This window comes from Rhinolophus sinicus, chromosome 1 (genome assembly GCF_057876585.1).
Source record: "Rhinolophus sinicus isolate RSI-liver-muscle chromosome 1, RSI-T2T, whole genome shotgun sequence".
Taxonomy (NCBI): domain Eukaryota; kingdom Metazoa; phylum Chordata; class Mammalia; order Chiroptera; family Rhinolophidae; genus Rhinolophus; species Rhinolophus sinicus.
Window position 1 is genome coordinate 44,465,629 of NC_142501.1, and position 268,400 is coordinate 44,734,028.

Here is a 268,400-nt window from a genome sequence, read left to right on the forward strand (position 1 = left end):
TAAAGTGTACAATTCTATAATACATAATATATTGCATTGTGTGTTCACTACCCAGAGTCAATATAAATTGTAGCTACAGACTACCCTTGTCTGAATCACTCATTTGTATCTTCACAAGGCTACCATGTTCCTTAATTTATGTTGCTAAAATCAGCCATTTGGCTCTCGTTTGCTCTCCCTCAAAACTTCCAATTCTATTCACTTCTCTCCATATCAAATGCAAATACAGTGGTACCTCGGTTTTCGAACATAATCCGTTCCGGAAGACCACTCAAGATCTGAAACATTCGAAAACCGAGGCATGGTTTCCCCCAAAAAGGAGCACAAAATGGATTAATCCATTCCAGATCTTTAAAATCAACCCCTAAAACTGAAAATTTAGCATGAATTTTACTATCTAATGATACCATAAATCCAAAAAATTTATGGCATTCGTAAACCGAAATGTTAGTCAACGGAGACGTTCGAAAACCTAGGTGCCACTGTATAACCCTTTCTTCAAACAAAGGTTTAGATGGAAGCAAAAATATAAAACAGCTATAAGATATTTTCAATATACATCTCAAATAATATTTCCTTATCTGAGAGCAGGTTTTGATATACTGTAGAGGGAAGTCCTGACAAGAGAGAAAGGAAAAAAAAAACAAGCCCAACATTTCTAGTCAACTGATTTGTGATGTGATAATAGAAGCTAGGAAAGTGAGGCAGGGAAACCTTGGTCTCGTAGCCTCTGCAGATTTTGGCTTGGAGAGGTGGAGGCATGTTTGGTATGTTAAGGAGATGTCCAAGGCAGGGTGCTTTCCCTTAGATTCAGGGGTAGGATTTTGGGAGGAAAGCCCTGTGCCAGGTAGTCCTCAGTGGACATGAGGCAACTTTAAGAGACTTAGGCAGAGGGAGTGTCTCTGTTGCATGTTTGATCCTTCCTCAGTTCCCCGCAAGTCTGCATGCTGAATAAGAGCCCTCTGGCCTGCCAGGGTTCACAGTAGTTGAGTCACAGCACTATCCACAGAGGCTATAGCACTGAAACCTCAGGCCAGGACTGGGTGAAGTTTATGGTGAACACTCAGAGATGTCTCCAGGGCAACAGGAAGAGAGAGGAGGGAGAGTCAGCAGGGTAATCTCCTGAGCCCTGGCTAAAACAAAAACCTGCACCATAATTTTCTTAAACACAGACTTTGGTACTAGCCATGCAAAGAAAATAACCAGATATTCAATCAAGACAAGTGTAGCTCAGAAGATGCCAGCAAGAACTCAATTAAGTATTAGCACAGGACCAAAGCACCCTCTGAATACCTTGATGTCATATATTTTCCTTTCCTCCACAGTCCAGAACCATCTAAAGGGGAGCAGAGAGACAAGGGAGCTCTCCGTCAGACTGAACAATGAATCCAGAGCAGGGACATTAAACCGGACAGTATATTTAAATCATTAGATTGTACTAAATTCCGAAACTGACTTGACTAATTGTGTGTGTGTGTGTGTGTGTGTGTGTGTGTGTGTGTGTTTGTGTGTTTTACTTCTACCCAGTAGGTGGGAGTGTCTCATGAGAAAGATGAGAGAAGTTTTAGAGAAACAAAGGAGCTACATTTTAAAAATACACAATATGGCTTGAATAAATTTGCAACATCTCTAGAAAGTTGACTGCAAAAGGTGTGCTGATTAAATCTGTGGTAAGGGTTATGCATTTATTTTCCTATATTCTCCCAATATAAAATTGTTTTATTTATATTTAATTTTTAATTTATATTTAATTTTAAATATTTATGAAATATTCCAAACACAGAAAGCTGGAAAAATATAACAAACAACAATCATTTTGCTTTTCACCTTTATTTCTATCATTCAATAATCCTCTCTCCTACAACCTTCCACCAAGTTTCCTTCCCTTATTTTTTCACTTATTTTACTTTTCAAATAAAATGCTATGTTTACTATTGTATTTTTGTATTTGTTAGGAATTTGAAAGTATCATTGTTACTAAGTATCATTTTAAATTCCAATATTTCCATTAGGAGTTATTATTTTGGTTAACTCACTTGTTATGATTATTTAAATTTTGAGTGGCCGGACTAATCACATTTTTCCTCATAAGTTCGATTATTTTTAACATGTGATTTTATAGAATACATGTTTGTCCTCTTTTTTCCAGGAAAAATTACACTAAGTTATTGGAGACATGCATATATACCCAATTACAAATAGAGAACTAATTAGGTGGGTGTCCAGCTCTACTTTTGTCCTCAAAATCAGAACAAAACAGCATCTTTCCAGCTCAGATCTAGTCATTCCAGCATGTGATCCACCTGACTCTCTGAATCTTTTTGTTGTTCTTATTGTTAAAAATAATGTGAGTTCTACTCTTCCTTGTGCTTCTGTCCTTTCAAATATCTCAATAATTTATTCGTACTCTTTCTGATGAACTGCATTTGTCTGCCACCTTCTCTAGCTTACCAAAAGCATGCTTAATTATAATGTTATAACTCCACAATCATAACAAATCAGGTTCTGTTTTATTTGTTCAAATATTTAATAAGATCTTAGAGAATATCCAGGAAAAAAATGAACCAGATAAGGTCTCACAGACAGACCTCAGGGACACCATGTTCCTCTTTGGTGGGTGTTACCATAGTCATAACTTTGGGGCAGTAATGTTACTTCCTGGTTAAGAGTGTGGCGTGGAGTCAGACACTTGGGTTCAAACAGTGGCCTCCTAATATCCTGGCTGGGTGATCTTGGCCTCATTCCATACCCTCTCTAATCCTCAGTTATTCTGTCTAAAAAATGGCTCATCCTGAATGATTGTGACATATACTATGATATGAATTGAAATAATGCACATAAAACCCTCAGCACATACCTGACACATAGTGATGATGAAGAAATATTAGCTATTATTAGCACTGTATGAGATTTTGAATGCATAGTTGGGGGTGGGAAGTTTCATGAACTTCTTAAGAGTAATTTTACTACTGGGTAAGCCCCAGAATATAACCACTCTTTAATGTGACACATAATAGAGCACAAATACATAGCTTTGGGTTGTGACCTACATTTTAGAAAGAACATAGTTTTCTTTTATGTATTGTTATAGTCATTTAAGTGTTCCTTTCATTACATTTATAAAAACTCAAAGTAAGATCTCTTGGCTTCATGTTTCCCCCTCCCTTCACACTTAGTGTTGAGAGTTGATTTCTCTTACATACTTGCTTTTAACGGAACGTTGTTTTGCCCTCACCCTCACCCTGTCTCTTATAAGCACTTACTCTCACACATAATGGCTTGCTGTCACACAGACACACCCATATTAGCAGTCTGAACAGCCTCTGTGAAAGTAGGAATGGAAATTGGGGAGATTTTGCAGTCTTTCACATATGTGTTACCAAGGAAACCATCTACGTGTTAGCTCACAGTCAGGCTGGCTTTTGTTTTGTCTTCAGTTCATATGAGAAAAAAATTAGAAATCCCACCAGTACCAGAATGCAAGTAATGGAAGGGAGAGTACACTTTTCAATACCAACCAAAACTCACTGTTAACCTTGATAAAAATGCATTTGAGACTTTAAGTACTATAGCCGCATAGTTTATAGACAGCAAGGAGCTCACATTATAGGCAAGAGGTGTGGCCGATTTATTTTCATTTCCAAAGTGATTGTTATCCTGAAAGTACTATCAGGTGATAGATGAAAACACAGAAGACTGGCTGCTTATCCTGAGTTCACCCCTTAACATCTTGGAGTCTAGGTTACCTTAGGTATAAAATGGGCATGAGAATACATACCTTCTCTACTACCTCAAGTTAGAAAATGGATGTGAAATACATTGTAAACTGTTGAATTCCTATTTAAATATGTACTTATATGTGGCTTTTATAATTTCCCAAGGTGTTGGGAAAATTTAAAAATCAAATTATTTTCAAGGGATTTAATTGGATATTTTAACCCGTATTTTAAGAAAAAGAAAAAAGTAAGTAATTGGGATTTCTAAGACCAAAGACTTAGAATTTTATTTGTAATGAGGCTGTCCAGAGCAGAGAGCATTAGACCTAGAGATTATAAGTTGTAGTTTCTGGTTCAAGTCTTTGGCTGCTATCGGTTATTCTAAATGTTTCTAACAGATTCATTCTAGCACTGCTTTAATCAACAACTTATGTTATATAGAAAGATACAGTGCAGAAAAAGAAAGTGAAACACATATTCCAAGGACAGGAGGGGGTGAGGAGACTCCAACTGGCCAGGTCCAGCTCACAGGTTAACTGGTCACATCCTCTCAATGATTTTATCCAACAGGAAGTGAATGGGTCACTAGAAAAAAGTAATGTTGTTGTTGCAATGATGATGCAGTCATTGCATTGCATATGAGCTTGAGCAAAAATACATTTCATTATTTTTAGCATTAATTCTACAAAGCTTTCTCTAAATTTGGAATTTAGATTTTTAAAAGATAATGATTGAAAAACAATAACTTCTTTTGGTGGCAACATGAATGTCAGATTAACTGAGCATTCAAGTACTTATGAAAAGCCTACTATATGATAAGCACTGTTTGCTTTGTGTAGTAAATATTCAAATTAAAAATTCATATTCCATAGCTAATTGAGTAGAAATGATGATGGCTTGATTTTGGAGTAGGATAAAATGTACATGCCAAGAATGAAGGCTACAAGCTGAAAATAAGGAGACATGAGGCTAAAGAGACTGAGATTAGATTATGAAGGATTTTAAAAATCAGGCATGTAAGGAATCCCTGCATTTTAAATAATCTAGATTAGCTTTCCAAGTGATTTCTTTGACAAAGTAGTCAATCATTAAATCAGATGCACAAATAGAACGGTCTCAACATGATGATAAACTTCTTTCCTTCTGAAAATTAACATGAGCTATTCAGACCTCTCCAGTCAACCTAGCTTTAAACATAGGGGTGGAATATTTGTGGTTAATAGAATTTGATAGAGAGACTTACCTGACAAGATTTTCAAGCTAAGAAAGAGATAAAGATAGTCAGCATACTTTCTGGTGTTTTCTGTTCCCCACTTCCACTGTATACCTTACTGCCATGTATGATTCCTCAAATCTTCCAAGCTCTCACAAGCCTCTATACCACTGTATATGTGCATTCTTCAGCCTCAAATGCCCCTTCCCTTGGTCCAAATGGTCACTTATTCTTCGTATTTCATTTTCTGTTCTCTCATAACACTTCATTATGCAAGCCCCAATTAGTCCACTTCTACAATTTAAAAAATATTTTGCATGCTCCATCATTAAATTTTGAGCTTTCTTAACAGACTTTAGCATGCCATATTTACCCTTATTTCTTCATAACGTAGTACAATGCTTCACAAATAGTAGCAAATAAATGTTTGTTGTGTTATTTAACAGTTTAAAATGGCTTTATTTTCCATTGTAAGTAGGATAATTACGACACAAAATCCAGGAGTTAATGAAAAGAAGAGGTCTTATATCTCATGAAAATCCTGCAAGAAGAGACTTTGAATAAGAAGATGCTGAGGGAGGCAGAGCCACAGCCAAATTAAGACCAACTTGAGATCAGCTCAAGACCCTGAACTTCAAGAAGAAAGCCTTATAGACAATGGAAATCTTCAAATTATAAATATTTTCTCTCAAAATAATGGAGGTTACTGCGAAAAAACAACAACAACAGAAAAACAATTTGTGCAGTCAAAAGCTATGCAAGAAAGCTGAAGTTGGTATAAGTGATATAAACTGGTGTATTGGGAATGCTGAAAATACATATGGCAACCGTATGTTCTTACCAAACTGCAGTGATTAGTTTATCATATTTTTGTTTCTTTGTATTTCCAGGTAAGGTCATCCTTTGTTGATACTAATCTTGAATTCTTTTTGAACTTTAATATTTGAATAACCCAGTACTCAAAATTTCCTCCCAGTAAGAAGAAACTAGCCAATCAACACACTACAGAAATACTCTAATAACAAAGAAATTCTATCTTACTACTGTACACAGTGTATTAGTTTCCTATTTATTGCCATAACAAATTACCACAAACTTAATGCCTTAAAACAACACAAATTTATTATCTTACAGTTCTGTAGGTTAGAAGTCCAACATAGGCCTCACTGGGTTAAAATCAAAGTTTGACAGAGCTGTACTACTTCTGGAAGTTCCAAGGGAAAATCCATTTCCTTATTATTATTTTTTTTTCTAGCTTCTTAAAACCACCCACATTCCTTGGTTTATGGCCTCCCTTCTCCATCTTCAAGGCCAGCAACACAACAACTCTCTGACCCTGCTTCCATTGTCATATCTCTTTTTTGACTCTCTCTTCTGCTTCCTTTCTCCACTTTCAAGGACCCTTGTGTTATACTGGGTCCACCCTGAGTAATCCAGGATCATCTCCCTATTTTAAGGTTACATAATTAGAAACCTTAATTACTCTGCAATCTTAATTCCCCTTTGCCATATAACTTAACATATTCATGGGTTCCACAGTTTAGGATGTGGATTTCTTTGTGGGGGAATTATTCTGCCTCACACACCTGGTAATGAAAATATATTTAGCCTCACTCATAAACAGCATATGGCTTAAAGGTAATCCAGAGATGAGATAACCAGTGATGTTAGGAAAGATTCATTCTGGCCAAGGTCTGCACATTTAAGTATAAGTTTAACAGTTACCGTATTCCTTCCGTTCATATGTAAAAGGAAATATCCCTATCAAACAGTTTTTCTTAACTTGGTCACGTCCTTTTAAAACATATACTCCCAAAGAATATTTTTCAGTATTTTCATAGTATGTTTTTAAGTAAACCCAACAAAATATTGTAGAAATGTTTTCACTTGACTCAACTGAAGTAGAAATAGACCTGCAAGATGTTTCTAGTGCTAAGTTGGGCACAAGCAGCCATAATTATATGTGCCATCTTCTTGACTCAGAAGTGATATTAATATCATTATCAATATCAAAAATTATGTTGCAAATATTAATTTTTGTTTAAAGATCTACTCTATTATATTCAATTGTGTTTGAAAAGATCAAAGGAGTGAAAAGAGTTCTAGTGTCTAGAAAGAAACCACAGAGGATTAATAAGGCCTTCATAATTAAATTGAAATAAAATCCCATATTTGAGAAAGATCATTAAAATCAAGTTATAATGTAGACATAAAGAGAGTTCGTTGGAAGAGTCATGATATAGTTATTCTACAGGAGATGAAAGCTCAAAACAGCAGTCCATGTTTGATCTTGGTTGGATAAAGTTCAAGTAGATGGACACAGAGCAGGATATTTCAAAGAAAAAAGGAAGATGTTATGGCAGTTAATCTACATGTTCTGATAAGCAGTCAGGAGCTAGAAATATGATTTTATAGGTAAATAAAATTTTTGTTAAGTATTTGTTTTCTAACTAAAATAATAGTTACTTTCAAGTTGAAATGCATTACTCATACTAATCTGTCCATTTAATAATACTTATACAAGAAAAATATTTTAAATAATTAAAAATACCCACAGTATTTAGTAAATCTATAATTATACAGCTACACGATTATACTCCATGTTTCAAATTAACCAGACATTGGCCCTAGCTTCACAAACGTTATAGCTTGATGATTTGATATTAGTATGGATATTAATAAGAAAAATGTAAAGCTTAATAATGTCACCAGAAACAATGTACCGCGAAGAACACAATTCAATATAAATAATATGCACTAGTACGTTTGAGACTGCATGAACAGAGTCACACTCTTACTAACTTAGTTCAAAGGGTGTTATTGCAAGAAGGAGAACAGGAAACAGTCTAAGGAGTTGCACAGTCAGGTGTCACAAAACACTGAAATATCATTCAGATTACTGTAACGACTGTCCCAATTGTCCAAACCCAGCAAGCTACCCAGAGGACATCTCTTGCTCCCTATTTTAGTATTAACTATCCTTGTATGACGTATGGGGTCTCTACCTACACCGCTATCTACCTCATGTTTTCTTCTTAGTGCCTTCTCTGTATTTTGACTGTTGCCTTCCTCTTTCTGTGCTTTCATTCGTGCGCTCCAAGAAGAAGAGAATCTGAGTGCTTGGTAATTACATCCAATATAGATTCATTCTTTTCATCAACAGAGATGCAGCTTTTGCAGAGCTGTTATAGTGGCTCATTTCAAGAGCTTTTGTCGTCTGCCTTGAGGTCCAGGCAATCCACTGTGACCAGGGAGTGGTTTCATGTAGCACAAATGTAAAAGGAAGCACTTGCGGCTATTTTTTTTTTTTTTTTTCTTACAGAGGGATGTAAACATGGCAGGAAATCAGGAAGCTTTATCTTGCTCATATATAATGAATATTCTATGGGATTTAGGAAATTGTAATAGCCTAGAATTTTAGAATTCCTAGCATTCTGTTCACTAGCATGATGACTTTTAAAACTTAATATTCACTTCCTAACCAGGTAGAACTATGATACAATTTAAATGGTGAGTGAGTGGGTGGGTGTGTGTGTGTGTGGGGAGGGCATTATTTATTCATTTACCCATTATTGGGCATTTATTGAATAGTGGCTATTATTCTTTATGCTGAAAATACAGTGATACATTTGGTACACTGATTTGGGATTTTCTGAGCCCAAAGAAAGCTTGAAATCTAATGGAAGGGATAGCCCTTAACCACAAAATCAGAAAGAAAAAAAATTCAAGTATAGTAAGTGCTATTTTACATGCTGCCACCATCAAACATGTCTAAACCATCTACATCTATATCTTTATACTTTGTATTCCCTCCTGTGACTATGTATCAATGACCCATGCTCTTCCTAAGACTAAGTCTTCAGGTTGGTTATTGGATCCCAACTCAAGGTCATTGCTGAAAGCCTCATTTTTCTCTCCCAACTCATCACTTTCCTTCTCCATTCAATTATTGTCATTAACATTAAAAGATGTAGTCATTCGTCATATCTTACAAAAACCAATGTTCTCTTGATCCCGCATCCCTTCCAGCTACAGCCAAACTTCTATGCTCCCAATTGCAGCAAAATTCTTCCACAGGATGGTCTATGTTCATTCCTCTTTTCTCATTCGTTCTTGCTGTCCAGTCCAGCTATTTACTCGACCAGTTCATTGAAAGTATGCCTGTGAGGGTCTCCAATGACATCCAATGCCTAACATTATAAGGTCAATTCCAGTTTTCATGTAATTTGCCTTATCAGTAACATTTCCCATCATTGACCACTTTTCTTCTAAAACATGTTCCCTTTGCATCTGGCACACAAACTTCTCTTGGTTCTCCTTACACGGGACTGACAACAACTCTTCTGTCTCCTTTGCTGATTCTCCTCATCTTCCCTGCATTAATTGCTTACAGCCCCTAGTCTTTGGGCCTCTTCTCTTATCTACTCACTATTTATGTGTGATGTGGACAGAAATTATAGAAAATCTAGTTCCACTCTTAAGAGTGGTATAAAAAGAAAAAGAAAATGGAGAGTATCTCAGATATTAGTGACCTAACTAAATCCTTGTCTATTACAGCTTTACATATATATTCCATTTTTGTTCTTAATCATCATGGTTTCAACCCAAAAGATTCTTAGTGAGATATCCAGAATGATTGTGCAGGGAAAATATGACAGAAGATTTCTAACAGAGCCAAAACAAACATTAAAAGTCTTCATTATGCAATTTTGTTTTGCAAAATCTCTTTCAATTGCCCAGCAAATGGGCTTTATGATTTTGAGTTTGTTTTTTCATTTGTTTTTTATTTCTTTGGATTTATTTGTGTGTTTTTTTCACTTTCTCTCTCCCTCTTTGCTCAATCTTTTTGTTTACTCTTCTTCCTTCCTTGACTTCCTCCAAAAATTAAAATATCTCTCCTCTTTATTATGCAAATTAATTCAAGCCCTTTTGGCTTCTGCTTCAAAACTTACATACCCATAGCTATCACTGTGCACTTTTAGAAAAGGATACCTAAGTGTCAGAAATCCATAGTCATAGAAGACAGTATATTGATCACATTTTTCTATTTTAATATGTTTTTAGTAATCCATAATGTTCATTAGGCTTTCATTACGCTGCCTGTAACAGAGAACCCACAATAGCAGGATCTTAAACAAGATATGAGTTTATTTCCTTCTCTCATAAGAAAAATCTTACTTTAGTCCCAGGCTTGTATAATATGCTATGGTAATAGTAACTGAATTTCCCAATAATATTTCTCTATTATCTTTAATGTATGGTTTCCATTCTATGTTTTAAGATGGCTCCTCAAACTTCAGATATCTGTATTTCAATCAGCACAATGAAGAAAACAACAAAAGAAAGGAATGACCTCTCCTACCTCTCTTTAAGAATTTTTCCCCAAAAATTGCACATAACACTTCTGCTTAATTCCATTTAGCAGCATTTTTCATCTGCTCACACAATAGCTTTAAGGGAAGCTGGGAAATTATTCTTGTTAACCATGAGTCCAGTTAAAACCTGAGGGTTCTATTATCAAAAAAGAAGGGGAAATGGATATTTGGGGAAAATTAACTCAGTCTTTGACCATGTTACCATCCACCTAAAGGAGTTTATCTTTTTTAAAAAAATAATGATATCTTCCTTTAAATTTTAGTGAGTAAAATTTTCTCTAGTATCTCTAATGTATGTATATAGGTGTATGTATGTATATATGCGTATGAATAGATGTCTGTATCTATCATCTATCATCCATCCATCCATCCATCCATCCATCCATCCATCCATCATCTACCTACCTATCATCTATGAAGTATCAAATTAATTATCTACTTACCAATACACCCATCTAGTTATCAAGTTAGCCAACTATCTGTTTATCAATTTTTTAAAACGACATCATTGCTTCCAACTTTCTCTGGCTAGTCCTTTTCTACGATTTTTTTGTTGTTGTTATCAACAGCTAGGAAAGGTGCTTAGAATGAAGATAAGGGCTGTATAAACATTGAAACTCTATGAGGGGTATTGTCATTGCTTGGCACGTGGGATTAATCAGCAAAGCTTAGAAATCATGTGGTGACAGCCATAGTCTCTCTGTTGCTGCATAGCGTGCTTGGAACTAGTCAGATAAATACTTTTGATAAAGCCAAAGCAGTGCATATGAATCTGACGGGGAAATACAAGAATATCTCATCAGTACCAGAACAGTTCCTTGATGAGAGGCATCAATTTACAATATTTCCTATTTTGAGCTGTGTAGAGAAATTGATTGATCTCCATTATTATCCATAAATTTCATATCTCTTTTTATTTGCAAGAAAATGCAAGTAATTGGAGATAGAGATCATGGTTTCAGAGTATGACTTTATTTTTCTTGAAATTAGCAAGAAAGAGCTGAAAGCTTCTTTCCCCATCATACCTCTGCTCGTATTTAGTCCATTGAAAATAAATAATAAGTACACTGTGACACCCAGATGTCATAATTCCAAGCCATAAAGGATCTATCTGAGTGATAAAGAATGAAGATGACTAATCTTAGTCTTCAGCCAGGGTGTTACAGGTATTATCAATGTAGGTGTTAAAGGTATTGAAGCTAATGGCAAGAAGTTGCCCTGGTTCCTTGAATATATGTCACAGGGAATAGGGATAGGATATTCCAAGGAGCAAGTAAAAAATTGTAGTAACCAAAAGTGTGCCAGCATACTCTGGGGAAGATGGTAGGAGAAATGCTCTTTCAAGGTAAGGGTTTAATTATCCAGGTATGGTGAAAGGAAGAATTTCAACTTGTGTACATGTTTAGAAATTCTTAGGATAAACTGAACTGAGAATGATTTTTTAAATGTTACTTCAGAGATATAAAAAATCTAAACCCCACAGAAATCTTTAGAAAAGAGACCTATTCCTACTGTGCTTTTTAAAAATAATCATAAACACATTTAACAAATGTATTTGTAAAAATAAATCTTACAGAGATCTGGATTCTTAAAGTTTAATGTTATTTCTTATGGACTACAATGATCAATCTTGCCTTGATAATTAATTTACCATATAACATTCATTCTGTGGTGTTTATACCACCTAAAAAAACTATTTGAATTGTCTTTATTATACAGGAAAGTTACCAATTCATACAGTCTCCATATTTTCCCTTCAGCTGATTATTAATGGCATTACTGATATTAACTGAGCACTAAAGTTTAAGATAAATTATCTTAAAAATTTGCATATGACATTTTGCTTTTACTATTGATGTACAAGGGTCATTCTCTCATCTGCACTAATTCCTCAGTTTGTATTCCCAAGTAGGGACCTCCACTCTTTGAACTAAACAGAAAGAATGTTTCCACCATTCTTTCTAACTCACTCCTCTCTAAAGGAAGAAAGCCTGTAGAATTGGAGAAGAACTGAGCTTATGGAATTCTGCCCATCATTCTTTGATTTTGGACCCGCCAGCATGCATAGAGGATACATTTGGCTCAATTCCTGATAAAATGTGGCAACTATACTGACACCAAGACCCAGGAATATCTTCTCCAAACAGGTCTAGGGGAGTCTATCTTCCTCTACCTCTCTACTCTCTTGTCCATATGGATATAAGACAGCTCCTCATGGTCCCCGGTGTATGGAATGGTTGTTGCTTAGCTTCACGTAACTCCATACCTAAGTCACATTGGGTACTCTATTTTCAGTAGTTTGATCTCCTTTAGTGCTCAGTTGCAGAATCAAGGATAATAAATTACTCATAATTTATTTCTTGTATTATGTACATAATCACAAGTATATTTCCCCCTCCCTTTTCCTTACTAATTTATACAGAAGCAAGCCAGTTATCAAATTTTTAATTTAATCCTAAGAAGCCACCAGACTTGCATCTCTCCTACCCTTCAAACAATTTTGTAAGCACATTTGTTCTCTCTAGTGAGTCGCTTTCTGCTTGAAATACCTAACATATTTTCTACTTCCTGCATGTAACATTGCTTGATATGTTATGACACTAGCTATATGACATTGATGAAACCTCAGTTTCCTCACTGGAAAACGCTGATTATGATACATTACACAGTCCTGTGAGAACAAGAGAGAAGGTATACAAAGTGCTGAGCTATAATAAATACTCAGCAAATAATTGCTATTTTCACCAACATTAATGAATAATACAATTTTGTTTGAATATGAAGTGTATGCCCACTTTATAAGTTCTCTATTACATTGTCAGAACAAGAAGAATACCAGATGATTATGGTTTTTGTATTATAGTCATTTCCACAAATTATAATTAAGCAATTCTGTGGTTCCCTAGAGTATATTAAAATATTTTCTTTGGGGTTCGTATAATAATTTCTTGCCCCTTTACCTATCATGCAATCCTTCCAATTGCAAATCAGGTTGGAAAAATTATAAGGTTTCCTATTTTCACAGGGATTACCATTCAGCTCTCTTTTGTTCACGAGAAGGTTCTGACTGAGAAAAAAGAGAGATAAAAGCCCATTATGTTATTCATAAATTTGGAATTTTCCCTCTGGTAATTTATGCAACATAGATTTGTCACATTAGAGGGAAATGTCATTTAATTTATGCTTTGCTTTTGCCTAGGTGAGTGAGTGTGTGTGTGTGTGTGTGTGTGTGTGTGTGTGTGTGTGTGTGTTGGATTCTATAAACAGAGAAATTTTCTGAATATATTCTGCTGCATAATATTAAAGTTTAATTTTTTAAATAACATCTTTTGAGGAATATGAGATCCACATTCCTCTGTAATAAAGTAAGAAATAAAGAAATCTCTCCGTGTGCTTCTGTGACCTTTGACAAGTGTCATAGCTAACTGGTCTTAGCAGCAGCAGGATTTATTTCTTTCACAGACTGTGTTCTGCCAGGTGGAAATAATCACTAAAAATAAATGCCTCAGGTTTAAAGAAAAGTGTTTGCCTTTATTGTGCTTACTCTGACTCTGAATGGTCGATGTGTTGGGTATCCCACCAAGTCAGAATAAAAGGGCAGAGGAATATTTGGGGCGGGTTGAACTTTGACTAGTTCTAGATCTTGCTTTGTTTACAAACTGATGACAGCTTTATAAACAAACCACCAGGGGTTCTCATAATTTACTTGTAAATATGTTGAAAATCCTCGTTTCAGGATTTCTGCCCCTGCTCATGCTCTCTCTGAAAACTACTGATTCTTGAATTTCTACAAACATTTAGTCAAATTGACAATTCTGACTCATTTAGGGACCAAAAAAAATCGGGCTCAGCTCTTTGATTGGAACATGTTATTGATGAGACTGGCTTTGTCCATATGTCATGATCTACAGATACAGCTGTAACTTGACTCACCCCAGCATTTATAAAACCTGGCATAGTGAGTCAATATTAAATAGAATCCTATATCCAGTAAAATTGTCCTTCAAAAGTGAGAGAGAAATTAAGACATTTTTAGATAAACAAAAGATGAGGAGTTTGTTACCCCTAGACATGCCCTTCAAGAAATGCCAAAGGGAGTACTATAGGTTGCAATGAAAGGAAAATAGAAACTTAAAGCTGTATGAAGAAATTAAAATCTCAATAAAGGTAAATACATGGACAATTATAACAGCGAGCATTATTGTAACTTTGGCTTGTAACTCTACTTTTGGTTTTCTTCATTATTTAAGAGAAAAATACACTTTAAAATTATTAGTCTAAAAATTAGTATTATTGTAAATTTGGTTTGTATCTTCACTTTTTGTCTTCTACAAAAGTCTTTTTGTTTTATGTGAGACTGATGCATTAAAATTTTTTATAGTCTATGTTTTGGACACAAATATATAAAGATGTACATTTTTGACATTAATAACTGAATGGGATTGGAGCTAGAGATGTGTAGGTAAAGTTTTTGCATGCTATGGAAGTTAAGCTGGCTTAAATTCAAATTAGTGTCCTAGTTTATCATGTTAAATGTAATCCCCATAGTAACCACAAATAAAACAGCTATAAAATATACATGAAAGGAAATGAGAAAGGAATTAAAACATTCCACTACAAAAAAAAAAGAAATAATAATAAACTAAACACAAAAGAAGAGAGAAATGCAGGAATTGAGGGACAAAAATAATACAAGGCATTTAGCAAACAAATAATAAAATGACAGAGGTAAGTCCTTTCTCATATGTAATTACTTTAAATGTAAATGAATTAAACTATTTAATCATAAGACAGAGATTGGCAGAATAAATTAATAAAACATTATCCAACTATGTGCTGTCTATAGGAGACTCACTTGAGGTCCAAAGAGACAAATACATTGAAAGTAAAATGATGGAAAAAGGTATTTCATTTAAATAGTAACCAAAAGAAAGAAGGGGTGAATATACTAATATCAAACAAAATAGACTTTAAGTGAAAAAAAGCTTATAAGAGAAACACATTATATAATGTTCAATACATCAAGAAGATATGACAATTATAAATATTTACACAACTAATAACAGACCATCAAAATGTAAGAAACAAAAATTGACAGTTTGAAGGGAGAAATAAGTCTATAATGATAGTTGGAGACTTCAGCACATCACTCTAAATGATGGACAGAACAAACAGAAGAAGATAGGAAGGAAATAAAAGACATGACCAACACAATAAAACAGGTTAAATGTAACAGACATATACAGAACACTCCACCCAACAACAACAGAATACATATTCTTCTCAAGTGTACCTGGGACAGTCTCCAGTATAGACCATGTGTTAGGATACAAATTAAGTTTCAATATATTTAAAAATAGATATCATACAAAATGAGTTATCTGAATACAAAAGGACGAATCTAGAAATCAATAACAGAAGGAAAATAGGAAAATTTACAAATTTGTGGAAATTAAACAACATAGTGTTAAACAACTAATAGATCAAAGAAAAAAAATCACAAATTAAAAAATACTTAGAGATGAATGAAAACATAACATACCAAAACTTATGGGACACAGTGAAAGCAGTGTTAAAGAAAAAATTTGTAACTACATTAGAAAAACAAACAAACAAACAAACAAACAAACAAAGATATCACATCAAAAACCTAAATTTACAACTAAAGGATCTGGAAAAAGAAGAATAAACTAAACCTAAAACGAGACAAAGGAAGGAAATAATAAAGATTAGAAAAGAGATAAGCAATATAGAGAGTAAAAGAACAATAGTGAAAATGAATGACACCAAAAGTTGGATCTGTATAAAGATTAACAAATTGACAAACCTTTAACTAGATGGACTAAGAAAAAGAGAGAAAACCCAAATTGCTAAAATCAGAAATTAATGTCAGGACATTACTACTAATTCTACAGAAATAAAAAGGATTATAAAAGAATACTATGAACAATTACACATTAACAAATTGGATCACCTAGATGAAATGGAGAAATTCCTAGAAACAATGCCTACCAAGACTGCTTCATGAAGAAACAGAAAATCTGATTATACGTATCACTAGTAAGGAGATTGAGTGGTGAAAGCAGCGATTCTCCCTTTGTTCCTGACTTAGAAAAAGTCTTTTACCATTGAGTATGATGTTCTCTGTGGGTTTTTCATAAATAGCTTTTATTACTTTAAGGTTAATTCTTTCCATCCCTAGTTTGTTGAGTGTTTTTATCATTAAAGGATTTTGGATTTTGTCAAATGCTTTTCTGCATCAATTGAGATGATCATGTGATTTTTCTCCTTCATGCGGAGATACATGAGAATGGATCTATTTTCACCTACCCATTTTTTTTGAGCTTATAACATTTAAAATTAGAAAATAATCAGCCATTATCTTCTCTTAGACTATTATCATTTTAACCTTCGCTTTATCACTAATTCTAGAATTTTTATTACTATATGTTAGATTTTCATTCACTACGTTTCATGTCCACAACCTACTTTATCCTGCATAAACTGCTAAGTCTATATTCCAATTTGTTATCCCTACCCAGTTGAATTTAATGTTCCATATAATATGTCCCTGTGTTCTTAATTTTAATAATTATGTTTGTCATTCTTAGAGATTTCATTTGGTTCTGTCCCAGATTTAGGTGTCGTTTTTTGTTTTTGTTTTTTGTTCTTTTTAATTTCATACTGTTCCCATTGGGGGTTTTATTCCTCCTTGTATTTCTTTAATAACTTTAAATGTCAATACCTGATAGTGATGTTTAGACCTTTTTTATCTCTAGTTTTTCAAATATGAATTTTCACTTTTGCTGACTTGTTTTGCACTGCAATTAATAGTTTCAATTTTTAATTGTAATCTCATCTTCAGTAAGGGTGGGTTTTCTTTGTGGGAGTCTCATATATTGTGGGCTGTAGATTCTGCTGAGACCAATGTTAATTTATTAACTTCTGGTTTCCTACCTCATGAGTAGTAAGCATTCAAACCTCACAACTTCTGATTTGGAATTGGGATTTTCATTTCTTCAAGGTTACTTTTTTTCCATTTATGAATCTGGTAACTGGCACATTTCCTGATGCCTCCCTGGATCTGTGCATTTTCTAAACCAATTTCCAGAGATATTGTAGCCAATTGTGACATCCAATTCTTTTTTTCTTTGCAGAGGGTTTGATTCCAGCTAACCACCTTGTGAAGCCAAAACCATAGATCCTGTTCTACCAGGACCAGCAGTACGCCAATCTGTCCACTTCATCCCAAACACCATACCTCTGAGCTACTTCAGTAACAGCCTCAAGTTCTGTCTTTATGTTTCCCCTTCATTTATAGCAATGAGAAAATCCCATTTTTCTTCCTGATGAGTTTAGCTGTGTGTTTTCCAATGTATTTTTCTCTTGGAATTAAGTATTTTTCCTATAGAAGTACAATATTTGTTGAAGGAGTTTTGTAGCAGTATATAGCAGAATAGTATTAATAAAGTTTGCATAGATAACCTCTTTTACCCACTTAATTAACATAGATATATTTGTAGTCATTGATCTCTTATTGTTATTACTGGCTTAAAACTATTTAATTACATTTATGTGTCCTATTTTATCCAACTAAATCCTCATTTTTGTTGTTTCTAGTGTTTCTCTCTCATAAATGTTTTCTTATAAAAATATTGCATTATATAATTTTCCCACATGTTCAGTAGAAAAAAAAATCAAGGGATATAGATAACATAATGACAAAGACACACTAAAAAGCTGAAAGTTCTAGAAAGTAAAGAACAATAGCGAAGGAAAGAGTTAACACACGTGAGTGTATCAACATTTCCTCTGTGGCAATGTTTTAGCTATAGCAAAAGGGTTTGTGCTTTTGAAATAGGTCTGTTGGTTTCTTTTTGACGTTATGAATAGCTCAGAAAATGAAAGAATTTTATAAGAAACCAGAACCAAATTCCTTTGCTGGCACTGTATGTGAGAATGAGACCTCAGAAAAACATTAATATGATTGAAGCATACATTTTCTCTATTTTCTGTTGCATTCTTTCTATTTTGAGGTGCCTAGTGGATGGTAACATACTACATACTGAAACACTTCGCTTTATCAGTCCTGAAAAGGAGTAGCAGCTGTGATTAGGGTCCCTGACCTGAAACTATGGTAAGCTTGTTGGAAAGAATCCCCCAAAGTGTTTGTAATACCACAAAAGCTAGAGGTGCTTATAAAATCGGTGGTAGTCTAACACTCTTTACAGCTTCCAGAATTCTCTTCCATCCCAGAAGCAGTCTATTTCCATTAGACTGAATAGACATAGAAATATAACTAAACACTTCCAGAAGAAGCAGAATAAAATATTTTTAAAATAAAATAAAACAAACAACATAGAACACAATACGTAAATCAAGAATAATGTACAATAGTTAAGACAAAAGTTGCTAAAAGAGGGGAACAATTAGATTGCTAATGCTAATTTACCTGAGGAAAAAAAAAATCAGTGACATTCATTGGAAACCAATTCCATCATCTTTACAATTAAAGTTTTCTTCATAAACTGACAGTAGACCCAAGTTCTTAATAGTATTTTCTTTCCGCTCACAGTGACTTATGGAGAGATCTTCTAATATGTTTTAAGTTGAAGATAATGTAACTTACTTTCTATTTAATGGATCTAGTTTTACTCCCACAGATAATGGAAAGCTAAACTGCCTTCAGCTGTCAATTGGCCAACTGATTTGATTGTCTGTTAGTCCCAGAAAATATTATTTCTGCTTACTTTCAAGTTTAATTAGGTCCCTATAGTGTTCTGAAATACCGCACTGCTTAATCCTTGGTATATATATGATCAAACCAAGCAGAGCTCAGTCTTGTAATTTTTTAATTTGGTCACTAGAGCTCAGACAGGTTAAGTGACTTGCCAAGAATGTCAGGCTGTTCTCCCAGGTTATTCAGAAAAGTCCTCACATGCGAGATAAATCCTGACCAACTTTGATATACTAGAAAGATGTAATTTTGAAGGGAAAGGAGACCACCCTAAAAGGAAGAAATAAAATTTAAAAATTTGTATAGTAATTACTAGGGAAAACTTTAGGAAAAGGTATTTCAGGATTAGTTCTACAATATATCTTAGTCATAGGGGTTTAAAGAAGTATGAGATCAGAGAGGTCTAATTTTAATCCTGGCTGCACTTGGGGAAATTCTAAAAATATGTCTACTCTAAAATAATCCGTACTCACTTACGGACAACTGATACAATTTGTCTGGGGTCAGGTATGAACATTGGAATGAAAACCAAAACAAACATCAAAAATCTCATCATTGATTATATTGTTCACCTATCATTGAGAATCACTGACTTCTGTCATTACAAAAGATTTTGTTGAAGAATGTATAACTAAATCCAATCCATAAAGGATGGATAGAGTTTGGGTTGCTGGATACAATGGTAGAGTAGAAATTAGACGTTTCAAGACCAGCACAAGGTAAGTGTCAATGTCTTTAATGTTTCCTTATAAAAAAGGCATGTTGGCCACCAAGGGGTTTAGGAAAATTATGTATATTCCGTCACCAACACTCCACTTCCATCTTTGATCTCATTTAGATTTCTCACTTTCCTCTGATGGTTTATATACAGAGTCTCCCTTTTTTTTAGAGCCCTTCCATGGAGCAGTCATCTGGACCTCTATTTGACTCCTCCTGGCATCTCTTTCAAATCCTCATACTTGAATCACACACACATACATACATACATACATATACCATCAGTCAGTCCCAGCCAAATATTATTAACTTCTGTACCCAACCTAAGTTCCCATGACACTACAACCACCACCAACCATCCCCTGCCATAGAAATGGAATGCCATAGAAGAAGCTTTAACAAAAACAAAAATCATCCAATGCAGAAACTTCTGGTTATAGATTATGAGTCTCCAACTCTTTTAGTGTAATTCACTTCATGTACAGATTTTTAAAAATTCTTTATTACTTCCAGGTTTTGGAGCCCACTCTCCTTAGACATTATTTCACTTTTATCTGGTCTATCAATCTCCATACTATTTCAAGGGTCAGCTCCAAACTGTGTTTCTCATTTAAGTGTTACGGTGCATCTAGAGCTGATTGGGAAAATGCCAAAGTTGGTAGAATAGCACTGTCGATGCAACCTCTGGGTCCTGGTTGAAACTCAGAAGCATCCTTTTATTAGACAGTCTCTGGTTTAAGATCAAAATGACCTTATGGTAACATATACTATTTTCCAGAAGTATTTGAAATTTACTTAACTACTTTTTTCAAGTAACTAATCAAAATCACCTCTCTTGTAGATCCAGGTCATTTTATACTTAGTCTACATTAACTCTGAAATCTCTCCTTCAGAGCTTGGCCATATAATTATGTTGATTGCATTCGCACTTCTTTATTTCCAAAGTGCACACCAGGTAATTGTAGAGGTGAAGCAGAGTCTATGTTGGATTCATACTCATTTACTGTGCTAATAAAAGGTTTAACCCTTTGGTCTTGGCAGCTTAGTAGGCTCTCTCTGCAAATGTGCCTAAATTTTGTAGCATAAAAAAAATTCCTATCACTGGGAGCTAAATTAATAATCAAAACAGGATTATGGATGGCATTTTTTAAAAGATTAAGATGCTCAGATTTGCTGTTTTCCTCTCAATTGCCACCAAAGACAGTCACCAAAGCAAAGTTAAATAGAAAATAGAACATTTTATAGGACCTACCGAACACAAAGAAAATCACATTTGAAATGCAAAACCTTCTAGAGTCTACTAGGTATGGCAAATATGACATAGGAGTAGAATTTAAATACATGTAGATAAAGCACAACTTCTCTCCACATATAAAGAACTCTTCAAATTAATAATAGCCCCACAATTTCACATCTAGGAATTTATCCTAGATATGCAAACATGGGTGTGCAAATCAATTTCATTGCAGCATTATTTATAATAGAAATCTGAAATAAATCTAAATACCCATCAATAAGAGATTGTTTATTACATTATAGTATAGCCAAGCAGTTAAGAAAACATGGTACAGGAAAGTAAATTATGACTCAGGAGCAGATATATATATATATATATATATGTATATATAGATATATAGATAGATATAGATATAGATATATAGCTAGATATAGATATATTGATATATCTGTCATAAACAAATAGTGTTTATCTCAGTGTGTGGTTACAATATTCAATATACTGATTAATGAAGGCAAATTCCAGAAAAACATGCATAATATAAGCAAATGCATGAATGTGGAGGGAAAGCATACCATAGATGCTTGTAGAGGAATAGATTTTGTAAAACTCTATGAAAGAAACTGCAGTAATCACTCGAAGAACGACACTTGAGTAATTGGAGGTAGAAGAGAGTGATGAACAGGTCACTTTAAAACTATCTAAAATATTCTATTTTACTTAAATTTTAAAAAAGGGGTGGGGGAATTGAAATCTCCAAGGAGGAGCAAAGAAACATTGAGTTCTGCTATTGCTCAATGCTTAATGTCCAGATAGTTTCCTTAGATGCTTTCCCATGGCTGACCATTCCCTTTGGCCTTGGAACTGCTTGTAAGTTGCATCAATGAAGCATGGTTTTGTAGAGACTGACCCTGGTTTTCAAATTTCATTTCTGCATTAATAACTGCAGCCCAGGAAAACTAATCCATGAGCCTGAGAGGAAGGTGACCACAGAATGAAGCAATTAATTCTTGGCAAGAACAGATGTATTCACCCTGAGTGCTCAGCACAAGCTACATTTGCCAAGCCGATTGTCACTGCCAAGACTTTGCCTGGGATAATAGCCTTATTCAAGGATTTCTTCCCCCTTGGCCAAACCAATAGCTGCTTTGTAGCACCCTCTTGGCTGACATTGAGAATTACAAAATTTTAGACCCGAAAGAGATTTTGAAAATAATTTAGTCCAGTTTTTTTATTTGGTATATTTGTAGTCCAGACTCAAATGATAGTCTACTCATTCAGCTGGGTGAGGACAGAGATGAAATTAATATGTTTCCTAACTCCTAGTCAAGTGCTATTGACACTGGATACATGGTGTTAGAAACCCAGTGATTTTCAAAGATGTAGACAGATAACTGTTTTGCTTCTTCCTTCTCTTTGTTGTTATTGACACTAACTGATTGGTTTTGATGAAATTTTAATTTTCACCTCATGACTCATAACAACTGCACAAGCCCCATGCCTTCAGAAAAATCCACAAATATTTATTCTTTTTGGCAGTCTTTTGAGGCATAATGGTCCAGCTCAAGGACTGTAGAATCACACTGTCTAATTTTGAATCCTAGCACCATAACTTACTAGCTGTATAAGTTGTGTTACTTAGTCCCTTGTTTCCTCATATATAAAAAGAGAAAATATAGTATCTATTTCATAGGGTGGTTATGAGAATTATGTAAAATAATACATGTAAGGATTAGAAAATTACCTAGTATATGAAAAGTACTCAATAACTGCTAGTTTTTTCTACCACTAATAGTATTATTATTACTAGTTCTTGGAATTTTTCCCTGTTCTCCTACTGTGAGTAACTGATCCAAACTTTCAACTGAATTACTGAAACAACTTCTCAACTTTCTCTCCTGACCACAATCTTTCCTCATTCTTTCTCATAATTCCCAGTGCTGTTAGCATAAGCTTTATATAATATTAAGTCTTATAATGTTATTTTCCTTATAAAACATTTCAATACCTACTTATCACCTGGTTAAAAAATCTAAATTCCCTGGCATGGCACACAATGTCATCTGTGTCTGAGAGAGCCAATAGGTCATTGTAAAACAGTGCGCCCCCCCTATGCATGATAAAATGATTAGGAAGGAAAAACGGTAATTTTTTATACTTTGTCCTATCTTGCCTTAGAGTGTAGATTCTTTTATAATGTGATTAAATGGCATTAAAGTGTGGTCCTGTGTAAAAGTTTTAAAGATATTCACATTTTTAAAAATGTGATTAAAAAATTATGATTAAAAAATTATGTCTTTTTAATTTAACTTAATTCATTGTATTTAGATTCAGTAGGTCTAGAGATACTGTACAATAATGGTAATATATGTGCCACATTTGTTTGTTTGGCTAAATTGTACATTTTATAACCTTTTTCAACAGCGTAGGAGGCTAATGGTAGCACTGAAAACCCTTAAAATTGGTATAGTCATCTCTAGCCCAGAACTTTCTTCTCAGTTTCAGACGTTTGATATGAATGGACTATTAGACATACGCACATGGAGATACCACAGGTATTTCGAACTTGGCAATGAAATACTGCTCCACCTCCCTTATTCTCTGTTCTTATACCAAGCATCAACATGCACCCAGTTCCCTCAATCAAAACTCATTTGATATTTCTCCTTACTCACCTCAAAACTCCATCAGTCACAAATTCCTTCCTGATCGCTTTCAAAACTGTTGTAGTCTCTCACTTCCAGCAATCATTACTTCCAGCAATCATGCCTTCAGCTGGTCACTCATCATTTCTTGTCTGGATGACTGCAATGACTGTGGAAATCTCCCTGCCTCTAGGCTCATTCCATTTGAGTTCACCTTCTCCACAGTTAGCAGAGACAAATATCTAAAATAAAAACCTGATCCTTTTACTCCTTTGTTCAAAATCCTTGGTAGCCCTCCCATAATTCTTTAAGACAAAATTCAAATTCTTCAATCTAAGAGGTAAGATCTTTCTCTGTAAATTTTCTCTGATCTTCCTCTTTAAACTTACTCCTTTTTCCTGAAATACACTCTTTATACATACCTAAGGAATTGTATTTCTCTGAATGCTGTGCTATTTCATGCCTCTATGCCTTTGTACCTTTAATCTTTTTACCTGGAATACCTGTATCTGTTTCCTCCTGCTATCTTCCTCACTTGCTTAACTCCTTTCTACACATTTTTAAATAGTAGCTTCATTGTCCCTCCATTTATAGGAAGACTTTTTGACCCACCTGAATTAAAAGATAATTAATCTGTGCTCTGTTAATTCTCCTGTGAATAGTCATTTATAACACATACCACACTTTCTTAAAATGATCAGTTCTCTTCTTTCTATCTTCCTCTGGAATACAATCTCTTTGAGGATAGGGACCACACATTATTTCTCTTTATAATGCACTCACAGGGCCTGGCATTTAGTTGTAAGGAAATCCTAAGGTCAATGTGACCGTGGCAGCAAGTTAGGGAGCAATTCCCAAAGAAAGAGAAGCATCCCTCTATTTTATAATGCAATGTAATGTATTCTATTAGATGATTATTTTAGGGAATCTAGGAGGTTTTCTTATACTGACACTTATTTCCTTACATGGACATTCAAGAAATACACGTTGAATGAATGCATGCTTGGATGAATGAATGCACAGAATTGAGTTCTACTGGGAAAGTTTCATATCTCTTTCAATATACCAACCCCTTCCCAGGCTGCATGTTTTCAGATTCTACAAGAAGAAGGACATCCCAGAAGAAGGGTGCAATTCTACATTCATTATAATATAGACTATTATTGCACCTACTCAGAGAATGTGGAATCACGTGATTCTCTACATCTACTTGGGTATCTCATGGGGCTGCTGAATTCTCAATAGTTCTCACAGACAGTTGCGAGTGACAGATAGACTCTATCTCCTATTACAGCGATGAAGGAAAATAGCATTAACTTAGCCACAAAATACTGTTTTGTACCCTTCCCACACATAAAAATATCAGAAACTAGAAGTCTATATATTTTTTTTTTCATTCACCTGAGTTGAATTTGTCCTATTTTTATTCACCCAAGGGGCTTAGTAAGATAAGAGTGTTTTTATAGCAATTACCTAATCCTTGCTTTGGCACAGATAGTAGCCTGTGCAAAGAAGAAAAAAATGTCTCACAATTGAATATTCCATCATAGAGTTTATGAGATTGGTACTGCTTTGAAAAGGACTATTTCTCTTTATGTACATAAATCTCCTCATACTCAGTAAAATGGATGACATATAAATATTTCTACGGATTTTATTCACTTAAAGGAAAAATAATCTATGTAGAATTCTGGCTAAAATACTAATACAAATATAATGGTCTGTTTAACACTGACAAAATAAAAAAAGGTAAGCATCTTTAATGTTAAAAATCTGTAACTCCCAAATAAAAGATGTTAAGGGTATGTTTGGGTAAGTTAGTTCAATTTATTCTCCCCTTACCCTAATTATCTAGTTGATTCTTTTATTGTGACAATCTAATTATCCAATCAATAATGACAATGTGTACCTGATATTTTGAAATGGACCAAGTCGGGGGCCAATGTAATGAACTTCATTATTCTCTGTCATTCCCACTAAGAAGGAAGTTCCTTGAGAGCAGGAGTATGTTTTCATTTTTTCTCTTCACTGCTGGATCACTGTCATATTGTGCAGCTTCATGAAAATGGTGGGTTCTCATTAAATATTTGTTAAGTAAATAAATGGTAGCCTTTGGAATAAAAGCTATAGAAATTAGGCAGGCAAGAAACAACCCATCCAGTGGGGTTAAAAGGGTAATGCTTTATCAATCTTTTTAACCCATCCAACAGGGCAAATGGGTAACAGAGCAAACAGAACATACATGAAGCTGTTTGCACTAATACCTACACAGTGGTGATTTTAGATTATGTATCTTTTTAGAATAGATTATACAGTCTCAGACAGGCAAGATCAAAGGAGTAAAATTTCATTAGGATATTTTTAGGAGTAATAAGCAGAATTTTCTGGGGAAATGTATTTCATGAACAACCAGGAGCAAGGAATATTTTATTACAATGCTTCCTGAGAAAAAGTATTCACTTTTGAATGTACTAGGGCCTTCAGTTCAATTGGTATTTTCTGAGTAACTCCCAGTCATGAGGCAGAGTCCTGGGCAGTACAGGGGAGAGTATCAAAATTATCCTCTTCCAGTCCCTACAAGGGGGCTTTTTGTTCATCTTTGTTGGATCATCTTTATTTCCTTAAATTGAAAATGTCATATATTTTTCTTTTTTAATTTTCCTTTGTCTGGTGTACTGAAGCAGGACCTTCTGAAGTCATCCCAGAATTTCATGCATTATTGACTTCTGTGATCATGGCATTATTTATATAGATCATCATACTTGAAACCCTTCCGAAGCAGAGCCTGCATATTTGTGGGGGAAAAAATCTCATCGCGCATTGAATTTTCAATTAAAATGTTTAAAGCAGAATTCTTTTCATTGGTGTTAGATGTCAAAAGCTCTTTGTGATCGCTGCCTCCATAGGAATTTATGAGTAAGTCCTCCGGATGTACAGATGAAAATATCAGTGCCTTGTAACTATAGAGGACATGAATTTAATTATTCTATTAAATTCAGCATACTACATAAAGTGTGCCTCATTATCACAAGTCATACAACCTGTATGAATTCTGAAGCTTGGAGAAAATCATTTGTTTTTTAATTCCATCATGGCTTATTGAATACCTAGGTGGCATGAGGTGCTGACTGGGCCCTGTGACTCAGTCGTGAAAAACAGAAAGAGAATATTACAGTACAACGCAACAGGGGAGTTGGGGAATACCAAAAAGGGGTTGTCGGTTCAGGGTGGTTTCCCAAAAGCAAATAATAACAGATAAAGGGTAGCCAGGCAAAGGGAGAGGAGACAAAGACGTGTCACATTTAAGGAATTGAAAGGTTGAGAGGTGTGTGTGTGTATGTACATGTATTCTGGAAAAGGAACTAGGGAGGACAGGAAGGGTGGGTAAGACATAAAGCTGAACATGTAAATTGAAACCTATAGGTCATGATAAAAAATGCAGACTTTTTTCTAAGGGCAGTAGGGAACCCTTGATAGAATTGATAGGGAGAGCGATGACACCAGATGAGTGAAGGTCCCAGGCTGCAGTGTAGAGAGAGGTTCACAGCGATTGACACAGCAGGAAGGGAAGCAAGTCAGATGGCTGTTTTAGTCATTCACATCGGAGATGACAGTGGATTCATACAGAGTGGTAGCAATGGAAAATGAGAGAGTAGGTAGATTTTAGAGATATTCAGATGTAGCGTAGACAGGATGAACTAAATGGCAAGACATGGAAGAAGAGAAAAAAAGTTTAAAAGTGATTTCTGGATTGAACACGTGCGTTACTGTTTACAGACCTATTAATAGTAGTTATTTCCTTGATTTTGGCAATGGCAAGAACTGGCATTTTTCCAAGTCCAAAGTCACAGCTAGGCCTTATCCGTAAGGAAGAACACGCATGAGCAGGGCAGCTTCAGCCTAGACCCTTGCCTCTCTGACTAAGTCATCATTCCTGGATAGAGACGGCAGTTCAGAACAGAGCTAGGGTATGGTAAATAAATAATATGGATTTTTAACAAGTCAACCTGAGTTATAGGGTGTAGGAAAAAGTGGTGGCGACTAAGACAATTAAAAATCCAAGGAGAACAAGACAAATTTTGGAGATAGTGCTTTTATGAATAGCTTCCCGTTTAATGATGTATTTCAAACTAAAGATGTCCCTGGGGAATCCCATAACTTATTTACATCAATCAGGTATTGAAGTACAGATAAAACTGACTTGACTTTGTATATACTGATGCTTCAAAATACCCTATTTCAGTATTTCAATAAAAAATAAAATGAAGTATTGGTTCAACACATGAGTACTTAACAACTTCTAGTTCACTCAAGGATTCTACAATTTGAATGTTAGGTTGAAAACTAAGACGGAAGTTTTCTATAGCCTAATAAGAAAGTGGGAGAAATGAGAGGAAGGAGATTTAAGTTATTTTTTATTGAGGAAAGGATGGCTATAGCTACACAGCATATGAAAAATTCAAATTTAGTTGATGCCATTAGAATTATTTTCTAAGACTTTAGAATGACTGTCAAGATTTTCATTCCCTAAAACGGCTGATAAACTATACTAGTTTGATTAATTGTGTAAAGCACAGCAAATATTCCTTATTCATTCTTTTATTTGACAAACATCCATTGAATACCAAATATGAAGAAACACTGCTAGGATCTAGGGTTTAAAGACAAATAATTATTTTCTCTCAAAAAGCAGTTTTCTTAGTAGAGAACAGCCACTACATGATAATGGCACTATGTAGTAAATTCTGTGATCAAGAATGAACAGAAGAAGGGCAGGGGAAAAAAAAGGCTATGTTCTGGCAGTAAATTAGATAAAGAATTGGGGAGTGAGAAAAGTGAAAAATTTGAAGTGAGAAATCGGCGGCTCACAAGCATGATTTCCAACCGAACTGCAGAACGTTCCAAATGATGAAACCAAAGGTTTTGTGAGGACAATACTGGGAAATGAGCCTGAAGTAGCAGGCAGGAATCAGACATGTTATTAAAAGCCTGTATGGCAAACAAAAGGGTTTGATTTTATCCTGAAAGGTATGGGGAATTATTGCAAGATTTTAAGCAGAGAAGTGACATAATCCAGTTGGGGATATGATGTTACGAAAGTTGGTGCTCAGACACGGACTGGCAGCAGCCAGTTTTGAGGATATGGAGAATTGTGCTTGCAAATGTCTCCCAAATATAATAACATGTGCAGGTCACATTTGAAGAATTACAAAGCTTAACTAAAGTGAAGAGTACACAAAGCATCAGTAGGAACCATCTGACAGTGGAGCAGATTTATGCTCAAAAAGAAGAGTCTTACCAAAGGAAAGGCAAAATGTAAAATATGTATGTGTATATACGGAAAACAGTGTTTGGACTACATCCTAAGGTGTAATAAGCAGCTGAAGTAAATGGTTTGAAGCTGATTTGGCCAGAACTGCTATTAGATCTTAATCCCCAGCAAATGCCCTGTGGTCTTATTTTTAATCTCAGACACTGAGGAAAAAAATAACTAAAGGTGCATCGGGGTTTTAGTGGGTCATTAAAATTTAATTGCCAGTGTGGAACACTTCCAAACACAAATTTTCTACTATAGCTATCTTGCAACACAAACACCTACAGCAGTGCAGCTTTAGTTTCATATAATATCCAACTGAGAGATAATGAGACTCTTTGATAATCATGGAGGAGCTTATATATCGAAATGATGCTAAGTGCCTTCATTATAGGCCATATGCTTATTCAAATAATTCTCTCTAACAATTCTATAGATTTACTCAAGGAAATTCTGAAATTTAAAATTTTATGAAAACATTTCCAACAAGTATAGCAGGAAAAATGGACTGAAAGGGAATTAGAACAAACAGGGAAATACATGAAAAGTGTAAATCCCCATATCTTTTCATTTTTCTTTTATGACTTTATTTTTCTTTTGTCCATTGCTGTTAACTTAAAAATAAAGGGATATACATAAGTTGTTTAGGAAACCAATAAAAAGTAATAAAGAGTTAAAAAGAACTGTGAAATTCCATGGAGTAGCTATTGTACCAATACAGGAAAAACAATCATCAGGGATGTTCACTTGGGCCAAGGACCAATCCAGCCAACTTTTTATCCCAATACACTTGCTATTTACCATATTTTTGAAGTTCTAATAAATGACTGTCTGTCTCCTTATGAATTTCGCCTTGTTCCCTAACTCCTACTGACTGAATAGAGGTCAACATATGATTCTCTTTGCCAAAGTCCTGCCTAAAAACCCTAGCGAATGCTTATTTTTGCAGACATGTAATGAATTCATGCCACACTTATCCCATTACAAGAGCAATGGGTTAAAGAGGGAGTTTGGGAGAGCTGCTATGACTTTCAGAGATTTATTAACCAAAAGTTCATCATCGAAAATGCTATGGAAGTGGTCAGGAAGATACGCAGCAAACTAGGCAAAGCATGATTTGTAGAACAAGTTATGTTTTATATTATTTAAAGTAATTGAGACTTTTGATTAAAAATGAGGTAAATTTTTTTAGAGTATTCCCTCTTAAAATGTTGGCTGCAATCGATCATAGCAGGCAATACTATTTTTCTGGCTTTTTAAAAAACAGTTCTGTTGAAGTATAATGTATATACCATAAAATTCACCATTTATAAATGTAAAATTCATTTATTTTAGTAAACTTACAGAGTTGTGCAGCTGTCACCACAATGCAGTTTTAGAACACGGATATGTTAAGTTTATTATTTGGTAAAATCAACATGCTCGAGACCTTTAATAACTAGAATAAGGTAAGGGAATATTAGATTAAGCCTAAGCCAGGTCTACCACTGGGCTCAAACAATCTGAGGCTATCTGGTGAATGGGTGGATTGAACCACTGTAGTCTAGTTACAAGAGGAAATATGGCATTTCCTTGAGGAAATTATTCTGAAGGAAGAAGCATTTTTATTAAGCACCAATGTGTTGTCAGCAGAGGGACCCATGCTTCTGACTCCAATCTGACTCCAATGGTGTATGTTACTAGAAATGTGTTGATTCTTCCACTCCCATATTTAAGTGTTTTTTTTTGCCTGGTATATATTAGACACTAAAGAGATATTTGTTTATCAAAATATTTTTTGAGTGAGATAATTTTATTTATATAGAGGGACCCAAAGAGCAGATTTTGAGACCATAAGAAATGTAGCAAAATAGAATAGAATACGTTACAATAAAGGAAAGGGAGCATTTCATTTTCTCTACAATAGGACTCTGAGCAGCTTTGACATATGACAGTCCTATTAGTTGGCTGCAAAAAAGAAACCACACTACCTGCAGAGAGATGGCTTTACCTAAGAATAAAGTTGAACCTAGGAGACATGGTTTGGTGAAGGATCAAAGAAGAGTTATGAACACTGTGACATCAAATTGTCCTGAACATAACATGTTAGATGAATCTCAGAAACCCATGGGGAATTAGAGACTCTGCTCTATTTTCCACCTCATTCTCTACCATCCCTGCCCTTGCTCACAAGGCTCTTGCCACAGTGGCCCTCTTTCTGAACTTCTACCATTATAAATTACTGCCTCCTTAAAGCCTTTTTGATAACTGTTTCCTCTTCATGAAATGGTCTTTTCTCCTACATCTTGGAGCTAATTCTTTGTCTTCAGATTTCAGTTGACCTCCTGACTGCTTAATCTCAAATTAGCACTGAAACACTTTTTATCATATTGCTCAGTTTGTTTTTCTTCATTGCACTTAGTATATAATAATATTAAACATGCTTATCAATGTACATAAGATATATTATATAATATATATTAAAATATGTACATATATAAACACTTATAAAATATATATAAGCATCATGTTAGAAGCATGATGAGAGAAATAATAATAAAGCAACTTTACTTGGATAAGTTTTAAGGTTATATTATAAAAATGTATTGCTAAAAACTTTCTATGACATCTCCTAGAGGTCATCTTGCCATTAAGTAGGTCAATAAGAGATTTGCTTTCTATTAGGTTCAGCCACTCTGTAGTTGAAAGTCTGTTTTAAAAAAAATTCTCATACTGATACAAAAGATGTTTTCTTGTACCTTTATAACTAATTCTGCTTTTTTCCCTTTGGAGCATATTGTCTGAATCTCTACTCAAAAAATTGGTCTATATACCATATCTACATATTAGTGTTTTCCAATATTTGATGGATTCTAGGTTTTGCAATTTTAAACTTTAAACGGAAATGAGAATATTGTGATCTTCTGGGAAGATGGTTTTTGGGGAGTTTAAAAAAATATATGTAGGAAACAATAACCAAAACAATAACAGTATCAGACAAAGAGCAAACAAGTGTTTACTGGAATCACTAAAATGGTTATTTAGTCTTTCATTTTGCTGCCACAGAAATGAGGGGTGGAGGGAAGCCTTAGGCGTAAGGTAGAGCAGATGCAAGGTCAAGAAGCTGGGTTTGACTGGTGGCTGGTAGGCTCAAGTCTTCATCTCATAGTTTATTTTCACCAGAGGGTGAAGAAACATCAACTGCTGGAAATACCTTGAGACTCTCAGAGCTTTTTTTTTTTTTTAACCTGTGATATTTTGTGGCAAAAATAATATCTTATTATTGGCTTGCTGCTTTACATTGAGACTGGAGGAATGACTTCCATCATATGAGAGAAAAAAGAAACAGTCTGTCAATGGTAATACAGATGACATCACAAAGGGATCAGAACAGTGTGAAAACTCTGATGAGCTTTACGTTTTTCCTGAAAAAGTTAGTATAATGGGTGAAATTAAAAATTTTCCTTCAAGTTAAATTGCATGTACATGGTTCTCGACTGTTTTTGTAATTCAACTCACTGGATATTCAGTTTGGTTTAACGTGTATTTATTGAGTACTGAATACGTATCAGGCTCTGTACTGGCTCTAAATAACCAACATAGAGATGCAGTCCCATCACCAGGAAGCTCACTGTATGGTGAGGAAAACAGATCAGTAAATGAGAAAGTATTATTGTCCAAACACAGTTCTGCATAGGAATACCGAGCACTGGACCCTGGAGGAGCGTACACAGATGACATCTGTCCAGTCTGAGAGGATCAGGGAAAGATCCTCAGGGAAACGACGTCTGAAGTGAGACCTGAAGAAGAGGAAGAGATAACTAGGAGAAGAGTGGAGGATGTGCATGGACTTACAAATAAAAGAGACCAGACCTCCTTTGACACACAGCAACTAGTTCTGTGTGGCTGAAGCACATGTAGCAAAGCTGGGAGAGATAAAATTAAAAGGCTAGACAGATGAATAGAAAGCAGATCTTGAAATGCTCCATGTTTGGTTATAAACCAAGGAGGAAAATAATGCAAATGAATTCTCATTCATATTGTCTCGTTGCAGGTGACATTGCCCCTATGCAAGGCCTCAGTTTTTCCTGTGCTATTATATATTTCACTATCACACAGCACTCTGAAACTTAATACGTATTTGAATGAATGAATTTGGAACCTTGACTCTACAGTCCTCTAAAATCAGATAGATGCCTGCTGGTCAATTCCTTTTCTTACTGCTCCAGGTTTTTTTTTTTTTTTACTTCCTCTCCTCATAAAAAGGGCATATTATTTCTCTTTAGAAAATTTCCATTATGGTAGAAAATACAGACACGTTAATAATACTAGGAGCTTCCATTTCTAAATAGGATTGAGGAGCTTGTGACAGACCAATACTTACACACACACACACACACACACACACACACACACGTAGAAAAAGGGCGGGGAGGGGAAAGGCGGAGAAACTTTTTGGAAATCAAGCATGTGTCTTTGACAGCTAGTCTCAGTCCAGGCTACTATAAGAGCGCACAGTTAGTAACCACCTTAGAGGATGAGGGAAAGAACCCAAAAGGAAATGATGTCAAAGCTGAAGCCTAGAGTCCAAGGTCTTCGAAAGAAGGGATGCTCGTTTAGTCCAGCTCAGCATTCTGCATTGATTTTTTTCATTTGGGGTATTTGCTGAATTTTGGCTTGGGCTGTGGGGGTGGGTAGCGATTAAGACAAAATGCTTAGATCAGGTGCTAAAAAAGAGAGAATCTAGCCAAAATTTAAGCAATCTCGTTGAGTTACGCAAAAAAACCTTAGAGTTCAGAATTACAAAGGAGAGATCCATAAAGGACAGAACCTGATAAATACCCTACAATTTTATTTAGAAGCCTTGAAAAGCTGCACTCTAGGAGCCAGGGTGGAGCAGAGCTGAGGTAGGATCAGACCAACACAGTGTGCCCTCCTGCCATGAAACAGCTCAGCCCCTCATTAGATTAAGGTGATCCACTCAATAGGAACCATCCACCTACCTGTAAGAAAGTAGGAGAATGCTCCATGGAGAAACAAACACATTTTCTAGAAATTCTGTAATTTTTCCTAATATGTTTCCGGTATTAAATAAAAAATTAGCAGGCAAACCAAGAAACCAGGACAAGAGACTAAAAGAAAAATACGTAAATAGATTCATCAACATCCCAGATATTGATGTTATCAGACATAGATTTTAAAATAACTGTGATTAATATGCTCAAAAATAGAAAAGATGAGGAAAATGCCCACTAAAGAACTGAAGTTTTAAAAATATAATGAAATAGATAGTACAATAATCAAAACAGAATTTAATAGATAAGTTTAACAGGAGATTGGACTCAAGAGAAGATTAATGAAATGGAAAACAGAGTAATAGAAAATATAAAGCTGAAGTACAGAGAAAAATGGAAGGAATACACTTTAGAAGTGTATAATAATTTCTAGGGCATGTAACTAAAATCCCAGAAGGAGAGCAAGGCAATTACGCAGAAAAATTTTTTAAAAGGATAACCACTGATAATTTTTTAAAATCTATCAAATGAAAATCCATAATTTCAAGAAGTTCCATGGACCCACATAAAAATAAATACAAGGGAAACGCCACTTAAATATGAATGTCATAGTGAAATTGCTGAGAAACAAAAACAAAAGATACATTTTTGTGGGGAGAGGAAGGCACATTACCTTTAAGGATAAACTATAAGTCCTAGAGAGTTGATTTCTTAACAGTGGAAGTAAAGAGACAATGGGAGGACAACTTTAAGGTGCAGAACAAAGTAAATAAATGTTAACCTAAAACATTTTGCACAGAGGAAATATCATTAAAGTGAATGCAAAATTAAAAACCTTTCCAGAAAAAAAAATTGAGAGAATTTGTCACCAGTAGACTCTTAATAAAAGAAACATATAGAGTTCTTAAGGTAAAAGGAAAATTATCTCAGATGGTGATACTGAAATACAGGAAATAATGAAGAAAAATGGAAAAGATACATGGGTAAGTATAAACTATACAAAAATAATCACGGTGTCTTATGGAGTTTAACATATATGTAGAATTAAAATACATTAGAACAAAATCACAAAAGTTCAGAGTTAAATCTGGAATCCTGGAATTATCTGGGATATGAAATACATACTAAAATCTTTAGAATCTGATAAATCAGGACATGTATTATAATCACCCATGCTTCAGGGTGTGCTCCATTTAAAATGACTTTTATCATTAAGAGAACCCCAAAAGGATAGTGCTGCAAGGACCTCTGGAAATATCACCCCAATATATGGATGATAAAAATTAGGTTTAAATATTTAAGTGATATTTTACCAAAATCAGACAGCCGGGATGAAAGCTCAGGTCTTTTGACTCCAATATACATCATATTAATGATTTATCAAAGAATAGTAAAAGAACATGTGAACCAGAGGCTAATAGATTGGTAAGCTTATCATGAAATAAAAAAATACTTGACTAACTCAAAGCAAGTCAGGTAAGGAGAAAAACAACAAACACAATATGAGCGGAGAAAATTTTAAAAAATAGTTAAGATGGTAGATATTAACCTAAATATATCAGTAGTTACATGAATTCCCACTATGGAATATTACCTCCCTAATAAATCACACGTATCCTCGTCCTTGTCTAGCAGAGAACATAAAATAAGAATTGTGTATTCTATCTTGCCATGTAAGGGGAACCACAATCAGGAGTTGCAGTGCAGAGCCCTGCGGGAGATTGAGTAACACTGCAGGCAGGGAACTAACTCATTGGGAGACAGTTGGGGTCTTTGAGAGGCTGGATAAATTACCCCCTTCTTCTCTGAAGCAATGAGAAATAGGACAGAGGAGTAAAGTAGATGGGAGATAAAGCATTACCTTTATCTCTGACAAAGGTCATATTGGAGAATGTGACTCATATCTTTAGGCAAATGGGCTTTCTGTTAATGATTCTCAGAAGTAGACAGATTGATCTCCACAGAGTTATGGCAGTAGAAACTTCCCACTACAAACATAGCCTGCCCATAGGGAGGCAGAGCAGAATACCTATATACAGGCTGGAGAAAAAGAGGCATTGACTCCTAGTTGTACTCTAGGGAATGCAGAAAGTTTTGTTGAAAAGCAGCATTTGAGCTGAGGCTTGGTGGATGAGCTGAGTTTTGACAGGTATAGACAGAGGTTACATGTGAGAGTGCTTTGTAAATCATTATATGCTAAACCAAAGTCATTGCTATGGTGTAGGAAATAAGATTATCTAATGGAGGATGCAGGTAAGATTTTGAATATTTATTCATTCCTTCTTAGAAAGTTAAATGGAATTCAGTCTTATCAATTAGTGGGTGGAATTCTGAGCTAAAATACCAATACATACTAATAACTTCAGTCCTCCAAATTTCTTCCCCACAGCCAAATTCATATTCATTAAATTCTTCTCCCTTGTTGAGCAGAGGATGCAAGAATACATTAAAAATCATAATATTAGCAGAATAGGATTTGCAAGTCAATCTGTCCTATTATGAATGCAGTTGTAAAGTTCTAACCTTCTGTGTTCTTGGCCACACTCTGTGCAGGCCAGGAATACTTCCCCTGATAGATAATCAGTACCAGGAAAGGCAGTAAATGCTTGTAAAGCTCTGTCATTTCTTTTGTACCCCATGTCCTTGTTTACCGTCACCACATTTAGTGTTGCCTACCCATATCTGCAGGTACACACATGAGTGAAGGTGTCATGCAGGGAGGCCTGCGGGGTCTCTGCTCCCGCTCCCCACAAGAGAACGCAGGACATGGTGAAGCCAAAAAAGAACACCCACGGAGTCATAGATGGGGGAGTTATACCACTATACTCTTGCTAGTGGCTGGGTTGGAGAAACAGGAAACAGGAGCCACACAACTCGCAACCCTCACTGCACCACTTGCAGGCTCAGCCACCATCTTCTTGTTAGCCCCCATTTTTTTGCTGCTAGCGTAGCCACGGCAGTTATATTAGTGGCCAATGGCTCACTGGTTACAGCTGACGGCCAGCTAGCCACAGCTGGTGGCCATCCAATCACAGTTGATGGCCATTTACTAGCTGAGCCAGCACCTTTCCATGTGAGGACGAGAGCCTGGAAACTGCACTCCTGGGGCTCTGTCCCCACAGAAGGCATATATTCACCCCCCCCCATACACAAACACACTCCACTTATAAATACACAAAACACAGACAAAATGCAGAGGTAGGAATACAGTACACTTTTCTAGTACCTAAACTATACATTCTTGTTGCTTTCATTTTTAAGGTAGAATGTGGGCCAGCATGCTTTTAGTTTAGATATGTTTTATTTAGCATGCTTGGTCAAAGGAAATTTCAGAGTAGAAATAATATAAGATACTGGCATTTGTGCGTACTTCTCAGACTATCCTGAGTGAAGACCTGTGGCTATCAGATGTGTCAAATCTTCATTAATCTCTTCTCTCCTGCTGCCTGCCTGCCTGTCTTTGTATTGCACTGCTAATTAGTATGTGAGCAGGTGGAGAGAGAGAGAGAGGCTGTTAATCTCTACTCATTGTCTTCACCATTCTCTAAACCATTCAGATTTGGTTTAGAGGAGGTATAAATAAATATGGGGAAAGTATGGTTTGCTATTGTTTTAAGATTTTACTGATCTCTCTCAGGCTTAAGATACCAAGTTACTAATTAATGTACATTCTTAGTGATCAGTCATTTGATTCAATTCACTTTCAATAATTCAATTGAATCACTAATATAGAAACAACAAACAAATTATTAAAAATGTGATAAGTAAGGAAATCCAAGATGGCAGAATAGATAAACACTGTGCCTGTATCCTTCCATAAACACATTAAAATACAACTAAATTATAGAACAATCAAACTGGAGAACCATCTGAAGTCTAGCCAAACATAAGTCCTATAACTGAAAATATAAAAAAGAAGCCACATCAAAACTGGAAGAGGGGACGGAGACGCAGAATGGGCCCCAAACCTCCCTGCAGCAGTTGAGAATCAGAAGGGACATCTCAGCTACAAAGGTTCCCCCTGGAGGAGGGAGGGACCCCAGCCCTCCACACCAGGCTACCCAGCCTGAAGTACTAGTGCCGCGAAGGGGAGCCCCCACAATTTCTGGCTGTGAAAAACAGTTGAGATTCCGATAGTTTGGGTGGGACAGAAGGCTGCAGAAAACTCAGATATCCTCTAAAATCGCCCGCATGGAAACTCACTCGTTCGCAAGCACTCACCTTGGGCTCCAGCGGAGGGATAGTGCCTCGGAGACATAATTAGGGGGCAGACTGAGGAGTGTGGCTTCAGTGGGAGGACTGGAGAGCAGTCAGCAGTTTTCCAGGCAGGGATTCTTCTCCTGAGCAGCTGGTAGGCAGGCGCCATCTTTCCTATGTTGAACCCGCCCCCACAGGCCAAATTTAAATCTGATTGGCCTGTTGACCTCTGCTGCTCTGCCCTGCTGACTCACTAGCCCCCCCCCCCCCCGCCACACCCAACCTGTGCACTGCCAGAGGCCCTTTTTAATGAGAGCAGTCAGCCCCTCCCTCATTGCACTCTTTTTTGGAACTGTCAGAGTCCATGGGCCCCAGATGGGTTGTGACTGGCCTTGGTGTGCTCTGAGTCTTTTGCTGAGTCACTCCAGGCTCAGCATTGGCACCAAACAAGAATTTACATTAACCTGATGACTACAATTCTTTCCACTTTAATGACTCCCTGAGACCTTTCCTTACCCAACGCACAAACTGCAAGAGGCTTTATCAGTGGCTGAAACTTAAGGGAACTGGCAGGTGGCGGCAGGCCTCCAGGTGTACTTGCTTTTGCAGTTATCCCAGACCTGGTACTGGTGGCAGCCAATCTTGGTTCACACCATGGCCTCTCCCACATGCCTCCAGGTTTAGCACAGGAAGTGAACAACTGTGGATCACTGTGTAGCTCCAACCAGGTAGCCCCTGGCCAGTCACAGGCAGTGGCTGACTTGGACCTGTACCATAGCCCCTCCCAAGAAGTCCCAGGACCAACATACTTGGAAGTTGGCTTCAGACAATAGCAGAGTACAACCCAATTAGCCCCACAAGTGGTACACACAAAGGGTGGTCTCAACAGTTATGAGACCCCACTGGGGTAAATACTCTCCAGTGGGGTAAGCCTCACACACAGCAGCCTATAAACTGTGGACATGGCCAAACCCCACAGCCAGTCATCCTGAGGGTCAGTCCTACCCACTGACATGCCAATACCAATTAAGGCTCAACTATAACAGGAGGGTACACACAACCCACACTAGGGACACTCCTGGAGCACCTGACTCGAGTGTCCAGGTAGACTCTGTCACTGGGCCCCAAAGGACACCTACTACATAAGGCCACCTGGACAAGACTGGTAAACATAGCAGATCTACCTAATACATTGAAACAAACACAGAGAGGAAGCCAAAATGAGGAAATAAGAAATACATTCCAAATGAAAGAATAGGAGAAAAATCCAGAAAAATAACTAAATGAAATGGAAGCAAGCGATCTACCAGACAGAATTCAAAACAATGGTTATAAGCATGCTCAAGGAACTTAATGAGAACTTCAACAAAGAGAATGCAACCATAAAAAGCAAACAAAAAAACAAACAAACAAACATAGAAACGATAAAAAAAAACAAGTTAGAAGTGAAGAATACAATAGCTGAAATGAAGAATGCACTAGAAGGAATCACCACCAGCAGACTAGATGAAGCAGAGGATCGAATCAGTGATTTGGAAGACAAGGTAGTAGAAAACACCAAATTGGAACAGCAAAAAAGAAAAAATAATTTAAAAAAATGAGGATAGTTTAAAAGACCTCTGGGACAACATCAAGCATCATAACATTCACATCATAGAGGTACCTGAAGGAGAAGAGAGAAAGCAAGAGATTTAGAACCTATTTGAAGAAATAATGACTGAAAACTTCATAACCTGGCAAAGGAAATAAACATACAAGTCCAGGAAGTTCAGAGTCCCAAACAGGATGAACCCAAAGAGTCCCACACCTAGACACATTATAATTAAAATGGCAAAGGTGAAAGACAAAGAGAGAATCCTAAAAGCAGCAAGAGAAAGGTAACTAATAACTTATAAGGGAGCTCCCATAGACTGTCAATTAATTTCTCAACAGAAACTTTGCAGGTCAGAAGGGATTAGCAGGAAATAGTCAATGTGAGGTAAAGCAAGACTTACAACGAAGACTACTCTACCCAGCAAGGCTATCATTTAAAATTGAAGAACAGATAAACAGTCCCATATGAGAAAAAGCTAAAAGAGTTCATCACCATCAAACAGTATTACAAAGAACGTTCAAGAGATTTCTTCAAGACAGGGAAAAACAATCAAAATTACAAACAATAAAATGACAATAGCTACATAGCTATCAACAATTACTTGCAATGTAAATGAACTAAATGGTCCAATCAAAAGACAGAAGAGGGATGAATGGGTAAGAAACAAAACCTTTAATATGTTGCCTACAAGAGAATCACTTCAGGTTGAAAGACATACACGGACAGAATGCAAACGGATAGAAAAAGATATTTTATGAAAATTGAAATGAAACAAACAAAAAGCTGGGGTAGCAATACTTACACCAGACAAAACAGACTTTAAAACTAAAGCTATAAGAAGAGACGTAGAAGGACCCAGTAATCCTACTTCAGGGTGTTTATCTGAAGAAACCCAAAACGCTACTTTGAGGGGACATGCGCATCCATATGTTCATTGCAGCATTGCTTACAATGGCCAAGATGTGGAGGCAGCCTCGGTGTCTGTCAATAGAAGAATGGATAAAGAGGAGGTGGTACATACATAGAATGGAATATTGCTTGGCCATGGAAGGGAATGTGTTCTTGCCATCTGCGGCAGCGTAGATGGAACTGGAGGGTGTTGTGCTGAGTGGAGTATATCAGACAGAGAAAGACAGATGCAATGTGATTTCACCTACATGTGGAATCTAAGAATAAAATTAACAAACAAAACAGAAACAAACTCATAGATACAGAAAAAATTTTGATGGTTGTCAGACTGGGGTTGGCGGGGGGGGGGGCGAGGGGGGGCGGGGCGATAACTATGTAAGGTGTCAGATGGGTACTAGATTTGTTGAGGGGCAGGGTGAAAAAGGTGAAGGGACGAAAAAGTAAAAATTGGTAGCTACAAAATAGTCACAGGGATGTAAAACAGGACGTATAGTCAATAATATGGTAATAACTATGTATAGTGCCAGGTGGGTACCAGCCTAATCAGGGGGATCACTTCTTAAATTATATAAATGTCTAACCACTATGCTGTACACCTGAAATTAATATAGCATTGAATGTCAACTATAATTGATAATTTAAAAAAGGCAGGGGAGGTGAAGGGGAACAAGAGGTCCAAATTTCGAGGTATAAAACAAGTAAGTCATGGGAATGTAATATGCAGATGGGGAATATAGTCAATAATATTGTGATAGCATAATATGGTCAGATGGCTGCTGGATTTATCATGGTGATCACTTCTTTAGGTATATAAATGTTGAATAACTATGTTGTACCCCTGAAACTAATATAATATTATATGTTAGCTAAAATTTGTTTTTAAATTTAAAAATTTTAAAACATTTAAAAAATTTTAAAAATAAGTGACAGGAGGATAAGAGTAGAGATACAGGCATGAGGGCACATGCCAAGAAGTTCAAAGACATTCACAGAGCAAGGGGATTCTAGCTTTTTCTCCCATCTTTCCCACATCCTCCTGGTTCTCAGGCCAAGAAAAAGCCGAAAATATGTGGCTGACTTGGAATAATGGCTCAGCTAACGACATGCCTTTTTAACTAAGAAGCTGAGCCTTTTCACTTTCTGACCAATCTCTCAGAAGGCTCTTTGACAGCTCAGTACATCAAGTTCATTCAATAAACCTCTCACCTCAGGTTCTTAAAGGGCCAAACTTCAGGGTGTGCTCCAATTAAAATAACTTTTATCATTGAGAGAACCACAGAAGGATAGTGCTGTAAGGACCTCTGGAAATATTACCCTAAGTTAATATTTTGTAAAAATCAGACAGCTGAGATGGAACCTCAGGTCTTTTGACTCCAATATCTTAAAGAATTATGTTCTTCTGGTGAAGCTTCTAGAAATTTTATAACCAGCCTATAGTAGAGACCAAGCATGTATATAATCCTTTGGATTTAGATGTCAAATTATTGATTTAAAACCACTATATGTCCTCAAAACATAAATGAAAAAATAAGAGTACTTACATCTTCATCTCTAGACTGCCATTTGATAACCTAACTCAGGGTTTGCAAACTGATATCATAGATGTTTTTTGTTAGGTCCATAATTTAGTGATGTAAGTTTGTTCTCGATGAACACAAAGGGATTTTTAGTGATTGTCGCTTTGTGTTATCAGCATCCCCACTTTCTTTAAATCTTCTGGTGCAGAATTATTATCTAAAGTGCATGTTGCATTTACCCATCTCTAAATTATAGAATATGCCTTTTGCTATTGTTGAAAGTGATGAACTAGTAAAACAATTTTGTTAATTTTAAGTAGATGGAGATTTTTTTTCTTTTAAAAAGTGTTGCTAGGTGTTTTACTTAGTGTTTCCTGTCAGAATTATCTTGTAGAAATTTTAAGAGTTATCAAACTGGTTGTTCTCTGTCAAAATTGCTGAATCAGTGCTATAATTTCTATTAACTTATTTTGTAGGGTGAGGAAGATCATGCTTATAAAAGTCAACTCGGGACAAAGAGAACAACATACAGTAAAAATAAACTAAGTAGTAAATAGTAAAAGTAAGAAAAATAGTATAAAGAAGTTACATTGTTGACACAAAAGGAACTATTTTTAAGCCAACCCAAAGCATATTCCTTCCTTTATTCTTCCTCCTAATTTGTAAGGTCAATGATATCAATCTCTTTGGCTAATAGCAAATCCTATCTGTATGAAATCAGCTTATCTAAATACATTAGGAATGCCCAGCAGGCCTGTTTCATGAAAATTAAATTACTGAATAACTTTGTGATGAGAAAATCATGATGTCACAGCCACTATTGCTTTAAAACTAAATGAATAAATCTTTAGGTCAGTCTGCTTTTGCCCTTTCCATGGTAAGACTTCAGTGGTCATCTTTCGGTTAGATTTTGGTCCTCAGGGCATCACCAAAGCCCAGCAAGTAAGAGCAATGGCAGATGATGGGGTTAGGGGTGTTTTGATAAAGTCTGAAGTTAGCAACAGCACCAGCCTTATGAGGTTTGAAGATGTTTCCTCTAAAACTGTTCAAAATTCAGTGATAGGAATCGGAACTATTATGTCTTTAGATAAAATTCTTAGTACAAATATTATGTTTGAAGACTTCTGTTAACTATACATTAGTACATTTTATTTAATTACAAATATTTCTAGACAGTAAAATAGTTGCTGGGAAGTCACAGCAATTTAAAGAAAAATAATTTTGACACATTTACCCTACTCTTTATTGGAAAAACACTTCTATTTGGTGGATCTTTACTCTGGTTGTGAAACTGGAATTCTGAGTTGCGAACATTGCTAGGCTGACCATCTATGGAAAGAGTGGTAAACAGAGCTCAAGCTTGCATTATTGGTTCTTTCGTTTTCCCCTTCGGATTTTCAAAGCAGCCCTTTCCAGTGTGCTCATGTACGCTCCTGTTGTACCAAGACTTCCTCATCAAAGGGAAGGGGTATCTTATGAAAAGATCTAATGTAGAAAAGCCTTTCAGAAAAAAAAAAAGTCAGTATGTTTATAAAATGTGCTTATTAATTCTTAAAATTTCCACGTCTTTCATCTCAGCACTTTCCTATATTTTGTGGAATGAAAGGCTTTGCCTATTGTTAAGTAACTTTCAGGTATCTGCAGAACAAATGAAGGAATATTTGGTGGAAAGGTGGAGTGAGGGGCACAGCAATAGTGAGTAATTGTCTCTGGAATTTTTCATTGCACAGCCCCTAACAGAAACTCAATAAAAAATTAGGTAGTTACGACAAATATTTTCATAATGGTAACAAGCTCTGATCTAGTTACATAGTCTTAGATATTACTCAAACCCTTCAATCTTGGTTTCACCATTTATGTAATAAAGAGACAAGATTAGGTAGTTTCTAATCTTACACATAGAAATAATATCACATATGTTTCTGATAATTATCGTCAGCCATGCAAAGGATGGATTTGTAACTGAGATGGTTTCCTTCTTAGCTATCTACCCCCACTAGGTTTCAGCACACTGCTATTTAGATGAGAAGGGCATATCTTTCATATACACTGGTCAGTTCAAAGAAAAATAACTGATGTTTGACAAGAAGGAAAGAATATTGATCTGATTTATTTTTGTTATTTTGGATGGATGAAGATAAATAAAAAATCTGTAGGTTAATAAACTGTACTCGTATAATTATTTAAGATCAGTAAAGGAAATAATCAGACTCCAGGTCATTATACATAAAATTTACAGAGCAAGAGTTACCCTTTTAAAGATTTTAATACATACTTAAAAATGGACAATTTAGTATTACATAATTATATAACATTTATACTGTAAGATATGTGGATGTATATATTTTTCTTTTCAGTAAAATAGTTTCATGCTTATAAAAGTCAACTTGGGACAAAGAGACAACATACAGTAAAAATAAACTAAGTAGTAAATAGTAAAAGTAAGAAAAAATATTATAAAGAAGTTACATTGTTGACACACAAAAAAATAAATAAATACACTTTTCTATTATTTGAAGGCAATTCACAATCATTTCCAGGAATTCTGTGAGAATTTAAGGCCATTTGTTCTAAAGAAATGCTTTAATTTGGACACATCACAAAACTGTAATTCTTGTAAAAACTGTACATGCAAAAACTCTTTATAATTAAGTGTGGACAGGCAGATTAGCATATAGGAGTGGGTTATTTCACAAATGGATTGTGCACTAAGTCACTGGGAATTCACAAAAAAAACTCCGGGGTGTGCACCCTGTGTGGCAATGTGGAAAGGTGATAAGGAATCCAAGAGAGCCAGTATCCCTTTGAATTAAAATATCTAGACAAGGTATAATGGAATAAAAAGTTTAAAACTTCTGCTACGTGATTCATAGTTAAATATTCTGGGTTTTAGCCTTTCTAAATAGCATAATGTAAAGATGCTACTTTTTACACAAAGCATTTTCTGTGCACTTACAGTTCACAATGTTTTGACTTTTTTAAAAATTTCTATTTGGCATTACAAAACATAAAGTGACTGCAGTCTAAATTTAGAACCCAAACTCCATGAAAAATGCATGTTCTTACAGGATACACATCTGCTAAGCTTAAACTACCATACTTGGCCAACAAGGCAGAGGAACTAAGCAGATGAAAATTCATAAGACAGTTCACATACTGAGAAATACAAAAGTATCTTTCCTTTCCCTTGTTTGCAATTGTATTTGTCCAGACAGCCATCCAAAGAGATATTGCTCTTGTGATTATAGCTATTGTAATTTGAAGACAAAGGATTCAATATTCAAAACTCTTATTCTTAAGAACAGTTATAAAAGTATTGAAATTTAAAAAGTAGTAACATGTAAACATTGATACAGAGAGACTGCTTTCTTATACACAAAGCAGTCGAGGACAGTATTTGAGTTAAAAACATAGTTTGTGCTTTTTTCCAACAATACAATGAAAATTAGCCATTTTTGTCAAAAAAAAAAAAAAGTAAAGATTCAGAGAAGACACCCATATTTTGCTTCAAGCATTCAGACAATTTTTCTGTTGCTCATGCAACACTCATATTTACAGTTTTGGTTTAGGAAGAGACTTAATTTTGGATCCAGAAAGCATGTTAACCAGTACTGCTGAAACCAAACGGAGAAAAGTTTCTCATTCCCTGGTTCATGACTGAGCACCAGGAGCAAAGCTTGACTCAGCAGTTGTAACTGACGTGCACTTAACATTAACATTTCAGAGCACAGTCATATCTGAGTCTGTAGCACGTGTGTCGGCGGGGTGTACGGGGGAGGCGCAGGCGATGGCTTGATTCCTCGGGCCCTCATGTAGGAGAGAAACTGCTCTGGGATCTCAGCTAGAACATCTTTAGCCAGTCTAGCCATGCTCAGTATGTGGTTTCCGCTTCTGTCAATATAATCTCTGAAGGGCACGAACTAAAACAGAGGTGAACAAATTTCACAGACTTTAGTATGCTATTTAGTAGACACAAGAATTAGCACATGTAAATGGTTATAGCAGTATGAGAGAAGCCTGGAGTCATGGTGACATGAGAAATAATTACTGTGCATTTTAAAGATACATGATTCGTGACAAACAGCTATAACAGTGACCAAACTTTCTAATATGAACTTTATCTAAAAAGGGATGTAACTGTTTTTAACTCCATAACTCATATCTCCTGGTCCTGATAGGCCCACCACGTTGCCACATGTGTTCGGCAGTTTTGAGTTCTCCACCTAGGCTGACTCCTAACAGGATGCAGCATTGAACATTTTCACGGCTCAGTTTCCTATCAAATGGAGTTAGTACATATCTAATTCAGGTTTCAATCCAGAAATATGACCCAATGCAGGGTGAGAAAAACAGTGTATATTGTTAAGGATTCCCAAATACATGCATTTTTAATTATTACCACAACATCAAACCATATGGACATACAAAATTCACACAGTTCATATCAGTGGGAACCTAAAATATTCAGTACATTGAATCTTGCCCCAGTGTTGATACTGAAATACCATCATTCTTATTTTTACACCGTATAAAAATTATTGCTCTATCTTTATACAAGTAATTATGTAAGAGCCCTTATCAGCTCAACACCAAATACTCTGGCAATGGTTTGCCTGATTCCCTTCTCATTTATAATGATTGCTTAAGTTAATAAACACAGTGTTGTTTGAGGACATTAGTTCAATTGCCCCTTAGAGATATGATGATTTTTAAAGCAACTTGGAAATTGGAGCTGTTAATGAATGTTGTGATAGTTTGAGAACACAGTAATTTTAGGTCTTAAAGAAAAGGCACAGGGAAGACATTTTAGGATGTTGAACAATTTCGAAGTATAATGTTTTAAATTTTAAAATAAATCATTTTTCCCCATACATAAAGTAAGCACGCTCCCACCTCATACAGTAACATAACTATTTTAAATTTATTTTGAAAAACTTACTCTTGATTTAAGCAGTTACTCAAGATTTGCTTTCAGAAAACAACTGTTATTAGGAAGTAGGCTTCAAAATGGTCAACTGAGTTAAAATGTTATAGGTAAACCAAGTTAAAATGTTAAGAAATAAAATAGAAGGCATAATATCTTGTATGCAGTGAAAGCAGTCCCTTTTAAGGAAGAGTAGAAAATCACTCCTTTCTTTTTAGAATAAGACATACTACAGGCAAAGCAAGACTATATTTTTACCCTATCTTTCTCAGAACGAAAACTCAGCACAGCTTTTAGAAAAGTGTCATAGAAAGGTGACAAATCTTTCTCTTACTCCTAGAGGTAGTTAAGTAAGGGTAAGAAAAAACTAACAGAGCAAATATAATCTCAGCTGAGAAGAAAACTAGGGGAATGTGAACTTTTATGCAGTCACATTAACTAACTATGGATAAGACTTGGCATTTTTAATACAAAAATCAAAGAGGTTAATGTTTATTTTCTCTGTGAAACAATAATTAGAAAAGTGAGAAAATAAGAATTAACAAAGTTAAGGATTAATGAGATAAGATGTCTAATTGTAGCAATAATTTATTTCATCCTTATTTTAAAAGGCCTAATATTTTAAAAATTAATACTTAGTAATGTTGGTACAGTTAGTATACATCTAATTATTTTTTAAGCTATTTTTTAAAAACAGAATGTATTTTTCAAAATGTGTAGCTAATACCTACATTTCAGGAAAATGACACCTCTGGCAAATAGTTGGTACTTCTATGGGGAAGAAGGAGATCTCACCTGCCTAGTCATTCCTTTACCTCAGCTTTGCTTTTTTATATTTTTATTTGATTCTTTACCTTTCATCTACATCAGGGACATTAAGCTAATTTACCTTTGTACCACTTATTCTCACAAACTTTGGAATGAGACTTCCCATGTTCAGAAGATGGTTTGCTACTTATTTAGCTACATGATCTTGGAAAAATTACTTTCCACTCTTTGCTTTGGCTTCCTCTTCTATAAAATGAGGACAAAAATAATACCTTCTTCATTAGGTTGTTATATTAAATACGTTAACATGAAAAGTGCTTAACACGTTGCGTACGGCAGGGTTTAAATCCCTAGTGAAGATTCTCGTGATACGTACGCAACGTGTTAAAACAGTATTCAACTCATAATATGTACTACATGTGATAGTTGTTATCATCACTATTATCAATTTATACATTTATATATTCAATATAAATATGAAACTATCTTCGTAAGTTTCCTTTTTACATTCATATCAAAATATCAAACATTATATACAAAGAACATTCTTATCTATTTATCTCTTTCAAATATAAGTACAATATCAATATTGAGTAATCTAAAATAATAATTGCCAGACTTTTTGTAATTTTAAAACACCTGTTGTTTCACCTTTCCAGCAAATTCTATAAGATATGTTAAATTTTTTATTGAAGTAAATTAAAATTCATTTTTAAGACTGTTATGATTCTCTGGAATGTCAAAACTAAGAATCAAGATCATTGCTTTCACAATATACACAGTTCTACTCAACTAAAAATAATTTTGTAAATAGTGGGCTAGAGAGAAATACGTATCACATTTCACTTCGGTTTGTTAAGTGGGTGCACAGAAATGCTCCTTGAGTATTAAGGAACTTTGCCCTAGGTTACAAATCACTATCATAACAAGTTACTGTTATCAACAGGAGTACACTTCATCCCCATGTGTGTTGGAGTTGGAAAAAAAAAAGTTGATAACTTTCTACTCATGAACCTAATTTATCTAAACCTTTTCCAACGGAACATTCATTGATTCAGTCATGTCAGGACGTACCTTCCTAAGTGAAATACGGAAATAACAAGTGATTCTTCATTCCCTTTACCTGTTATTAATGTCAAATCTTAAAGTTTTCAAGAAAAACAAAATGCCCTCTTTCTTCTTAAACTATTGCTCATATCCTTCTACAACCAGTTTTCCACTCAACCTTTCAGGCCACTCTGTTTATTGTCCCTTTTAGTCAATCATTTCTGATTACTGTACTTGGGGACCTGCTGTTCAAAATAACGCCCACATACCTGTAAATACAGTTGATTATTGACTATTACCACCAATTAACCTGGACCCTTAAAATGCTCAGGTTAGAGGAATAAATCAATTTTCACCTTGTGCTAATTTATCACATTCATGTGAAGAATACCAATAAATACATTCTGTTCCACAGAAATATCCTATATCCTTGATACTCTACGTCTTTCTTTTAGCATCCATCCACCACAAGGAAAATGTCCCTCATGGCTGCTCTACCAGGCGGCTTCGCCTATTTGTGAAAACAAGTTTAAATCAGTTTCGGCAAATGGGCTTTTAGTTGCGGCTCTGCTCAATTTTACTTGATTTTTTCTACTGTGCAGAGCTCCATTAGTGATTTTCCAGTCTGAGCCTTCAAGGTTATTAGTCACTTTTTAATGGAAAATATGATTTAAATATAATTTTTAAGGAAATGATATCCTGGCCAGCAGCTGCATGCAACAAGAGAAATGACATTGTACTGTATACAATGGCCAATTCATAGCACAAGTAAGGAAACAAACAGAAAGTATATATATATATATATATGTGTATATACATATATGTATATATATGTGTATATGTATATATACACATATATGTGTACACACACACATGGTGCCAAAAAAATGTATACACATTTTAAGAAAGGAAAAAACTGTATTATTTCTAATACTCAATATACACCAGTAACAAAAGATGAATACAAGTCACATTTGACTTCTGCAATTACAAGAGGAGCTCAAAGTGGTTATCATCAGTGTCCAGACACTTCTGATTATGGTGAACTACTGCTTGAGTAACAATGACCAGACTGTCCACTTGTATTTTTTTGGCACCCTCTGTATATACACACACACATATACATTGATCAAAGAAAATAAGTCATTTAAGTTTCAGAATAACAACCACAGGATCTCATCCTGCTTACTGTTTATACTATAGTCATATGAGATTGAATCTTGAGGCAATGAATACAATCACACATAAGGCTGACTACAGTGTCATATGTCAAGGGACAGCCACTATAAAATAGTTACATAAAATGCTTTCCCACTGGACTATGCCAAATATTAACTAATCATAATAACGGACACTGATATTAATGAATTATTGAGCAACCAGAAGTAGGAAGCCTTCTGCTAAGGGATTTAGTACAATAGTTTACAATATTTAATTTTTATAAGCACATTATCCATATTTTGAAATTACAGAAGAGGAAACTGTAACTTACAGAGTTTACTTAACTTACCCAATATTAGATAGTTATAAGTATCAGAGTCATTATTTGAGCCCAATTGATCCAACTCTGATACATTAACCATGACAGTAAGATGAAAATGGGAATAGATCCTAGTAATTGTCGTTAGAATTTTGCCTTTTGGGAGAGTACGTGTGTTACCACAGAAAGAACACAGGTTTTGAAATCAGAGTTCTGTTTGAAAGTTGGAGCTACCAATTTATGACCCAAATAACTTTGCAAAAGTTGTTTAACACCCCATCTTGTGCCTCCATTTCCTTATTTATAAATTACTACAAGGAAAAAACTAACCAGTATTTTTAGAAAGATGTAAAGTGATATGTGAATAAAGTGAACAAAAGTGGAAATTAGTTCAAGTGTGCAGAGAGAGGGCTTTGTAAGGGGCTGTATAGTGGGAAATTTCAAAATGTAGGATCTTAATCAGCCCAATGAGGAGGAAAACTATTTGAGTAAAATGACAAGGGAAAATGAAGCAAGAGCAGTGGAATTGTGTGATGCAAAGATAGTCCTATTTGTCTAGACAAAGTGTGTGTGTGTGTGTGTGTGTGTGTGTGTGTGTGTGTAGCTAAAGAGGAAGACTGCGGTCGGTCTTAGAGACTCTTAAATGCTATATTTAGGTTTTAGAATCAAAGTTACACAGAATATTTGTTAAGAATTTTAGAATCTAGCATTTTAAGATTTTTAAGGTTAAATTGTGGCTCCATTTCTTACTGGCTATGTGACCACAGACAAGAGAAATTAAACTTCATTTCTTCTTTTTAAAAATGTGGTAGTAAAAGTACCTGTCTCATAAAGTCAATGAAGGACTGACTGAGTGAAGTAATGCTATTTTCTTAGCCTACCTGCATACTTAATAAGTAATTAAATGTTATTATTATATGAAGAAGTTGGATGGTACTTAAGATTTGACATAATAATGAAAACCCCAGCTACTACTCCCAATTTTCTGCTGAAAACTCAGCTGCCTACTATTATTTGCAGGCTTGGGGTTTTGTCCACTTAAGAAACATGGGGTTTCATTTGCCGTGAATTAACTTGATTAGCTTCAACATGTAAGAAATTAAAAGTAGTGAAAAGGTAAGAGAGCCTAAATAGACCCTATTTTCTGATAATATTTTAGCCAGCATTGTTTACAGCATTGAATATGATGGCTTAGATATTTTTCTGATGGGAAGACTGACAATGTTATTCTTGGTGTGCCCTCAAAACTCCAATATTCTACATATTAAAGAATATTTCAATTCATGAAAATAACTCATTAAAAAATATTTTAGTGGATAGTTGAGCTGTAAAACTGTGATGATGGAATGTTTTAAAATCTTATTCAAGATGAGAGAGAGGATGGTAATTCTTCATCAATACATTGAGATATGTAAAGTATTACCTTGCTTACTATTTTTAACTATCAATCACCATTCAGGGACTTCTTCATGAAATTAGAAAAGGGTGCATCAAATCTCCTTAACTAAAAGTAGGCATGTAAATCAAGATGTCACTGTCATTCAGGAGGCTACTAATTTTCTGGGGACATTTTAATTTCGTGTTCAGTATATGTAAGATCTCACAGTTCTTTCAGTTCAACTGTATGTAGTAAAATCCCTTCGGTGTTTAGCTATATTCCCAGGTGTCTTTAAAACCTTTGTGCATTCCAGTATCATACTATGGCGGTAGACTACTCTTAAGGATTCTGACTGTCAAAGAGAGAAACATACAATTATACTAATATACTGATAAATAAAAAATATTTTCATGTCTGTTACTTCTTCCGAGATGCAAAACATCATGGAGAGAGCAAAGATAAAAGAATTTAGAGTTTAGAGGTAATGAAACAAAGGCTCAAAGAGATTTATTGACTTGTTCAAGATCAGAGTGCCACCGATATATTTTCATAGATCTGGATCCTATCTCAATATTTTGTCCAATATACCATATCCACTGAGAGACTAAATACTTCTATGATCAAGGGAAATGTTATTTTACAAATAAAATAACAACTGCTGGTTGTCACTAATACAACGTATTAGTCCTCTTAAAGAAAACCTTAATGATGTGAGCAATCTTCACTACCTCCTAAAGGAGAAAAGAATACCAAGTTTCCCGTAAGCATCATTTAGATGATACTATGAGATATGGGGTAGCCTCTGGTAACTTTATAAAAATGCATTACAACAGCAACATAGCACATTCTAAAGGACTTCAAATTCATACTTCCCTTTCGTAATTTAATTTTTGGAAACTGAGCTAGACATTATGGAGAGCTTTTAGATAAAGTGTATTACTTGGATTTGTAATTATGCTAATGAGGTTCAGGTGAATATTATATGTTTAATTAGGAAAACAAAACACTATGGGATTCTTATATAGATGACCAAATTACATGTTCCTTTTCTCAGGTGCTTTTAACCTAATCATTCATGTGTTTATCTGCTGTTTACTCTACCAAGAACATTAAGTTAAAAACTTTAACTCTTATTTAATTGTCTTTGAAAAAACAGTTTAAAAATGTTTCTAATTTAAAATTTAATTTTGTTGACTGATAAAAACAATGCTTTTTAATCTTTATCAACATTAATCTTTATATTACCATATTTACAAATTATTTTAGTATATGCTCCCTCAAATTTTTTAAATCATTTTGTTGCATTATACTAAGTTCTATTTCAGGAATGTATTTTATATACATTATCTCATTTAATCTTTACAACAATCCCAGAACACACTGAAATTTATAATAGAAACCCTGTCCATGTTATCAGTGACTAATCCAGAATTTGAACCAAACTCTATAGGATTCCAAATTAGATTCTCTTAATGACTGTATTATGCGTACATATATAGGTTATTATTTAGGAGTTAATATTGAAGTCCATTGTTTGTTCCTCCAAAACTTTTAGATCATGTACTTAAATGGTACTGAAAACTTCTTCCCTTCCCTATATTAAGAAGGTATACTTCACAGCCCTTTCCCTTCTGACATCCTAACAGATATGGAGACTATAAAGTATGCACAAATTTAGTTGAATTAACTACTTGCTTTCAATTATAAATTTTAAATATATTAATTACTGATTTTTTTGTTTCTACTCACTCCAAGAATAGCAGGCTTTAGTTAAGTATTTTTTTATTTGAACAGAATTGTGACTCATATATATATCATTATTATTATATATGTCATATATTATCATATGTTATTTATATATGATTATATATATAGCTTATATAATTCATACATTTATATATAGTTTTAAGGTCTTTTTCTCCATTTTTTCAACCATCATCTACAGGGGAAATATAAAAACATCTACAGTGTTTGGTTTGTTTCTACTATATTTACCTATTCTGAATATGTATCAGCTGTGTTAAAATACATTTAGTCATTGTTGAGGACTAAATAATGAATAGATAAGCATCATTGAAAAGCCTGTTATGTTTTTAGCCTCTAATTTTACTAAAAATGTCAGTGACATTTTGTGGTAATAATAAAATAGCTAACAATAAAATAGTAATAAAAATAAATGGATTAACATTTCTGTTTTATTCATGGTGAACCTGAAGTACAGGGGAAAGGAATTCGTGTCTATTCTAGGCTCTGTTACTTAATATGCATCTCACAGAGAATCAACCAAGTAGGTTAAACAGAACCCAGACTCTCAATTTCACTTTAAGTTGTATATTTACAAATCAGAATTGATACGGGCTCTTCACAATGAACAAAATAAATCATTTTCATTAAATTTCTTACCTGCACAATGTCCCTTTCAGCATATTTTCCTCTGGAAGAAACTCTTACATCATCTCCATCCAACTCAATCATTGCTTGAAAATAAAATAGAATAATTTCTCCAGTGCATTTTAGTTATACACTAAAACAATGTAGGCAATAAGGAAACCAAGATATCAGAAGTACCAATATATCATATGTAAAGGTAGAAAGCTATCAATCCCTTCATTTTCTCACTCATTTCTCCTACAAAATTTGACTGAGGGTAAGTTTTACAAATGAAGAAAGCAAGGCAAGATGTCCTGTGACCCTTTGAAAGATGAGAAGAGACAACACAGTGCAAAAGACTTTAGGTACACCTCCCCATCCTAAGGGTTCTCAACTCTGGGTTCAATGCTTACATGACTGTTTGGGCAAGTGCTACTCATCTATTCAATTTTAATTTTTCTTTCTAATTTAAAAAACGTGGTGTTAATCATCATAGAATTTCCAATAACAATCTGAACTTTATTCTCATTGAAACTACAACAAAGCTATCTGTCCATATAGCCCAATTTCTAATTTATAACATAGATTTAAAAACAAAGAGGCATTTGCTCGGTCCATATACTAATTGGATAAAGTATGATTTTTTTTTTTCTGAAGTATGATTTTTTTGTTGGTTAAGAAATTATTTCAACATTACATATATCAGCTGGTATCTGGGAATGCTGCAATCTAATGGGACAGTTCACAGTGAAACAGTAATGTTATGCTGCAATTAAGAACATTTTCCAGTGTTTATTAGGTTTTCAGTAAGAATTCTCTAAATAATTAATTACATGAGGAATGCTAATTTGTCCTTAAAGTATAATTATATTACTGATAATTCATTTTGTACACACAGGACATTCACTAGACTCCAGACAGCCACTTGCAGTTATAATGTTTGCCTCAACCCTCTAAAAATATTGCTCAGTCAGAATACAATCCTCACCTTTCCTTGCTATTTTTCTTCAGTGCTTGGATAATGCATTTGGGTTAAAATCATTGTTTTAAAATTTCCTTTTCTATACATGTTCACGAGTCAATGTCTGGGCTGAAGCATTGGTAGTACTCATAATTAATAGAGAGACATCACTCAATTTGCTTAGATATACCATATATGTCACAATTTAGTAAAATATGTATATGACCAATAATAAGGTAATTAATTTATTCAAAATACAAAAGACCTATGTTTTCTCCCCTACTTATTAGGGATGTAAATAAGAGAATGCATTATACTCAAACATTTTCAATAGTTAATTCCTCTTTTTGGTCTAGGTTTGTTTTCAAAATTTTCACATTGCTTTGAGACATAAATGTACATTGATGTTGACATGCCAGCAATAGCAGAAACTTCTCCTTTATTATGTAATTTGCTAACGAAAGAAAATGACAGTTATTTGGGCAATAACGTATTAGCGTGAGATCCTATAAAATATCTCCCACTTTTCAGCATGTCCTTTGGATTCAAAAGCTGTAGGTAGCAAGAACTGGAGAACACACTTTGAGAGCAAGGAGAAAAGAAATGGCATGTAAGTGGTGGAAGAGTAACGTTCACCGTTCAGGTTTTCAGATTATCTGGTCTAAGGAGCCTGAAGTTCTAAGCCCTGGTTTCCCACCAGTACCTCTGCTTGGAAAAAAGGTGTATTTGAGACAGACCTATACTACTTTGTAGTCATGGGAAACGCCGTGAAGTTAGAGCCCTTTCTATTTCTCTCCTCCTAAAGCGAATCAAAGCAGATGCTGCTTTAATTTGACCTTTTGCCTTTCAAGGATAAAGAAATCCTGCCTTGAGAAATCTTTCCTTTTACTGAAGGTGCATTATAGAGGAGTGAAAAAAAAAAAATCATTGGGAGAAACATGTACATAAAGTTGTAAATTGTGCTTATTCAAAAACAGAAATAAGAAACTGGAATACTCATTCATCTGAGCGTTTATTCCTATTTCCTCTACTTTCCAAGAATGGATGGCCAAGTATTATCTTTCTTGCCCAAGCAAATAATGCCCTTCTGATTAAAAATGTGTAGATGTTGGATTTAGGTGGTTAACTGATAAAATTTGCAAGTTTTATTTCAGTCTTTTCCTATGTCAGTTTATATGTGGGGCATATAAACTTACTCTGTGGTAGAGTTGGAAGTGCCCAGAGAAAGACTCTTCTGGTAGGAGAGTAGTAATTTGAATGTAAGTCAGAGATTTTTCTACATGAAACATGAGTATTCTGTCCTTTCCTTCTTAGCCATTGATGTGCTTTAAGAAGAAAGAAAAAGAAAATCCTTTCGAGATGCATCTATTGACTCTTAGTGGGATAGCCTACTTTTCTAGAACTGGCCTGGAAGATTCACTATCCTGTTTAAACTTCCATCGTGGTGAAAGCAGAAACTAGGGGCTGCAGAGCCCTAATTCCCTGTTCATATGTCCTCCACAGGAAAGTTTCATTCTAATTCCCAGGAGGGAATTCTACTGGGAAGGCAACTTCCTTCTTTGTCTACAATCGTCACTCACTTTTCCACATGGAAAAAGGAGTGATTCCTAGGATTACTAAGATTAGAAGAAACTGACCTTGAGTCTCTCTTTTTTGGAGCAGCCTTTCCTCAGGCTGAAGGCAATTTCTCCCTGTGGCACACTTAATAGGCAAGACTCTGCCCCTTTATGGAAGTAGGCCTGGAGATAAGGGTTGAGGTCATTTAATCTTGGGGGAGAAGTAGTGAGAAGTCTGACTGTGTAGAGGTTAATCCAAATTCTCCAATTCTGCATTGCTAATAATACAGTTTATATTCTGGTCTCTGTCTGTTTCCTGCATATCATTTTTTACAGTTTCCTCAGGAAATCAGAGAGGGAAATGATGAATTATCATACCTCAAAACCTTAATAAACAATTCACTGGGAACAAAATAACAAAATATATAGGTGTGGCAGTTAGATGAGGGCAGTACCCAAATAGCTGTGCCTGCTGCACTGAATGGAAATATATGACTAGAAATATACGCCAGGAATGGTCAGTGTCTCCATAATAAATATTATGTGTGGGACTATTGAAGAACAGGTGACTGAGTTCATACACTTAATGGTGGACTTCCATAATAGTCTGGGAGACCTGAGATGTACCCAATCAGAGGTGTATCCTTGAGAGGAAAAAACAAATTAGTAGCTGAAGAAGAAAGCATGAGTCATTTTAAACCTAGCAATGGGTGAAGTTTGGGAATTTCAGTTTGTCACTTATTAATGCAGATGGTCAAGTGCACAAAGCATTAAGAAGAAAGATGTATCTCAGCTTTCCTGACTCCAGTGAGGTGTCTCAAATTCATGCCTGAAGTACAATGCAAACAAGATACAAATATCCAGAGACAGAGAACATATTAGCAGAAGCAGCAGCCATCAGAGCTAAATAACTTTTGCTTTAGAAAATGGAAGATTATAAAAATGAAAAGGGTTACCAGCAAAGCATGGAACTGAAGGAAAGAATTTCCTGGGTCAACAGTATAATTTTGCCTGTAGTTCTTTACCTGAGGCTGACAGATCTATACTACGCTTATGGAGGAGGCACTGGTGGTTAAATGAGCATCATCCCAGCATGAGCTACTCATACTAAAAGTAGATACCTACATGCTTAAATTAACCTGTAACATACCAAAGGCTGTTCCAAATATTCTAAAATTATTTTCATTTCCGAAGTCCCAAGATAAAGAAATTGTCATTGTTAATATAAAAACACCTGAACCAGGTGAATGTTATGTAGACATGTTGGTGCTGTCTAGCACCGAGTTCTCTTAAAGGAATTCACCAAATGACTAAGAGCAGACCATCCTTAAAGAAGTTGACCCAGATCACTGGTTACACAGGCACCTGTCACTTAATTAGCACTCGAACAAGGCCTGAGCCCAAACAGAAAACTATCCAATAAGTCAATTCAGCATAATTATACAACGTCTCATTAAATCTAACATGGTCAATTCCATTTTCATTGTACTTTGCTCTTTCATATGCAGAATTTATATATTTATAAAGCTAATGTCTATCAACTAGCTGGGGTTGGAAAATCCATTATGCTTGTGTTAATATTTCTATTCACAACCTAATGGTTTATTAATCTAGTGCATATCCTTGAAAGTTTTTAGTGAACCCAGAGAGTATTTTGCTTTGGGAACAAAAACTCAATTTATCACTCTGTAAGTCTTGAAATGTATTATTTTGAGGTACAAACCATCGCTAATGAAATGGAAAGATACATGCTGAATTAATCCATACTAGAGAGCTAATGTTCTACTCAGAAGACAATCTTTTAATTTGTTCACCTTAATAGACTTCATCATGAGATATCTGCATTTATATCTAAATGTATGTGGACATTATATACAAATCCACATGCACACTCACATCCATATATTTTAACAAGAGTGACAGAAACTTAATATCATGATGAGTCAGAATAAATAAACTCTCATGGAATACAACTGAAATTTTATTACTCACCATCAAATTCTGCTGGTCCAACTCCTACTATAATTATTGACATTGGAAGTTTTGAAGCCTTCAAAGAGAATACACAATTAGTTCACAATTAAGAAACTGAGTTCTTAAGAAAAGAATTAAGAAGAAAGTTAACACCCTGTTTTATTTGATATTTTTTCACAGGTGTTCATTAAAATAGTTTTGAACATATTTAAAAAGAACAGAATAATATACTTGATTCCACTCTTAAGCTTTCTGAACTCTGTACATATGTTAATTCAGTGGGACATTCTTCAGAAATGACTAACTTTGGGTAGCATAAAAAATAAAAGGTATTGAACATCAGCTTTTGCTTGCTATTATCAGCCAAAGTCTACCTGAGCTGACTTTGGGTATCTTTGATCTCTTTTTTCACATTCTCTCTCCTTTGGTCTCTTTTTTCACGTTCTCTTCATATATGCTAATGAGGAAATAAAAGGTACCAAATTTGTGAAATAGTAGTGTCCTATTCTTCCTCATATATACCCAAGATTAGGAAAAGCAATTTTCATAGTAAATGAGAGACTACAAATGATAATTACAGAAAGTTATTATTAGTATGATTAATTTATATACTAAATATCCATGAGCTTGTGAGGAATACTGATTATTTGATGTTATGGCATGTTTTTCCATTATGTGTACCACTTAAATGATATCATCACTTTAGATATTTTATTGGTAAAAATGTGAGATACAACAACTGATAGAGTGAACACTATAGCAACCACATCTTCCACTATGAAGGTCATTGAATTATGAAAAATTGTTGCTCAGTATATCATGTCCTATTAGTTTAAACCTAAATTATTAAGTCCATATTTTAAATTGAACACTAATATCACTGACCAGAATATAACGGAAATCCGTATAAATTCAATCCAAGTGTGTCTAGTTAAAAAATAAACAAATAAGTGTGTGAGCCTTTCCTCCTCCTCCTTTTTACATTTGCACATGAAGGTAATGCTATTATTTATTTTTATATTTTGGAAATAATTTTGTTACAACTCACTTATCCACACCCTTAGCTTTGTCCGCATAAATTAACGGTACAAATGTATCTGCGTTGTCTGGGTAATGTGAAGAACACAATTGGTTCCAAAAGCACGGGCATTTTGTTTCACTGTCAAGTGAACAGACTCTGGTCTCAGCTGGAGTAGCACAATGCTGTCATTTAGCGAGCCCAAGAGTGAATGACCCCTACTTACGTTAACTATAGACTCCTTAGTTTGAGCCATATCTGAGATCACACCATCTGTCACAATCAGGAGCACAAAATACTGGGAACCATCCTTTACAGAGGAAGCATATCTGAAAGGGAACAAAAAAGGTAAAGAAAACCACCGAAAATAAAAGTTCCTCTCTACGTGATGACTGCTAAGTATCATTTGGAATAGTCAACAGACTTTTTAATCTCCAGAAAATATTGAAACATACGTTAGGAGCCTATACCATGCAAACTCTCAAACACAACATTTTCCTGAAAGAGCACACTAGAAGAACAGCAACATCACTGTAATGCTGGGACAGAGTAATGCCTGGGTGTCTTAGAAAAGTCATTTCATTAATAAAAGGTGAGCTGGATGAGAGGATGTTTAGTGGAATGGATATAACTTTTGAAAAGAAACGTCCTGGCTAAGCAACACATTACGTGTATGAATCAGTAAATTACTTGAGCTAGCTGAACTCTATTTTCTTACCTTTAAAATCAAGATAACACACTTTTGTATAGAGCAACTGTATGTATGGTACTCAATGTATAATACAGTTCTGTAAGTATAAGCAATGATCATAAATGCTTCTTGTTTTGGAACTAGACAGAGGCGATGGTTACACAACATTGCGAAAGTCACTGAACTGTACACTTTAAAAACAACCACTTTAAAATGGTTACTTTTACGTTATGTGAATTTCATCTGAATAAAAAAATGCAACAGAAAAGCTTGTGACACATCCATAGTTCAAGTTCCTAAGACATGTTAAATTGATAAAAGATGTGTGGGGACAGAGCCCCAGAGAGTGGTTTCCAGGCTCTAGGCCTCACCTGGAGGAGTGTTAGCTCGGGTGCTGAATGACCATCAACTGTGATTGGTTGGCCATCAGCTTTAACTGGTTAGCCAACTGGCTACTGATGTAACTGCAGGGCTGCGTTGATTGGTTGGTTGGTTGGCAGGCAGAGAAGTGAATGGTGGACTGTGGATCATGTGGCTACTACTGCTGTGTCTTGCTAGGCCACCAGTGAGAATATAGTGGTATGACTCCCCTATCTATGGCTCCATGGGTGTTCCTTGGCCTAGCCATACCCTGCGTTCTTATGTGGGGAGCGGGACCAGAGGCCCTGCAGGCCGCCCCGCACAACAAGGTGGAAAGGAGAACTATATCCAAAAAAGACAAAATTAGGTTATATAATAACATTTCTAGTACTTGAAGAAGTTTCTCAAAATTCTTGCCAAATAATACTCAGTAATTTAGAGGGGAATTTTATGAATATGTTATATTTTGTTATATCTCTTTTTTCCATCATGATGTATATTCTGGGTGTCTAGATTTTATTATCAACAAGTATAACTTTTATGATCTCTAGTATATAACTAGTATTCAGGTCATATCTAGGAATGAGCAAGAACATAAGGAATTAAGTTTGAACAGGTCAGGGACAGACCAATAACAATATATCAGGGCAAAACTTATTTCTTGGAGAGCAGGATTAACAACCATTTGTGAACAAGAAAAATATTTACAACTTTGCAATAGACTATAGAAATTAATAATTGCTCATGCTACTAATAAAATGACTGGTAATTTTATAGGTTGATAAAGACACTATAGTATGTGGTCTGTTCACACTCTGTAAAGATAGTGTTCAATTGGTTCCACAACTTATAGTGAAAAATACTCCCACAATATTGAACAGTTGATCTTGGACATTAAGCATTTTGTATTAATTTGATGGTAACACAATCAATAGAAAACAATCCAAAGCAGATATAAGCCTCTTCTATTTTACACTTAATTTTTTCTTAAGAAAAGAAGTTGGATAATCTCCCTCAGGAACTCATTTTAAAATTTTTAACTACCCATTATTTTTTAAAAAGTATCACTTAGTATCTTTGCTTCAGAAACATAGGGTTTTATATTTCATGTGATTAATGGAAGGCTATAAATAGTAGTGAGAAGAGCTCCTATGAGTACAACAGCATGGCTTTTATGCTTTTATTGCCACAGGATGCTCTTAAAATGGAAAATGTCTACCAAATTAAAAAACAATATGGAAAGTTGAGTATTGTGCAGTCTTATAAATACAACTTCAAGTGGCTTAATGGACTGATTCATTCATTTCCTTCCTTCCTTCCTTCCTTCCTTCCTTCCTTCCTTCCTTCCTTCCTTCCTTCCTTCCTTCCTTCCTTCCTTTTACTTTTTATTTCTGTTTCAGTGCTTCTGGTTACCCATGGAGAAAAGCTCAGTTGTTAGTATGTCTTTTTTCTCCCAGCTTTATTAAGGTATAATTGGTATACAGAAAACTGCACATAGTTAATGGATACAATTTGATAAGTTTCAACAAATGCCTACACTTGTGTTACCATCAAAACAATCAAGGTAATAAATATATCCATAACCTCCAAAAGTTTCTTTGTATTTGTGTGTGTGTGTGCAGAACATTTTAAATGAAATCTACCCTCTTAACAAATTTTAAGTGCACAATACTTTATTCTTAACTATAGGCACTATGTTGTACAGCAGATCTCCAGAATTTACTCATCTTGTACATATGCAACTTTATATGAACAACTACTCTCTGGAACCCTTTTCCCCAACCCCTGATAATTACCATTCCATTGCCTACTTCTACATGTTTGACTATTTTAGATGCTCATCTAAGAGGAATCATGCAGTATTTGCCTTTCTATGACTGACTTATTTCCCATAGCATGATATCTTCTGGTCCACCCATGTTGTTGCAAATGGTAGGATTTCTTTCTTTTTTTAGGGCTGAATAATATCTCATTGTATGTATGCACCATCTTTTATTTACCCCTTCATTTGTTGATGGATATTTGGGTTGTTACCATATCTTTTCTGTTGTGAATAATGCTGCAGATATCTCTTCAAGATCCTGATTTCAATTGTTTTAGATATATATACTCAGAAGTGGGATTGCTGATATCATGTTTCCCTGAAAATAAGACCTAGCCAGACAATCAGCTCTAAAGCATCTTTTGGAGCAAAAATTAATATAAGACATGGTCTTATATTATATTATGTTAGATAAGGCCTGGTCTTATTTTACTGTAAGACGCATTAGAGCTGATTGTCCGGCTAGGCTTTATTTTCGGGGACACACAGTAGCTCTAGTTTTAGTTTTTGAGGAATCTATATTGTTTTTCATAGTGGCTGAACCAATTTACATTGCTACCAAGAGTGCACAAGGGTTCCACTTTCTCCACATCCCCACTAACACTTATCTTTTGACTTTTTGATAATAGCCACCCTAACAAGTGAGAGATGATAGCTCATTGTGGTTTTGATTTGCATTTTCCTGATTAGTAATGTTGAGCATCTCTGTGTATACCTGTTCGTCATCTGTATGTCTTCTTTGGAGAAATGTCTGTGCAAGTCCTTTGTCCATTTTTAAATTTGGGTTGTCCTTTGCTATTGAGCTGTAGGAGTTACTTATATATTTAGGAAATTAACACCTCATCAGCTGTAGGGTTCATAAATATTTCCTTGCATTTCGTAAGTTGCTTTTTCATTTTGTTGTTTTCTTTTACTGTGTGGAAACAATTTAGTTTGCTGTAGTCTCACTCATCTATTTATATTGCATGCTTGTGTTTTTGGTGTCGAACTTGATAAAGTATTGCTAAGACCAACGTTAAGAAGCTTTAACTCTATTTTCTTATTAAAGTTTCAGTTTCAGGTGTTAGTTTTAAGTCTTTAACCTATTTTGAGTTAATTTTTGTGAGTGGTTGTAAGATACAGATCAATTTCACTCTTTTGCATGTGGATATCCAGTTTTCCCAGGGCCATTTATTGAAGAATTTACCCCTTTTCCATGGTATATTCTTGCTATCCTTGTCAAAGGTCAATTGACTGTACATGAGAAGTTTTTCTCTGAGCTATTTTCTCTCGCATTGATCTATATGTTTACTTTTTATGTCAGTACCTTGCTGTTTTGATTGCTGTAGCTTTGTAATAAATTTTAAACATCAAGCAGTGTTATGCCTCAAGCTTTGTTCTTGCTTAAGATTGCTTTGGCTATTCGGGATCTTTTGTGATTTCATATAAATTTTAGGATTGTTTTTCCTATTTCTGCAAAAAAAAAAAAAAATTGCCATTGGGATGTAGATAAGTATTTTATTGAATCTGTAGAATACTTTGCATAGTATGGACATTTCAACAATATTAATTCTTGCAATACATGAAGACAGGATGTCTTTTCATTTATTTGTTTCTGCTTTAATTTCTCTCATTGTTGTTTTATAGTTTTCAGTGTAAAAGTCTTTTGCCTTCTTGTTTAAGTTTATTCCTAAGTATGTTTTTGTTTTTGGTGTTATTGTAAATGAGATTATTTTCTTTTCTGATAGTTTGTTGTTAGTTTCCATTTATTTGTGAGTATTCCTGATTTCCTTTTATTTTTGATTAGTAGTTTTTTTGTTTTGTTTTGCTTTGTTTTGTTTTTATTGTGGTCAGAAGAGATATATGGGAATGATTTCAAGCTTCTTAAATTTGTTAAGACTTATTTTGTGACCTAGCATGTGATTTAACCTAGAGAATATGCCATGTGTGTTTGAAAAGAGAATGTGTATTCTCCTGCTGTTGAGTGGAATATTCTGTAATGTCTGTTAGGCCCATCTGGTCTAGAGTGTTGCTTAATTTTGCTGTTTCCTTATTGATTTTCTGGATGATCTATCTATTGTGAAAGTAAGGTATCGAAGTTTTCTAATATTGTACTGCAGTCTATTTCTCACTTCAGATATGTCAGTTTTTGCTTACATAAATTAGGTGCTTTGATTTTAGGTGCATACATATTTATACTTATATCTTTCTGTGAATTGATCCTTTAAAATTTTTTTATTATTTTTAATAAGTTGTATTTATTTAAAGTATACATGAATATATATGTATTTATTTAAAGTATACATGAATATATAAAGTATACATGAATATATAAAGTATACATGAATATATATATATTTAGGAAATATATTCATATATTCATATATAGGGTGCCAAAAATGTATACATATTTTAATAAAGGAAAACTGTATTAAAATTGTAATAATATATACCGATAACAAAAGGTAAATACAAGTCCCTTTTGACTTCTGAAATTACATGAGGTGCTCAAAGTGGTTACCATCAGCATCCAGACACTTTTAATTACAGCAAACTACTGTTTGAGCAACGTTGACCAAAGAGTCCACTTGTATACATTTTTTTGGCATATATATATGCTTATTGCAGTCAAGCTTATTAACATATCATCTCACATAGTTACTGTAGTTTGTGTGTGTGTGTAATTAGTGAACCTGAAATTTACTCTTAGCAAATTTCCATATTCAGTATAATATTAACCACAGTAATCATACAATACATTAGCTCTCTAGACTTATTCATCCTACATAAAATAACTTTGTACCCTTTGACCAATATCTCCCCATTTCCCCTTCTTCCACCCTTGGTAACCAACATTCTACTCTCTGCTTCTATGTATTCGACTTTTAAAAATTCCACATATAATTGAGATCATGCAGTTTTTTTCTTTTTGTGTCATTTCACCTAGCATAACATTCTCCAGATTCATCCATGTTGTTGCAGGTGCTCCTTTTTTTAAGGCTGAATTTTATATATATATATATATATATATATAAAATAAATATCTGATGAGGTGTTATCAAATAATGTGGTGTTTAAATTTAAAAAAAATAATTATAGTAAAAGACACATTGCCATTAATCCCCCTCAAAATACTCTCCCTCCCTTCAAACACACTTATCCCATCATTCTTGCCACTTTCTGAAGCAGTTCTGGAAGTCCTTTTTCATGAATGTCTTTAGTTGTGATGTTGTGGCTGCCTTGATATCCTAAACCTATTCAAAATGTTTACCTTTCATGGACATTTTGACTTGGAGAAGAGCCAGAAGTCACACATCGCCAGATCTAGTGAATAAGGTGGATGAAGGCACATGGTAATATTTTATTTGACAGAAATTGCTGTACCAGAAGTGATCTGTGACACAAAACCTTTCATTGTGATCACAAAATATGGTGAATGCTGCTGCCAAGTGCCAGCCAACGGAAAGGCAGGGATCTTCAATATGCGAAGTGGTGCAAGGAACCTTGGCAACAGTGTGCGACAATTTTCAACTTGTTTGATGCAATCAGTCGGGTGTGAGCTACGGTTGAAAGAAGGTGTGTTTTAAAGTGTGCTGTAAATCATCCTCCCTCATGACAATGCTCCACGTAACACATCACTTCTGGTATATGGCAGTTTCTGTCAAATAAAAACATGCCAGTGTGTCCTCATCCATCTTATTCACCAAATCTGACACTGTGTGACTTCTGGCTCTTCCCCAAAGTCAAAATGATTCTGGATGGAGGCAGCGACAACAGCACAGCTGAAGACATTCAGGAAAGAGGACTTCCAGAACTGCTTCAGAGAGTGGCAAGAACGATAAGTGTGTTCAAAGTAAGGGGGAAGATTTTGAGGGAGATTAATGGTAATGTGTTTTTTACTGTAATATTTTTTTTTTATTTAAACACTCACCGTATTGTTTAATCATACCTTGCATGCGTGTACACGCACGCACACAGACACACACACACACACAATCACATAAGTTGACCTTTTTATTATGTAATGACCTTCTTTGTTTCTTGTGACAGTTTTTGACTTAAATTCTATTTTATCTGATATAAATATAGACACCCCTGCCTGCTCTCTTTTGGTTAACATTTGCCTGGAATAGCTTTTTATCCCTTCATTTTCAGCTTATGTTGGTCCTTAAATCTAAGTTTAGTGTCTTATAGACAGCATATAGTTGGATCTTGTATTTTTAACCATTCAGCCACTATATATCTTTTGATTGGTGCATTTAACTCATTTGCATTTTGGTTTTCTTTTGAGTCACAAAAGACGTGGAGAATATAGTCATATTACCAAGAGAGTTAGGGCTAGAGTGTGAAGCACATATAGTAAACTAGGAATTTCTCTGAATTTGTTGTTTTATCTTAAAGTTCATAGAAATTTGCATTTTACTTTATAATAAATATGTGCTTATTTTAATGCTTTATATTTCTTAACTGAAGAAAATTAATGCTGTACAAAGATATATGAGTTTATGTGTGGCTCTCACTATTGCTTAGATACACTGCTTTGAAAATAAATTCCCCTCTACATAAGAACTATTCAATTCATTTTAGTCTTTATCATCATCAGCACCATAAATCAATCATTTTAAACTACTCATTGTTCTTCTGGTATTTACTCTACACATTCACATACCGTTTCACTTTGCTAGTTAATCTAAATTTCAAACAAAATCATATTTTATACTAAAAGTATTATGTATTCATGATAAAGTAATTTAAATGCTACAGAAATGTAGAAAGTAGAAAGTTAGATGCTGATCACATCCTAATCTTCAAAAAGGTAGCACTGATATACAGACTTACAGATTCAAATTATATTTTAAATGTATTAAATAAGCCTGCTTCTTAAAGGAACCTAATGATGAAGCCTTTTATAAATTGCATAATAAAATTCTTATTATTGAAAGCCCACAGTCTTTTTACCTATATAGGCAATCTGTAAGTTATATTTTAATATTACTCTGACAAATCTGAAAGACAGGTTAGCTTTCTCAGGGTTTTGGTGCTCAAAAAACACATTTCTTTGGAGTCTTTGTGAAATAGGTTTCTGGGATTGTTTTTTAGAAACTCATAAATGGTTGGCTCAGATTTGTGGAATATTCTTTCCGCTCATTAGTTCACAGGACTAGAGAGGGCAACAAAACAATTAACTGACTCAGAATGTTTAAGTAGTTTAATTTTGACATACGCAATGAATTAAATCTTCTTGCTATATAAAGGGATACGTTTAAACAGTTCAATACAAAGTAACACAGCAATGTTTATGTTACTAAGTTGTTTTCCAAACTACTTTTGGCAGTATAATGAAGTGACCAACTGTGTCCACATAACAGGTTGTTTTGTTGCACTTTCTTTTGTGTGTCTTTACCTCTGTAGCAGAGATGAAAAGGTTTAAGTATGCAAGGCATTATTACATAGTAATCTGAAATCAGATTATTTTGTTTGGAATTTTAGCTCCACCGCAAATGGCCACTCTACATATCTACTTTGTAATAGTAAATTGCGAATAACACACTCTTGTCACCTCTTAGAGTTACGAAGATTAAAATAAATAATCTACATTATAGCACTAAACATGTTGCCTGAGATAGATTATGAGCTCAATAATGACTGTTATTTTGATTTTATTATTATTGATCACACAGATGAAAGAAATACAACACATTCTTTAGATTAATTTGAAAATTAGTTATGGACATTCCAAAATAAAGAAATGTTATATCCTGAAAAGTGAAAATTAACTTTAGCTGATTATCTGGATCCTGATCTTTCTCAGTATCAGAAAAAAAAAAAAAGAAAAAAATTGGCCAATAATTAGAAATTGATAGATCCCTCTAAAAACTAGAATGTGACAGCCTCAAAACCAGTAATTGGTTAGACACAGGAAAAAAAAAGGACTATCAGTTGGGAAACAGTGAATATTATTTAAGTCAAGCAAAAAAAAAATAGTGACATTTTCATGATAGACTGAAAAGATAATTGATATTTTCATTGGTATATTTGTTTATTTGTGAAGTAATAAATTGGTCAAATATACCAACAAATGTATTACAGATAATTTTAAATTATTGAGGTATGAAAATAAACCTTTGGAAAAAATGACCTAAACAGGAATGTGAAAATAGTAATTGCCATATCCAAGAGGAAACTGAGATCAATCAAGGGATGAGTAAACCTCCATTTTAGTCAAATGACGTATCTACAAACATATGATTTCCTTAACATTTTTCTTCCTACTGTTATTAATTAATGAGGTTTAAATATAGTGCTATAGACATTAAATATATTATTACGCTCATATACAGCAGGAACTAGAAGTATTTCTTTGATTTTAAATTTGTTTTCAATTTACAACATAATGGTAATACATTTCTTTTGGTAGATGTGATGGTTAGTCTAATGTGTCAAGTTGTCTAGGTTATAAGATCCAGTTATTTAGTTAAACCCCAATCAAGGTATTACTATGAAGGTACTTTGTCGATGTGGTTAACATCTACAATCAGATGACTTTAAGGAAACAAAATTCCTTGATAATGTGGGTGGGCCTCACCTAATCAACTGACGGACGTAACAAAAACTAGTTTCCTGGAGAAAAAAGAATTCTGACTCAAGACTGCAACAATATCAAACCCTGCCTGAGTTTATAAACTGCCAGCTTGCACTATAAATTTATGACTTGCCAGCACCTACCACTGCATAAGCCAATCCTTTAAAATCAATCTCTTTATCTATATATCTATCTATACATGTAGATCCTATTGGTTCCATTTCCCCTGTGAACCCTGACTGATATAGCAAATATCAGTCACAATCATATTTCCCACAGGTCATTAAGATTGACTAAGGATTATCAGTAGTTTCCTATTATAGCCTTATTTATTAAAATATACTCATAATGTATGGCATACAGAAAATTCAATTAAAGAGGTATGGATTTCTCAGTATAAAGTATTGTGAGGTTAAATCTCATTTCCTCTCTTCAATTTGGAAAAGATCTATATGTAACAATGGAGTAGGATCAAATTAGTGAGTGCTGTGAGAGCTATATATGGAATGACATCACAGACCAGAAGTAGCAATTCTCTATGACTGAATTGTAGTACATTTGGGAGAGCATGGAGGAAAAATGATGTTGGATGGGCGAATGGTAGTTGGAGATTGGAAGTTCTTGAATACTAAAGTGTTTGAACTTAAATTTGTGACAAGGCATCAATAGCTGTTGAGTAGGATTTTTTTTTTTACATTATTTGAAATGCTCTTCCCTGGACAACTCTGTGAAACAAGGACGGAGAAGGCAGAAAATTAGAGGCAGGGGATTGGAAAGCCCCAGAATAGCAAAAATAACCTTCAAGTTTTGCAAACTTGATGCCTTGAGTCTTGACTATTTCACTGTGTTGTTATCTCATTATTAGTAGCTCAAAAGTCAATAGTCTTATGACATAGATTTTAGTTCTAGAAATAAGCATGCACTTAAAATTATTATTTTTCAAAAAGAGTAAGAGTTAGCATTTATCAAGATGCTTATAGAAAGGTATTATAAATAACTATGTTTTTACCAATAAACTCACTTTTTGAAAGGGAACAAAAATCAAGCAAATAAGAAAGTATGGAAAAAATATTTGCTTTTGACTTTCCAAAAAACAATTTTTAATGACAACTATTGTAACACACACATAATTTATTTATTAGACATTTGGTGAGTACTTACCTCCTGTATGATAGGCATGGTGAAGTACAGTTGAAATACATTTAAGAGTGACAAATGTACAAACATCTTAGAAATAAGTAGTAACTTGTCTTTTACTTGATAATTTTGGGTCAGACAGAAATTGTCTGAATAAAAACTTAAAAATAAAACAAAACTCTCAAAGATAAAAGAGAAAGACATTTCTTATATAGAGTCATAATAAGAAATGCTAGATATATGAAACTTCAAATTGTATTGGAAGGAAGAAATGATTCCCCAAAAGCAATATCTTACTGGGTTTCTTATTTTCTCTCATTAAAAAACCACAATAAGAAATTATTACATCCCGGATTATTTTCAAAGATCCTGAAAATCTTAGCTGGCGACTATCCCTATATTTGAGAATTTTTAAAATGCTGGAAAAAATATAAAAAATGGTAACAGAACCATGTGGAGCCTGTAGTTTTAAATGGTATACAGAAATGCACCTAGAAATTGTTTATCTAAAAGTCTAACTTTTAAAGTAGACATATACCAGGACAAAAATACAAAATTAATTGGTAAGCACTGATGAGAATATCTATAATAACCAGCATGAGTTCACACAAAATAAGTCCTATCATTTTCCTCTTATCTTTGTATAGAAAACAGTGATCTACTGTATGGTAGTATGTGAAAGTGAGCGTTGACTATAATTTATTGTGCATTAATATTTTTTTGATTGTGCTTTATTTGACAGCTATCAAAAACACAAGGAAAATAGAGTGCAGATAACATTACTTATATAGGCTAATACAATAAGCTAGGCTATGTTTTTCAAATTACAGGTAATGAACCACTAGTAGATTTTGAAATCAATTTTGTGGGTTAAGACTTGCATTAAAAAAAAAATAGGAAAGAATAAGATACCATGGAAATAAAGAGAAAATATGAGATAATAAATATTATTTCATAAATAACCTTTTTTTTTTTTTACTTGTGTGTGTCCAATGTTGAGATGTAAGATTTATAACTTAGTACAGATTGTGGATAAAAATGTTTGAAAACCTGCGTTATAGGGTCACACTCAGAGAATGGTCATTGATAAATCATTATCAACCTGAGGTGGAATCTCAGAGGAGAGTTCCACTGGGGTCAGTCCTGGGTGCCAGGGTATTTTAGCATCTTGTCTATGTCCCAGATAATGGAAAGTAGAACACATTTAAGTTGCTCATGATGTCCAATAGGGACATGGTAAACTTCCAGAACCTTCCAACAGAGAACTGAGGTTTCATATTGCCTTTGTGCATTGATAAACTGATCCAAATGTAGTAATTTTTTAAGTGCTGATTGAATATTAGGAAGAATATAAGAGCTATAATTTTTCGATTATCTAAAAATAAGGCAAGCTTTCATAGAATTAGCAATTGGGTCACGTCAAACTTTTTAGGAATTATGAAAGTGAAGTCTAATTAATTTATGCACTAATGAAGAAATGATAAGCAAATATGTATAGATTTTCACATTAAATTTTTTTTCCAGAACATGTACTTGGAATCATAAGCAATTATATTCTGATCTCAAAACTCTGTATTATATACAGGTAGAGCTCTGAGAACTTGTAACATTTGCTATTATATTAATTTCAGAGGGATGAAAATAATGTGCCATATATATCACTGAATGGCTTTGGTCATTTTCATGGAGTTCAGTTTCTTATTACTTCTATGCTACTATGAAACATGATATTAGACATGAATAATTTACACAGTTCAGATCATGATTGATCTTGTTATTGCTCTCGTGGATGCCTTTTCAAAGAAAAAAATTTTTTTCTTTGGCTGAACAAATGCAGGTCCTAACATAACCCAGTGTATATTTCTTCACTTGAGATTTCAATGTAAATTTTTAGCCAAGTATCATGATAGCTCATTGGAGATGCTTTCTACTGTATATCTTTTTCCTCACTCTGTTGGAGGTAAGTTAGAAGGAAACAACTGTTATCTGTGGGGTCATGATAACAATCATGTAATGATTTTACTATGGTCCAGTACACTAGAATAAATATGTTGTGTATTTCCACTTACCTCGCTACGTGATTAATTACAGGAGCAAAGTTGGTTGGCCCATACAGTTGTACAGATTTCAGACTCCTATAATAAGCCTCCATGACGCCTTCAATGCCATCACAGTAGGGGTTTTGAGGGTTCCCATTCTGTAGAACATTACAGGCAAAAATCAGTAAAAACTTAATAGTGTCTATAACAATCAATTGAAAAAGAATAATAAACACTGATACTCATAAATAATTTTTGAAAGAACACTCATTTATATATTTGTAATCGCAAAAAAATAATGTAAGTGGTCAACAATAGGTTACAATATATTACATTGATTGTGATGTGGTGATATAATGTGCAATCACTAAAATGGATACTGTTCAAAAATGGGGCAAGAGAAAATACTATATAATCTTGAGAAGCTGAATATCACAACGTTCTGTAATAAATAGTGTCTTAATTTTACACAGGTCTTTCTATATGTAGAGATGAACACATAAAAACCTTGAAAAAAAGTAAATAAAACACTGAGTGGTTAACTCTGGGTGGTTATGTACCATATTTTGCCGTGTATAATGTGCTGTTTTTTGCCCAAATTTGTGAGGGAAAAAATAAGGATGTGCATTATATATGGGTAGTACTAATTCCGCATCTACATAAATGTTTTTAATTCTTTTATTTATGCTTACAAGTTAAAAGTGTAACTCTAGAAATCAATAATGATATCCGTATACAAAATAATACCCTGGAAAATGATAATTGTTTTGTTGAACTTACAATGATGAAGAGTTCTTGGCCTTCTATGATGAATAAATATCATAAATTTATTACTGGTACATAACATTTCTTGTTCCTTATATTTGTTCTTGTGCTTTGTAATTATTACATAAAATTTCTTGTACCATAATAGGTTAAAAAATAAATGCAGAAATCCCTTTATAATACAAAAAACAAGTACCTAAATGTAAACAAATAAAAATTTGAATTAAAATGAAAGATTTTTTTCCCCCCTGAAAGTCTGGACCAAAAACGTGGGTGTACACTATACACAGGAGCACATTATACACTGCAAAATATGGTAATTGGTGACTTGTATTTCACTCTTTATTCTATATTTCCCAAGTTTCTGTAGCAATGTATTAAAATTAAAAATAAAATGTTATCCATTTAATTTTTACCTTACAGAAGAAAAAATGTAACATATCTGCCACATGAACATTTTCAGGTCATACTTGATAACCCTAACTGGAGAAAGGGTCAGAGAGAATGGAATTTGGTATGAGAAATATCAAGACAAGGTAGAAAGAATCAAAGAAATACATCTATTTTGCTCAAGGGAAATGGAGCTTGTCACCAAGGAGTTCGTATTCTGAAAAAGAGTACCCAGTAGGGCACCGTTGAGGTAAGGGGGAAATTCCCCTTAGGAGACCTGGTCTAGCGTTGTCATACCTTGAATGCTCTGTTATTATTAGCTTGAATTCTCCTAGCCCAGATTTCACAAATAAGGCAGTGTATTAGTTATCTATTGTTATGTAGCAAATTACCCCAAAAGTCAGTGGCTTAAAACATTAAGCATTTATTTTTTCACACATTTTTGGGGTGTCAGGAATGCAGCAGCAGCTTAGCCAGGTGGTTCTCCCTCAGAATTTCTCATTAGTTTTCAGTCAAGTACAGATGTTGCCATCTAAAAGCTTGACCAGAGCTGGAAGATCTGCTTCCTAGAAGGCTCACTTATGCAGCTACTGCTAGAGGGCCAACAAGGACTCTCCATAGGGCTGCTTAGGTGTTCACACAACATGTCCATCAACTTCACCAGAATGAACGATCCAAGAAAGAGAGCAAGGCAAAAGTCCCAATGCCTTCATAAGCTGGTCTCATAAGTTGCATACCATTACTTCTGTGTTAATCTATTTGCTAGAAATGAGTCACTAGGTATAGCCCGTACTCAAAGGAAGGGGAATTAGGCTCCACCTCTCAAAGGGAAGGGGATAGAAATAAAATTTGTAGATATATTTAAAAACAGAAAGGACAATAACTATACTTTAACATAGCAATAATTTTAGCATGTATGTTTTTATGTGAACAATTACAATAACTGCTAATTTATAACTAAAATTGAACATCTAATACCAAGCTTTATTTAAAAATACTTATATACATTAGTTTTTTATAACAACTCTAAAAAAGTAGATAAAACACTGTTATTATCCCCACTTTACGGATGAAGGAACTAAGGCACTGAGAGCTTAGATATTTTACCCAAAAGTCACACCAGTGAGAGGGCTAGTATTTGAATCCATACAGACTAACTCTAGAGACCAACCACTATGCCACCATGTTATGAAATCCTAAACATTTTGAAAGACTGTGGATCTTAGGAAACTAAGCCAGCTGGTACCAACAACTTCAATTTTGCCATTTGTGAGAGAAGAATTTATACCCACTTTTTTCTTTTGTTTGCTTCTTTTCTTCCAACTTTTTATTAATTAACCCTCATGTAAATTTTTAAAAACATAAAAATAATAAAAGACTTCTTTATATTATAAAATTGGTTACATCAATTGATTGAAATTAAAATGTACAAGTTTAATATTTAGCACAAAGCAATTAATGGTGGGTTTTGATATTAATCTGAGCTGACCTATTTAACTTTCCTTTTAAGTAAAATTTTACAGTGTTCTTTTCCTTTGAAAAGCATGAAGGTAATTAAAATTAAAAATGATTATTGATTTTGGGCATAAAAACGTATTATATGTCTGCCTTAAAGAAATAATTACAAACAGAATAATTCTAAGCTACTTTTTGATTGTCTTTTTTAAGACAATTGGCTGGGGTTTATATTTCTATAAAACTATTTCCTCTATTTCTATGGAATTGAAATTACAAGGTCACCATTTTTCTCACTTATTTCATTTTTCTTAGTAGAAAGATAATCTTTGGATGTTCCATTCATCATTATGGAATATTTAAAGCACTGATTTCTGTATTAGTCCTAATTCCATAATAAATTTCTCTAAGATTTTCTCATATGCCTTGGATGATAAGAATACTTAATTACATCAAATTATACATTCTTCTAAGTACATGCTTTGCATTATATCAGGATTATTTTAAATAATTTACAACCATTAAAATGAGATTTTTCCTCTTAATAACAAAGTTGTAATGAGTTATAAATCTTTTTTTAAGTCTTTTAAAAGACTCATTTCTTAAAATAATCATGCCAGGAATTAGTTTTTGCTTCTTAAAACAAAGTAATATAAACTCGTATGTGGATCCAGCACAAAAAACACAGGACGTTTTGAAAATAAGAGCACTCAATTTTGTTTCATAGTAATGAAGATGGCAATGGATGCTCTATTTTATATGTCCACAACATTTTCCATTTATTAATATAATGAATGTCAATTTGTGGAGCACATAATAATATATAAAACAGAATTCAAAATGAGCAATAATCCCACTGGGCAGACTTAAGTGGGAAGGGCTCCAGCTTTCACCCACTATCCCTCCACTTGGCTCCCCGAGGGACTGTAATTGGGAAGTTAGATTCAGTTCTGGGCAACAAGTCTATAGTCTATTGTTACCACAGCCTATAATATTTTTCAACAGGGCTAACATGCTGACAAAATGCTACTGAAGAGAAACTCTCAGGGGCTGTTATTGCAGTTACTCTTTGAAACTGTTGCTGCTCAGAGATTGATTGCTTACTGTGGGGGAAAGCTGAGAGAATTTTCCCCTTAACTCAATAAACAAACATCTACTAAACTGCTCTTTTGTGCATACAGTGTGTTAAGGACCCTTGGTTGTTACACTGTTAGCATCTAGTGGAAAGAAAAAGCAGATACATAAATATTAAATTGCATAGATTCCTATAAATGCCAAAATAAGTGAAAAGCATGCAAGTGCTTTTACATTATTTAGTAGGAGAAATCGCTTGGACAGGTATAGCATTTCTCTACTGATCAATGCAGAAGGCCTTTTATGGGTCACTGGCCACGTGCCCATTACAAATACTTCCTCTAAAGCCCTGCACATATTTTCAGTTATAACACCGTAAGGAGTCATCAAGAATCATGAGAGAAGAGCAGTGATTCAACCTTTTCACAACCGAAAGTGCTAGCCTGGCACTACTAGAAAGTCTCCCCTCCCCTCCCCTCCCCTCCCTTCCCCTCCCCTCCCCTCCCCTCCCCTCCCCTCCCCTCCCCTCCCCTCCCCTCCCCTCCCCTCCCTTCCTCTCCCCTGCTTCCCCCTCCTTTTCCCTCCCCCCTCACTTCCTCAACCCCTGTTCTTTTCTGACTACATTGGTTCTTATACAAATTTCACATGAAAAGCTGGGGTTTACCTAAGATCCTTTAGATTCACCAAAGCTCAATTTCAGGGTTGGAGCTAACCCAAAACACCAACTAGGGATTTTTTTTTTCAAAGGCCTCCTTTGCCATCTGAAGATTATTTGATAAATAGATTAATGGTTGTGAATGCATATCACAAATTCTTACCAGGGAAACCTGCAAGTTTGCTAACATTAAGTGCAGAGTGACATGGGACTGAAGTTTTTGTATTTGCTATTTTTGGCACTTACAGGATGTATATTGCAGTTTTTTAGGTTGAGGTAAATATAGAATACTTCAGCTGAAATCAAGTCAAATACTGTCTCACTGAAGATCCACTTAACCTTTGCTAGCTAAGTTTTTCAAAAAAACAAAAGTGCTTTCAAAAAAATTAAAGTGTTATAACAATTAAGTAATATTAAAGTTGAAGCATTATCATCATCATCAACATCATGATTGTTGGTTTCATTATCCATTTGGGAGACTATTTTTCATAAATTAAAGGGGTATGACTCTATAAGGATTTGAGTTGGGTTCAAAGAACAGTTTAAGATGCAAACAAGAAAAAAGTCTTCTTTATCAGCAGATATTTGCATAGGTTTGGTTACAAGGAATGAAATGGAGGTAGAAAAAGCAGAAAAGAAGAGGATTAGATGGAGAGATAAAGGGAAAAAATCATACACAAGGGTGAGAAAAAACTTATGGAAGGAAAATTAATAAACCTCATTTAGTTTAACAAAATTATTCATTTTCTTAGGCTTAAAATAGCTCGTAACCTTTTTCCGGAGGCACTTCAGACTTAGGATCACATGAGTGATTTTCATGATCTTATAAATTACTGGGAGACTTTAATTCTCTAAGACACAAAACCCCAACAGATACTTATTTTCACATGACATTGGGAGTGTGCCATGTGGACTATTTCATGGAGAAAGAATTAAACCCTCCAGCAAACTTTTCAGAAACTGTGCGGGTGATGAAATAGAAAAGCAAGGATAAGTACAGAAATAAACATATTAAAATACTTAAAATATTAAAAAACATACATTTAAGAAAAATGAAATATCGCTTAAAAGCTTCTGGAAAAAAACATATATATACACATATATATATTTAACAAAGCACATTTCTGAGTAGCTGTATTATAGGTACTTTTACAAAATGTGATTAGTAGTTGGTTAAGAGCATGGATTCTAAAATAAGCCTGATCTGTGTTCAAGTCCTGTCCTTTGGAACCCTGGTTCAACCTCTGAGCCTCTGAGCTGAGTTATATAATTCTTGGGTGCACACTTACTGTATTCAATATGAATGGCACTTGCTAGAATGATGCAATGTGACAGCCAAGATATACCTACCCCATAAGAATTTTATGAAATGAGGAATTTTATTAAGTAAAAAAATGAGTATAATATACTTAGATCAAAACTCAGTAATTACTTAATAAATTGTATTATTATTATTTACTTTTGTCCATTTTGCTTGCAGAACTTAAAAATTCCTATAAAGATTATGCATTGCTTTTGTAATAAGAATAAAAACAACAACAAAGACCTACAAAAATATTGATGGGAGACTTTATTTCCTTGCTGCAACATGTGGGGTAAGCTAGGGAGGCACTTCTATTAGGAAAACCTACATTTTTTCCAAAATGGTAGCTCACCATCCTATATTGATTTTCCCATTATTTATTTGAGAGTGCATATGAGAATAAGGCTGACTGAACCTGTCAGTAATAACTGTGTGTTTATTTTTGAAGACAGACTGCTGCCCATTGCTTATCTGCAATCATGCAATATGGAAGTAGATCCATGTAAATTAAATATTAACTAGAGAAGCATTTTTATTCCAGCCATTTCTATTCCATTATATTGAAATTTTAATTCATTATAATCATAAGTATTGCTTCACATTTACAAACCTTAATTCCAGCCACGGCTAGGTCTTTAAATTTGAAATGCCATTTTAGGAGATGTCATTGGGAAGATTTATAAATCAGATGCACTTTCGGTAGATTAAGAGTATCTATACATTTTTTGATCCGCCTCTCCCTGAGTGGTAAAAGTTACTTGCCCTACCTTGAAACTGGGCTGGCCTTAGTAACTTGCTTGACCAAGAGAATGTGGCAGAAGGAATGTTCTGGGACTTCCAAGGATGTGATGATATATATAAAGAGCCCTACAACCTCTGCCCCAGCCTTTTGTAATGTTCACTCTGGGGAAGCTGGCTGTCATGTAAGAAATTATTATCATGAGACCAACTGTAATGAAGCCCATAATAACCTCATGGACAAGTTATATGTAGAAAGAGGGAGAGATGTCCAAGCATCCCAGCTATTTTAGCCATCCCAGCTCAGGCATCAGACATAGCAAAGATGCTATCTTAGGAGGCGTGCTAGCCCAGGAGACACAACATGGAGAACAGGGGATTCCAAGTGACAGCCCGAAACAAGCCCAGATACATGGCTTCAGCTGAACAATTCCAGTCATCTCTAGCCATTCAAGCCATCCCAGGTGAGGCCCCAGACATCACACACACACAAAGAAAGCATCCCCCATTGTATTCTCCTCAAATTCCTGACCCACAAATCATGACTATGATGGAATGGTGAGGTTTACATCTCTAACTTCTAGGGAGTTTTGTTATGAAGCAATAGATAACCAGAATAAAGACTCCCTATTTGTAAATGAAATGTACTTTAGGTAGATTTACTGCTAATCTATTTAACTTTTTTCCCCCCGATAAATGCCACACTCCTAAATCAATCATTTAAGAAAATTAAGCTGAGTCTATAGTCACAAAAGCTTGCTACATGATTGACTAAAGCATAAATTGTGAACCAATATTTAAAAATCCAACTTTTTTTTCAAAATATCAAAGCCTTTTGATGTATTCTTACCAATGCAAACTCATGAGATATCCTTCCATCTGGAGGTAGCTTTGCACCAAAACCTAGAGCTGGGAACATTTTATCACTGTCATAATCTTGAACGATTTCTCCCACTGCTTTCAGTGCCATACCATAGGCATTCAGTTGATAAGGATTTATGTAGTGGAGAGAAGTGGGATGGGCAGGGTTGCCTGATAACAGAAAAATATTTCAAACATGAATGATCAGGATAAATATATATATTTTTGACAATATTTTTCTTGATACCTATTTCAGAATGAAACATTTAAAAGTACATTTTTTTCTGCCTACATCCATAGTGAACCAGATAATTTTTAACATTTATTTACAGATATTAACACAGAAATATTCATCATATTAGACCAGACACGGAGAATGTTTCCCAAAGCTATGCCAAAGCATAGGCAGATATGTTTCAGAAATTATTCCTCATTGTCAGTGCCACAAGCTATTTTTGAATTTCAGATCCAGAAGAAGTATAAAAGCACTTTTGCTAATCTTCTTTTATTGTAATCTTTATTTTAAAAAAATCATGTGCCTTTAGTTTGAATCCTTAGGTCTATAATCAGGACCCAACTGATTAAATGGGTTTGAGTAATTAAGAGGTCTTCCTAAAAATATCACAAATGTTAACATGAAAATAAAAAGTCCTTTCAAAGTGAGAGGCAACAAGAGTCTATTTGAGACCAGTTAAGAACAGCTATTCGAGGGAGCATTTGAGGTCTTTCTCCCTAGCATATATTGTCAGTTTAGCTCAAACCAATTTATAACAATTATATACAAAAGAAAAGAAGAATAGCTATTTGAGAATCATTAATTTGGGCAGAAGTCTAAATAACGTTCCAATTAGAATAAAAGGCAATAGGTATTTATAAAAAGTGGAAGGGGAACAATTACAACAAAAGGAAGGTGTTTCCTTTGGTGCAGATAACATAACATAGTGATATCAATTCTAAACATTGTTTTTAAGTTCAGTCCAGGGAGTCATCAGTCTAGTAGTTAACTGCTTTCCTGTTATCTTTATAAATAGTTCTTTGGGACACCATGTTGCCCTAGGCTCAGTTTAAAGGTTACTTTGCCCTGTTGTAACATTCCAAAGATTTGAAGCATGAGACATGTAAGGTAGTTCCTCTGGCATGACAGCTCTGGCTCCATTTTAACACGGCTCCACTTATATTATTGTTCATACAAACATAAATTAAACATTTGAGAAGTATCCCAATATCACTTAAAAAAGGAGAGTACGGTGATTTTTAAATTCATTGTAATTTAATAGCTAGATCTGAAAAAATTATTCAGTTTCTAACTAGACATTAAACTAGGAGACAGAAGACCCACAGTTGAGTCTTGCCATTTGCAGGACAACATTTATAAAATGCCTGCAGTAAATCCTACCAGTGTTTATTGGGAAGACAAAATGAGATTATGTGTGTGGAAGTGATTAAAAATAATAAATCACCACAGAAATGTTAGGTTTAACTATTACTGTCATTATTGTCTGGGTCATCCACAAGCTTCTGAATTTTCAATATGCTTATATTTAGGTAGGATGTTCCATTTGAATAGCGATGAATTTGAGAGAGAATATATGTGTTACCACTCAAACACACTGAGTCATAATGAGTTGCCCTAATTACCAGCACAAGGCAGCCTGAAAGTCCATTTAGTTTCTTAAGTGAAAATGGAAAGGTAAATAGGACTTGTAATAACACATAGAGCTCAAGTCTACATTAAAAACATTGCCTGAAGAAAAGCCTCAGGGTATAGTTCTGTTCTGATAAGGAAAAATAATAATGATAAGCACTTGAGATCCAGAGAGAAACAAAATAGAGATCTCCCCTTGGTTTAGAATACATATAATTGTAACCAAAACATTTTTGTTCTAAAACTAATTTATTGTGTAAATGCATTTATAATTCCAAAGGGTTATCATCATTCAAGGGGTGGTTGCACATGACAAAATCTCTAAAAAATGTGCCTTCTGACCAAAATGGCCTTAATGTTCCTTCCCCTCAGCTTGACAAAACTTTGGACATGTTTCTCCTGCGGAGCTCCTTTTCTTAGAGGATTTACTTTAGATAACTTGTAATTGTAAATTCTTTCTCTGCCCCTTTGAGATGTAAATCTTTTATAACTCAGGAATGTCTTTCTCAAGGACCTGGAAGCCAGCCCATTTAAATGTCATCATTGGAAAGATAGCATCCCTATTGCCTAGTCTCTGTGGGAGGGTAGGAGTCTAACTTCAATAACTATTAAACAGCAAGCACAGGTGGCCTATTCACACAGGCCAGCCTACCCTATAATGTCCCCCAGTACTTTTCTATGAGTTTACTGAAGCACTTATAATCCCCCCCACCTTTTTTGTTTTGGAGGAGCTAGGTTCCATTTCTCTCTTATTGCAATAGCTTTGATCTCTATAGCGATGGTCCTGAATAAATTATTCCTTGCCTGTTTAATTCATCTGGTACAATTTTTCTTTGACACTTTCTTCTAAAGTAGGAATTTTGCCACTTGGTTAAAAGTCCACTGAAGCCACAGATAAGCAATACCATTACTTGACTACAGGGTTATTTAACATAACTCTCAAATATAAGTAGAGTTGTTACCCAATGGTTGCAATAAAGCAATTAATTCTATTTCACTAAGAAAACCATAACTTAAAGTTAAAATTAAAATACCACTAATACCCCAGCACATCTAACTATCCTAGCCTATCAGACATAGCAGGGCCCAATCCTACCCATTGAAAGATGTTGCCTTTCTCTTTCTAACATCTTCATCCACACCAGTCTCTTCACTGAACCGCTAATGACATCTACCTTCCTATCCCTACCTCTCTAGTTACCACCCTGTCCTTGAAATTTACTTTTTCCTCAGCTTATGCCTCACGTACACCAGACAACCTTCCTTGTTCATTCCAGGCCTCACTGTCCTCTCCCACTCTTACGGCTCTTGAGTTCTGCACCACACAAACTGGCAGTTAAAAATTGCCAAATGGTCAGTTCCTTGAATCTGGAACCACGTTTGTATCACTTCTGTATTTGCAACAATATATATGAAGAATGAACATAAATCAGGTTGATAACATTGGACCCAACTAATAACAATAAGAATTATAATAGCATGGAATATACCATGTATTGAACACCTTACTTCTTATCCCAATTAATCCTTTTTCAACAAACCTATGGGTACTTTTATTATAACCGCTCTTTAGATTAAATAACTTGCTCCAAATCACACAGTAATACTTGGTAAAATTTGAAATATGAATTTAGGCAGACAGATTCCATAGTCCTTACTCTTAGCTATAACTCTTAAGGATTTTGCAATATTTTAAAACTTGAATATTATCAATCTTATATCTGATTTCTTTTTAGAGGTACACTGTGCTTTGCCAAAAAATCATACTTGGATGGACTTTTTTAAAAAAGCATTATTGAGATACAATTAATTTAACTTACAATTAACCCTTAATTTAAACTGTATAATTCAATAGTTTTAAGTATATTCACAAATATGTATAACTATCACTACAGTCAATTTTAGAACATTTGTATCACCTCAAGAAGAAACCCTGTACTTATTCACTATCATTCCCTTATCACTCAATCCAGTCCAGCCCTACAATGACTAATCGACCTTTTGTCTCTATTAATTTAGCTATTCTGGACATTTTATATAAATAGAATCACATAATATGTGGTCTTTTGTGACAACTTCGTTCACTTGGCATAGTGATTTCAAAGTTTATTTGTGATGTAGCATGCTTCACTACTTCATATTTCTTTATTGTTCATTGCTGAATAGTATTCCGTTGTATGAATATACCAACATTTTAAAAATTTATTTATGAATTGATGGATATTTGGGTTGTTTCCACATTTTTGTTATTATGCTGCTATAAATAGTCATAGACCATTGTTGTGTGGAAATATGGTTTCATCTCTCTTCTCTCTCTCTATATATATATACATATATATGTATATATATATATATATATATATATATATATATATATATATATATATATATCTAGGAGTGGAATTGCAGTTATATGGTAACTGTAACAACTTGAGGAACTTCTAAAGTGTTTTCCAGTGGCTGCACCATTTTATATTCTCTCTAGCTGTGTACGAAGGTTCCATTTCTCCACATCCTCGCCAACATTGATTGTTACCTGAGTTTTGATTATTGCCATCATAGTGGGTATGAAATAATATATCATTATGGTTTTGATTTGCATTTCCTCATCTCTATGTATGCCCAGTACCTTTCATGTGGTTATTGGTCATTTGTATATCTCTGGAGAAATGTATATTCTTGTTTTTAATTGCATCATTTGTCTTTCTATTGAATTATAAGAGTTCTTTATACATTCTATGTACAAGTCTCCTATGAGATATGATTTGCTAATACTTTCTTTCATTCTGGGTTTGTCTTTTCACTTTGTTAATAGTGTTCTGTGAAGCAAAAAGATGTTTTAATTTTGATGAAATTCAATTTATCTATTTTTTTTCTTTTGCTGCTCATGTTTTAGTGTCATATCTAACTATCAATTGCCAAATCCAAGGTCATAAAAATGTATCCCTATGTTTTCTTCTAATGGTTTTATAATTTTAACACTTACATTTATGTCTTTGACATATTTTGCATTAACTTGTATATGATATGAGGTAAAGGTCCAACTTCATTCTATTGCATGTGGCTATCCAGTTGTCCCAGCACCATTTGTTGAAAACTCTATTCTTTCCCCATTGAATTGCCTTTGTACCTGTCTCAAAACCAGTGAACCACAGATACACGGGTTTATTTATAGAATCTCAATTCTATTTTCATTTATCTCTATAGCTATCTTCATGCCAGCACCAACTGCCTTGATTACTGTTGCTTTGTAGTAAGTTTCAAATACGGGAAATGTCAATTTTTACTATTTTTTCCAAGTCTACATTGCCTCTTTCGAGTCTGTTGAAATTCCATATGAACTGTTGGGTCAGTTATTCATTTCTTCAAAAATGCCTTTTAGCTTTTGATGAGATTGCAGTGAATATGTGAGTCATTTTGGGAAATATTGCCATTTTAACAATGTTGAATTTTCCAATCTATAAACATGGCTTGTTTTTCCACCTATTTGGATCTTTAACCTTTCAACAATTTCCTTTGGAATATAATTTTAGAGTATAAGTTTTGATTCACTTTGTTAAATTTATTCCTAAGGATTTTATTCCTTTTGATACTATTGTAAATGGAATTATTTTATTAATTTCATTTTCAGATCATTCATTGGAAATGTATACAAAAATAATTGATTTTATATATTAATCTATCCTTCAATCTCGCTGAGCTGATTTATTAGTTCTAAGATATTTTTAGTGAATTACTTAGGATTATCTACATACAAGGTTATGTCATCTGCAAATAAAAATAATTTTATTTCTTCCTTTCCAATTTGGATAGCTTTTATTTCTTTTTCTCATCTGATTGCCCTGACCACAACATCCAGTACTATGTTGAATAGAAGTGGCAAGAACAGACATTCTTGTTCTATTCCTCATCTTAAGGAGAAAAACATCCAGCTGTTCACCCTTAAGTATAATGTTAGCTATGGGTATTTCGTATTTTCCCCTTCATTAGTAAGTCAATTTCTACTCCTAGATTGTTAAGTGTTTTTATCATGAAAATACATTAGACTTTGTTAAATACTTTTTCTAAGTCAATTGAGATGATCATGTGGTTTTTACATTTCTTCTATTGACATAGTGTGTTACATTATTTGTTTTTTTCAATATTAAGCCAACCTTGCATTCCTGAGATAAATTTTACTTGGTCAGGATGTATAATTCTCTTTCTATGTTGCTTGATTCAGTTTGCAAACATTTTTTTTAATTTTTATATCCATGTCCATATACAGTGAAGCCATCTGGACCTGGGTCCAGATAAATTCTGTGGGTAGTTTTATTATTATTATTATTATCATTATTAATTCAATCTCTTGTCATATATTTATTCAGATTGTTCACTTCTTCTTGTCAGTTTCAGTAGTCTGTGTCTTACTATTAAATAGTCAATCTTCTAGTTGTACTAATGTTCATTAGTAAACAAAAGCTAGCACTTTAAACCAGCTGGCCTTTATGTGTTATTTTTTTATGTTCCATATTTTACTGAATAAAACATGTGAGTAAAAATAATTAACTCGATTTTAATGATTTTAATAATGTTGGATAATAAACTTAATATATGTCAAAGGAGAGCTGAATTAGAGTCTGGTCTTCTCATCTCTATTCCTAACTCCAGTACTAGGAAGCCAAGATGTATTTATTAGTAAAAAGACTTTCTGGATCAGAGTTTTCTCATATGTGTAAAAGGACAGTTTGAGTAAGTTATCTCTAAGATGCTTTCTTAACCAAAAATTCTATTATTTTGTGAAATGTGAGTGAATGTGAGATATGTTTGAAGTAAAGGGAGTATAATGGGAAAGCCAAAGAATAGTAAGCAATTTGAAAAAAAGAAACAAACTAGATAAATAGAAACTGATGGCAACTTCTGGTAAAATTAAATAATAAGATTTATATTCTTACAATACATAATTGATTTCAAATGATTGGCCTGTTTGAAACAAAGTTACTTCAAAATAAAATTAAAAGTCCACTATATCCTCTGTCTTAAAATGTTTGATATACAAATTATGAATATCTGTACATAGGGTATTATGTAACAGTTCTTCCAAATTAATTCAATATAAATATAAATGTATTAACATGAATAATTCTTAAAAATAAATAATGGAGTAAAAATGAAGCATGTTGCATAAGGTACATGTACTTGAATTACAGTTATATAAATTAAGACACACAGAAGTACCACAAAAATGAGAATTATAATTAGAGACAGTTTAGAATTGTAGTTATGTATGGAGAAGAAGAGATTGTAGAAGAAATTGAGTAGGGGCACACAATGGGATTAACTAGATATAAAATTTTATTTTATAAAATATGTGAAACAAAAATGACAATATTACAATATTTAATAAATTTGAATAGGACTACTAGGCACTTATATTTCCTATAGTCTTTTGTATACCTGAAGTAATTCATAATATTAAAAAGAAACATTATCTGAATTTTATATGAAACACTTTAAAAGTACGAAAATGTGGAAATAAAATATTTAAACATCATAAAAATAAATATTTATTTTTCACCTAATTGCTGATAATTTTTATTAGAAGATAGTCATAATACTCACCATTCGATGCTGTAAAATCAATAGCCACTGTGAAATTGATTTGCGTTCTACAATATAAGCAAATAGGAATCATTAGTAACGAAATAATGTCAGCATTTATTCTTCATTTGTTTTAAAACTATTCTATAGTCAATGTGAAATTATTATGTCCTTAAAAGTGTGGCATAACTCAAGTCATTTCTAATAATATCATTTCTTAAACTATTTTCAACAATCCTGAAAACACATGATTTTTTCCTGTTTTCTTCAAAGGTACTGATCTATACCTCAATATTCAAAGCATTCCTCTGTGTGTGTGTGTGTGTGTGTGTGTGTGTGTGTGTGTGTGTGTGTGTGTGTGTGTTTCTACAGATATAAATATTTATACAATAAAATTGGTTCTATATATTTTAATTTTCAGCACATGGTAATTACCCAAAATAATTTCACTGGGTTTTTTTTTCCTTCTTTTTTTCTGATAAAAACCAACAGGTGACATTTACATTAAAAATTCACTCTTCTGGCTATACCTCTGATTCTTTATGTAATCCTGCCTCTTGCTCACCAAAGAAGGCATTAAAACACAAATAAGTGACTATGATATGATTACTGGGATTATCTGCAATCACATCTAATTTAAAAATAACTTTAAAAAGTAAATCATTTGAAAATATGTGTACTTAGACTATTTTTAGTAATAATTACTTCTGACACACTGCACAGTTGATTTACCACTTCAAGTTTGGAACTGTGGTTTAAATGGCGGTGGTGGGGGTGGTGGTGATGGTGATGATGATGATGACGGGTACTATGGCAAAGGATCCCTTGTAATTTTGTTAGTATTAAGTATAGTAATATTTCCATCTTCCTTTAAAAATTCAGCCTGAAAATACTGAAATACTACTCAGGTATTGAAATAAGCTCACAATTTTTTCCCCCTAAGGAATGAATCTTTTGTGCTTTACATTTAATAAAATCTAATATAGTAGACTCTCTTTATAGCTATCAGGTAATTTTTTTCTCAGAGTAGAAATTAGGTTTATAGACTAAGAAGAATATAGGTTAATTTGGTTCATAACCAGTATGAACAAAAATGAGTTAATTTTTTTTTTTTTATAAAAAGAATATAGGAAGACATTTGGGAGAACATTTTGACATAATAAATCCCTTCAAGAAACTGAAAAGAATGGTCACCATTAGTACATTGCTTTGTCATTCTGCTAGTGAGAAAAGTCACTATAATACAGGGTAGGACGGTATATTAGAAAGGTTACAACTTTTGAGTCTGAAAGAACTGGGTTTGAATTCCAACAACCCAGTTGCTGACATTAGCCAAGTTTCAAAAGTCTTAGAGGGCAAGTGCCTGGCACACAATAATGAAGCAAGGACTGACAAAAAAACTACAGAAAATCTATCTATCTATCTATCTATCTATCTATCTATCTATCTATCTATCTGTCATCTGCATATGTATATAATACACATTATGTACATACACATTATATATTATATGTGTGTTTTTACATAGTGCATATCAATTAACCTATAATAATTTTTAAAAGAAGATACTATTATTCTCCTTTAACAGACAAAGAAATCTGTGCTCAGAAAATGTAATAACTTTCTACAAGAGTAATAAATGCTAGTACTGGAATTTGAATTCACATCTAACCTCAAAGACCATATTCATAAACTCTATACTACTCTATTCTACAGTCAAATATTTGTAAATGCCTGGCTATAATAAGAACACAATAAAAGACAGTGATTATTGTGTTGCAAATCTAAAAATTATACTGTATGAATATCCTTAATTATAAAGATGCCAGGACATATCCTCATGTGTGAGCAAATTTGTCATTCTATTAAGTATGTTATAAATACACAAATCACGAAATTAGCAGTATAAATGCTTCTTTATGTTATTTTATTCAAATGACACCTCCTTGGGAATAGAAAATAACTGAGCTTCAAGAACACATTTTAGCCCATTATAAAGATCAATTTAGGAGTTGAGTCTTTGGTTCAATCTCCCTTAGGTTGTAGGAATAGACAACTTGTCTTGATTCAACTGTCTTTTATAGCAGTGCCTGTACAACACTTTCCACGTATTGGAATACACATCTGGTGGTAGATTGATTTCAAGATTTGATTAATTCTTTGCCTCATTCAGCATGTCAGAAAGAATCTTATTCCTTTACTGTTTGAATCAACAGTATTCAAATCAGACAGAAAATACGATGACATATTACATAAAACAACCCATGGTTGTGATGGTACCTTAGCCTATAATCACACCATTTGGATTTTTTCACTTAAAAAACTACAATTCAACAATTATTTATTGAGCATCTTCTGATTGTCAAGCACTGTGTTTAAGTGATAAAGAGAAAACAAGAGCAAACCAAACACTATCCTTGAAATCACAGACCTTACAATTCCATCTTCCTACCAAAAAAAAAAAAAAAAAGACAAAAACAGCACAGCAGATTGTCATTGAATTCATAATCGATAGCATAGTCTAAAACTCAAGTGCTCAATTTCTATGGGTAATACCTTGTTCATTCTCGTGATTTCTAAGAGTTTCCATTCATAGTATAATATCTACTTAGTATACCAAGTGTCACATTCTATGTATTTTGAAAATATTAACTAATAAAAATGTTAAAGAAAGTTGCTAGCAATACTATAACTTTAGTCTATAAGTCAGATTTCTTGAAAACTTTGATAAATGATTTGTGTCATAGAAGTAAACCAAACAAAACATCTTCATCAGTAATCCTTTTATCCATTTTCATTCTTTAATATTTCTTGAAGCCTACTGTTAAAGAAAAGAAAAGGCAATCATGTGTCAAAGTAAAATATCAGAATTCACACGAAATGACTCCTGACAGAAGAATATTCATAAAACTATTACATGTAAGTCCTCAAAATATTCTGCTTAGGAAGTGTTAGTTCAGCTGTCATTTTATGTTTTGCTATATTCTATATTTATGTTATATGCTAGAGTATAAAAAAGGCACGCATGCCAAATTTCATGAGTTAGTAGTAACATTTCATGAGACTCCGCAATGCATGTGTCCTAGTACAGCTAAAATATATGCTTGGAAACTGTCCATATTTTACTCTGCCACCTTTCTAAAAGCAGTGAATAACAGATAAATCAGATGTCAAGATGGAAGATTTAACTAGCACAGCAAAGACCCATAGAAAACAAGTATATATGTGCACATCGAAGAAAACTACACATACTCATATGTATGCCCCCCCACACACAGAGTATTACCATCTTAGATAACTTTTCTACAGCTGTCATTATGAATTAATTATTGAGAACTAACAACTGTGATGGGGGTGTGTTGAAGGATTGTTTTATTTTCTTCCCAATTTCAAATTCTGTTCAGTTGCACAAACTGAACATTATCAGAGTGAAAGATGAACTCTCCCCATTTTTCTTTAAATTAATCTTGACAAATGCAGATTCAGATCCACAGACTATTGGAATCTAGAACACATGCATGCAGTTGAGATATCCATACACTCTTAATATTCCTCTCATTCTTGCCATGCTGGTACCAAGACTATGCTTCTGCCTTGACTCACTGATATGCACTCTAGTTCACACTTTGGTTCGAGAACCTGCCCTGCACCTTGGCACACATGTCTCTGGCACTGTCATCTAGCCTAATCTTTCATAACCCTAGCTCACCATGGGCTAAACCTTGAATCCTTTTCTGTCTTACCTCTTCCCTCTTTCTTAAAAGTAGTTCAACTACCTAAATGGCAACACACAGAGCAGCCTGATTCCAAGTTTTGCTATATCTTCAAAATCCCTGCTTCCATGCACATAAAATACTCACAAGATGCATTGCCCTTGACAACTGAGATCTGCTAGAATAAGGGCAGGCTTTGAGATACACAAATGCAAATTCAAATATAACTACTTTCTCCTACCTGCAATATAATCTTGAAAAAGCTATTTAACCTCTCTGTACCTCATTCGTAGTAAATTAAGGATACTAAAACCTTCCTCCGATTGTTGTTGTGAGGACAAGAAAAGTACCTGTCCTGCAGTAGGCACTCAGTAAGTAGTTGTCATGTTTATTATCACTGTCACTGATGCTAGTTTTGTAGGACTTAAGTTTAGTATATTTCTTTGACAACCAAGGTATGCAGTGCCTACTCATTTCTGGATCTACCAGAGTTTCAGGTTATTTCTCAGAACCTGACCTTCCCATGTCTTATTTCCTTTCCTTCATACCAGCTGGTAAGGTCCCAACATGCCCAACCCTAAACTACACCACAAATGATTTAACCTTTTAGAAGGTACTATATGGATACTTCCTCAAACTTCCCTCTCCATTAAGTAATTGTAAACTTTGATCTCTGCCTTATTTTCCTTCCTATCCCTCCAGGCATTCTGGATTTTTGCAGGATCAATGAAATGCCAAAAGTAAGAAAAAAAATAAACTGGAAAAAAGTGATGTGATTATTCAATGATTTATGTTAATATTGTTGGTCCTTACTAAATCTAGTTTTCACAAATTAACAAACCTTTGTGCTTTCTCCAAACTTTGAAGATTTCAGGGTTTGTTTTTTGTTTTTTTCTTCTTTACACAATCAGAATCTTCCAAAGTACAACTTCACAAGGTTTTAGAGTTCAAGAACTCATTAAGGAAGGTATGCAAAATGGTCTACCTTTTTTCAAACCACTAGTTTAGAAAATATGTCCTAAGTGACATAATCAAAATAAATAAAACTAAATATCACCCCCAAACAAAAAATACAAGCACTACCCAACAGAATCCCTTTTAAAATAAGGTAGGTGCCGAAGATGCCTCCTAGAAATACTATGAACTTTTGAATCATTGATTGGAATTTGAGACCCAGAGTCACAACCGGCTAGCTTGTTATGACTCCTCTGAAAAATTGCCAAGTCTCTGAGCCCCAGGTATTTCATATAATAAATAGGTAATAGCCACTCTGAAGAAGTCCTCTAATTATTAGAAATAAAACCCCAAAGAATCTGCACATAACAAATATTCTACATGCTGGAGAACAAATCTCTTGATGACAAATCCTTGTCACTGTCTCCTCGTTCATATTCATCCTTTCCTCTGCTGGGTCAGAAGAGACAGTTCTCTCTTTACATTACCAAATATTTCTTTTTCATTAATTCTTACAATAGTGTTTGAGCGGAACAAAGGTGACTCTATCTTGAAGCTAATCCACCATTTTGACTCCTGAATGAACCCGGATCCTTGACTGTCCTCTGCCATTTGGAATGTATACAAGAGCTCTGGGCTAATCATGTGATTCCCATTAGTTCTACCTCCAGAGCAAGACACCCTCAATGTTATCTATTTCTTAACTCCCTCTGGCGACAGAGCCTCCTGGTACTTGGTCTCTTTGATCACCCATTCCCAGAACGTATGCTCACTGCTCAGGAGATATAAACACATAGTCTAGGGGTGGAAGGCATGAAGGGTATCCAGATCTTCTTGTCACTGCCCAAGATGTGCCTCATTTGTCAGTTCCCTTAATAAATTCTTGATATAATGATGGAGTTGACAGCTTCTTTCTCTGGTCCCTTGGCCCTGGGGAATTTTACGCAAAGTCAGTGGTGTATCTATCAATGGTGGGGCAAAGAATCCCCAACCAGTGTAGGCAGTAGGAGTTGTCTGTAGAGAACTTAAAAAGAATAATGTAATCTTCTAATACTCAATTTACATTCTAACATCACCATACACCAGCAATGTTAAGCAATGACAGTAATAAATTCTCCCACTCTACCACAAACTACCCATAGTAAGGCACTCTTATGTACCTGTTTCTCCTTCCCCCAATCCCCAACTTTTTAATTGCACACCAAAGAAAAACTATTTTAAAGATAGCGTGGCTAAATGTGCACACTCTGATCACGAAACGCAATTAAGAAACTGCCTGATACAAAACAGATTGTCGATATTTTGGCTAAGTTAGCTTTAGTTCTGATGACGACACATATGTGAATTTCCTTTGACTTTGAAATGCCTAGCTCTGAAAAACTCATTTGAAAAATAACATAAGCTGGCAATGACATCACACTCTTAAAGGAGATAACTGGAAATATCTCGACTTTTCAGGTATGCATTTTACATGTACAAAAATCATAATTAAAGCATTAACCAAAACAATGTTAATGAGTCTTAATCTTTGTAACACTTTCTTTTCTAAATCTTTTTTAGATTAGTTTCATTTAGTTTATATATGATAATGTCCTATATGAATGTATTTATAGAAGGCAGAATGGTTTTATTTTTATTAGATTTGTCCGCATTCAGCACTGCAGGGTTTAGCTCGCCATTGATATGATAAAAGCAAAACACCTGGGTGCCACAACAAGAAGCACTATAAAAAATCCTAGATGTGTGTATTAAGTTTTAAAATAAGAAATGTGATTAGGAAAAAGAAAACCTTATAGTGTTGCATGTTCTGGCAAGATGTATTCCCTGAGGCAACATATCCAATATAATGTCACCAATTTTATATAACTAAGGCAAACATTTAATAGCATCATTTTACTGCTTCAAGTATTTTTAAGAAAAAAAAAATCCTTATGGGGTTGTTGATTGCAGGGCTTAATGATGTTCAACTCACCTTTGAAATAAGCAGTATTAATAAGCCCACTTTAGCCCTTAAAATTAGCTTGTAATAGGTAGGTAGCTCTTCCCTACCCCAACCCCCCACCAGGACTTTTTGTACTTCTTTTAAGTGGGATATAAACCTTTTATCTTTAATTTCAGACAAGTTTTGGATTCAGAGTCAAGAGCTTGGGTGGAGACTGACTGGAATGGCGGGAATGTCCTGATATTCCTGCAAAAAGTATTGAACCTCAAAAATGACTTTTATGGACTTTGTAAGTCTGAATATATCTTTTTCTTTCCATGTCTCTGATAATTAGGACAATCACCACCAACAATATTGTGATCATCAAATGAGATAAGACATATTGGAACTTTAAACAAATTCAAATTATTCAGAAAAATGAGAGGTAGCATTCACGGAGGGTTAACTATATGCCATTTAATCTACCTAGACCTTCTATGAGATAGGCATTCTTATTTTTATTCCTATTTCTTAGAAAAGGAAACAGGTTATGCTAACAAGAGGCAGATCTAGGATTTGAACTTGGCAGTTAAGGTCCGAACTCAACTTCTTGGTCACTACCATGTACTGCCTTCGCTGTCAGCAACCACATCTTGGCAATAGACTTTGTGCCAAACATTTATCTCTTTGCTTCTTTCCCAGAACTTGGCATCTCCCCTATTACCTTCTCTCATGCTCCCTTTCTTTCAAAGTGTAAGGAAAACAAGCAATTCATGCTTCTAATCTTGATCTTGCCTTCCCTCCAAGTTACTACAAACCTAGGTACAGTCTTAAATTGCGGTAATTTCTGGCAGAGACGACACAAAAGCATTTTTTTCTTATCCCAGAAAGCCTGGTCCATCTGTTTTGTTTGGTAATTGTTGTATGAGGTGTGGAATGAGGAAGGTCACAAGGTGATCAAGTCTGAGAGAGACACACACAGGGGTTTATAATCCAGTTCACTGAATTGTCACACTCTTTGTTTAAATGCCCTATTTATATATAATATTTCATTACATTAAGGGATTTGGGGGAAAGGGTAGAAAGTCAGGCTTAAAATGGCTTTCTAATTAATCTATATTTATTCAGTGGCTACTTTTGTGTTCAGCTCTCTAAAAATATTTTAAAATGGCCAGTCTCTTTGAGAAAACAAATCATACAAATGGACAATTAAAATCACACCTAGGGAAACGAGCTACCACTGATTATAAGTGGTAGGGACTTGTGTAGCTCATTAGGACCAGTTGGATGAGAGTTTGGGCTTTCTTCAGAGGAAGAAAATGGCAATCTGTAGACCTGCAAGTTCCTAATATACTCAAGTTTCTGAAAAAAGCATAGACTAGGGTTTCGTGTTGATGTGAAATTCTGGAGCTTAGAGAAACTTAGTGTGCACTAGAATTTGTGATATGTTTTCCCCCTTCATCTGCCAGTCAGAGATGTGGAAACCTTTATAGACATTTTTTCATGGTTATGTTTGTTAGTGGTGGAGTGAACAGTTTCATGAAAACTTAAGACACATGGAGAACTGAAGGGCAGAGAAAACCAAATTGAAATTTATAATTCTGCCTTCAGATATTTATCGTGTGAGCTGTTGGGAATATGGAAATATGTATTCTACAAAGATGTAGAGGTCAATAAATCCATTTCACCAATAGTAATAATTTTTTAATAATGACGATGCTACCCTAAAGAAGTATCTTAGATTTCAGAAGAATCTATGATTTTAAATGAATCTGACATTGTCCTGATTAATGGCAATTGGGATAGTCAATGTCATAGATTGATTACTAAATAAATACCTTTAGTTGCCAATTATATCAGACTTTCATTATTTAAAATTATTTCTTATTAAGAGAAAAAAAAAGCACTGGGACAAACATACAGATTATGATTAAAAATAATGACCCCAAGGTCAACAATCCAGAAGTGGCAATCAGTTTTTAGTATTCTACAGTAAGACTTCCTTTGTGGATATTATTCTTCTATTTAGAAAATAAAACTCTTTACTACCTCAAGTCATAAAATGTATCTTATGCTTCAGGAGAAGCATAGAAGTGCTTAAGCAAACAAAAAATGTTCTAAAAATTAGATTTTTATTTCACAGAATATTTGCATAAAAATTGGATCTTGGCTGATTTAGAATGCATCTGTCTCATCCGCTCAGTATGTACCAAAATCCATAAACCAGTCGACTGCAACTAAACAGTGTTTTATTGAGACAGTGAATGAAAGTAACAAGCTAATAATACAGGTTCACAATCAAGGTTATATTTTCATGTAAATATCTACCTCAATAACAACTAAAGTAATGGAAGCCTAGACTATCCAACACGAAAAATTAGGCCTACAGAGAAGTTATTTTGAATGGGAAGATATTAAAGGACTATGAAAAAGTTTTGTTTAGTATTTAAATGTGTTCCTTCTTAACTCTGCATCATTTCTATTTGGATTCATGCGAAAACAAATAACATTTTTATAATTTGCTTTTCTATTATCTTTTTTGTGAGATGAAAAACTGGAGATGAAATTTTAAAGTGCAATTCAAGAGTTTGTTTCTAAGAATTTAATCACAAACTGTTAGTCCTACATATTCCACATCAGTCACCTGTTTTGCCCCCTTTATTTATTCTCATGCTCTCACACATCCAGTGTAAGGAAAATGGTTTATAAAATAAATGTAGAAAACAGGATGAATACAGGAAAACCTCAACTAACTTTATTTTAAATGGCCCAGAGTTATCCAGCGTACTGATTTAATTGTTACTCATATTTTATATGATGATTTTTCACCTTTTTAAAAGACCTCTAGCTTTACTTGTCAGTTAAGATTCAGCATAAGCAAAACTCAACAATAGTTTCTCCTAAACTAGAAAGCATATGGTGAGTAGGTCACTGAACTGATATCACCAAAATTAGCAACAATTATGTTAATCCAAGTTAACAACAAAACAAGCCACAAATACCAGTACCAAATGCTGATATCTTAGTTTCTTAAGTTAAAAGTGAGTAGTTACTATGATTTATTATAATAACAAAACTGAACTCAACACTTTGTTCTAATAGCCTCTGACATATCATACTTATTTGGAAATATGGTGGAGCATTTCTTCAAAAAAGCTAAAATTGATAATTCCACAGATCCTCAAATGTGTTAATATAACCTCCAAAACACTACTTTGGATTGCTTTATTGATTGCAGCCTAAAGTATTAGTTTATTTTACTGTTCTTCTTTAGTGTAGTCACAGGCGTTTATTTTACTGTTCTTCTTCAGTGTGATTACAGGACAAAAGGCAAGGCCAGATGGCTAACTTAAAAAGAGTCTTTTTAGATGGTATGCTGAAGAAGGGCAGTGTCAAAGACCAAGAGACGTGAATATTGGGAAAGTATAGCCAAAGTGTTGACAGCACTAAAGGATATAGCTGCCAGCCAGCTACCTTTCTGTCTTCTGTCCTCACTTGAAAATATTCAGTCTTTTTTGTTGGGACTTTTGGAAAAAGAAGCAGAGAAAAAGAAAAAAGAAAGAAAAAAAAGAAGGGTTCTGAAATCTGTTTCCAAAGACACAGCTGGTTAAACATCAGCTTTTACAAAGAACATCACAATTAATAAAAAAGAGGTTTCATGGATAAAAAACTGATAACTTATAATACTAATCTATTAAATTAGCAAAAATGAAAAAGGAGTAAGTAGCACTATTCAGTAAGGATAAGGGTAAGGATATGGTAAACTTTCAATTACAACTGTTAGTAATGTAAATTGTTATTACCCTTTCAGCAGCCCAATTTAGAAAAATCAAACACACTGTGAAACACGTGTACCATTTTATCCAACAACAGTATTTCTAGGAAGTGACGCTGTTGACTGTAGACATGCTTAATGAAGTGCACAAAAAGGTATTCACCAGGGGTTTACATTGCAGCCTTGTTTATAATAGGAAAATAAAATGGATGCAACTAAAGTGTGCAGGAAATTTTTAAACTAAAGTGTGTGTATCCATACAATTAAAAACTATTAAAACAAGGTAGATATATAAGTACTGACATGTAAATACATACACAATATATTTAATGAACAAAATACACATTATAGAATATTTGCACAGTATAATCCCACTGTTATAAAAATAACGTGTGCTTGAGAATAAACAAATTCCTAACAGTGATTATCTCTAGAGCGTATGATTACAGGGGATCAAGCTTTATACTAAGTTATTTTCATTTAATTTTTCTTTTTACCATTTCACATTTTATGTTTATAATGTCAAACACAAGTATAGATTCTTATGTTTAAAATTTGGGAGACATAATATTTATTTTACCAAAAACCTGAAAACAGAACACTAATAAAAGTATTCTGTGGTTTTCAAAAAAAGTAGTATGAAGAATACTAAATATTATTGAGGTGTTTAACAGTTTCATATTTTTTTAGTTGCAAGAGACTAGGAATTCTGACTGATTTTGTTCACAAGAGACTCAATAGCCATTATTGAAACTATACATAATTAATTATCAATTATTATAATTAATTCTAATCTGAAGTGAGTGCAGCTCATTATATTCTATTTTACTATTATTCAGAAATTTTCTGTAATTATGTGTTTGCTTTTAAGATGATTTTCCATCACTGCAGTACATTTATCCACTTAGAGGTTGAGGTTTCTTAATAAGCAAGGGCAGAAAGCCCAAAAGGCTTGTCTAAAACAAGTAAACACAAAAAACAAAAAAAGTCAACAGAAAATTTATCAAGAAAAATAAAAATAATTTACTGTAATATTTAGAAAGATGTTTGTAGTTAAATTTCCACATAGGTTTTCATCCTGGTGTTCTCCATTTAAAAGTGCTATGATTTGTTATAAACCTATAGAGATTTTTAAGAAAGACAGGAACATGTAATTCTACTCTTCATTTCTTACAACTATGATTTCATCAGGTATTCTATGAAGTAAATGTCCTGATCAATCCCCATGACTCAAAGTTAAATAAAGTTTAAATCTTCATAAATATCTAATAATAAATTCTTAGCTATTCTACATGTCAAAACATCACTTTCCCTTAAGGTATGTAAATTAAATTGTATTTTTGACTGGCAGCAATTAGGTGGTAAATGTTAGTTATAAAAAGACTGAAAGTTAACCGTACAAATAAATTAATTTCATTTTAATTATTTTTTATAAAAGAAAATTATCAATATGAACATTGCTCATGAGAGAAAGAGGGAGGAGGAAGTGGGTGAGCAGAGGGAAAAGAGGACATGGAGAGATAGGTAGAATTAATTCCCAGGAGGCACTTAGCTCAGGGGCTGACACACAATAAGTGGTCAGTAGATGTTAGCTATTATTATACACAAATTACATTGTATAGTAAGCTGATAAGTTAGAGTAAATCTTCTGTAACAAGAGAAACTAACTTAAGAGTGAAGGAAAATATATATCATTAAGGCCATGAAAAAATTGGAAAACCTAGTTAAATACCATCATTTTACAGGTGAACTATAAAACTACAGAGCCTCGTGTACTATAGGAAACTGAAAATTAGATATATGAAATGATTTGCCTACCATTATATAGCATGAGTGTGTCATGATAAAGCCAGATCTCCTCATGATATCATTAATAAAAATCAGAATTTAAATTTTTTGCCTGGTTGTTACAATAAGACCTTAAGAACAAAGACACACACTACAATAATGATTTTGTTTGCTGATTTGCATTTCATTATCTAAAGGGACAATATATTAAAAGATATATATTTATTACATACATCTTCATATAAAAATATATGTAAATAATATTTTAATATCTCTTTTAGATATGGTTATAATATAAGTCCAATTAGATTAATTATGTAGTGAAATTCAAACTATTTCCCCAGTCCCCATTGGTAAATCAAAAATGGGTTCTTAGAAGTCATGAGAAGTCAGGATTGGAACAAAGTGTACCTCATAGGTTGAGGCTCCATTTATATAAAGATTTCTGGCAGAAAATGGTCACTAGCAGTTCTTCCAACATAGGCAGTGATGTAAGTAGAAAATGTGAAAGCCAAAAAAAAAAAAGCATCTTGGAGGTTGTAAGTGCGTAGCAGAAAAATGTGATTGTGATATAGTCAAGACTGTCATTGCTCTAGGTACTATAGAAACCCATTTGTTCTCATTAGCCCTCAGGATCGTCAAAAGGAGAATGTGAACAATCAATAAAAGTGTTCTATTGGTAACAGATTCTGAAAATGTTGCTTACTGATAGACACATACAAATGTTATAGGTTTGCATTGCTGACAAAACATATTGGGTATTTCATTCATACATACACATTTCACATGCTCACAAAGCAAACAAAACAATTTTTTAACATTTAAAAACTTTAAATCATTATTTCAACAGGAAAATTATAGCTAGATATAGCACTTTTTTTAAGTTTATAAAGCGTATGTAAAGGATATCCATAGTCTTACTATCATTTTTTGTCGACAATTATTTACAGCTACTAATAAGTTTATTTATACAAGAATGTATTTTTATAATAAATTCAACTTTCTATTTTTCCATCTTCTAGAGGTAAGAATATGCACAGATATTGGAATACCAAAGAAATTTGGCAATCCGTATGTTTTCCTTTAACTTTATTAAAACAACTACCATAACTTCTGAGTCTGTGTAACCAGGTGGCAGCTTGCAATATGTCCATATATAGCAAAACTTCTCCACTTAGGCAAGCATCATTTTTGTTTATTTTGTTGTTTCCTCAACTAAGAGCAAACAGGGAAAGCTCTCTGTTTTTGTTTTTTGGGTTTTTTTTTGAAAACTACCTTTGTACTTCTGGCCCCCTCATTCTCTCATCCCTTCTTTTTGCCTCATGGCATTTGATCAGTAAATTAGTATTGGGGGAAAAAATTTGTTGAAGAGATTTACATGAGTTCTTTCTCTGACTACTATTATTTGTCATGAAGTTACTAAACATTCAAATTTGCCTTTCACCATTTTTTATATATTGTAAATACAAGGCAACAGCAAATAAATTAGAAAATGTGGATATTTTACAGTGTATGGTAATGAATGATTGCAATACCTGGGGATTCTTGGTTAGGTAAAAACTGGGTACACCAAGGTTAAAAATAGCAACAACTTGGGAAAACTTCCTTATTTACCAGGGTATAAGAATCCGTAATATATTAACTAGACAGACTCTGTCTGGACTCTGGAAAATTTTAAGAATGGTTACAACAACCAGGTTTTTTTTATAACACGTATTCCTGCCTGGAAGCTTAGGGGGCAACTAAATGACTAGTCACCATCTATGTCGGCATTATGATTTCATGACAAGATACAGTCTTTAACATTCTGGAGCTAGAATATATATTTACAACAAGCCCTGAAGCTTTTCTTCTGTTTTAAAAATAATATCAAGTACATCTAAAAAGTCCCATGTGTTAAGCAAATGAAAACTTTCTATGGAAGCACACAATAGCTTTATCTACAATTATTACTAACACAATAAAGTTTTTTCTCTTGGTCAAAGAAAAGTTACAATGTTTCCCAAAAGTAATAGCTCTTGGATATAATTTTATCTCAATAGGTCTGAAACAAAGGTGCAATTGATGTGGTATCAACATAACAAACGTGATCATATCATATCAGTTGCTTGTTTCCTAGGGGCAGCACTTGCGACACACATTTCAAGAAATGCTGAAGCAATAAGACAATTTCAGAGATGACTTACCCTCCTTTAATATAGTCAAGGAATGAAACTTCTGTTTCTACCAAGAAGGAGAGTAAGGTAACCTGAAAGAAAAATAAATAAATAAATAAAAGAAAAAAAAAGGCAGAATTACCTGCTAGTCCTAACTGCAATCCCAAATGGACTTTTTTCTAACTATTAGGGAGAAAAATCATATTTCCTAGCATTTAAAAATCAATAAGGATATTATTTTTTATTTAAATCAGCAGGACCGATTGTTCTTACATTTAAAATTATCAGATGGAAAAGGGCCTAAAAAACGAACTAACTCATTTCTATGACCAGTTTACTTCCTTTGGAACAGCATGAAAATTATCTGCAAGGACACTGTGTTCCTTCCCATTTTAGATAAAAGGAAAGATGAAAGGGAGTTGGAAAATGGTTAAAACTGAAAACACCAAAATCAGTGAGTTAAGCTGTATAAGAGGAAATGTGTGTTTTTGTCTTGGTCCTGTAATGAAGCCATCTAATATTTTAAGTATCTTGCTTTATAGAGATCTGTAAAAGGAAACTTGGAGAGAAATTAGATTTTGCTTCTCCCAAGGAGAATTAATCTTAGGATAAAATCTTCAGTATATATATATATATATATATATATTTTTAATCGAAATAGGATAATTTTGATTTTTCACAATTTTAAGGTACTTTCATCTTTGTACCTTCCTGTACTGATTTAGTCCAACATTCCTACAGAGTTATAAATTTCAATGTTGTATAAACAAGTACTCTCACATCTTATAAAATGAGTCATAACAGTTAAGTGGAGCCTATAAAGTGTATAGTATCTTGTACTACCACTTAAACTTTTTCATGTCTTCTTGAATGATCCCAGTGAATGAAGAATTCGAAGCAAAACTTCAGCTTCCCTCGGAAGGTCCCTCGGAAGGTCGGAGGTCTTACAACCCCTGGAGCAACCTGCAGGAAGCTGGGTCACAAGCTCCTCTAAGGTGCTGTCCTCCGTTACAACCATTCCCATAGCAAGTTTATTTTTCTATTTTACATACCTTCATACTAAATTCCTAAGTGAAATAGCTCAGTCTTGAGTTGCTTCTATTCAGATTAAAAAAATGTTACATATGTTTTATTCATTTATTTACATCCTTAATGAATAACATGAAATTTGACTTACTGTTCCTGAATTAATATATTTTTTCTTCTTTCCTTTCTTTTTGGGATTCACCACCTTAAAAAGGAGATAAAACCATTACAATGTGTTAGGTTTTACACTACATTTTTAAAAAACATGTGGTTCAACGTACTGCCTTAACTTCTTATGTATCTATTCATTTACAAATTCCTTTAGCATGACTCCTGCACAGTCATTTAACCAAACCTTCTCTGCAAGTTTCTAGGGATCAGCGTCTTAAAACTTGTTTCTATAACGTTCTCAATCACTTTATTCATTGCATCTGCATCTTCTTGATGTGAGAGAGACCTTTAATACCTAAAGGTCTCAATAATATTAATTGCTCTGTAGAAAAAGCAAAAGTGGTGAAAGGAAAGTATATTCAAAAGACAATTGGTAGTAGGTTAAATACACTAACGTAGCAAGTCACACAAATATGTGAATATATAAGGGCTCTATTGACTCTATTTCTTTATACTGGGAGTAATTTCTATCAGATACCCAGGCTGCATCATAATTGGTAAGGATCTGGTTTGCGAACATAAGACTAAAATTGTGACTGTTTATTCCAAGAGGAACTATTATTGTACGCCTACTCGTACAAGACAGTGGAGGACATAGGGAATATAAAAATGAGTAAGACCTGTCAATCTAATAGAATAAATAAAACACATAAGTGCCTATCTCAATCCAAAATATAGAGGAAGCATTTTGACAGGGAAAGAGAAAGAATTCATGAATAAGAATTATTTGAACTATAATTTATTAATTTAAACTAAGGCTCCAACGAAAAGGAATAGACAAATACAACATTCTAGGGAGAGGAAATAGTAATTGGGCCAGGTTGGCTGGAGCAGAGAGCAAATACATAGAGACTGAAAAGGAAACTGAACGCCTGCTGGCTCTGGGGGCAGCAGGAGACACTGCCATTGACACTCTTGGGGATCCTGAAAGGGCCCTATACCAGGGTCCAGGCCCCTCCCAGCTGCCGTGCACCAACAGTCCTGTGGGGCCAGGGTTTCAGTGGGACATGGTCCTGTTTGTTCCAGCCCCACTCAGTCACAGTTTGCGAGCAATTCTGCTGGCACATGGACCCATCAGGAAACACTCATGTCTGTGCCTCAGGAGATCCTGAAATGTCCCTATATTGGGTCCAGCCCCTCCATCCTTGGTAGAGAGCAATCCACCCACCCAGGGACCTAGTGGGAGACATGCCCACCTGTGCCTCCAGACCCAGGTCTACAGACCTCAGTCTTGGCTATGGAACCTGGAACGGTGATGGGGCTCAGTTACTGGCCCTCTTAGGCCTGGTCCAGGGCCAGACCTGCCCACTCAGGGAGGAAACCTCCCAGGGACCTGACAGGAGCCACAACTTCCTGCACACCTAGTAACAGGCCACGTGACTAAAGACCCACCTGTGCACCCTAAAGTGGAAACTTGTCCCCATGCCACCCTACTGACCAAGGTACTGGAGCCAGTCTCATCCACTGGGGACACAATCCATACTGACCGAGCTCCTGGTAACAAGCATGCTAACTAGGGTCCCCGCTGCTGGCCTAGCAACAGCCTCCAAATCAGCTCCAACTCAGTATGACTACGATTCTAAAGGTAATCCTGTCAGCCCAGGAATCAGACAGAAGATTCACCTGCCAAACCAGCTTGGGTTTTTTAAAGCTCAGGCATATTCCTGGGAATCTAGAAGGTCAAATAGGTCTGGGCACTTGGCCAGGGAAAACCTGAGGATGTCCTAATCCTTAATCTCTTACTGACCTCGAGTAAGTGAAAGCCAAGGCAGGATTGTACACTGTTGGAGCACATAAGGAGTGCATCAAGATACACATACACAAATCTCTGTCAGATCACGTGCAGACCACTTCCTAACCAGGCAAAGACTTCAAGGGCCCCACCACCACAACAACAATTAAAAAAGACTTTAGAGTATTAGTCCAGGAAAGTTACTAAATAAATAGCAACAACAATAAACCCTGGAGAAAGCGGGGGATCAGATCTCCAGTGTTACTAAATCATATTTTTAAAAATTTCCAGATTCATCAATAACAAAAGGTACAAGACATGCATAGAAACAATAAAGTATGGTTCATACATAGGAAAAATGCAGTCAATAGAAATTGTCCCTGGGAACTCACAGACATGGGATTTATTTGAAAAAGTCTTTAAATCAGCTATGTTAAGCATGTTTAAATAACTAAAGAAATCTACGTATAAAGAATTAAAGTATGAAATAATGTCTCACGAAATAGAAAAAAAATAAGTACATCAAAATTATAAAAAAGAATCAAATAGAAATTATCAACTTGAAAAGCACAATAATTGAAATGAAAAATTTACTCGAGGGGTTTAATAGAACATTTGAGCTGTCAGAAGCAATAATTAGTGATCTTAAAGAATAGCCAATTGAGGTTTTATAGCTTTAGGAGCAAAAATAAAATAAAAAATATGAACAGAGCCTGAAAGACCTGTGGAGCACAATCAAGCATAACAACATATTCATAATGGGAGTACCACAAGAAGGGAGAGAGAACAGGGGAAGAACTAATGGCTGAAAATTTCCATGGTTGTCTCAACAAAATTCAATCCCTTGCATGTGTGTAACAAAGGACGTTTCCAATGTATTGGACCAAGAACTGTCCACTAAAATCCTAGAACTGCCTGTACATAATACATAACAGCCTCCCAGATTTTCTTCAGACTGATCTCTTCTATTGAAAATATGTGTAACAAGAAAACATTTATATTTGAAATTATGGCACAAATATCCACACAGGTAATAATTGTTATGAAGCTTCTTTGCCATCTCAGCAAATGTGGCACCAATGTCATTAAACTAGCTTTGTTGGATAAGAGAGTTCCAAAGTGCAGAAGGCATTGGAAAAGTTAGGGAAATTCAACGTGGTTGCATATGGAGGGTTATGTGGTGACTGGCAGTAGATGAGCCCTAAGTACAAGAACCAGTATGCATGTGGTATTCCTCCTCAGCTTTGAGGGTAGACAGGGAAAACAGGCATCTATATAAGTACAGCCTGTTATACTACATTCATTGCCTCTTTGGAGCCTTAATATCCTTCCTTAGAAGATCCACATAGAAAAATTGATCCATTAGTCCATCTTTGTCCTTGCATGGGAAGCTTTCTTGGGTTGAGTTTATCCTCCCCCGACCAATATCTCATAGTCCGCTAAATATAATACTAGTATATATTATATATATATATATATATATATATATATATATATGTATATATATATATATATATATATATATATATATATATATATACATATATATATATATATAATATATACACACACACACGGCACTTATCAAGATACACTAAACATATTTCATGTGTTTGTCTCTCCCCTTAGACACTGAAATTTTTATTTATCTCTATATCCCAAGAGCCTGGGGTATATAGACACCATGTAATAAATAGTTATTTATAAGTTAATTAATGAATGCATGGAATACAACTGCTTTAGCCCAGTAAGAAGTGGTAGAGAAAGGTGGTTCCTCTACTCTTCATTTAAGAGGTCAATTTAGTGCCAATCTGGCAGGAAGAGTTACCATTATTGACTAAATACAGATATACTTGTATTCTCCTTTGCTTTCCCTGTATATTAAATTTTTAAAATATAAAGAATGTACAACAGATAACATAGCTCAAGGATTAAAAGTGCTAAAACATACCATATGCTCAACACGTATCTGGTAGTTAACTGGCAAGGTAGGTTTAAGACAAAATAACTAGTGATTTCCTTTAGTAACTTGGATTTCTTTAATCATTGAATCATGCCTTGTCACTTCCTTCAGTGTTCGTCTAAACAACAGTGAAGGAGCTCAAACACACTAAGCAGGCCACACCTCATTTGATAACACCATGTTGACACAACTGAAATCTATATTTTTCTATTTTTGTTAAAAACAGGTTGAGGAGGAGGTTTGTAGAAAGGCAAAACATAAAGGCTGAAACTTCGGGAAAAATAAGCTTGCATCCATGTTGAATTTTTTAAAAATAAGAAAAAGTTACATAGGCAAGAATTTTAAATCTCTCAAAATAGATTTAAAAGACCAGGTGACTTGAAGAGAAATAATACCATTTAATCTCAGAAACAAGTCTACTCAATAAATTTAAAGACTCTTACATATATTGGTACTTAGCTAACTTTTGACAATTATCCTTTGCAAAATCTATACTTTTAAAACATAAATATACTTATACCAGAGGGAAATAATCAAATAACATTCCTCTTACCTCATATACGTTGAATTGTGATTGCCCTCTAGAAAGTTCCCTATAACTTGTCGTAAATTCTCCAATGAAATCATGACTAAAATTAAGGGGAAAAATATATAGTATTAGTTTTTACACATTTGTCAATTATTTTTTAAAGTTTGTTAGAAATGTATAGTTTAAACATGAAAAATGCTTGTTATGTTATGAAATAACATATTTTTAAAGAGACTGATACATAATTTCATTGTTCTTTAATCCAAAGTTATGTATATTCAAAAATTACATTTTGCTAGTATTCAAATAATATATAATTTATCCCACCAATATTAATATTTCAAACAAATATATTAGTTTTAATAACTCATATGTCCCAGTTTATCTTCAACAGTATCCAAATGACTATTAGGATGAAACTTTAAGACACTCAAAAATTTATTATTAATCATACCAATAGTCACAAATATATAAAGTCACCAAACTTTCCTATGATCGGGATGTAATTGGACATTCTTTTTAAAGGGTATCCCATGTTAAATAAGTCACCAAGCTTTATTTTCAATAATGATCATTTAAAAGTACATTGCTAATACCAACATGGTTATTCTGAATTTCTTCACCTTTTTAAAGCAATCCTCACTGCCTTCTCTGAAAGCAGGCCTTCTAAAGATGTCTTCTCAGTTTAGGTGGGGAGGGATAAGGATTGAGTAAGCACGGGTTAATTCTCACTATAAAATGCTTATCAGTGTGATTACTGAGGCTGACGTATGCAACTGTAAAACATGTTAGGCGTTGACAGTGTACAGGGGACTTGTATTGCACTACTACTAACGTAATGGTTAACACGAGGTTCAACACACACTGCGGAGAAAGAAGAGTAAAATGCTGGTGTCCAGTGCAATGGTGAAATGTAATGAGTTAGAGGAAGAAAAGATTATAGGAGATAAAGTAGTATAACAAACATAAGGGATGTTGCTGCTATTTTTATCATAGTATTTAAGGTTGTCCCATTTGCTTTGCAAACAGAAAGCGTTCATGACCATAAAATACACATATATGCAAACCCCCATGCAGGTTTAATGCTTAGTTGTGAATCACTAAAATCCACAAACCTTCCATAGATCTGGTGATCAATGACAAGCCACAAAGGAGTTGTGTCTAGCCAACCAAAATATTGATTTCTAAAGATGGGATTTGGAAGAAAAAACTAGCCATCATTTAATTTTATTAAGAGTTTTTGAAATAAGAAGTTGTTTTTTTATTATTTAAAATATAGCTCATTTAGATATCCAGCCTCCCAGTTCTCCTTATTGCAATGATCTTGTACATGCATCACACTATTCTATACAGGACATTCCTCTTTACACCAATATCACCTCAACCTCATCTAGATTTAATTTTTAGGAATAGATCTAAACACATGAAAATGGTGAAGGGAACAGGTGATTGAAGACTGTGATAAATATATTTGTATTTATGAACCCAAACCCCTAGCACTCACTCCTTCAAGTTACACGAGGAAAATTATAAAACAGTACTTTAGTGCTACACATTTCTTGTAAATAATTCTATTTGACCTTCTGAAGTGAAAGCTAATACTTGTAATATTTTTCCTGAAGATCTTAAAACCTCTTAAGTTATGGAGATTCTATTTAGAATCTATCCTCCTCCATTGCTATGCGTGTTTCTGATCTCAAGTAATAATCATTGAGATAAAGGTTCTATTGTAAAACTTCAAACATAACGCTTTGATATTGATAAGTATGGACAAGACTTATACAACCATAGCTCACCACACTAATGGTGGGAATCTAATACAGAGTCCTTAAAAAAAACGCCTGGATCATGTAAGCCCTACTGGCAGTTTCCTGATTGTGTAAATCCTACTTCCATTTAGTTAATTGTTTAAATTCAACGTTCAGCTGTTACTGTTAACACTAAATTCCTGCCACTCAACACTATTCAAAAACTAGAGACAAGCAATATTCACTGTTTTCAAGTAAATGCAATTACTTCATCAAGTACCAAGTACTACATCTATCTGAAGACAAATCTGGATGAGTGGCAAATCTGGACCCAACACTAAATGGTCAGGTTTACCAAACTGCCCACTGACTTGCCCCATGTTGAAGTCATTGTGGAACTTTCTAAGAAGCAGTTCTTTGATATTTGGTTGTTTTGTTCTTGTTAAACTTGTTACTGTACAGAATTGAGTGATGGACAATGGAATACAATTTTCTTTGGTCTCAGTGCTAGGAATCTGTTCTTATTTGTGTTTCCTGTTCTGAAAGGACTGTGTTTATCATGAAATGGACACTTCCCCCTCTAAGTAGTTGTTAGAGGGCTGAAGGCCAAATTTGTGGTCCATTTTATAGCAGCATATGTCTTCATGATGTACTGTTCTCGGCCAACTTTTCGGATAGCTCACCATTATTTCCCCTTTGCTTCAATTTCCTCATGTAGTTGAATTAATCATGTCTTATTATATGCTTTCTATAAGTTGCCTTGGAGCCTTTTAAGAATAAGACAGATCATCAATAAATAAATAAACAAACAAATAAATAAATAAATAAATAAATAAACAACTTGCTCCCCATTCTGAATCTTGTTCAAGGTGGTTATTTTGAATGAAACGCTGAATTTTCATATCATACAAATAAAATGCTATTCTTGTGTTGTAGAAGAGAAAATGTATTGAGTTATATATTGCATTTCAGCCTCTAAGACAATATTTCTGTGAGATTAAAAAAAAAAATCATTGTATCTATCCAGAGAAATGGATGATCAAGAGGTGAGAATTTGTTAAAAAGCCATAAACATAAGTGGAAAAAACAATAAAACAGCCAACCCTAGCTATGAGGTGCTTTGTCTCCAGAATAAATCAGAACACTTTGGTTGGATAAGTGGATACATTCTTAGCTCAATTTTGTTATAGATCTCTTAGAATATTGGAAATTTTTATAGTTTCCTTTGTAACCTTTTCTACTTCAAAAAGTATGTATTAAATTATAAATACTTTAAAGAAAGTATTAAACATGGTTTTCACTGATTTAGTCTTATAATTATCTTTTTCCTTATCATCAATTATTCCTAATTTTACTAAGATTAAAAGGAAGAAAATTTAATTTGCTTTAATATTTATATCTGTTCATAATTTTCAATAATATATATTGAAACAATTTTACTATACAGAGAAGTATGATGAAGACTTTCAATAAATCACAACAATTCCCTTGTGATTCAATAATACTGGTTTGCTATTTCTTGTTAACTTAATTGTAACTAAATAATTATTCCATGTTGTAAGTCTCAAGCTCTCTGACTGCATTTACAAACTAAAATTTACTCCAGGTCTATTTATCTGATTTGTGTCTGTTTACATCTCCAATTTGTTTCCCAGACTCTTTTATATAGCGTGTGTATGTGTGTATAACTGAAAATCTGAAGAAATAAAATTAAAAAGACATTAAAGCAAATTGGTACTATAGCTAGTACTTTGGCTCCAAAAAGCCTTGAGTAAAATGATTTAATTGTTAAATAAAATCTTTATAGTATTACAATCATTTCTATGTTCTATTAACAGTCGAAAAAAATGGGTATTACATGTATTCATATTTCTATCTGAAACCTGTACGGCAATCCCTATTTAACAAATGTGTCCATCCTCCCCTACTTTTGGCACCTTCTCCTACATAACCTATCTTTTATTCTACAGCTTAGCTATTAAGTCCTCCAAGAAGATTTTCCTGCTTCACGCCTTTCCCTTTGCTCTCAAAGAACCCCAAGATCTGTCTATTATTACGCTTCTTGTATTGTATTATACCTGTCGTTTATATATCTCACCTCTCAGAATTGATCATACCTGAAGTTAAGAAAGGTGATAATTCATCTCAGTATTTTCAGCACCTACCTCAATGCCTGGTACACAATGGGCACTGTTGAATGTTGCGACTATACTCAAGTTAATATCACAGGCATGCAGTGACCTTTCCTTGCCACCAGTAACATTAACAAATTTGCTTCGCATCAATTACATTCAGTCGAAAAGAATGGCACAAGTGCCAATCATATTAACCACTGCTACTCTCTCTACCCCCTTATATCAACTCTGTGAGTAATGAAGACAAGGGTTATTTTCCCACAGAAATACACCCACATAATCACACAAAACGCCTTTGGTCGGCGTTCCAGGGGATGTTCTTGCAGGCCACGACTTGTGTACAATGGATGATACTTATTTTCTTGACTGTCATTAAACTAGTTTTTCACAGAAGTGGCAAGTACGTACTGAATCCATCTCACCCCTTTCTCTGTCATGACATGACCTTGAGTAAACCTGTCAACTTCCGGGTCTTATAACTTTACCTAAAAGTTGGAGGCAGTGCCTCCTCACTGTTTCAAAAATAAATCCAGATTTCATTTGATATTTTCTGTGAAAGACATTTAACTCCTTTAAAAAGACACTATTAAAATGCATTTTTCTAATTATTAAGAATATGACTCCAAAAACTATTATGTAGTTTTAAAGAAGCTCTAAACAACATAACTTGTAAAGATATAATGGTCTTATGAATTGATCCATGATGTCTTGAGATATTTTGGAGTTACACATACACATGTGGCTTGTACTGCTCTGGTACAATAAAGTTTAATTCATTAGGCATGCCTCTGCTTTGGAGTAAACCACAGTGTGACCTGTTTCAGGTGTCCATTGAAGGGTATCTCAAATGAGGACTTGTAAACAAATTGTATATTAAAGACAATTCTTCGATTGGAATGTAGAAAAGATTTCAGCACAAAAACTGGCATGATCTTTCCTTTGGGAACAACAGCCTCAGATATGGTTTCCTCCATTTGTCTTCAACAGTGTGATTTCCCATGTTCCTCTATATTGTCTAATCTATTCCAGTCCTAGCAGACATAGCAAGAATTTAGAAACTAGCAAGAGATTGAACAGTCACAAAATGACAGATGCTTTTCATTGAAGTGTAGTTACGGTGACCTTAATTCAATGCATAGGTTGCAGACATTTCTACCGTTGAAACCTATATTTGCAGGACAGCAGCAGTGGTTTTTTTGGAGGTGACTAGAAACCAATCCACTAATTCCATGATTACAAGTAAAATGTACCACGGGACTTGTGATTTCCCCTGATTGTCACAGAAAAGTCTTCAGAAGTCCAGATAACAGTTAACAACATATTAGCTGTCCCTGGCTTAATTTTCTTTGCTTTTCTTCCAGTCAAAGCCTTTAACACTTTTCAGCATCTAAGAATTTTCTATAACAAGGTAACACCAGCATTCACTGATTCTTAAAGAAAGATGTCCCATTTTAAAATTTTAACAAAATCCATTTTTTTCCTTGTGACTTCCACAAATCATGATGGAGAATTTCGTCTCCCTTAAAAAGTCCAGAAATATGGCCTTTAAACATTCCTCGATTATGAGCTGGTCTAGATCTATATCTGTAGAACTACTATGATTCTTAATTGCCCCAGTAAACATAGATTATAAACACATTCTGAAAAAAGTAATTTTTTTCTTCATAAAGTCTGGTTTATGTTTTTACTGGTAGAAATTATTATATATATGGTCTTTATGAACGTATGCAATATAGAAGTGATCATTTATCTCCAGCTTTGTTGAAATTTTAAGTAATTTCAAGAGGTTTACATTTTCTTTGCTCCCTCTGTAGATTGCAATAATACTTCTGGTCCTTCAAGAGGGAAATAGATATAATCATTCTCAAATATTAACAATTTAGGAGGAAAAATAGGCTAATTTTATCAGACTTATTCACACCTGCCCTTTGTTCCATTTCTAATATAGAATTTTTAAAAGATAAACATACCATAGTTATAGATATAGATATATGATATAGGTATATGAATATAGTAAGTCTTATTGTCCTTCTGGGTATAAATAGATATATAAAAATTTTTATAATAACTTAGAATATTACATCTACATAAACATCTATTTTAGTATGTATTTCAGCTATTATTTAAATTTTGTTTAACTTTATTTTCACTGATTTATTGTATCTACACAAAGACAAATCACATATTCTAAGATAAAGACAATATTTTAATTTGGTTTACACTGATATAGTAAATGACATATACCATAATAAAAAAATGTACTATAAGATGATTTATCACATTTAAGCCAAAATTGTATGCCTACATAGGTACTCCAAATTAAAATAAAAATACAGGGTATAAATATACTTTTTAAGTGTTTTCATAATGCTAGATTATTTCAGTTGTATGTGTATCTATCTATTAGACACGATGTAAATTTTAACTATACATAAAGTTTAACTTTTTAAATACAATGAATTACCTTTAATTCTTTTGTATTGCCTTTAATAAGCTTATTGCACCGAACTATTGTCAACTCCTCATTCAAATTAAATTTTACCTGATCAAATAAAAAACATATCATATTTAAGGTAAAAAATTCTTAATATTAAATACCTTTTACCTTGCAATAGTTTCACAAATGCAATTTAATCCATTGACAGGTAGGGTGGAGTTTCTTTAGCTAGATAAGATCTTTGGCTATTTTTCTAGGATTATATGTTGGGAAGTTAACTGGGATTGTGTCTGCAGTTAAAATCTCCAGCTTCATGGATTTTTAAATATTTATTCCATCCATGTCACTTTTTTCTTTGTAATTCCAAACTAATCGAATTCTAGTGTTTAGCTTGAACAATAATCTCTACAAAGAAAGATCTATGTGAATCAGTATCCTATTTCTAAACTTTTATACTTCAGCCAATGAGTGTTATTTTTTTCAAACTAATGAGAATTAATTAGTATTATTATAATAAGCAAAACAACAAAAAAGAATCACACAACAGTAGCATGAAATAATGATAAATTCAGTGCTGGCCAAAGGATCAAAGTTAAAAAAAAAAAGAGATACTAAATCTCTATTCTTGTCCCTTTTTGTTCTTTCTGTGTCATTGGTCTACGGCCAAATAAATGCAATTAAAAGTAATTACTTCCTTTCCCACATATTAATAACCTTTAATACGATACCTTATTCATGAATTTTAAAAAAACTTCAGTCATATAAAGATGAATTCACTTCATATTTTTAGAAAAATTGGTATTAATTATGCATTACATGCTTTTATTCACTGTTCATTTACATACTCACTGGTATGTATCCCAGCTAGTGCTAAGTATAGGTTATTATATTAGTATATTTATATTTTACTTTTTTCACTTAAAGTTGCCTGAGTTCATAGATAAATGTATCTACTCACATATCTAGATTTGACATTATATTGCCAGCTTTGTTTATTCTCCATCAGCCTTCATTACCACTGTATGTCATTGAGAGATAATAATATCATCTTAATTTGTCTTGCCTTTTCACAATGATTAAGCCTGGAACACCGGGATACTTGCCCTTCTCAAACCAAGGTTCACATTTTGGTAAAAAAGTGCAAGGCAAAAAGATCTGACAAGAGTAACTTTCTCTCTCTCTCTCTCTCTCTCTCTCTCTCTCTCTCTCTCTCTCTCTCTCTCACACACACACACACACACACACACACACACACACACACACACACTTATACAACACACAACTCCCAGCCTGAAGTAGCAAAAGTTGGTTGGCAAGTTGTACACTACAGTCCACTGCTACACAAGTTTAGGGTCTTTTCAATGGCAAACAATCCCTTCTTTGCCTCTGGCATATCCTCTCACTGTGTGTGTCAGGACACTTCCCATAGTCATGCCAGAGTTGCCAACAGACATCATAAGTGTTCTAGCTCCCTTGCCATCCTTGCTTGGGGAGCTGGCTACCAGTTTCCATGCTCTCTCTGGCCACCGGTCTCCATACTGTCCATTATCTTCCTGACAGACTGAGGGACTCCAAAAAGGGCAACAGGGATCAACCGCAAAGGGTAAATCACAAAGAGGAGGAGATTAAAGTAAATTTGCTATTGAAATTCTTTCAAACCTATTGGGGGGAGGAAACGCATTTTGGAGGGATTTCTTTGATCATTGTCAAGGTTTATATTTAATAGACTTACAAATCAAAAAGATAAAATAAAATGATTATCTACCCAGTACAAAGTTATGTGAATTACGGCTATTGTAGTTTTTAATTAATATGTATAAATATTCAGATAATTCAAGTCTGAAAAGCAGTCATTCCAGCTGTCATCTAAAATATTGATCTCAAACAAAACCAAGTAATCCACAAAATTTAATTGTATTTTGTGCTGTAGACAAGGCGTTGTTAGTGAAAAAAAGGTATATGTTATAAATTTCAATAATGGTCATCCACTTTGGTGAAATTTCATTTAGAGCTGACAGGGTTTGTTATAATTGTTGATGTAGCTCTCATTTGGCAGCTCCGAACTTTCAGATTTGAAAGAATTTCAGCCACTGGGTTGCGTGTTTATTTTTATATGAATATAAAAGACCTACTTACCACTATTCAAGATTTGTAAGATTTGCTTTGAATTCCTGTTATCATTACTCTTTTCACTTCTTGAAAAAATTATTTTCTTACACTGCTTATGGAGAAACAAACTTTTTAGGTATTCTGAGAGGCTTTAATAATTCTTTATGTGTTTTGATGAGTGTTACTTTTATGATAATGGTTTTAATATTGTAAATATCTTCAAAGTATTAAATATAAAAAAAGTGCACCTTATAAAGTTTTTGTTGTTGTTATTACAGCTTGAACAAATTAATATGTTCTTTAACTATAAAGCTCCAAGAAACTATGAAGCAAAATTTCAGAAGTACTAAGTTCCCAATAGATACAAATCTAAAACATTAATCAAAGAATTAAATATACTGAGTAAGTTAACGTCCAGTCTGCTAAGATGACACAATACCTATTCATAGAAACTTTTATTTTTTTAAATAATAAACATTGTGGAAAACTCGTCCTTAAACACATTATAAAAACTGAAAACTTTCTAATGGAAATTAAAGAAATACCCATACAACCCTCCCAAAAATGGTTTCTGCCTATTGGTTCCACCTTTGGGTTCCAATGACTTTGGTCAGTCATTAGGCTTTCTAATAAATTTTTTTCACCCTTCAAAACCGTAAAATATATTTTCCTATTCACTTCGAAAAGAAAAGCTGAGCTGATTAACTTGAGTTGTTTTGAACAACGCACCAGAAATTTGATTAAGATTCTTAGAAAATGGCCATAAATGCTGTCCTAATATCAATATATGTTAAAATTAATATGAGAGGTTAAAATGTAAATTTATAATATATATGCTCCATTGTCTGTTCATTTAGACTATGCTCTAATATATGCTAATATATTAACCTGTGATCTAAAGTACGTATGGTAAACTCTACATATTAAATATCTTATTCTATGCTTTTTGGAAAACTAACACTAAGGAACTGTTTATATAGTAATGATTTCAAATAGGCATTGAGAATGTGTGAAGATTTAAATATAGGATATTTTTCTATAGATCTAAATAAACATTCCAATTGTGAATTCACTTTAAACATAAATCGTAGGGAAAATAGCATATCAGAAATTTGTCTCACTTATATGTTTATTTAGTTCTACTTTTGCACAAAATTACATATGGAAGCCAAAATATTTGTTAAGTTTATATCGCTATCCTAGAGTTATAATCATAAAATAATGCTAGTAAACCAAGCAAGTTAAGTAGCACAATCTATGAATATTCATGGACTTTGATATGTTTATAATATTTTATTTCCAGAATGTATCAATCTGAATATTTAGAAGATTTGGTTTCAGGAAAAAGTTGCCAATAATTCTGCAACACTACTTAGCATAATATATATTATTGTAATTAACACATGTCACTTGTATTATAACTATATGTATAATTAGCCTGAAAATCCAAAACTCCAGATTATTTTGACATCCTTAGAAATGTTATATTTAATCATAGGAGAAATTGTGAAACCGAAAAAAATCTAGTTCTTTTTAAAGACCATATTTACTAGTCCAAAAAACGTAACCAAGGACTTCCTATAAGGACCTCAATGCCAAATGATTACATTTAATCTGCTGAAATACACACAGAGAATAAATAAGAAAAATGCAAAAGAATGGCTTATTCTCAGTTATTCTTTGATGGTGTCTAATTCGGTGCAATGCCAATGATGTAAATTTTATGTGGTGTTAGCTTAAAATTAAAATGTTGCTAAATTTTAGTACCATAAATCTTAAAGTGGACTATATAAACTGGTTTAAACTATAATGCAGAAATAATTTAAGATATTATGAAATATTGTACACACACAAGAAAGTTGTGCCTTCCATTTCTAATGAAGTGGATAATTAAGTATATTACTTAGATAATTCAAATACACAATTACCTGTATATTTCAAATAAAACTATTTTGAAGGCTTTGTTTTCCCTCTTCAACTTGCATATATAGACACAATTTAGAAATTGCAAGAACCAGAACTATGCAAGCTAGAACTAAGAATATTACGGTTGAACACCAAAACTTAAATATCAAAAACAGAGTAGGAATGCTTGATGGAGGAAAGCAGCAAATCAAGCTTTAGGACATAAAAATAGCATTTAGAGAGCTCAGCCCTTACCCATACCAGGGAGGAATGTGTCAGTCATCAGGTCAAAAAGTTCAAAAAATAAATAGCACCAGCTCTCTAATGTATTTGAATATTTACTAAAGCTAAATTTTCATTGGTAGTGACAATATTCTATGTGTCTTAGTTTTCCTCCAGATCAGCAACTACAAAATTTTCCTTTCTATGCATAATTTGACTGTAACATGAATAAATGGCTAAAATACATTTTTGTCTTATTTTAATTCTCTCCGGTTATGTCTACTATAGTTAACATCAAATGCTAAAGATAGGAACTTATGTTTCAAAGGGAAGATTCTGGACTTCTGAATATCATGCTCCATTTTTCCTACCTAAGAAACAAAGGGTGATGGGAGATTAAAGCAGCACTTAGAAAGACAGTTACGGCAGAGGAATAAACACAGTCGTTTGGTTTGAAAGCCAATGACTAGTTAACAGCCATGTAAAATGGACAAATTTCCACATTCTGAGCCATACTTTTCATATCTAAAAAGGAAAAAGAACAATAATAATATTCCTTATTTGGATTTTTTTTTTTTTTGAGACTTAAGAGAGAATGTGTAAAATTGTTTGGATTATCAAATTAAATTTAAAACTTTTATAACGAATAATTATGAAATTGGATTATCAAACTATTCCATAAGAGCAGTTTATATAACAAAAATACCACACCACACTAATCTCTCTTTCTCATTTATATTCTCATTCTCTCCATCTCCATCTCTCTCTTTCTGACTAGCCAATTTCAATGTAATATTAAAATTATTATAAAGCAAAGGTATTTGGCAGAATCATGTTTGCAGTGAGCTTCTCACTTACTACATTTAATAAGCTGTTTTTTATTTCCCAGGCTTAGATGTTCCTAAGCTTAGTTGTACGTGTATTTCAAACACTAACATATGATAGACAAATGCTATATAGCTACACAGGTTTGTAACACAAAATCTCAAATTGTTCTGGTGTCTAGAGAAACAGAGGAAATAGTGGGGGACAATTAGCTACCAGAAATCACCCTATTGTACAAAGGACACACACCATTACTATCACAAAGTGTTCATCACTCACAACCAGAAGTTTCTCTAAACTGGAAGACTTTTATGGCCATCTCTGCACAAGTTTCTCCCCAAATTCTCATTAAGCCATCAATATACTTCTGTTTCAAATACGTCTCTCCAATTTATACCTTTAATTTATACTCCAGCAACTCTCTGATTCCCTGGTCTCTTCTTTCTAATAGCCTGATACACACCTCCACTGTCATATATTATATATATATACATATATATAAAGGAATTGGAGTGGGAAAGAGAAAAACAAGCACAGTGAATGACAGAGTCTTTAGCAATGCAATCATGGAAGAAATAAAGAGAAGCAGGGTAAAACCTAGCCAGGTCTTAAAAACACCTGTATCTATTAGAAAGAGTTAAGTCTTGTTGTACAAGAAGGCATAAAAAAGTTGGTTGATGTGATCTGAAATGTTTTCATTCCTCTGGATGAGGTGATCACAAGTTCTACTATTGTCTGGTTGAGACCATCCACTAGGTTTACATTTAAGAGTCTCCTCATCAAAACTAACCAGAAGTTAATATTAGAATTTTAAATTCACTAAGTCCAAAACCAAGTCCATCATGTCCACCTCGGTCCTCACAAACTGACTCCCCAATGCCCCATTAACTTCCTAATCCTCTATTTGGATCAATGATGCACATGTTTTTTGTCAGCTATACTCCAAAACTGAGAATTGTGTTTTACTTCAATCTTCAACTAAAACCATTCAACTGCTACAAACTCATAGATTCCATTTCTTTAACACTGGCCCTAATATCCAGCCTCACTTGGTGTGAAGAACTGAAAAGCTCACAAACCATGTAGGCAATCTTGGGCAAGAAACTTACCTCAATTCATTCATTAACAAAATCAGGAAGCTATTAAGTCATGAATGCCTAACAGGACTCTTGAAAAGATCAAATGAGAAAATTTGTGAGAAAGCACTTTGTAAACTGCAAAGCTCTATGCATATTCAAAATGTACCTAAGTTGCTTTTCATGGCAATGTTTTATTTTTATTGCCTTTGCCCCCAACCTAATGCAAGTTTTAATTACTGTCTCAATAACCTCCATCACCTCCTAACTAGACTTTGCATTTCTGCCTCTCCCTGATTCCAGTTCATTCTACAGATATCTTCCTGTAGCTCTGATCATGCTAAAATATCCCTGGTTCATGATTCAGGGTCAAAATCTATTAATAACTCTCTAGGTCACCCCACAATCCAGCAATTATAAGGTTAACCCTGGCAAAGAAAAAAGCTTCCAGGACGGTATTTTTATTGTCTGGCTCTCATCTATTTTGATGGTGATAAACATTTCGAATATCACCCCTGATACTTACAATGGAATAAAACCCACAACAGGAAAGGCAGAGCTAATGAAGTTGATGATTAATTCAAAATTAGAAATAATTAAATAGACTCAGCCCCCTCTTTATAAAATAAAATGTTAACTCTAAAGGTCCTTTCTATCCCTAAAGACTCAAATGTTACCTTATACTAAAATTAGAAATTAATTTATATTCCAAATTTGACTGATCCCATTATAAAGGAGGCAAATGAAATTAAAAAAGGTAATCAAATATAAAAATTTATACTATAAATGTATTTGTTGATTTGAGTTTAATGATTCTGCTATTGAGTTGGTGAAAGTCATCACTATCTGAACATGGGATAAAGCAGAAAAATTAATCTGTATGACAAGAAGATCACAGATATATGAATATAAAATCTAAGATGTCTGCAAATGGTAAAAAAAAAAAAGAGAGAGAGACTAAGAAAATGACAGCTGAATTAATTACTCACTGCCTGAAATTTCACTAGAGAAATAAAAGCTCTAATATTTTTCAAGATTATTTCATAATCTCAAGTAAAGGGTGAGAATGAGGAGATATAAAAGCATTGATAGAGAATTGAGAGTTCATTAGAAAGATGACAGAATTATTTCAAATAATCTTTTCTATAACATTGAAATAAAACAGCAAGAAGCTACTATATTAAAGGCACTACAATCTACTCCAGGAGAAATAATAAAACACTGTTCTTAACCTTAGGGAGTTTACAGTTTAAATTGAAAGATAAAGCAGAAACAAATAATTTCAACATAAATCATAATGTGTTAGATACACTAATAAACATTCCAAAATGGTAAACACACACACACACCAACATACAGGAGAAAAGGATTAAATAAATTTAGATGTCTAAGGAAAGTTTTCAGACAATTGATGGCATTTAAATTGGGCCTGAACAGAAAACCAGCAGGCAAAAATGAAAACAGAAGGGCTTTCAAAGTATTGAGGGTATCAAAGCAAGGGCATGGGGACAGAAGAGCACAGGGCAAACTGAAACTGCACAGTTGAAGCTGGATACAATATCACTTCCCAAAAATCTATCATGTAAATATCTTTTAGTAAAGGGCCAATGTGAAATGTTGATATAATTTTCTTTAAAATCTTACTGAAAATGAGAAAAAAGCTTTTTTCCTTGAAATATAGGTCTGAGAAAATCCAAAACCACTCCAGATGAGTGGAAGGAGCCAAAAAAAAAATCATCTTTTCTTATGGCAGAATAGTATTGGGGGAGGTAGATGAGGGTAAAAGGGATCAAATATATGGTGATGAAAGGAGAACACACAATATGATATATAAATGATGTATTAAAAACTGTACACCTAAAACTTATATAACTTTACTAACAATTGTCACCCCAATAAACTTTAATTAAAAAAAAATACTAAGGAAAATGAAAATATTGTCATATAAAGAATGGAGTTTTTTCATTAAGTCACATCGCCTGGCAAACTGTTTAGTACATAATAAATGCTCAATAACAATTTCTTCCAAAATAAATTAATAGAATTTCTATTGGATCATAAATAAATAAAAACACACAGAAGTAAAAAATTGATTACCATATAAGGTATCAGTTATATACATAAGTTAATCATCCTTCCATGAGGACAAGAATGATAGATTGTAGAGAAAAAGGGGACAAAAAAAAACAAAAACCAACAAGCTACATTACCTAAAATTTTAATAGGTGGAAGAAAAAACAGTGTATCAGTAAATAATATGTAGTTTGTGAAAATTCCATTTATCATCATTTTTTTGTCTCAAAGAAGTGACAGGTAGTGGAATAGGGAAAGAGGCTAAATCTTGTCTATTGAACATACTCTTAGGACATCCAAGATAAACTGCAAGCAAATAGAGGTTGATTGTTAGGGCAAGATTAATTAGAATACGTGAGGATATTTAAAATAAATGAGAAAAGTATAAAAGATTTACACATGCTCCTCCTAAATGAGTTACAATGTCTTAGACAACTGACAGGTATGTTCCTGAGTGAAGCCCTAGACCAAGAATCACTTATTTCATACCATGATGATGCATAGACACAGAAATAAAACATCAAATTCATTTATCAAATAATATCTTCAATGGTAACATACTAGAAAATGATAGTACCCATACAGCATTTCACAGATAAATGAAGTTTACACTTACTTATAATAAGTATCCCCATTTAAAATGACTACATTTGATAAACTGCAGAGTAGTAATGACGAAACTTTTACTCTCCAGTGGACTTCACGAGCTGGGATTTTTATGACTGGGAGTTCACTTGATGAGCCTTTTCATCAAATCATCATTTTCCGGGAGACAGTGATCTAATTGGTGGCCCATTTACAATCAGTCTCACATTAGAGCCACATGGTTTTAATGCAGAGCTCTTCCATTAATGCTCCCTGAATTTTAAATTAAGCTACAAAGTCAGCTGACACAACTTCAAGCATTTGAAGCTTTTCAAGGTTACCACCACTGATTGCTTTGCAACCCAGACTAGTCAGCTTCTCAGCACTTCAGCTTTTCAGTTGTTAAAATGAGGTTTAAATATTCTTTTTTCACATCCCTTGAAGAAATGGTGTAATTTATGGAAATGATTTAAGTACAGTGGTTTAATGTCTAGAAAATTAAGTACACTTATACTGATTTTCATACCAAGGTCAAGCAATGCCTCTGAACTCCCAGACCATTATCAATGTTTTTAAATAAAAAAGGACAAATGACTATATTTCTTCCATTCTAGATGAGCTCAAGGTACCTAATTTCATGCCAACTAGTTACTTGATCAAGACATTACCACACTTCTGTGTGCCTCATAGATGTACGAGACGTTCACTACAGAAAAAATTTCAAGTTGATGACTGAGTCTAACACACCATCAGAATTTTGACTCAAGACACACCACTACCTGAGGCTCCTAATCTGTGAATATCATCACCTCAATTATCTGAAGTACTCCAGCTGGTAAAACAAAATGTAATTTTAAACAAGTAACACTGTCAAGCATTTTCTGCTGGAATTTTTGACTGAAATATTTTCTCGCGATTGAAAGACGACATTATTTCATTGCTTCCTATGGTTAAATTTATACACAAAATAATACAGAAGTCTGAACAGTTTTTCCAAAGTTTATAAGGGAACAATTCTAAATTTCTGTTCCATGCAGGCAAAGCATTCCATCTGCTATGAAGTTACTTATGATGCATATTATAGACTTCATTAAAGTCTACATGGAAATGTCCAATATGGTAGCCAGCAACTGTATGTTGCCGGAGGGCACTTGAAATGTAGCTAGTCTGAATTGAGATGTGCGGTAAGCATAAAATACACACCAGAGGCGTGGCCGATTGGCTCAATTGGTTAGAGTGCAGTGCTCATAACACCAAAGTTGTCGGTTCGATTCCCACATGCGCCAGTGAGCTGCACCCTCCATAACTAGATTGAAAATGACTTGACTTGGAGTTGAACTGCGCCCTCCACAACTAGACTGAAAATAACGACTTGACTTGGAGCTGATGGGTTCTAGAAAAACACACTGTTCCCCAATACTCCTGAATGAAAATTAAAGAAAAATAAATACACACCAGATTTCAAAGATTTAGTACTAAAAAATGTAAAATTTCTTATTAATAATTTTTATATTGATCCCACATTAAAATGATAACATTTTGGAAATATAGAATTAAATAAAATATTACATTAATTTCATGGGTTTATTTTCACTTTTTAATGTTGCCACTAGCAAATTTAAAATTACATACATGACTCACCTTATATTTCTATTGGAAATGCTGGTCTAGACTGTCAAAAAAAAAAAATCCACTGAGCTAATAATCTTTTCTAATGAGAATGATACATGTACAGGATTTACCACAAAAATTAAAAATGATAGGAAAAGAAACATAAAGATAGGAAACAGTCTCACTAATAACTAACTACACTGTATCATGACATATAATGAGTGTCATATATTCATTCTGATTTAAGGAAAGAACATTTACATTGGGAAATTATGCCATGTAAACAAAAGTGCATGTAAAAAGTATAACAACCCTATGTTATTATACCACACATAACCAGGAGTGGAATATCAACTTGTATAACAATCCACACTAAAATTGCATTATAAAACTAATATCTGGATTTTATAGCTTTTATACATCATTTTTACTGAAGACTGGTATGCTTTTCAAATTTCATATATATTACTTAGTTGAAAAGGTTTTCAAGAATTATTTAACCATGATTTTAATTTTCCTTTTTATGTTATCCACAAACTGATAATTTTGCTAACATTGAAAAAGGCTGCTTTAGTAAACATGGATTATACCGAATTACTCACTAAATTTTTTCATATAAAATACAGAGCTAGAATTTGGATTAAAGAAAGAGCATTTTGCCCCAACATGAAAAAGTTAATAGACTACTTATAAAATTATAATGCATTCCTCTAATTATTCTACTGATCATAATTCATTTCCAAGGAATGTTTAAAGTTCACCCTAACAATTTTTTCATCCCAGTTTCATCCCTTTTATAATAAGTCATTCTTGAACTCCTCAGGCTTCTTGTGAATGTGCTGTTAATGATGGTATGTTGAAGTGAAATTTTAAAATTAATCAACATCATATCCACCACTGCCAATCCTTCCCCCAAATACTTGATGATCCAATGACATGAGCTTACAAAAATCTCCTACTTAAATATTTCAATTGTTTCAAAATTCATGTCTCAAAAAGTAAATAATTTTATTTGCCAATTACAGTTGACATGCAATATCATTTTATATTAGTTTCAGGTGTACAGCATAGTAGTTAGATATTTATATAATTTATGAAGTGATCCCTGGATTAGTTTAGTATCCACGTGGCACCATACTCGTGTACAGTTACTACAATATTATTGACTATATTCCCTATGCTACAGTGTTAGCCTTTAACATCTGCTGTGAAATGCAGAGGGAGACCATGATTGCAGATCTCTGAACAACTATTTGTGTTGGCAATCACCAGACATAATTCTAGAGTTTATTTTGTTGTTGTTTTGTGAGGTGTACGTCATCCTAAAGGGAGAGAGGGGGAGACTCAGATGTGCCCCTATCAATTATATGGGATATATTAAGTTAAAGGAATCTTCGGAGAAAGTGTGAGACACAGAAACTTGAGAATCAAATTATACCTACAGCTATAAAACTAGACATCTGTAAGTTGGACAGATGAGAAATCACCAGATTCAAATTGAAAATCTTTACTATGTTACTGGAAATGAAGACGACCTCTATTTTAATCTCCAAGTTGAAGAAAATACACTCATTCTTAAAATCTCATGTAAACACTTCAGTAATATTTGGGAAAATATGACAAAATATGCAATCTGAAAATAAAAATTAAAATATATGGTCATTTCAGTAGACTTGTTTCTTAAAGCATATTAAGTTTCAAGAGCAAGAATAAAGAAAAGACGTCTTACCTCCCATCCCGATCCCAGTCATATACCTCTATTTTGATTGTTCTGTCCATGGGAAAAACATACACATAGAGTAAAGTTACTTAGTAAGACCAAAAGAACATTTCACTGATAATTTAAAAGTAAGTTGCAATTTTTAAAAATAAAATAGTGTATGCTGGAAGGTTTTAAAAAGTGTTTTGAAGTTGATTGTGCTAATTGTATGGCTATAATTCAATTTATATCTTAAAATCTGTATTGAATCTTTAAAGGGAGGGCATGGGGAAAGTATATAAAGAAGCATGTGTAATTTGACAGAGCTTCTCAAACAGGAGGCATGCAGCTACTTCTCTGGCAAACCACTGTGTTAGAGCAGATTTCTCATCCCAGCATGGATCAGAACTACATGGACGGCTTGTCAAAACACAGATTGCTGGACCTCATGCCCAGAGTTCCTGGTTCAGCAGGCCTGGGTTGGGGACTGAGAACTTGAATTTCTACATGGTTAACCAGGTGAGCTAAACAACATTATGAGAACCACTTTCTTAGAGAAAGAATGAATCCAATTAAATTAAGTTATAATCCAACTAAAGTGCATATCATAAATTTTAAAATAAATATAATGACATATTGGTAATCAATAGTTCTTCTATGATATTAGTTAATAAATTCCCATTTTTCTAAGATACTAGTAACAAGATAAAAATAAAGAGATTGAGTTTTTACTTTCTATTCATTTGCTTTTTTAGGGGGTGAGTGGGGGTTTTTATATTATAACCTTACAATCAACTTACATAAGAAAAAGAAAAAAAATGATATTAAGAAATATTCAGGTTTATTATGGGAAGATCTTCAGGGCCACCTCTTGCATGTACTTGTAAAACACCAGAATCTCGCTGTTCTACATCTACAGAACTTTTAAGGTTCAGCAACCATAAGAACAGTGATGTCAGAATTTTCAAGGGTTTGTCAGGGTTAACAACATAACTAGTCTTAAATCTCACATATTTACTTATTGCAGCCTAGAAAGATAATATCAAATGAAACACTTGAGACAATGAAAATTCTTGGATGACTTTTGAATAATATGTTAAAACTTAAACTAATATTCAATATATTTTTAGCACTTTCCACATTTTTGTTCTTGGAAAAACAGTTAGTTTAACCAATTTTAATTCACCAATTTATCCCTCTTTGTGGTTTAAAAGACAGTTATTTAAACAATTCTAAATAAATCATTCATTGTTTTGTAAATACGCATTTACATTGGTAAAGAAGCCACTTTAGATTTTTTAAAAATCGATTTAGGATTATTGCATACAAAAGCTATAGTGAATAATCAAAGTTCTCAGGAAAATTGTCATTTATTTTACCTGTCATGATCGCCATTACATAATGCTCTGACTGAGATCTTGAATGCTTGCCATACAGGATTTAGAGTGTTTTTGACAACTTCTGTTTTATGACAAATTGTAAAACTGTAAAAAAAAATAAATGTTTCCAGTTATTTTCATGATTCAATTATGATATATTATTTTAGTCATCTTTCTTTCTGTGCAGAATAAATGTTGCCAGTCCCAATGGCGCTGCTCTATCATTTAATAGGAAAGGATTTATGGTTCCGAAACTTGTACGATTAGCTCACTATAATATAAAGCAAAAATATTTTGAATTAAATTTGCTAAAAATGATCTTCTGCACATTCAATAAATTCTAAAGCTGCTCTGTAACCATTCTCTAAAAATATCAATGACATATCAATGCAGCAAAAAAATATCCAGGGTCACTCAAAATAGGAACGTCATCAGTAACCCTGAGAAGAACAGTTTTGTTGGAGTGATGGGGACAAAAACTTGGTTGGAGTGGGTTTAAGAAAGAAAGGAGAAATCGAAGCAGAGTGTGTCAACAACATTTTTGAGGATTTTAGCTTTAAAGAGAAAAACAGTAATTGGGGTTAGCTCAAGGGGAAAAATTAGTCAAGTGAAGGGTTTGGGGTTTTTTGTTGTTGTTACTTTTTAATTATTTTTTCAAGAAAAAAGAAATAACAGCAAGGTTGTATACTAAAGGAAAAGACCTGGTAGATAGGAAACAATTTGTGATGCATGAGAGACAGGCTGGAGCAATGTCCTCAAGGAAATGAAAGTGGATGGGATTCAGGGCCTCCAGGGAGGAATTGGCCTTGGGAACGTAGTCATTGTGCAGGAACGCTCAGGAAAGCACAGTATTATAGCATAGGGCAGATGCTACGATGAGATCATGAGATGAGGTCATCAGGAAGTTCTCCAGTTGCTTCCATTGCCCTATGTACCATACAAGAAACATGGTCATCTGCAAAGAAGGAAGAGGGCAGAAGTGCTAACGTTTTTGGGAGGATGCCTGGGGAGTTCCAAGGTCCCATTTAAAATGCACGTCATGAATTTATAGTGAGACCACTCGGTACGTAGTTCTTCATCTAAATTGTTGGCGCTATATATCTAAAGACTTCGTAGAAGGAAGGAAGATAGCAATTCAAGAATACACAATAAGGAGTACAATCCATGGAGACTTAAACTCAGTTTTCTGATTCAAATTCCAGTGGTGTTTCCACCAAACCATTCCATCTTCAGACGTCAGTCAGGTCCTGGAAATGTTCTTGCCTAATGTGAATTTATGCAGCAGTTCATGAGTTATAAAATGTTTAAAATGATCTTGGTTAGAACAATACATAAACACAGCCCCTCATCAAGCCCTTAGTCATGAAGTATTCCAAATTCAGGGATCTAACAGTGATGAACATGAGAATACTACAGAATCACCATAGTGAATATATTGTACCTAACCCCCCACAAGAAAATATTCTCATTTTGAAAAGCCTTTGAGTCTACTTGCCTCCTCTCAAGAAAGAAGGGTTTGTTTCTATTAATTTAGCAAATAAATAAAAATATAATATAGAGAGATCAAGTATTCATTACAAGAATTAGGGCATCATGCCACCCCCTTCCTGGTAGTATCCTCACCTATGTAAAGAAACTTATGTTACTAAATTGAAAGAGCTCTGTGGTCAATTGTTCTCAGAGTTTACTTACTTAAGCAATTTAGGGGCCAGGGGGTAAAGCTATTAAAAGAGAGAGAAGACTCAAAAAATATAGAGAAGACTCGAGACATCTAAAGCAGAGGGAAGAAAAGCCAAGGAAATAAGGGATAACTAGGCAGGGAAAAAACGGAAAAGGGAAAAGGCAAAAGTACACAAAAATGGTTAAGAAAAACTCACAGGGACAAAATTATGTATAGAATTTTGGAAGAAATCTGCCTTCCTTCATAATACAATACATTCGAAAAGCTCTACAAAGGTGCTTTCTCCTCCTTTCTTGTACCATATTCTACTATTTATCAAGTCTTTTTGCATGGTAAAGATAATGATAACTAGATGACAGATACTCATAGATACCATGTTTCCCCAAAAATGAGACCTAGCCGGACAATCAGCTCTAATGTGTCTTTTGGAGCAAAAATTAATATAAAACGTGGTCTTATTTTACTATAATATAAAACCAGGTCTTGAATAGAATAGAGTAGAATAGAATAGAATAGAATAGAATAGAATAGAATAGAATAGAATAGAATAGAATAGAATACTGGGTCTTATATAAATTTTTGTTCCAAAAGACTCATTAGAGATGATTGTCTGGCTAGGTCTTATTTTCAGGGAAACAGGGTAGATAGATAGATAGATAGATAGATAGATAGATAGATAGATAGATAGATAGACAGACAGACAGACAGGCAGACAGATGATAGATAGATATATGGATACTGATTTTTTGGCTTCTTTGCTTATAGTTAAATCAAAACTTCTGTTATAGTCTTAGTATCACCACAATAGTAATTACTTTGACACTTGGAACTTCATTTAAGACCGTGACTCATCTTCTTAGTGAGCTATTTCTCAGCCAAGTAGTCATCTGTCTTCTATTAATCATTCTCACTTGTAATGCATTAGATGTGATATAGACAGCAAAATCTCACTAGAAATTCCAGTGCTAGTGTAACTAGTGAAAATTCTGATGAGAGTCTGATGTAGCTCTTCCCAACATTCAGGAGTACTGTTACATAAATATAATGTGTATGCATGAATGCATTACAAATAGTATTATAAAAAAATTATTAAATAACATGTATTGAAGTTATTTACCAATAAACAGATATTCCAAAGGAAAATTATTACCTAACTATAAATACAGGTCAACTTACCAAATAAATGTGAAAGCAAGAAAATAAAAATTTATAATCATATGTTATTAAGATTTTTTATTAATTTTACTTTTTCCTTTAAAATGAGCCTCAAACACACTAGACAACAATAATTTTTGAAATAGCTCCATATTAAAATAAATGCTAAAAATAAGGCTACAATCTTTGCATTCAAACATAAAGACATATATAAAAAATGAATAAAAGCATTTTTGCTCATTTACACAAAACATTCATATATTAATATAAATATATATGTGCATATATATGTACATATGTATGGATTTGGCTGGTGAACTAGTTTTACGTAAATATATGTGGAACATTTTCTGAAATGAGATTCATCAAATTTGAGCAATAGTTGTTTATAAATGATTTGAGATTTTTGGATTAGTTGTACTTTTTTCTTATTATTTGATTCCATTTAATGAATAAGCTGATATCATTCATACAAACATAATAATTTCTGCAATGTAACTCTCACCAGTAGCATTAAATGTGACAGATTAAAATTCTATAATCGTACAAATAATCTTTATGAATAATGAAAACTAGAAGAATAAAAATAGAAAATTTAAGACACAAGTAGTTTAGACAGGAAGAGACATAAGAACATTGTGATTCAAGATATTTTGAACTCATTCTTTAGTTTTTCTCTATCTTTGAAATGACTGGCAAATACAATTATTTTCTTCACTATCCAATATTTTTCACATGGGTAAAATTAGTGCTCAGATGTAAATACTACTCTGACATTTTAACCATCAAAATAGAAGGCAAGTATGCAAAATCCAACAATATGACACCATAACAAAAATAGCCAAGAGTTGACCAGTAGCTGCATCAACAAAATTCCACAATAAGTAACGCATCATTTTCTGCTGCCCAGTGTATTCACTTTAAATAGCAAACGTTTTATTTTCATGTAACATTTTATACACTTATTATTTAATGTTAACATGTTGTATAATTTTATTTATAAGTGGGACAGTAGTGACAAATTATTTTTTCCCTTCTATTCCCCTCATTTTTAATCTCTAAATGATGTTTTCGCTTTAGCTAATATTTTATTATGCATAATTAAGAAAAACACTAAATGAAACACTATACTATAATAATAACAACAAAAGCAGCTAACATTTAAATTATTTTATATGTTAGGCAAGCTTCTAAATGTTTTTTGTGCAGTAACCCATGCAATACTCTTAACAACCCTGTGAGGTAGCTGATTATTAGTCCATTTTACAGATGAGGAAACTGAGTCTCATACGGCTTTAAAAACTTGCCAATGGTTCCACAGCTATTAAGTAGCCGGGTCATGATTTAAACCTAGGCAATAAAACCTTAGCCCATAATTTTAACCACCAAACTTTTCCCAAGAATGCTGACAGTACAACATGAATCAAAGAAAACAATATATTTAGTAGTAGAGTCATATGTATTAAATTATACTCTATAACCTATGGATACATTTTCAAACGACAATAACCAGTCTAATTATGACTGGTAAAAATATTCAAATTACTAGAATGTAATGAAACATTGCATTGAATGTTAGACTTAAATATTATTGAAAAAAACAACAACAAAACCTGTAGTATAAAAAGCAACCCACATAGTCCATATCCTTCTCCAAGAAAATGGTTAGAGTTCAATTCTATAACAAAATACATTAGATTTCCACAAAAATGTAATTCTTCCATACTATTAAGACAATATTATATTTTTATAAAAAGTAAAGAGAAAATGTTTCCATGAAGCTGATAATCATTTATTTTAAATACCAAGCAAAACATACGAAATGCTTATAGTTATGCATTGTTACTGAGATTTAAAAATCACATCAATTTTTAAAATACCAAAATGTTTTACTCTGTTTATCAATTTAATGAGCTTCTCTGAGAAAAGTAACAATTCCATCCTCACTATAGAGTGAAAATGCATAAAATATAAATCTACCTGCCATCTTCATTACTTCGATAAAATACAAGAAAAGGATCTGATTTTCCGAAGAAGTCCTTCTTGTCCAATTTGTTAGCACAAAATTGCATCAGAACAGCATCCTGAAAACAACATTAATAAAATAGGTCAAAGTCTGGGTTATAAATAACTAGAAACTGAAGCTCACAAGCAAGACTTGACAAGAAAACAAATTTGGCATTTTAAAGCAAATGACCAAGAGAGCGAGAATCCCAGATAACATAAAACTGCTATTTAAAGGACGGTACGACTGAAGAATTGATTCTGTCAGTTTTTGTTCTAGTCACAAAACTAACTTTTTAAAAATCTGTAACATTTCCTCCCTAAAAAGCTAGATGACTCTAGGTACCCAATATTATAATACAAATTCTACATTCACATTTTCAGTTAGTGAAGTACACATTTTTTATTTATTTATTTATTTATTTATTTATTTTTTATTTTGTTTTATTAAATTTATTGGGGTGACAATTGTTAGTAAAATTACATAGATTTCAGGTGTACAATTCTGTATTACATCATCTATAAATCCCATTGTGTGTTCATCACCCAGAGTCAGTTCTCCTTCCATCACCATATATTCAATCCCCCTTACCCTCATCTCCCACCCCCAACCCCCGTTACCCTCTGGCAACCACTAAACTATTGTCTGTGTCTATGAGTTTCTGTTTCTCATTTGTTTGTCTTGTTCTTTTGTTGTTTTTGGTTTATATACCACATATCAGTGAAATCACATGGTTCTCTGCTTTTTCTGTCTGACTTGTTTCGCTCAGCATTACTCTCGAAGTACACATTTTAAGAACTTAAGTGGCATTTTTTAGCTCCTGGGGAAATATTTATTGAGCATCTACCAAGTATATAACATGTATTTGATGTATTAGATGAGGAACAAGACAGGTCCAGATTCTGACCACATAGTTTACCATCAGAGAGGGGGCAGAGGGTTTCCTTCTTAATTACACACAAATGCACTACAATGTCTCAATAACCACATTTAAAAATAAATCCTATTATACAGAGCTTCAAGAAAAGCAAAGCACCTTCATTTTTATCTGTAACTTAAATTACATATTCGTATGTTAATCACTATACCAAACCAATCATTTTTATCAATTTATATACTCAAGCACTCATACATCACCTACCTGATTTAGCTTAAAGGTAAACAAGGAAGTGAAACACTATTCAATTAGGTAGGATAAGCTTGTTTAAAGGTAGATAATGTACAGTAATTTTAACAATAAAAATCACTATTTTTGGTTTCCATTTTTACCTGCAAGAGGCTCATAATTTTGAAAAGAGATAGAGGGTCAAAGTAATTCAAAGTAAATCAAGAGTTCACGGTTTTAAATATTATTTGGTGAAGATGTTAACAATGACTAAAACGGCGCTCTCTTATTCATCACTTCTTTTTGTTTCTTTTTTTTTTTTTTATTCTCTAGAGTCTAGCAGTACTAACTAAGCATCCACCGAAAGTTCTCATGATTTTCTTTCAGTAATTCCAGAACACTATCCAAGAGATGATGCTATCTGGTTTTCACTCATGGATACCTATACTTACTTAGCAAACATTTCTCAAGTAATACTCAGGCTGCAATCCGGGAATAGGGAGATGAAGAAGACATATCTCTGCCCTCAGACAATTGTACAGCTCTAGATTTCTAATTTTCAAAAGCATTGGTAGAGTGTCATTTTACTGTGTTATTTAGAATATAGATGTGATAACTTCCGCCTGAGGAATACTCATAAGAAAGCAGGCATTACACTTCTAAGCAGCATAGTGACAATACACATTTCAAAAAAATTAAAAGAAGAACAGAGTCAAGAACAGTATGGACACCTCAAGCTTCTCACCCATGATCACTTCTCAGATTTGAAGTTTAAAGATCAAAAATTTATATATTGTCCATTAAGAAAGCAGTGAGAGAATCACCCTGGATGATCCAAGTACAAAATCAAGGACAAAATTGAAAAGGAAAGGCTGTTGTTTTGTTTGTTTTGAATGTCCTTTCATCTTCACATATATTAACTGCCCTTGGGACAGGGTGGTTTTCTAAGAACATGGGACAAGGACACTGTTCTTGCCCCAGAAAAAAAAAAAAATAGCCCCTTCAAGATAGTCTCCCAAAGCAGCTGGACCAAAATACAAATTTCCCCCAAAATTCTGATATACTTAAAATGCACAATAGACAAATGAAATGTGTGTATTATAAATGGATTGTGAATTAAACTTCCAAGAGATCAAATATATTATTAAAAAAATAAATTTTCGTATGATCACTGGTAAGTGTTATACCAAGTTGCAATTTTTCAAATTATTTTCTTTAAAGCTTGCAAAACAAATTACTGATTCAAAACAAAGATGTCTTTCGATGCACCAAACTATATAACATTAGGGAAAATATATTTGCAATTACTCAGGTTAGTAACTTAGCAGGAATTTCATCTGCAACAAGCACAAAAGAAATCTAATTTCTGGAGAAAAAAATCAAGCATTTACTTATTTTTAGAACTATAAAGGCATCATTGCAAATTTTTTTTTAGTCTCTTATGCTTAATGCCACCTGAGAGAATTTAAAAAACTTTCTTCAATACTCCACACCAATATAATAACTTCCTATTGAAGCAGTCCACTCATATGTTTCACAGGAACTTCCAACAAGTTCAGATCTAACTTGCTTCTTCTACAATTTTCCCAGCTCAATTAGTGGCTCATCATCCTCCCAAGTGATCAAGGAACCATTCTCAGTTTCTCCTTTTTCCTTAGCCTTCATTCAATCCTTCACCAAGTCGCACCATTCGATTTCTGAAACATTTCTCACATTTCCACTTCAGCTACACTGGCACCACCTTAGTCCAAGCCAACCTCTTCCCTCACCTGGACACATACAATGGTATTAATTCCTTTCTCCCTCTTCCACTGTTGGACCTACCCACTCCATTCTCCATTCAGCAGGCAGAGCAATGTTTTTAAGAAAAGAAATGATGCTGTTCAAAACTTAAAATGCTTCAAGGCTTTCTCTTGCATTTTGGATAGACACACAATCTTTAATCTGGTCTACAAAGCCCAATACCACACCAGCTTGGAGCAGCCGTTTCCACCATCATCTGGCAGTTTTACCTTACTCATTCCCCACTCCCAGGCCCTTGTCACCAACACCAGACACACTCCTGTCACTCCTTAGGACCTTACACAAGCTGCGCACTCTGCTGGAATTCTTACCCTTTTGCTGGCAAACCATTCCTTAGGGTTTGGCTTAAATGTCATTTTATCAAAGAGGCCTGCGTGACACCCTCCCCAATGTAAATTAGATTTTCCATTGACTTTTTATAATATATTTGATTACTTAGTACATATCATGACATATTTACTTACGTTATCATCTGATTAATATCTGTCTTTCCCATAAACTATGTGTTCATTAAAGACAAAGACTAGACTTGTTTTTCTTCCCCCCCTCACCATTGTAGTCTAAACATCCATCTCAGAGACAAGCACATGGTACAATTTATAAACACTGGTAAATCAATCAGAATGAAAAACATTCTTTGTGGATAATTTCAAGGTACTTTTTAAGCTATGATTTATACATCTCTCAAACGCTGCTTTTTTTTTTTTGACAGAGTAAACATCTTGGGGAAGTATTAAGAATATCAGCATTTTATGCTCAACATTACTAATCATCAGAAAAATGCAAATAAAAACCACAATGAGATATCACCTCACTCCAGTTAGAATGGCTATCATCAACAAGACAAATAGTAACAACTGTTGGAGAAGCTATGGAGAAAAAGGAACCCTCATACACTGTTGGTGGGAATGCAGACTGGTGCAGCCGTTATGGAAGGCAGTGTGGAGGTTCCTCAAAAAATTTTTGGAGGTTCCTCAAAAAATTACGAATAGAATTACCATATGACCCAGCAATCCCTCTCTTGGGTATCTACCCAAAAAATCTGAAAACATTTATCCATAAAGACACGTGTGCTCCAATGTTCATTGCAGCTTTACTTACAGTGACCAAGACATGCAAACAACCAAAATGTCCTTCGATAGATGAATGGATAAAGAAGTTGTGGTATATATACACAATGAAATACTATTCGGCAGTAAGAAAAGATGAAATAGGACTATTTGTGACAACATGGATGGATCTTGAGATTATAATGCTAAGCAAAATAAGTCATACAGAAAAAGCAGAGAACCATGTGATTTCACTGATATGTGGTATATAAACCAAAAACAACAAAAGAACAAGACAAACAAATGAGAAAAAAACTCGTAGAAACAGACAATAGTTTAGTGGTTACCAGAGGGTAAGAAGGGAGGAGGGTGGTAGATGAGGCTAAAAGGGATCAAATATATGGTGATGGAAGGAGAACTGACTCTGGGTGGTGAACACACAATGGGATTTATAGATGATGTAATACAGAATTGTACACCTGAAATCTATGTAACTTTACTAACAATTTTCACCCCAATAAACTTAATAAAAAGAAAGAGAGAGAGAGAAAAGAATATCAGCATTTTAGAAGCTCCAAGAATATAACTCTTCACTCAGGTGAATAGTAAAAAACACAAGACTGAAATTTAGGTGTCTTGACTCCAAAGTTTATTCTCAAATTAATAACTGATAATGTGTTTTAAAGTAAAAAAAGATGTCAATTAGTGTGATGTCAAATGTGAAATAACATTATTTCATTAAAAATTCTAAATAGTTTTAAAGTACCCTAAAATGCAAATTTAAAAGGCATTCTCTCTTCTGAAGTCATTATGACCATTGCTTTGAATACATTTCTTCCTTCTAGTATACTAGCATAGTAGTGAAGTATTATTTCAAGGCTCTCACCTATTAACAATAGTGCTAATAATCAATAAGGCTGTAGTTAAGAATCAGAGCATAGGATAGGTAAGACAATGTTAGATTCTGATTTTAAATAACACTTTAAAAATATTAAATCTATAATTTCTAAGTATGAGAAATATGTATGTTCTTATTGAAAGATAATTCCAGATGTTCTTAAAGCTTTAGTAGTAGAAATTTGTTGTGAAAATGACTCTAGATCACTAAGTAACAGATTCCACTTCATTTTCCTGTTCTTCCAAGTAAGACAACAGAATTGAAAGTGGAAGATATATAAGATGCAGCCTGGTCATACTCAGTATATGTCTTTGGTATCTTGGTTCTCTTTTGAAATAAAACTAATTATGAGTTTATTGGTATATTTATACAAAATTATCTTAATATCAAGATTTTGACAAAATAGCATGTTGATGTCACGGTAAAGAAATTGTATCTGACTGATCTTGAACTTCTTTTTCTCTTTCCTCCCTCATTATACAAAACAAGTTTTCATACATATAAACAAATTCAGAGACAAGAAGTATAAAAGATGCTTAGTTGATATAATTAAAAGAAATCATTGGGCCAGTTTAACTAAAAAAATAGGATGGCATGGATTAGCTCTGCATTTAAATAATTGTACTGTTTTTTGTAAGGCATTTTCAGTACACATAAAATGCTTTCGTATACATTATATTTTCAGGCTTAATGCTATGGTAGTTGATTTTCAGAGGTGGAAGAATTTTTTAAAACATTCTAGTGACTGGTTTACATGTTTGGCTTTTTCCCCTCCTGCAAATATGGAAAATAAAACTTGGAGCAATCAAGTGACTTGATAAGACAAAGTGCACATTATTAGCAAAACCAAAACTCAACTCAGTCTGATGGTCTTTAACCACATTATACTGGAGTAAGTTCTGGCATTTTATACATGAGAAAACTGTGACTGATATGGCTGTGACCTGCCCGCAGGGATAAAGGCAATGGGAGGAAAAATAATAGAAATGCCTCAATCTGAATCCATTTTTAACAGCTTAAATTCTAATATTCTTGTTCAATTATCTCCACAAGCCTGTTACTATACTTTCCTTTTGTTATCTCATTGTCCCAACCCCAAGAATCCCAAAGATATATAATCAATTGGAATATTCAGTTTCCATCATTTGCTGGCAAGTAATACCATCGTTTTTCTGGCCACATTGCCTTGGAAATATATTATGTATATAAAGCTATAATAATTACCTTTAAAAAAAACCTGGAGATTAAAGTTACAGATTCAGATAATAAATAATAGCTCTCTATATAAAAACTGCAGTCAATGTAGAATTATTAAGTTTTGGTACTTTTAGGGAGATTCTGTTCCTAAAATCAAGGAGCAAACATTGTAAAGAGTCCTGATATATAACCTAGGGTAAACTTCTTTTCCCCAGAGATAATTCCTGGGGATCCACTGGGCCATGTTAAACAGACAGTATTGACTTCAGATTCAGAGAGCCATCCTTACTTCCAGTGTGGAGTGTCAGCTATCAGCTCATTTCTTGACAACAAAGAAGTCATCATTGAACATGAACCAATGGCTGCATCAGGAAATCACAACTGAAATAGCAGTTTTCTAAAAATATTGACTATGCACTTTTTATCATCTTTTTCCTAGTTGAAGTGGTCCTATTTTCAAATGTGGACATCCCAAGCTAACAAACAAAAGATGGGTATATACATATTCTGAATTAATTCAATTAGAAATATGGAAAAACAAGTATGTTATGCAAAAGGGCGAAAGTCAAACGTCTATAGATATACTCCTGCAGGATCACACATCAATCTTCAAAATTTTTGCAAGAACTGATCAGATTGGTACAATTGACAATTCTTTATATCAATGCCCCCAAAATGATCCTGACATTAGGTTTTGTTTTAATAACTTATATTCTTTAAAAAGACTATTAAATGCCTGTTTATCCTGTTTAGACTACGGAATATAGTCTCTCTAGTTAAAGTACTACTATGTTTCCCCGAAAATAAGACGCACCCGGACAATCAGCTCTAATGTGTCTTTTGGAGCAAAAATTAATATAAGACCCAGTCTTATTTTACTATAATATAAAACCGGGTCTTATATAATATAATATTATGTAATGTAATGTAATATAATATAATACCTGGTCTTATTTTACTATAAGACCGAGTCTAATATAATACCCAGTCTTATTTTACTATAATATACACCGGGTCTTATATAATATATTATTATATTATAATAATTTAAGGTCTTATATTAATTTTTGCTCCAAAAGACGCATTAGAGCTGATTGGCTAGGTCTTATTTTCGGGGTAACACGGTATGTATCTCAAGTGATATTTTATGGATTATAGAATTATATAAAGCATAGTTTTAATTATATTTTGCTAAAATTACTCAAGAATTAATTACTTAAGCATAGTTTCAGAAATATCATTTTTAAAAAGGTGTTAGAAATAGTATTTAAACCAAAGAAATATTTACTTACCCTGCAACAGTTTAATTCCTCTGCTGTAAGTATGATTGTTCCACATTTCTTCCCTGGAATTCCTCTAAAACAACAAAAAATATATTTATATGCATTAATATCTTATATTTATATGCATTAATATCTTATATTTATAATATTACATATATATTTTTTATATAACCAAATAAAGAGAATACTACCAATAGGTAGACAATTTCCTAACAAAATATACTTCCAGTTCCAACCTTAAGTTTTTCATATAGGTCCACATTTCCTGATGAAGTTGAACTTTGATCACTTTCAACATGTTAGTCTGTGGTGCAAGAATTTTCAATAGCTTCATATTGTCTACCATATGTAATTCATATAATATCTATAGTATAATAATATTTTCTCCTATGGTTTTTAAGGTTTTAATTATGTGATTACAAGCTATCCCTATTCTTGATTTTCAATATTTCTTTTTCCTTTCATCAACATGCTTACTTATCTGCAGTTAATTCTTTGTGTCTGCCCCCATGGCCTGACATAGCACAGCGTGGTAACTCTTCCCTATTCTGCCTCAAACACTTCATACCCCCAGATGAAGTTCCACATGTTTCAGGAAACATCCCATTCAGTCAACCTCACACAAAGCTCAGCCTTCTCTGTAATCCTATTGCACTTACAGGTTTAACATTTAATTATTCTAAAATTGTTAAAATTACATAGTTTCAGCCTTTCTTTTTTCAAGTTGATTATAAGCTATATAAGAGCAAAATTCATGACACACACCTCTTGTAAACCAATAGAATTACATACCTATGCATAGCAGGTGGTCAATATATAAGAAAAATATATAATAAATAAGCAAAATTAAGCAAATTGAAACTCTCATTCAATTTTCTTTCTACACATCTCTGGTACACATGTGCTCACATAGCTTCTAGCTGACATTAAGAGCAGAGTTCTCTAGGAAAATGTAAGATGTGTACATGGGGTCCCTGCTTTACGTTAGGGAATATAGAGACAAGTCCATAGGAATCCTCCAAAGAGTAATCCTAATGCTCTAAAGAAATACTTCACACTTCTTTTAGCCCTATGACAAATCAGAGTTCAACTCTTCTGTTTGTCCTGGGAACTACAAGTTGTGGAATTAGAGCCCAATGAGTGCTTTTGTCCTCAAGAATATAATTCATCCCCAATAATTTATGCCAGCATGTATGCAACCAATACATAACCCCCTGTTCTCCATATATAGAGGAAGTGGAGTCTTAGTATTTTGATTGGTAACAAGGTAAAGAATGAAAAGTTAAAATATTCTGAGTTATAAACACATCAATGTAAATTATACTCAGTCTAAAACTTGTTTCTGTTCTGAAATTTCTTCTAGAGAGCAGCACTCAGTTTTGAGCTAAAAATGCCATTTCATAGCTTGTGCAGGAAACCACCTATGACAAAATCTTGTTTCCTCTATCTCTTTACTCCCCATTAGGTTAACTGTGCATGTCAAGATCTTCTATTTTCTCTGAGTCTTTATAACTAACAGATGAATTAATTTATCCTTGCATGTTTTTCTTACAATATTACTGTGTTTCTCTGAAAATAAGACCTAGCCGGACCATCAGCTCTAATGCGTCTTTTGGAGCAAAAATTAATATAAGACCCAGTATTATATTATATTACATTACATTATACTGGGTCTTATATTAAAATAAGACCGGGTCTTATATTAATTTTTGCTCCAAAAGACGCATTAGAGCTGATGATCCAGCTAGGTCTTATTTTCAGGGAAGCATGGTATATCATTTTTCAGTTAGTTTTTCTAATGCAGCTGTACCTTTTTTTTCTTCTATTTGTGAATCACAAGATTTATATTTTCAGCATTATGGCAAACTAAACACTCTAACTGAACATATACCTGAATATAGTTTGAAATACTGAATAAAATTTGCAAAAAGTCTTTGTAAGTGCTCTGATAACCTGGTAAGACAGTAAGAACCAGTCAGAAGTTGAAGATGGAAAGCGAAAAAGACAAGCTCCAGAGGTGAACCCTGGAGAGTTTCACATTATGCTTCTTTTTCAGGGCTGCTTAGGGCATAAAGATGAGAGACAAGAAAATGAGGGGGGAGACTCACAAGGTGGGGAATTCAATAAATGACCAACCCACAGCATAAAGCTTAGATCACAATGACTATATTGCCTGAATTCGATATAAACATTCCCTTTTGAGAGGCTTACAAAATAAATCCCAACCTTAAAATTTGGTGATGAATAAAAGAGAAAAAAAATGTCTCCTCATAATTCAAACCTTAACTAGGCTTGCTGCCTTAATTTCTACTACTTGGGTAGTTAAAGGGTATAGAAGATGAGAAGCACTAAGTCAGTGACAGAAATAAATCCAGAGGAATAATTATGGAAAGTACATGTTAATGAACTGAATGCTCCAGGTTAAACACAAACATTGTCATTCTGTATAAAACAATAAATGTAATCCATTAGCTATTTACAATAGACATCAACATGTAAGGATTTAGAAAATTCAAAAGAAAAGAATGGAAAGATATATTAATGGGGAAAACAAACCCTAATAAAAACCTGCATAAATAGCAAACATGTAGATTTTGAATTTAAAAAACGATTGCTAGAAATAGTTATTGTGTAATGACAAAAGGATCGATTAATTAGGAAGACATATTCTCAATATTGCATGCATCTAACATTATAGCTCCAAAATATATAAAGCAAGAATTGACCATATTACAAAATGATAAATACACCATTAAGTTGAGCAATTTTAACCTGGTAAACACTACCTTGGCCAATGATCAAGGTGAACATCACCAGTGATAAGTCATGCTAACGTCTTGTACCCCTGATATGACATAATAAGAAAAAACTTCACCTTTGCCTCCAAACCCATAATTCCAGTCTAACCATGAGATAAATATCTGATAATCCCAAATTGAGGGACATGCTACAAAACATCTGAGTAGTATTCCTCAAAATTGTCAAGGTCATCCAAAACATAAAGAGACTAAGAAATTGTTAACAGAACAGAAAATAATATTGGGAGACAGGATGACTAAATGCAATGTGGTATCTTGAATTGAATTCTGAAACAGAAAAAGGACATTAGTGGAAATACAAGTGAAATTCAAATAAAGTCTGGAGTTTAGTTAGTTGTAATGTATCAGTGTTGGATTCCTAGTTGTGACAAATGTGCCATGTAATGTAAGATGTTAATGTTAGGGGAAACTGGGTGAGAGATATACAGGGACTCTTTGTACTGTATTTGCAACTTTTCTGTAAATCTAAAGCTATTCTACTCTAAAAGGTTTATTTAAAAACAATATAAGGCAAGAAAAGAAAGAGACAGGCTGAAGAAGTATTTCAGATTAAAAGAGACTAAAATCAGGACAACTAAATTCAATGTATGATTCTTCATTAAAATTTTGACGGGGAAACATAGCGATAAAGGACATTATAGGAACCATTGTTGAAATTTGAATATGGAGTGAGGATTAGGTAACATCACTGTATCATTGTGAATTTCCTAATTTTGATCATCATATTGTGGTTATGTAAGAAAACATCCTTATTAAGAAATACACACTCAGATATTTAAGGAAACGGGCACACAATGTCTCCAACAATGTCTCCATCTTATTCTCAGGTGGTTCGGAAAAAAAAGGAAAACAAAACTAGAATATAAGGGAGGTGCCTGAGAGGGAAAGAGGTGGAGGGAGAAAATGATAAAGCACATCGGAAAAAGTTAACATCTATTTAAGTAAACATCCTGGGTAAAGGGCATACAGGGGTTTCTGTTACTACTACTGTAGTAAATTTTCCTTACAATTGAAACTACATCAAAACAGAAAGTTACCTGTCTGAAAAATTTTTTTTTAAAGTTTCCTGTTCTTGTATTCTTCTATAATGTTTTGTGACATATAGAAAGAACAATAGAACTTAAGCCCAAAACAGCTGAAGATATGTCTGAAGAGAATTATTAAAGAAGAGTAATCCTTTCCAAAATTGAGCACGTGAGGGATAAAAGGTCTTTGGAGAGACTGCATGGCTGGTTTATGTTTGATTTGGGTTGTTTTCCTTTTTGTTGATTGTTGCAGTATTTTTGGTTTTTTTTTTAAAGTTCAGGTCATGTAACTTTTTTTTTTTTTTTTAAATTATTGGGGAAGGGGAACGGGACTTTAGTGGGGAACAGTGTGTACTTCCAGGATTTTTTCCAAGTCAAGTTGTTGTCCTTTCAATCTTAGTTGTGGAGGGCGCAGCTCAGCTCCAGGTCCAGTTGCTCAGCTCAGGGTGCCGCGTTCAATCTTAGTTGCAGGGGGCAGAGCCCACCATCCCTTGCAGGAGTCGAGGAATCGAACTGGCAACTTTGTGGTTGAGAGCCCGTGCTCCAACCAACTGAGCCATCCGGGAGCTCAGCAGCAGCTCAGCTCAAGGTGCCTTGTTCAATCTTAGTTGCAGAGGGCGGAGCCCACCATCCCTTGCGGGACTTGAGAAGTTGAACCGGCAACCTTGTGGTTGAGAGCCCACTGGCCCGTGTAGGAATCGAACCGGCAGCCTTTGGAGTTAGGAGCACGGAGCTCCAACCGCCTGAGCCCCTGCGCTGGCCCCAAGTTTTTTGTTTTTGTTTTTTTTTTTTTTACCTAACTGAAATATTTTTCCGTATCTCATACTACTTCTGCATTACCTCTATAATTGCCTTAGTTCATCCCTTACACTTTTGGTTACATTACTGCAGTTTTCTTGTTTCTAACTGGTCTCAGGCTGGTACTTTTTAACTTATCCTCTCCACTGATACCAGACTGATCTGATCATGAATTCTAATCACAAAGCCTTTCATCTTCCAGGGACCCTATATAGATCCTACAATAATTTCAAACTTATTAATTGGGACTTAATAATCTTCATAAAATTCAGCCACCGTCAAGTCTCTAGTTTCATCTTTTCTACCACTTTTCAATAGTAACACTCTTTTAGTTTCCTGAATCCATAGCAATGTTTCATTTCTCCCTGACTTCACCTGGAATATTCACCCTACCAACCACTCAAGAAATCTTTTTCATCTCAGTGATTTCTCCTCATTCTTCAAATTTGCTTTAACTTATGGAACATTTACTAAAATGTGACCACATACTAGGTCACAGACTATTTACTAAATTAGGTCACATTTACTGGCCAAAATTTTTTGAGTTAGAGATTAATGACAAAAGGCAATTTTTAAAACATTTTTGAAAACTCATTATTAAAAGAAGAAATAATAGAAGACAGCATACTTAGAATTGCATAATAAAAATAACACCTGAGAGATTCTACTAGCCTAGCATTTTTGTACGCAAAAATACATAAACTAAATGGTATTAAACAAATGACCAGCAGTCTGTTAACAAAAAATAATATAAGACAATAATAGTAGGGAACTTTAATACTCCACTTTCAATAATGGATAGAACAACTAGACAGAATATCAATAAGGAAACAGAGGACTTGAACAATACTGTAGACTAACTGGATTTAATAGACATATCTAGCACACCCATGCAACAACAGAATATACATTCTTCTCAAGGGCACGTGGAACAATCTCCAGGAGAGACAACATGTTAGTCCATAAAACAAGCCTAAACAAACTTAAGAAGCTGGAAATTATACTTTGTATAATTGTACAAAGTATAATTTCCAGTCACACTGAAATGAAATTAGAGATTAACAGTGAACGAAAATTAGAAAATGCATAAATATGTAGATATTAAAGAATACGCTCTTACATAAGCAATAGGTTAAAGAAAAAGTCACAAGGGAAATTAGAAAATACCTTGAAATGAATGAAAATGAAAACACAAAATACCAAAACATGAGATGCAATGAAAGCAGTGAAAGCCAAGAGGGGGAGTTTATAGTTGTAAATGCATATATTTAAAAAGAAAAGAACTACAAATCAACAACCTAGCGTCATACCTAAAAGAACGACAACAACAACAACAAAGAACAAACTAATGCAAAGCTAGCACAAAAAAATGAAATAATACAGAGCAGAGATAAAGGGAATAGAAAATAAAAAAACAATACAAAAAAGTCAATATAACTGAGTTGGTGTTCTAAAAAGATCAACAAAATTGACAAATCCTTAGGTAGATTAAGGAAAAAAAAGAGAACACTCAAATAAATAAAAGCAGAAATGAAAGGGTATATTACAATCAATGCCACAAATATAAAAAAAGATTATAAGAGAAAATTATGAATAAATGTAGGCTAACAAACTGGATAACCTAGAAGAAATGGATAAGTTCCTAGAAACACACAACCTACCAAGACTGAATCAAGAAGAAATAAAAAATCTAAACAGACTGATAGTAGATTAAATCAGTAATCAAACACCTCTCAAAAAAGAAAAGCCCAGGACCAAATGTTTTTACTGTAAAATTCTCCCAAACATTTAAATAAGAATTAACATAAATTTTTCTAAAACTCTTCCAATAATTTAAAGGTGGGGGGCACATTTCCATGTTTATTCTATGAAGCCAGCATTACCTTGATACCAAAATCAGACAAGGACACCAAAAGGAAAAAACAAACAAACCAACTAAAACAACTATAGACCAATATCTATGATGAATATTGATGCAAAAGTCCTCAATAAAATACTAGTAAACTGAAATCAACAACACATGAAAGGATTATACACATGACCAAGTGGATTTACTCCTGAAATGCAAGCATAGCTCAGTATATTAAAATCAATTTAATACACATTAATAAAATGAATAACAAAAACCATGTAATCATCTCAATTGGTGCAGAAAAAGTATTTGACAAGATTCAATATCCTTTCATGATAAAAACACTCAACAAACTAAGAATAGAAGAAAACTACCTCAACATTATAATAGCCATATATGAAAAGCCCACAGCCAACCTCATACTCAATGATGAAAGAATGAAAGCATTTCCCCTAAGGTCATGAACAAGGCAAGATATCCACCCTTGCTACTTCTATTCAATACATATGGGAAATTCAGCCAGAGTAATTAGGTAAGAAAAAAATAAATGAAAGACATCTAAATTGAAAAAAAGGTGTAAAATTGTTGATATAATCTTATATGTAGAAAGCCCTAAAGATACCACATTTTAAAAAAATGTTAGAACTAATAAATTCAGCAAAGTTACAAGACACAAAATCAACATAATAAAATCAGTTGTGTTTCCATATATTAATAATGAACAATCCAAAACAGAAATTAAGAAAATAATTCCATTTACAATAGTGTAAAAATAATAAAATACTTAAGAATAAATTTAATCAAGGAGATGAAAGACATTTACACTAAAAACTATAAAGCACTACTAAAAAAAATTAAAGACACACATATATGGAAAGACACCCTGTGTTCAAGGATTGAAAGACTTCATATTGTTAGGATGTCCATACTATCCAAGGCAATCTACAGATTCAACATAATCCCTATCAAAATCCCAGTGGCTTTTTTTTTTTTGCAGAAATATACAGAAAAAGTAATCATAAAATTCATATAAAATCTCAAGGCACTTGAAATTGGCAAAACAATTTTGAAAAAGAACAAAGTTGGAGAACTCACACATTCTGATTTCAAAACATTACAAAGGAGCTACATTAATTGAAATGGTGAGGTACTGACATAAAGACAATCAAATAAACCTATGAAATAGAACAGAGTACCATGAATAAGCCCTCATATACATGGTCAGACGATCTTCAAGAATACCAATTATTCAATGAGGAAAGTACAGTCTCTTCAATAAATGGTGTGAAGAAAGGTGTCCATCCACATAAAAAAGAATGAAGTTGGATCTTTATGTTACACCATACATAAAAATCAATGCAAAGTGGATTAAAGACTTAAATGTAAAACTTGAAACTATAAAACTTATAGAAGGAAATATAGCAGGAAAGATTCATGATATTGGTCTTGACTGATTTCTTCAATATGACACCAAAATCACAACAAAAATGGGACATCACAGTTTTGTACCTCATAGAACATAATAAACAGAGTGCAAAAACAACCTATAGAATGGGAGGATGTATTTGCAAAACATCTATCTGATAAAGGGTTACTATCCAAAATATCTGATAAAAGTTAACATATGTAAAGAACCCCTACAACTCAATGGGAAAACAATCATATAGCTTGATTTAAAAGTGGACAAAGGACTTGATTAGACATTTCTCCAAAGATAATATAAAAATGCCCAAAAAGTATATAAAAAGATGCTCAACATTATTACTAATCATCAGAGAAATACAAATCAAAACCACAGTGAGATATCACCTCAAACCTATAGGATAGCCACTATCAAGAAAACAGAAACTAACAAGTGTTGGTGAAGATGTGGAGAAACTGCAGCCTCTGTGTACTGTTGGTGGGATTATAAAATGGTACAGCCACTATGAAAAACAGTATGGAGGCTCGCTCAAAATATTAAAAGTAGAACTACTTTTAAAGAGCTACTTTTAACTATTACTATGATCCAGCAATCCTGCTTATGGTTATATATCCAAAAGAAATATAAACAAAGTATCAAAGAGGTATCTGTATACCCACGTTCATAGTAGCACTATTCTCAAAAGTCAAGAGGCAGAAGCAATCCAAATGTCCTTCAATAGATGAAGGAAGAAACAAAATATGATGTACACATACAATATTATTCATTCCTAAACAGGAAGGAAATCCTGTCATTGGCTACAACATGAATGATCCCTGAGAACATTTTGCTAAGTGAAATAAACCAATCACAAAAAGACAAATACTATATAATTCCACTTATATGCGATATCTAAAGTAGTCTAATTCATAGAAACAGAAAGTAGAATGGTGATTACCAGTGGCTGGGAGTAGGAAAAAAATAGAAGTTGTTGTTTAATGGGTATAGAGTTTTAGTTTTGCAAGATGAAAAAATTCTAGAGATCTGTTTCACAACAATGTGAATATACTTAACACTACGGAACTGTACACTTACAATGCTGAAGACAGTAAATAAACAAATCAATCAATCAAACAATCAATAATATAACAACGACCAATTAAGGTCATCTTTAGAAGAAAATGTCACTTCAGAATAATGAAGAATTTCTTTAACAATTGATTAAAAAAAAGTACAAATGAAAAAGGAAATGATTGAAAGTTTGACATTAAATTTGAGAATTTCTGTTCACCAAAACACACCACAAAGAAAATTTCAAGTTGATGTACCTTTTTGTGGTTTTACCATAGTTTATTCATTTTTCATCATTGTGCAGTAATTCATTTTAAGAATTACAAACAAATTTACTTAATATTAAGTTAGTAGACATTTTTGTAGCTTTCAGTTTTTTCTAGGTAAGCAATCATGCAATAAAAATTATTATATATCTCCTTATTATATGTGTAGGAATGAACTCCCAGGATCATAGAGTATATGGGGTATGGAAGGAAGACAGAATGTTAATATAGCAATTAATAATACTTATGGTACTCTTTTCTCTGAGAGTAAAAGGTAAGGTTGTAAAAGTAAAAGGCTGGGAGAATAGGAAAGGGTGTGTCATGGGGGGCTTGAAGAAAGTTACAATTGTCCCCTACCATCTCATCTGCAGTTTTGCTTTCCATGGTTTCAGTTACCTGAGGTCAACCATGGTCCAAAAATATTAAATGGAAAATTCCAGAAATAAATGATTTATAAGTGTTAAATTGCATGCTGTTGGAGTAGTGTAACAAAATCTCCCATGTCCTGCTTCATCCTTCATAGGATGTGAATCACTTCTTTGTCCAGTGTATCCACACTGGACAGCAACATCCACACTGGTAGCATAAGCTACCCACCTGTTAGTCACTTAGTAGCCATCAGAGTTACCACATAAATAGCCCAAATAATTGAAAACTGTAACACTAACATTCGAGGGGAAAGAAACTTAGTATATTACTTTTTTTTTGGACATCTAATTATCTGAAGAAATTATGTCATTTCCAAAGGCAAAAATAAAAGATCCATTAGTTTTTCAAAACTAATGGTTCATTTAATTTAAATCTGATACATTTTTCTAGGCAGAATGTTTCACGTCTAAAATATTAACTAAATGTCATTTGTAAGATTTTACCAAATCAGTTATTACAAAAGGAAACACTACATTCACTGGGGATATACGTCATATGCCAGAAAACTGCAACTTTTGTTTAAAATTTGAAACACTGGGCTCATGAAGAATCTGTTACCCTGTAATTTTTAACATTGTAATTAAATTAAATGTGTTATAGTTAGAATGTAAATGTTGACATTTAAAGGAAACCAAGATGGTTATTATCAGGGTACAGAAGCATAATGAGTACAATGATTTGATATTTAGTTTTTCAGTTAACAAACACAAAGTAAACTGGTCATAATCTCTGGAAACTGAGATTTTCTTTAAAAGTAATTTTTGACAAGAATGATGTGATCCTAGCTCTTAAATACCAAATATGTGAAAAAATATTTTTTTGTCAAAAAACTTTCTAGGAAATTACTTTGCTTGTGATAAATTAGATCTATTCATCTATCTACAGAAATATTAGGTAGCTAATATTACAAAAATATACTTTGTATTTGCAATGCAGTAAAATGCATATGTAGTAGTGATACTATAGTCTTAAAATTCCCAAATCCTGGGAAACTGAAGCACGTTATAATATACATGAGAGTCATTTAGCGTCCTTGACAAAAGAGAAAAGCCATATAAATGTGACTGTTATTCTGGAAAATTCAGCTGAATAAACATTTATTGAATTCTTACTGTTTACAAAACATAACAACAGTTTCTATAATACAGAGGACATAATAGTTTATTTTTAAGTCTTTTCACAATTGTTATATGAAGAAAGGGACAGGGAAAGTATTCAGCCTCTTGATTGAATTTTACGACGTTGTTCAGGTGCTTTGCTCCAGCATGCTGTGGAACCCACATGTGTCAGGGCTCACAGAAGAATTAATAAAAAGAGAGTAGGAACATTTACTGTGTATTCCTTTGATTATTTTTTTCCAGTGGACCTGCTTAAGAAAGGATAGAGAATTTAAAATAAATAAAATAATATAAAAGGAAGGGAGAAAGAACCTTCACTATAATGCTGAGAGAAGCTAACAACAATTCACTTAGCTAGAAAATGGCATATTTATATACTCAAAAAAATGAATACACTGACTAAAAATATATGTTGGAATTTAGCTGTATCTGGAAATGCCACTTGACTCAATTGCTCTTCATGTTTAGAATCTTTCATCAGAGTTAACTCAAACTGAGAAAAAGTTGAAATTCAATTGATCTATTTCCATGATTACTGAGAGGGTCCAACTAATACTGGTATCAAAGCAGAGAGATGCAAAGGTTGTTGAGGTTTTTTTCCCTTACTAGATTTTATTCTCAGAGAAGTCTGCTGCACCATGAATATTTTCCTGTACCTAAAATGACACCATAGCCCAACCAATGCTAAATAGCTGTAAATGCTTTCTTGAAAATAGATAGATGATGATAGAGATAGATAGATAGACAGACAGACAGACAGACAGACAGACAGATAGATAGATAGATAGATGATAGATAGAGGGAGGAAGGAAGGAGGGAGGGAGGGAGGAAGAAAGGAATGGAGGGAGGGAGGGAGGGTGGGAGGAAGGACGGGAAGGAAGAAAAGAAGGAAGAAAGGAAAGAAGGAAGAAAGCAAGATAGTAGGTAGGTAGGTAGGTACGTAGATAGGTAAGACAGACACAGACAGACAGACAGACAGACAGACAGACAGACAGATAGATGAAGGAGGGAGGGCAGGAAGGAGGGAAAGGGGAGAAAGAGAGAGAGAGAGAGATTTAATACACTTATTTACTTCTTCCCAAAGCTAGACATAAATTTATTTTTTAATTTCTGTCCAATTGTCTTTCTATTTAGGTTGTGCTGGCTCTGAGAAAATGTAATGCTACCCCTGGAAAAGAGTACTTTCATCTTAGCTGACCACAGCAAGAGTGGCTGCAGTTCCCTTGGAATAGAGACTGGGGGAACTAAAAAGCCACACTTCCCCTCTCTTCTAGGGTTATTGTTGTCTTCTCAGTAACCACAGGGAAGTCTCAGAGCACATTCTAGGGAGTAGCCCGTAGAAGCTGAGTCTTTCTTCATGACCCAGGATGGATGCAAGAAGCAGAAACTCCTGGAGAGATGAGCACTGTTTAGCTCAGGAAAAACTGGAACAGTGGACTATGCTTGCAGAAGAGCTGTGTGGGTAAGATAAGAAGAAACCTTGTTCTTGAACTGAACTAAGTCAGAACGGGTATCCCTTGAAAGCTCTTCTTACCATCCAGAGATGTTCTTGACTTTTAAGTAAATACTTTTGTATTACTAAAATGAAACAAAAGTTTTTAAATTTATTTCAAAACTGTATATAAATGTATTTATTTAATGAAAGCAATATAGTGTTATGGTTAAACATATGAATAGGGACAATAACAATACCTACCTACCTCACAATGGTGCTATGAGGGTTAAAGAAGTTATTATGTGTAAAACAGGTAGAATAGCAACAGATACATGGTAAGAACTCAATCAAGTCAGCTGCTTCCTTTCACTTGCGTTGATGACAAAGAACCAATTAAGTGTAACTACAGGAGCACACACAATCCCCAGATGTTTGTACTAAACATTTATTCCAGCAGTGGGCTGGAGATCAGACCAAGATGCGTATTGCAAGGTTGGCTCATAAAGGTCTCTCCTCACCTACTAGTTTGCTTAACTATAGAACTATAGTTATCGTTGCTTAATATAGAATATTCCTCACCTGCATTTTGAATCCCAGAATCAGCAAATTAAGCCATACACAAGAGAGGAGAGAAAGAAGAGCAACAAATTGTACTATAGAGAATGTTTTAGCTTTTCTGAAAGTTTTTATCCCAATGTGATTTCTAAACATTATCTGTGCAAAGGGCAACCCTTTAGGAACTTAGCTGATATAAGAACTAAGTGAAACTAAGAATTCAGTAAAGACAGGTACTAGAACCCATCCTCCAAAATAGCACAGATGTCTTTTCTTTCCATCAGGATTTTCTACCATTTTTTTCAATCCAACTCAATGAGATTAGGCAAATTCAAACAACAACAAAAAAAGTTTTGCAAATGTTTACACTCTGGGTGTACATCGGCATCTACAAAACAAGGACAGAATGACCCATCTCTTCCTAAAGCCTACTGTACAGCTGTGGCAAACCCAGAAACGGGTGATCTTCCCTTTGTCAGAATATGGGACATCCATCAGCCCAGTTACTTGTGCAAGAAATCTGAAAGTCATCCTTGAAATCTTCTTCATCCAAGACTATCAACCTATCACCAAGCCCTGTGAAATCAACCTTCAAACTATATTTTTAACCTGCTCATTTATTCTCATCTCCTTAGTCCAAACTACTTGCTTCTTGCAAACTAGATTATTTCAATAGTAATTAACTTAACTGATCTTTCTGTTAACCGCCCACAACCGTTCTCCACACAGAAGTGAATGAACTTCTTTGAACAAAAATCACGAATTTCCCCCTGCATTTATAATAAAATTCAAAATATTAAAAGTGGCTTTACAGGCTAGCCTAAGAATGTACTCTAATTTTCATAAAGTTTATACTAATATGTAATACTATTTATCTCTGTGATTATTCATTTAATGACTAGATGGTAAACTCCACGAAGACAGAAACAACTCTGTTTTCAAAATTGTATGCTTAGTGCCTAACAGTTTCTGGTCTACAATGTATTCACAATAAAGATTTGTTAAATAAATGAATTAATAAAAAGAATCCCTAAGACTTCTCCTATACTCAAGTTGTGTGTGACAGAAAAGGAAACAAATGCAGTCACTAAATATAGTCTATATAGTAAGCATCGATATAAAATGATTTTCCCTTCTGTTTTTTTTTTTCTTTTCTTAAACTGGAGTGGCTAAAGGAGTTCATTATATACAGCATCTTAAGAAGAGGGAAATATCACATCCAAGTCAGAAAAACAGACCAACTATTCTGGGGTTTGTCTCTGAGCATGACATTAAGAGCTATTGTGAGAAAAATGTGTTTGTCTTAGCCATCTCTCTCATGACTGGCCATATCCTTCATAGGCCTTTCTATCCAAAAGAGCCCATCTATATGCCTTTAGCTGTAACCACTGAAATTTCTGAGTAGAGCAGAGAAGTGTGGGAGCTTGAAGCTTATACAGTTTGCTTATTTAGGGTAAACAATTATATCCCTGCAGATCCTTCCAAAGTATAAGCTCAGATCCACAAATGAATATAAGAAAGTAGTCCCGTTGAATATTTATTAAATTTCCATTATATAGGAAATTAATAATCTTGGCCAAGTTACATAAGGAAATGTACTAAAATTCTCTCTACATTTAGCCTTTAAAGAATACACTATTTTTCATATAGGCTCTCCTACATGAAAGAGGTAGATAAATGCTTTACTCTAGGTCCACGAAGCTTCTAATATCTCTCTAAGACGCAATCAGTGCTTTAATTTTTAATGTGTTGGGTTGTATGAAGATTACTGATATATATATATATATATATATATATATATATATATATATATACACATCTATGTGATCTTTGCAAAGCAAAGAATATAAATAATTTTTAAATGATATTGAACTCTTGATTACATTTTGCAATTATTTGAACATGGGTCCAAAGCTTTAGAAATTCAGGGCATTCCCAACAAAATAATAGCAGTATCTTAGAAAACCCAAACTAATGAAAAGCAGAAATTTCAATAACTTCCCCAATGTGATTGTTCAGCTCTATACTGAGAATAGACAAGACAATTTTTAATATTTTATACTTGGTCAATACTTAACAATTTATATAAATGCAATCAAACTCAGTTCTAAATTGTCCTTTATCTAAGCTTGCTGAATTTCTAACTAACAACTTCTCTAAGGAAAATAAAGACACAGCAAGAGAAGACAGGAAGGAAGGAAGGGAGGGAAAGAGAGAAGGAGGAAGAGAGAGGATTATTAAGTGATTCAATTTAAGAGGTCTCTCCTAAAAGATATAGCATATATTAAATAACAAATATATTAAGATAACCACCATTGGATGTTGATTAAATTCTGGTATTTTCCATCACAAATGTATTATACAGGTATCCCCCATATAACATGTCACTTCTACAACACGGTTTCTCTCTAACTTGGTTCGAGGACTGGGGGGGGAACCCTCATACAACACGGCATCCTAGAACACGGTTTCACTCTAACATGGTTTGAGAATTAGAGAAATCCCTGAACAACATGGAACGAAATAAGAGCTTTTGAGAGCAAAAGACATCTCATTTGAAATTTTTCATTCAAGCGTGGATGTCATATCAGATTTGATTGCAAAATTTTAAAATTTATTAGAATTTTAAATTCATTTTGTTCGTGGAGTATTAAGTTCAGATGATGAAGATACCTTGTCAAAAAGACAACGTCCTCGGTTAATGGTGCTTAGTAGAGATGACGAAGAAAACATTATTTAATACATATTGATATGTTATACTTTAGGTGAAAATTACTTTAATAAAGATATTTATCTTAATTATAAAAATATAATAGTATGTTGTTGTTGTTTTTATTTTTGGAACCTAACCCCTTTTTTTGTGCTAGTTCTTTGTTTCATACAACATGGATTCACATAACACGGCATTTTTAGGAACCTAACAGCCGTATTCTATGGGGGTTACCTGTATAAAGTATTGCTATTTCTTACAACAACCCTTTTAAAAGTGTATTATTCATGTTTCAGATGAGGAAACTGGAGTTCAGGAATTTAAAGCAATTTGGTAAAATTATACACCTCATTAATTACGAAACCTAGGTCTGACTGCCCCTAAAGGCCGTGTACTATTACCTCCTTTACAATGGTTATTTATTTATCTCTAGATAAAATCCTTCATATTGCAAACGTGGCCCACAGATATAAAAATATGATGTAGTTGTACAAATTTTGTAATACTACATAGAAAGTTAGTAGCGAAGATGAGACTAAAAACATCATCTACTGATTCCTCGTCCAATATCCTCGCCAATAAAATAAACCAGAGTATAACCTCAGTCTAATTCACAGGGAAGTTAATAAAGTTAAAAGGACTTTAAAGGTTAAATTTCCCCCCAAAGTTGACTGACTGTATTTTCACATGCAAAAGATGCAAAATAAAGACATGCAGTGCTTTGCTGTAAATTTGGATGTTTCTCACCTTCAAGGCTAACCATTCTCTTACCCTGTCTCCTCCTCTGCCTTCTCACTCTGCCACTTGATCTCTACAAGCACTCACAGCCACAACATAGCTTTCGGAATGAGGCCACATTTGAGTCAGATCTTTAAGTCCGCCTTTTAAGGCTCTGCTCCAAGTCTTCCTCAAGCCCTATTCCTCTGCTTCAGCCTTCTGCATTATTCTCAAGCTTCCTTTCTGTTTTGTTCCTTTCGCCACATTTCTCTCTTTGAACTTCAACACACATCCAGCTCTATCTTTGGATCCTGAGTCAGAGCTGGGATTCCAGACAACGGCGAGCTGGTCTTTCAATTTTCCTCTGAGTCTCTGTCCCCATATTCTTCAACACCTATCAGGATACTCACTAATCCAGGGGTGTCCAAACTTTTTTCAACGTTTTTTAACCAAGGGCCATATGCGGTAAAATACACAAACAGCTGGGCCACTCACTCGAGGTGAAGTACATATTGCCTCACCTGGTTTATTTAAGCAAACGAAATGTTTTTGGAATTTGCTGCGGGCCAATTAACAATGGATTGCGGACCGCAGTTGGCCCTCGGGCCGCAGTTTTGACACCCCTGCACTAATCCCTCTTGGATCCCTCCCTTTATCCTCTACCCACTACTGACTGCCTATTTCATATGCTGCCATAGCCAGCCTAGGAAGAACATGATCTTTTCCCTAAGCCAAAACAGCTGCTGGTTCAGTTATCTATAAATTCCAGCTCTTCCCCAGAGAAAGAATCTTCTTTCTAGTCACAACCTGATCACAACCAGTCCCTGCTTCCTTGTCCCATGCTTTTCTAGGGAACCGCTCATGCCTGGATGAGTAACAGGAATAAACCGTTCTATTACTGGATGCACATAATAAATGCTTTCTTCCCAGGGTAGAAAACGGCAATCTTTCTTAAACTTGGTACTGATTCTCGCATTTTGGAAGACTTTCTGAATCCATCACTGAGATCCCTAAAGATAGAAGTGTAATTCTGACAGCATCACGCAGAAAATTGGATACAATCTCACAGCATGAGAAGACACACTGCTGAGTGTGTATAATGCCAGATAATAATGGGACGATCTAAAGAGAGAAGCCAATGAGTCATAGGAAGACACAGTAAATGTTGCAGACAAATTAAGTAGCACAAGACTCATTTTTGGAGGGTTCAGGAAAAAAGACCAAAGTGTAGGATGGAATTAAAATATGAGAAATGTGTTTCCTTAAAACTTGAATCCAACAGAACAGATTTTTGGAAATTGCAAATATCTTGAGTTTCTATTAAAAAGTAAACTAAAATTCTTGAACATCAATTTAAAAAAATTCACCTAAGTTCCTACAAAATATTAACAAATAATTTTATATTTTCATAAAAAATTGAGAAAAATCTACTTTTAAAAGTGACAAAATAACTGAAACGCAGAAAATAAAAACATGAGTCTGAAATACAATTCTGATTATTTAATAGGGCATATGGCCATGTACCAGAAACCACTTTTCCTTTGTAATGAACATAATTAGTTCTCAAAATGTTGATTAATAATAAATAATTTAAAGCTCTAGTATGTCTGTTTTAAATCTCCAAATTTTATAGTTATCATCATTTAAGAAAGACTACCTCTGAGGAGATATTATAATTCAATTGCAATTAAGAAGCTAGAAGAAATTTTTCTGAATATTTAACAGAAAATAATTTAAATGAGGCCATTTAAAGGGAAGAAAACAAGGGAATATTATGAATAATTTAGAATATAAATGGGAAACTAATTGGGAAATGAATCTCTAATCTAAAACAAATTAGTAAATAAACACTCATTCACCCAGATAATGCTATTTAAGATAAATAACATTTGGGACACAGGAAGAGTTTCAAAATTCAAGATGAGTCAATTTTTTTAATTGAAGGTGGATTATCTGCCTCAGGAGATGTCCTGGGCTGCAGTTCCAAAGCCTAAACCCACTCACAAAGGGAAAATCCCCTGACTCCTGAACAAGATGTCAAAAGTAATAACTAAAGTCGGAAAGTACCTTTCTCTCTCCAGCCATGAGGAACAGACCACGAAAAACAGTAGGATGTTTAGTGACCACCCTACAATGTTATCTTTAACTATTAATAGATAGCTAAGCCCTGGCCAGGGTAGGTTCACAGGGAGGAGACGGGTGGAGGGTGGGGGAGAAGAGGAGGCACTTAAAAGGGTCTATGAGATACAGATGTAAGAGCTACATGTTATTACTTTAATGTGAACGTCATCATTTCTGCCATGCTTTCATAAATTCCTATCTATATCTATATCTATCTATCTATCCTGACAATTAAGTTTGAGAACTTGTTGCAATGATGTTACTAACCTTTTTTGACATCAGAGGGATTATTCATTATGAATTTGAACCAACTGGCAAGTTAACCAAGTTTACTATTTGGAAGTGCTGAAAAGGCTGCGTGAAAAAGGCAAAAATGACCTGAACTTTTAGCCAACAATTCATGGTTTTTATATCACAACAATGCACCAGCTCACACGGCACTGTCTGTGAGGGAGTTTTTAGCCAGTAAACAAATAGCTATATTGGAACACACTCCCTACTCACCTGATCTGGCCCCCAATGACTTCTTTCTTTACCCAAAGATAAAGGAAATATTGAAAGGAAGACATTTTGAAGACATTCAAGACATCAGGGTAATACAATGTCAGCTCTGATGGCCATTCCAGAAAAAGAGTTCCAAAATTGCTTTGAAGGGTGGACTAGGCACTGGCGTTGGTGCATAGCTTCCCAAGGGGAGTACTTCGAGGGTAACTGTAGTGATATTCAGCACTGAGGTACGTAGCACTTTTTCTAGGATGAGTTTACAAACTTAATTGTCCTCCAATTTCATATATATATATATATATATATGAATAACCTGGATTATTTATATATATAACCTGGAATCTTTACAAGGTGTGTTTGTCATAAAACTCCCTGTCAGAGAAGAATACACTTCCCTGACCTGTATTATCCTCAATGTTCATCCTGGCCCCATCTTTTCTTCCCAAACTATTCCGTTCCTCTATTGAAATATCTCATATCTTCCAACCTTCCCATCTCTCCCCACCATCTGTCCATTAGATTGATCTGAAAAATTGAGTACATGGAAAAGGATGTCACTGAGCAGGGGTTAGCAGGGATGCAGATGCAATCTGAAAGCAGCTGCTTTGAAGGGCTTCTTTGATATGGTGAGATAAAGCTTCCATGCAAAGAGCATTTCACTTTCTTCCTCAACCATCAACCATGTTTTTCCAAACACAAAGAATGAATGGTTTTGATTGCATTTCACTGAGTTGAGGTTCGGGGGTAAAATGACATTTGAACAGAAGCTGCATCTTTTCATAAAGCTCTTGAACTCCCAAGAGCCCAAGAGAGCATGCTCAGCCCAGTGGATTTGGTTTTTTAATCCACATGTGCCCCTTCCTCTAGATGAATTCCTCTCTCATAGGTAGAGTTTTTAATAAAAGTCATTATTTTCTTAAGCTACAGGCTGAGTGACTACACAATGTTCTTTTGTTTTGTTTTCCAATTTGGTGTTCATTTGGGTTGGACTAACTGCTCAGGTGAGAGCACTTAAGTGCATCACTGCATGCACTTAAGTTTGGTTAATAAATCCAAAATATCCTTCCACTAGGAAGTAAATTGCATTCCATTTTGTTGTTCTATTTTTTATTACTCTCTCATCTCTTTTAATTCTCTCTCTCATCTCTTTTCCTCTGTCTCTTTATCTCATGTATCTAATTTAATTCCCTCGTAATAGGCCACACCATTCTATAGTTCTTATAGTTTTGTTCTTTGTTTCTTTCTTTGTAGCCAATTTCTTTGCTATACTCAAGTTCCACATTTCATTACCCATTTAGTACTAATGCTTGCCAAACGAAACTTAGAAAAATAAAAAAACCTCCCACTGCTCAAACAATAAGCCCACCTTTTAACCCTTGTCATAATGTTTATTTGCCGGAGAAGATTGCCCAATAAGGTCAAAGGCTGAATTAAAGATTAGTAACATATACTTTTAAAAATTGAATCAATTTACCTTTCTCAACAAGATAGATATAATATCAACACTTTACTAAATTACAAAATACCCTATAGATGACATACAGTGTGTAGCTTCATGTTACCTGAACAGGTTTCTAAGGCTTTGCCTCATTTATGCTTCCCCATCCTCAGCAGGAACTAAGAAAAATCTAAAGGGTATCTCATCTTTTCTGATTATGTAAAATGATCATGACTCAAATGCCAAGAAATAGTCCCAATATTTGCATATTCTGCCAATCACTACTCTAGGTATTTCCATCCCTTAGTATGAATTTGTTTTTCTTAGTCTTATCTAGTGGGAATTGTTGAATCAGTTGAACAAGGGCCACATCTTACAATATAGATATTTATTTACCACATACCCCAATCAATACAGTGTCAATTTTTTAACAAGTTTCAAGACTAATATATCAATGATTTTTCCACTGGTAAAAATTCTATGTAATGTAAGAGTTAAGAGTTATGAGTTCTTTTTATGGAGAAAATATCATATAAAAATTTCTAATAAAATGATCAATTTAAAAATATGAGTGCAAGTTCCATAAAAATCTCTACTCTGTTACTCTGAAATAAAATTTCTATATTTTAAATGCTTCTGTTTTCTGTCAAAAAATATTGAAGGCATCTTTAAGGTGGCATTGTATATATTATTGATATTTTTTCAGCAAAATTTAGTGATCTTCCAAGAATCTTCATGACTAGAAAATGCTATCTGAATTATATACACTTAATAAAATGTTCATATTTGCTTTATAAATAACATATTACTTATATATTAAAGTGAGCATAAATATATTTAAATCATAAGCTTCCAAATCTTATAATATGTAAAAACAAATTACATCCGAGAAGAATGTTTACAAGGTGGCTGATATGCAAAAGTTTTCAAACTAACACTTGGTAATAATTGTCTAAGAAAATCAAGTTAAATAAAAGAAGTTAGAATTCATAGACGTCTTATAATCCTAAGAAGTTCTTGCATAGCACTGAACACATTAAGTATAAAGTTTAATTGTATACAGGGTATGTAAGAAGGATGCGTTGGCCATTTCAAGTGCTTGATGTCAAAGGTGAGATTTGTGGAGTTTTGACATTTATTTTGTAAGGTTAAGATTCTTAAAAGATTGGTGAAGATATAGACTTCAAAATTCCCCAAACCTTTACACATTGTATTTAGCTGTGCATATGCCATAGTATTCTTCCTCGATCTTTTATTTTTTATAAATAGTTAAATAAGTCCAAATAAGATTAGCAAGGGGAGAAGGAAGATGGAAAGAGGAAAGGATTAGGAAAAATGTCTACAATTAGTTTTCTGCCTTATTTAGAACTGGAGAAAATAGGCTTGTCCCATGCAACTGGTAGAAAAATGAATCATAATCCCAGTAATTGAAGGTAAAGGTGGAAGATATATTCATAGTGATTGTCATCTCTTAACATTTACACACTTATTGCCTTCTTTACAGACCAATTTTGTAATAAAAATTACTGTTAAAACCTCCGTCACCAAAAACACATTTATCAAATATGTGATATAAAAGGTGGATGCTACATATAGTCCCTGACCCAAAGGCATAGACTCTCTTTTCCAAAAAGTACTAAATTTGAGGCTTAACAGTATAACCAAAAGGAAAGCAACACATTTTGTTTAAATGTGTCCATTTCATTTTGTGGACATTATGTAGCATAACATATGACAGCTGAAATATGAACTATCCTTTACAAACATGTCAAAATTATTTTCTGAAAGAAAAAAATTCAAATAAAAATTTAAAACCCAGTTTTGGTGAACAACCACATATTCATCAATTCCACTGCCAAAATAAAAACTAGATAGTTAACATTGCATTGTCTGAATTAAAAAATACTTACACTATTGGTTTTTCCAGGCGACTTCCCTGTGAACCAACAATCTCCCCCAATGTACAAAACACTTGTCCCAGAAAGTCCTAAAATAGATAAAAGGATTAAAGCTCATAAGTTGCCAAAGTGTCTTTACACTATATATTTTGTACATCATATTTGCATCATCTTCATTGCTGAAATACTGAATTCTCTAACTCCCAATAATAAGTAAAATAAGACCAATAAGCATTAATTTTAACAATGTGACTTTCCCCCTTAAGTTTGCATAGCATTTTGTTCTTTCAATCACAGAGCAGGCTTATTATTGTGAGTGTTTGGACATCGCACTTTTTTTTCTTTTTTAAATGAAAATGAAAAAAAAGTTCCAGGGTTTGAATTCACAATTGGCTTGCTTTTGGATGTCTCTGACACTACTAAGCTTTTGGCTGAGAGACAAACTGTGAAAGCACAGAGCAGCAGTAGCTAACAATACAGTGCTATCTATAGAGAGATCCTGTGATGTTGTGGCTACAAACGGGGTCCAGAGCCACACTGCCAGGTGTCTCTTCAGTACCACCACTACCACCTATGACTGTGGGCAATTAGTTAAGCTTTTCAGTTTCCTCATCCCTAACATGTATCGGTTCTCATCACAGAGTTGCTTGGAGGGTCTAGTGAGTTACTGCATGAGTTGATATTAACATCTACAAGGTGTGATAAAAAAAAAAAAAAAAAAAAACACGGTGAATGCGGCTGCCAAGTGCCATCCAACAAAGGCAGAGGTCTTCAATATGGGAAGTGGCACATCGAACCTTAGTAACAATGTGTGACAAGTTTCAACTTGCTCCGCAAAGGCAGTCGAGTGTCAGCTATGGTTGAGAGAAGGCGCGTTTTAAAGTGTGCCATATGTCAGAGGGATAGTGGACGGGGGGAGGGGGGTTGACACAGTGTGAGGGATACAAATGATAAACATCTAAGTATATAAATAAATAAATAAATAAATAAATAAATAAATAAATAAATAAATAAATAAAGTGTGCCTTAAATCATCCTCCATTGTGACAATGCTCCGTGTCACAAATCGCTTCTGGTATACGGAAATTTCTGTCAAATAAAAACATTAGGGTGTGTCCTCATCCACCTTATTCACCAGATCTGGCACTGTGTGACTTCTGGCTCTTCCCCAAAGTCAAAATGACCATGAAAGGTAAATGTTTTGAATCAATTCAGGACATCAAGGCAGCCATGACAGCGCAACTAAAGACACTCAGGAAAGAGGACTTCCAGAACTGCTTCAGAAAGTGGCACAAACAATGGGATAAGTGTGTTCTAAGTGAGGGGGAGTATATTGAGGGAGATTAATGGCAATGTGTCTTTTACTGTAATATATTTTTTTTAAATTTAAACACTCACTGTATTTTTTTTATCACACCTTGTATTAAATGCCTAAAAATGGGTTAAATATAAAACATTATAAAATTCATTAACGTACAAGTAGATGACTTTATTTTCAAGACTCAGAATAACCTTACAAAATGCAAGGTGTATTATTAATACTTCATGTAAAAAGAAGCTAATCATCTAGGAGATTGACTTTTCCATATTTTAAGCAATCAGTAAATAGCAGTCAGGACTAACCCAGACAGACAATAAGATAGTAAGGTAATACACACAAAGTATTTAGAACAGATGCTTGGAACATGGTAAGCATCTAATAAATACATGACCCCTTCTATTCCCCTAATTCCCTAGGGTTAAAAGTATATTGTTATATACTTGAAACTTATCACTTGCCACTGGATTTAAGTACTGGAGATACCATAATTATCAGATAAAATAATATATTTATTTTCCAAATCCACTTTACACTCATGGTCAATAAAAATGCTTATTTTGTGTGCCATTATAAAATCTGAATGTGTCTTATACACCAACTTATCTTACATGTTAACTAGTATACATATAAATATATATATGAAAAGAATGATGTTTTCCAAACAATGGTAAACCAAAAGGCTTTAATGGTTAGTAAAATTTCTGATTTCTATCCTATTAGAAAGCTCATCGATGCGTATAGTTTTTCATTAGCATCATAATAAACAATTTCATAAGTATTCAACAGTGTGGCATCTATCTCCTAAAAGGTCTACAAAGATAATTTTTAAATGGCTTTCTTGGTTTTTAAAATGATTGATGAGCATCTGAAATATCTCTAATAAATAATTTAAATTAAAAGATATTAAATAGGCTTATTGATAGCTAAAGTTTTAGTACAGCACAGTAATTGGGTGTAGTCAACTGTTCAGGAATTAATCATTCGATTTCTTGATAAGATAGAGTCATGATTTGCCTCCACTAATTGCTTCTACCTTGTGTTCATTATACTGATTCTAAGCACATTCACACTAAGCCAGTAAGAGCAAGAGAAAATAAGTGATACAAAATTTCTTGCTTTTACAATATTTCAACTATGTGGAAAAAAATTGGTAAGGAAAGTTTGTATTGTATTATTATTGACACTATCTACTAATATTCCATTGTTGAAAATCCTTGCTAATATTGCTGACTTCCTCTGCATTTAATTAACCCATAATAATCACATCAACTATAAAGATTGAGGTAGGACCTATATCACACACTATGTACTAATATGGCAATCGTTTCTAATAATCGAACACAGTGCTCTTTTGCTCCAATAATAACTCCTAATATCTTAAGTGTTGCTTGCACGTCTATATGTTATTTTTGGAATAAGGCAAACTCAACATGAAACAATTGAATTCAATATTTTAGTAAAAATAATTTGTCACATTTTAACATTATTATAATATTGCCTTTTTTTCAAGCGAGGTTTTTGTCTTTTTAATGAACATATTCATCTACAAACCAAAAATGCTAATCCTCCCATAAAGAGATTAATAAAAAGTTCTAAACTTAGACATCAGTAGTTAAATGATAAATACAATTTAAAAATTATACTCTAAAGCTGAATTTATTTCTTCAATCAGCACAACTGTTGATTTTAAAAATATTTTGTTCTTTTTAAGAGTCCAAATAAAGGCAGTTAAATAAGACACTGAATGAAAATTAAGCTTTTAACAATGAGTATGTGGTTATTGATCTAAATTAACCAAATTTTAAAAAATTATCCACAACATATATATTTAACACTTGCAAACCATGTAATATGTAGACTTAAAAATAAAATGATACAATTCACAAATATAACAAATGGATATAAAATATTTACCTCCTGAGGGTACATCACTTTTTGTAGAATACTAGTACTCATCAGCAAAGAAATGAGAAATGTAACATGCTAACAGAAAATAAGTAAATATTCTCACTACTATTAAACATGGTGAGCCAATGGATAGGCCAAATAATTAGAAAACTTACTAAATATTATTATTAAATAAAATGAAATACATTATAGCATTATTAAATAATAATACGGAATATCACATCACACTATCAAACAATATTATTAAATACTAAGTCTAGAGTAAGGCTCAGTTTGATATACAAACAATCCCACCTAATATAACTTAAAGAATGTTGAAGATACTGTCATCAAAGTATCTATCTCTGTGCCAAAGTATAGATAGATTCTACAAGGCCCTACTAAAAATGCAAATGTTAAAAATAAATAAATAAATGCAAATGTAGGCATAATCCATTTATAGAGAGCATCAGTTATAAATTCTTTAGTCTGAATATGCTTATAAGGCTAGCTCTCATCATCTAATAAGGACCGGAAAGCATATTACATAGAAAAAGAAAGTTATTACTGAAAAAGCATCAGAGGACAACATGCGGAGCTCTTTTACACCAGGCAGTCAGGCAAGGCCTCTCAGTAGGTGACAATTTAGTAGAACTCTGAACAATGTGAAGGGCAGAGTCATGTGAATATTTCGGACAAAAGCATTTCAAGCAAAAGAAAAAGCAAAAACAAAGGCCCTGAGACAAGACTATTGTTGGGGTGTTAAGGAAAAGCAAGACGGCCAATGGGGCTAGTGCAGAATCAGCAAAAAAGAGAATGGAAGGAGAGGAGAGAAGCAAGGTCCCATGATAGTCTGTGAATTTTATCATAAGTGTGGAGGGAAGCCATTGGAGGGTTTCAATTGGAAAGTAACATGGCCTGAACAGACTATTAAGATGGTAATTCTAGCTATCTTCTTCCACCACATTTCTAAATGCTGACCTACCCCCAAGGCTGTATCCTATTCTCTTCTCCATTTATTCTTTTATTATCTAACTTTGAGTTCCAACTCTATAGACTGATGGTTCCCAAATCTACATCTCCAGTCTCCAGACATGGCCTAGTCAGTATCTCCAGTTGGATGCTTATTGGGGTCTCTCAAACAATATAAATGTGCCCTGACCACTGATTTCTCTATCCTCACTTCCATCACCTCAATCTCTTCCTCCCCAACGTACCCCATTGCAAAAATACTGTATCACTATTTATCCAGTTGCTCTCACCACTGACTACTCGTAGTCATTCTAATTTCTCTTATATTCACACCTGACATCTAACTCATTAGGCATCATATCACAAAAATATATTCCATATCTAACCATTTCTTACCACTTCAAGGGCTATATCCACCAAATATTGGTCAACTAACCAAATTACAGCAGTCTTATAACTGGTCTCTGTTGGTTCGCAACAACGGGAATTGCCTGGGTGAAATATGAAACTAGCTCCCTAACACAAAGGACAAGAAGAGACGGAAGAAAGAGTCAGACCACTCTAGATTAGTAGATGGCAATTTTGATAAGCAAAGGAACTTATACACAGGCATATCTTGGGCGGCCTAAAAACAAGAAAATCACTACCTCCACACTCTGGAAACTTAAGTTTATATAGAGGCCTTAGTTCAGTCATGTATTCAGTCCAGGCGGTCTAATAACTCATTAATCTATCAAGCCTGTGTTCTTGAAATGGCTCCAGCTATAGGCAGAACATATATTTCAAGGATAGGGGAGGGGTTTAGGAGCCTCTGATTGCCTGGGTCCAGCTTGCCGGTCAACTGTCAATCATGTCCTCTCAATGACCTCCTCCAACAGTGTCCTTAACTCTAGTCTTGCTTCCTTACCCCATTCTCCATTTCAGCTGCCAGTCATTATTTAAATGTGTACATAAGATCACATCATCCTACAGTGAAATTCATGGGGGGAAAAAAATCCAAACTCTTTTTTAAATCATGGTCTACAAATTTCCACACCATCTGAATCCTCTGCACCTTTCCAAACGATTTCATTCCACTCTCTTCATCATCACAACATTCTATATAGGGTAGCTATCTTTCAGACACACCAACATTTGAAACTCTTTCCTAACTCAAGGTATCTTCACTGCTGTTCCTCTTGCCTGAAATGCTCTTCCCTTACATTTTTAATAATTCCTTCCTTCTTTTTAATAAGTATACTCAGGGTGAGAACTGGTACAGAATGATACTGCCTGGTTGGAAGAAACCTAAGCTTCTAGCTAATGGGCTTCATTAGTCACGCTCTCTCAGTATCAATATCTTATTAATATCGGTGCTATAAAGAAGTTATCTTAACCATTTATTTGCATTTATTTTTATTGCATAAATCTGCCCACTCCACCTACTCAACTTTAAAATGTAAGCTGTTTTAGGACAGGGCATTGTTTGTCTTATTCACTGCTATATTCCTCATTACTAAAACACTGCTTGGCACATTTTTATTGCTTGCCTGATTGTATGAGTATACATTAAAATTCAGCTCAGTTTTATATGAGGTAAATTGGCTTTTATTCTAATGAAAGAATCCTGCTCCACTTACAAATCTATTCCTATGAGAAAATGCATTTCATGGTCCAATTAACTTTCAAATACATTTTTTAAAGACAACTGATCTACATGTGGAAGTTTATGTATATAATATTAGGTTGGTGCAAAAGTAATTGTAGTTTTTGCAATTGTTTTTAACCTTTAAAACCGCAATTACTTTTGCACCAGCCTAATATTTAGAAAGTATATTAAAGAACACACTCGCTTTCACTGAAGGCTGGTGTTTGGAAACCAAAATAATGCAGAGAGCCATTAACAAGTCTCAAACAAAAATTTTAGTGGGTACCTTCTGAGATCAACCAAGTGGATAAATGCGTTTTGGATTGCCTCATGGGTATGAAAATTTAGTACACGAAGTACAGTTTCGATGTCATCTGGTCCAGAACACTAAGCACAGTCTAAGATACACCAATTATGGGCCTATTATTAATATTTTCATTAATGATTTGGCTGATGCAATTATGCAAATGAAAGTATGTCATGTAGTTCTGCTAATGGCATTAAGATGAGTGGGTTCAACAGCAACTTAGAGAACAAGGCTGGAATTCACAATGTCAGATTTTGTTCACAGTATCTAACAGACTTGTGGGATAACACTTTAGTAATTTCCTCAGAGAATGATAAAATGGATAAATCCTCTAAAGGAACATGTCCCTGGATTTCACAAGTCATCCTGGAGCATAATGTTTTTCTCCACTAAAAACTTTTCCACCACCAACAGAATCAATTCCAGTTACACTGATACTTTATTAACTTCGCTCATACTCATTTGCAATGTCAGAAATCTAAGGTACAGCTCTGCATCTCTATGTTGCCTAATAGTACCAAAAAAATTAAAAGTTTGACCTAAAATATTTAAGTACTGGAAACTAAATAAAGTCATCGTGAAAGGGGTTTCTTTCAAAATCATCAGAAATGAAAATTTAAAAAAGATTTTATTATCACTAACTCAAGGAGTCTCTCTTGATACCAAATTCCTTTTGGAAAAGATAAGTGCCTTCACTTGACAGCAAGCCCAGGCACTTAGCAGTCTTTCCTAAAAGGTTCCAGTTTTTATTTCACTTTGCAAAACTGACAGGCAGGCAACCACACTTCTAAAAATTGTAACCTCAGGGAATAGACCTAGCTTGTTTATTGGCTCTTCTGATTTTCCAAACACCTCCTGAATTCCTTCTAGGTTGAATGAGTTATATGCTCTGTTACCTAAAAACTGTACTTGGATGTATTCAAATAAAGGCTTTTGTTGTTAATTTCTGACAGAAATTCAAAGCAGTTATCTCTAACAATTCTTGTAACAATTCAAAACACATTTCCTTCCTCTTTTGACATACTTCATCCACTTATAAATTCAGGCACTTATTAACTAATTTGTATTCTTACTAAATATATTTAAGAAAAAGAACAGAGAGTAATGTACAGTATACATTGAAATGTGAGATAATATAAACCACGGGAACTATAGGTAGGAGTATTTTACTAAGAACTAAGGCAGTAACAGCAAGAAAGAAAGAAGACAGAAGAGAAACAAATCTTTGCTGGAATGAACAGGATTTGGTAACTCACTAGATGTGGTGTGTGAGAGAAAGTTGTTAAGGAAGACTGACCGTGAAATACAAGTGAAGGAAGATGTTAAGCAACTCCACCTAAGAGAGTTAGTGCTTAGATTCTACCAAAGCAAGGAAATGGGGTAAGATTCATAAAGAAGTGATGACTTAACAAGAAACGTGAGTTCCAAAGTGATTGACTCAGAACCTCCCCTGGGTTGGAGCTGTTAACTGTTCTCTAAAGGTATCACTCCAGCTCTGAGTGGAATATCCTAGGTGAAATATCTCAGAGTACCTGTCTGACAGAGATGAATTTAATGTGTTTTAAGTTAAACACAATTTGATTCTCAGTTCCTTTCCAAAAGGTCTCTAGACCACTGTGCTATGGTGTTAAATAAGCCAATATTAGACGTGTTGTTATTTATTTTTACTCTCAGTTGTTCAAGAACTAGATGTATCAGTTTTAAAGGAATTATTTCAGAAATTTGAAATGTTTTTGTCATAATAAGGACCAGGAGAATTGTATGGAAGTTTCATTGAAGTCCATCCCCACTACTATGAATCAATCAATCAAAGAACGGAACAAACAAATAAATAAATAATTTAGAGGTTGATAATACATCCAAGTTTCAACCTGCCAGCTTTCGTTTCTAACAAAAACAGGAAGACTGATCCTGAAATACAAAGGGAGGGAGATGTGAAACAATTCCAGATGAGAAGCAATTCCATTAAACAATTCCACTAAATATACTGTGTTGAGGATAATTCTCAAGATAGATAATACAGGCAGAACAGCCAAATTGGGATGGAAAAGGTTATACATTTTAGGTACATTTGAGTGTTAGTATTCTGCAGAATATCTACTAGGTAATCTCTAACAAGCAGGTGGAACTTGGAATTGCTGAGGTTACAGAGGGATAGACACTTGGGAGTCCTGAGAGTAAGGCGTGGAAATGGTAGAACTCTCCAGAGAAGAGCTTATACAGTGAGATGAGATGAAAATTGAAAATAAAACACTAAGAAACACTAAGGTTAAGAAATAGAAGGAGAAAGAGAAACTAAAAAATGATAGATAATGAGGAAAGAAAGATCTAGGAAATGAAGGAATGTTTCCATGGAAGTCAGGGCGGTATTTCAAGAATATAGTCAATTGTGCCCAAAATAATGGGGAGGTCAAGTAAGGAAAAGAATGAAGAGAGACCACCGAATTTTGATCTGCTCTATGTCAGAAGAGTTTAAGCAGAAACAAAAGCCAGAATATAGTAAAGCCAGTTGAATAGAGTATGAAAAGGAAGTTATGCTAGAAACCCAGGCTGTTCTGAGAAGATAGCAACAAAGACTTCATGAAGGCAAAGCAGAGTCAAGATAAAAATTTTTATCATAAGGAAGACATAAAACTTTTACTATTGGAAACAAAAAAAAGGTATTTAAAAAAAAATATTTGCAAAGATATGTACATTCAAGGCTTCTACAAGATGTATCACACCATCAACCAAACGAAAAGACAACCTACAGAATGGGAGAAGGTATTGTGCCGCTCCTGAATCTGTAAACTCCCCAGGTAATGGTTGTTGCCAATGATACATCCGATAAGGCATTAATGTGAAGGAATTCATACAACTTAACACCAAAAATAAATAAACAAACAAACAATACAATACAATACAATTAAAAAATGGGCAGAGGACCTGAATAGACATTTCTGCCAAGAGGACATACAGACGGCCAACAGACATGAAAAAATGTTCAACATTATTAATCATTAGAGAAATTGAAATTAAAACCACAATGGGATATCACCTCACACCTGTCAGAATGGCTATCATCAATAAATCAACAAATAACAAGTGTAGGTGAGGATGTAGAAAAAAGAGAACCCTTGTGTATTGTTGGTGGGGTTGTAAACTGGCACAGCCACTATGGAAAATAGTATGGAGGTTCTCCAAAAAATTAAAATTAGAACTACTATATGACTCAGAAATTCCACTTCTGGGTATTTATCCAAAGAAATCCAAAACACTAATTTGAAAAGAATCCCTAGGTTCACTGCATTACTATTCATAATAGTGAAGATATGGCAGCAACCCAAGTGCCCATCAATAGATGACTGAATAAAGAAGATGTGGTACATGTACACAATGAAATATAACTCGGCCTTAAAAAATAATGAAATCTTGCCACTTGTGACATAGGTGGACCTAGACAATATTGTGCTAAGTGAAATAAATTGGACAGAGAAACAAATACCATATGATTTCACTTATATGTGGAATATAAAGCACAAGTGAACAAACAAAACAGAAACAAACTCATAGATACAGAGAGCAAACTGATGGTTGCTGGATGGGAGGGAGGTTGGACGGATGGGTGGAAAAGGTAAAAGGGATTAAGAAGTACAGATGGCCAGTTTTAAAAATAGTCAGTGATGTAAAGCACAGCACAGAGAATACAGTCAATAATATTGTAATGGTGTCAGATGGATACTAGCCTTATCAGGGTGGTCACTTCATAAGGTATATAAATGTCTAATCACTACGTTGTACACTTAAAAATAATATAATATTATATGGCAACTGTATTTGACAAATAAGAAAATTTAAAAAAATTTAAATTAAAAATATAAAAGTATGAGTCAACTCTAAAAAAGACCTATCGCTTGCATAGTAATATTTAGTCATTACTGATTATTGAAGGAAGATAAAGTTAATCAGGTTTGAGGTAACTTCCTATCCCACTACTACTCTCTGCCTTGAACACAAGGCAACTACGCTAGTAAAAACCACGTTACTACTTTCACACTCAACCTCAAAACATTCTACCCCATGGAACTATCCTTAAGTGCCCAATTGTCATGCCCTCTGAAGACGGTTTGAACAAGAAATGCAAAAATTACATTCAGGGAGAGTGGGCACTTGGAAGTCTATGTCTAGTCAGGGTTAGGGAGGTCATTTTCCCTATGTGCACAATGATAGATAAACAGAGAGAAGCAGAAGCTCAGAGAAAAGTCGTAGTGTGAAGAATATGTAGCCAGGGAGGGAGAAAGAGAGGGGAAGAGAGGGAGAGAGAGAGAATGAATAGCTATCTCACTTCCAACCCTGTGCCTGTTTCTAGCTGCATTTCCCATAAATGTAAGTTATACATCACATGAGATGTTCCTAATACCCCCTAGTTTACCACCTACGTGTGAGATAAGTGAACGCATTTTCTTTTCTTGCAACTAAATTTTAACTAAACAATGTGATTTCTTTTCTGATTCTTCCAATGAAATTTGGAAAAGTTCCTATACAAAGCCATGGAAATTTTAAATGTCCAGCCACAATGCTATAAATCTTATTGTGAGGAACAGGAAGGTGGCATGGTAACCACAATGAAATTTACTTATGGAAAGGAATAACCTCATTACAGCATTGTTTTTTCAATTTCTGGAAAAGTCAATCAAACAAACTGTTCTTTGAATCTTTCTTTAAATGATTCCACTCTGTGCTTCATAACAAAAAGAAACATCATAACTATCCCTTTAATGAAAAAAAGAGAGGAAATTATGATTTTTACTACCACACCCAGGCTTCCAGTTTCTCTAAATCAGTCTCTGAGTTTGGGATTACCTTTTATGTCCCTTCTTTTCTCTAAATTATGACATTCCCCCTCTCCAGACTACACTGGAAATTATATATATACATATATATATGTATATATAATATGTAAAAATATGCATATATCGTATATAAGCAAATATCATGTATAATCATATGTCATATCTATATTATCTTCCAGTTAACCTACAACAATGGAAAAGAGGAAAAATCTCACTCTCCTGAGCCTCTGATTATGAAAATTAGGCCAACTGGCCTCTCAACCCTGGCACAGCTGCCAAGTCTCCATCTATGTACTTAGATTTCACTTGGCACCTAGTGAAGCCCCTTTCAGAATGCTCTTTTCACCCTCATTCAGCCTTTCTTACTAGGTGTGGCCTAATTCCAATCCCTCAGGTCAATAAACAAGCTGATCAGAGTACCAGTGCTTAGCCAGAGACTCTCACTCCCACCTCTCCCTGCCCACCTCCACCTCTTTACCTGCCTAGCTCTGACACAGCTGCTGCTCCTGAACCTGTAAACTCCCAAGGTAAAGGTTGTTACCTGGTGAGTAGAGCTCCTTACAAAAGAGGGAAGTTCAGGGCCCAAAAAGAACAAAAGAGACTGTAAGTGACTTGAGGACAGAATCTATGTCTGTCTTGCTCATAATGTACCCGCAGACACTGGCATGCGGCCTGGCACAAGCAGGTACTTAGAAAATATTGTTGAAGAAATGAACTACAAGGATAACAGAATAGCAAATTACGCTGCTTGTGTTTCCCACTCTTTCCGAGTGGCACCTCCCCAAAACATAGACTATTTCAACGTTATTAACTGGATCCAGCTTCAAATATTACAGGGAAATGGCATAATTTCTTTAAAAAAGTTAAATAAATAAGACTAACCCATTTCACATACCGAAGTTATCTTTCTTTTAATAAGCTCCTCCAAATGTTATTCTAGGGTTCTTTTAAAGTGTTATTTATTTTCTATGACAGTTATTACATGAAAGTTGTGGACAGTTAATTTTAATATTTAATAAGTCAACATTATGAATCATAAATCATGACTTTGTAATTTATATTTACATTATGTAATCATCATAAATAAAAACATAAAAATATGAACTTACATGTTTTGACAAGTTGGGGCTCTTTGAATCGACATCATACCTAAAATATTAAAATACAAAACTCAAGTTATTTCCACAAAATACAGCTAGAGAAAAGAATCAGTATTTTCCAAAAAAACATAAATAATATATAAATGAATCAAAATTATACCAATGGGGAGAAAAACTTAGCAAATTTAGAAGTCTCTTATAATCTACGGTCTATATGCCAATGGCAGAATTTACGATCTCTGGGTCCTTTTATTTTACAACCTAAGTGGAAGTCCTAATAGTTTTAGTCGTCATATTGGCTGCTTGATAAGACCCGTTTAAAATTTATCTTTCCTGTGAATTAATAGTATTATTCTAATACTGTTCAAAATTTCCTAAAAACTGCAATTCCTCTTCTCTTGGACGACATTAAAAAACAAAGAGAGGGCTGGTGATAGGCTGTTATTTGTGTACACTTTATTTCTTAATTAATATCTTAAATGCTGTTATTAACATTGAATTTGGCTAAAGTAATGAGACATTATTTTTCCCCAATCCCAGGACTTGGGGAAATCCTGTATTTTATGAAAAGAAAACTATATTTACATAGGATTCGTATATGTCCTGTCTAGACCACATGGTACTGGAAATGATTTCTTGCAGAGATCCTGGGAAAACATCACTCATTATCACTTTAGCCCCTCATTTTAAAGAATTTGTAGAAATGGAAAGATCACTAACAGTCAAAACAACCTCAATTTGCTGAATTCTTGAGTAAGGAACTATGTGTGCTGGCTCCAGTCTTTCTCCTAAATCATATACCTTTCACATTCCTTGTGCATCACTTCCTACCAGAAATTAACTGCCTTTTTTAAAGGTTAATTAAAGTCTTAACTCTCGCATAACAAGATTGTTTTCACAAAGAAACAAAGCATCTCAATCAATAAAAGGCCAAGAATCAGAGTTCACTGAGTGTACTGATGTTGAGCAGTGGTGCACCTATTCTCCAGCAAAGAATGTTTACCACAGATTGGCGTTAAAATTATCTGATGCCAATACCTGCCTCAGAAGAATTACAAATTACTCTCCTTCATATCAGGGCACGCTGATCACTCTCAACAGCTGTACCTAGAATTTTAAATCAATATACTGCGAACATCCACCAAAGACCTACAGATGTTAGTACAAAAACTATTTACTCAAGACATGTTTTCTTATTAAAGACACCTTTTTAAGGGTAAGACTGAAATTAGCAATGGTAGCAAGGACAAAGGTGAAATATAACTGTACTGGCTCTTCCCCAAGAATCAACCCTAGAAACTGTTTTCTACAAAAGGTTTAGTGTGGACTAGAATAAAAGAAACATGGTGTGTTCAGTAAGAAGAAGCAAACATTTTCATCACAGAGTTTATCTTCAAATACAATCCTTTTTTATTGTTTTTAACAAAGCTTTTTTAATGCTATTATCTCAAAAAAAGGTTTTTTACAACATACGTCTGAATGCTTTAGATAATATGTTGAATTATAGTGCCTTCGAAATTACCATGATTTTTCTTTTAATGGAATTTTCCTTCTAACTTTTCTAAAAGTATCAACACTAACGGATCCTCACCCTCACAGGTCAGAACATAAACACTATATCCTAAATGGTTAGTGTGTGTGCGTGTGTGTGCGTGTGTGTGTGTGTGTGTGTGTGTGTGTGTGTCTAGGTTTATGAGTGCCATACTCTCCTAAAGGAAGAGAGAATACACTGCAAAGCAGGAAAGCTCAGTAGTTTATCCTGAGGAGGGTACATCCTACCACGCCTAAATTTACTAAGGAAATTTCGTAAACAACTTCATCCTGCTGTTACAAGCTTATTATTAGAGTACTGAATTAGAAGTAACTAATTTGGGTGGATCCTAAGGGTTTTGTTTTCTACTGCAAGGTAACAGATGTTGACTGGAATTAATTTTGTATTCTCAAATTCCAAATATGCCCAAAGCCGAAAATAAAAGATACTAAGTAACCTCAGGCTTAGCTTGGAGATACCAAGGAATCCGTGAGTCCTCACATTAGGGTCAGACCCTCCTCCACAAAAGTTACTCATAAAGTGACAGGATTTTCCCTACCTCTTGGGAGGGCAGGAGGAGGTTCTTTCCATTCCCCAAAGCCAAATGAAGGGGAGCTCTAAAATATGGGGTATTCGTGAGAAGGGGAGGATAGCATGTAGTTCCCCATTCAGCTACAGAACCTGCCTGCAGGTCCACACTTCGGCTGCCAATGGAAGAGAATGCCAGGGGACCGTCCTAGGAAGTGCCCTCTGAGAGCTGAGGAACAAGGAACAATGTCCTTTTTGGTCTTTCCTCCACAATGAGAAGGCAAGCAGCATGTTTGACACAGCTCCCTTGAGGCTGGTACCCTGTAAGGTCTTCTGATTTTTCAGAAGGTAGGAGACCCACATCTCCACTTTCCAACTCCCCTACCTTTCTGCCCTTCCACCTCTCTTCTCTCCTGAAAGTAGCTGAGACGATAGCTCCAATTGAGGGTAGAGGAAGTGAATTAAGCTTGAGATTGAAGTTTTAAAGCGAAGAGTACATAACAATTAATAAAATGAGATGGTTCTGATAAACAAAGGTGGCAGAAAAGTACTGATATTAGACCATAGCATTGTTGAGGGAGTCCTTAACCAATATGGAAAACTGTAATTGATATTGTTGAGACAATTATTGGAAGAAATAAAACAACTTATTTTCCCTACCAGTGCTGAGATCCTTCAAAACTAGATTGTAACAATATTCCATAATTATCACCATTTGATTTGGCAAGAAGAAAAATAATTTCTTAGGTAAGTCAAACCTAGGCTCATAACTCCCTTGTTGGTGTTCTGGTTTAAATGGAAAAATAAGAGTGAAAAGAGTTATATCTTATTTGTCCTATTTTCTAGCATATACTACATAGTGATATGGCTACCCACACTTCTTGCTCAAAGACATTTTTGTACAGCTGTTCTGCCAATAATAGTTTTCAACTATGAAAACCAAGTGACTTATTATTATTGGTGCGATAATTATAACAAAATAAAGTTTATGATTTTATTTGTGATATCTACATAGCATGATGACAGAGACCATGTCTCTTGAATGAAAGAGTAACACATCAGATCAAAAAGGCAGGAAAATTTTAAGACTCATAGCTAATAAACTAACCTTAAAACTATATCTCAGGTATATCACAATTGCAATACCCTGTTTCCCTGAAAATAAGACCTAGCCAGACAATCAGCTCTAATGCATCTTTTGGAACAAAAATTAACATAACACCCGGTCTTATATTATATTATATAAGACCCAGATAGTAAAATAAGACCGGGTCTTATATTAATTTTTGCTCCAAAAGACACATTAGAGTTGATTGCCCGGCTAGGTCTTACTTTTGGGGGAAATACGGTAATAATTACTATGTATTAATCAGAATTTCCAGGAATTTGGGGCAGTGATGCCCGGAATACATATTCATTCATATTTATTCTCTCTCTCTAAGTCATTACAATTTTTAAGATCAATGGACAGGTTAGCTAAATAATAAACTATTCTGAAAACCATTTATAACTATTTGTTGGCCAATTTAGACTACCATATTCTCCAGTATTGCTGTTCCCCAAGTAGACATGTAAATATGTTGGAAGATTTGCGGTAGTTCTCTGAGTGATATTGGTTGGAGTTACAGGTGATTTTATGACCTACTTTATCCTTTTTTTTAATTTTCCAAGTTTTCTACAATGTACATTTTCCCTAGGAATAACACATTGCTAAGACAAAATTTAAAAAACAATCATAGTTAGGCATAATGGATAACTACATACACATAACTAGTGAAAAATTACACTGTTTACCACACTTATTTAGGTAGATAGGCTGGAAAAATCACAATGTAAAAAAAAAAAAAAAAAAAAAAGAAAGCTTGCTCTCACAGGTTAAAAGTGTTATGTGAGATATTCTAATCAATGGGAAATCAAAAGGACTTAATTAAAGTGATATCAAAACTATTACATAAACAAAAAGAATATACTTGTTGCTTTTCTTGATAATCTTCTCCCTGTATTTTTTTCTCTGGCCCTAATTATTTGAAATTTTTAGCGGTCATATAAACTTGAAATAATGTTATTTGAAACAAATTTCTGAAATCAATCAAATACATTCAAAAGGTAAAATGATATTTAATTCAATTTTGCAATACACTTTCACATTTTAAACATTATACAATGTCTGTGAGAATTACTATAATTTTTAGGAATAATAACGCCGAAGAGTATAAAATATATCAATTTTCCTACACTAATTTCTGTTACTTTATTTGTTCTTGTCACACTGAGATAAAAATAACACAAGATGCTCCCATTCCAATCAAACATAATGATAATTTTCTAGACATTAGGATTAAACATATTCTCTTATGTTCAGTGGAATACTTCAAACATATACTTTCATCAGTATTAAACAACAAAAGCAAAAATAAAAATACCCCTGTTTAGGCATTATTTTTAATCTTCATAAAATTTTAGAAATTCAAGTTTTGTATCATTTAATTATAAAATATTTTAGACAAAATTTTATTCAATATTGCAGAGTACAGATCCCTTGAACATTTTAAACTTTCTAGGCCTCGGGTTTCTCATTTATAAAAATTAGATTAACTCCACCTCAGAAATTTGTCATGTACGTTAAATATGGTTACATATGTGAATGATTCTATTACAAACTGTGAATAAGAGTAGTAGTATTACTATCATAAATCACCTCTTTTTAAATGTGCTGATAAAACTTATGTACTAACTGTCCAACATCATGCACTGCTGTAATTATTTAATTTAATTTATAAATAACTGGAAGATATTAGTAACAAACACATTAAAACATCTAATCATTTCTTCCTTCCATATTTCCACCAGTAAGAGTATTAAAGTTCTCTCTTTTTTTCAATTTCCTGAATCACATACAGTGAAGTTAAGCAATATTATTGAGCTATCATCAAGTATAGAAAAGTACGTTAAATTCTATCAATACCTAAACGTTCTTCTTACCTTTAAGTCTTTCCTTGTCCATGCTAAGCATACCTAGCAAGCTTGACAAGCATGATATACGCTAAGTACTAGGCGTCTCCCTCACCTAATATATTCTTCTTTGGACTCAATATTTGTCAAAGCAATTCTTGAAATGCTACTTGGTAAAACAGACTAACTATTTAAATGACTAACCAGCACTGAGTACATTTCTTGAACTGGACAATCCTTAAAATCCATTTAGCTTCCATAGCCTCATCTTCAGTATAGATGAGCATGTGATCACTAGCCTCTGTATACAGGTAAATCTTTCTTTACCTTCGCCTCTCCAGAACGATTAACCGAGCTCTTAATTTTTGCTCATTGTTCTAGTGACTCATACTTGATTACTATCATCCTTTTGAGAGCACCATTTCCTGTCTTTTCATTCTAATTGTGCAATTCTAGAACAGACACAGTTATGAATATCAAGTGATAAATGATAAGCAGGACATGAACTTAAGAGACCAGTACAGAAGGGCCAAAATGAGACAAGAATGTGGGAAAGTGGGTGAGAACAGTCACCTGGCAGCAACTGCTTGTGATGGTGACTGCTGGCAGACAGCAACCAAAACAAAACAGAGAAATGGGGCTAAAAAGTACGCAGGAGTTTAGAGAACTAACAAAGCTTATAGAATCTCTATGTTGGTCTCAAAAGATTAGAACCAAGCAGTGAGTATCTTGTCCATATCCTTTCATGTTAACATTTGACTCTGAGTAATTTATCTTCTAAAAGTGCAAAAAACATAAAAAATAAAAAATAAAAAAATTTGCATACAAGGATACTCACTGCAGCATGGCATGTCATGGTAAAAAGAGGACCAGCCAACATGTCCATCAGTAAATGTTTGGTTAAGTAAATCGTAGTTTTTCGAACAATGGAAATCATGCAGCCATTACAATGAATAATACATGTATAGTAGAAAAGAGGGTTTGTTTTTGAGTTTTGGTATTGAAATTTCAGGGAACTTTCATTTTTTAAATGCCTAGATTATTTAAAGTTTGTAATAAATTTTTATTGCTTTTAAATGAAAGAAAACAATACAGATGAATAAAAAAGAAAAAAGAATTATGGAATTGTGTCTGGTTTTAGGATACAGTTAAGTCTGAAACTAAATATCAAGGGGGTTAAGGGATACCATGCTAGTGTTAAAAGGAAAATTCATTTTAAAATGACTATAAGGCTCCGAACAATGGGAGAATGAAACCACATTCTAAATGATTTATATGTCTGTTTTTAAATAAAAAACACTACGTGCAATCTCCATGATAAGCACAGTCAGGAAATCATTAAATTCCACTATAAGATTTTTTTCTCATGAACCTCATTTTTATTACTTCAAAAGGGGTTTCCAGGAAATAAAAACCAAATGGGACATAAAAACTTTTATTTGATAAATATAATGAATACTTAGAACTCCTACAATTCTTGAAGGAAAAGGGCTGGTATAAAATTTTATTTTTTTGAGCAAGCGCTGCAGGTTATTTTACTGCACACATTGTAGAGAAAAATGAGAAAGACTACTAACAGTAGAAACTTTTTTTTTACATTAGGAGGCAAATTATGACTTTTCCAAGTAAGATTTTTAAAATCTTTATAAATTGTGACAGGATAGTATACTTCATTGTTTTCAGCTAGTATTTAAAATAAGATATCTATCTTTTTAAATACTTACGATTTAATAAATTCTTTAATTATTTTAATATATTAAGCACATACTACAGTGTATGCTATACTTTTCCCTCTCAACAGATTTTGTTAACAATATCCAGATACTTCAACAATCACCACAGTTTTGTGGAACAAAAACTCAGTAATAATATCTTATCAACAGACTGATTCCAGATTCTCTGTGGACAGGGAGTGGATTTTAATGATAATATTTTAATATGCCTGATGCAGCATCAAGAATAACAAGAATATTAAAAATATCAAAAATTCTGACTCTAGCATCCTGGGTCTTAGAAATATGACACCATGAAGTGATTAAAAAAAAACCATAGTTAGGCAGAGATCCGTGTACTATACAAAGAAGTAGCTTAGAGAAAATTAAAGATCTGAGAGAACGACCACCAAGCAGTAGATGAGATCACTCTGGAGTATATGCAGAACTTGTAAGAAATTGACTGAGACACAGAAAGGTTTAAAAGAATGTCCATATATACTGCCCAGCATTTTTACATGGTTAAATTGTTCACTTATTTTTTTCAATAAACGTAGCCAAAAGCCTATAGAATGCAAAGCAGTGCTGGGGACAATGCTCACAGCATGTTCTAAATAGAATTTATCTGGTTTACTGCCAATATAATCTATTATTCAGTGCAACCATAGGACCCAGCCTTACATTATGAAAATTGCCTTTAGCAATCAATTTTTTGAAAGTGCAAGTTTTACCTAAAATTTATATGGAACCACCAAAGACCCCAAGTAGCCAAAGAAAGCTTGAGAAAGAAGAACAAAGTCGTAGGCGCCATGCTACCTGATATCAAACAAGGCTGTAGTAATCAAAACGGCATGGTACTGGCATAAAAACAGACACAGAGATCAGTGGAATAGAAGAGAGAGCCCAGAAATTAACCCATGTCTATATGGTCAATTAATCTATGAAAAAGGAGGCAAGAATATACAATGGGATAAAGATAGTCTATTCAATAAATGGTGTTGAAAAAACTGGACAGATACATGCAAAAAAAATATGTTAGATCATATACAAAAATAAACTCAAAATTGATTAAAGACTTAAGTACAAAAATGGAAACAAAATTCCTAGAAGAAAGCATAGGCAGTAACCTCTCAAACATGCTCTTAGTAAATTTTCTTGGATATATCTCCTCAGGCAAGAGAAACAAAAGAAAAAATAAGCAAATGGGACTATATCAAACTAAAACATTTCTGTACAGCAAAGGAAACCATTAACAAAATGAAAAGACAAACTCCCAATTGGGAGAAAGTATTTGCCAATGGTACTTCTGATAAGAGGTTACTATCCAAAATTTATAAAGAACTCATAAAACCTAACACAAAAAAAACCCCACAAATAATCCAGTAAAAATGGGCAAAAGACCTAGGTAGGCATTTCTCCAAAGAGAACATACAGATGGTCAACAGACACATTAAAAGATGCTCAATGCACTATTCGTCAGGGAAATACAAATTAAAACCACAATGAGATATCACCTCACATCTGTCAGAATGGCCATCATCAATAAATCAACAAACAACAAGTATTGAAGAGGATATAGAGAAAAGGGAACTGTCGTGCACTGTTGGTGGGATTGCAAATTGGTGCAGCCACTACGGAAAACAATATGGAGATTCCTCAAAACATTAAAAATAGAACTACTATATGATCCAGCAAATCCACTTCTGGAATTTATCCAAAGAAACCCAAAACACTAATTTGAAAAGATATATGCACCCTTATGTTCACTGCAGCACTATTCACAATAGCCAAAATATGGAAGCAACCCAAGTGCCCATCAATAGATGACTGGATAAAGAAGATGGGGTACACATTCACAATGGAATATTACTCTGCCATAAAAAGAATGAAATATTACCATTTGCGACTAATGGATGGACCAAGAGCGTATTATGCTCAATGAAATAAGTCAGACTGAGAAAAACAAACACCGTATGATCTTACTTTTATATGTGGAATCAAAAGAACAATATAAACAAACAAAACAGAAACAGACTCATAGATACAGAGAACAAACTGATGATTGCCAAATAGGGCAGGGGGTGGGGGACTGGGTGAAAAAGGTGAAGAGAGGAAGAAACACAATTGTTAGTTACAAAACAGCCATGGAGATATAAAGTACAGCATAGGGAATACAGTCGATAATATTGCAATAACTATGTATAGTGCCAGGTGGATACTAGACTTATCGTGGGGATCACTTCGTAAGTTATACAAATGTCTAACCATTATGCTGTACACCTGAAACCAATACAAAACAATATTGAAAAAATAAAAATAGAAAACTATGTGCAAACACCTTTCAAAAATAAAAATAAAAGGGACTTTGCGAAGATTAAAAAAATGAAATAAAAAAATCAAAATGCAATTTTCGGTAGTACTTACAAGTCAAAACGCAGATTCTCTCTTTCTTCAAAAAAGTAGTCCAGGATAAATTTTCTTACAAAATCTGGATTTAATGTATTATCAATTACTTCAGTCCTTCCAAACTGTTGAGAAAGAGTGAGAGAAAGGTTAAAAGCAAGGCTTGCATGGTTAGTTATTACAGTATAGTACTTAGTATTAATGAACATAGTTCCTTGAAAACATAAGCAATAAATATCCAAGTAACTTGATAAAATAAAGCCCTTCAAAAAAGTTTTTAGAGATCTAATCATTCCCTCTTACTTACTCAGGGAAATCAGGAAATGAGTGCTGAGTTCATTCAAATAACTAGAAAAGCAGCTTCTGAAAATTAATATAACAAGCTGTAACACTTTCTCCTTTCTTCTCTGACTTGAAAGCCAAATCCTTTTCATAGACAAACTATATATAACCAGGTAACTAATTCAACATTTCCAAAATACTGAAGATTTACTTTGAACAATAATAACAATTGCAGCCACCATTTATTGAGTACTTACATGTTTCAAAGCACTGTTCACACATTACTTTAAATCTTTACCACAACCTTGAAAGATAGGTATTATTTATTCCACTTTATAGATGAGAAAATTGAGGCAGAGGGTCCCAATCCAAGTAACTTAGGCTACAAAATCTGTATTCTATCTAGGACTCTCTATTTCAGCACAGAACATATTATTAGGCTTTGGAATGATTGAACAATGAGCCTATCCATGATTTCCAATTTTAAAGGAATGAGAACAACAGCATGTACCTAATAACCACAGGCTGGCAGTGTCCACATGCCCCAAAAGAGCAATGCACAGGTCAAGGAATACAAGTCTGAAACAGAGAGAGCCTGGGCCCTCCCAGGCTTTCTACTGCCTGGAGGTAAAATGGTTTCCAAACCAGAGCAGAGAACATCAAACTGGCAAAAGCCAATACTCTTAAAGAGAAACTCAGTCAATATTCATATTCCCCAGCCCCCAAATCCTTTTGTGTGGATTTTAACCAAAACTCACACTCAGAGGGGAAAAGATAGAGCGAAATTCCCCAGGTTAAACACCACTGAATTGCAGGCCAGCAATTCCCAAGGGCCTATGAGCCATTAAAACACCCACAAGCTTATTCCTTGGAGAACACTGGCTTGTCCACAAATGTGGGTGGCTTTGTATCTCTGCTATCTCAAATGAAGATTAATATGCAGCCACTAAAATTTTAGCTAACCATCTATGAATTATGACACCTATTATAATATGCCTTCTGACACATAGCCCCGAAATGGCTTTTGACAATATCACCAGTAACCTTCATGTTGCTAAAGCCAGTGGTCTCTTTCTGGCTCTCCTCACACAAGACTGTTCAGCAGCATTTGACACAGCTGTCCACTCCTTTCTTTCCGGAGCTGTCTTCTCTGGCTTTTTGACAGCACACTCCCCTGTTTTTCCCCTCTTCTTCGATTCTCAGGCATGCCATCTCTCATTGTCAGAGCACAGTTCTGGGCCCTCTTCATCTGTCTATCTTTACTCTTCTATTATTTTACCTGCTCCTTTGGCTTTCAATCCCATCTACATGCTGATAACTTCCAAATGTGTATCATCAGCCCAGACTCACCTGAGTATAGACTTATGCATATAACTGTCTTCTTGACTTAGACATTTGGTTGTCTTACAGGCCCCTTAGAATTATACAAACTTTAACTACTTATTTTACACACAACCACCACCCCAATTCTGGTCCTTACCCAGTTCACCCCTTGTCAATAAATGATACCACCATCCACTTGATTCCTTAGGCAACAAATGGGAGTCATCGTCCTCAACTCCTTTTGAATTCAACAACTCCTACTCATTATCAACGCACAAATTGTTAATTCCAACTCCAAAACACATCACACAGCTCTTGACTTCTCTGCATTGTTCCTATCTTCCTATCATCAGCTTAATTGAAGCTTTTCATCTTCCTCATGGACCCACCTCAAAAACCTCCTAACTCACATCTCTGCTTATCTTTGTCCCCTCTCCAATTCATCCTTCATACTCATATAACAGCCAGATGAATCTTTTGAAAAATGTAAGTACGGTCATGCAATTTCGCCATTCTAAAAGTCTTTAATAGTTTCCCATAGTACTTGGAATAAAATCTCTTTTCTTTGGTCTATGGGACCTAGTCCTATCTACTGCTTGAACTTCATCACGGGACAGCATTCCCTCTTTCTCTTTGTCCCAGCCAGCTGACCTTCCTTTAGATTCCTTTGCACCCCAAACTCCTCCCATCTTGTAGCCTTTGCACCTGCTGTTTCTTCTTCCTACAATGCTCTTAATCCCACTCTTGTGTGACTGACTTTTTTTCATTCTTTAAGCCTCTGCTCAAATGTCAGTATTCTGGCTTTATATAACACCCAACTCTAAAGTTGGTCCCCACCCCCAAAATTATTCACCTTTACCTGTTTTTTTCTTCATAATACTTATATATTGGAATTATACTTTTATTTATTTGCTTGTTTTATATTTCCCTCCTTAGACAATTAAGCTCCATGAAGGTATAAGACATACATATCTGTTTGATTTGCACCTGTACAAAATTAAACAAATGGTTAACTAATGGAGATCTGTAATATATTGTCCAAGGAAAATATATCAAGGATAATGTATAGTGTAATATCAATTTTGATTAAAATAGAAGTTTATATACATACACATAAAAATAGAAGAAGATATACCGGAATGTAGAAATTATCTTCTACTATTTTTTTATTATGTATTTTAGTCTTTCCTAATTTCTTGCAATAAGTATATTTTACTTATAAAATCAGAAACATAAAACTTTTAAGCACTGCTCCTGTTAATGTATTCTATAATGAAAAGTGAAAATTGGCACTAATAAGAGATCCACAGATACTGATGACTAGTTCAGCTCATGGGAAATATGTCAGTTCTTTCCCAGAGGCTGGAATATATTAGCTATCAACCAAGTGATTAATCTTTTTGACTTCAAATAAAATTTGTCTTAGCTAATGCCTTATATTACTAAATAAAACTTTTGTAATTCCTTGGAAAATGTACAGTTGCATATAATGCTATGTAGATCAAAGGGGCTTAAAATTTTGAGGAAAGACAATTACTAATATTTATGATGGTATACACCCAGAAACAACTACATCTGAAAGAATTGTAACTTGTAGCCTAAAAAATCTTTTTCTGAATATCAACTATGCTGGATTGTCAGAAGTACCTACAAACCTGATGACAATAATCTCTAGCACAATGAATATACTCAAATATGTGGACAGTCAAGCACTTTTTCGTAATTATACATATTAAATTTTATCATCTCATAATTTTAAAAAATGTTAGAAAAAATGTTCTTTTGCTCACCAAGTGTAAAAGTTTTCAGTCATTTGAAAAAAGTATATAAACTTAATTTTGTTAGAACATAAAACCTTGTTTTCTTGTAAAACTTTAAGCAAAAAATAAAAAACAATTCACAATCAAGTCTTTAAAAGTTTCCCTTTGTTTTATGCTTGAGCTAATTGGATAAATATGTACTTTTCCAATTTAGGAACAAATCTTGCAGAAAATGATAGATGGAAACACTCCTAATTTCTAAATCAACTAATTGTTAAACTGCTTCAGAGGAGCAATACTGGAAAAAATATTTATCTATTTATGGCACCTAGCAGATGAACTCTATTTTGAGAAAATTTTCAGAAATGCTTAACGTATTGTGATAGCCCAGAACAACCCCCAATATCATATTCATTCTTCAACTGAATTCAAAGTGATGAAGGAAAAAGGTCATCTGGACTAGCGCACATCTTTAATTCAGTTATTCTATTAGAATTACAGTTTACAAGTGATAATGTACAGAGGACAGTCTCCAGAGATTAGATGAGAAAAATAGATTAACTGAATAGTGCAGACGGCATATTAAGATAAATTTAATAAAAACAACCTCAGTTTAGAACTAAACATATTTAACATGCATAAAACAATACCAAGCAGAAACCCAAAATTGAAGATTTACATTTTATATAATTCTTCTTGGGAGTTAAACACTGGGATTACCAGAGAATCCATGGACTTTTTTCTCTAAGGGAAAGAGATATAGTTCTGTCATGTAACTCATTATCCAAGACATTTGTTTTAACAAATCAGTGGTCTGAAATTCATTTATTTATAAGAAAACAAGCAGGAAATCTGAAGGCTTTATTTAGATCTTACATTATTATAGATCAGTGAGATGTAGTTATAGATGCATATATATGTGTACACACACACACACAGAGGGAGAGAGGAAGAGAAGTAAACTGATTTCCTTCTAATATTCTTGATTAAGTCAGAATGTTTCACATAAGAGACTTTGGCTTTTTAGGATCTTCTATTTTTAGAAATGAACCTAAATTATTAACCATAAAAAAAAGGACACCTTGATCATGTCTCTTTGTCACACATGAAATATAGAAAGGACTAAACTCCATCAATTTTTAAAATTAGCTAATAGCATTTTAAAACTTTAGTTAAAACATTTTAATATTAAATTATACTCCAAAAATAACAATATATTAAGGAACTGCTTTTACCATGTCTTTGCTTGCTATTAATTCTGTGATTAGTAACATGTTTTACCATCTGAAGAGGGAAAAAAAAATGGACTCAGTTTATCTGGAAGGTTCTTACTGGGGGTTATGGGTTAATTTTATTATATATCTGTTGTTCATTTATATGAGACAAAATATTTTTAAATGAATTGGGCAGATTATTTTAATCATTTTAATTTAAATTAGATTCCCCAATTATTTTAAGTAAGACTATTTTATGTAGATGGTTATCTAAATTAAATTGAAAATAAACTTTAAAAATGTATTCCTGGTGTTTTTGAATATTTAAAAGCAATTCTACATACAAATGCACAATAAATGTTGTTGACTGATGTTAATTAAAAAGTAGGCAATCATATATTTCAAATACTCAAAATTAACTTTTAGTCAAATTCTTAGAAATCCTTCAAATTAATAATTCCTAGATTTTTAAGAATTATTAAATTCTATTACTGCTTTTCTTAAGATTTGAAATACATTTTCTCCCCTTCCTGATATTATTGTATAAGATAAACCTGTAAGGCACAGTTTCAGCAATGAGATTCTTAAATTCTCAGTACTTATTTTTACGAGTTTTATTCAATTTAAATTTTTGCTGAGATTTTTAAAAGAAAATAGAAACATTGCAAAGCTAAATCTGAGAATTACTTTCATTCAAAAGTGGTCACAACAATCTTTTAGTTCTGTCAATGGCAAATTGGGTCGTTTCAAATCAACTCTTCCCTTGAAAACTAGAAAAGTTGAACAAAATATTAAAATAATCTCTTTGCAGGCACCAGAGAGCAAATAAAAAGTTTTAAGTTGTGGAAACAAAAACCTGGAGGAAAAACAAGCCAGAAGAGGAGCCCTGTAGGGTCCTGAATTTAAAAGGGAGAAGCCAAGCTGAGCAGAGATTTCCAGTGTCATCAAACTGGAGAAGAAAATGGAATTTTTAAAAACTCACAAAGAGGGTATATGCCCGTACAGTCTATATTTCTTCCCACTTGACAATATGTTTGAATTTTAAAAAGGGGGGAGGGGCTTAAAAATACGGTAACAAAGGCTGTGGGTTGAGACCCTCAAAGGCTATATCAAGGAGTAAGGATGAATTAATCAGAAAAACATTTCTCAGGTGGAATGAAGTTCAGCTTAGAGTTAGTCAAATCTTTAACTAAATTAAGGTGAATTCTTCCTAACTTCGCTGTCTACCCAAAAGCAAGAGCAAATCCATTTTGGAGAAATATAAAATCATTCAAAGCCTCAAGTTATCACTAATTTTTCCTATTCAATATTCAGCAATTATTAGCAGACATTAGGACTTCTGCCTCCAGCTCTAATGAAGTCACTGTAACACACCAACATTCCTGTTGAGAACCACAAAAGGTAGATAAAATACAAAATTTATTGTTTGGGATTATTACAGGATGCAAAGGCAGCCAAGAGGTGATGGGCCCAATGCTAGAGAGAGAGAAGTGTTAGTTAGTGTTACCCAATTTTAGCTTGGAACAACCAGTGACAAAGAAAAGAGAAAATTCAGATTACGATGGACAGAGAAGCAAAGCCAGGAAGTTTCAGCACATTGACAAAGCTAAGAGACTTTAACTTAGCCTTATAAACTATGGGCAACTTATAGTAAGCCACAGCTTCTAATTATCTGTAGCCAGGAATATTTGAAAAACTATTTTACGTCCTTTTCTAAATAGAAAACTCTCAAGGACAATCTGCAGTCTTTTTTCCAAAACTAGTATGGCTGACATTGGGAATCTAAATAAGTGTATACAGTATTTTCCTTAGGAACACACAACATATTCTCACTAAAACAGTAATGCCTTAAGACTGACTATACATTCCATAAAATATATTGGTTTTATGAAGTTCTTACAACCACATGCTATACTACTGTTCTTATAAGAGAACATCAAAAGTTTTCTGTTACAATCTCCTCAATCAGTCAAAGTGGAGAAGTCACGATACCTATAGTGAGAATCCTTCAAATATCTACTAGAGGAATACAACCTCTACAAAGTGAATGCTCAGCAGTATATCATAATTAAAATTTTTTTTTTTAAAAGAAAACCAAACCAAACCAAAATATTCAGTTGTTCTGCAACATGAATCCAATAGTGAAGACAGTGTCGGTAGCCATGCAGGACCCTCAATAGTTTAGCAACATTGCTGTGTAAAGACAGCTTCCTCTTTCCTCTACCAGTAACTTTAGGTGTTTCACTCTAAGATTTCTATAGTACAAAAATGAGAGAATAAAATGACTATCTCCTAAGCTTTAAGAGGTAAATAGCATGTTTTTAAGAGATGCTATAATTCAAGTTTCAAAATTATGTCATTAAAGTTATGGTAAAGAGCAGGGAGAACAAGATTTGGGCTCTCAGAGCTAATTAGCATATCACATAAATGTTCTCACATGAAACATGTGACCTTTGTACCAAACGATCTAACGGGATTCTTCCAACTCATAAATTCTGAAACCATGGTAAGTGTGTGTGTAATTGAGGATATCCTCAAATGTATCTTTTCAACAAGTAGTAATTGAGCACCTACTAAGAATAAAGCCCTGTCCTAAATGCTCTAGTGCAGAAGCTTGACCTTTAAGGAGCACTGAGTTAAAAAGTGAAGCTAAGACATAAGAAAATAGGTTCACAAAAAAGTCCTTGATGTTTGTTGAATGATCAAGTAAAAGATGACGAGGACCATAAGAAAGATACAGAAGTTTGGGAATTTCAAAGGTGCAAGGAGAAAATGCTAGTTGTGAAAATTAGAAAAGACTACTAGGTAAAGTAGCATTTAAACTGAAGTATGAAGAATTTTCTCATCTTTTCTGTTTATGTGTGTATGTGTGTTTTATATATTATGCATATATTGTTTAGAATGGCGATGAATAAATGTTAAAGTAGCTCAGTGTCAATGGGATGGCGCAGAAGAAGAGACAATGTCAAACTGTACTAATCAGCATTTGGCAGTAGATTTGCCTCCATACTACAACCACTGTGGGTTATAAACAACTCCAGCTTGCTTGCTTTCATCACATGCTAACTGAGAGAATTGGGAACCAGCTCTATAATTTTAAATGTTTAAAAGTAATTCACAGGGCCAGCCCAGTGGCTCAGGCAGTTGGAGCTCCATGCTCGTAAGGCTGAAGGCTGCCGGTTCGATTCCCACATGGGCCAGTGGGCTCTCAACCACAAGGTTGCCAGTTCGATTCCTCGAGTCCCGCAAGGATGGTGGGCTCTGCCCCCTGCAACTAAGATTGAATAGGGCACCTTGAGCTAAGCTGCCACTGAGCTCCCAGATGGCTCAGTTGGTTGGAGCATGGGCTCTCAACCACAAGGTTGCCGGTTCGACTCCCACAGGGATGGTGGGCTGTGCCCCTTGCAACTAACAACAGCAACTGGATCTGGAGGTGAACTGCGCCCTCCACAACTAAGACTGAAAGGACAACAACTTGACCTGGCAAAAGTCCTAGAAGTATACACTGTTCCCCAATAAAGTCCTGTTCCCCTTCCTCAATAAAATCTTTAATAAAAAAAAAAGTAATTCACAAAATAGATTACCAATGGATAACTAAAACTTAAAGAAGTTAACTGCAACATTTTCAGAACCTCTCAGTCAAGCACAGATCCTTAGGGATGTTATTTTGCTATTGCCACTCACCACTAAGAGGTTTTTATATTTTCATAATTCGTGGCACTTAAAGTATCATTTCTAGCTCCGAAATTGTTATGCACTAAAATATAATTTTAGTTTTAAAAGAGCCATTACTTTGAAAACTTTTGGTAATTCACAATCATTATAAAGAATTTATTGAACATGTGCAGGTAATTTTAATAGTGTCAGATACAATTTTTTAAATTTCAGATTTTAACTACAGAAGACATTTAAATTAATTTTTCTATCACTTTATTTGGAACATTTGTTTCAATATATTTAAGCTTTTATTATTTTATTCTTCCTTACTATCTAGCTGAAAGTAATTCATCTCAGAACACAAAATCATGTGGCTAGTTACTATGTACTTTTCCAGAATACATTTAAATTCAAACACAACTACTGTATTATTGACATAGTGTTGATACCTAAACAGTAACCTGATTGCACAGACACACTGAAGTTCCTGGTAAAACTCTCCAACTATATTGCATGCTCCTTGAGGTAAAAATGCTATTTTAAAATTTTATTCACCACTGTAGCTACATGATAAGTACCCAATAAATATAGGCCAAATGAATAAATGGATAGATATATTTAAAATTGATAAAGCATCTATAATATTATTTTATTTGTATGATTCCAAATATCCTGAGAGTGATTCTTGATGGGGTTCAGAACAGGCCTCCCCAAGATGTGCTACCTGGGCATGTGGATTATTTTGAGCTGAAGGCAACGGAGACACCATGGGCTCACAAAAAACTTTTATCTCTCCTTTAAAGAATTTAAATAAGGGGCCTTTCCCATAATAAGAGTTATCACCAGAAATAACTTTTTATGACCTATCTATACTGCAGGGAAAACTAATTATTGAACATGTAGTCTTTTTATTGTCTTGCAATGACCTTCGTTTCCACTGACATGGGTACCTTACCTCATCCTTAGCTCAGAATGCCATATATACCTCATTTTTCCTTTCTGTCTCTGACCCCACTCATGTACTCTGGGCCTCTAACTCTCTCATGTATGTGGGGTTCCCATACATATGTATGTCATTAAATTTGATCATTTTCTCTTGTTAATCTGTCTCATATATATATTTGATTATTAGACCAACTGAAAGAATCTAGAAGGGCAGAAGGAAGTTTCTTCCTCCCTCAAATTATCATACTGGTTTTTGTCATTATCTTGTAAATTAATGTTCAATACTGAAAAGATACTTGAATGAACTGATAAAATGAGTAGAAAACTCTTTTAAAACTCTATACCACCATAAAATTGTGAGGAAATTAGAGCTAATCAAGTATGACTTCTTACCTGATGAATCAGTCTAACACAGGTTTGAATACAAGACAACCACTAGAGTCCCAGGATATAGTTCTAGAAAACACATACTACACTGGGATACTCTAAATGTTACAAAGGTCTTCCTCATAGTAGAACAAATAATGCCTCTTTGTCTCTCAATACTTTGGGTCAAAATTTTTGTTTCCCTTTTTATGTTTCAATATCAAGTAAGTAATCCCCATTTCTAAATGAAGATACTTTAAGAATCTGAGGACAATCATTATGATTATTCAGAGTCTTTGCATCTTTCAGGTTAAATATTCCTTCATTTACATGGTATAGTTCCATCCCTCTCTTCAAGATGGTAGCCCTCCTTAAATACATACTTGGGATTTCAATGGTCTCAAATGTAGAACTGAAAAGTAACACTCCAGATTTGTTCCCACCAGAGCAAAATACAATAATATTTGATTGAATCACATGAAATATCCAACACTCCACCATTTCTGACCTACAGAAATGACAATTTCATGTAGCTCAACATAATAGCATTATCTTTTTTGATGTAAGCACTGTACATCCATCAATGAATCCTCAGATTACATTAGCTTTTTAGCAGCTGTGAAACACCACAGCTGCATATTAGGTTTGAGGCCAAGTAAATCCCATATGTCATTTTCCCATCAACTACTGCACTTACACAATGAATTTTACAGAATTTTACAGAATTTACTTACCTGCTACTTATGAGTTTGGTTATGCTTATAAGATTTTTGATCTCTTAGAGTCCCAGTGTGTCCTTAATCCTATAATGCTTACTGTGTGCCAGACACTGTTATCAGTGGTTCATATTTAATCCTCACGACAACTACATGAGCTAGAATCATTACCATCATTCCCCATATTACAGAGGGGGAAACAGAGACACTGAGAGGTCAAGTGCACTCCCTTAACCACTACATCATACTAACTCTGAAAACAAGGAAACTGTCTTTATCAAATGGGTTTTGGGAATTTAATAATATATATAGTGTATTTCATTTTGCCACCCCTTTCATTTATCCAGCAAGTTCAATTAGCTACTAAATGCAATGGATTTTAGCTACAAAATGCTTGTCTCTTGTATCTGGCATTTCCTTTCTATACTTCTATATCATTCTCTAGTTCATAACACCTTTAATTCTTTTGAAATTCTGTCTGTTGCAATTGCCTTTTAACTGGTATCTCCTCAGATTCATCCAACTGCTTCTATCTACTCTATGTGATTCTGGGTCCTATTTCTCATTACTTTCTCAAGTTTTATATCACCTTTGACTATTTTATGTCACCTTTGACCTCTTACTAATACTTTCTAGTCCTTCCAAGAGAAAAAATAAACATGTAAAATATTGTTTTCTTTTTTTATTATTTTAAAATTATGCCATTTTCCCTAAATAGTTGGCCTCCCGCTCTTATTTGTCAGAGTCAAGCTTAAGAAAATAATTATAAAGCCCCAAAGATCAATTTTTAGAATTTATTTCCATTAATAACACCAGAATGCAAAAATTGGGATTAGATAAGGATTCTGTAAAGGAAGTCTAATAGCAGGGGCTCTGGAGGCAGATGACCGGGGTTGAAATCTCTGCTCTGTTTTTAATAATGGGTAACTTTGGTCAAGTCACTTAAGGTTTCTGTGCTTCAGTTTCCTCATTTAAAAACATCTACCTGTTAAGGTTGTTGTGCAAACGAAATTAGTCAATATATATAAAGGGCTCAGAACATTAGTTAGTCATTATTATTACAAAAGACCTTATAAATTAAGTAAGAAATTTATATCTCATCACTTAGGCAATAGGAAAGTCTCGTCAAGAGGGAATTACATTGGTTCAGATGCCTGCTCCTATACCTCATGGATTCTCAGCTCAGTTCCTTTATTGGTCCCTCAGATAATGCTATTTTCTGAACCATCCTGGTAAATGCTCAGCGCTGTCTAGCCTGACCTATGCTCAGTTAGTAGTTCCAATGGATTGTCCCAGGCCTTTGAAAGGGAACTGCAGAGTGAATGACAAAAGGAAAACATATCTTTTAGGAAAATAATCAAAGGAATAATTAGAGAAACAAGACTCATCAGACGACAAAAGATAACATGGGTTTGAATAAAAAGGTAGCTCATCTGAGATTTTTTTGTGTGTGAAAGAGAATTCATAATACTGGATAATTGATTCAATAGGGAAGGTGTGGGAAAGAGAGTCCGGGATGGCTGCAAAAACTGCATTTTGATGTCGGTAACGTTATTAGCTATATTTGGAGCAAAGAAGAAGTAGGCATGGTGAATTTATATTTGGTTATGTAGAGTTTGACATAAATATCGAATAAACATATGGAAATGTGCAGACAGAATTAGATAAGAGAAACTGGTGCTCAGTATCCCATGTACCCATATCAGTAGGGACAATTTTGAATTGGTTTATTCTCTCAGTTTTGAGAATAAATTGCAATGATCTATTCTTAACCATCTATCTCACGATCAAGACACATTGGTAAAATGGCTGGCTGCATAGCAGTCTGTGGCAACAAATAGCACAAATCTCACTGGGGAAATCTCGCCGGAAACTGTAACCTCATTAAAACAATGCACTAACTTCTTGAGGTAACCAGCATCTACAAGCAAGCACATGGAAATACCTTTTATTTTAATATGCTTTATTCCCCTCCAGCATGCATCCTTACATTTGCACATAGATATACTCTATAAAATAAATTAACTAATAACTCTGTCTCCTTGCTTTTGTTTCACTAAACAAGGTATATTTGTATTAGGAAACTGAGTTTCTTCTTTATTTTCAAATAATAAATTACTAACTGGCAAAAAGCAGGTGATAGCTGATATCACACACCACACTCATAAAATCTGTTAATATGATATTTTATAAAATCAGCAGCTGACCTCTAAAGTGAGACTAAGTCCACAGACTTCAATTACATAAGGATTGCAACACATTAAATTTACTTTTGACTGAGGAAAACACAAGTTTCAAGGCTAGAATATTCCACAGGAAGGTCATAAATCAGCCAAACATTCAGAATTATTAAAAATAAAACACAAAGGTTACTTTCATAAAATGAAGAAGAAATTCAATCTTTGGGTTTTAAAGACTTAAAACAACTAAAAACAGGAAAGTAGCATCTTGATCAAATTGTAACTTATACCGTATCTTCCAGCACAGTGATTTAAAAAAAAAATTAATCCTTACCTCTCTCCATTCTTTATTTCCAACTCCTTGTACATATAAGACACAAACTATAAAAGATGGAAATATATATGTCATTGATAAGCATCAGATATAAACGTGTATAATTTGTTTTTCAACTGTCCAAAACCAACATCAAAATTAGTTCCTAATCCCTAGCCTTACACTTGCAAGAAAATTGCTAGTAAATTATTAAAGGATTGAAATATTTTGTAAATAAAAAATAAACAATATCAGATCTTTAGAACTTAATATATAGATCTTGGCACATAAAAAAAATAACAATGATTTACTAATGTCTTACACATTATGCTAGAGATGTAGATAAATTTTTAATTTAAAGTTTAACAGTTTGAAATATTTCAGTAAGTTACTAGAAGCTTTTTTAAAATACCTATTGTGCTCAAAGCCATCATAGGAAGGACAATCTCTATACGTAATTTCTGTAACTCCAATCCTCAATACAGGCATATCTCATTTTATCGCACTTTGTAGATATTTCGGTTTTTTCAAATAGAAGGTACGTGGCAACTCTGTGTAGAGCAAGTCCATTTATCCAACAGCATTTGGTCACTTCATGTCTCTCTGTCACATTTTAGTAATTCTCTCAATATTTTTAATATTTTCATTATTATTATATTTGCTATAGTGATCTGTGATCAGTGATCTTTTACGATAGATATTATTATAATTGTTTGGGGGTGCCAACATAAGATGGCAAATTTAACTGATAAATGTTGTGTGTGTTCTGACTGCTCCACTGACTGGCCATTCCTGCATCTCTCACCCTCTCATCAGACCTGCCTATTCCCTGAGACACAGCAATATTGAAATTAGGCCAATACATTGTAATTCCTCTAATGAATCTGGGCAAAGTAAATTGAAAACCTTCAGGAAAGGATTCACCATTCTAGATGACATTAAGAACATTTGTGACTCATGGGATGAGGTCAAAATATCAACATTAACAAGAGTTTGGAAGAGTTTGGAATTCCAAACCTCATGGATGACTTTGAGAGGTTCAAGACTTCAGGAAATAACTGCAAATGTGGTGGAAATAGAAAGAGAACTAGAATTACAAGTGGAGTCTGAAGATGTGACTGAACTGCTGTAATCTCATGGTATAAATTTAATGGATGAGGAGTTGCTTCCTATGGATGAGCAAAGAAAAGTGATTTCTTGAGATGGAATCTACCTTAGTGAAGATACTGTGAAGACCAGTGAAATGACAACAAAGGATTTAGAACATTACATAAACTTAGTTGATAAAGCAACAGCAGGGTTTGAAAGGATTGACTCCAATTTTTAAAGAAGTTCTGCCATGGGTAAATGCTATCAAACTGCTGTAAATGCTATCAAACCCATGCTATAGGGAAATAGTTCAGGGAAGGAAGAGTCAATCAATGTGACAAACTTCGTTGTTGTCTTATTTTAAGAAATTGCCACAGCCACCCCAACCTTCAGCAACCGCCATCCTGATCAGTCAGCAGCCATCAACACTGTGGTAATACCGTCTACCAGCAAAAAGATTACTACTCACTGAAAGCTCAGATGACAGATAGCATTTGTTAGCAATAAAGTACTCTTTAATTAAGGTATGAATTTTTTAGACATAATGACATTCCACACTTAATGGACAATAGTATAGTGTAAACATAATTTTTGTATTCACTTGGAAACCAAAAAAATCTGTGTGATTCTCTTTATTGCAATATTTGCTTTATTGTGGTGGTCTGTAACAAAACCCACAATATCTCCAAAGCATAGCCATTGTAAACAGGTAAGAAATCTTGTCAACCACAAAGGGAACTTGCAAAAGGAAGATTAAGAGTTTAGGGTAAAGATTAGAGATTAAAAAAAAGTCTCACCCATTTGTCAAATGAGCCCTAGAAATTTTTATACCCACAAATGATAATGCTATTTCCCAATGACTACCTCAAGAATTCTAACTTCTGACATAATCCTTTCCCCTATAATTAAACTACATTTCTTCACATATTTGTAGAGATGGAGAGCTGCTGGATATCAATTTCTAAATATTACAAGATTTGTAAACACTAGATGATTTATACATTAATTCTCCTGTTTTCTAAGTCAAAGTTTGTTTTTTTTTTTAATTTCACAAGTTATCTCTAATTTTCAAAATCTCTAATTAGAAATGAAAAAATTCAGCTCACACAAAAAGATGTTATATATTTTATTTGGTTGTATATGCCTTTATATACTGCTTTTATTTACCAAAAAAAAAAAAAAAAAGAGAGAGAGAGAAAATATTACTCAGTGACTAAATCATGGTCCATTATGATCGTCTTTCAAATATAATTTCTACCATATGGCCATAACATGAGGTTGTAATTTCAAAGCTGAACTGTGCTATATGGGGTCATCTGCATTTCTATCTTATTTTCAAATTGCTAAGCAACACCCTCTTTAGCCAAAGTATTTTTCAGAGAGATGAGTATGCAAAGGCTTGAGATCATTCCCCTTCTTGCTTTATAGGCTTTAAAACAAACTATGAGTTTCATACAATTTTTGCAAAATCAAGTAAGTAAAATAAGTACACTGTTTAAAAAGCAATTTAATAGACACTTACTTGGGTCAGATTTAGAAAAGGTGTCTCTGTCGAGAAGATTTCTGTTGAATAAAATAGAAAATGTTAGACGAATATAGGCCAAATTATTTATATAAATATATACTTACATAAATGTGTATATATTCAATATAGTGTGTGTACAGTGTATATATATGTATATATATATATGTGTGTATGTACATAAATACACACACACACACACACACAGTGCCAAAACAATGTATAAACATTTTAAGAAAAGAAAACTGTATTAAAATTGTAATACTCAATATATACCGATAACAAAAGTTGAATACAAGTCACGTTTGACTTCTGCAATTACAAGAGGTGCTCAAAGAGGTTACCATCAGCGTCCAGGCACTTCTGATTACAGCGAACTACTGCTTGAGCATCATTGACCAAAGTGTCCACTTGTATACATTCTTTTGGCACCCCCAATGTATACATGATTAATTAAAACTTGCTAAAGATCTGCTTGTACTATTTAAAGAACATCACTGGAGTTTGGGAGGCCAAGGGGGCTTATTTGTTTAGCCTTCCACTGCAGGTAGCCAATAACAAGACTCTCTACATTCTGAGATCAAAATCTCTGACAGAATTAACTGCTTTAGGTTTCCTTTTATCCCTTCATTAAAGAGTACATAGATGCCCAAAATGTTTCCTGAACTGAACTGTGAGTTTTTACTACTGCAAAATAGTTTGGGATTCAGAGCACATGCTCACATTAATCCATACAATTAGAAGGCAACAGTGAAGCACCACCTATTGACATTTGGGTGACATCAAGCCTAATCAGTGTTATGCTGCTATTATGGTTTGGGAATTTAAGATGAACATATACATCTTCCTTGAAGATTCTTCTTAGTAGAGGAAAAGATTAAAAAGGCAGACAAGGCCTTTATTAGCACCTATTTAGTGTTTGTTTTTTGTGTGTTTTTTTTTACAGATATTTCCACATCTACAACAGAATAAAAATGGAAACTCAGAAAGTGTGAAATCTGGATTCTTCTGGTATTGGGATACCCTGTTAACCTTTAATGATAGTAATGCAGTCCTTTACTTTATGCTCACAACAATAACCCTGAGTAATAACAAAAAATAAAAATACAAAAAGTTCACTATGCTCATTAATAAGACAGTCAATTACTAGAAAAATTTCTATCTAAAAGTAGTTTTTTTCCTAAAACGTGATCATTTGAAGCCGTATCCTTGTCTGAAAAACTTGGCTGTCTAGTATGAAAGTTCCAAAAGTTAAATCTGTGTTTGAAGTTTCCTGAAGTTAGTTCTACCTCATATTCATCCTCCGTTATTTGGTAATAATTTGTAACAGCTAAATTATATTACTATATTTAATACTGATAAGAAGCTCATGTTTAAGCTTTCCTATTTCTCCACCAGGACTATAACTCATGTGCATTCATCTGTTCCGTCCTTGGTATTTGAAAGGCCTTCTTTTTTTTATATCAATCTGAAATCCTTCCTTATCTCAGTCTCTCAAAAGTTACAGCTTCCATGGACTCACTGTACACTGAACAAGCACAGACCAAAAAATAAAAAATAAAAAAAAATGAGATTATGTCTTGAAATATTCCTAGAAAATAATAGACATATTTATATTTGGAATTAAGTCAGAGTCAAAGACCCTAGTCAGAAATCAAATTAAAATAATCCTTCTGTCCCCTATGTAGACACTGTGACTCCAGCAATGATTGGTAAACAGTAAATTAAAACATTTCTATTTGAGAAATTAATGTGATGTATGTTTACAAAAAGTACTTCTCCACTTACTCTTCTTTATGAAAAGAAATTTTCCAGCTCTTCCTGTGTCACCAGTTTTTGCTCATTAAGTGCACCCCCAAAAAATGCAATTCAACTCCTTCTTTCAGAGTTCATAAAAATCCAGAGATATCAGTGGAAAATACTGTAATGTGGATGGGATTCAAAAACTATGTTACACACATATTTAAAAGAAAATCATCTAATTTCAGTGCTTTGTTTTTCTAAAAATACTATAATTTTTACCCACAAACATACAATAGATTTCTATCAACAATAAAGATAATTATTCTTAATCACAGATTTTACTGGTTACATTATTTCTTCCAGTCATTTTGATCCATAACACATAATAAGGTCAAAAACTAACAAAGAAACAAAAAAATCTTAGATCCTTTATATAATAAGAAATAAAACTCCATAAACTCTTCATAACAGCCCCTGAAATTTACAGTTGAACTTTCCCATTGTCTGATGATACATTTCATCTATACTTTGGTCATATGAATGTAATAGAATGGACTATCTCTGACTACATTTAATTCCCAAAGACTGCTTATTCAAACCTATGATTTTAAAGTTTGGAAAAGGCAAATATTCTTAAATGACGAATAGCCTGCCAAATACCAGGGATTATCAAAATACATCATCCAGTCTGGATTTATGGTAGGAATGCAAGATTTTCAACTTCCCAAATCCTATTAGAAACAAAGCACATTCACATTAAGTGAGATAGGTGTTATTACTGAGGCCGTTTTTATAAGAAATGAAACTAAGCTGAGGCTCAGAGATACTGAGTAAATGAGTAAGCGCACACAACCCGGTACAGAATAATCCAATGCAGCCAACTCCTTCTGAATCTGATTTCCCTGTTCTTCACAAAATGCCACACAATCTAGAGAAGTCCACAAGAAACAACTTGTTTTCCTGTGAATGTTGAAAATGTAGAAGTTCTCAAAATTATACCTACTCATTGAGCAACTGGAGTATAAAATAAAATAAATTCCAGTTCATGGACTAATATGAAGAGAGACGCTGCCTACGGAATGAAGAGAAAGAAGGCCAAACATAACTGTACTTAAGAGGAAAATATTTTTGTTTTCCATGAGGTGCTTTAAAAAATAGTACATGCACACACACGCACATGCATCACATCAGCTTTCTTTTTTTTAACTTTTCAATTACAGTTGACATACAATATTGTAGTAGCTTCAGGTATACAAGATTGTGATTAGATATTTATAATGGGAAGGCTACTCCTTCCCTTCATGGGGGTCATCTGCTTGAGCTAGAATGACTATACCTTAATGTCTATAATTTTATACCATTGATGTCAAACTTCATCAGGTGAAAAGTCCTGAACGTGTCTTTGTATTCTGTAAATCTAGATGTAGCCAAACCAAGGAAGAGAGCAAATTCCTGAAAATAAATTATGGAAAAATACAGCGTATGTTTTAGAAAATGTACCTGAAGAAATAATGTATTCAAAATTATGATCTGTGAATTGCCTGAGTTGTTCTAGTAACCACTCATCCTCAAATTTCAATTAAAAATGCTTGGATTATGGACTTAAATGAGCATAACTGAAACAGTATAACTAAAGCTAAGGTCAATCAAACTCTAATCTGCCTGAAGATACTGGATTAATGGAAGAAGTATATTTTGTATGAAACCTGAAATAGAAGTTGATAAGCAAGAATTTAGTAACGCCTTTCTAGGACCATCCAGGAGAAAGACTTCCCTGACTTACTCCTTCACTATTCAATCCTCATAAATGTTAGTGTTTAGGGCAGATGGATGCATCAAGTATTCCTCGCGATGACAGTTGTCAGTTAGCTCATCCGATAATCTTGCCTGCTCTGATTTTATGCTCAACAAGTCACCTTCTGATTTTAAGATACTTTCTTGTATAGTTATTAGCACAGAACTGTGTTTAGTGGCCAAACATGAATATTACAGTTTTATTGACCATAATAAATTTTATTCTCAATTGGCATTCCAAAACCTATACAGCCAGTTAGCCTCTGAAAATGACATCTCAGGTTTACCTTTCTCTACCTGGAAAATAGAAATTCTCCTTAAACTTCAGTGCAATTCTGCAAATATTTTTCAAGCAAATACTCTATGCCTAAGATCTAACTAAGCACAACCAAAGATACAATACATATTAAAGACATATTCCCTTATTTCAAGAAGCCTGAATTTTCCTAGGAAGACAAATTCACAGAAGTACCTAAATAGCAATATTGGATGGTATATAAAATAAGTATATTGTGGGGAGAAGGAGCAATAACCTAAAAACAAAGTCAAAGTTCTTCAGCTACAACTAAAAAAAAAAAAAAAAGGACAATGGTTAGTTCTTAGCCCAACTATTTTTTTTTTTAACTTGGTAAACTTTTATTTTATTTTATTTTTTACTTTTTTATTTTATTTTTTTATTTTTATTAGTTTCAGGTGCACAAGATAAAGCAAAACTTAGACGTTTATCATTTATATCCCTCACACTGTATCCCAACTATTTTTGTTTTGTTTTAGTAACTGTTTATTTTCCATCAACTGTAAGACCACTCTGGTTGTTCCTTCCCACTCAGTGGTCTGAGCAGTGGGGGCTACAGACCAGTCTTCAGTGGCTGGCTGAGCACTCAAGTGTTCAGTAGGAAACTGCTGAATAGGCACAGAGGGCCCCCACACACCTTTAGACCGGTCTGTGACCTCAAGTTGAGCAGCAGTGAAACCATGAAATTCCTCCTTGGTCACAGCCTTTTCAGCAGTGGCCTACTCTTCCTTCATAATCTCTTCAGGATTTCTGTAGAGGTAGAGATCAGGTGCGACCTCCCGCAGGTGTTCATGGGACATGGTGTCACACATGCACAGAGCTTCTCGGGCTAGCATTCACATCAGATCCACTTGGTGAGCTCCCTTGTTGTATGGGATGGCAATGTCATAACACAGAGGACAGTCTGTGTTACACAGAGCAATGGTCCACGGGTTAACTTGAGACACCTCTGTGAGAGGCTGGTGGACAGCCCTGGGATTGGTGACCACCAGAAGTCCCGGCTCTCGGGAGGCTGCCTGGGTCTGGTTAGCGAAGGTCCCAGGAGTGAAGCAGCCAGCAATAGGAGTGGCTGCCGTGGCAGCAGCAAACTTCAGCACAACTCGCTGGCCAGCGACAGGATGACAGGACCCTGACAGCAGCCTGGTTTTCAATGGCAGAAGCTGCCAGCAGAAGCTTCTCCCAGGTTCTCTTCAGATTTATGATGTAGATGCCATCACTTTTCCTTTAGTAGATGTACATTTGGAAGTCGAAGTTGGTGCCACCTAGGTAGGTTTCTGCTGCAAGGAATTTGAGGACATTTTCCTGCTTCATTTGCAGAACATCAAGGTTTCCAGACATTGTGCTAGCTTCCCTTTAAATTACATGGGATCCGAGAACAATGACAAATGGGCCCCTCTCTGGGTAGTACAGAATAGCATATCCCAACTATTTTTTAAAATATACTAGAAAAAAAAGCAATTTATAGGTATGTCTATATATTAATAATTAAAATAACCTAAACAAATGTGTATCTTGAAATGGGTACCTTGTTTTGAAAAAGCTCAAGTATCTTTTTCTTATATTTATATATAATGAGGCTTTATTAGTTGAAAATTAAAACAAATTCTTATGTAAAATGAGCATAATAACACGATCTCTGTTAAGGAAAAAGGGATTTTTAAGTGAGTTAACAGAAAGTTGAAGGCCTGCTGCTCTTTTCTAGTCAGTAAATGCAATCACCTAATAAATATTGTTCTTTAATAGTGTAGTAAGTATTGAATTTAAAAAAAAAAAAAAGCTTTAAAAGGGTAGCAAATATCATTACCCTAACACAGACATAACTTCGAAAAAAAAGATCTACTTTAGAAAATCTATTACGAATGTTAAAGTTAATAGTTTCAGAGTAAAGACAATCTTACTATTTGTGACCTTTTAAAATGCTAATTTAACAAAATGTACAATATAACTTGTTATAGGGCATGAGTCCCCAAACTGAAGGTATGAAGTGAGTTTCAAAACGCACTGTTACTTGTGCCTAACAAAGCTTAGACAACAAATAAAGGGGCTCTACTGCTGTACCTGAGTGGAATTGTTCTATTTAATTTTTAATAAGAACAAAAACATAGCTTGTAAATAGAGCTAAACAAAAAACTGTTCTATTTAATTTTCCGTAGGAATAAAAATATGGCCTATTGAGCTGAATAATGCTTTAACATTTTATAAACATTATCCAGCATAAATCTTCCAGATGTGGACAGAGAACCACATCTCTGTATCATATAATCTTCCCTGCAAATTGTTCTGTATTTATAATCAAAATGATTCTAGGTTTAACAAAAATATAGGATATTATTAAGGCACTTTTGTTTACCTGTTTTTCAGTGTAGTCTCAGGCTCATTGACTGCCATCAAGGTGTTTACCAAATATCATTGAGGCAGTCAGGGAACCTAGCAAAGGCTTGCACATAAGCAAGGCCTCAATAGCATCTAATGAATGAATCAGTGGTTCCAGTATCCAATCACAAGAATCAGCTTTTACACTTTAAATATGGTGAGGTATTTTATTATGGAAAGAAGGGTAGAAGAGGAAGGTGGCATTGGGGGCCTTTGCCCTAATAAGTCATCCATTAACTGAAAATATCTGAGAGTGACTGCTTTACTAGGATTGGAAAAAAATCCCATTTCACTGGGCCACACCCAGGGCCCTTATTTCAGGCATTGTATTGTTCACAGATTGAAATTAGGAAGTTCTTGGTATCTATGTAAACATACACACAAAATGGTTTCCGCAGATTTTTTTTTTTTTAAGATAAAGACAAGGAAATCAAAACTTTAACCAACTGAACAGAAATTGTTCAAATATTTGGAGGTGATGTGAATGCAACCCTTAATCCCCTTGGATTCATTTATTCATTCTCTATTTTATTCATTAAACAAACATTATCTCTGGAAATTTAGCTATACGAATTTAAGGAAAAATATTTTTCCTGAAACTGCAATTTCTATGGCAAGGGGAAACAGATTGTGCATGGGTAAAAACTAAAGCTTTCAAAATGAAAAAAATGAAGTATTTTGAAATTGAAGCTTACTGAAAAGTCAGTTAGAATCTAAGATACCAAGTAATTCTGAAAGATAGGGTCATTGGAAAGTACTTAACAAGATTATCTGGCTTTCAAGAAAATAAGAATAGATTTTCAGATTTGTAGTTGAGCAAACAAACTGAAAATTCAGCTCAACAGCTTCCTCTCATACTGAGCATATAAGTAGAACTTGATCATACTTGATACATATTACCCCCCGAACGTAATACATAAAAAAAGATAATAAGTTTAAGATATTTTTCAGTTTAGCTGAAATTGGTTATTTAAAGTGTTTATTAATTAGTACTATTGAGCTAAAAAGTCAGGGATAAAAATAACAGTTTCAACCTTTTCATAGGTTGAATTTGGTTTAGATCCTAAAAGAAATTTGAGGGGAAGATAATTAACCATGAAAACTTTTATGATTCCCCTGAGGCTTTCACCTACGACTAATATTCTTGAAAATTACTTAAAAGGAAACCCAGGCTTTTTCAAAATCTGACATGTCAGAGCTTTGGTTTGCCTGAGCTAAAAATAAACAGAAGAACCCATTGGCTGGACATATTGTAAGGCTAACTCAGGATGATGCAAAGTTTCAGAAAAAAAGATATAGAATTCAATCCTTGATTTCAGCTGAAGAAGAGAAACATCATGTTAACAAAAATAGGCAGGCAACAAGAGACTGAGAACAGAATATGGGGTCTTCTTAAAAACCTAAAACTTATGTACAAAACTAATCTCACTATCTTTTCCTCAATGTTGTAGCTCCCCTATTTCCTATCTCAGTGAAATGGCAACCATGGAACGTAGAATAATGGCCCTCCAAACATATTAGGGCCTAATATGTTTGTTAGGCCCTAATATGTTTGCTCCTAATCACTGGAACGTATAAATATGACTTTATTGGGGGAGTGGAGGGTCTTTACAAATGTGATTAAAATACAGATCCTCAGATGAGAGAGGATACTGTCCTGGATTATCTGAGTGGGTCTTAAATGCAATCACATACGAGTATATTCTTATAAGAAGGCAGAGATTTGACCCAGAAGAGAGGAGAATGTGAATAGAGGAGAAAGAGTTTTCTAGACTCTACCTTTAAAGACTGAAGTGGTGCAGCCACAAGCCAAGATATGCTAGTAGCCACCACCAGAAGCTGGAAAAGGCAAGGAATGGCTGAATGCTCCACTAGAGCTTCCAGAGGGAGAGTGGCCCTACGAACGCCTTGGTTTCAGCTAAGCAATGATTTCAGACTGCTGGCCTCAAGCATTGTGAGAGAATAAAGTTCTGTTGTGTTAAGCCAATGAATTTGTGGTAATTTGTTACAATAACCTCAGGAAACTAAGCAACACTGTCCAACCCACCTCTCTTCCAAGTGAGACCCCGGCGTCATCCTCCCGTTTCCTTCCCCTTCTCCCCTAATGCTTCCCCACTTTGGCTTCTGCTCTAGGTCCAATTAGTTCCCAGACCTCAGAGTTCTTCACTGGTCTTCCTGCCTATCTCCCAGTTTACTGGCCATGATGTCTCCAAGAAAAAAGTTCTCTACAGTAAAACCTGACCAGATGGCTCCTGTGCATAAAACCCATTACCTACAGAAACTCCAAACTTCTTAATATAGCACTAAGTACCTATCACATTCTGACCCCAGCTTTATCTCCAGCTGCACCTCTATCTATATTTCATATCATAGACTCTGCTCTAGACATTTCAGATTTGTTTGCAGCCTCTGAAACTAATATTGCCTCACATTTTCTGTACTCACGACTTACCCCTTTCCCTGAAATTTCCTCACCAACCTCATTCCTTCTGGAAAAGGTGAAACTCTTTCAGCCGCTCCCCACTGCTGTGTCCAGGGCAGGTAGAACTGATTAGTCCCTTCTGTGAGCCCCTGTATACCCAGTGGGAACCTATATCACAAGTTCTTCACTTACTCCTTATTTACTGAACCAGGTGGCAGACACGGTGCAGAGCACTTTAAATATGTCACTGCTTTTAGCATTGGTATAATCCTAACAAGTAGCAAGTATTATCAGAATTCATTTTCCACATGACATAATAAAATTCAGAGAGGTTAAATAAAGTGTCCAAAGTCACAAGAATAGTAAAGGCTTAAGGTTGCATTTTTGTAAATGTTTCATTGATTTTCATATTGGTTATATTATTGAGAATAAAATGAAATGAACCGTAAACAATGTCATCATTCATATCACTTTGGAAGCTCCTCGGAATAAGATATAAAATAAAAATGAGACAACACTGGAAAGAGAAACATTCAATTATCATTACTTGCAAAAGAATTAACTAACAAAATCTTTCAAAATGAAGAAGATAATTCAGTAAAGTGGTTTGAGGCCCAATGAACATACAATATTGTATGTTCTGGGTATCAGTTGTTAATAACTTTCCTATCCAATTAATAATTTTGGTAGTTATCTGTTGTCTCCAGCTGCTGAAGTCCATGAGGACTTTGTAGCTTCTGTCACTATAACCTTACTCCCAAATCCTGTTACCATGAGAGCAAGTCTCAGACCAAATTCTGCCAGAGAAACTTTCCTGCAGAAAGTGGGACTCAAAGCAATCACACAATATGCTCTACAAGTTTAATCAAGTTCAAGCTCTGTGTGCTTTCAAGCGTTTGGAAAAGCACCTGAAGACTGAGACACCAATATTCTGACATAAAAGAGGGAAATGCATGATGAAAAGATGGAGAAGCTTTACAGAGCCCAGAGTCAGGAACGTCGCTGACCTTATGGGAAGAACTAACTAAGACCAGAACCACAAAGCTTTGCTAAATCAACAGAGACCAACACCAGGAGACCGTGAGCAGGGCTCCAGGGGCAGCCGGCAGCAAGACTGCACACATGCCAGGCTCTGCAGCCAAAGAGCATTCCTACAACTTCCCAGTGGCATGTCAGCAGTGACACTTTAACAACAGTAGTGCCGGCTCTGTGGAAGCAGCAGAGAAAGGAAGAGGGATTTCCTGGGATGGCAGCTGAGGTCATTAGCTCAGAGGTTGCCCTGGAGTTCCTGCCCCGAGGTGGGGCACCAGGCTTGCAGAGAGCAACCAGGCTCAAATATTAAAATCTGGAATGGAAAACCCAAAGAAAGAATTGTATTCATCTTGTCTAAGTCATCAAAAAAATGGGTATTAATGATACATGCTCTTTATATGTACCTAAATAAATGCACAGAGAGATATCTGGTTAGTACACTCTATCACTGGGTAGAATTTGGGGTGATTTGAATGTTCTCCTTTGACTTTTTAAATGTTGTTTGGCTTGTTTCTTTGTGTGGTTTTACAATGAGCATGTAGCACTTTTCTAAAAATTATAGCTTTTTTTTTTTAGAGAGCCTTCGCTATCTTCATGATACGATCCATTGTATTCCAACTATTTCTGTTGAATGCCAGTATAAAAAAAACAAGAGTTCCTTGCTAAGTGACAGGAACTTTCTGTAACACTTTATAATAATGTTATGTCATACAATCCTCACAGCAACTATATGAGAAGGAATTTCTATCTTCATTTATAAACCAAAGCACAGAGAGCTTAACTCATTTATCTGAACTCTCATAGTAGTAATATATGGAATTGCAGTTTAAATCCAGATCTGTCAATCTCTAAACTTGTGCTCTGTTCCTTAATGCATTATATCATTGTACTAATTTTGTTATAACACTTGAGATTGTGCATCGTCATTTTCCTCAGTCCCTCCTCCTGCCTACTCCAAAAGCAGTAATCACTTTTAATTCACTTGGTAACAAACAGCGAGGTGGGAATGAGCTTGCACCACGTATTTTAAACAATTAGCCAGATTAGCAGTCTGTCAGGGTTTATTACTGCTCTCAGAGTCATTGCACAGTGTTTGTAGGTGACAATCACTTGTCCAAAAACCAAGAGCTGATGACTGTGATAGGTTCACAAATCACCACAAAGTCAAAAGCTGAAGGCTAACTCTGCTGTGCCCAACATCAGCTCAGATGTTGTTACCTTTCAAGCACCAATCCCAAAAATATGTTGGTCACATGATTAGGTTTTCTATTTCTTGGTCTATTAGCTGTTGAGCAATATATTGCTTCTATGCCAGGAAATAGTCAAGTATCTTCAGGCTGTAAATTTCAAAATCTTTATCTATATGCAGGGCTGTCCTGAGTCAGCTCCCTTTAAGATTTATCAATCAATACCTAGGCTATGCCGATGAGAAAAGTAACATGCCTATACAGGTCAGGTTAGGTTGGCAAGGATTTGTTTTGTTTTGGCCTCCAGATTTTATGACATAAGACATCGTCCGTAATTTCTTTGAATCCATAATCACTGAACAATTCAAATGTCCTTAAGAGCAACCTGAGCTTTACAGAATCAACAACAGAATTGAAACAGAAGGAATTAATCTGGAAAGGAAATTTTTCTGTAAGCATAAATGACCAACCAGCTGAGATAGGGAGACTGAAAACAATTTTCTAATAAGCATCTGTTATCCTTGTCACAAGAGACACTTTGGAGACCTGAGTAGACAAGTTTCAATGAGTCATCAGTCACTGTAAGTAAGTCAAAGATAATAACAATTAAAAAGTAACAGCATACACGCCACATAATATTGGTTGCCTTTATTTCAAAAGCCAACGATAGCACTCTTTCTCCCAAAGCCCAGAAGGGACTACTCCAGGCAGCCAGCACCAGCAACAACTACTCAGTTAACATAAGATTGACCCCATCTGCCATCTTCATTACAAACTCTATGTTTGCCACAGATATATAAAGCATGTAAAAAATTTAATATATTCCAAAAGTGAATTGTAAGAAAGGCACAGATATCTATTAATATTAAACACTGTTCATTTTCACGATGAAGAAAACAAGTTATAGATCCCCATTGAAAGGAAAAACTAGAACATCAATAGCAGAACTTGACATCCCTCTGGGAGAATATTAAGTGAAATGAGGACTTTGAAGTAGGAAGTAGTTAGCATGAGAAATAATCTGCGTACCTTAATATCCCTTAAACAACTCAAACACATGAAATTTTCAAATGGCATTGACAATAACAAGATTTTCCTAAAGCAGAACATGTTTATATTTTATTTCAAGGTCCTGCTTCTAGTAGTATATCAAGCTCCAAGTAACATCCCAGGTCATCTAGACCAGATTCAACCTTTCATAGGAACTAATGCCCAGAGAAGTGGCAGAATTGTCAAAGGTCACAGAGTCAGTGTCAGAAACAGAATGAAAGCTCGAGGAGTCCACCATACTTTGCTGACGTATTCCATAAAGAAGCAAGAATTCAAATAAATGTCATTCAAATAACAAAATAATTTAAGCAAAACAAAGAAATTGAAACCATTTAATTTAAATTATATGAGACAAACCTGTAGTTGAAAATATCAATCTTTTAGCTAGTATATTTCAAACTTCTGTCCAAGCATATTTTAAAAATTCATTAATTTAAATTGCCAATTAGGAGAAACATTCACTAATAACTTAATATCATGTCTCCTTCTCCCAATGCTTATAAAGAGGCTTTGGATGAAATCACTGGTATAAAAATCAATTGCAATCAGCTTTCTACTATTTCTGCTTCTGCAATTAATTTGAAAGTTGAGATACTAAAATAAGTGAGATAGTAATCTATGTCCAAAATAGGTAATATAAATGGGCTCAGCAAATAAGTCATTGTTCTGTATCATTCTCAGGTATTGCTTTCACTCACTCATTTCCTTTCCCTCTACTAGCTCTCTCATATTCTTTGCTTTATAGTTGGAAAATATAAAAACCTATTGAAGACCTCAAAAAAGAATGATTGAGATTTCAATTACTGAGAAAACCACAAATAATGTAATATTCCCTTTACAGGAGTACATTTAGATAAAACTAAATATTTGTAAGAATGCTCACAGAGTGATACACATTGAGATGATGCAATAACGAAGATCTGTGGACAGTGAGAAACAAATATCTCAAAATTATTTTAAAAATCACTATTAGTCTAAGTAAGGCTGAGAAATGTGTTGGTTTCAATCAGTTATGGCAATCATAATCATATCTGGTTCATTACACTCTCTAACATTTGAGACCATTTTTAATAAAATTAATGTCACTTGTTACTTATTAATATATAAAGAGAGAGAAAGAAAACAGCTAATTAACAAAGTAAAAAATACTGACTTTTACAAATTCATGTCACAATTCACATAGTCAAAATACTGTAGTGACATTTTTGACGTCTAAGTAATTATTTTATTTACATGGAATGCTGAAGAACATAATTGTCATAAAGGAAGCCTTGGATTTATTATTGAAAAGCTAGCAAGTTAAATGGTAACTTCATCATTAAGAAAGCGTGGATTGAAATGACAGGGTGTGAGGTAAATTCCCAAATCGAATGACAAATATGAACGTCACATAGTCAATTCAATTAATTTTCCTCTACTTTTCGTTTGTCCAGTCCATCACCTTCCTCCAATATTTAGCTTTCATCTCACCCTGCCTGCAGATTTCTATTTAAATAGTCTTTTCATTACTTAATTTCCCACAGCTTCATTAGGTAACTCTGTAGCAGGAAAAAAAAGGTGAGACTCAATACTTTGAAATTAAACAACAAGTCGTTAAGTTTATGCCACTCATCTGAATTATTCTACCCACAGCTCTCACTAATTGGGAACAAAAAACACAAAAGACTTTTGTATTCTCGTTTGTGACGGCACTGAAATTGTCTATTGTTCTGTCTCCCAGCTTTGTAATCTCCCTTCAGTCACCAACACGTAGATACTGATAGGAATGAGCCCTAGCCTTAAAACCTAAACTAAAGAACTCATAGAAGAGTGACAAAATATGACTAGTGGTCGGAAGCATAAGAATTAGAGATACTGTCTATGGATTAGGAGTGCAAACTTGCCACCTCCTAGACGTGTGATTTAGGACAAATTATTATTTAAATTTTCTCCGAACCTCAATCTTCTCACCTATAAAATAGGACATAACATCACCTGTTTTAACAAATTATTATAAGGATCAGTGAATTAGCATGTGTTAAGTGCTTTACACACTGTCTCACACAGATTTCAATTTTGACATTAATTTAAATAAAATATATAGCAAACGTCCAAAGCTTCTGTGTTTCTTGGCCTGTTTTAGTACAGCTTTTATATTGGAATAGCTTTACTGTCTAATAAATAGAAATATTTCCCAGAGACTATAAATGATATTTTGTTTCTTCAGAATTTAAAGAAGTTAACTGATAATTCCCTCAGGATATTTGAAGTATTAGTCATTACAGAATAAACATGACGAAATAGCTCACAACTTGAAAAAGAATGCCTGCTGGCTGATGTCCCTGGCTGATGAGGCATTAACATTGATGGCTGTCATAAGGTTGAAAATATTAAGGTATCGTGTGTCAGGCAGTAAATATTGGTCATGGCAGCAAGGAATCTTTTAAAATACATCTCATTTTATTACTGGCAATAAAGGCTTGCTCTCCTTCAGCCTGTGTTGTCATCTACATTGATATCTGTTTTATCACATGTTCAACAGAAAAGAGCTGTCTAAATGTCAGCCCACTGCTTTTATTGATCAGATGTAAGAAATGTGCTAGAATGTGCTTTCATTCTAAAACTTTGTTGTTAAATACTACCTTCTATCTGCCAAATCCCATTAGGTCCACATGTCTGATTGTGTGTGTTGATATAGGGGAGCCGTCGGGTGGACTCTGTAGAAGTTGAGTATGCATGTCCAAATCCACACTCTTGCTACTGTTTTATTCTACACCCCCTCCACATTTAGTAAGTATTCAGCCTGGGCGGTAATGTATAGTCTCTAACATGCAGCTTTATAATTGTCACATTGCATTTCATGTTTCTATGACTCCCCAAATTGATTTTAAATTTGTCCAACCTATGGGTACCCTCTCTTCTATGTTGCTATGTGCCACCCGGTAACATACTCATAAGAAACTGAGACTAACAGCCATGAAGTGCTTTTTTTTTGTGACAGACATGGTGTTGGGCACTCTATAGATTTTATTTCATTTACTTCTCCAATAATACCATAAATCTGGTTTTAAATAATTTTCATATTACTGATTAGGAAATGATATTCCAAAAGTTGAAAGAAGTTACCCAAAATAACACTCCAGAAAGGGATAAAAATGAGATTTAAAGACATCTGCCTGACTCCTAATTCCATTTTCTTGCTGCTATACTCTATTGCCCCAAATTCTCATGAATCTTTAACTGCAACTTTCTCATAGAGATAAAAATATTTAGAAAGGTACAGCCAGTTGTTTAGACTTGACTCTGCTTATTTAAAGAGGTATAGGGGGAAAATAACCAAAACAAGGTATTAAAATCCCCTTGAGAAGATAGCTCATTAATAACTTTAGCTCTAGAAAACTGTCCCCAGGGGGGAAAAAATCACAGATGTTGTCAAGTGCTGTTGAATAAGAATGCTCATCTGTAGCATTATTTTGAATAGTAACTTTTTGAAATAAATTTTAGAAAGTAAGAGGTAAGTTAAATAAATATAGGATACCCATATAATAGACTACTACACAGTCATGGAAGGGTATATTTTCCAAAACTAATGACAGCAACATCTACATGATATAATATTAACAGAAAAGTACAGAAGATAAATTGTGTAGAATATAGTAGTTTCATTATACAATGTGTGTGAGCATATACGCACACACACAAGGAAGAGGGACTATAAATGTAATGTTATAAACAGAGAGAAATGAACTAAATGCTAATAGTACAATGGAATAATGGGTGGTTTTTATTTTGTGTCTATATCCATTGTAATTACTGAGTGCTTAACTAATGTCACAAGTAGTGTTTTAACTCATGTAGATGTATTAACTTATTTAACCCTTCAAATAAATATAAAAGTTAGGAGCTACTATTATGCCCACTTTACAGATGAGGAAATTGAGGAACAGAGTGATTAAGCAACTGGTAAAGCTGGTCTAGTTCCACACCCATGCTTTTGAAGGCTAAGGAAAACTGGCTCTAATAAACAAGTGTTAGTATTATAAAACAGGCCAACAACCGAATAGAAAACCCTTTGAGAGGAACTGTTTTTCTTCCCTGCCTTAAGTAAACTCAAATAGGGAATGCAGGCTTCTGCCTTTTTTCCACAAATAAAGTAGCTAAAAGAGCACAGCTGTTAACACCCTGTTCTGTGGGGCCTTGCTTTTTGAATTGCTTCTAGACTCATACTCTCCACAACCCAGGGTAGTTTTAGAACACCCCAGGCCCCAAATGCTTAAAAAATGCAAGGCAGACAAAAATATTGGCAGAACAACATGAATAAGGCTTTATTCTCCTAAAATATACCTGGACAACTCCCACATTGCGATTCCAAAAATCACTCTCCAGAAATGTCCCTAGAACAAATTTTCTTGAAACTCTTCAGCTAAAACAAACACAAATATGGTCCAAAAGAGGCACTATGGAGTGACAACAATTTTGAACCATAGGACCTTAGGAACTGCAGAGCCAAAAGAATGAGAGGTTATGGCCACGCCACAACTTGACCCTTGGTTTGCCTGTCGTATGCCTCATTAACAGGAAAGAGGCATTCTAATTTCCCTAGCTTATAGTAACATTATAATTTATTAATTAACGACATAATTTGAAAACCTGTTTACACACTAACTTCAAACTTTTTGTCTGACTAAAAAAGGTAAAATCTAGGAGATAAACCAACTTAGACTGGGGTGGAACCCCCAACTGTTGTGTTTGAACACTTCGATCCTTCTTCACACAGATAATCAGAACAGCATAGGCATCTGCTTCAAACTGGGCCAATTTCTGCTGAGCCAATCAAATTCTCCCTCATGGAATCAAACCTTTGCTTTCCCAGGTGGTCAATAATCACTACGTGTAACTGGAACTGTGACATGTAAACTTGAAAAGTATATGCCACAAGTGGATGGAGAAACAGAAAACAAACAAACAAAAAAAACCCAACTCTTCGAAGTAAGAGAAAAATAAAGTTTCTTTTTTTTAAACCCCAATAAATTAAAAAAAAAAAAAAAAGAAAGACAAACACCATATGATCTCACTTATATTATACATGGAATCTTTAAAAAGCAAAATAAATCAATAAACAAAACAGACCCATAAATATACAGAGGGTACTAAAAATGCATACACATTTTAAGAAAGGAAAACTGTATTAAAATTGTAATAATATATACCAATAACAGAAGATGAATACAAGAAGTCACGTCTGACTTCTGCAATTAGAAGAGGTGCTCAAAGTGATTACCATCAGCATCCAGACACTTCTGATTACAGCGAATTCCTGCTTGAGCAACACTGACCGAAGTGTCCACTTGTACATATTTTTGGCACCCCCAATAGAGAACAAGCTGGTGGTTGCCAAAGGGGAGAGGGTAGGGAGATGAGAATAAATAAAAACCTGGTCTTATATAGAATAACATTCAAAACCACTCTTGCATTCTAAAAGTAATTCAGTTTTTTAATAAATAAATACGACATAAAAAACAAAAAAAATAAAAAATTAAAAAATAAATAAAGAAGATGTACAGAGGACCACATTAAAATGAGAAGAAAGTAAAACACATACAAAATTTCAATCATCTTCCTGTTTCATTCGCAATACACTTGCAGGCTGTCACACCTTTCATGGATTATAAAAATCACATGACCCCACTAATTCCAGTAGAGAAGCAAGACCAGAGACAGTGCTGAACTTAACACTATCATTTCTAATAGTCTAACAGCAGCAATTTTGTTCCTCTGTATAATGCTTTATCTTTTACAAAAGGCCTATAAAGAGTGATGTGCAAGTATATGTTTAACAACAGGCTTTCCAAAAAAAAAGCTGAATGTGTGTGTTCACATAATTACACAATTTATTATAAGTTTTACTGATCTAAAGTATGTATAGCTGAGCACACAATTTACAAATAATAGTAATATACATAATATGTTTTAATGGTAAATTCCATAGGGCTAATTGATTCCCATAGAATGTCTTAAGTGCAGACAACAAAATAATAAATCAAGCCCAGATTTGCAGTGTTTGACAGTTTCTGTGGTATAAATATTCCCACCATGGCCGATTATAAACTACCAATGTGATGTCATTGAACATGGATTGTGAAGAGATGAACAGTAGCATACGACTGCATAATATTTTCACCATACAGATTAAAAAGACAAAGAACAGGTGACAGCAAAGAGTATAGCTAATAGTGAAATGCAGTAAAATAATTAGGAAGTGATAACTTGAGTATGTCTTAACTTTCTTCTAAAATATAATTGATTTAAATTTAGGATTACTCATATATATTTAATTTTTAATAATCACTTTATTTAACAACTGGCACCTGTCTCAATCCCATTTAAACCAATTCCAGCACAACATTGAAAACTATTGTCCTAACACCTTAGTAGGGCCGGTATTGCTACTCTAGATCAAGTGACTATAGTCACAGAGTCATTTACTTATCAAACTAGTAGATTAAAAGTTTTAATGTGAATAACTAGTACATGGTGAACCTAGAGATTTTGATTCAATAAATCTGTTGTGGGGACCTAGGAGGAGTCTGCATTTTAACAGGCAAAGTGCCTTCCTCATGCCAGATGATTCATTCAGAGAATTACAGCGTCCAGCATTTCTTGACTACATACGAATATTCTGTGCCATGTTCGGAATACACCGTGGTTGACTAACGGGTTCTGTAACAAAACTGATCAATCCAGTGACAGAAAGTAACCTCACAGGATGATTCAACCATAAATTCCTAACTGGGCAGGTCGCGGTGGGTAGTCACATCCCAGGCCTATGACTTCCTTAGTAAAAGGCTTATCTTTGCCTTAAGCAAGCTCTGTCCATTATTTCTGGGCATCTAGGTTAACACACTTTTGAAGTGCCTTTTTCAGATCCCTAGGAAGTGTAATCACCTTCAAGAGAGTACATAATCTTGTTAACAATCCTGTAATCCAATCCCCGTCTTGCTTTCTTCCACCTTCATGTAGTCTTCCTATGTTCCCTCCTTATTTCTAAATAAATAAAAGAAACTGCAAACTGTCATTCTGAGAGGCATTTTTCTCAGTCTGTTGAGATCTTGCTTCCAGGCTCATCCTCTGTTTGGCTCAAATAAACTCTTACAAAAATTCTCTACTGGATTGGACATTCTTACATACACAACACGGGCACAAAAAAGACAAGAATTATAAAGCAACCATTGAAGTGGAGCTGTGTTTGCCACCCCAAAATATGCCTCTTTGGGGATAGTTATCATTTTAGACTGGTTAATTTTAAGAAACAGCAGACCTGGCAGAAGCTCTGAAAACCAAGTACAGCAGCCTTGAAGGGGGAAAAAAAATGTTTTCCTCCCCAGCACTAAGATACTGGTACATACCAGATACTTTGGGAAAACAGCAAATTTTAGCTTGGGAGAGGAGACATAAGAGAAAACAATGTTTGACTTGAGTCTTGACAGAGCCCAAGCTAATCGAGAAAAGGGGAAGAGAGGAAGGGACGTTCAGGGCAGAGAGAGTGGCATGTATATGGTCAAGTAGGCAAAAAGAATTTGGTCTACTAGGATGACAGCACCTGCCTTGGGGATGTGATTATTTGTCTTTTGCAGCCACATTTATCTGGCATAGGTTTTAGCATATAGTAGGCATGTATTTGTTAGACTTTGTTCAGTCACAGAACACATGTAAGGAAGTAGTGGACGATTAGGCAAAAGACTTACGGTCAGTCAGGTCAGAAAGGACTTTTTAGAATGCCCGATACAAAGTAGGTGCTCAATAAATCTCCACTTTGCACTCTTTCATAGACATTCGTGTTTAAAATTAGTTTTATCACCATTACAGGATTATTGCTGTGAAAGGATTTACATAGGCTAGCTAACCCATAATGTCTAGAACCACAGAATTCTCTCACTGCATTTATAATTACTAATTTCTCAGAGAAAATGACAAAAACTATCAAAATGATGTTAGAAATAGTGCAACAAACCAAGGTCCCAGGGAAAACAGGAAATCACTGCATATTATTTTTCTCATTGTTTTTACCTCATTCTAATTAATCTGTTTTCAGCATAAAATGGGAATGCTATAGATGTTATTTTCTGTTTCTAAGGTTATCATTTCAGCTATAGACATTTTAATAAGGTAACCCAATTAACTTAAAAATCTATTAACTAACATAATAAAGAAAAATTAATGTAAGAACTAAATAATGGGTAGGAGGGATACCAAAGAGTAGGAGCTGTACATAAATCCAGCAAGAAAGGTATACTTGTCATCCTAACACACCAAATTTGTAGCCACTACACAACCTCTATGTACACAGTCACTTCTCTAATGTAATCTGCCCATTTGTCTTGTCTCCCCTCAAGCCCCATCGCTTGGTAGTATACGGCAAACACTCTGTTCCATAATGATCTGTTCCCTCCCTGTGCGTGAACCTCATCTTTGAATTTAGTCCTACATTATCTTGTTTTATGTCATTTTTATCTCCCAACCAGACTTTACATTTTCAGAGAACTTCTCTTGCATTTCTCATGGAGAATGGCATAATGCTAGATATATAAGAGACACTCAAACACTTGGTGAGTGAATAGACTAAATCATTTCCAGAAACTATGTTTAGCTTCTAGCTTCAATTGTTGATTTTCTCACCTCCCCACAGAATGAAGATGAAAATGTCATAAAGCTTTTAAAAAGTCTTAGACTGGGGACAGTGAAAGGCGATTATCAAAAGGAATTCTATTACGGAGTTTCGTTTTTTTTTCTTTAAGTTTATTAGTAAACTTAGTTTGTTAGTAAAGTATGTGGTATGTAAAACTGAAAACAACAAAAGAACAAGACAAACAAATGAGGAAATAAAAACTCACAGACATAGACAATAGTTTAGTGGTTACCAGAGGGTAACTTTACTAACAATTGTCACCTGAGTTGTTTTATAAGTGTCAGCAAATCATCAGAGGGCTCTGATCAGAAAGGCAAGGGATTTTTTTTTTTTTTTTTTTTCTCTGCTTGCCCATTGTAAGGCTGAGGTGCCTACAATTGGTGTTGCTAAGTGAAATGCCCACAAACATCCTAGGATATATGCTCTTGATGAACATCAAAGAAGAAAGAGAAAGAGGGAACAGGTGTCTCAAGGCTGCTTTAACCTTGTCTTCTTTAACCAATTTATTGAAATTCAAAAGAGAAGGACTATTTACAGAATTCCAAAACTGAATCATATATGATACATTTATTCAATAAATACTATTTCCAATATCGTAACAATAGCTAACATTCTGAACACTTTCTTCTGTGTGATATGTTGTATAAGCACTTTTCAGACATCCTCTTATTAAACTCTGACAACACTCTCTATATAAATACCCTAATTCCCCACATTTTAGAAATGAAGAAGCTTAAATTAGATAAGAACTTGCACCAAGGTAACAACATGAGTAAATCACAAAGCCAAAAGCTGTAACCAGGTCTCTTATGCCAGAGCCCAAAGAACACCAACATCTAGGATTACAAGATTCAATTCTCAACAATATAAGTACAATAAGTACTTGGGTTCCCTTTCGGGACTTTATTTTTTCTATTTGAAAAATTCAAAATAAGACACCAAATCCATGGTATGAAAAAAAGCTGGAACAAGGGGATTTGCAGGGTCTGAGGTAACAAGGATAAAACAAACTGACTTAAAGCCAACAGACTTCAGGATTTCCAACATACTCATAGCAAACAAGCATCCAAACAAACAAACAAAACCCCTGGTTAAATGTGGACCCTTGGCAGAAAAACCAGTTATATAATTTTGCTAAAGGTATAATCACCCTAAAGCGCTTATGGGAAATTCAGATTTAATTTATAACGTATTTATATTCATTCCATGTACAGGCCATATGCCATTCAGACTTTGCAGGATGTTCCACAGAGGACAAGAACTCCAGAAAATGCTATTATTGTAAGACTTTGGCTATGCATTATCTGTATATCTTAATAACCTCCCTCTAGCACCCAAAGGTAGCTTCACAGACAAGAAAAAGGCCTAGGAATTAATGTTGAAAAAGAGTTTTCCACACAGCTTCACCTGTTCAATTGACAGAAAGAAATCTCTGGCCGCACGTAAAGCAGTGGCCACAATAAAACAAGAGCTTAATGTTTAGCTATCATTATCAGCATTATTGTTTCCACAGTTTGAGGTCAGCAGTAAGAGGAATCAAGCCATCCCGGGATATAGTTTCAGGGATAGCTAATGGCTATTCTCTAGCCCCTAATTAACACCGCTGCTGAGGTGGTTGGTGCTTAAATTTCCACCCCCTCAAAAAAAAAAAAAAAAAAAAAAATCATTCCTTTGGCTTTAGATTTTGTCTTGTGAAAAGGCAAAATCAAGTTCCACTGGTTGATAGCACTTTAAGCTTCGAGGCTTATTTACATGGAAGATTCCCCATGTTTATCAGATTTCTTTACAGCAAGTTTTACCAAGGAAAGGAAGAGGAGGGTTTGAGGGCATTAAAAACAATCTTGGGGCAAAAGTGGACAAGCAAGAACAGAGTTTTCCAATGAGACAGATCAAAGTATGCAAACAATGGAGTGGGCTCTGGAGTCAATATTATAACAGCAAAGTCTCCCTCTCCTTCTGTTGCCATTAGCAGTTTAGTGTATGCTGTTCAGCTACTCAAAATCTTCTGCGATATAGCAGATATGCTGCTTTACTTACAGGGAAACCGACCCAAAGAACGTCAGACAAAGGAGTTTGAAATTTATAGTCAGGGTGAAATTTACAGGCAGGGTGTCAGTTGTTATAAGCATTCATGTGTGTCTACTTGCTGACAGAAAATCGTGACTTCCCAGATTTTAGGAAAGGCAGATTCCTCTGCAAAGAGGACTGGAGCCGAAAGCTCTACCTATCAGCCGTGAGTCAAAAAGCCTGGAAGGGTGGGGGCAAGCTGGATGACTCCAGGAAGTGGGTGGGGAGGAAGTTGCCGAGGTTTGAGCCAACAGTGACAATAGCAGGTTTGCCTAGTAGGGGGTGTCCCGGGCCACTGCGCGCAGCGGTCACATGCGCTTTTGGCAATACTGTCCGATTTCGATTCCCGTCATCACCGGTACAGCTCTGGTTTGGGACGTAAAAAGGGACCGTAAAGTGGGCAGCAGCAGGGGTTTCCACCACTGAGTCACAGCCCAGCTAACTTTTACAGCATTTCCCAGAAAGAAAACAGGAAGTCTCAGTCCCGCAGCCCACCACTCGCTTCTAGTTTCTTTTAACCGCTCTCTGCCACTCGACCCGGGGTTGACTCCAGACCCACAACTGGAGTGTCTCCCATTCATTGCGCAACTTCTCACCCGCGCAAAACCTCGGTGAATCCCAAGCGTTTGCCAAGCGCTACCAACCGGGCAGATGAGAGGGCAGGAAGAAGGAAGGGAAAGGCTGCGTCCTCACCTGCAGGACACGGTCACCTCCACCCGCGTGGCCGGGATGGCCGCACTCAGCTGGTTCAAGTCCCCGATGCCCGCAGTGCTGGTGTACCGGCTGTCCATCTTGGGTGGAGGAGCCGTGGACTTGTCCCGCGCCCACATCCAGAGCTCAGGCCGACTCAGGGTTCCGAGCCCAGCTCCAGCCAGACGGGGATAGGGGTTGAGGGTGGAGGCAGAGGAAGGAGGAGGAGGCAGTTCGCTGGATGGAGGAGGGAGGAGGGAGGAGGACCTCCGAGCAGAGCTGCGAGGGAACAGCGCGAGCCAGTCCCGCCAGAGGCTGAAGCTGCCAGGGAAGTGGTGCACCGGGCTCCCGGCTTTCCTGCTCCCTCTTTGCAGGATGCAGCTCCAGAGAGGGACACTCCGTAATCCTTTTCTGGCTCTGGGAGTCCGGCTCCGCGAAGCCACACTGCAGCCTGGAGGGATAGGTGGCACCAGACTCAGACCGTCTAGGAGACCGAGTCCTGGCCCGCTTTACGTGCGATTTGGGTTTTGTCTCCGCCTCTACACACCCACACCCGCCTGCTGGGCCAGGACTCTCATGTCAATCATGTGTGAACGGGAATGTCACGCAGTTTCTTCGCCCGGGTTGGAAGCTGGAGGTGTGGGCGCTTCTGCCGGTTCCTAACTCCCGTATAAGTGCACCCCTCTCCACCCTGTGCTGGTCCTCACCTCCTCCTCGGAGCCCACGGAGGTTCCTCCCACTATGCCCTCGGGCAGATGAACCGGGTCCCTGCTGCTGAACTGCCCACCCTCTGCCACTTGAAGGTTGGGGAATATGGGACACGAGGACGATATCCAACCTTCTGTAAGCGGAGGTAAAGTGACAGATCAATGTATGGGACAAAACGGGAACAGGGTGGACTCTAAGGTGGGGGAAAAAACTAGGATTTAAGGAAGTCATCTGGTTTCCCTCTTACCTCAATTCTTCGGAACATGGGGGAGGGGTCTAATGGTGACATTCCTCCTACAGTCAGGGCTCCTCTGAGCCCTTACGTTTACAAATGCCTGTAAGTCCTACCCTAAAACCCTTAGGTCACAACCCTACAATGCCCCCCCCCCCTTACCCCGACTCCCACCGGGCAACACCTGAATGAAATTGGACGGGTAGAAGCAGAGGAACGGAATTGAGGACCGCGTTTGGTAAACGGGATTCCGGGGCAGCCAGACCAGTGCCAGGGTGCCGAAGCCGCAAAAGCATAGGGAGGTACCCGCCGCTCCCCTCCCTTGCAGCGTCTTTTATTGCCGGCACCTTTGCTCCGGCCTTGCCCATGCGCCTGCGGGTCCCCGGTGCCTTCGCCACCAGGGGGCGATCGAGAACAGGACGTAGTGTAGGGCAAATACCGACAGGAGAGAGGGGACGAGTTTCAGCCTTTTTTTAACGCGCCAAACACGGAGTTTACCACCTTGTAGGACTAACTCAGGGAGGAACAGTTTTCATAAGTGAGGACCTGCCATACGTGGTAACATTTAAGTCCACTTGGACCACCTGCCTAGAGAATTTACATAGTTGCGGGTGAGGATGTGTAGGCAGAGTCTTGTGGCTTCCCAAGTATCCTTCCATGTTTCATTCTTGGTGTCCTTTCCTGATCTCCCCACACATCACTTGTCACCCCTTAAGTCCAGAGGTTCTCTGTTTCTCTTCCTCTTTCCCTATCACATATTGAACTGTAGTTTATTGCTATTTAAAAAGTCCTAAAACTCCAGGTATTTCTTATTATTTTGCCCAAAATGAATTTGGGGGAAGAGAGTTACTGTATTTTTTAAAGCTAACTAAACTTTTATAGAAGCCTACCGAAGAAGTAAAAGTTGAAAGCTTTAAAATAGTACTCAACTCATAGAACCTTTACTTCTTATGCTTTCTACTTTATTGAGCTGTAATGATATATAATAAACTGCACATATTTCAAGTGTACCACTTGAAAAATTATGATGCATATAGTCATGTGAAGCCAAAACAACAATCAAAATAATCTTGCAGGGACCCTGGTCCCGCTCCCCGTATAAGAACACAGGATATGGTGAGGCCAAAAAGGAACACTAACGGAGCCATAGATAGGGCTCATACCACTATATTCCCGCTGGCTGCTGGGTTGGAGACACAGGAAGCAGGAGCTGCAGGACCTGCAACCTGCCTTCCACTTCTCTGCCAACCAACCAACCCCTTGCTAACTGCAATCCGCGCTTGCTAGCTCAGTCACGGCAGTTATATCAGTGGCCAATGGCTAACTGGTAACAGCTGATGGCCACCCAGCCACAGTGGATGGCCATCTGATTACAGCTGATGGCCGTCTAATAACCAAGCCAGCACCTTTCCACGTGAGGCCGAGAGCCTGGAAACTACTCTCTGGGACTCTGTCCCCACACCATTCTATCACTCAAAAAGTTTTCTCATGTCTCTTTTGTAATCACTCCCTCCTTTCATCACTAAAGACAACCCTCTGAGCAACCACCTATATTCTTTGTATCACTATAGATGAGTTTGCATTTCTATAAATATATATAGTATATGGAATCATACAACATGTGTTATTTTTTGTGTGGCTTCTTCCACAGAGCAAAATTCTTTTGCTAATCATCTATCTTGTTGAGTACATCAATACTTCATTTCTTTTTATTGCTGGCTGGTATTCCATTGTATAGATGTGTCACAAATTGTTTACCTATTCATGCATTGAATGTTTAGTTGTTTCCAAGTTTGGGTTATTACAAATAAAACTGCTATGATCATTTATGTACAAGTCTTGTACATAATATATACTTTCATTACTTTTGGGTAAATTTCCAAGAGTGGAATAGTTGGGTCATATAGAATGTGAATGTTTAACTTTTTAGGAAACTGCTAAAGTGTTTTCCAAAATAGCTTTACTATTTTTCGTCCCCACAGTATTATACCGTGTTTCCCTGAAAATAAGACCTAGCCGGACCATCAGCTCTAATGCGTCTTTTGGAGCAAAAATTATTATAAGACCCAGTCTTATTTTAATATAATGTAAGACTGAGTGTTATATAATGTAATATAGCATAATACTGGATCTTTAATTAATTTTTGCTCCAAAAGATGTATTACAGTTGATGGTTCGGCTAGGTCTTATTTTCGAGGAAACACGGTATAAATTCTAGGTGCTCCACATCCATACTAACACTTATTGTTGCTAGGCTTTTAAATTTTAGCCAATCTAACAGATATGTAAGGTTAATGACTAATGATGTTGAGCATATTTTCCTGCCTATTGGCTATCTGTATATCTTCTTTGGTAAAGTATCTGTTCAAATATTTTGCTCATTTTTATTGAGTTTTATTATTTTTGAGTTTCAGAGTTCTTTATATATTCAATAATCATAAGTTCATCATATTGAAGTAAGCTTTAAATGATAAAATTTCTAAAGTATATTCAAACTGTTAATATAGTCAGCACATAAAGAACTACAATTTTAAAAAATAATTTTTAATAACCTAATAAATATCATGAATTATGATGTCTGTTTCTTTACACTTTTATTTTAGAGAATTTTTCATAAAAAATTTATTTATATTCATTAAAATTGATTTAAATAATATAAATGACTTTAAAATGTGCTAAAAATTAAAGCTAGATTTCATTTACTAAAATTTATAAGCAGCCATATTCACCAAGTCAGTGATTCAGTAACATTACTTAAATGTTTACTATGAACTAGGCACTGTGCTAGATAGGGGGTAAAGCTCCTTCTGGCAAGGAGATGTGTGACTGGGTAGAGATTATAGTGAATGAATCATTGAGTTCTTTAGTATTTCTCAGATTTTATTATTCCACAAGATTAGAGACGATCTCAGTTTGTAAATTAAATTGCCACTGTCCATTATTTTTCAGAAGCATTTATTTATAAAAGAATCAGCTAGCCTGAAGAGCCTTACAATATAAGGACAAAGTTCATTTACCTCATCTGGCAAGTGCTGTATCAGCTCATGCAGAAATCTAAAACAAATTGGACTGAGCAGTTCTTCAGGCTATAGCTACATCAGTGGAAAATTTGCTCTGTTGGGCCCACGAACTATTCCACCCCAACACAAGTCAGAAATACCAGCATTGCCATATGCTCACCTTCAAAATGTCTTCAGGAAATCCAAAGAAACAGATAACTATGTCATTATTTAACCTCTATGGATAGCTATATAATCAATTTAACTACTTAACCTGCTCTATAAAGGTACAACTTATAAAATAAACTTATATAATAGCAAAGAATGGACTAACTGTTTAATTGTTGGGAAAATGCAGCTGAGTGAAGACATTTTGATGAGTGTTTGTCATGCAGGGTGTCATGCGGGGTCTCAGCTCCTGCTCCCCACATAGGAACGCAGGATATGGTGACGCCAAAAAGGAACACCCACGGAGCCATAGATAGGGGGTTCATACCACTATAGTCTCATTGGTGGCTGGGTTGGAGAAACAGGAAGCAGGAGCCACACTGTTCGCAACTCTCACTGCGCTACTTGCAGGTTCAGCCACCATCTTCTTGCTAGCCCCCATTTTTCTGCTTGCGTAGCCACGGCAGTTATATTAGGGCCAATGGCTCACTGGTTACAGCTGACGGCCAACTAGCCACAGCTGATGGCCATCCAATCACAGTTGATGGCCATTTACTACCTGAGCCAGCACCTATCTATGTGAGGCCGAGAGACTGGAAACTGCTTTCTGGGGCTCTGTCCCCACACCATGTGGTCCCTGAGTCTTGCTTCTGATACTTTGTGTCTCAGCTGAAGAAGATGAAGTCTTCAGGGGAAATTGTCTACTGTGGTCAGGTATTTGAGAAATCCCCCCTACGGGTGAAGAACTTTGGTATCTCGCTGCACTACAACAACCGCATTTGCACCCACACATGTACCCGGAGTATGTGGACCCGACAATCACCGGTGCATCACCTAATGCTGTCGAGATATGAGGGCCAAGCACCACTCCCGCGCCCACTCAATCCAGATCATGAAGGTGGAGGCGATAGATCGCAGCTAGCAAGTGACACCAACCTGCCGTCAAGCAGTTCCATGACTCCAAGATCAAGTTCCTCTTACCCTATTGGGTCCTTTGTCGCCAGCACAAGCCACACTTCACCACCAAGAGGCACAGCACCTTCTTTTATATTCAAGGCCTTCCTGTCCCTGGGTCTGCCCAAGTAAACTCCTTGAGAAAACAACAAAAAATTATAACAAATGTAGCAAAATTAAGATATGTTCTGAATAAGTGTCCAGAAACATTAAATCCAATATTCTAATCAAGTAACACCTTTCCAAAGGTTCTTGGATGGTTATTTTGGTAAACTTATTCTCAAGCAAAAAAATTTTTTTCTGTTTGATAAGTAAATTTTATACTCAAGGGACCACTTAGAATACAGGATGCTTTCAATTTCAGAATTTCATACTTAATATTTAAGCATATAAAAGAATGTTTCAAATTATGTTTTGAAAGTCTTGGGTTGGTTTTAGTAATACTTGTTTTTCCATTATCACAGAGTCATTTGGTTCAACACTGGCTGTTCAATAAAGAGATGCCATAAACTTGTGGGGGTTGGGGGAAGGGTGGACCAGGAAAGTGGTCAAACTGAGGTTAGTTATCTTACTATGACTGAATCTTTTTTTAATGATAACATTTTAGTTATTTATTGCTGTGTAACAAGTCAGTCCAAAATGTAACCACTCAAAACAATAATGGTTTTACTTTTTTTCATGATTCTTTGAATCAGCAATTAGGGCAGTGTTTGGCCAGGCAGTTCTGCTCCAGGTAGTGTCAGTTGGGGTCATGCACATGGTTGCATTCAGCTGGAGGCTGGCTGGCCTGGAAAATCCAAGAAGTCTTCATTACCACATCTGGCAGCTCAATGCCCTTCCTTCAGGTGGCTTCCCTGGTTTCTCCTCATTCAGTAGTCCAACCAGAACTTCACAGCATGGTGACTGGCTTTCCTAGAGCCAAAGCAGAAGCTGCCAGGACCTGAAAGGCTAGGCCTGGAACTAGCACAGTGTCACTTCCACTGGTTTCTGTTTGTCAAAGCAAGTCATATGGCTGGCCCAAATTCAAAGGGGACAGGGGAGGTGGCTGGGTTGACTTAAAGAGTGGAGAAACATGTACAAATTGGAAGGAAGGCATTGAAAGTAGTCATCTTTGGGGACTACCCACTAAAAATAGTCAATTCAATTAAGACTAAAATAATTATATATTCCTCATTTTTTTAAAATCCCACTGATCTAGTTTTTCCACTACTTCTAATTTGTTCTGTTTGAGAAAATACATCTATATAAGGAACCAGACGTCTTGTAGCATACATTGTAATAAGAGCATAGTAGTAAGCAAGGATTTGTCTTTAAGAATGACTTGCTAAATATATGCTTAACGAGGAGGAAAAAATATAGAAAATATGAAGAATATGTTCCCTGCTTTAAAGCATCTTAGTTTAGAGTAAGATCCAGCATTAGCTTATTACACCAATAAAAAATATGAAGAGCAGGAAATAAACTGTGACTTATCTTGAGATCATGTGGTATAGACCGACGTGACTGATACTCAGGGAAAGACATATTAATGAGAAAGAATAATCATTAGAATTTTCCTGGGAAAATGGAACTTGACACTTTTCAATAATAAAAGGAAAGAACAGAGCAATGTAAGTAAGGAAATATGAGCAAATGTAGAAGTAAAAATCAGTATTGCATATGTTTGTACAGTAATGAGAAGACCAAACTCACCAGAGAAGAAGCGTGCAAATTTGGATATAGTGAGGTTATCTTAATAGACCTTGTAATTAGAGAGAGTATGTATAAAAGGAGAGTAAGCTAAAGTTATTCAATCCTGCCATGTCCAGAAAAGTAACCACAAGTCACAAGTGGCTATTTAAATTTAAATTAATATTAAATAAAATTTAAAATGAAAGTTTCTCGGTTGCATTTGTTACATTTCAAATGCTCAATAACAACATATGGCTAGTAGCTACTCTATTGTATTATGTAGATTACGGAACATTTCTTTCACACTGTAGAGGTTTATTGAACAGTACTGACAATCTATTCTACCTCCTAATATTTCTGAAATCTATTGAGCTTTCACTTCCCCTATGCCACTACCATTAGTTCAGTTTACTACCATCTTTTAGCTGGAGTAATGTAACATTCTCCTACCTTGTCTCCATGTTTCCAGTAATGCCCTGCTTCAATCGCATCCCCATCCTGCAGCTAGAATGAACTTTATACAACACTAATCTGGTCTTCTCAAAGTCCTGGCTAAATCACTCATGTCCTCTCTTTTCCTGGAATGTTCCTCTATGCCTCTTTACCTAACTAACTCTTTGCGTCCCAAGTTAAATGTTACTTCCTCAATGAAGCCTTCTCAAATACCTCTGAGCCTCAGTATTCTTATCTTTAAATGATACTAACATCTATAATACAAAGTTGATGAAAATTAATGATAATATGTATAACTCATTTAGTGTTTAGCACTTGAAATGAGAGTAGTGAGGATGTTTATGGTAATGATAATAATTTGGTAATGGTAGTTTAAACTCCCTAGCTCTATTTTGTCATGTAAGCTACCCAAAGTCAAATAATAATTTCAAAAATTACTTACATAGCTCATATGACTAAAGGGGATTCACATGCACACTCACTATAATTCTGTCACATGACCTTCCCTGAACCATTCAACCATTCTAACCTATCATGCTCCTCTCCTAAGTTTATATATATATATATATATGTATATATATATATATATATATATATATATATATATATATATATACACACACACACACACACACACAGATGTATGCATGTATATATGTGGTGCCAAAAAAAGTATACACATTTTAAGAAAGGAAAACTGTATTAAAACTGTAATACTCCATATATACCAGTAACAAAAGATGAATACAAGTCACATTTGACTTCTGCAATTACAAGAGGAACTCAAAGTGGTTATCATCAGTGTCCAGACACTTCTGATTATGGTGAACTACTGCTTGAGCAACATTGACCAAAGTGTCCACCTGTATATATATATTTTTGGCATCCTCTGTGTGTGTGTGTGTGTGTGTGTATTATATATATATATATATATATAATCTTTTTAACTCCAGCTTTACTAGGTCAAACTCCTATTCATCCTTCTTAACTGAGCTATCTAAAGTGTCACTTCTAATAATGGGCTAATATCTAAAATATATAAAGAACTCATACAACTCAACAACAAAAAACAAACAATCCAATTAAAAAATGGGCAAAAGACCTGAACAGATACTTCTCTCAAGAAGGCATACAAATGGTCAACAGACATAGTGAAGCTCAACTTCACTAGCTATTAGGGAGATGCAAATCAAAACCATAATGAGATATCACCTCACATCTATTAGAATGGTTATCATCAATAAGACATGTAATAATAATAAGTGTTGGAGAGGCTATGGAGAAAAAGGAAGCCTCATGCACTGCTGGTGGGAATTAAATTGGTACAGCCACTACGAAGGCAGTGTGGAGGTACCTCAAAAAATTAAGAATAGAATTACCATATGACGCAGCAATCCCTCTTCTGGGTATTTAAATATGTGAAAACATTTATCTGTAAAGATATATGTACCCCTATGTTCATTGCAGCATTATTCACAATGACCAAGACATAGAAACAACCAAAGCGTCCTTTGATAGATGATTAGATAAAGGTGTAGTATATATACACAATGGAATATTACTTGGCCATAAGAAAAGATGGAATTCTGCCATTTGTGACAACATGGATGGATCGGATCTTGAGATTATCATGCTAAGTGAAATAAATCAGACAAAAAAAGTTGAGAACCATATGCCTTCATTCATATGTAGGATAGAAAACTGAAAGCAACAAAGGAACAAGACAAAGAAAGAAAGAAAAACTCATAGACACAGACAACAATTTAGTTGTTACCAGAGGGTAAGGGGATGAGGGTGGTAGAAAAGGTTAAAGGGCATCAAATATATGGTGATGGAAGGAGAACTTACTCTGGGTGGTGAACACACAATGCAATATATAGATGATGTATAGAAATGTACACTTGAAACCTATATAATTTTACTAACCAATGTTACCCCAATAAGTTTAATTTAAAAATCAACAATAAATAAGTATACAAAGTTCAAATCAACAATATTAAGTATAATCTTTTAAATGCACATATCTTGACATGATATTCAATACTGCCACCTTAAAAATATAGTAAAGCTAGTATTTAATAAACATATTTTTTTAAATTACAAAAATAGTAATAAAAAAATAAAATGTCACTTCCTCATGGAAGTGTCCAATAAATAGCTTTGCATTGCTTTTAAATAACTAATCTAACAGGACAACTTACATTACACATAGGGAAGAGACAAAGATGAAAATTCTTGTATCTAACAAGGAAAAAATGGCAGTTTGCATTTCTTTTAGAGTTATAGACATTTATTTGAATATGATCATCCAATGATAACCAATTAACATTAAGAACTTTCATAGAATAAACTTTATACTTCTTGAAATCCAGATGTCTTTAAAAGAAGCCTGTTATAAGAATTTTGTAAGGACATATTTTCATGGTTACTAAACAGAGAATAGGTCTTATTTTTTATAACTATTTTCAGCCTTCAGATTTATCTAAAGTTTCTTCTAAGTAGCTTTTCACTGAACCTGCTAATTTAGAGAGTGATTTTTTCAAAGCTGCCAGAAGAAATCATTCGGAAGAATGGGTCAGGAAGGGCAGGCTTAAAGAATTTTGAAATTTATCACATAATATAGGAAAGAAAAGATTCTTATAAAAGGACTATGAAGTCTGAAATATTTTGTTCCTACAAGAGCCTTCCTAAATGCCCTAAATAGGCTAGGTCATAGTACCTTTTACCTTTAAATATTATAATTAGAATAAGTATTCTGAGACAACTCGTTTAATTCCTATTTTCCCTGCTAGACTTTGAGTTTCAGTCTATCTTTTTCACTGACTATCTCCTGCACCCAGCATACTGACAGATATAAGACAAGTGCTGTGTGACTAGTGACTACTGAAACTTGCTTTGATACAGTGAGTTCAGGTGAGAGCCAAGCACTCAAGTGGAATGTCCAACAGGAATTTGGGGCTATGGTGAGGGGACAGGATTGTCAAGGTTGGAGTCAATAGCTTATAGTTAGTTGAAGCCAAGGATTTAGGTGAAAAATCCAGGGAAAAAGGAAAGAGTAATACAAAATAAAATCTGATGAGTTACTTCCCTGAGCATTGGAGGGCAAGCAAGGGTCACACCAAAGAAATGGGTGGGGAAGGAGCACTTGGACAAATGGAGAAGAGAAACCCCAGGATCGAGATACTAAGAACAAGGAAGAAGGTGCTTGTAAGAAGAAAGAGGCCAATGGTGCCTTGTTTTGTTGGTGCTATGGGTTGTCTCATTCTCTTTCTTGGTAGTTTCCAATATTACAGAATCTTCTAAAAATTTTCATTTATCATTGTAGGTCTGTCTTTCAGATTCTTCTGCTGAAATGCCCCTGGAAGCTCACCTTGAGCCCCACTTCACTGCCTCAAGCATGAAGCCCACCCTACTCCAGAAGTCTTCAGTGCAGAAAATAGATGCCCAGGAAGCAATTGCATACTGAGGACCTCACACAGGAACAACCCTATGGTATTTTACAGTTATGAAGTGTAAAGAATGCCTAATTTTCAAATTTGATTTAGATCACTTCTAGAGAAGGGCAGATAAGCATTAACTAGGATGTGGTTAGTGTGGTCTACTCTGGTTTCTTTCCTGCTTTGACGGTTAGAATGTGCAACCATGGGAAAGAATAAAAGTTGTGTTGGAAACTAGAGACACATACACACAAAAGAATATAAATCTTGAGTAGTTAATAACTTGGTGAAATTAATGTTCTTCTGGGATAACCCAGCCTTTTATTATATTTAAAATACTTATTTTAATGTGAAAGTGCTAAAGTTCTGCAGGACCGTTCCCCTAACTGTCCAAGAGATTTCGGCAGAATTTTGTAATTTATAAAACTGTTCTTCATAACCATGACAATTACTGTTAAATTTACCATTTGTCACAGTGAATGGAGTATTTTCTGTTCAAGTTCAGATCATTAAATTATTGTATTTCCCAACTGAGTCCCTTAGAATATTATAAGGTTTATAGAAATAAATTGTTTTGGGTTTTTGGGGTTCTTTTTTTGGGGGGGGCGTGAGGTTGTTTGTTTGTTTAGGTTCTCAGATGTTGAGGAAAAGTTTTCAGTCACCAAGAATGGTAATCTTTGCTTTAGGAGTAAGGACTTGAGTTATTTATTCTAAGAGAATGTGTTAAGGTTTAGTTTCTCCTTTAATAAAAGGATAATTTATGGCATTTATTAAGCTCTTCTTAAAATTCATCTATGAAGAGCTGTCCAAATGTTACTGGAGGCAGAAGGAATAGGGCTGCAGGGAGAGAGAGGTGAGGGAAGGAAGGAGGATGTGAGGGGAGGCAAAGAAGAGAGGAGATGAGGTCATTCTTTTAAAAAGGTGCATCTATAGCTAATTGTAATGGATTATAATACTATTAGCATTGCAGGCAGGGAAAAAGTCTCCACTTCCTGTTTTGCCATGACAGTTCCAACAAGGGCCAAGTAAGGACAAAGGAATCCCACCTCCCGAAGGGAAGGTATAGTCAGCTTGGACCCACTTTGAGAATGCTTATAACGCCACCCCTATATCTTGAATACTGTATTTTGTGCCCTCATTCAAATAAAATCCTAAGCCTCTTTGTTCTTTGAAGCAGGTGCTCTTCTCCTGCCCACTCCCACCATTTTGGGAGTGTGCTTTCTCCTTTTCCTTTAATAAATCCACTGCTTCCTTGGCTTTGTTTGCTTGGCTTATTCGGTGTGTCCTTGAGTTTTTCCCTGTGATGATTCCAAGGACCTGTTCTCTGGTGACACAGGGAACAATTATCTTTAAGTTTCAACATCATAAAATCTACCTATTTTTGCCTGTTGATGTTGAGGGACCAACATCCCATAGACGATACTTTTGCTAAATAACACTGATACTGTTAAGGAGAGCCACAGTAGGAAATCCTTCTCTTGAAGATCTACACATATTTTATAGACTGGAGCCAAGTTTTTTTATTACGTCGTCTCGTTTTGCAAATATAGACAGTGAAAGAAAGTAAAATATTTAGTCTATTTAAGTCAAAATAGCTATTTACATGGCCTCTGTATGCCTCTGGACTTTTCAAATTCTAGTCTACTCTGTCCGTGTCACTGAAAATTATCTTGATGAATTAAGAGGTTTGAATTTTAAAGTCCCATATTTAACTCAGCTATAGTTTTCTAATGAAGTAACACTCTATTTTAGTATGCTAGAAGGTAAAATATTTTTATGAACTCTGTGTTCATGTGTTACACTATGAAAGTTATTCTACTTTTTTAAAAAGCAATCAAATGGAATTCAAAATTTTAAATTTTCTAAAAGAAAATGAAAAACAACCCAATAGAAAATCCTGAGCAAAGGACAGAAATAGTTCAGAGAAAGGAAATGCAAATAGCTCTAAATTATATGAAATTATGCTGAACTCATTTAGAATTTAAAAAGGCAATTTAACAATAGAAGAAGATACTACTTTTTCCCGGTTGATAGTGTTGAGAGAGACCTCATACTAAGGTCTGACAATGAAGTTTGCAAACTTGTTGCAATGATGTTGCTAACCTTTTTTGATATCAGAGGGATTATTCATTATGAATTTATATCAACTGGACAAACAGTTAACCAAGTTTACTATTTGGAAGTACTGAAAGACTGAGTGAAAAATTTAGACGAACTGAACTTTTCGCCAATAATTCATGGCTCTTGCATCACGACAGTGCACCAGCTCACACGGCACTGTCTGTGAGGGAGTTTTTAGCCACTAAAAAAATAACTGTATTGGAACACCCTCCCTACTCATCTGATCTGGCCCCCGGTGACTTCTTTCTTTACCCATAGATAAAGGAAATATTGAAAGGAAGACATTTTGATGACATTCAGGACATCAAGGGTAGTACAACAGCTCTGATGACCATTCCAGAGAGAGTTCCAAATTGCTTTGAAGGGTGGACTAGGCACTGATGAGGATGCATAACTTCCCAAGGGGAGTACTTTGAGGGTGACCGTAGTGATATTCAGCAATGAGATATTGCTAATATGTAATGATACTCAAAATGAGGTACTCATTTTTCTAGGATGAGTCTGCGAACTTAGTTGTGAGACCTCATACATTGCTGGTAGAAGTGTAAAATGGTGTAACCTTCATAGAGAACAATCTGGCAATATTTATCAAAGTTAAAATGGTTCAATTGGATATCCATTTGAAAAAACAATTTTTAATCCATGCCTTATATCATATGTAAAAATTTACCCAAAATGTGTCAAAGATCTCAATGTAAAACCTAAAATTATAAAACTTGTAGAAGAAAATATAGGAGAAAATTTTTATGACCTTGAGTTAGGCAAAGATTTCATAGATAATGACACCAAAAGCATAAAAAAATAAATTGATACATCGGACTTTATAAAAATTAAAAATTTCTATTTTTTGGAAGATATTGTGAAGAAAATAAAAAGTCAAAGCATACACTAAAGGAAATATTTTATAAAACATATATCTAATCTGGTCAATGACTTGCATCCAGAATATATAAAGAACCCTTAAAACTCAGTAAGAAAGCTAACAACTTCACCAAAAACAAAAAAATAAATAACAAACCACATAGCAAATAAGTATGCGAAAAATGCTCAATATAATTAGTTATTAGAAAAGTATAAATTAAAACCACAGTGAGATATCAAAACACAATTTCTAAGATGGCTAAAATTAAAGAGATTGACCACACCAAATGTTGGCAAGAGTCTTAAGCACCTGGAACTCTCATACATTGCTAGTGGAAATGTAGAATGTACAGCCACTTTGCAAAACAGTTTGGCAGTTTCTTAAAAGTTAAGTATACACTGACCATATGATCCAGCTATTCTTGTACTAGGCATTTTCCCAAGATAAATAAAAGCATATGTCCATACAAAGATGTATATGTGCATGTTCATATCAGCTTTATCTGTAATAGCCAAAAATTGGAAACAAAAGGTAGATGAATAAACAAATGATTGTATGTCATACAACGGAATACTAGGGAACAACAAAAGGAATGAACACATCCACCTGATCTTCACTTAAGATCTCACTATGAAGAGTTCTTCTGTAACCATAAGATTTATTTTGTCTGGGAAGGATGTTTCTCAGTTGTTCTCTTGGACATGCAATTCTCACAAGTATTTCTATAATAATAATCCTGTTTCTGTTATAATACAGTTTCTGTAACAACAGGACTTTTATTACAGAAAATTATGATAGGGTCACTATTATGATTCTAAAGTTTTTATTTCAAATTGTTCAGAGGATGGAAATTCTTTCTCCCAAGTAGTTGTTACTTTGGATTTGGGGTTTGTTTGTTTGTATGTTTGAAACTTTGGTCTTTTTAGGATTTTGTTCAATGACAGAATATCTTCTTTTGCTTCAGTACATATTGTGGCTGAGAAGTTACCTCTGATATTTGTTTGTTAGCTTGTGGTGCACACACACAAAAAAAAGTCCAAAATAATGAACTGTGGCTACAGGCAACAATATGAATCTCAAAAGAATTATGCTTCATGAAAGAAGCCAGACAAAAAGAGTACATACTGTATGATTCCATTATTATAAAACTTTAGAAAATGTAAATAATCCATAGTGAAAGACAGCAGAAAATTGGTTGCCTAAGAACCAGGAAATGGGGTGGGGATAGGTGAGCCAAGAAGGAGAGATTACAAAGGGACATAAAGAAATTTTGGGAGGTGACAGGTATGTTTATAATCTTGACTGTGGTGATGGTTTTTACAGTTGTATATGTATGTCAAAACTTACTAAATAGAACACTGTAATTATATGTAGTTTATTGTATATCAATAATACCTCAATAAAGTCATTTTTAAAATGCATGGCCATTTCACTTGGCAATTCCAATTCAGGAATCTATTCTACAGAAATATTTGCAAGTGTGTGATGTTATATTTGCCAAAGGTTACTTATTATTTATCCCACCAGAGTTAAGAATACCAAAAGACTGGAAACAAATTAAATGTTCATCAGTGGGAAACTTGATAAACAAATTGAGACATATAATTGAATATTAGGTGGGCATAATAAAATATAAGTTATTTGGTGCTAGGGGACTATCTCCAAGATATTGAGCAATAAAAACCAGAGGCCAAACAATGGGTATAATCATGCTAACCTTTGTGTTTAAAAATTAAACCTATATAGAGTCATATTTGCATATAGGTATAAATATAGATATATAGATATGGCACCGGGGGTGCCAAAAAATGTATACACATTTTAAGAGGTGTTAACACTTTGGTCAACGTTGCTCAAGCAGTAGTCTGCCGTAATCAGAAGTGTCTGGACGCTGATGGTAACCACTTTGAGCACCTCTTGTAATTGCAGAAGTCAAATGTGACTTGTATTCATCTTTTGTTATTGTATATATTAATACACTTTTCCCTTTCTTAAAATGTGTATACGTATTTTTGGCACCCTCTGTATATGGAAGGGTCCACATAAAACTGACATTAGTTGTTTGTTTCTTGCCCAGAATGTGGATGATTTGGAGACAGGAGCATGAGTGAGATTTTTACTGTATGGGCACTGTTTTTTCTTGAATTTTGCTCATTTCTTTTTCACAGCCACCTCTGTATAATGCCTAATCTATTCGTTGCACTTTATTCCTTTTAAAATTATTTTATTTCTTGTTATATTGCATACCACTACCAAAATGCAAATGACTGAACTTTTATTGTATTGTTATAAATGTTATTTGCTATACCTTTTGGTGTAAGTAGACTATAACTAAGTAAAGTAGTAGCTGAGATTATCCAGGAGGACAAATGACATGAAAATTAAATCTTCCAAGACTTAGCAATAATGACTATTACATAATCTTGTCATTGAGTTAAAGAAAGACAGCTTTTAGCCCCACATCTTTACAATACACACATTTAGTTAAACTTTTCATTATTTAAATATTTAATAAATACTTATTAGATCTTTGGGAAAATATTCAAGCAATCCAATTGTACCAACTGTTACTCATTGTCCATTCATGGCTGGCATCCTTTCCAACTCCGCTGACCACAAACTGACCACAAAAGCAAGTTGCGTGCGGCCGGGTAGCTCAGTTGGTTAGAGCTGTGCTCTTAACAACAAGGTTGCCGGTGCAATCCCCACATGGGCCACTGTGAGCTGCGCCCTCCACACCTAGATTGAAACAACTGTGTGACTTGGAGCTGATGGGTCCTGGAAAAACACAAATAAATAAAAGTCTATAAAAAAAAAAATAAAGCAAGTTGCTTGGAGGTGTGTATTCTCTAACTTCCCTTCCAGCCATTTCATTCCTTCTGCCTTCTTCTGTTTTTTTTGTGTGTGATTTTTTTTCATAATTTTTTACAAGGCCACAGGAATTTTAGTGGCCTATGGGATACTCTGTTTTAGTGTAGTAGTAGATCTCTATCAGATAGAGTGATGACTCACGATTCCTATTCATTCCATCTGGTATTTATAGGATCTCAAGCCTTATGTCAGGAACTTTTAAAATTCTTACAAGTAAATTCATGCATATTCCAATAATGTTTAACAGATATAAAACAAAGATTAACATTTAATTTGTGTATTAGTTGATTCCACATATATTTTAGCATGGCTTACCTTTAAGAGGGGGCCATTAAAAACAATTCCCTTTATATCCTAGAATTTTTTGTTCATGGTGGAAACAGTGGTAGTGTTGGTGTGCTTGTTTTAAGAAGCTTTTCTAGCGCAATTTATTGCATTAGCTGAGCAGATAATTATTCTGATTACTAAGATTACTAAGATATACAATGGCTTTATAAAATTATTTTAAATTCTGGTAGCTTTTCCTTCTTGAAAAAGTACTAAGGTTTAAAGAATCAGATTGGAAGGGCACAATTTCCTTATTCTTTTCAAGGAATTTCACCCTGCCACTTTGTTTTTATAATGGCTATAGCCCAAAATAGCAGGATATTATGTAATCACAACAGTGGGAATGTTTGATACTTTCAGTGTGAATCCCTTCAGAAACCTGCTTTTTTTCATGTAAGTAGTGGTTCCATGAGTCAAGCATTTGCAAATAACTGCTGAAGTTCAAGATGGTTATTTAGCAACCATGTAAAAGGCCCACATAAACAGATTCACTTCAGGAAGCAAGCAGTTATTTGTATGTATGTTGTCCAATCACATAGTCGAACCAGTGGGGAGGAAATTAAATTAAACAACATTTAAATGTTCAAATAAGCCCTCTTCCTATTCATTGAAACTGATCTGTACCCTGCCCTCCAACAACTGTGAAAACAAACCTAAAACAAAAACACTGACAAAAAAATAATGAAGCCAGTTTCCAAGAGACCAGCTGAGGATGACCCAAGGCATTTGATTGCTGAGCCCAGGGTCTGGCACGTACTTATTTATTGTAAATATGCACTGAATGAATTACAAATGGGAGAACTTTTTTTTTATGCAAAAACAAAAAACTGGCAGTTAATTAGGAGACAGTATGATGTTTCAATTCAAAATCTAAATTCTAAATATAAAGGTGCTTTTTTTTTTTACAGATGTATTATAGTCTAGCAAATGGCATTTTAGATTATACACATTAAGCATTTTAGATTCTTGAATAAAATTTCCTGTATCAGAGTACTTCTTAGGAAATGAAAACCAAAGTATAGTAAATAATGTTAATAACTACCATTATTCAATACTCACCCAAACCTTGTGAAGTAGGTATTATTTAAAGTATTACTTATTCTTTTTTTCAAGTAAGAAAATTTAGATTTAGGGATGCTCAGTAACTTAGCTAGATCAAACATCCAGAGTAAGTGGCAGATGGCTCTAATCCAGTAACTCTAAAGTTTGGGTTCTTCTCACTGTAGCACATTATCTTCCCTTTCCTCATAGTTAATCTATTCCTCCTCTGAACTCCACTGGCATTTATTATTGCTCATAATCATTTAGCTCTGCTGATGCTGCATGTTTTGTGTGTCATGTTGTTTCATATACCATTAATTTCTATTATGCTCTTTTATATGTCTTTTGCCTTTACTGTCTCATTTTTCTGACTGAGTAAGCTAAATGCTTAGATTATTATTTATCTTTTTTATATTAGAATAAATAATTTCAAGCTATAAATTTCCCTATAGCACTGCTTTAGCTGCATAGGACAAGTTTTGGTATACAATCCTTTGAGTGTTGTTCAACCCCAAATACTTTAAAATTTTCACTTTGAATTCATCTATAAACAATTGACTATTTAGGAGTTCAACTTTTTTTTCCAAAGAGTTTTTTTTTTTTTTTTTTTTTATCTTTTATTATTGATTACTAACTTAATTGCAGTTGTCAGATAACATGGTTTATGTGCTAACAGTTTAGAATTTGTCAAGACTTCTTTTATGAGTTTGTATATGATCACTTCAAGAAGTTGTCCATAAATCTTTGAACATCACCAAAAGAGGCATTGATGGGCCACTTATTCTGTATCCCACCTCAGACCTTTATGGAAAGATAGATGAGTCTTCTCCCAAGGATTATTTCTATAATTCAGTTGCAAATTCTCTTATATCTGCTTTGGTGGAAAGGGAAATTCAGTAAATAGGAAAAACAATAACATCAAAGCTAGAGTGTATGTTTATGCACAAAGTGGATTTAGTTCAAATATGTAACTAATGTTATGGTTTCACAAATTAAATCAACAGGGCATTGAAAGTCTAATTTGAGGGTTATGTTGTAATATATACTTCCTTTTAGTACAGAAAAGAAAAAAAAAAAAGAGCCACTCCCACTCCTACGAGGTTTTGCATTGTAAAAATACAGCCAGCCCCTCTTTAGTCTGACTCATGCTTGTAGCTTAATGGGAATAGTAGAAGCACAAACTGACCAGTAGGTGGCACATGCCTCCCTGCTAGTGGGCACAAATGATCAGTAACCACATTATCTACCAGTATCTTTCTTCCTGCTGTTGTCAACAGCTGTGACTGATCAGATTTAGATTTTTTTAATTACTTTTGTTTTCCTAAACATTTTTTCCCCTTCCTTCTACATAAAGTCTTGCTTGAGTCAAATAGAAATAAGATTTCAATTTTAAAAACAATTAAGGACATCTGTTCTTCAATGCATTATTTCCCCAAACTTTATACTTAAGCTATTCCATATAATAAAATTAAATTATTCAAATCAAGTTTAAATTTAATTTTAAATTCCAAAGAAGTGATTAAATCTAAAATGTAATAATGTAAATTGACATAAATTGGCAGAAAAGTTGACTGAGTTTCTTTTCCTGCATTATTTATAGTAGAACAAAGATTTTACTATGATAGCTAAAAACCCTGAGAAAGAGTTAATAGATGGACTTCAATAGGCCCAGGAATCCTATAAAATTATTTACAAAATATTGTTTGAGGAAGTGCTTTTTCTAAGGAGAGGTATAGCTTTTATTGTTAAATACTCTGGGACAAAGAGAACATGAACTTAAAGAAAAAAAATACAAAGATATAGTAGTAGATATAATTTCTTTAAATTGTTGTAAATTATCAACATAAATAATTTGCACATTTCTAGTACCTCTGTAAATGTTTGTTGTTGTTTTTTAATCTTTCACTAAATAATTTTATTTTAGAACCAAGTTAATTTCGAGAAGCATGAAATGTTTAGCATTTGCCAACCTTGGGTAGCTCTCATTAATGCCTTCTGTAACAAATATACAGTAGTTTAACTTTATTTAACTGGTGTTAAATTTAGCCATCTCTGAATTTCCAAGCAACAGCATTTAATTAAAGGTAATTTTCCAGTTTTATTTAAACAGTCTTTTTATTTTTTACTGTCTCATGTTAACCCAAATAAAATTAAAAGTAAAATTTAGAAACCATTTAAGAAAGAAAAAGAAATTGAGAGGACCCCCAACAAGAAATCCCAAAGAATATAATCAATAATGTTGTAAAGATTTTGTAGAGTGTCAGATGGGCACATGTCTTGTTAGGGAGACCACTTCATGGATGGTGTAGATGCATGACCGCTGTATTGTACACCTGAAGCTGAAGCTGAATAATATTGTATGTCAACTATAACTACATATATATGTGTGTGTGTGTGTGTGTGTGTGTGTGTGTGTGTGTGTGTGTGTGTATCCATGGGATATGGAGTATAGCAGGAACAGAGTCAATGGAATTGTAATAGATATATACAGAAGGGCAATAGATTGGGGAAGGGGGGGTTATCAATTTGTTAGAGGTGAAATGCCTAACTATTGCATTATTTTGTACACCTGAAACAAACAAACAAAAAATTAGAGGAAAAAAAGAGAAACCCCTAAAAATAGCACATAAGAAAATTTATATTTAAGGTAGGAACAAGTCAATCTTATTTTAGGGAGGTAACTTAGGATACCCTTAAATGATAATTTTTTTTAAATGTTATAAGAGACAGGTTCTTGTGGGTTTAATCTAGGTGTGGGAATGAAATTCCAAGGCTCATATTCAAAAGAAGAATGTAATCAGGGAAGAATGAAGACATCCCTGTTGTCAGAAGAACTGACAAAACCTCTCCCTGACGCCACATACCTTTCTCTCTCAGAGGAAGATTTTAAATCAACAGGTTTTATCAGTCAAGTTATTTAATTGCAAGCAACCAAACTGTCGTTGGTTGGTTGAACCAGAAAATTAATTAATTGGATATTGTGTAGCTCCCAGAATCACTAGGAGCTCAAGGGAACCAGTCTCAAAGGCAACGAAGTTAGAAACAATGCCCATAGATTATACCTTCAAGAGTCTAATGAGTCTACCATTACTTCTACCAATAAATAATAGACAGATGTATTGTCCTATATTGTTGCTATTTACTAACACAGGCTACTCAATACCACCCCTAGTGTCACTTGATTATTGTCCCTGGAAAATTGACCTGCATGCAGCACCATAGCCCCAACTGCCATCTTTGCTACCATTGTCAACAGTTCTTCCACCTCTACTGCCACGCCTTCATCATTGCCACCACTACCTACACCATTTATACCACCTATGCCACTGCCACCACTAGCAAAGAGAGAATATTCCAGTCTCTTTTTCCTGGAGATACTGGGCCACGAGAAAGGGCCCATATTCCAGATGCAAGGGAGGCTGGGAAAATGAGTATCAAGAATTTATTAGCATTTATATTGAGAAATGGGCTGTCTCCAACCAAAACTCACAAAGTGAGAATACTCCAAATGTAGAAAGGAATAATGGCACCGAACAGGCAAAAAATATTCAGCGAGGTTTTCTCCTATTATAACTTCTAAATATGTATTTGGATGCATACATCTACACCTACATGTATGATTACATATAACACATCATAACTGCCTTGCACATCAAAGACACAAAAATTCCCTCCCCAAAGATTTATTAGTTTCCACATTTCACTTCAAGATATAGAGGATACCTAATTCTTTTCCTATTTTTGACATAATCCTGCCTCAATAATCTTTAATGTATGGGTTTACATAAAATAATATGAGAGAGATGAAAAGAAAGAAAATGGAAATCAGTTTGTAGTGCGGGTGTGTATACACATGACTGCAAGAAAAAAAATGTGGGCATACCCTTCTTTGTATCTAGAACTTGTTGGTATTTATGACCCCCATATCTCATTACTCAACTGTATCTATACAGTTGGTATTTATGACCTCCATATCTCATTACTCATTCCCTATTCTTTCAACCAACACCTAATCTGGCCTGAGTTCCTTGCCTAAACTTTTTGCCTAAGGCTTCATTTCTTAGAAACCAGATCCTGGATGTCCTGCCTCTATAGTATTGCTTTTTATTCCATTTAATGGATATGGATGTAACAGAACCCCTTCTGGGTTTTATCTATACATCTTTTTGTCCCCATTGTAGAGTAGCAGATTTTTTTCCCTTGGAGAGTTAGGCTAAATCACCAAGCCACGTGAGTATTTTTGCCTCTCATTAAGTGGCAGTAGGAGCCTAAAATTGCTGGGTAGCAACTTCTGTTTCCTGCTCAATGAAACTGTTATGGTATGTCCAGGGAAGTCATTCCTCACTGGGTATACTCAAACCTGTAAACAAGAAGAACGAAAAGTTGTATACATAAGGAGCAAATACCGTGGCTATGAGAGAAAATGCACTTTTCAAAGAATTCAGAGCATATAAGCCATCCTATAAGAAAGCACCACAACTTCATGAAAATTTGACTCCTAACTGGCACTGTAACTGAGTCTTCCACCTTTATAAGATAAACTGCTTCTCAATGTTAAGGTATATGGCAAACCCAGGAAATCCCATGCAAGTCCGCTCACTGCACCACAAATATGTATCTTCTGAATACTGATTGACTGAATAGACTCAAAAAGCCAGATAAGAAGCATCTACCCAACAGGGCGTCACAGCTTCTAATTCAAAAGAATCATTACATGTTGATAAGCTGAAAGCATTCCTGCCTTGAGTCTTAATACATCCAAACCTTAATCACTGGCATGGAATACCATACAAAATGCTTCTGTCCACGGAGCTTATCTTACAGCAAAATAAGTCATGAAGTAGAGGCCAGGAACATAGGGATCGGAATCAGACATGAATAGATTCTCAGTTTTAATGGTACTAGCAGACATTCAACCTTTTGGATCTTGGACATATGTTCTCATGAGGCCCCAAGAAATTAAAGGTTAACCTAGGAAGAGAAGATTGGAAGAGAACATCATGGAGTGATTGTGTTTACCCTAACTTTGCAAGATTAGGTTTCCACTACTGGTTAGAATAGGAACCTGAGACTGAGAGTAAGTTCAGTTTTAGAAAAAATAAAGTTATTTTGGGAGACATGAGTTTTGTAGAATGAGAATTTATCCCTCTCTGTATAAGCAATTTAATGTATGATACATCCTTAACAGACAAAATTTCTCCCAATCAGGCTCACTTACATATTTAGTCAGTTGCAACACCAAATTTAAATGAGTAGCTGTTAAAAAAAAAAAAAAAAAAAAAAAAAAAAACTCCCCTTATCCTCAAAGGTGATATTTAACTCTCACTAGACTTTTTTAGTTTCTGGAGACCAGGTATCAGGTTGTATTCACTTTTCTATTTACTATTCTCAGCACATTTGATAGTACTCTCAGCATAAAATAAATACTCAAAAGTGTTAAATGAATAAATGAGTAAAGTAGGGAACAGATTAGCAGAATGATTCTGTTAGTTGTACAACATCAATAGTGATGAACTCATACCATTATCTTACACACATACCTTTACTCAATGAAAATTCAGTTGACTAGAATTAAGAACATTTCTAAAATTATGCATACTAAGTTAGTAGACTCCTTTTCTCCCCAGTTCCTAAGTCACTTATTGTTAACAAGCCTGGAATTTAGACTGAAAAATGTAACCCCTATGGGCCACTTCACAGAAAAAGCTAGTATCACAAGCCCAGTGTTCTGAAATTGTAGCCAAATGACCCAAAGATGCTGAAGCCACGGACCACCCACTTCATGTCTTCCTTACAAGATGAAATGCAATTTCTTACTTGTACTTTGATTTTTGGTATTAAGTAGTACTGTGTAATCAAGCCTATAATTAGATGGAAAGAATTGCTTTTTTTTTTTCAAGATTTGCTTTTATTGAAAGATGGTGACTTGAAAACTTTTATTCACCATGCCCTTTTATATAGTTCCTATCAAGTAATTGTAGGAAATATACACAAGACACTCTCTTTGAAAAGGCTGGAAATTTTAACACAGAGGGTTTACATGGAGAATACATCTTTAGAAAAATGTATTTCCTAATATAGTCCATGTTATGACACTTGCTCCAGAAGACTCCAACTGACTTAAGAGACATAACAAATGAAGAGGAAATTGAGCTAAACTTAATTTTTTTAATCAGAAAGAGATATTTTTACATGAACATTTGTTTCTATAGTAACGCACTAAACAGGAGTTAGAAAAATATTGTGTAAGTGCCATAGTGGTAACTGTAGGTGACAAGGTATCACAAATAATAGCCTCAAAATGTGGAGTTCTGACCTACCTTAAAACACAAAGACTTTTCCCCCAAGAGCCTGTAAGCAACCTACAATTCTCCAGAATAAGTAGACACAGAACAGTCAAGAATATGAGAAATTAGTCTTTAAAGCATTGCATTGTTCTAGGTTCCAATGGTATAATTGAATTCAAGTACCACAGGATGTAAATATCAATCACTCCTCCACAACCTCTTTCTTTGGTTCCATTGGAAGTCATTAATTAACACATCTTGGAGATCTTTTATGACTCAGATTCTAAGGAGAGGCCTAAAAACTATTATTTGGTGGAAAGGCTAGGAAAATCCAACAATTGTCCTGGCAAAAAGGATTAGTAATCCATCCATTTATGGAAAAATATCTAAACAAGTAATAAATTTAAGTCTTACCATTAAAGCGTTATATATTTATGATAAAAATCAGCCTATAATATTAGCAGAAAAATGTTCCTTCTCTAATCAAAAAAGTGCCATTTTCAAAAAGTATTTCTAACGTGTTATAGGTAAATTCAAGTATGGGAGAGTCTCTATAAAACCAAAAATTCTAACATTTGTTATAACAGGATCTTGAGAGAGATATTAAAACTGGAGATTCATATTTAGGAATCCTCTGCCTAACACTTGTAGGCTATCAGATTACCTTCAGTATAAATATTAGCTATCAGATTACCTTCAGTATAAATATATCTATCTCTACTGTCCTTGTGTTTGTACCTTTTCCGTCTCCTGAATTGCCTATATCCATCTGCCAAAATCTTATCCTTTTATCTCCTATCTCAAATGCAACACCCTCCATATCTTTCTCAGGTCTATACAGACCTAGACACAAACACATCTTGAAATATACTTTCAGCTCTTCTAATTTACTTTTACATATTACATGATAATTATCACATCTTCTGTCTTCTACTTTAGTTATTTGGTTGTCTTAAAGCCTTCTTCCAGATCAAGGGTTCTCAAACTTTACAGGTTGGATTAAGAATCACCTGGGTCACTTATAAAAGATTCAAATTGTTACTCCCACAAATTCTGAGTCAGAAGATCATGGTGGGGCCTTGGAATCTGCCCTTTCAACATGTTCCCTATGTTCTAAGTTTTATTCTCCTTGGTGTCGAAAAATTTTCCCACCACACCCATAGCCAAGTCACAAGTTCTCTCTTAAAAGCATTTTGTCATCTTCCAGTTGTTTATAAAATTTCCCTAGTTTCCCAATTCTACCATCCGTTATCATGGCCATATGAGTATTAGTAAGATGAAATAGGCTGCAGCAACAAATAAATCCTCAAATCTCAGTGACTTAATACAACAGTTTTATTTCTCACTCATATCACATATCTGTGCAAAAAAGGTATCCCACCTCTATATTTTAGCCACATGATATGAAACATATGACCTGCAAGTTCTTTATGGTATAGACATATATTACTTCTCAAATTTTAGCAGCTAAATCATATGGCCCCAAACTTACTGCAAGGGAGGTAAAGAAATAGGATGTTTTGCATTAACTAATAATCTCTGCCCAAATTAAATTTTCAATTGCTTTGCTTTAAATAATACTCTACAGCAACTCCAACTCAAGATGTCCAAAAGAAGTCATATCCAGTCAAAATAGCAGAGTAGGTAAATGCTGTGCTCACCTCCTCTCAGGACCACATCGATTACAATTAAACTACAGAACAACTATCATTGAGAATCACCTGAAGTCGAGCTGAACCGAAGCCCTACAATTACGGACATATAGAAGAAGCCACCTCGAGACTGGTAGGAAGGACAGAGACATGGAACAGGCTGGGCCCACACATGTGTGTGACCATTAAAAATCAAGAGGGATATCTGGGCTGCAGAGGAGACCCCTGGGAAGCAAGGGATCCCCACCCCTCCCCAGCCCAGGGTTTCAGTGCTTGGGAGAGAAGTCCCCATAATTTCTGGCTGTGAAAACCAGCAGAGATTGTAGCTGAGACCCAAGGCTGCGGCACTTTCAGGCACTCCTCTTAAATGAACTACACAACGACTTACTCTCTGATGAAATCACTGGCTCTGGGCTCCAGTGCTGGGGCCGCAGCTCAAAAGACACCAGGGACATATGGGGGGGAACTGAGTTGTCTGGCTTTAGAGTGAGGGATGGTGGGGCCACTTTCTTCTGAAAGGAGGCGCTGGTGGAAGCTATTGTTCTTTGTTGAGTCTTCCCTCTCCCTGCATGCAGATACACGCAGATGCCAATCTGAGTCCCATCCAACTGGCTATCACCTTTCATCTGCCCCACCCCAGTGATTCCCTGAGACAATGCCCCACCCAACTTTTGGGTACACCCAAGCTGTTTCCTGTGGCTTTTCTGTATAAACGGCCTGGGGGTATGGGCTTTTCAGTATGGCTCATACTGGGGACATTCCTAAAATTTCTCAAAGGTTAACGAAACCCAAACAAGCAGCATCTGGCTTCGGTGTGTCCTGTACCTCTGGCTGAGTAGCTCTAAGACTGGCACTAGATAGAGCTGGCCTTGGTTTTTGGTTTGGCCTCTCAAGGCACCTCCAAGCACAGCATGGGCAGAGGCCATCTCTGGATTGCTCTGTGGCTCATGCCAGGTGGTTCCAGGCAGGGTCCAGACTGCAGCTGAAATTGGCCTACAGTAGGCCCCAGGGCTGGCAGGCCCAGTGGCCAGCTTTGGACTAGGCCAGAGCATCACCTGGCCACCTCTGAGGACAACACATACATCCAAAGAGCAGACTAGGCAGGCACCATAAACCCCCTAGAGTGAACACTGCTCTGTTAGGGTCAGCCCTGCACAACGGCTCCTCCACTGTAGTTATAGCCAGTCCTCACAACCAATCAGCCTGAGGATCAATCCCTTCCACTGACATGCAAACAGCAATCAAGTCTCAACTACAACAGGAGAGCACATACAACCCATACAAAGAACACACCTGGAACACCTGACGGTGGTGACCAGGGAGACTGCACCATTGGGTCCCACAGGACACCTACTACATAAGGCCAATATACTAAGACCTTAAGATACCTACTACATAAGACCACATTTACTATATAAGTCCACTCTAGTAAGACTACATAAAGCTACTCTACTATGTAGGGCAGAGCAGCCTTACATAGAAACAAAGGTAGGCAGTCAAAATGGGGAGACAAAGATGTCCAAAGGAAGGTCTACCAGCAAGCTAATAAACATGACAGCTATCATTCCTTGAGCAAGGAATATTATTTCCCTTACTACAATATTGTGGCAAGTACAGTGTAAGACTAACTTAATTCTTACACAACCCATGATGTGGGTATTATTAGCTGCAATTTTGAAAGTTTCTGAAATTTAGGAAGGCATGATAATATAACTTGCCCTTGTATAGAAAGCTTGTAAGTTACGAAGCCATCTACCAAACTAATCCTATATCTCCAAAGCTCATTCTTTTAAAGGAATGCTTTACATTTCCATGAAAACCATTTACTCAAATTTTATAAGCCACAACTTTTACTCTCCATTGATTGTAGAATACAGTAAAAAAAAAAAAAAAAAAAAAAGACATCATTGTACATAAAACATTTTCTGACTTTTTTTTTTTAACTTCTGTGGCCTACCCTATCATAATCTCATCCCTTTAATAAATTTGTTTCAGCCATACTAAAAAACGTGCATTTTCATACTAGCCCTGAATTTTTTTCTCACTTTAATCACTCTTCCTGCTATACTTCTTATCTTTTCTACTTAATTCCCATCCATATGTTAAGTCTTACCTTAGACATTATACTTATTAAAATATCTGAAGATATGAAAAAAGTACTTGTAAAAATTTAGGGAAAATCAACATTGTGAAAGAGAATCACTGAAATGGGTCAACAAAACAACCAACACTGGGAGGGGGGCATGAGCAGAACACCACATTAAACACATTAAAATAAAAATAATGTCCTAAAAGAAACTAAAAAAAGCTATTACATCCATAAAACATTAATGAATTTTTAGAAAAAAGTTTGTGGAAATGTCAAAAGTTATTATTAAAATGTAAAAAAATTCAACAAATGGACTTACCTGCTATATAAATATAGCTAAAGATTGTATTATTGAGCTGTAAGATGAACTAAAGGAATTCCTCCGGAATGCAATTTGAAACACAGTATTCTATAATTTTCCCACAGTGTTTGTTCTTGTTATACCTTTTTTGAAAGGTATTGTATTTTTTAAAATTGGGTTGTTTATCCTCTAGAGTTTGTCACAGTCTTTGTTCTGCTGACTACATTTTTTCTTTACCTGTTAGCATGTTCTTCTGTCTCCTGTATTTCTTAGAAATTGGTATTTATATTAAGTGGATTAATTATAGTATTGTCTCTTATCTGTCCATGGGGAATATGTTTCAGGACCCCCAGTGGATGCCTGAAACTGCAGATAATACCAAATGCTATATAGTATATGTTGTTTTTTTCTATACATACATACTTATGATAAAATTTAATTTATAAATTAGGTACAGTAAGAGATTAGCAACAATAACTAAAAATAAAATAGAACAATTATAACAATTTACGGTAATAAAAGTTATGTGAATATGGTCTCTTTTTCTCTCTTAAAGTATTTTATTGTACCGTATTGTACTGTACTCACCGTTCTCGGTGGTGATGTGAGGTAATACAATGCCAAGGTGATGAGCAGAAGTGAGGTGAATACCACACGCATTGTGACGTAGTGTTAGGATTCCATTGACCTGAGGATAGTCAGAAAAAAAGCCCCTTAAGCAATGATGATGTCATATCTTCCACCCACAAATTTAATGCTTTTCCATCTTTACTAAGCAATTATCATGCACTGTGGCCGTAACTTCTGCAATTTGAAGTGCAACAGCAAAACAAACACAAATTTCTTTTCCCTTCTTCACAACTTCATGGGTAGAAGATTGGTTCTTACCACAGATTTTAGCAACCTCAGCATATGACTTCTTCTTTGCTTCCCTCATTAAATCTAAAACTGTCATCTTTTTACTTAAAGGAAGCACTTGACGGCTCTTTCTGGCATAATCTGAAGGCCAGCATCACTACTCTTGCACTTTGGGCCTATTGTTAAGTAAAATAAGAGTTACTTAAATACAAGCACTGTGATACTGCAAAACTTGATCTGATAACCAAGACCTCTACTGAGTGACTAAAGAGAGGGGAGCCTCTATAGTGTGAAGATGCTGAACAAAGTGATGAGTCATGTCCTGGGTGGGACAGGGCAGGACTCGTGAGATTTCATCATGATACCCAGGAGACCTTGCAGTTTAAAATTTATGAATTATTTATCTCTGGAATTTTCCATTGTGATATTTTCAGATCACCATTGACTACAGGTAACTGAAATTGCAGAAAGTGAAAACACAGATAAGGGAAGACTCAGTTTCCTTTTTTCATGGCAAGAGTACTTGATAAGTGGTGATGTAAACTTCTGTTAAAATGTACGTAATGTGTGTTTGTCCTTATGTAATGTTAGCAACCATTGATTATAATTGCCAAGATGCACTTAATTAACTAGATATTTCAAAATGGCAATGATTCTTTGGTTATTATCTGGAATGCTTCTATAAAAGAAAACATCTCCTTATCAAATATTTTGTTAACCCTAAAATACTGTTTATATAGGAAAAGCATGGTAACTGGTTATTTTTTCTTTGTCAGTTTTTCCAAATAATGAGTTCCTGAGCAATCTCCAAAGTAAACAAATGCTTTTTTTAGTGCCATCGTGAGCATATGGATTTATACATATTTTTGTTTCAAGCCATTGCAGATACTACATTTATTGGTCTACTCAACTTGGCTCCTACTCTTTTTTGATATGACTCTAGTAGTCTTTGATAGCTTCAGTCTTTGGGGTCTGAAAAATATTTTAGGTCCATGTTACACATGTTCTTGTCCCAGAACTGGAATAAACATGATAATGAACTATCTAATAGCCTTGGGAATAAAACTATTAAGTTTGACTGAAAGGTATGGAAAAACCCTCAAGATGTATTTTGCTTTTGCCAATAAATTAAAACCCAATTTCTGAAATTACTCTATAAATTCAATGAAATTATGGAAAAATACCAGCAGGGATTTGGGATTCTAAAGTTTAGAAGAATAGAAAATGCACACAAATAGTCAAATCTTTGAAAACTGTTCATAAAATATTTATATTTATATTTATATTATTATATTATGCATATTTCATATTATATATTTGACATATACGAATAATATATGTTAAAAATGTGAAAGGTTTAGCTAATTAAAATAAACAAAAAATACCACCATGTTGCCAAAAGAATTTGTTAAAAAAAAACCATTTTAATGGAAATATAGTTTATGACAGCAGTGACGATTTAAATCAATAGGAAAAAGATAGTTTATCTAATAAATGCTATTAAGAGAATTAACAATCAAGTTGGGGGAAAAATTCTATTTCACACCCTGTTAAAAATTTTTCAAATGGATTGTAAGTCAAGATATATAAAACAAGTCTATAAAACTACTAGAAGAAAACATCAAAAACATTAAAACATACACATACTTTTTTTCGATGTGCAGGAAGGCTTTCTTAGCAAGGAATCAATACTACATACACTACAAAATTACACAAAAATTAAAATTTCTTTATTTCAAACAATACCACAATCAAAATTGAAGACAAGCAAAAGACTGAAAGAGAATATCTGAAATTAACATGATAGAAAAAGAAAATCTATTGTATAGAAAGAATGTCTACAAAAATTATTTTTCATAGGCAAAGAATAGAGAGGAGATTTTACAAAAGTAGAAGAAATGATCTATAAATCTGTAAGTGACATTCAAACTTATTGGGAATCAGAAAAATATGAGCTACTACTTTTTGTACATAAAATTTAATTGGATTGATAATAACTCTTATTACTATGCATGTGGGGAAATGAGCTCTGAGACTCACTGCTGGCAAGTAAGTAATTTAGATAGCCTTTTGGAGGGCAATTTAGTAGTACTGAATATAATTTTAAAGAAAACCACTGACCCAGTAATTCCACTTTTACAGAAATAGGCATTTAATCCTACAGAAATACATTTACATGATAACAGTTACATGTAGGATGTTTACCACAATAATGTTTGTAATACAAACACTGGAAAGAACTTAAATATATACCAGTAAGGAAATAGTTAAATGATGGTGCATTTATACCACTTACTAAAATTAAGTGGTTAAAGAGAATGAAGAAGTCTACATAAGTTTGCAAGAATTGTATGTTAATAATTATTGTTAAGGGGAAGAAGCAATCCATAGGAAAAAATTGTGTAGAATGCTCCCATTTATATATTATAAAAATAAAGATCAAATATACATATAGATATAAACCCATAGAAAATTCTGAATGGATATACACTAAACTGTTAACAGTGGGTACTTCTAAGGAGAATAGTTTGTGAAGAAGTAGGTTTTCCTTTTTAGCTCTTTATATTTCCTGAGTTGCTTTTTGTTTTCACAATGAGTAGTTACCTATTTCTTGAGTAATTAGGGAAAAAAACAAACAAATAACTTACTTTCCATAGAGATAAAGCTTTTTATTATTTTATAGCTGCAATTTGTCCAGGACTAAAAGTAGAAGAAGGTGTACACTTTATCATTTATCGTTAATCAAATGAAAATGATCTGTATACACAAAATTCATCACTTAATAAAAATTAAAAAGTAAAAAAAAAAGAAAACAGAGAGAATGAGAGAACATCTGTTCTATATCCTCATCAGATTTTTCAACCATATTTACTCTCAAGGAGATTTGCATTCACATCAGAGTTTTTTGAGAGTCCAAGGAAAGGAAAGGATCTTTTTTCCAGGGAGAAAATATACAAGGACAAGGACACACACACACACACACAATTGCACAAATATTTCTCGCAGGGATATGAATTTAATGATCTTTATTCCAAAACTGCTTGTTTGGAAATTGATACGCCTTGGATAAGTCACTTAATATCTCCTAGCCTCCATTTCCTCATTAAAAAGAGAAGGAGAGAGACAGAGAGAGAGATTGGAAGAGGAGGAGGTGGTGAAGAAAAAGGATTGTCTCTTTCTCTTAGAGATTTTTTTTGGGGGGCGGGGGATTATTACCAGAGTTTTCAAATATAAAAATATATAAAGAATAGTATAATAAAACCCCATACATTCATCACCTATCTTATGTAATTACCTACTCAAAGCCAATTTTGTTTCATCTACACTTGCTTCTACCCTTCCCCAGATTAGTTTGAAGCAAATCTCAGACATCATATCATTTCATCTACAAATACATCAGCATATACAAGCTCTTAAAGATAAGGATTCCTGTTTAAAAACATAATCACAAAACCAACATCCCACCTAAAAAGTTAACCATGTTCCTCATTATTATTCAATAGCCACATTTCCCCGATAATTTTCCTTTTCACACTTTTGATGTTTATTTCCTTGAATCAGAGTCAAAATAAAGTCCACACACTGCAAATTGTTGGTGTATTTATTAAATTTATATTAACGTAGAGTTTCTCCCTCCTTTCTTTCTTTTTCTCAATCTCTCCCTCTCTCATCCTTGCAATGTATTTGTAGTAGAAACTGTGCCATTTCTCCTGTAGAATTCCCCACAATCTGAGTTGTACTGATTACACATCTGTTGTACCAATGAACATGCTCCTCTACCTCCTATATTTCCTGTAAATTGATTGTTAGACCCAAAGGTTTGATCAGACTCAGATTCAATTGTTTGGAATAATTACTACAAAACACTATATGGTATCAGGAGCTACATAGTTTCTGGTTGTCTGCCTTGTGATTTGGGTACCCATTAATGTCACTGCCTGGAGTCTTAGAGATGTATAGTTTTGAAAAGAGTTTAAGCTATTATGTTGTAAAGTTTGCTCTCACAAGTTGACAGGCATGGTACTAGTTTCTCCATTTTACTATTTATTTCTCCAAATAACTATAACACAGGTGTGGGAATAGTAGAGCCAGGATGAACCCAAGCAACTTAATCCAGCTCACTAAAACACTAGAAAGATTGTTATCCTATTCCTTCATGAATATATTTAATTTTATTTTCAGGGAAAAAAAAAAAAGGTTTTTTTGCATTCATTTAAGTGTGAGGAATTGTATGCCTCATCTCCAAACTAATTACTTGGTTGGGTGGTGGTAGGGACAATGGGGACTGGGTATAGGTAGAAAAAGATGCACAGGCAATTTTTAATCTGTATGTATATGTGTTTATTCTTATATCTCTTTATGCTATATATATCAGTCACAACAATAATTATGAGACAAAACAAAAGGAAGAAAATATCTTACAACTTGGTCTAATTCAATGTGTCTTCAATGAAGGATAGGTCAAAGTATAGGTTTTCAAAAGACCAATAGCAAATATTTGAGGCATACTAGTAAAAAAATAAATCAATTTTTCCAGTCGAACCATGTTGGAATTAACACATAGAGACTTACTCAGATCTACCATTCAAGAGAACAGAATGATAAGCATGATTACTCTCTTCATCTTTGCTTTAAAATCTCATGCATTTATTCAGTAATTTACCTAATAAATATGAATTGAGTGTCTACTATCATGGCAGACATTTTGCCGGAAATTTAAATATATAAGAAGCAAAATTAACAACCTAGAAAGTAAAAAAGCAAAGAACACAGATAAATTACAAGAAGAGATACATTTTAAGAGAATATAATAGGAAGACTTGACCTAGACTGGAACATCAGAGACTGTTTTCATGGATGAGAGAGAAGCCAAATTGGCATGGATTGTGGAGTGAATAGAAAATAAGAAAAAGTAAGCATCTCTTTGTTTAAAATTTGGCTGAAGAAATAGAAAATGTGGTGTCCAGTAGAGAAATCTGAGTTGAAAAATGAAGGATGAGTTGATGAGATAACATAGTGAGAGGACAGGAAGAAGTGTGTTCCAGTGAGTGAAGAAACCCTGGGCAAAAGCCCTAGATCAGCAAAGAGGAAGCATGTGATTGTGGTGCTGGAGTATTTTTAAGTGGTGGGGATGAAATATGAAATGAGAGTTAGAGAGTGAGTGGATCAGTAAGAAATTACATTGTCTGACCGTTTAAGTCCCAGTTTTCCAAGAGTATTCCAGGTTTCGGTAAGTTGTCCTAATGTATCTACACATATTAATACTTCCCCCTTTTGCTTTCAAAAGTGTCCCATTTAAGACAATAAGGCAGATGAGTATAGTTGCCTTATTTATAGGCCATCCTACAAAATTTATCCCAAGAATAACTGATTGAAAATTTTTTAAGCAAAGAAGTAACATGATCAGACTTGATTGTAAAAAATATCACTCTGGTCTCAATAAAATTATGTTGTATGAAGTATGAGATTTATAGGACTAGTTAGATATTCTTGAAGAAGTTCAGGCAAGAATTGAAAATAACTTTGACAAGAGCGACGACTTACACATAACAAGAAGTAAATTGAGAGCTATTTGGGATACTACATGGAAAGAACTTGGTGATATATTGAAAATGGGTATCAGAGATAAGGGAGAGGAGATTTAAGGATGATATCCATTTTTTTCTGTGGCGTGTGTTGGGTGGTGGTACAAAGTTGTGGTATAAAAATAGAGAAAGCAAATAATGGAGTCATTTAGGTTTTCATTTTTAACCTGAATGGTGAGATGAACCAGCTGAAGAACAGAGCGTTACAGACAGCATGAGTGTTACTTAATAAGGAACCATGCAATCTAAGTTGTTAAAAGTGGATGTAAAGAAGGGAGAAGGCTGATGGATTGGAAATGAGCACAGGGATTAATGGCCTGAAGGCTTTGGTGATGCCAAAGAAAGATCGTAACTGGACAAATGTATCAAAGCAAGCTGGAATGCTATGAACTTTCGGTTGTAGGGCAGAAGTTTTGAGCAGAGGAATGAGGACAAGTTTGTGATGTGACCTCAGGAGCATGTGACCAAGTTGACAAACTCCTCCACTTTCTCATTTTGATCAGGGCTCTACCATTTATTTCTCTCCTTGCCTAAGGCAACACTCTAGCTTCCACTCATATCATTCTTATTTCTCTTATTCTTAGTATTTTCTGCACTTCAACCAGAGTAATCCTTTTTAAATGCAAATTATCTTACATCTCCTTTTGTTCAAAACCCTCCAAAGGCTTTTTAGAAGTAAATTCAAAATTGCTTCCACCTATAAGGCCATGTGTATCTGGCTTCTGGCTACCTCTCCAAGTTCGTTTTCTGTCACATTTTTCCTCGGCTCCAGGGGTGGGCTTCTTTCTCTGTCTGCAACATAGCAAGCAAGCTCTGGCTGTTCCATTCGTTTCCTCCCAAGCTGTTGCATGGATCACCCCTTAGGTCACTGAAATCTTTACTTAAATGTCACTTCTCAGAGTCCTTTCCTGACCACTCTAAATCGTATTCCCTGTGTCTTTGTAATATTTCATTTTACATCACTTAACTACTTGACATTATATGATATAGTTATTATTTTTCCATTTTTTCCAGTGAAACATAAGCTCTTTGAGGGCAGAAAATTTCTAGGTAACTGTTAATGATGACTAGGAGCTTGATAGATATTCATTATATTTAATTGCAAGTAGGAAATAAGATCAGGAACTGAGCAGCCAGGTTTTGAATGGGTAAACACAGGGATGTTGAGGTACCCCAGGCTGGACAAATGTTATCAGATATGTGGATCATGACAGGGAACTATAAAAAGACAGCAATTAATAAAGGAAGATTCATATGTCACGTGTTATTGATTCAGTAATTCAATAGGCAAGTTAAATTTTGTCGGTTCTCATACACTTTGTGTTTTCCTCCTACAAATGATTCAAGATGTGGCAAGACTTCTGACTCTCATGGATATGAACCTAAATGAAGAACTTCACTAATTTTGAGTCAAAGGAGTTCTTTGGTCAGAGCAATGTTGTCATTGATATCATAATATTGGGAGAAAAAAAAAAAAAACATTTACCAAGTCTTTAGATTATAATACTGGCAAAAAACATCATGGGCAGGGAAAACAAATTCCTATTTTTAGTGTCTAGTCCAGTGAAGTAAAGTTGCTGCCCCTCCTATAATGGAAAGTAAGATGGTTAGGCGATTCTTTAGGAACTGGTGTCATATCAGATACTCATTGTTGGTCTTTGCTGCTAGCAAGTATGTGATTCAGCAAGTACTGAATTATTTATTCTAATTATGAATTCAGAAACTTGGTAAATAAATCAAGGGTAGACTCATTGATTTAGGGGTCCACTTCAAAAAGAACATGAGCCCAAACTCTATTTATCTCCTGGCTTCCATAATTCCCTGCTGTGACTGATACAGCATGAAGTCATTTTAGGTCCTCTGGGATTCATGTCAGTTCAGGACCAGTGGTCTATTATTCCTGAAATTCCTTGGCATTTCATCTTCTGCATTGCATAGTCACCCTAATAAGTGGCTATAATTTTTTTCATTGAAGACTAAGAAGATGTTACTTTTGCCACTATTGAAAGGTGCTTCCTCAAATTGACTTGGCCTTCTAGTTATCCAAGATGAAGCCACTGAATTCTAGATTCTGCCAATCAAATACATCTGCACAAGTCTTGCATGTGGAAATGTCCATTATGTGGTGGCAATTATGGTCAGGAAAGTTGATTTCCTGGCTTGTGTGATACAGACATTAGTTTATTAGAGAAACCAATATTGGAGGTTCTAACTTCCAGTTCCTAGGATCATAGAAACTAAGCAGCAGTGCTGCTGACATTTTAGCTAGAAACGTCCTAAAATATGGTTGGATATTATTTTTGGCTGGTTTGTTTCTTGGCCTCACCAACAGATTCTGTGACCTAACCTATATCTTTTAAATAAATTCTTTCTCTGTGGAAGTAGTGGAAGTAGATTGTATTTCAAAAACAAAACAAACAAAACAAAACACTGACTGAACCCTTGTGTAGAACAGTAGGAAATTATAAGTGCTCAGGAATATTTAAAGCAGAGATTTCTCCTTATCTGAATAACTATTCCCCATAAGTACAGGAAGATTAGAAGGACAAAATGATCCATACAATACAGAATACTTTTTCAGACTAAGGAAAGATCAATCAAAGACTTATTACCTCTATTGATAGGTGCAATTACTAAGCCAGTATTAAAATCAATGTCACCAGCTCAATCAAAGAAGAGTGAGTGCTGAATGAATTACAGATCTGAGTTTAACCCATGATCTGAAATATTTACCAGCTGTGAAACCTTTGCAAAATTGCTTAATTTCTTTTAGTCAATTTTCCCAATTTTCAAGTGGGGATAATAACACTTGACTTGCAGAGTCATCAGCAAGATTTAATGAGAAAATGGAAGAGCCTATCATCGTGTTTCATATACAATAAGTGTTCTATAAACATGATTTTTTTTTTTTACTCCTTTCTACTTTGCTGACTGAAAGACCATGGTCTTATAATTTGACATATAGTTAGTGATGATAAGGCTCTTATAAAAAGAATTATAGAAACAAAAATTCTATTCATTGCAGTGTGAGATTTCTTTTGACTTTAAAGACCTACAATGAATTTGTCACATTTTATAGAACACAGAAATATTTCCAGCTGGAAACTCTTCATTCATTCACTATTTTGATTAATTGATAAGTTCCGTAAATGCTATCAAACAGTTCTTTTTTTATATACTAAGTGGTTTAGTTTCTAATGTCAGTAATGTGATCAGATTGTGATAATCAATATATTCTAACCAACTCTATGTACCTTTAATATATGCTAAAAGAATAGTTCCAATTCTGTGAACCTAATGTAAGCCCAATATAATGAGTCAATAACACCAACAAAGTACAAACATCCTCCACACAATATCTTCCCAGTTAATGCTTTTGTAAAATATTTTTTATTTTAATATAGTTTACGACCCACAAGAAGTTACAAAATGAAAATAGTGCAGAGTTCTCGTCTACCCTACCCCTTCCTTCCTCACTGAAAATATCCTGTTTAACCATAATACATTGTCAAAACCAGAAAATTGATACTGGTACAATACTAATAACTCAGCTATAAACCGTATTCATATTTCACCAGTTTTGACATCCTTCTTAATTTTTAGTACCCATATGTATAGAATGCAAGTATTTTATTTGACAATGTTTATATGGCAAAAGTATATTAATTTCCTCCAAACTCAATGCAACATATTTTAAAAATAGATGTGCCCAAAAATTACATTCTATGTACAATTGGCTGGACTGTCAGAACCATTTGTTAGACATTTTGAAAACCATACTAGTGAATGTGCATTTGAACTCTATTTCAGTCACAACTTTCAAGTTGTAAGTTTGTACTTTACTTGGGAAGTAAAGTATATTACACATTTCTTTGTTAATTGTTAATTTAGTCTGCCTTATTCATAATAATGTTATTTATCACTGGATTTGTTTTTTTCTGTGTGTTTATCATGATATTTCATGCAAATTCTACATGTTACTATTTAGAAAGCAAATGTTGTACTTAAAAAAAAAATCACTGGTGATCAGGAAGTTGTGCTTAAAGCATTGTAGACCCTAATATTACAGTATGCTACGTATATATGTATTTACAGGGTTTTAGCTTAATTGCAGAAACTTCCTGGGGAGTTGGGGGGTGATGTATAATGAACTATAATTTTCCTCTTTTAAAATAATGGGATATATGATCTTGGTTAGTATTCTCACACAAAACTTCTGATATTCAGTGACAGATGATTGACGTTAAGTGAGAGATACCGGTAACACAGAGAGATTTAGTAACACAGAGATTTCCTAAAGCAGATCAATTAATGAAATGGGATAGTTCAGCTATCCCATTGGATAAACTGGTCCATCTAAGAATTTTAAATATGACTAAAGTAGTAGTCATACTCAATAGTTAAGGGAAAACTAGTATACTATCTGAAAACAAACATTTTGAACACTTTACTTAAATCTTTGTTTCTACTCATTCTTTTGTCTTTCCTATTCACTAACATTCAGCAACCTACTCTTCATTCAAAGAATGATTCCACTGGTCCATCTCTCACCTCTTCCTCCCCCAAACTGCAACTCTTCCCTGGATCTTTTCCTTGGAATGCGTCAGGCTCTCACTTGTTCTCCTAAACCACATAATCTGTACCTCTGCTAGAGCACACATTTCAACTGCTTCATTTTGTGAATGGTGTGCTAATAATGAACTCTTTGGCTCCACAATTGAGTTTTGAGGGAAATTTGGTTCAAGTGATCCCAAGGCAATTGTATCTGATTTGCTACTGAGGGAATTTATAGTGCCAGAAAGATGGCATTGGGTTTGTTGAAGAGGGGCTAAGACATAAGTCCACACCTGCTGCTGCTTCTTTTCATTTGGGGATGCTATCAGACAATGCTGATAATAGACAGTTCCTGGTGAATCCTGGACACTCTATCATCTCTCTTCTGTCTCCACTTAGTTCCAACAATGCCATCATTGATCTCCTTTCCATGTCTTCCTCCTCCTAAAGATATCGTGATTTCTCCCAATACTGATATGGACATTTACACAAGATCTAGGACATAACATTGTTCATGATTATAGGTAACCTGATTGCTTCATTTAAGTACATCTTTGCATCCTCCATCTGCTAAGTCCTATTTCAGTCTCTTGATAATTATGTCTAAGAAGATGTAAATAAATTACCTTTGTGGTTCTGCAGTAATATACAATTATCTAGGCTTTTATACAGTTATCTAGGCTTAAAAGTGGGGGCAAAAGTTGTATTTGTGTTGATGCTAATATAAAAATCAAGTCTCTGAGGAGAAAAAGTTTTTATTTGTAGATTATTCTGATCCTATGAGTGTGTTTGGTAATATTTAAATCAAAGAATTTAAATATGAATGTGGTCTCGTATTTCTTTTTCAATAATATTTTCCCTTAAGAAAATCTTGATCAAATTATCCTCTGTTATAACACTCAACTTAAAGTTCATGCCGCAAAATTTGTAATCAAGGGGGGCGACTGGTTAGCTCAGTTGATTAGAGAGCTGCACTCTTAACAAGGTTGCCGGTTCAATCCCCACTGTGAGCTGCACCCTCCACAACTAGATTGAAAAAACTACTTGACTTGGAACTGATGGGTCCTGGAAAAACATACTTTAAAAAATGTTTACAAAAGAAAAATTAAAACTTGTGCTTCCATGGACACCATCAAGAAAGTGAAAGAGAAACCCACAGGACAGGAGAAAAATATCGGCAAATCATATATCTGATGAAGGGATTGTATCTAGAATACATTTTAAAAATTCCTACAATTCCATAATAAAAAGACAACCTAATTTTAAAAAAAATTGCAATCAAGGAATTTCACTCAGAAGTTGGCAGCTAGAGTATATGAATGTGCAATAGTCTCACTTGGTCATTCATCTTTTCAATAGAGATTAACGCATTTTCGTGAGTGATTATCATCCTATTAACAATTCCATTTGCTCAGTATCATCTTTGTATTTTTCACTTAGTATTGGTTGTGGACACTATTTGAAAGTTCATTATTGGCTGATAACTCCATGTGGAAGGAATCTGGCATCTTTCTGTGTGTGTGTATAGAATCTGATTAAAATAAATGACGTGTTAGTCAAGAAACAACAGAGGCCTGAAATGTTGTTACTGCTTCTAAATTTGTTTCCTTCATGGAACTTCAATATTTTAGGCTTTTTGACAGAACAATGTCAAAAAAATTCCTTTCTAGCAATTTGTTTTTCCCAAATGAAGAATATGGGAAAAACTTGGAGTTGAATTAATTAATAGCTTGCCCATAGTGATTGATCTTAAATATTATGAACTTCAAATTCAGCACTGGTCTTTCTGCAGAATACCCAGAATTCAGCTAATTTTATTTTAGAACACCCCATTGAAGAAATTGTTTAATTCTATGCAAAAACAAAACAAAAAGATGAGAAGTATCTATGACACTTTATCATTCTATAAGAGGGGTGAGATTTATTCATGAGCAGGTATTTTCTGCCTTCCCTCTTTTCTCCTCCACCAATACTGCTTAGGAGAGGCTGCCTCAGCCCACTCAGTATCCCTTCCCTCAAGGAGAGTTTTAGGAGATACCAGCTGCTGAGCGATTGTAATGTAGAATAGGAAGAATGGGCAGGGAAAATCTAGAAGGCTTTGTGATGGGGGAGGAGAGGGAAGGAGTAGCCCAGCCAAGGCCAGGACCATTCTTGCCTCTTCCTGGGGTTTGGGGAGTTGAAGAGAGTGAGACATTCAGCAGGGTATAACCCAGTTCAGCTGCAGGGTGTGATAAAAATGGATTTTATGAAGAACTATTGGGAACTAGAAATTGTACCTTTTAATAGTATTTGAAAGGTGGAAGCATTTTAGAATTGGATTAAAATTGGTTGGTGGGTTAGATTTGTATATTAGCAGGTTAGAACTCAGTTTCTAAAATGACATTTGATTTCTTTGACTCTAACAATCTTTGGCTGCTTTCACAGAAACATAAACCAGCTCTCTTATCTCTGGTCCCCTCATCTACAAATTCTAGATGCCTTGGCCTCCTGACTCCAACTGTGTCTCCTGCCCTAGAGTGTCAGCTGGGTGGCTGTGCCTGCATCCCTTCAGTCCCCTCCTGCATCCCTGAGCTATGGCCTGGAAGCTCTGTCCTTGAAGGAAGCTGGAGCACTCCTAAAGGTCATCTCCTTTGTTTCCCATCTCCAGTGATGTTTACCCAAGAAATGTGGTCTAGACTACACTTGTCTGCAATATGAACATTTTATTTCATATATATTTGATCAGTGTTGGGAATCCTTTCTGTTGGTGTGCCTGTAAGTCGCCTACAAATCCACCTACAAAATAAGGATGTAGGATGTGCTACTGACATTATTGTGTCTGCCTAGCTCTGAGCACTTTACTACCACATATAAAAAAAGCACTTAAAGAGTAAAACTGTAAAGCCCTTGATGATGACAATTCATTCACAGTTGGGTTTTCTCTTGTACACAATTAACACCTCAAGAAATGATCTATTTTAACACATATAGAATTCTCTTGGGTTGGGGGGAGACAGATGGAATGGAGAATGCAAATGGAAAAATGTGATGGTACAATGAACACCACAGCATGCATTTTAAATAATTTAAACAAATCTGTTGCAATTTGTGAGCCAGAATAAAAATAGCACAATTTGTCAAATATAAGTTAAAACTTTGTTGAAAATTATAAGCCTTGATTTATCCATCATACTGTTAGAGTTGCCATTATTAAGCATCCCATAAAGGCAGCAATCTAAATATGCCCTGGTTCACAGCTGCACAATTGTCTTAATTGGCACTAATTTCCCTCCAATTGCAGTATCACTTGTTTTCCTTGGTGTGGAAAAGCAGAGTGAGTTTGCTTTCTGTATCAATACACTGACGAAAATAAGCAGAGGGCTTTGTTTTCCTTGGAAATAAGGAAAATTGATTCGTAATCAATACATGAAATACATTTTGTGATATAGCCCCCATCTTGCTCACCTTTTTATATATACTGGGGCTGTAAAAAGACTAGATAATATTATTTTGATATATGCTTTGTTTGAATTCATATTTTCTGTGGGTTAGGAATAGGCAGTAATTATTCTTCAGAATATATTTGAAAATAATCACATTTTCTGTGTATGGTTAAGCTTGACAACCATATCTCCATTGAACTTTGTTAAATATTGCTTACTTCTTGTAAAATAAATACACTAGTCTTATATACTATTTAGAACCAAAAAGCCAAAGAAACTATACAGGCCGTCATTGATGGGTGGCACATCCATCTTTGTTCTAAGTGATCTCAGTTCTAAGTGATCTCAGGTTTTAAAAAGTTCTGGGACATTGGTTTAAGAAAGTGTCAGAGGACAGTTTAAGGAATATTTATAGGTGATAGTCAACTGACTAGTTTCAATATGTCTTAAAATTATTCTTTAAAAACATCACATCTGTTTTGGAAACTGCAGCATGAGGGAACTTTCATGTTCTCAAAGAGCTAAGGATATAGTGGAGTCACTTGGAAGATGCTTATAGTAGAGGTGGCTTGTTCCAGGAGGGAGTCATGATGTGACGTTTTGATGGGATGCGATGGATGCACTGTCTTGTGATGTGGTCTGTCTCTCTGGTAAAGAAATGTTTGTTTTATGTAGTTCTTTTAAAGTTCATCCTGGAAATTTCAAATACCTCTGGAGGTCAGTTTATAGAGTAAGATATTCCTCAACAGTAAGAAATGCTTGATGCCTTTTCCCTTGGTCATCAAAGACAGAGTAGAGTTTTTAAAAATCCCTACTGTCTCTTCTGAGCTGCAGGAGTCCTGCAAGGGGCTTTGGGAAATTTTATTCTGGCCCAAGGCCGTTTGAACTTTGAGCTCTGGACTCAGGACCAGCATCTGGGACTTATAAGGGAGGTGGGCAAGATGCATGGTCTTTGCTGCAAGTTGCCCTCTTTCCTCGTTGGCCCTGACATGACTTCTTAAAAAGGGTATAAATGCACTAGACTAGAGACCTGAGATGATGTCTTCTTCCTCTCATATTCCCAGTGATTAGCATAATGCTTTTCACACAGGCGCCCATGACAGACCTCAGAAATAACAGTTTATTTACCTCATGCCGACAGTACTAGGAGTTACAAACTGAGTATCATTAAATAGATCCACAGGATATTTATTACATCTCTGTAATTTTGGATCAAACATAAATTTAATACTGGAGCAATCTGGATTTCAATAACAGTTTCATTAGAATAGTGTAAACATCTGGAAGCTCTTGAAATTAAAAAGATAATTATATTTCCATAACAGTTTTACTCTGTGTATGAGCTTAAGATAACCAGCCACTTTGTTACAAATGCCATATTGGTGTCACAGCAACTTTGGAGGAAGTCATAATAAATGGGAAGCTAAAATGGTGACGACCTGAAGAGATAATTTAACAGTGACTGCAGTGACTCCTGCTGGGAAGTCAATGCCAAATTCAGGCAAATGTGTGAACTCTTGTGAAGCTCCATATGCTTTCTTTTCCGTAAACTTTTTTATTTTACAAAAATTCTTCCATAAAAATATTTACAGAAAAGTCTCAATGTTAGCACAGTCTCCATATACCCTATGGAGAAGCTGGGTAGCTTCTCCTATTGTTAGCGTCTTATATTTTTATGGTACCTATGTCATAATTAATTAACCAATATCGATACATTAACTAAACTCAATACTTCATCAGCTTTCACTAGTTTTCCCCGAATGGTCTTTTTCTGTTCCAGGAGCCTCTTCAACCTATCACATTATTTTTGTCATCATTGTTTCCTTTGGTTCCTCTCCACCATCACAGTTTCTCAGACTTGGCTTGATTTTAATGATCTTGACAGTATTTAAGAGTACTTGTGGGGTATTTTGTAGAATGTCCCTCAATTTGGTCTTGTCTGATGTTTTTCTCACAGTTAGACTGGGATTATAGATTTGGGAGAGGAAAATCACAGAGGTTTAAATGTCATTTTCAGTACAACACATCCAGAGAACGTACTATGAACATCACTTAGCAGTGATGATATTAAACTTGATCAGCTAGATGAGGAAGTGTTTATCAGGTTTCTTCTCTGTAGAGTTATTTTTTTATTTCCCCCTTTTCCTTAATATACTCTTTGAAAGGAAATCACTAAACATAGCCCACAGTGGAAGTTTCTTCATAAATCATCTGGAATACTTCTGAGATATATGTCTTCTCCCCATTTACTTATGTATTCAATTATCTAATTATATCATTTTGGATCATAGATACTTATTTTATACTCAGGGTTAAAATCTAATACTATGTTATTAATTTCGTTGCTCAAATTTTTCCAGCTTTGGCCATTGGAAACTCTTTAAGTTGGCGCCTGTGTCCCTTTGACAAACTCCCATCATGTGGCTTTTTTCAGAATTTGTTTACTTTTTGCACGACATTGTGCTCCCCGTTCATCTTATGTAGTTCCTGTCCTAGCCCCAGAACAGTCATTTCTCTAAGGATTCCTCGTTCCTTTTATTGAAGAATATTATTTGAAAATGAGATCTGAGTCTTGGGTATGTCCATTGCTACTGGGTGTCGTTGCTATATATATTCACCTGCTAAAGGACATCTTGGTTGTTTCCAGTTTTTGGTCATTATGAATAAAACTGTTACAAAAATTTGCATGCAAGTTTTTTACATGGGCAGAAGTTTTCAGATCAGCTGAATTGGGAGCATAATTGCTGGGTCACATGGTAAGTCTATGTTTAGCTTTATAAGAAACTGTCTTCTAAAGTGTCTCTACCATTTTGCATTCCTCAATAAGAGTTCTTCTTGCTCTGCATCCTCACCATGCAATTTTTACTAAAATTAGTAAAAATATTACTAATTTTTAGATGACTTTAGCCATTCTAATAGGTGTGTTGTAGGTTTTTTTGTTTGGATTTGTTTTGGACTCAGTCTTAAACAGAGTACATCTAAACACACACTTTAGACATCACCAAATTATTCCCTACAGTTTATTTTTAAATCATACAAACACTCAACATGCATAGCACATTTGTGACAAGTATTTGTCTAACAGACACTACCTATATAAAGTTAACTTCTACAATTCCACTCTCCCACTGCCAACTTCCCGACTTCCTCTCTCTCCACCTCACTGGGACTTCTGATCTATTGACACTGCCCTTTTTTTTTTTCTGTACCTCGCATCCTACATGTCCTTATTTCTTTCCTTACCAAACTGATTCCATAACCCATCATATTATTTTATTTTATCCTTCAGTGTCTTTGCCCTTTTCGCCTTCCTTTTCAATCCCTTGGCAAAATTTTCACCTCAGTTAAATTCTACTCTCATACTAGTTCCCACCAACAACCAAGCAGCTGAATTTGGCTAGAAAAATCATGCTAACTGGTCTAACTTTAACTGGGATCTCAAGGCTAAGCAACAATCCCAATTTACTCTTCCTCTCCCTCCCACATTCTCTCTTCCCAATTTGCCAACACCTTTTATACTGTCCTCATTTTCAGCTGATGGCATTGCTTATTTCATTAAGAACAGAGAAGCCATCGAAATGAACTCCCACGTTTCCACCAAATCCATGAATCAGCCTATATTTTCACAAACACATATGCTGTCTTTCATCCTGTTGGAACAGGTGAACTCTCTGTGCTTGTAGCTAATGCCAAATCTTCCACTTGTGCATTAGAGTCCATCCACTCACATTTATTTAAGGACTTAGCACCTGAAGATTCTCCCTGTCTTATACGTTATCAATTTTTATCCTCTCATTTTTATTAATCATGCTGGAAAAGCTTTTCATCTTAAAAAAAATAACAAGCCTCCACCCACATTTCCTCCAACCATGGCCTCATCTCTGCTGCCTCTTACAAATAAGCTCCTCTAAAGATTTGTCTACATTGATACAGAAAAACTGATGGTTGCCAGAGGGGAGGAGGGTTGGGGGCTGGGTGAAAAAGGTGAAGGGATTAAGAAATACAATTGGTAGTTTAAAAAAATAGTCACAGGGGTGTAAACTATAGCATAGGGAATATAGTCAGTAACGTTGCAACAACTATACATAGTGCCAGCTGGGTACTAAACCAGGGTACAACTGCAAAAATTATATAAATGTCTAACCACTATGCTTCCCACCTGAAACTAATATAATATTGAATATCAACTGTAAGTGAAAAAAATAATTAAAATAAGTAGAGGTCTGGTCAAGATGACAGAGTAGATTAACACTGTGCTTACCTTCTCTCATGACCACATCAAAATTACAACTAAACTACAAAACAACCATCACTGAGAATCACCTGAAATCTTTCTGAACCGAAGCTCTACAACTAAGGACATACAAAAGAAGCCACCTGGAGATGGGTATGAGGGGCAGTGACATGGAACAGGCTGGTCCCACATCCACGTGTGACCATTAAAAATCAGGAGGGATATCTTGGCTGCAGAAGTCCCCCCTAAAAGAGCAAGGGTGCCAGTGCAATACCAGGCTCCCCAGCCCAGAATTCCAGTGCTGGGGAGAGAAGTTCCTATAATTTCTGGTTGTGAAAAGTAGCAGAGATTGTTGCTGAGCAAGACGGAGCGTGGCTGAAGTCCAAGGCACCCCTCCGAAAGGTACCGTGCACAAACTTACTTGGTGACGACTCACTGGCTCTGAACTCCAGGGCTGGGGCAGCATCTTGAAAGGCACCAGGGACATATGGGGGAGGACTGAGTTGTCTCACTCTAGGACAAGGGTTGGAGGGGCAGCTTTCTCCCAAACAGAGGAGCTGGCGGAAGAGCCATTGTTTCTTTGTTGAGCCCTCCCCCTCCCTGCGTGCACATGCATACAGACGTCATATCTGAATCTCTATCTAACTGGCTATCACCTTTCTTCTCCTCTGCCCTAGTGATTACCTGACAACATGCCCCACACAACTTTTGGGCACACCTAAGCCATTTCCAATGGTTTTTCTGTATAAATGACCTGCTTTGGCTAATGCTGCAGACATTCCTAAAATCTCTCAAAGGTTAACAAAACCCAAACAAGCAGCATCTGGCTTGAGCATGTCCTGTGCCTCTGGATGAGCAGCCCTAAGTCTGACACAAGTGGCAGCTGGGTTTGGTTTGACGCTTGGCCTCTTCAGGCGCTTCCAAACTTCTAAACACGGTGTAGGCCATGGCCATCTATGGATTGCTTTGTGGCTCCTGCTGGGTGGCCCTGGGTGAGACACAGGCTGCAGCTGAACTTGGCTTTCAGTGGGTCCCCTCCCAGGTGGCCCTGGGGCTGGTGTGCCAGTGTCCAGCTTCAAAATGAACTGGAGCATCACCAAGCTGCCTCCAAGGATGACACACCAAAGGGGTGA

The 268,400-nt window shown here is 34.6% G+C and overlaps 1 protein-coding gene and 1 pseudogene across 1 annotated transcript; both read right to left on the reverse strand.

Annotated features, from left to right (window-relative positions):
• Window positions 1-44,256: 44,256 nt before the first annotated feature.
• On the reverse strand, window positions 44,257-220,974 carry CPNE8 (copine 8). Its single transcript, XM_074325840.2, has 20 exons — window positions 220,445-220,974; window positions 197,124-197,164; window positions 194,534-194,580; window positions 181,778-181,881; window positions 172,640-172,679; window positions 160,597-160,673; window positions 138,436-138,499; window positions 131,067-131,170; window positions 126,251-126,355; window positions 124,902-124,943; window positions 106,471-106,546; window positions 102,203-102,256; window positions 101,056-101,117; window positions 86,740-86,786; window positions 79,483-79,664; window positions 72,283-72,410; window positions 59,868-59,970; window positions 58,642-58,699; window positions 54,166-54,239; window positions 44,257-46,085 (listed from the first exon to the last, which is right to left on the reverse strand). The coding sequence occupies exons 1-20, from the start codon at window positions 220,579-220,581 to the stop codon at window positions 45,897-45,899; spliced, it is 1,734 nt and encodes a 577-aa protein (XP_074181941.1). The 5' UTR covers window positions 220,582-220,974; the 3' UTR covers window positions 44,257-45,896.
• LOC109449587 (small ribosomal subunit protein uS2 pseudogene) lies at window positions 201,399-202,293 on the reverse strand (annotated as a pseudogene).
• Window positions 220,975-268,400: the final 47,426 nt, after the last annotated feature.

Coding starts and splice junctions, on each gene's coding strand:
- CPNE8 (XM_074325840.2), bottom strand. CDS start 220,581: ATGTGGGCGCGGGACAAGTCCACGGCTCCTCCACCCAAGATGGACAGC. Junction 172,680..181,777: donor GAGAATCTGCGTTTTGACTT/GTAAGTACTACC, acceptor TTAATATTTTAG/GTATGATGTCGATTCAAAGA. Junction 72,411..79,482: donor TATCTCATGAGTTTGCATTG/GTAAGAATACAT, acceptor AATGTTCTACAG/AATGGGAACCCTCAAAACCC.